The sequence below is a fragment of the Ochotona curzoniae genome, unplaced genomic scaffold (assembly GCF_017591425.1).
Source record: "Ochotona curzoniae isolate NIBS_2020 unplaced genomic scaffold, NIBS_Ocur_1.0 scaffold_2453, whole genome shotgun sequence".
NCBI classification, from domain to species: domain Eukaryota; kingdom Metazoa; phylum Chordata; class Mammalia; order Lagomorpha; family Ochotonidae; genus Ochotona; species Ochotona curzoniae.
In genome coordinates, this window is record NW_024467094.1 from 14,196,428 (window position 1) to 14,480,870 (window position 284,443).

The following is a 284,443-nucleotide window of genomic DNA, read 5'->3' on the forward strand; positions in this document are numbered from 1 at the left end:
TATGGGATTCTTGACTTAAAAGGTTGATATTTAACACACACACACACAAAAAAAAACTCCAGTATTTCCTACAGCTGTGAAAGTTGTTGATTATACAAATATTATCTCAAAAATACATGCACCGGCATCTCAGGTGTCACTCAGATTTTCTGAAATGTTTCTATAATCTGAAAGCTTAAAGATGAAATACTACTTTTGTACTCAAGTCTTCAAGTTTCCTTTAGAAAATAGTAAGGATTATAATACTAATATGTCTTAAATTGTTTTATTATTTAGACAAGAAAATCATCCTCTTTGTCTTATCAAAGACTTTAAAGGAAAACAGAATATATGGGCCCATCACAATAGCCTCGTGGCTAAAGTCCTTGCCTTGCACGCTCCTGGATCTGATATGTGTGCCAGTTCTAATCCCAGTGGCCCCACTTCCCATCCAGCTCCCTGCTTGTGGCCTGGGAAAGCAGTCGAGGATGGCCCAAAGCCTTAGAATCCTGTACCCGCGTGGAAGACCCAGAGGAAGTTCCTGGCTCCTGGCTTCGGATAGGCTCAGCTCAGCCATGGTGACACTTGAGGAGTGAATCAATGGATGGAAAATCTCTCTCTGTCTCTCCTCCTCTCTGTATATCTGACTTTCCAATAAAAATAAAATAAATCTTAAAAAAAAAAAAAACAGGATATGTAAAGAAAACAAAGTTTAGAACCAATTATTCATCCGAGGGACCGGCATTGTAGCATGGCCGGAAGCAGACAGGAGCCCAGCAAGCTCCCTGCTACGGAGCAAGGGCTCCCCAAGTGGAGTTCTACTGCTCTGTGAAACACCTGCCCTGCTCGATACCTCAGGTGAAGTGAAGCCACACAGTCTGTCTTATAAAAAAAAAAAAAAGACTGGAGTGAGAAGAGTGTGTGGAGAGGGAACTTAAGTTGGATAGGGAGACCCCAGTGCCTATTAAATGATGTCATAAAACAAACAATAATAATAAATAGATCCTTAAATACACACACACATATATATATATGTATTTGTATCTGTAATAGGAAAACCGTATCCTATTAGACTACATTTAGATGAAGAAAAAAAAAAAAAAGATGGCTATGTCCACGTGGGAGACACAGATGCAGTTCCTCGCTTCGGCCCAGCACAGCCCTGGTTGTTGTGGTCATCTTGAGAATGAACCAGCAGATGGAAGCTCTCTCTCTTTTTCCCTGTTTCTCTGTAAACCTAACGTTCAAATAAATAAAAGAATCTTTATAAAATTAAGTATCCTTAGATATTTATCTGAACTTGATTTCACAAAGATCCATGTGCAGAGGCAGCAGGTGGTCAGCTTAACACTGCCTCCCATTCTTGGAGCCTGATCCCACCGTGCCTTCATTCATTTATTCATTCACAGAAGGGGACCTGCAGGAGCTTGGACAAGACATTCCTTCTGTAAAGCAGAGAAAGCACTGGTCAGAGGGGAGGACTTGAAACTTCCTTGTCATCGGTTTGCGGGAAGCATTAAAAACTCTAGGGGAAAGCTGGATAAAGAGCAGCAACGGCCCTCTGTGGGAGAGGTGAGGACAGCCGGACAGCCGGTACAGCCCTTCCCCAGCGCCCTGGGGTCACGGAGTTAAGAAACCAACTGCTGCCTTGGAGTTCACCTTGGGTTTATTTGCCCAAGGGATCATCAGCTGTTGGCAAACCCAAACAAAACTCTGATGGAGCCTTCTCCCACAAGGCCAGGGATAAAGTGGCCCTCCCAGTGCATATGACACATGCACTGGGAGAGTGAAGACTTCTGTGACACCCTCCACCCCCACACAGGATTTAATCAGATGACGGGTTTGGGACGCGACTAACGGAGCTGGACGTCATGTAGTCGGATGGGGGAATCTCAGATAAGAAAAGAGGCTGACACACTGCCTAAAAGAGGGCAAGGCTTTTTCTGGGAGGGAAATGGAGCCTCCCTGTCCTGTCGTAGAACCCTCCTCCTCTGCGTGGTGAAGAGCAGCTGCTGCATGGACAAGGCAGGGAGAGAAGGCCTGGGGGCCTGCCTCGCCCATTCTGATCCTGGGTCTGCTTCTTTCCGGTTGTGCCACCTGTTCTTGGGCTTTCTGGGCCTCAGTCACGTCATCTGTAAACGGGCACAAGGAACCCACATGGAAGACCTGTGGATGAGAAGAGCCAATCTCATGCGAGATGATAAGCAAAGAGCACCCAGCACTCACTCAGCATGACCCCCTCCCCTCCCCTGCACAGCTTCTGCTCCATCTCTAACTGCACCTGGGCAGGAACCGCTCCCTCCTCCGTGCTCAAGGGCGCCTCGACTTCTGGAACGTGCTGCCCACTCCTACCTCTCCAAGAAACCTTGCTCCATTCTTCAAGAACGGATGGCACCTGCCGTGCCTGCCACACCTGCTGCCCCTGCTCACGTCCGGGTCCATCTTCACTGTCCTGTGCGAGTCCCCTTTAGGACAACTTGGCTGCTGCGATTTCAGATACTGATCATATTTTGGGGGGTAATATATATCCATGGCATGTCCCTGACTTGATTATGAAACCCGTGGTTGCAGGATGGTTCTTGTCCACCACCATGTATCGGCAGCTCAGTGTGTAGTGTGCACTGCAGCCCAGCGCTCTTCTTGGAGCAGGTGTGAATGACCACGCAGGCTGATGGACAGACCACACGTGACTGACACACAGACCCATTGGGTCCCCTTCTCAAGCATCCACCCTGCACTCCACCCATTCTCATGGACCAATCTACATCCTTCACAAGATGTCAGTAGAGCTGTCAGCAGAGCCCCTTTACCCCTTCGTGTATAAATTGTATTTATTTTTATTTGTTTGAAATGTAGAGAAACAGAGACAGATATGCCTATACACACACGAAAGGACAAAGATCTTCCATCCACTGATTCTACAACAGACAGGGCCAGGCAGGCCAAAGCCAGTAACCAGTCCAACTCAGTCCAAGGTTCCCACAGGATGGCAGGGACCCAAGTGCCTCTCAGGATGCACATTAACAGGAAGTGAGGTCAGAGGCAGAGTGGAGACTGGGCCTCAGGCACTGGGAACCTTCACCGCTGTGCCAAATGCCTGACTTATGCCTTTACTATTGCATTTGCAAAGCATACAGGTCCCTAAGGCAGAAAGGTGTCTGCTCCCGACCTGGACCCTCCTCCCATACCATCTGTGGGTCCTTGAGGAGGCAGAGGAGGACCCCGGAGGGTTCCCATCACAGAGTCCTTGAGCGGCAGAGCTGACAGAGGTCACAGGGGAGCCTTTCTAAAGGTCGCATTCCGGTGGCACGTCCTGGGCTCACGCTCAGCACTCCTGCCCTATTAATTTCACCGTAGACATTCAGTCAGTGCTACAGGCAGGCCCTAGCGGAGCATAGCCACACTCGTTCGTTACATTAAACTCTTGCCTAATTGCCCAAGAGTGATATTGTCATTGAACATTGGGCAAACTCGGGTCTCAGAAAAGGGAAACAATTGACCCAAGGCCTCACCCTCATAAATGGCTTTGTTGGTACATGCAGCTAATCCTTCAACTGCCAGTTCAGCACCCTTTCTACCCGCCCTGCCGTCCTCCTTCAGAAAATCTGAAAGGCTGTACCCACTCCCAGTTGAGAGCAAAGGATCAAGGTGGAGGCCTTGGAGATGGAGTGGCACAGATGGTGGCAAAGGGCCAGAAGAGTGGCCTCCTGGAAGAATATGATCCTGCTTTGCATAGCGTGCAAATAAGGTGCCCAAGAATGCTTCAAGACTGCTCAATCACACGGAGACTAGGGGAGCCAGGCCACCCTCCGGCCGGGGTCTGGGTCATGCCTCCTGTTGTACACCTTCTGAAATGCGAGTATGATCCATATACAATACTTTCACTTTAAAAAATGGGCTTTTAAAAAATTATTAATTTTATTTGGTGGGGTTGCTCAATGGCTCAACTGGTAATCTGTCTACAAGTGCCAGCATCCAATGTGGGCATAATGGGTTGACACTGCCTGAAACGCCCACATCCTAAATGGATGCTGGCTTAAGACCCCAACTGGTCCACTTCTGATCCAGTTCCCTGTTAATGTGCCCTGCTAAACAACAGAAAGCCGTCAAGTGCTTGGGCTCCTGCACCCCTGTGAAGACCAGAAGAAGGTAGTTCTAGGCTCCTGGGATTGGCCTGCCCAGCCCAGGCTAGTGGGGCCTTTTCGAGAGTGAACCAGTGAAAAGAAGGTCTCTCTCTCTCCCCACTTAGGAAGCTCATTTTAAAAGATTTATTTGTTTATTTGAGATCAGGCAACAACCACACTATTTGTTTATTTGAAAGGCAGAGCAACAGAAAGTCACCTTAGGACTCTCTGTTTGTATCTTGGGTATAGCTCTTATCAGTTGCACGCATTGGACTTTTTGTTGTGTTTCAAAACACAAATTTAGACTATCTGGTCACTGATCCATTTAGTCTGTATTTATTATGATTAATCACATATTTAGAAATATTTTTAAGATTTACTTATTTTTATTGAAAAGGCAGATTTACTAAGAAAAGGAGAGACAAAGAGAAAGACATTCCATCCACAGGTTCACGCACTACATGGCTATAATGACTGGAGCTGAGCTGATCGGAAGCCAGGAGTCAGGAGCTTCTTCTGGATCTTCCACATGGATGCAGAGTCCCAAGGCTTTGGGGTCCTTCTCCACTGCTTTTCCTAGGTCGCAAGCATGGAGCTGGATGGGAAGTAGAGCAGCAGGACATGAGCTGGTGCCCATATAGGATCCCTGCACTTGCAGGGGGAGGATTAGTCAGTTGAGCTATCATATTGGGTCCTACAAATATTTTTATCGCATATTTTGCAACTGTATCTTTCTGTGCCTTGTTTTTATTTATTTTTTCCTATTTTCTCTGCAGTTAAATGAAATTTACAAGTTAAATTTTCTTTTATCAGAATAACCTATCTTTATGGTCAAACACAAAATAATACATTTAAACATCTAAATACTTTGAAAGGCTTAAACTATGGTCACTTCCTGCCTCCCCTCTCCCCAGTATCTTTCTCCAGACATTTCTTTCTTTTTAAGGTTTATTTATTTTTATTTGAAAGGCAGATTTACAGAGAGAAGGAGAGACAGACAGAAAGAGACAGAACCTTTCATTTGCTGATTCACTTCTTAAATGACCACCGTGGTCAGAGCCGAGTCTATCTGAAGTCAGGAACCAAGAACTTCTGAGTCTCCCGCGGACTTGAGCCACCTGCTGCTTTCTCATGTCTAAGCAGGGAGCTGGATGGGAAGTGGAGTCGCTGGGACATGAACCAGCACCCGAATGGGGAACCAGCAACACGGGCAGAGGATCAGCTGGCCATGTGAGACATTCCTAACTCCATTGTATATTTTAGCATTGACATTATTCCTCCTCCCCCCCCAGTGAATACATATACTCATATTTTATGCATCAATTTTGAACATTATTAAATTTGTATTGGGATATGACAAATACAACTATAGTGGGAAGATTTAGCTCTTAAGTATGACTATACTAAATCAAGATTCAGTATTTATGTCACACTGCTCATGCAAATATTCACAGTGGGATGTTGTGGCTTATGATGATTATAATTATTCTCTTTTTTTTTTTCCCTAAAGGTAATTATTGCCTTGTGTTTTTATTAGCGTGGTTTTCTTTGGACATTTACTAATTCTTCTGACAGCACCTAAAGCCTCTTGAGACAATTTTCCAGTAGGTTGTTAATATCAGGTGACCCATTACTTCCACACCATTTCCTGGAGAGCTCTGTCCTCCGTTCTGAAGGCGTCCAGTCTCCTCCCAGCCTGGCTAGTTGCCTGCCAGATGTGCCCCACCACTGTTGTCCTAAGGCCTCCCGTGGGGTCACCTCGGGATTCCATTGGCCAGCATGGCATGTGGTTAGGACCACCCTTAAGGCCCTCCTTACATCACACTGCTCCAGTACAGGGGGTTGAGTTCTGTACCTGGCTCTTAGTTACCACCTTAAGATCACCAGTCATCGTTAGGAGTGTTTCCTTCACATCTCTCCTAGGTTGGAGTCCATCTACTTATTTCTTGTTTTTGAGTTAAGTCTCATTTTAGTTGAGCACACTTCCTCCTCCTCCTCTTCTTTGTCTTCTTTGTCTTCTTCTCCTCCTCCTCCTCTTCCCTCTTCTCTTTCTCTTTCTCCTCCCCCTTCTTCTTCTTCATGAATTTATTTACATTTATAAAAGGCAGAGGTTGAGACAGGCAGAGGCACTGCTTCATCCCCAAATGGCCACAATGGCTGAGGTCATGCCAAGCTGAATCCAGGAGCCCAGAGCTGCTTCCTGGTGTCCAATGTGGGTACAGGGACTCAAACACGAGGGCCCACCTCCACTGCCTTCTCAGGTGGATTAGCAGGGAGCTAGATGGGAAGCAGAACAGCTCAAACATTAACTGGCACTACAGTATGACGTGTTGGCATTGCAGCTGGGGGCCACTGTGCCACAACTGTCTTGAACTTTTCATTTCTACTGTGCCTTTTCGTTGTTATTGTTCTTTTTTGTTGGTATCGTTCTCTTACTGCCTTTTTTTTTTTTCGTAATAGGATCCTGTCCTTCATTCAGGGATGCAGTATCTTCTCTTATCTCGGTGCTGACATTGATGACAATTTGGTGTTGTTTGTTGGCTTGTTGATTTTCTTTTTCCAGCAGGGCTTCCTGTAATTTTGTTTGCTTGTTTCTCTATTATAATCTCTAACTACCATGACAAATACTTTCCTCTGAGTCTAGTAATCCATGCTCATTTGTTTATGATTGAGGATATGGGACCAAAGAGCAAATGGGATGCTGAGTCATTAAAGTCGCAATGAGTCACTGGATTGGCCATTTGTTTGGAAACTTCTAGTGCTTTTATCTTTAAGTCTTTCCCACTTGTCCTTATTTCTCAGCAAAGATTCTTCTAAGCTTCCAGTTAGGGGATATATGTTTGACTTCTATCACCTGGAAGCCCTGTGAGAAGAAAGAAATTGGTTGGGGGCTGTGCTCAGCTGGTAGCATGCATGTGTGTCCCGTCGTGTAGTCCCTCCTGATGTGGTCCTTGACCAAGTGTGCAAGTCAGCCTCCTTCAAATACAAAGACCTTCTGTGTTCCTTCTTAAGAATAACCTCCTTGGCCCTGTGCGATAGCCTAGTGGATAAAGTCCCCACCTTGCATGCACCAGGATCCCATATGGTTGCCAGTTCTAATCCTAACAGCCCTGCTTCCCATACAGCTCCCTGCTTGTGGCCTGGGAAAGCAGTTGAGGACAGCCCAAAGCCTTGGGTCCCTACACCCATGTGGGAGACCCAGAAGAAGCTCTTGGCTCCTGGCTTCAGACAGGCTCAGCTCCAACAGTTGCAGCCGCTTGGGGAGTGAACCATCGGACGGAAGATCTTCCTCTCTGTCTCTCCTCTCTGTATATCTGCCTTTCCAATAAAAAAAAATAATAAAAATAAATCTTAAAAAAAATATATAAAAATAAACCTAAAACAAAAGAAGACCAAAATACATACTTCGTGTACTTTTAATGGGACTTTGGGTGAAAGTGAGACTAATTATATATGTGAAATCTTCACTTTCTTTAAAATTTTATTTATTTACTGATTGATTTGAAAATCAGAATTACAGACTGAGGGCAAGACACAGAGAAAAGTCTGCCATTCATTGGCTTACTCCCCAAGTGACTGTAACTGCCAGTTGTACCTAACGCAGACTGAAGCCAGGAGCTTGGAACTTCATCTAGGGCCATCTTCCGTTGCTTTTCCCCAGGCTATCAGCAGCAAGCTGGATTGGCAGTGGAGCAGCTAAGATATCCACTGGTGGATAACATAAGATGCTGACACTGCAGGTGGCAGCTTAATCTACTACACCACACTGCTGGCCTTGGAATCTGTATCTTAACTTGAAAGTTGACTGATTTTTCAAATTTAGTTTTTCCCCTCCACCTTTCAATTGGAAGTTGTACATTTTATTTTTCTCCTCTTAGAACGTGAACCCAGTGAAAAACAGGGCAAACGGAGACTCTAAGATGGACTATGTCAACCAGTGGATTCTGCAGCGATTTCTTTGTGCTTGGAATGGCAAGATTGGCAGCAATTCAGAACTGCTGAACTATCAAAACCACTTGAGCAGGACTCTTGGAGCATGTCCCACATTGGGGACCTGGGATGGGTGGGAGACTGGGTGGGGCTTCTCCCTTTATCTCTCCCTTTACCCCAGAAATAGAAAAAAATGTGTGGTGATGATAGTGTTACCCACTTTCCTGTAGCCTTTGAACCTTTGGGCCCTAATTAACTATGTCAAGATTGTCAAAATTATAATTAAAAAATGGAAAAAAGGAATGTTGACCAGTTAACCATTCACTATGTATGCTTTACCTAAAGTCTAGAATTATCCAATTTCTCTCACTTTATTTATTTATTTATTTTAGCATTTATTTTATTTGACAGGCAGACTTTCAGAAAGAGGGAGTGAGTGATGTCTTCCATCTGCTGGTTCACTCCCCAAATGGCTGCAATGGCTGGGGCTGGGCCAGGCCAAAACAAGGAGCGGGGAGCCAGGAATTCTCCCGAAAGGCAGAGAGAGAGAGAGAGAATATTTCATTTTCTGGTTTAATCCTCATAGCAGCTGGAGTTGGGCCAGGCTGAGGCCAGGAGCCAGGAGTCTTTTTTTAATGATTTATTTCTTTTTAATGGGAACTCAGATTGATATCATGCCAATACTATCTCCTTTCTGTCTTACATGTGGCAAACTAAAAGCTAGAGAAATAAAATTTAGCAGCTTTTCATTTCAGCCAAGAAACTACGGAGTGAGGCAGCACCTTGAATCATTGGAGGTTCACAGAGCGCCACCCAGCGGCTCAGCCAGGAAGTATTTAGAAAAACCAAAACAAGGTGACAGAAATAACCCGCACAGCACCCACCACCACACGCGAGACCTGGTGGGGAGCGGAGCAATGTAAGCCTGGTAGGGGAAATGTGGGGACTGCCCTGATGGGTCACTGCTCCTGCTGGTGAGCATGAGAGCTGCGACCTGGGCAGACCAGGCCAGGCAAGGCTACAACACCTGTTGTGTTAAATATGAACAGAATTAGGGGGAGAGCCAGGCTGGGTCAGTAACTGTATCCACTGGTACAGGCATGAGCCAGAGTACTGGTAGGCAGGTCGGGCTTTGCTGCAGTATCAACTGGCAAATGCTGGGACTGGGGGCAAACCGTGTTGAGCTAGACTTTAGAACCACCAGCTGAGTGCAAGGTCTCGGGTAGGGAGTGCATTCAGAAGGGAAACGATGGACACTTCTCTGATGGGTTGCAGCTCCCACCAGTGAGCATAAGAACCAGGACTGGGGGCAGGCCTGTCTAGACAGGCATGGCACCTGCTGGCATGAGTGAGGGCTGGAGGGTGGAGTCAGTTGGGTTGAGTTACGCTTCAGTGCCCAGTGATGTGTACGAGAGCTGAATGGGATGAGGAATAAACCTGACCAGTCCACTCTGGCAGGCACAGGAACCAGGGTTGGGGGCTGGCCCAGTGGGGGTTACTGGGGGTCACTCTGACTGGGCTGCAGCTCCTGATGGTGCACGTGAGGGCCAGGTGTGCGGCGGGCAGTAATTGGCTGAGCCATAGCACTCATTGGTTTGCATGAGAGATGGGGCTGAAGATAGATCTGACCCAGCAATCGCAACTAGCAGCGTGTGTGTAGGCTGATGTGGGTGACAGAATGAGCTGGACCCTGTACTGGCAGGTACACAAGAGAGTCAAGTCTGGGATCACCACAGATAAAATTTCTTTGAGGGTCACCCCCGCTGAACCACTGGACTCAGGACTCCATCTTCGGGGAGAGTGGCAGGGCCTGTGATCTGACAGGGGAGTGCCTGTGTCATAGCTGGGCCTCCTCAGTTATTGCAGATGGTGCAGTGGGCGTTACCCCCAGATGCACATGGAGGATTTGGCAGGCTATTGGCGCCTGTGGAGGACATACGGTGCCATAGCAGAGGAAGGAAGACAGAATAAATTGGTCAAGCACCGCAGCAAAGCTTGACAGCAAATTTCTGGGCAAATGGAGACTCTAAGGTAGACTGTGTCAGCCAACGGACTTTGGAAGGATTTCCTCATCCTTGGATCTGCAAGATCAATAGCATGTCAGAATTCTAGAAGTCACGTGAACAGAACCCTCAGAACATGCTCCACATCGGGGACCCTGGGATGACACTGGGTGTCTATACCCCCTCCCTGGGTACTGAGGGAGCTCGGGAGGCAGCTGGGTGAGGCTGGGTGAGGCTGGGTGAGGCTGGGGTAAGCTTGTCTCCCTGCTTACTCCAGATATAGGAAGAAAAAAAAGAAGATATAGAGATAGTGGCCTCACCCAGTTTCCTCTAATCCTTGACCCCTCCCACCCTAATCAATGTAAACATCATCAAAAATAAAATTAAAAAAAAAAAAAGAAATAGCCTAACTGGTTAGAGTTCAACATTGGCCTAAGGTGTTTATCTTTTGGCAGTCTTCAGGCTATGATTAGCTGAAACTTTAGTTGATTTGTTTGTAAAGATTTAGTGACTTGGTAAAAGAATATACTCTCCTGGGCCTGGTGTAACGGCTCAACGGCCTAATCTTCCACCTGCAAGTGCAGGGATCCCATATGGTCACCGGTTCTAATCCCGACAACTCCACTTCCCATCCAGCTCCCTACTTGTAGCCTGGGAAAGCAGTTGAGGATGACCCAAAGCAGGGACACTGGGTTTAGAACTGGCGCCCATATGGGATCCCGGCGCGTTCAAGGTGAGGACTTTAGCCGCTAGGCTACTGCACCAGGCCCTTGCCAATTTATCGATGTTCATGTGAGTGAGATGCCAACGCCAAAGGTAAAGGATTAGTTTGCTAAACCACTGTGAATTATTTGTAAAAAGTGTATTTGAGGGCCTGGTGTGGTACCCTAGCGGCTAAGTAGCCTTGCATATACTGGGATCTCATATGGGCACCAGTTCATGTCCTGGCAGTCCCACTTCCCATTCAGCTCCCTTTGTGGCCTGGGAAAGCAGTCAAGGACGGACCCTGCACCCGTGTGGGATACCCGGAAGAGAAGAGGCTCCTGGCTTTGGACTGGCTCAGCTCCAACCATTGTGGCTGCTTGGGGAGTGAATCAATGGACAGAAGATTTTTCTGTCTCTCCTTCTCTCTGTATATCTGACTTTGCAATAAAAAAAAAATAAAAAAGTAAAAAACAAACAAACATGTATTTGAAGGACACAGAGACAGAGGGAGACATTTTCCAACTCTTGCCTTACTCCCCAAATGTCTGCAACCAGCAGGGCTGGGCCAGGCGGAAGCCAGGAGCCTGGAGCTCGGCTAAGTTTCCCAGGTGGGTGGCAGGATCCAGCAGCCCTGGTGTTACACGGGCAGGAAGGTGGACAAGAAACAGAGGGCCATGGGACTTGAGCCAGGCTCGCTGATACTGGGTGCAGGCTTTCCAAACAGTCACTTCCCTGTTGCACCAAACCCCTCCCTCTACCCCAGCTCCCTGAAGCAGGGAGGAGTCCGGTGACATCCACGGGGATTGGTGGATCTTCAGGAGGGCCAGAGAGCTCAGCAGCGAGGCTAAACTGCTAGCCCAAAGTAGCCAGGAAAACCATAGCCAGGAAAAAAAAAAAATCCACACCCCCAAGGAAAGTAACATGCCGTGTCTCTCTCACCGTGGCTCACCGCCCAATCCCAACAACTAAAGTCTAGACCTGGAAGCTTATTCCCTTAGAACTAGACACCCACAGCTCTGAGCTTTACAGAACGTCCGGTCTCACTGCCTGGGCTGCACGGACCACGTTGCTTGTGGGTGCCTCTGTCTGGGGAAACAGGTGGTCACGGCAGCTGGAACAGAGGGAACCCACTCTGGCCTCTGTAATGTAACCAGCCAGAACTGGCTTTGAACGGCTGGAAAGCCGGGGGAAAGCACCTGCCACGCACTCAATCTAGTGATGACAAAGGAAAGATCCCAGCCAGGGGATCAGCATCCAGCGGTGATGGCAGAGTCCATGTCCACAAGAATCCTGGCACAGGGGTGACCCCCCCAGGACCCTGGCAGACAGCTCTTGGGCAAGCTTTGGCTGTGCTTCTTGTTGGCGCTCCCAACCTGGTTTCCAGTTTTTGAGTCAATTCTACAAATTCCTCAATGACCTTTGAGCACATTTTTGTTTGAGTTTAGATGACATCACTGTCTATGGCTGCCAACAGAACCTCCGCTCCCACCCAACACCTAACCTCAATCTACAAAGCAAAGTAGGAGTCAAGCAGAAGGCAAGACGAGCAGGCACTTCCCCTGGGCCTCCCACGTGGGTGCAGGGGTCCAAGCAATTGGGCCATCCTTTGCTGCTTCCCCAGGTCATTAATAGGAAGCTGGGTGGCAGCCAGGACTCCACCCCATGCCCAGACAGGATGGCTGCTACACCACAACACCCTCCTTTCAATATCTGTTGAGGAACCCCTCTTCCCTGACATGCCATTGAGGAGCAAGTGTCATCTTCACCCCTCAGATCCCAGAGTGGGACTGACACGGCCCTGGCCAATCAGAACACGTTCTCCTAGCCACAGTGGTCGGTTCACAGCACAAAATGAAAGCCAGGCTCCCAAGGGTTAATCCCAGCATAATATTTCTTGTTATTTGCAGCACATTTCACATTTCTGCATCCGTCTAAGCATGATTCAATTCAATTTTTCAGCAGTTTTGGAAGATCCTGCAGGCGGGAAGACTTGCGCGGACAGCCATGTAATACCACTTGAGCCACCAGGAGGCAAGCAAGAGCAGCTTGAGCCAGAGCCGGTGGGGAAGCCTACCAGGACTGATACCACCCTGGAGAGGGAGTCTGACAGCAGCACAACTTCCCAGGCCAGGGAGCTTGCAACTAGATCCAGTCTCTGGCTATCTGGAGCAGTGATCTCTAAGCTCTCACACACTCCCGAAGTCCTAGCCGTTCCCCAAGCGGACCTCCCCTGAACCTACTGGTGCCCTCGAGCTAACCTCTGGCTGCATAACTCCCTTGGTGCCACCTGCCCCAGGGCTCTGCTGCAGCCTGCGGAGCCTGCCCCTAGGGGACTCTTAGCACAGTGCCCTGATTATTCCTCATCCTGGCTTCCATCATCTCTGACATGTGTCCACGTGGTGAGGAAAAAAGAACAGGCTGGATGTCACTGCATTCCCCTTCTCTCCCCCTCCCCAGCTGGCAGTCACCTGACTGATGTCCTCCAGGGAGCATCCTGGAGGAGGATGGGGGATGACCAACCTCGATCTCCAGGGTCGGGGAGGGGGGCTTGTGATACGAGAGTAACAGTTGATCTCTCCTGATAGCAGTGTCTATTAAAGCACATGGTTGCCATGGTTTTAACCGCTTGGCCTCCCTCTTGTGACCTGTTCCTTCAGTGTTTGTTCTCTGTTACCCTTCCAGAGCCTTCAACAGCCAAAACTCTGTTTCTGGTTCTTGACGCTAGAGGGCACCACGTGGTAGAGTTGGGCTGAGTCTAAGAAGCCGGCATCCCAGGTGAGGAACGCTGGTCTGGGCCTGTGGGCCAGGAGCAGAGCTGGGGCAAGCGTGGGGAGACTCCCAGCTCCCAGCTGCAGGTGTCAGCAAGCCTGGGAGAGCGCCCCTCCCACCCGCCACCGTGCAGGACAGTAACAAGTGGTGCCTGAACAGGGACTTGAAAGAAGAAGAGAAAGTGCAACAGAGACCCCCACAGAAAGTGGACCCCTGGATGCATCTCCTGGAGAATACCTGGCTGCTGTGGCTCCCCTCCGCCCTTTCTCAGCTTTAAGTAGCCAGAATGCGGGAGCATGCCTGTGAATCTGCATTGCTGTGTCCTCTCCCCCTCCTTGTAGAACCACCAGAATTCACTTAAGAGGGTTCCACCCGCATGAGCACACATAATCTCATCACTTCGCTAGAGCCCTGCCTGTAATCTGCTCATCCTGAGTCTCCCCATCAACACTAAGGCATTGGGGATTAAGCTGACTTCTTGTCCAACCCACAGCAGGTGCAGACCCAAGTGAGGAATCCAGGGATGGAGGGCCCTTAGGCAGTGTTGGTTCTGCTGTAGCCCCGCCTGCTGGGAACATCTTCATTCTCACTTACAGTGACATTTTGAGAATGTGGTGGCCACAGGGCAATAGCGCAGGTGCAGAGTGCTTAGGAGCTGGAATAGCTCCCCGTGTGTGTCCTGCACATGGTTCCCAGGAGCCGGGAGAGCTCCGTGTGCGTCCCACACGTGGTTCCCAGGAGCCGGGAGAGCTCCGTGTGCGTCCCACACGTGGTTCTGTATCCCCCATCTCTCAGTCCTTGGCAAAAGCCAGTTTTTTGATGGGGTGAGGGAGGAGGTGGGGAGGAGCTTAAGGATCATATCAAACATGAACCCAATCCCTCCAGGGACCCTCATCCTTACATTCAAAACCCAGCCCCAGTGCACGCCCTGCATTGTTCCTCAAGCTGCTCTCTGCATCCCTTTCAACTCCCTGATCCGGTGAGGAGCTAGCTCAGCTCTGGTCCCTTTCATAGTCCTTATCTGGGTTATGCCACACAAACTCAATCCGTAACCCATGGGCTGGCTCCCAATGCACACCTGCAGCTGGCTGCCTCTGTCAATTATTTTTCTCCTTGATAAATTCGCTCTGGCTGTGAGCTTGTATCCCGTCTCCTCTCCGTTCTACACCCCTTACATAGAAGAGGTCACTTACTTATTTGGCTAACATCCTCTGAGCACCTGCCACATACCAGGCACCAGACTAGGTGTTGGGGACACAGCAGGGATGAAAAAAAGCTTTTGTCCTTGTGACCTCCCCCAAAGGGAGACAGCCAGCAAACTAGAATGTTCCAATAATTGAGATGGTGATAAAGACTACGGGGAAAAAATAATAAAACAGGATAAGACGTTAGGGAGTGGCCACAGAACTGCTATCCGACACGAACGGGTCAGGTGGCATTTAAAATGATGTAATTAATTTCAAAGGCAGAGAGAGAGAGCTCATGACCTCGCATTTGTTGGTTCACTCCCTAGATGCCCGCTACAGCCAAAGGCAGGAGTCTAGAATTCCATCCAGGTCTCCGATGAGGGTGGCAGAGGCCCAGGTCCCTGAGCTCTCCTCACCTGCTGCTTTGGAGTTTGTGCATTCACACAGGGTGGGAAGAAAGGCAGAGACAGGACTCAGACCCAGGCACACAACAGGCCACAACAGACGGTGGGCCATGCAAGTTGTGGGCATTCCTAGTGGCAGCCGACCCCACTCAGTTGAAATTTACTTGAAGGAAGTAAGGGGACAGGCCATCTTTGGGTGGATCGTTGTGATGCAAATAAGCCTGCTGGATAGACCAGAAAAGAACCGAGAAGATAAGCACGGCCAGAGCAAGGAGAGCCAGGGAGGGGGCAGAGAAGGGGGCTGTGGCAGTGTCCAGGTGACTGACGGCTTTCCATCGCCGCACGGCTTGCAGGAGCAGTGAGCCTCAGATGGGAGATGTGTTCCAGGCTAGAGGCGGCCTCTCTTCTAGTGGGCACTGCTTGCTCTGGCTCTATCCTGAGCCACACCCTGTCCCACTGCCAACGGAGGGACCTTGGCCTCTCCTAGCTGCGGTCTTTTATCTAGGAAATAATTCCAAGGTTTTAGCCAGCTGACCCAACTGGGCTAAGCTTTTGCGTAGGTAGGGAGAAGGGAGAGGAAGGAAGAGAGAGGGAACAGAGTCAGGCCAGAGCCTGGAGTGTTCACTGAGGCATTTATTATCTCAGAAAAGATTACATCCTATCCACTTGGGTCCAGCCAGCAGGTAAGAATAGCCAAGAAGTTCCAACAAGCCCAGACAGGCACAGCAGCCCAGACGGAGGCAGCCTCCCCCAGGAAACAGACCATGGTAGCTCCTGCAGCTGCTGGAGGGCCCACTTCAAGGGGCCCACTGCAGGGCAGGCCTTGGCTGCTCCCACCCCTCTATCAGGACCTTGCTGAGCCCCCTTGGAGCTGTCGTCCTCGGAAGCATTTCCCTTCCTTGGACTAGTAGGATTCTTGAACTGGCTCTTGACCACCACTCTAGGCACCACTGAGCTGGGGTCGGCTGTGCCATTCCTTCTCTGCTGGGTTCCCAGAGCACCCCGGCCTGATGCCTGGCAGGAAAGAGGCGCTGCAAGAAAAGCAAGGCAAGGTAGTGCTATTCCCTTAGACAGGTAATGAAACAGAAGCCCAGGGCCTGGCGTGGTAGCGTAACGGTTAAAGTCCTCATCTTGAATGCGCCAGGATCCCACATGGGCACTTGTTTTAATCCCAGCGGCCCTGCTTCCCATCCAGCTCCCTGCTCGTGGCCTGGGAAAGCAGTTGAGGACGGCCCAAAGCCTTGGTTGAGTTCCTGCACCCGCATGGGAAACCCGGAAGAAGCTCCTGGCTCCTGGCTTTGGATTGGCTCAGCTCTAGCCATTGCAGTCACTTGGGGAGTGAAGCATTGGATGGAAGATCTTCCTCTCTGTCTCTCTTCCTCTCTATATGCCTGACTTTGTAATAAAAATAAATAAATCTTTTTAAAAAATTAAAAAAAGAAGACGAAGCCCAAGGAGTCGGCATGGTAGCTTAACAGGCTAATTCTGCTGCAAGAGCTGAGATCCCATATGGGTGCCAGGCCGTGTCCTAGCTGCTCCACCACCCATCTAGCTCCCTGCTTATGACCTGGGAAAGTAATACAGGACGACCCAAAGCCTTAGGACCCTGCACCCACAAGGTAGACCCAGAATAGGTTCTTGGTTCCTGGCTTCAGATCAACTCAGCTCCAACCCTTGTGGCCAGTGAACCAGCAGATGGAAGACCTTTCTCTGTCTCTCCCTCTCTCTGTAAATCAACCTTTCCAATAAATAAATAAATGCATAAATCTATCTTAAAATATTTCCCAGAAAGCAGCACAAGAGGTAACTGCCTTCTGGCCTAATGCCTAAGTCCCCCAGCACAGGTGGTTCTGCTCGCACACCCCAGTCCTCAGAAGAAACAGAGGCACAGACAGGGAGGCGCACAGCGTGGCAGCCTAGAACATCAGTTAGTGCATCAAGAGTCAGGTGCACACGGAGTGGCGGTTGACCTTTCACATCTGCAAACTCAAGTCGTTGATACTGTCTAAGCCATAGCACTATCGGGAGATTAATGTACGCAAATAACTTCATACCGGCTCCAGTACACACTAAGTGCTCAATAATTGTTAATTATTGTTATGCTTGTTGTTGTTCACAGTATTTGTGGATCCAGAGCTGGCAGCGCAGTAGCTCTGCCCACGTTATACACACATGAGGTCACTCTGGGGGCCCCCAGCCTCTCCCCACCCGGTCAGGGCGAGCTGGACGAGTCCGGCCGCCCCGCCCCCGCCAGACTTTAAGAAGGCAGGCCGGGCGCACGCGCACACGGCGCAGCCCGAGCAGCAGACGCGGGTCCCGGCCGCCGCGCACGTGCATGGAGGGGCGCGCGAGCCCCCCGCGCGAGCCCCGCGCCCGCCCGGCGGCGGCCGTGCTGTGCCGGGGGCCCGTGGAGCCGCTCGTCTTCATGGCTAACTTTGCCTTGGTCCTGCAGGGCCCGCTCACCACGCAGTACCTCTGGCACCGCTTCAGCACCGACCTCGGCTACAATGGCACCCGCGACAGGGGTGGCTGCGGCAACCACAGCGTGAACCCCACGATGCAGGTAGCATGGTGGCGCCGGGGAGCCAGGGCAACGTGGCGATGTGTGGGGTCGGGGCACGGAGGGTAGGCGGGCCCTGCGCGCGTGGAGGCGGCCGAGGGGCGGGGAACGGAGGCGGAGACTGGGCTGCTGGGGAAGGTGGTGGTGGCGGTCGGGGCCTGGCTGGAAGGTTAACCTAAAGGAATGGGTCGTATTCCGTTCTCCCGCAACACCATGTGTCCCATCCAAGCATTAACCGCTCCAGACCCTTCTTGGCTTCTGAGATCGGGCGCATTCCGGGTCGTATGGCCATAAACTAACCCCCTCTCCCCGCCTGGCCTGGTGGAGAGGCCGCTCCAGCCAGAGCCCTCATTCCTCGCGCCTGGAGTATGGCAGGGTGAGTCCCCACCCCCACCCCAGGGAGCCACCACAACCCACCCATGAATACCCCTACAGGAAGTGGAGACCCTCACCTCCCACTGGACACTCTACATGAACCTGGGCGGCTTCCTGGTGGGGCTCTTCACGTCCACCCTGCTGGGAGCCTGGAGCGACCGCGTGGGCCGCCGTCCCCTGCTCATCTTGTCCTCACTCAGCCTGCTGGTCCAGGTCGTGGTGTCCATCCTCGTGGTGCAGCTGGAGTTGCACGTGGGTTTTTTCGTGCTGGGTCGCATCCTCTGCGCCTTCCTCGGGGACTTCAGCGGCCTCCTGGCCGCCAGCTTTGCCTCCGTGGCCGATGTCAGCTCCAGGCACAATCGCACCTTCCGGATGGCAGTGTTGGAGGCGTGCATCGGGGTGGCCGGGATGCTGGCCAGTCTCACTGGGGGCTACTGGCTCCGGGCCCAGGGCTATGCCAACCCCTTCTGGCTGGCCCTGGCTGTGCTGGTAGTCATGACGCTCTATGCAGCATTCTGCTATGGGGAGACGCTGAAGGAGCCCAGGCCCACCCGGCTCTTCACACTGCATCACCACCGATCCATCGTCCGGCTCTATGTGGCTCCCGCCCCGGAGAAGTCCCGGAAACACCTGGCCCTGTATTCACTATCCATCTTTGTGGTGCTCGCGGTGCACTTTGGGGCTCAGGACATCCTGACGCTCTATGAACTGAGCGCACCTCTCTGCTGGGACTCCAGGCTCATTGGCTACGGCTCTGCGGCCCAGCAGCTCTCCTACCTCACCAGCCTGCTGGGCCTACGGCTCCTGCAGTGCTGCCTCTCTGACACGTGGGTGGCTGAGATCGGCCTGGCCTTCAACATCGCAGGGATGGTGGTCTTTGCGTTTGCTACCATCACACCTGTCATGTTCACAGGTAACGTGTGTGGGCTCACTGGGTGACAAGTGGGCATCAGCCCCTTGCTGCCCCTAAGTGTAGATCCTGTTGGTGTCTGGTGAACGTAGCTGGTCCCTCACCCCCTGCCTGCAGCTGAACGGCAGAGACACACCACCTGTGGTACATGGAGCATGCAGGTTATCAGTAGCCCGAGTAATTAATCCACATTATGAACTATAAATGTCAGTAATGTGGAGCAAAAGACTTCAAAAACTTAGCTCATGAGACTAATTGTTTCACCCCTTGGCCTCTCACAGCCAATTTACGGTGTTCTTAAACAAAGTCCATGCCATTAAATGCATGGTGCTTCTCTGATAAGAACCACAGGAACTACTTAGATACCCTTGGGATCTTTTTTTAAAAAATGATTTATTTATTTGTTATTTTAAAAGTCAAAAGTTACAGAGAGAAGGAAGAGAGATAGAGCAAGTGAGCTTCCACCTGCTGGTTCACTCCCCAGATGGCCACAGTGGCCAGGACTGGGCCAGGCCAAACCAGTGCCCATATGGAATGCCCAGTGTCACAGGCAGCAGCTTTACTGCTCTGCCACAGCACCAGTCCGGACTCTGGGAGTCTTTGAAAAGGCTGGTCTTCCTAGCCCAGACATGAGATTACTGCTATTTTAGTTCCTCTTCCCGACAGCCTTCTCCTTTCCCTCTCCTCTTCCCCCTCTTCCTTTTTTTTAGGGGGTTAGTGAGAGGGTGGGGTAAGGGAAGGGCAAGGAAGGAAGTTAATTTTTTTTAAAGGGGCAGTTTTGGACCAAGCCCTGAACTATGTGTGCCGAGTCAGCCATCCAACAGTGTAACTTTTGTAACCAGGCTGTCTGTGTGACAGAGAAGCCTGGTGGTCTCCATTCCTGCCTGGGCATGTGTCCCCTCCTGGGCCCGTCCTGCGTCCTGCACAGCTGGGTGGGAGCCCGGCTGCCTGTCACATCACCCCCCTTGCCCTGGCCCATGCTCCTGCTGATGAGCCTCCTCCTCCCCCCCAGGATACGGGTTGCTCTTCTTGTCGCTGGTCATCACACCCATCATCCGGGCCAAGCTGTCCAGGCTGGTGGGCGAGTCAGAGCAGGGTGAGTACTGGGAGTCAGGCCCAGGGTCACCTGGACCAGGCAGCTGGGGCTGACCTTCCTACCTCCTACCCTGGAGGAGGAACTGGATGAGACAGGCAGGCTTGTGTCTAGGTGCCCAGGGCAGGTGGTGGAGGACCACACTACCTGGGGTTTGCAGACCACAGAGTTGCAGCTGCTATACAGCAGTGTGTAGCGATGTCTCTTCAGGATAACCACAGTATTTATTCTTGCCAAACCTCAGATGTCCCATCTGTAAAATGGGCATGATGAGGCCCAGAGAAAATAAGGAACCTGATGACATACTTGTCATTGTTTCCAAGTAGCAGATACAAAAAGAGGCCCAGAGGGCAAAATTGATTCCCCCAAGGTGAATGGTGGTGCCAGGAGGCATGCCAAGGGCTGTTTGTAAGGGCAGGGGTCTCAGGCTATGTCAGCGACTCCCTTGCTTGTGACCCGAATGGTTTGCTCGTGCTGCCATCTGCAGGCCCTTCTGCCAGGCTCCAGCACCAGCTTCTCTAGGGTCAGCACTCATTTGGCCACTTGTGTGTCCTGCCCTCCATCTGGACTCTTTCTGGGGCTCGCTGCATTTGGCCCATCTGTTGCTCATGAAGAGACCCTGGTGCCCTGCACAGCCCACCTTGACCCAGTGGCCGTGGAATGCCACACATACCTCCATATCCCTCTCAGTCTGCCCTGTCACTGTCTGGAGATGTCATGGGGAGGAGGGTGGGCGTGGGAGAAGAGAACAGCCCTCACCACCAGGGGGCCAGGCCCCAGAAACCAAATGTGGCCGACAGCCTGTGAAGTGGATGCTGGCCATGCAGGAGGCCGGATGTTCAGTGGTCACACAGCTCTAAGTGTCAGATCTGGGCATTGAACCGCTGGCTAATCCCAACAGCAGGAGAGGACTCCAAACAGGATAAGCCAAGGCGAGGGATTTACATCATCAGACGAGACCACACGTGGTTTTAATGGGGATTGAACAGCAGCCATTTATTTGGTAGCTCTTCTGGGCCAGGTGCCTGGGAGAATCCTTATCACAACACGTGACTTGTGGGCAAGATGAGAGGTTAGGTGACTGTACCTGGCCATACAGCCTCGAGGTCACGGTGCCAGGCCTGAAAACTGGGTCTCTGAGATCGCACGGTGTGGTGGTGTGTTTCCTCACAGGTGCCCTCTTCTCCGCTGTGGCCTGTGTGAATAACTTGGCCATGCTGGCAGCCTCAGGCATCTTCAACTCACTCTACCCGGCCACTCTGAACATCATGAAGGGATTCCCTTTCCTCCTGGGAGCCATCCTCCTCCTCATCCCGTCCGCTCTGATTGGGTATGGTGGGGCCCTGCCTCCAGCCCGTCCTGGAACCCTTTCTCCTCAGAACCCCACCCCTCCTCCACACCCCGGAAGACAGCCTTGTAGTTCTTCATTCTGGGTGGACCACCCCTCACAGACAGAGCCATGCCCTACAGTCAGGGCAGAGGGGCAGATCGGGGAAGGACCCGGCAGGACTGAGATGTCCCACCCAACCCCGTTTCCTTCATCCATCTTGGTCTTTTCTTTGCAGCCGGATTGTGGTGGTAGGACTGTACTACAGAGAAGCTGGAAAGCTTCCTCTGCTGCCTGTGGCTAGGCCACAGGCTGGCCTGGCGCATGACTCATTCCCCTATGGTCTGAAGGGGGCCTTTCCCAAGCTACTTGTAGCTGCCATTGTCATCCACCTCACAGCTTAGGGGGCAGGAGGGAGACTCGGGAGGAAGATACCTGGATCAGCCAACCAAGTAAACCCCCTGTCGTGTCGCCCCTGTCGGATCTGAACGCTCTCTCCATTCTCCCACAGGATCCTGGAAAAGGCTACTTCTCATCTTGAGTTCCAGCAGTTTCCTCAGAGCCCTGACCTGCCAGGACCAGAGGACAAGAGAGCCAAGGGGGCAGAGTAAATCCAAACCAACCGGAAGTCTGCACCTGGGCACCTAGCACCCTGTGCCGCACTACTGGTAGCTCCCTTCAAAGGACTGTGCTGACCCTGGACCAGGTGATCAGGGGTAGCTCATCCAGTCAAGCCAGCCTCTGATTAGGATCCAGATTCATAACCCAGGCAGGGATGTGGCAGGGCATGGCAGGAGGTGCCCACCATCGCTTACACCCCTCCAAGGAAGCAGGCAGGTCCTGCTGGAGGTGACACTTCAGGGACCAGGTGGAACATGAGGACTGGCCTCTCTTCCCATCACTGCCTGCACGGCCCTCAGGCCCAGGTCTTCCCATCTACCCAGTGGCCACCTGTCCCTCCTTAGGGATGACACAGTGCCTGGCTAGTAGCCAGCCACCTACGAGGAGGCGACAGCTGTGGGAATGGCTCCGGGGAGGGGAGTGCTGCTGTCACCTGGTTAGGAATCAACCCTGTGTGGTGCCTGCCCGCCCCTGGCTGAACTGTCCCTCATCATAATAAATCAATTCAATCAGACATTCAAGCCCCCAGGGCAGTGGGCTTCTTTTCTTGCTCCTGGTCTGCCTGCCACAAGTCAGACAGCAGGAGTTGCTGGGCTGGGCGGGAGCTCCTGGTTGCCCATGGGACCAGTGCTGGGAATGGGCAGCCTGGGCATCTGACTCCATTACCTCAGTGATTGCAGGAGGGAAAAGCTGCCAGGCTCGCATCAGACTAACAAAGCAGCCAAGGGTGGGCCCTGTGGCCCTTGGCTGAGAGCCATGAGAGCCTCTTCCTGGGACTTACCTGTGCGAGTCTCCCTGCCTCATGAGTCAGGGTGGGCAGTTTTTATGACCAGTCGTCTCTCCCAACACCTGCCAGCCCTGGGCATTCCCGCAGAGCCATGCACTGAGACCACCCATTGTGCCCCTACAGGAAGCTGAGAGCTAGGCCCAAATTCCTGAAGCAGACAGGTCTCAGGTTCCCAAAGAATGGGAGGGCCCATTTCCCTGGAGCTGAAAGGCAGAATCTTCATGAATATCAAGTCCCCATATACTATCCTTCTCTTACCTGCTCTGCCAGCTAGTTTTCTGGCTGGAAATCATGTGGGTGAAATAGGGGCAGCCCAAGGTAAACCAGAACCATCTCCCATCCTCTGCCCCCCTGCCCACTTGCCCATAATTGGGAGGCCTAGGCAACCACCAGAATTCTTAGGGGACACAGGGAAAGGCATGAGCTGGCCTTAGCCAGTCTCCTGTTGGTAGGACCCAGATTAGTAGCGCCCCCAGTCACTGTGGGGACCACACTTGAAGGTAGGGAATGTGGTCAGCTGAGAGCTTCTGGCCTTGTTCCGCATGTCCTAGGGGAAGGATGAGTGAACTGTGGCTGGACTTTTGTTCTTTTGAGTGTCTCGGGTGGGAAAGGGACCTAGCTGACTCAGCCCCAACCTGCAGGCAGCAGCTGTAACCTAGTCAAGCAGAAAATCCTGGCTTCATAGGCCTGTGTCAGCGGGCTTTGGGGGACAGGCAGCTGCTGAGTCCTGGGTCAGCCACAAGGGGTCACGTGCTTGCCCTGACTGACCCCAGCAGTGCTTGTCACAGCAGGGGTGAGGGTAGGGGAAGCAAGGAAGTCACACTGGAACACACTGGCCTGGCCAGGGGAGCCCTTTATTCAGCTGCTCCAGACTGAGGCGGAAGAGGCACGGAGGGAGTGCCATACAGAAAAACAAGGGACCCAGATAATGCCCGTGGGGACCTCAGAACAGAGAGAGACCAGCTGGGGTGAGAGGACAGAAAGCTGTGAGGACAACACCCAAGGACTGGAAGGAAAGAACCTCATGAGCCTGGAGGCAGAGAGCTAGGAGTGATGGGACCAGCACTGGGATGTGGGGAACTGAGCCAGCTGTGCTGTGAAGCCCAGGCCCCCAGGAGGGAAGACGCAGGGCAGGTTCCAGCCAACCTCACTGGAGGAGGGGGCTACTTTTTGTTCTTGCCTCCCAATGGAGGGAGGAAGAGAGGGTTACTTTACTGCTGTTCGGTTTTACCCTAGGGCCCTGGGCAGTCTTCATGTGTCCAAACCTAAGCAAGCTCTCACAGCTCAATTCTTGAGGCGCAGGGAAAGCAGCTGCTCTGCGTGGGGCGTAGCCTCTGGGGTGATTCTCTGGAGGGCAGATCCTACTGGCCATGGACAGGGGACCTGGACCTGCCTGGGAAACTGGTTATCACCCAAGCTTTCAGACACTCAATTTCCTTACCTGTGCAATGGGTATGCTAATGCCAGATGGGGTTGCTGTGATGATTACAGAGACCTGGAGGGGCTTACTGTTCGACTATCATCCCAGGGACCAACAGCATCAGGGTGTTCAAAGTGGAGAGGTGACTAGGTGGTCCTAGGTGATAACCCTAGGTTCTGCCCAGGCTATGGCCTGGACTCCCTCCCCACTGAGCAAGCCAGTGGGTAGTCGTGGGTAGGTGAGGGTCTGGAGAAGCCAGCTGGGCCAAGGCAGGCAGGAGCCAGAGGGCACAGCACCAAGACATAGGGTAGATGGGCTCTGAGATATGGCTTCCCCCTGCCGAGACCCAGCCCAAGCAGGAGGCTCCTGTGCACCAGCAAGTGCAGCCAAGCTGGCCGCAGTCACAGACATGCCAGTGTAAGGACAAGCCTTGACTCATGAGGCCAAGGAAGCTGCCGTCATGGAAGACAGATCTGGGGGCTTGCCCAGGCTGCGTGGGGACACTGAGTGCTTAGGATGCAAGGCCACAGGGCAGCAGGAAATAGCCCGAGAGCCAGGGACGTTCTGGCCTCCCATCTCCAGCTGCCTCCTGATCCAGCCCCTTGCTTGTGCCCAGGCCAAGAGGCACTTACAAGTCTTTGACAATGGTGGCAGATAGCTAGCGAGCCATGGGAGTTGAGATCTGACAACACTTAAGGCGTGGGCACAGCCCAAGGCCATGGTTTTGCCAGCCTACTCAACCTCACTGCAGGTTCGGCACACCCTCTCACGCAGCTAAGCCTCAGGTTCCATCATACAGCAGACCCATGGCAGCTGCCTAGAGGTGACTGAGTGCCCTGCAGCCCCCCACCAGGCCCTGCCCCAGCACCAACCCTAACCTATAACAAGGACCACCCCAGCCAGAGCCAGGACAGTTCTCATGGGGTTGGCCGTGGGTATCCCTTTGCCTTTTGGTAGGTTCTGCTTTCCCACTCACCTCTGTGTCTCCCAGGTCTACTGTCACACACAGCAAGGTCTCTGCTCCCCACCACACCTCCACCCTGCTCAAGCTGCCTGCTGTCAGGGCAGGAGGAGGGAGACCATACTTGGCCCATTAGAGAGGCTATTCCTTTAGGGAGGATGCTGGAAATGGGAGTCACAGCGGGGTTGGGAACCCAGGGACAGGCTAGACTGGGCCCATTGGTGCAGCACCCTCTAAACTGGTGTCAGAGCCCGCAGACGAATCCCGGGAAGAGCGGCCCTGCAGGAAGCGGATGATCTTCTCGATAGTGGCCTCCTGATACTCGTGGGACCACCTGTGAACACACAGAGCCCATCCGGTCAGAGGGCGGGGCAAGGGAGGAGCAGGCCAGCGGTCTTTGGCTTTGCCGCCTGTCAGAGGGACTTGTCCCACCCCCTTGCTCAGGACCTCCCCCCCCGGGGAGCGGCTCACTTGATGCCATTGAAGGTGAGCACAGCCTGCATGTCCTCTGGGAGGGCCTGTGGTTCAGGCCACTCGAAGCCATCGATGACCGGGACGATGTTCTTCCCGCAGCTCAGAGCAGTCACGATCTCCTGGAGGAAGAGAGGGGAGGAGACCCTCGTTCCTGTACAGCATCACTGGGGTCAGGCAGCTGCTGGGGAGCCCACTGGCCCTGATGTGCACTTTATTTAGTTTAGGTTTTTTTTTTTTCTTAAGATTTATTTTATTATTTTTATTGGAAAGTCAGATATATAGAGAGAGGAGGAGAGAGAAAGATCTTCCATTCATTGATTCATTCTCCAAGTGACTGCAATGGCTGGAGCTACGCTGATCCAAAACCAGGAGCCTGGAGCCTCTTCTGGGCCTCCCACACAGGTTCAGGGTCCCAAGGCTTTGGGCCGTCCTCTCCTGCTTTCCCAGGCCACAAGCAGGGAGTTGGATGGGAAGTGGAGCTGCCGGGATTCGAACCAGAGCCCATATGGGATCCTAGCACATGCAAGGCAAGGAATTTAGCTGCCAGGCCCACTTTCTTTAATTTTAATAAAACATTAATATTGGGCATTTGCTCCACTTTCCTGCCACAGAACTCCTAAAACCCTTGGGATCTCCTGGGTGATGAGTGTCATGTTAATGAGGTGACACATTGCTGGGGTGGGCAAGTGAATGGTGGGCAGAGAGAGTGGTCTTTTTAGTGACCAAAGCCTGATTAGAGGGCTGGAACTTTCAGAGGTCAGGTTCAAGCACCGATGGTCAATAATTTCATCAACATGTGTGGATCATGAAACTAGAATAAAAGCCCCCGGATAATGACATTTGAATTTCCAGGCCATGGTACACATTTAGGTACTGGAAAGGAAGGGTAAGTCACCCAAAGCATGGATGCGCTATGGCCCCCCTTTCTGTACTATGTAACTTCCATATGGCTGCACCTGTGTACCCTAATACACTGCACATGGTAAAATCCTTTCCCAAGTTCCGTGAAACAGAATCAGCATTAAAAATGGAATCACGTATGTCAAACCCCAACGAAAGGGCTGTGAAGGTGGTGCCCATGTGCATGTATGCCTAAGAAGGTACCCATCCAATCCAAAAGACTGCTCCAGCCATAGCATTCCAAAGAAGCTGCTTGCCCAAGGACGCTCAGTGGGGCTGTCTTTCCACCCATGAGCTGGCACCAGCTCCTGCAACAAGCCCCATAAGCGGCGGTCTCTGTTCTCTAACTGTGAGGACTCCATCCTTTCATAGTAAAAGCTCCCGCTCACCCCAAGCTCTTTGGATGTGCCCATGGTCAAATAGATTGCACCTTCTTCCTAGTTTTGCATAAACTTGATTTTGGAGAGTAATTTTGTCATTCAGTTTAGGATGACAGTTGTGCTGTGAAAATTTATTTGAAAGGCCAAAATGTGTGTGAGAGAGACAGAGAGAGGGGGCAAAATCCATCTGCTGGCTCACTCCCCAAATGGCTGCAACAGTGGGGCTGAAGTCAGGAGCTCAGAACTCCAGCTGGCTCCACAGGGTGCAGGGGCCCAGGTACTTGGACCATTTTCCACTACTTTCCCTGGCCACTGCAGGGAGTGGGACTGGAGGTGAATTAGCCGGGACTTGAACTAGTGCTACACTATGGGACGTCAGTGTCGCAAGCAACAGCTAAACCATCAGTACCACAACGCTTGCCTCTAAACTGACAGTTCTGTGAGCCGTTCTGACAAACCACTAAACCTGGGTGTGAGATGCCCCGAAGACTCCCACATGTACAGCCAAGATAGACAGAAAGGAGGGACCTGGGGGCTCAAGGCCTTGGACCTGGCAAGGCCGCAGGGACAGCAGTCTCGTGGGAGCCCTTCCTCCTAAGGGCTGTACTGAGGCCCTGCAGAACACAATGCTGTTGCAGATTTCAGTTTATTCCTAGGTCATGTTCTTGCTACTTTCCTTCTCCCCCAGGCACAAGGGCAGGGGGCTGGTGTGTTTCTCACTCACCTGATGGGTCTGGGCCTCTTGCACAGCCCTGCCCTTACTAAGTGTTTAATGGATGGGCACAGGAAGCAAGGAAAAGCATGGCACAGTGGTAGGGATGGCACCCAGAGCTGAGTTCTCATCAGATTTCTGACAGAGACTCTGTGACCCGAGGCTCTGCACATTGCTGTCTGGATACAGGAATGCAGCCAGGGGGTCACCAGAGGTTAGGGTGGCACCTGGCATATACAGGGTGCTTTCCAAAGTGCATGGAAAATGGAGTAAAAAAATGAACACATTCATTCCACAAGCCTAAAAACAAACCAGGCGCTGTTGTCCGCTCTGTGAGGGGAGCCTGGACGGCAGGCCCTGCGGTGAGCTTGGTGCTGAGGCTGCCGGGTTAATGGTGCTGGGACGCGATGCTTTTTGGCTTCCCTCTCACGAGCAGCTCCAGGGACCAGATTTGGCTGAGCTCGGTTCACTTGTGGGCATCCATACGGATTACCGCTAAATGCGGCTTCTGGGAAAGGAGTATTCAATCTTGGAGCAATTAAGCACTAAAAACAAGCCAGAGGGATGATGCCATGGTGGGCAGGATCCACAGAGAGGGCTTCACCAGCCCCCACCACCCACTTTCTTGTGCTCTCCTGGTTGCTGGGACAGCCAAGTCTGTTTGTAGAGTGGAGTGGAGCCTTCCTCTGTGGCTTTGTCCTCACCTGGCCTCCTGGGGAGCTCCTACTGGTGAAGAGGAGGCTCCAGGAGGGGAAGAAACTTCCTGCTCACATCTTGGTGGGGCCAGGCCTCCAGCCCGAGCCCTGTGCCTCTGGGCTGAGTGATGGGATGGAGTCTGCCCCTTGCGGAGAGCGAGCATCTGTTTCCTCCAGAAGCAAGTCAATACAGATCGTTCAGTGCCCAGATACAGTGTGTGGCTCATGGCAGGCCTCTCACTGGGGCACTGGGCTTGGCGGGCAACAGTAACGGCTGAGGACGGGGAACTGCATTTTTCACAACAGCTAGGAGGGAGGATTTTGAATGTTCCCATCAGAAAGAAATGTTAAAAGTCTGAAATGATGGCTGTGGCAACTGTCCTGAACTGATGCCTACACATCACTCTTCACTACTGAGATACCACTCTGTACTCAATGTGTCCATTAAAATTAAAACATATGTTGGCAAGTTAAGCTACCACCTGCTCCCCCAGTTTCCCATGTTGGAGCTCTGGTTTGAGCCACAGCTGCTCTGTTTCTGACTCAGACCCGTCTCGACATCTTCTTCATCCCTTAGGTCATGGTGGTCTGTCCAGGACGCCTCTCCCATCTGCCTAAAGTTAAGACTCTTCTCAAGTCCTGCTTCCTCCACGAAGCCTTCCCTAATTGCTCCAGGGCTCAGCACCCTCTTGGTTCTCCCTTTTTCTCTGTCACTCTGCCTTTGAAATAAGTAAGTAAAGCTTAAAAATCCCCAGTGGATGTCTGAAACTACAGGTAGTACAGAATCCTATGTACATTCTGCTTTTTTTCTGAAACACATAATTCATGTGAAGTTCAAATTTAAAAGTCGGGAGAAAAGAAATAAGAGGATAGCAACAACTAAGAGTAGCACGGAGCAATGATAACAATATGCTATGATAAAGGCTACTTCAAACATAGGAACTGTTTTTCTCTAGAATGTTCCATTTAGCATTTTTGAACCTCTGTTGAACGCAGGTTAGCTGCAGCTATGGAAGGGACCAATGCGTCATCCTAACTAGCTTACCGCAGTCTCTCGTGCCTGGACAGCCACTATGCATCAGGCATTCAGCAAAGCAGTTCACAAAGCTCAGCTCTTTGAATCCTTCTAACACTGCCCTTGGGAGTTAGCAACCATGAACATAATCCCACCTTCTCAGGGATTAGGCAGTTCACCCAAGGCTGGAGCGAGGACTTGATCTCACACTTCTGCACTCTCAACAATAGCTCCAGTCTGCCCCTCATGGTGCCCTCCTGTACCTCACGGCGGTTACTCTTCAAAGCACGGCCATCTCTCTGTAGCCCTAACAGCAATCTTAGCAGGTAAATGATGAACAAACTGAGACTCAAAGGGTCCATATTGCTGGCCAACAGCCTATTACAATCAGAGCCATGGCTCCTGACCTTCCGCTGGGCCAGAGAGGTTCTCTGGGGGCTCAATGTTCCTAGGATGCCCAGACAAGGAGGAGGGGCCTATCGTCAGGATTACAGGGACTGCAGAGGTCCTGGCTGGCACCTACCTACCTTGTGCACCCAGTCCTTGCAGTCATGGTCCTGCATGCACTTGTCCAGTGCCCCTGCTGACAGCACCAGCACAAAGTTGCGGGCCCCCATGACACTCTGGATGAGTTTGTCCTCGAACTTGCCAGCTTCCAGCTTCTCCACATCAATGAAGACACTGAAGCCATGCAGCTGCAGGTGCACCTTCAGGAGGCTGCCAAGAGGCCAAGCGTCAGTGCCACGACCTCACCTAAAGGCCCCAGCTGCCTGCTGGCCCACCCGCCCGCCTGCCTTTTCTGCTTTACCTGGCCAGCTGGGAACCCGAGCTCCGGCGGTAGCTGATGAAGACATCTGGGGTGTCCCCACTGGGCTTGCAGCTGGTGCAGGGCAGCGGGGAGTGCAGCATTTCTGAGGCAGATGAGAGGCAGTTCGGGGAAGCTAACCACCACAAGGCACATCATTCCCCTGTCCACCCAGCTCTCTGCCACCACAAAAGGTCACTGGGGTGGAGAAATGGGGCCCTTAGGGAGAAAGGCTACATCTAATGGTGGGTTCTAACTACCAAATCCTTCAGCTCCAGGCTCCTCCCTTTGTTTTGGCCCCCAGGACAGCCTTCTCCCATTATCCTGATCTGATCACTGTGCCACAGCTACTACTGAGGCGTTTCCTCAAGTCCAGATCTGAGTGTGCATGCCATTGCCCTTTGGCTGGCTTGCTACTTCTACCAGAGCCACTTGTTACGCCACATTTGCCCAATGACCTTCCTGTTTTCTGAAAATGAAAGTCTATGAGAATATTTTGGGGAGCCGTCATGTGAAAATGGTCAACACTGACTGACTTGGGTTGAGACTGAAGAACAGGACCAAAGCCCAGTGTCTGTGCTGTGGGCATGCTTACTATACGCTTGCTGAATGAATGAACAAAATGAATTATCTCCATACAGTATTCAGACTTAACACTCATACACAACATTTGTCTGTTTATGAAGTAGAAAGGCTTAGGTTCAAATCCCAGTTCTTTCATCTAATGACTCTAAAAACCCTGGGAAATATCTCTCAATCCTTTAAACCTCAGCTTCTCTATTTTTAAAATTAACACCCAAGAGTCCTGTGTTGTGGCGCAGTGCGTTGATTTGATATTGACGATGCCAGCATCCCATAGTTGGAGTCCCGCCTTCTTTGTTTCCAGTTCCTTCTAACACTCCTGGGAAAGCAGTTCTTGGGCCCCTGCCACCCATGTGACAGATCAGATGGAGCTCCAGACTCCTGGCGCTAGCCTGACCCAGGCCTGGCTACTGTGGCCATTTGGGGAGTGAATCAGTGGATGATAGATCTCCTTGTACGTTCCTGTCTCCATTTCTCTCTCTGTAACTCTGCCTTTAAAATAATTTTTTAAAGCTTTATTTTTATTGGAAATGCAGAGTTACAGAGAAAAGGAGAGACAGAAAAAAAAGGTCTTTCATCCACTAGTTCACTCCCCAGATGGCCACAATGGCTGGAGCTGAGCTGATTGAAAGCCAGGAGCCAGGGACGTCTAGGTCCCAAGGCTTTGGTCCATCCTCTGCTGCTTTTCCAGGCCACAAGCATGGAGCTGGGTGGGAAATGGAATAGCCAGGGCATAAATGCCAGCACCCATAGGGGATAGCAGGAGTATTAGCCAATTGAGCCATTGCTCTGGGCCCTCTCTAAAATGTTTTCAATGTTGATTTTTAAAGATGCTGCTTGGAACAACCACATTGCATGTCAGGGTCTTCAGGGATCCAGTCTCCCATCTAGCTTCCTGCTAATAATGTATGCCCTGGCAGTGGGTAGTGCCTCAAGTAGCTGGGCCCCTGCCACTCACGTGGGAGATCTGGCTTGAGTATCTAAGAAGCGCCTGGCCTCCACCTGGTTCAGACCCAGCTGCAGCAGGCTTTCGGGGAGGAAACCAAAGAAGGGGACGTCTCTTCCTGCCTGTCACTATCTCTCTGCCTTGTAGATAAATAAACAAAATGAGAAGTGAACACTGCCTGGGATGGATGCAGAGATTAATACGAGAACACTTTCATGCAGTGCCTGGCACGTGAACAATAAATCAGATAAACTGTAAATTAGTGAAGGAAACCATGTGAGCACACGCAGGGGGATGCTAAGGCCTGCAATCCACTCCAAAGCCCGCCCAGATTCACACGGTGTGAGCTCTAGGCTAGAAAAGCTCCCTGCATTACCACCTATACCTCAGGTGTGCAACCCTGCTCTGCCCCACCTTCACACAGGCCCGTGCCACCCTGACACCACTCTCCCACATCCTTGGAGACTTGGGCAGGCATCCACGCCTCCCCACAGTCTAGGCCTGGGTAGACTAGGCGGGGGCCACTGGAATCCTGGTCACGCTTCCTGCTGGGGCCACGTGTCTACACCCACACCTGCTACTTCTTGAGGGGAGAACTCAGCATATTCATCTCTGCAACCTCAGCTTCATCTTCCAAAAGCCAGTGAGAAAGCCCATTTGTGGATTTAAACATGGGGTTTCATCAGAATAAATTCATCCTTTAATTGCATTCCCCACCCCTCCCCAAACTTTTGCAAGCACCCTGGAATGCGCTCATTCTCCATCCCTCCTGGGCTGGGGTTGAAGCAGTGTCCCCAGGAGCCTCAGGTGCAGAGACTGACCTCTGGCGGCCGTGAGGATGCGCGCGCGGTGCACTCCCAGGCGGATGCCGCAGTCTTCCAAGAGCTGCTGCTCGGACACTCGGTGCAGCAGCGAGCGGTCTAGGCCGCAGCTGACCAAGCCGTAGGTGTACTGGCGGAAGCGAGGGTCCAGGCTGCCCAGCCAGTCTGCTAGGTTGCTTCGGTCACATGTAGCATAGTTGGCAAAGGTCTTGAGCTCTGTGAGCTCCCGGAAGAACCTGCGACCCCGGGAGAAGCTGCTGAGGTCGAGCTGGGGGCAGTTAGACCCAGCGGAGTGGGGTGTCTAAACTGAGTACCTCTTGCGGGTGATGCCTGATTTTATGCCCAGGTCGTGCAGAAGCTCCTCCTCCGTGAGCCGCAGCAGCAGGTCGCCGTCAACCTGCTGCTCCTGGGGGCAGAAGGGTTGCAGGTAAGGAAAGGAATGGCTGGTTCCTCAGCCTCAGCCCAGGGACTGTGAGAATACGCGACCCCGCGATGACTGCCAGTGCCAGGTGCATGGAATTGTCCAGGGCTGCGGAGGAGGTGGAAAGGACCCGAATGGGATGCTGAGGGACCCAAGGGTATAAGCCCCTCAGTCCCAGGGAGACCACCTTGGTGCCAAGGGCGTGTGTATGTGTGTGTGGTGATTGTGGTCTGTGCCCTGAGGAGGCACCCACGGCCATACCCGGAATCTCTGGCAGTACTGGGAGAAGCCGATGTGCTGCAGCCATGTCTGGACCTCGGCCTCCTTCCAGCTGGCCACACAGGGCAGGATGGGCCGAGGCACCTCCTCGCCCAGCAAGCGCAGAGCGCGCTTGGCCAGGGCTGAGGTGGTGCCATTGGTGGAGTAGGAAACAAGGCGTTTCAGGCTTTGGATGGCCCCGATGTCGCTGAACACCTGGGGGGGATGGGGAAAGGGTGTTGAAGAACCTAGGTGTTTTCTGCTTTTGTGATTTCTGCCTTACTTGCTCTAAGACCCACTGCTCTATAGCTCATTTGTACTTTTTGAAAGTTGCTTACTTTAAACCCACCAATAGAAGCCTGCCAACTTGTTCTTTTTGAAAGTTAACAGACAAACTGACCAATCATGACTGTATAATTACATGGAATTGGCCTGATATGTATAAGGACCCTGTGCTGTTCAACCTCGCTCTCTTCTTTCAGACCTTCTTCTGCCCCTTCTGTTGCAGTTTTTCCTGCTTCGGCCACCCTAGTGGCTGCTACTGCTCCCTTGTCCTTCTGGGCTGGGAGCCTAGGTTAGTTTTAAATAAACCGCCTTTATGCGCTTGCATTGACTTCAGACTCCTGATGATTTTCTGGGGATTGCAAAATCGGGCACAACAGTGTCTCGGGTCCAACTGCTCCACAGCAACCCCCCACAGCAGACTGTCTCACCAGCTGGCCTAGTCCTGCCTTCAACAGCTCAGTCACCCAGATCCATGTTTTTTTGGTTCCTCAACGTGTCCCTTCTAACAGTTTCCATCGCCCTGGGGTAGTTGACCTGTCTTTTTGACTGCCAAGCCCCGCACCGTGCAGTCTTGGCCCACCACTCCTAGCTTACTTTGCTTTCCATCAGCCCATGAGAGACAGCACCACTCCTGCACGCACCTGCCTTTTGGGACTTGGCCTGTGGAGTTTCCAAATGCTTAGTTCTTCCAGGCTGCTTGAGGATATTCCAGTCACTCACCAGAACCCACAGTGATTGGCACCTCCTTGTGTAGCCTGCTCTGATTCCCTCCTGCACGGCCTCCATCTGCATTCTGTGTGTCACTGTTACCAGTTGGTGATGCAACTTCTACTAGATAATAAGCTGATGACATGTCCTGGCCAGCCCTGAAGTCCTATACCCAGCATGGTGAAAGACATGAAGTTGGGGCAGAGGTCTCAATATGTCTGTTGAACTGTACTTTTTTAGCCTTGATGGTGGAAGGGGGTGATGATCAGTTTTAATCTTTGGGGGCCCTCCCTCTCTACTGCCTTGCTTCCACAGCCCAATTTTGGGGTGCAGAGAGAGGAATCAGGAATTCCTAGGATGCCCAGCACTGGAAGAAACCTTGGAGGCCCCTCCCAGAGCAGTCCTTCTCCATCTAAAGGAACATACATGACAGTGACAATCACCTGTGACACACACCTCACTGAGGGCCCCACCTGATAGCCAGCTGTAGACAAGCTGAGCCATAGGGTGTGCCCCATGACCTGTGTGTCAGCTGCCCTTGGACCCCTACTACTCAGAGAAATGTAAAGGAGAGAAAGGGTAACATTACAGAGATCATCTCAAATTGGTAAGATTTAAAAAGCAAAACAAATTAACTTTTGGGAATGAAGCTGTCATCCCATATCCAGGATAAGAACTGATGCTCTGATCCAACTCCATCAGGTTCCGAGAAGGCCCAGAGGTGGGGAGACAGGTGCCTAAGGCCACAAAGCAAGTTAAAGCAGCAAACTAAAGCTATAGATAAGACTCTGGGCATGGGGACCTCCTGGGACTCCAGTGGGGGTTACTGGTGACAGCCTTCTAGACTGTACATCCAAGCTGATGAACTGCCCCTTGATGCCTTCCCACCAGTCCTCTCTTGGGCCCCAGGAACTCAATATGTCCTATTAAACTCACCCTCTTGCCTACTCACTCCAACCTGTCTCACTCAGTCCACCTTCTCCTCTTGGTTGCCCTTGTTTATGGCCAGGAGTCACCCTCAGCTCCTCTCTGTTCCCCCACATCCTAATCCCACCTCTTAAATTCCTCTTGAACCTGTCTGCTTCTCTCTGCCTCTTCTCACACCCCTGCCTCCCTCTGGGTCCCTTGTCTGCAATCTAAACCTCTGACCACCCCTTTTCCACACAGTAACAAGGGTGACTTTGGTAAAATACACAAGCGTTGGGTGCTTTAAAACGAACCAACCAACCAAATGAACAAACAAACATCTCTGTTTCTTATTCTCATCCTCCAAAGACCAAACTTTGTATCCAAGGCAGCAATGACTGGCCTCTCATTCTTGTTTCACCTGATGCCAGTGTGTCCCTCAAGTCCCATCTCTCTAAGAAGCCCTGCCAGAGGCTCTTTAACCCAGAGGCTGCACTTGCACCCACCTTGGTCTTGCCCTGCAGGCTCTTGATGGCTGCCTCTGCGCAGAGGTAGAAAGCCCCGATGCACTGCGCCTCCAAGCGCGACGAGTCGAGCAGTGGCACGAGGCGCTGCAGGTCGTCGGGTCCTCGGCCCTGACTTGTGTCGCTGGCATCCACCAGGCAGCGGGCGAAGCGGCCAGGGTCCAGCGAGGCCACAAGCGGCTCCACGAGGGCCAGCGTGCCTGAGCGCTCCACCTCACGCTCCACTTCCTTGTTGGTCGCCAGCACCGCCACGGCAAGGCAGGCGTGCAGCCGCAGTAGCTCGTCCTCCTTTGAGAAGGCCAGTGGGAAGAGCCACTCTGCCGCGCGCTTCTCCACCATGCGCCGCTGCGTTGCCTGGCCCCCGTGCAAAGCGCAGTTGGCCAGTGCCAGCGCACAGTGGCGAAGCAGCGCTGGGTCGGTGCGGCGGCACCAGAATAGCACCGCATCCAGCCCACCGGCCGCCACCAGCCGCTGGCATGTCTCCTCCGAGTGCTTGAACATGTGCTCCAAGATGCCTGCCACGCTCCGCGCCAGCTCCACGGGCTCCCGCTCCTTCGCCAGGTTCAGGATCACGCCCATTCCAATGCGAGCCACACGGTCCCTACCGGAACAAAGTGGAAAGGATGGTGGAGATGCTACGGCCTGACTTGCCTGCTTGGTGCCTAGCTAGTGTTAGGCGAGGCACGGAGGAGCCTGACCCTCCCTCTCTTTAAAAATTTTTTTTAAGGATTTATTTTATTTTCATTACAAAGTCAGATATACAGAGAGGAAGATCTTCTGTCTGATGATTCACTCCCAAAGTGACCGCAAAGCCAGGTGCTATGCCAATCCGAAGCCAGGATCCAGGAACTTCCTCCAGGTCTCCCACGTGGATGCAGGGTCCAAGGCTTTGGGCCGTCTTCAACTGCTTTCCCGGACCAAGCAGGATGTTGGATGGGAAGCGGGACAGCCGGAATTAGAACCAGCCCCATATGGGATCCTGGCGTGTTCAAGGTGAGGACTTTAACCAGTAGGCCCGGGAACTTATTTTTGAAGTGTCACTTGAAGTACACCACTCTTGGCCTTGCCTTCAAGCTTTTCCTCATGCCATACCCCATGAACAGGTCACATTTATTCAAGAATTCAATAGACGAGTCTGTGCCAGACACCAGGGTAGAGGCTGAGACTAGACAAATGACAGACACTGAGCAGAGCTTATCTCCAACTAATGCAGATGCAGAGGAAGTGAAAAGCAAGTGAGCCGTGAGTGGACAAGACAGCAGCCATGTGGCCATGATGCCAGAGAACCAGATGATGTAATGGAACATGCCTGGTGGAGGACCCGTCTGGGACACTGACTTAGGACAGCTAACTGTTGAGAAAACCCAGCCCGACAGTGTCTGAGAGAGCAGCATATCAGGGAGAGCAATGACCCAAGGTCAAGCCCTGGGGCTGATGAGCTAGCATGGCGGAGGAAGAGAAAGATGGTGGTCAGTGAAACCACAAGGTCTGAAGAAAAGATAGATCAACTAGGAAAATGTATATGTAAATATTCAAAGCAACAAGACAAGCAGCGAATTTAACAGAAAGTGGGTGAAGGATGCAAATGGGAAATTGACGAAGGAGGAACTCTAAATGTGAAAAAACAGGTGAAGAATTGCTCTGGCTCATCATTAAGCAAAGAAGTAAGTTTCTACACCTACTGGCCAAGCTAAGTTGGAAGCTAGATATCACAGTGGGATGGGGGGTGTGGGGCCATGAGCACCCTGGAGCACTATGGAAGAAAGTACAGGCTGAGGCTGGTGACCTGTGCCCAAGAAACCTGCCTCATAGACCAACAAGGGCTTGTGGAGGAGGGTGTGAGAGGCTGGTGGCAGCAAGGGGTATCAAGCCTGCAACAGCAGAGATAACTTGGGCAGCTGCCTACTCTGCAGATTTGGGGCACAATTATAAGAACCTGAGAAAAAGAAATCAGCAATAGGAATTAGCAACACTCAAAGTAGGGAAAAATAAGAATGTGCTGACACAGTCCCCCAGGGAGCTGCAAGAAGGGGGTGAGTGCACCAAAAGAAAGATCTTCAAGAGGAGGCAATGGGGGCTAGTTGATGGAGGAGGAGACAAGTTTCATAAATTTAAATTTTCAGTGCTTTGGCCTATCTCCCCCTCCAGCCCTGTCCCCTAGTCTGGAGAGGTGGAGACAGGATTTCCACACCAGGTGTGATGTGCTCTGTCCTTGGTCCTGAAGTGAAACACATCACTATAGACTTTTCTTGGGGGACTGGGGATACTGGTTAGTGACTCCTCTCTTTAAAGTAACTCTGAGCCTAGATTATTGTTCTCACCCCTGGAAAAATATCAGCCCTATCTGCAACTTGCAGCCTCCTTCTCCTGGGGTTCTATTACCGCTGCTCATCCCACATACAAAGGCAACAGGGCACGCCCTCCAGCAAAGCCTCACCACATCCAGTGAGCACCCTCCCAAGCTCATGGCTCATCCCCATGAAGGCACCTGAGGTCGGACAGATGAGTGTCCTATGGAATCAACAGAACCCTATCTCAGTTTCCCAACTTAAATTGCTTCATCCATGTATTTTTACCAGTTGTATAATTTTCACCAATCACAATGTTTTTTTTTTTCCTTTTTTGAAAATGGCAAGGAAACCCCCTCTAACCCATCCCTCCACCCCTGTGAGAACTACATGAGCTGAATGTGATCCGTGCCACTTGTCTGAGCCCAAGGAGCCTAAGAAATCTGTCCAGACTGAGCTGTACCAGCCTGACCTGCTCTGTCCTCAGTGGGGAGAGAAGTGAGACCTTGAGGGTCTTTCGACTCCAGGGAGACCCTGCGGGGCAGGGCAACAGAGTAGCAACCCTGCTCAGTCCAGCTGGGGCCAGGTCTACTCAGGGCTAGGTGAAGAAGGCAGAGAGAACACAGACTCCTTAAGGCCCCTGCTGGGTTCTCAATTTCTGCATTCCTCCCAGCAGCAAACTTCCTGTTCCCTGACAAGCAATCCCAGGATGAGCTCACGCCTGTTCTGGAAGAGATGGGAGACAGAAAGGAGGTGCCCTGGGGCAGCACCATCTCTGAACCCTCCCTACCACACACACACACACACACACGAAAAATAGAAAGCCCCCTCCACACCTCCTTGTCCCTGGGATGGAGTCCTGACTAGGTGACACTGAAAGTCATAAACTTTGTGGGGCCTCCTCCTTTATACCACCACCAGGAAGGGATAGGGAGGCAAAGGCACAATACGAGGTACTCAGCAGGCCCGGGCTATCCCACACCAAGCGGAGCACTTCCCTTCCACTCCCTCCACGCTACTCCCTCCGCCCTGCCTGGCCGCAAGGACTCACCGGTTCTCAGCCACCAGGATCTGCTCCAGCAAGCGCGCCGCCTGCACGCGTGTCTCCAGCTCCGATGCCTGCAGCAGCCGCAACAGCAGGTCGAGGCCGCCATCCAGGCGGATGGCATCGCACAGACCCTGGGCCACCTCGCGACCCACGGTCGGCAATAACCAGGCCTCCTCCACTAGCTGAAAAACCTCGGCCAGGCCAGCGCCCACCGCCCTTGCGCTGCCGGCCTGCTTCAGCTCTGACAGCGCCTGCTGCAGCTCGGGCAGTGCGCGCTCCAGGGCGCCCTGCACTTCGGCGCCCACCCCAGGCGACACCTCCCGGGGCCTGTGGCCGCCCGCTGCCCACCACGGGCTGGCGCCGAAGCCCACCTCGGGCTCGGGCACCGCCAGCCGCTCGGCTGCTGGCCGTGGACTTGACATGGCGAAAAAACGGCACAGCTTGTAAGCCGAGAGGAGCAGCGTCAGGACCATGGGAGCTGGGCCACGGTGGACATCCCCGTCCGGGGAGCGGGGCGGAGCCTGGTGGGGCGCCCCGACCTTGGGAAAAAGGGGATCTAAAAGCGGACGGGGCGAGAGGTTGCACAACGGAGGAAGAGAGAGAGAGAAGGATACCACGCCAGGAAGCCCGCGGGAAGTTAGGGGGAGGGGACAGGTCAGGATCGGGGCGCAGCGTTTGGAGAATCGGATGTGTTTCCAGATGCAAGGACTGGATGGAAAGAGCTAGAAGATAGGCAAGGGGTAGACCCGGGACGCTAAGGCGGCTGCGGCTGCGGCCAGAACAAAGCGCGTCTCCCGCTGGCTCCCGGATGCTCTGCAGCAGCCACACCCCTGAACACCCGCGACCCGGAGCTGGGCTCCGCCTCTACCGCCTGCGTAGCCCCACCCCAGTCACGTCCACTCCAGCCTTCTCCAGCCACGTCCACTCCCTGGCCCGCCCTCTTGGCCCGAAGGGTAGCACTCTCTACCCGCGCAGAACCAGAGGGAAGCAGGTTGAGGGTGATGTGGGAGCATCGCTGCCCAGTGCCCTCCTCCTCTCCCGATAACGATTTTGTTGCAACTCTAAAGGCCCTTTTTCATCGGTTTCAACCTTACCTCTAGGTAGGGTTTCACAGCCCAGATGATCGAGTCCAGTAGTGAATGGCCCAAGTGACACGTCCCTCTGATGATAGCACAGGACAAAGTCACTGAAGAAAGAGTCATTTCCACCAGATGGTGAGAGAATTTCAGAGGGCCTGCAGATGCCTGAAACTGCCCAACATCAGCTGTTGGGTGTTATTTTATGAGGCTGCTCTGTGCAGGAATCGGCTGGCCAGGATGGGTACATTAGTGCAACGCTTGGGTCAAGTTGGTTCAGTGGGTGGGCATTCACTCAGTGTCCCCTGCTGTGAAGACCAAATTAGGGAGATCTGTCACATACAGGGAAATGATAGCTTGTTGTCTTCACTTGATCTTAGCCAAAAGGCTGAGAAGCGATAGCTTGTCTTATGAGAAGAGTTTCAGGCAGGTGTAAGGCAGAGGTGAGGGGCTGCCCTGGTGCTTGGAGCCCTTTGTGAAGGGCTAGATCCAAGTCCCCACTGGTTTCCCATGTCGGCAGCCTGCTCCTGTGTGTCTGGGGAGGCAGCAGGTGATAGCTCTATAGGTTGGGGCCCTGCCACCCGTGTGGGAGACCTAGGTTGAGTTCTGGGCTCCTGGCGACAGCCTGGCAGGCACAGCCCTGGCTGTTGCAGGCATTTGGAGGAGTGACCGAGCAGATGGAATTACCTGTCTTGTCATGACTTTCTCTTTCAAATAAGTAAAACTAAATACTAAATTTTTTTTATTGTGAAGTCAGATTTTACAGAGAGAAAAAAAAAGTTTTCCATCTGCTAATTCACTCCCCAAGTGGCCACAATGACCAGAGCTGAGCTGATCCAAAGCCAGGAACCAGGATCTTCTTCTGGATCTCCATGTGGGAACAGGGTCCCAAGGCACCTATATGGGGATCCTGGTGCATGCAAGGTGAGGATTTTGCCACTAGGCTACTGTGCTGGGCCCAATACTAAAATTTTGAAAGATAAGAAAAGCCCCCCTGCCCTCAAGTGCTTACCATCTTTTCTCACCCTGCCTCTCACTGCCCTAAGTACACACTGGGTGAATGAGCACCCAGCCAGGGCTGTGTCTTATCAAGCAAATCATGAATCAATAACCCTTTGTGGGACTTACCTTTGAAGCTGCTCCAGGCGCCATTTTGTCTATTCTAGCTTATGCAATCCTCAGCATGGTACAAGGCAGGGTCTTGCAAGACCCACTTTATTGAAAAGAAACCCAAGACTCATAGAGAAGAAACAGTCACCCTAAGAGGCCTCACTGGCCCTCTTTCTACCCGCTAGACCTACCACACTGCTCCCCCACCTCACGGCTTGGCGACCCATGCTTGGCAAGGGTTCTATTTCCCAGCTCTCCCAGGCCTAGGGTGCTGGGAAGGTGACCCTTCGCTGCAGTGGCCTCTGGAGTCCAGGAAATGGACTGGGATGGGGCTGGGAGTTGAGCAAACAGAGCAGCAGAATGGGCGGCTCTGCTTCTCCAGCTCCACCCTAGCCCTGCCCTTCCCTCCTCCCTGCCTTCCTCAAGCCACATCAGCGCTGCGACCCCAGGAGGAGCTCAGAACCGTGGAAGCCAGGCCCTCAGCCAGAGGCTCCGTCCGCCATGGCACCCCTGAGGCCCTTGCTCATGCTGGCTCTGCTGGCATGGGTTGTTGTGGCTGACCAAGGTATTGGAGGGTGTTGGGCACGGGGTGTTGGGTGGGTGGGCATGGGGCTGGGGCCAGGGTGGAGTGGGGAGTGTTTTGGCGGTGCCAGCTGACACCGCTTCCCCGCAGAGTCCTGCAAGGGCCGCTGTACAGAGGGCTTTAACGCTGACCGGAAGTGTCAGTGCGATGAACTCTGCTCCTACTACCAGAGCTGCTGCGCTGACTACAAGACTGAGTGCAAGCCACAAGGTGCGTGGAACCTGGGGCTGGGATGGGGAGTGGGGCTGGGGTCCTCTGTACGGTTGGAGACCTGACCCACCCTGTCGGCTTGCAGTAACCCGTGGAGATGTGTTCACTATGCCGGAAGATGACTACATTTATGAGTTTATCAAGGAGACCAAAGACAATGCCAGCTTGAATGCACAGCCCCAGAGCCCCAGAGTGGACCAGAACTCCTCCCTGACCCCTACCTCGCAGATGGAGCAAGGCCCTGTTTTCAACCCTGAGACAGAGGCTGCCCCACTCAAGGAGACTCAAATGCCAGAGGGGGGAACCTCAGGGCTGGAGGCGACTGACCTGAGTCCACAAATCACGGATCAGGGGATGTTACTAGCAGAGGAGGAGCTGTGCAGCGGCAAGCCCTTTGATGCCTTCACCGACCTCAAGAACGGTTCCCTCTTTGCTTTCCGAGGTGACCCAAGGGGCTGGGCTTGGCAGTAGGGCATCTGTCCCAGGGGTATCTCCTCCCTCACGTAGTAACCCCTTTCTGCCCCGACTCTAGGACAGTACTGTTATGAGTTGGATGAAACAGCAGTGAGGCCCGGGTACCCCAAGCTCATCCGAGACGTCTGGGGCATTGAGGGCCCCATCGATGCTGCCTTCACACGCATCAACTGTCAGGGGAAGACATACCTCTTCAAGGTGCCTAGTCTGGGGTGTGCGTTAGGGTCTTGGAAGGGTTGACTGCTGGTGCGTCCAGGTTAGAAGGCTAGATCACAGGTCCTGTGGGGCTGGGCTGGGACTCTGTTCCAACAGGGCTAGGGGAGGCTATAGGTTCTTGGCAGCAAACCTGCAGCAAAGGGTTGTGCCCAGGCAGTCCCTTCCTCATGCCCTTTCACTTGCCTGTCACATAGGGTAGTCAGTACTGGCGCTTCGAGGATGGAGTCCTGGACCCTGACTATCCTCGCAACATCGCTGAAGGCTTTGATGGCATCCCAAATGATGTGGATGCAGCCTTTGCCCTCCCTGCCCACAGCTTCAGCGGCCGAGAGCGGGTCTACTTCTTCAAGGGTACTTGGTGGGGGTGGGAGAGAGGAACACCTGGGCAGTGCCGCTCCCTGGGGAACCGGCCTCAGTGGGTGTTCAGCCTCACACCAGGAGCCCCTTCCTGACGCCCATCATCCTGCCCCCAGGGAAGAAGTACTGGGAGTACCAGTTCCAGCAGCAGCCCAGCCAGGAGGAGTGTGAGGGCATCTCCCGGTCGGCTGTGTTTGAGCACTTTGCCCTGATGCACCGGGACATCTGGACAGATCTCTTCAAGCTTCTCTTCTGGGGGGAAACGTCTGGTACAGAGCAGGGAGCAGGTCTCCCTTCCATCTCAGCAGGGCTGGGACCCCCTAGGGAGGGTGAGGGCTGGTTGGCTGGCTGGTTGGCTGGCCAGCTGGAGAGGACTGTGACTGTGGGTTTATTGATCAGGAGCTGTTTGCTTGGGTCAGACTTTGCTTCTGTTGACCTTTGTGGGAAAAGCCTGGCTCTGCCCGGACCCCACACCTTGGACTTTGCCTAGCCCAGCCAGCAGAGGGAGGGGCTGTGATTGAGGGTCTGGACCTTCAGGAATCTACTGTGCCTTGTCCAAGAAAAAAAGGTGACAGAGGCCAGCACCCGGGCCTGTGGCTCCCTACTCTTTCCCCTACTCTACTTTTACCAGACACCTGGCATCTGCACCCTATACCAGAAGCCACAGGCCCGGGTGCTGTGCTCTGCCACCTTTTTTTCTTGGACAAGGCACAGTAGATGACTAAGGTCCTGCTGGAGGGGGCAGGTCCTAGGCCCCTAAAATCTGCCCTCCCCCATTAACTCCTTCCCTGTCACAGGTGGTACCAGCCAGCCCCAGTTCATTAGCCGGGACTGGCATGGTGTGCCTGGGAAAGTGGATGCAGCCATGGCTGGCCGCATCTACATCTCGGGCTCGGCACCCAGCTCCAGCTGGGCCAAGAAGCAGAAGTCCAGGCGTCGCAGTCGCAAACGCTACCGTTCCCACCGTGGCCGCAGCCAGAGCTCTCGCAGGTCATCCCGGTCATCCTTTTGGGCTTTGCAGTCCTGGTTCTCCAGCGAGGAGACTGGCCTGGGACCTGACAACTATGATGAATATGAGATGAATAGTCGTGTGCCTGCCACCTGTGAGCCCATCCAGAGTGTCTACTTCTTTTCAGGAGGTGGGAACTGCTGTTGGTCTTGAGGCTGATTTAGCTTGGAGCTTCCCTGTTGCCTACCCCACAACCCCCTCTGGGGTCCCAATGAACTGAACACAGGGCTGCAGAGGTGTGACCCCATAAAGCCAGGCTGGGAGTCCCTAGTGCATTGTGGATGTCACCTTCTCTTCTGGGAGAAGACTCAGACCATCTTTCTCCAGGCATGACAGGTCTTAAATGCCTCCTTCCTTCTCTTGCAGACAAGTACTACCGGGTCAACCTGCGTACCCAGAAAGTGGACACTGCGGATCCTCCATATCCACGTTCCATCGCCCAGTACTGGCTGGGCTGCCCAGCCCCTGACAGCCTGTAGGAGTCAGGGCCTATCCTGCTGCACCCCCTGTGCACCCCAATAAAGGTCCTGTGGCCCTCAACTGGGAGACTATTGTTCTGACTGGGGTGGACAGATGGTGGTCTGCAGGGAGCAGGAGAAGCTGGGGTGCCAGGATGGCAGGCTGGGGGCATAGTACAGCCTTACTGCTTCCAGCCCATGCTGGGCTAAGCTTCCTCTGTGAGGTGGAAAAGCAGTGGGCTGGGGAGGTACTCAGGAGAGCTGAGCCCAGCAGCCCCAGCATTCCACCGGCAGCTAGACGGGACCTTGAAGGCCACGGATGACAACAGAAGGCACCGAGCCACCTGTCCCTGGGAGAGGTTTGCTTTGTCCCTTGAAGAGCTTAGAGTCTTGAGAGAGAGACAGAGGGCCAAGAGAGTGGTGGGGTTTTGGCTCAGCTTCTCTCTGCCCACTCTTAAATGAAAATCCAGGCTGAGCACCTGGGGAACCAAACCCTACTCTCCCCAAAACCTCCCCTGGGGGCCCGGCGCAATAGCATAATGGTTAAAGTCCTCGCCTTGAATGCACCGAGATCCCATATGGGTGCTGGTTCGAATCCCGGCAGCCCTGCTTCCCATCCAGCTCTCTGATTGTAGTCAAGGATGGCCCAAAGCCTTGGGACCCTGCACCTGTGTGGGAGACACGGAGGAAGCTCCTGGCTCCCGGTTTCAGATTGGCTCAGCTCCAACCATTGCGGCCACTTGGGGAGTGAACCATCGGGCAGAAGCTCTTCCTCTGTCTCTCCTCCTCTCTGTTATTCTGCCTTTCCAATAAAAATAAATAAATCTTCAAAACAAAACAAAACAAAACAACCTCCCCTAGCGTGGGCTTTTCTTTGAAGGCTCTGTTGAAGTCTAATTGGGAGCAGGCAGAGAAGAACAGAAGGAAGAGCAGGAAGAATGGCAGTTGAGGATGGCCCAAGGCCTCGGGACCCTGCACCTGTGTAAGAGACCCAGAAGAAGCTCCTGGCTCCTGGCTTTGGATCAGCTCAGCTCAGCTCTAGCCATGCAGCCACTTGGGGAGTGAACCAGTGGATGGAGGATCTTTCTGTCTTTCCTTCTCTCTGTAAATCTGACTTTCCAACAACAACAAAAATAAATCTTTAAGAAAAGAAAAAGTGGCCCAGAAGACTCCCAAGGAAGAGAACAAATAAACCTCTTCTTTAAAGTTCCTCAGTTACACCTGTGTAAACTTCCCTTGTGTCCTGGGCTCCAGGAAGCCTGGTTTTTTCAGGGACCATGAAGGCTTAGCTAAGAGACAAAGCTCTCCAACAGCCTGGGGCCATCCAGTGGTAACAGGGTCTCAGCCCTGCTGAGATGAGAGCCTGTCCTGGAGCCCACTTCCTGCGGCCTGGTCATCCCACCCACCCCAGTCAGAGGTGGGACAAGACTCCATCCACTCCTCCCTGAGGGCAGCCCCAACCCTGGGGCTCCAGGGAAGCCTGGAGAAGTGGATCTCTCCAGTTTCCAGAAGGAACAGGCTTCAGGCACAGAGTGCCAAAGTTTGAGCTGAGAGGTGAAGGATCTGGGATCAACTTCCTCTGTGAAGCTGGCAGATTTTGCCCTACCCCTGCCTCCTCCTCAAACACCAGCTGCCTCTCCCAACCTGAACTCCAAGCCTCCTCCCCCTGGAGGCGGGGCCAGGCATCAGTAGGATAAAACACCCAGTGGGGGAGCCTGGTGTGGGCACAGCCTGGCGTGGCTTTCACATTCCTCTGTCTCTGCTGGTCCCATGGCCAGCCCTGTGGAGGCTCCTGTGACAGGTGAAATGGTGGGGGAAAAGAGTGGCCTGAGCATGATGGGGGGTGGTGGGTAGGCAGAAGGCTGGGGCTGCGGAGGGGGTGGTTCTAGCAGGGGTTTGAGGGCCTGTTCAGGTTTCTGAGGCTGGGAGGGAGGCTCTTGCTGGGACCTCTGGCTTTATTCACAGCAGGCCGTGCCAGCGGGTTGGGTCCTCCCCGCAGAAAGCGGACCACCTTCAGCCGAGGGCAGCTGCTGGAGCTGGAGCGTGTGTTCGCAGCATGGCCCTACCCGGACATCAGCACCCGGGAACACCTGGCCCAGGTCACTCACCTTCCTGAGGCCAAGATCCAGGTGAGCTGTCACCACTGCCACCAAACTAAGGGTCCTGTTAGATGGCCAACCTTGGCTTGACCCATAGCTCTTCTTTCTGGAAGTCCTGATTTCAGGCTCTGGCCTCTGTGGCTAGGGGGAAGGGAGGCAGTGACGAGAGCTGGAATAGACCCCTTCGTCTTCCCCACCAGGTGTGGTTCCAGAACCGCCGTGCCAAGCGAATCAAGGACAGGAAGCCAGGAGACTTTAGTCCCAGGCCCGAGTCCCCCCAGAGCTCCTACTTTCTTTCTGATACCCCCCTGCAGCCCAGTGAGCCCCAAACAGGGGGCCGGCCTCCTCCCATCACCAGCACAGCTGTGTGCACTCCCACATGCCTGCCCGCCTCCTGTGCAGCTCCTCTCTTGAGTCTGGGCCAGAGCTGGGCAGGGGCTAAGGTTGCAGCCCCAAGGGGACTGGTTGGGGCTTCAGTGGTTTGCCCTTCTTTGGAGTGTGCTACTCCTCAGACCTCACTAGGCAGCTTGTCCGACCTCATCTACGCCTCAGCCATTATCACCAACATGGACCATTCCTAACCTAAGGCCCAGCTTATTGCAAAGCTCCTATGGCTCAACTTGCCTCTCCTAGGGCTAAACGTAAGAGAAATGGCTCCTTCGCCCCCCTGCTTTTACATAGGAGGTTTAGATCAAGAATTCTCCCCTTCCTCACCTGCCTCCAGGCCAGCCCAGCTGCAAGCAGTGACGGGGGCCCAATTCCTGCTCCCTAGCACACTGCCCCTCCTGACCTCTATGCCTATTCTTAGTTCAAGGGACAGTCAGAAGGATGAGGCAGGGGACCATGTTTGCCAGCTCTCCTGTCAGATCTGGTCTTCAGTCCTAGCCCTCAATGCCAACTTCCAGTCTCTGAAGTAGGAGTCCTGTCTTCAGGCTATTACCCTACTACCGAGGGAGCTGGGAGACTGCTGAGGCTCCTCCCCTGCTGACCTCCTAGCCCCCTGAGCAAATGAGTCAGAACTATGGATCTGCAGAGGGAGTGACATCAACAAACACAGAACGAGCTTGGCATTTATGTTGCTCTAATTTTCACCGAGATGAGACTGTCCGTGTTCTGATGCGAGGCTGTGGAGACAACCTGACAGATTTGAGGTGAAGTGTGTATGGGGGAGGTAAGCAGCATTGGCTTTTGGTATCACTGTCATCTGTAATACCAACTAATCCCCAAATAAAACCCCATCTCTGCACCTTAATCTGGATTGTTGTGTGCTGTGAATGAACAGGGCAAGGGCTGTTTGCTTTAGAAATGTATCTCCATAATTTAATCCCTAAATAGGCCAGGTTCCACATGGACTCTGAATTACAGGGAACAGGGAGTTTCCTGGAGGGCTTAGGACCCTGCTGCTGGGCCATCTCTGAGGTGATGGGAGGTTGAGCTGGCACCTCCTGCACATTCTAAGTACTTCCCCTCCTGGGGCTGCTCTGCTCTGGAAGGAAAAGTATGGAGCTTGCAACTGCTTTGCACTGGGTTCAAACCCTGGCACTGCTACAGAACCATAGCATCTCTTGGATACTCTGTCTCAAAAGCAGGGATGGCAACATTTGCTTCCTTCCCTCGGGAACAAGAAACCATAGAGGAAAGGGCTCCTGCAGTACACTTTGTAAAATCCCAAAGAATGCTACTACCTTCTCTGTGCAGCGGGCCATGACAAACTTGGAGCCCCAAACTTCTCTGACCTCCTGTCAAGCACTTTGCTGGACAGACTGCACCTGAGAAAAGTGAGAAGGGTGAGAAGACAGAGGGGCGGAGGGTTAGCAGAGCTCACTCTTCTGTGCTAAGAACTGGTAGACAGGCCACCGGTTTCCTATTCCTAAATCCACCCTTGCAGGTGGAGCCCAGCTTGTGCAGCAGCCATTGGCTCCTTGTTACTCCCTACAGAGACTGGGTCTTGTACCTCATTAACCCAGAAGCTGGCACAGTGCCTGGGCCCCGAAGCAGTTTTCAATGCGTGCTCAGTGTCAACAGCCTGGGAACTGGGGCCAGGCATCCAAGGGAGAATCCATCCCAATGGCTGGCTGGCAGATGAAATGATCCTGCTTCAACCATTTGAAGTCCTTGGGTTAGACTCTTTTGGAGGAGGCCCACTTGTCTCCCGTTCAGATGTCTTCCAGTCTAGATCCAGATGGCTGGTGGATGTGCAAATACACCTGTGGTGACATCCTGTCACAGGGAATGAAGACACAAATACAGCCACGGAATCTCCACAAAGTCTGTGTAGGTTTTTTTTTTTTTTTTTTTTAACTTTTTTTCCCTTAAGATTTATTTATTTGAAGGTTACAATGGGAGCGGGAGACAGAGATCTTCCATCTGTTGGCTCACTCCCCAAATGGCATCAATGGCCATAGCAGGGCTGATTGGTCTGAAGCCAGGAGCCAAGAGCTTCTTCTAGGTCTCCTACATGGGTGACAGAGGCCCAAGGACTTGAGCCATCCTCTGCTGCTTGACAGGAGCATTAATAGGGAGTTTGATTGGAATTGAAGACTGGGACTCACACTGGCACCTATATGAGATGCCAGCACTGCAGAGGGCAGCTTTTGTTTGTTACACCACAATGCTGGTCCCTGGTGTAGCTTCTTCACCCAATCTTCTCATAGCTGACACCTCTCCCAACTGATAAAACTGGCAAACACCGTAGAGGAAAGAATCTACTGAGCTAATGAACACAATTCGTAAGAACAGAAAGAGCTTTGGAAAAAAAAGAAAAAAAGGGGGAGGTGTGTGCATAGGAGCACATACTCTGAACAGAAAGAGCTGCCGTTGGGTGCAGACCACTGATAACTATCACAGCCTTGGAAATCCCTGCTTTATCTTGTTTGTCACAGACTGGCAGTAAGAACATGCTGGACACAACAAATATGTATTGGATAAATAAAATAAATAAGGTTGATACATCTCTTTTCCTTATTAAGAGGCAGAAAGAGAAACAGATTGAAAACCAGAGTGCCCATCTATCTGTTGGTTGACTCCTACATGCTCAGGGTGGCAGGACCTAGCTTACCCGAAGCTGGGTGACAGACAAGCACCCAACCATTTCAGCCATAACTTGCTGACTTCCAGGGTCTACACTAGCTGGAAGCTGGAATCAAAGCTGGACCTTGGAGCTGAACCCAGGTACTCCAACATGAGGCATGGGCACCTTAAATGGTATCTTAACAACAGGGCCAAAAGCCTGTCCCGGACTACTATTATGTGTTCCATACAGATTCTATTGACACACCAACTCGTCTAAGTTTGCAGTAGCTTAAGAGGACATACAAACAGCAGGATAACATAGGGGGTCTTTGGTTCCATTAAACAGTGAAGAACCACAGAGCTGCCCATTTGCCTTTCCATTCTGTCTTCTGGAAAAAGGGCCTAAGATCATTTCCTTTTCCACAAGAGAGCTGCTTTGCTTCCAGCTCCATCAGTCTATCCCAACCCATCTTGCTGTGACTTGATGTCAGTGTTCTGATCAGCTCTTCTTCCAGCATAAACTGGGGACAACATATCCTTTCTGCTTCCTTGGAAGCGTCTGATCTCAAAATTACAGGTCTGCATCATATATGTGTGGGCCAGAGAAGGCGACAAGTTTAAGGCAGTATGGCTTCTGCCTGGGCAGGTCTGGATTCCATTTACTTCTGATGGAAAAACCCCAGTGCCCAGAATGACTGGAGAAGGTACTGACAGACCAGCTCTCTTGAAGATGTGGTGGGGCTTGGATCTTCTTTTTGGAAATTCACAGAAGACAGAACTTCCCGGAGAAATCACGTGTGGCCTGGCTTGGTCCCCTGACTTGATGGAACTAAGAACAAGGAGCCTGGCGGACTGGCTGAGGTCGTGATGGGCGGTCAGGAACCCCTGGGCGCCTTCTCCAGACTGTGACAATGAGGCACCAGTTATAGCTCTCCCAACTCGCCTTCCATGGCACGCACCATGACATACAGCTCAGCCAGCCCCACCACCGAGGCGACGATCAGGGCGGCCAACACCCGCTGGGGAGGAGAACGAGGGTTAGGGGACACATATAAGTACCCAGCTCTGCAGTTCCTGGTACCTCTAATAAAGAATCTCCAGCCCAGTTCTTAAGTTTGGGAAGGAGAAAACAGGATCCAACTTCTCTTAGAACTATGTCCTCCTGTCCATATGACTGCTGGAAGGCCCAAACGCTCCATGTGCTTATTACATAAACATATGTTCAACACCTCATCTGTGTGGGACAACTCCCCATGTGTTCTCCCCTTCCCTCTAATACCCTCACCTAGAGCACTTAGCTTCACCCCATGCCTACTTACCGAGGTCATTTCTGTGAAGATATACTGGCTTCCAAGGTAAGTGCAGACGAAGGCAGCTACCACCGTGACAATGAAGTTGAAGATGGTGATGATCAAAGCCTTCACTGGCCTCACTTTGGGGAAGAACCCAGAAGAGAAACCTTCAGGTCAGCATTTTCCAGGAGACTGTTATCATCTGGCTACCTCCCTCATCAACTGGGTTCTCCCTCAAACCACAAGTCTGAATGACTTTGACTCAACACCAGAATGCTGGGATGGGAAGGGGCACCATGACCCCATCCCAGGAAGAGGCGTTAGCGGCTTGGCTTCCTAGTACCTCACCTTGTTTTCCCAGGTCACTGAGAGTCCCACCATGTCTTGGATCCTAGGGGGAAACAAAGCAGATGATTCTTGAATGGAAGCAGCTTGAGGGCAGTACAGGCAACACTCATGGTTCAGTGTCGGCCCAACCTTCCCTCTTCCCTGACACATTCATCCTGTCTTTTCCACGGATTATTTCGTCCAAGGTCAGTGTCTCTTCTAGACCACAGAGCAAGAGGGGGAGGACACAGACCACAAGTGCCCATCCAATCCTGTCCTGCTCCAGGTCAAGCACAGGCCAGAGAGCAGTGAGAATCCTGGCAGTAGAAAGGTGCAAGGCTTAACCCCTTGTCCTCCATAGCCACCACCTAAGAGCCGACGCCCACCTCTATAGTGCATAAGAATTAGTCATCAAATTTGGAGGGAGGGGGGACATGTGACCCACAGGCTACATAAAGCCTACAGTATCATTTGGTTTGGTCCTGCCATGGCAACTGCAGGTGGGACTTGAAATTCCATAAACTTACGGCAGGCTAATTTTTTTTTTCTTTCAATTTTTTATGACTCAGTTTCTTAGATGCACAGATTTCCCCTTCTCCCTTCTCCCAATATTTTCCCCTGTACTGTAACAATAGTACAGTCCTTCAACAACAGTCACAAGTCCTACATTCTACTATTTAAGTGTACCATGATATTGCAGGTAATAGACAATGATAAAAGTCCATCATCCTACTGTGAAGCTATATTTAACAGCAGGCTAATTTTTAAGTTGATCATTTCAGAGGTTTCCCACCCTGAAAGTGAATGAGTGGAAGTTGTAGTTTACATGCTGTACAGAGCGCCTATGGTCTCTGAACAGTATTCACACCACATTTTCATATTGTTTTTTTTTTTTTCCCTCTGTGCCTCTTTCCAGCACAGGGTCCTTTTTCCACACACTTGTATTGAAGAGGGAGTTACCTGACAGGTGACATTGCGAGTGATCCGCTTATACTCCTCATTGGCTAGCTGTATCTTAATCTTTTCTAGCCGTGCAACCAGCTCTGGGTTCTGAAAGAAAAATCAAATGAGAATTACACTCTTAGTTTGCTGGAAATTGTATCATTACCCTTCGCTCCCAGGAGACTCATATACCAGTTATATCTCCATTACTTTGGGAACTATATATTTTTTTTTCCTGCAGGGGGATGAAATGATCTTAGTTTTCCAAGCTGTCAAATACAGAAGGCTATATGGTTCCTCCACCCCAGATACCCATAACAGAAAAGGCAAATTTTTGAACCCCAAAGTCAATTCCTATATTCCAAGTGTCACGAAGCAATTCAACTCCACCAACAGCCACCCTCACACCTATGTGCCTTACATACCCGTGGGGGCTTCACCACCTCTGGGAGGTAGATCTCGCTGCCTTCTAGAAGCTCATGAAGGTACAGTGTGCCATCTGAGAAGAAAAGGTTTGCCCAGACATAATGATGCGGAGAGCTGGAGCTGAAGGGTTATGCTCAAAGAGGGTGGCCCTCTCTACTAAAACAAACCAGTTACCTCCAGGATCGTGTTCAACAAAATCTACAAAAGTCCACCCAAGGACATCCTCGTGTTCCCCAGTCCACTTTAACTGTCAGCTCCCAACTGTCCTGCTCATGTTACAACCAAAGCATCGCTGTTTTTGCCTGTGGGTTAGTCATTTCATTGATGCCAGAGATCTGCAGCAAAGGTCCTAGTGATACTAGACAACCAGAGAGTCTTCCTCTAGTTCATCTAACATCCTTTCTAGTTCTTATAGGGGAAAAGTTTATCTTTTCTGGTGAGGCTATGCTAAGTAGAGCCGAGTATATGCCGGTGTGTTTTATGGCCTCTCCTCACAGCTACCTGAGGTAGAGAAAAGAAAAATTTGTCTGCAACAGAACTCAGACCCCAATCTCAGGCTGCATCTTTCAACACAACTTGCCTTATCCTATTTAAAAAAAATCAGATTTCAGTTAAGGTGGGAAGAAATCCAGATTCCTAAACTGCACAGACTGACTAGGCTACACTTGCTCTGACCGCGGAAAAACGCAAACAGGGAGATGCTGTTGTTACAACTTGGACTTCCTCAAGGGTCCAAGGATCCAACTGCCAAAGGTGTTTCTCAAGAAACCAGAAAATGAACAAAATCTGTCATCCACAAGGAATTGCCAGGAGAACTGAGAAGGGAGCGGGTCTGAGGTGATTCGTGTGTTGGCTGGCCGAGCGCTCCGCAGGTGGAAAACGACGGGGTGAAACGAGACCTCTGAAGGAGGGACACCTGGCAGCCAGGAAGCGCCCGGGGCTCACCCCTTTCTCTCAGGTGCTGGTGCAGATCCCGGAGCAGACGGAAGGGTATCAAGCATCGAGGGCTACCGGGACGATCAGCGCCCGCGTGCTTAGGACTGAGCACGGCCTCAAGCTCAGCCCGGAGCTTCCGGGGCAGCTTCTCCGGCTCCAGCTCTCCGCCGGGGCCCAAAGCGCACAGAAGCCGCTCGCCCGCAACCAAAGAAGACGCCATAGCTCGTCGACTCCACAGTCAGGTGACCTGCCCGACTCCCTCAGCAGCACTTCCGCCCGCCGTGCGCCGGAAGCCGCGGCGCGGCCGGGCGGAGGGCCCCGGGGGCGGGGCCGCGCGCGGGGCAGTGTGGGGCGGGGGCGGGACGTCGCCCGGCCGCGGCTCGGGCCCTGGGTCAGCAGCCACCGGGCTGGCGGGCGTCCGGGCGGGACATGGCGGGTTGTGCAGCCCGGCGGGCCCTGGCTGTGGGCACTCGTTGGTGGTCCCGGTCGTTGACGGGAGCCCGCGGGCCGAGGCCGTTCTGTGCGGCGCGGGGAGCAGGGGCCTTCCTTCCAGCGGCGACCACGACGGCGCGGAGGCATCTCTCGTCCCGGTGAGGGACCGAGCGAACGAAGGGACGCTGGGGCCGGGCCCGGAGCTCCCCGGGAACGTGTTTTCGGGCCAGCGAGGAGGCTTAAGGAAGCCGGGCCTGCGGACCGTGACAGGAGTTTGTCCTGGGAAAAGTGTCCTGAGTGGGGATCCGACCTGCGCTGCCTGGGTCCGTGCCAGGAGCCGGGGAGGGAGCGCGCGGCCCGCAGCGCTGGCCGCCCGGGCAGGGCTGGCTCTGAGGAGAACGGTCGCCCTCCTGCCTCCCCGGCCGTGGTCCCAAACAGAGAGCCTTCTAATCCAGTCCCAGGGGCTTCGAACTGGAGCTCCCAGCTTCCCCCTCCATTCCCCTCGCCCAGTCAGGTTTCCCTCAGAAAGATGCTAGGTGGGCTCTCGTGGGTCCACGGGAAGAGAGCAGCATGAGGCTATGAAGCCACGCGTGTTTGGGGATGGGACGGGCAAATCAGAGGGGGCCCCGGGGATCGTTGGTGATGAAGCACTAAGTTGACGCGTGCCAAGCACCGCGCCTGACGGTGCTGTGAGGGGCTGGGACACAGCCCCTGCCGGAGAGGCAGCTGACAGAGCTGACCTTCAGGGGCTGCAAGGAGATGCTGCTCCCTGGGAGCAGTGATAACTTTCTGCAGGTGAAGACCTTGTGTAAACTGATGTAAATCTGAGCAAAAAAGCAGTCTTGAGAGACTATAGGACTAAGAGTAATAATGGGAATAAGGCAGGAAATCTCTAGATAATTTAGCCTTTCAAGGGAGAGGTGTGGACTATTTATGTGGGAGAGGTGGACATGGAATTATGCTGAACGAATGTCTTGAGTACCTCTGATACACTAATCTCTGAGGGAAGCACTGGCTAATCAGGAAATTCCTAGGGGACCTGCGAGTCTATGATGGACATGTAACTGCGATGCATTTCTGGGATGGAGAGCTAAAATGCCGTGGGGGGTCAGGAGGGTGGATATGGGGTCCACCTAAGCAAAGAGTGAGGGCGTGATAAGAATGCTGAATGAAGACAGAAGAAAGTTGGGACTGGTGCTCTGGCTCAGCATGCTAATCCTCCACCTACAAGTGCCAGCATCCCTTATGGGTGCTAGTTTTTAGTTCCAGCTGTTCCACTTCTGATCCAGCTACCTGCTTACAATCTGGGAAAGCAGTGGAGGATGGTCCAAGTCCTTGGGCCCCTGCACCTACATGGGAGACCAGGAAGAGACTCCTGGCTGCTGGCGGCTTGCTTCTGGTCAGCTCAGCTGTAGTCGTTGTGGTCATTTGGGGAGTGAACCAGTGGATGAAAGACCTCTCTCGTCTCTCTGTAAATCTGCCATTCAAAAAAAAAAAAAAAAAGAAAGAAGAAGAAAGTGATGTGAGAGCAGTCACATTGAACACTGTGGGATGGGTCAGACTTTCCCCAGAGGGGCCCAGTGCTGGGCCTTAGGAAGGGCAGTAGGTAGCTCTTTGGTGTGGAGACTTGGCAGGGATGTGCAAAGCCTTTGCCAGCCCAGCAATCTCAACACTTCTCTGGTTTTTCAGTGCCCAAGTAGCTTTTTCCTAATGGACAAGTACCATCTTCTTTTCAGCTTCGTAGTTACTTGTTCTTTTTCTTCTTCCTCAGAAACCGACCAGAGGGCAAAGTGCTGGAAACAGTCGGTGTGTTTGAGGTGCCGAAACAGAATGGAAAATATGAGACTGGGCAGGTGAGTAGCAAGCTGTGTCATTCTCTTTTGTGGAGTTTTCTGCCTCCCAACAGAGGTAGACGTGATCACAGGCCTTGAATGGTATGGTTTTCTATCTTGGTGTGTGGTGGCTGACAGAATCCCAAGCTACATCTTAAAAAAAAAAAAAACTATATATCTGAGAGAGAGAGAGAGAAAACACTACGATAACTGACTCAGCTTCCCGGATGCTGGCAGGGGTGGGCTGGGGATGAAGCCAGGAGGAACCGAGGAGCTTCATCCAGGTTTCCCACGTGAGTGCCAAGAACCTAGTGATGGGAGCTGACCTGCTGCCTCTTGGGCCCGCCTGAGCAGGAGGCTGACGTCGGGAGCAGAGCCAAGAACTGAAGCCGGCTACTCCAGTGTGGGCTGTGGCTGTGTTAAAATCGCAAGGAGAGTTCTCCTGAGTTTGAAAGCATTTGTGTATCTATGGGCAGATTAGTGTGGTCTGAAGAGAAGCGAGGGGACTGGAGCTTCCTCTGACATAGTGGATGGTGGGGACCTTTAATGTTCTTTTCTCTGACTAATTAGAGTAGGGTGAGCTGTGGGTATGAGGCTCTGTTTCTATCAGTTTTGGTTTATGTCCACTGAAATAGATTTAGGGGCCCGGCGTGGTGGCCTGATGGCTAAAGTCCTTGCCGACATGGGAGACCCGGAAGAGCTCTTTGCTCCTGGCTTCGGACTGGCGCAGCACTGGCTGTTGTGGTCACTTGGGGAGTGAATCATTGGAATGAAGATCTTCATCTCTGTCTCTCTTCCTCTCTGTATATCTGACTTTTCAATAAAAATAAATAAATCTTTAAAAATATATATATATATGTATTTAGGATCTTATGTAAGACAGACTTTTTTTCAGTAGTTCAGTAGTTTCTTCTTTTTTAATTGGAAAGTTACATTTGTAAAGAGACAGAGATCTTCCATCCACTGGTTCACTCCCAAAATGGTTGCAATGATCAGAGTTGAGCCAGCCTGAAGCCAGGAGCCAGGAGCTTCTTCTGGGTCCCCATGCAGTTGCAGGGTCCCAAGGCTTTGGGCCGTCCTGGACTGCTTTCCCAGGCCGCAAGCAGGGAGCTGGATGGGAAATGCAGCAGCTGGGTCACGAACAAGTGCCCATATGGGATCCTGGTATGTGGAAGTGGACGATTTGCATATTGAGCCATTGCACCAAGCCCCCGTGTTTGTGTTTATATGCCTAAAATGGACCAGGCCTTGGACTTAAATCACAGAGTGCAGTGCATGTGGCTCCTGCCTTCCCATTGTTGAGAAAGGAATGAATGATGTGCAGGTGGCTGCTGGCCTGCGTTGTGCTGACGGGGAAGAGAGGGAAGGCTCCCTGTGGGCTCACGCTGAGCACTGCAGGGTGGGTGCAGTCAGATGGGTGAAGAGCCCGAGAGTGTTCCAGAGTTGATATGGCTCGCTCACAGCGTGGTGGGGCCATATGCTGGAGGGGCTGCTTCCTGGACTGCTTTGTGGTTCGGCCCCACTGCATGGATTTGCTGAGCTGTGGGCTCACTGAGGCATCCCTCTCCTCCCAGCTTTTCCTTCACAGTGTTTTTGGCTACCGAGGAGTCGTCCTGTTTCCCTGGCAGGCCCGACTCTATGACCGCGATGTGGCTTCTGCAGCTCCAGAAAAGTAAGTTTCCTTGTCATTGTGTCTCAGGGCCTTCGCAGGAGGCCTGTTGCGTGGTACATATCTGTAACCAGGGTCTTGGGGGAGAAGACATTGTCCTTGTGGGCTGTATAGACAGCCGCACAGTGCTTCTCTGGCACTAACGCCTGTAAAGACAGATGTTCTGAGTGCCAGAACCGTCTTAATGCAAGAAGGGTCCTTTCAAACCCCCAGAGCATGCTTGCTTTTTTCCTGAAGATTTATGTATTTTTATTTGAAAGGCAGAGTTACAGAGAGAAAGAGAGCTTCTACTTGTTGGTTCATTCCCTAAATGGCTGCAACAGCTGGAGCTGGGTTGATCCAAAGCTGGAAGCTTTTTATTTATTTATTTATTTTAAAATTAATTACATTGCATTATGTGACACAGTTTCATAGGCTCTGGGATTCCCCCAACCCCTCCCGGTGCCCTCCACCCATGGTGGATTCCTCCACCTTGTTGCTGTATTACATTTCAAATTCAGTCAAGATTCTTTCATTGCAAGTGTATACCAAGCATAGAGTCCAGCATCTTATTGTCCAGATAAATTCAACGGTTTCCTGGGGAGACCATCTCTGGTCTGAAGGCAGAGCTGGCAAAATATCATCCCGATCAATTAAAAGCCACAACATAACATCAACAACAATCTACAACATTACGGAATTAATTGACATGGTATTGAGTAATCAATATGTTTAAAAAAAATGCAAGTTCTTAACCACATCCTGTGACTACTTCATTGACATTTCAATTTTAGTTTATATACTACTGCAAAGCTGGAAGCTTCTTTTGGGTCTCCCATGTGGGTGTAGAGTCCCAAGGATTTGGGCCATCTTCTGCTGCATTCACAGGCATGTTAGCAGGGAGCTGGATTGGAAGTGGAGCATCTGGGACTTGAACCAGCACCCATATGTGATGCTGGTGCTGCAGATGGAATATTAACCCATTATGCCATGGTGTCGGCACTGAACACTCTTGTGAGCTACCCTTGATTTTCATTGTCGGTAGCTCAAAGACACCTCGGAGGCCAGTTGCTTTGATTTCTTGGTGTTCAGTGGAGTCTTCTACTTTCACATCACCACTAGGAGATATATATTACATACATACATTCATTTAAAGATTTATTTATTTTTATTGGAAAGGCAGATATACAAGAGGAGGAGAGACAGAGAGGAAGATCTTCTGTCTGATGATTCACTCCCCAAGCAGCCGCAATGGCTGGAGCTAAGCCAATCTGAAGCCAGGAGCCAGGAGCTCTTCTGGGTCTTCCACTCAGGTGCAGGGTCCCAAGGTTTTGGGCCGTCCTTGACTGCTTTTTCAGGCCACAAGCAGGGGGCTGGATGGGAAGTGGAGCTGCCGGGATTAGAACCCGTGCCCATATGGGATCCTGGCGCACTCAAGAGGACTTTAGCCGCTAGGTCACTGTGCCAGGCCCGCCACTAGGATATATTACAAAAGCAAAGGGCCAACGCCTGGGGTGTGAGAAGAGTAGGCTGCTATGGGCCCTGGGGACTGACTCGCAAGGTGGGTTCTCCCAGCATGGCCTGCTTCTTCCAGGTGGCATCGGAGAGGAAGACGAAAGATGATATTGTGCTGTGGGTCCTCCAGGCTGCACTGTGTGTTGTTGACGGGAGCAGTTGGGCTTGGGTGTGGCGGGCAGGTGCTGTAGCCTCTCAGCCCAGAGGCCTGTTGAGGCGAGGAGGTGGGAGGAAGTGTGGTAGGTACAGCTTCCATTTCACTCCAGCTGATCTTGATTATCCTGTCCCACCCCACAGAGCAGAGAACCCCGCTGGCCATGGCTCTAAGGAGGTGAAAGGCAAAACCCATACTTACTACCAGGTGCTGATTGACGCCCGTGACTGTCCACATATAGTAAGTAAGCAAGTGGGCTGGCCTGCAGGTTCTGGGACAAGCCTGCACCCCTATGGGAGCAAAGTGAGTCAGGGTGGGCAAATACATCCCAGATCTGCCTTGGCGCCAAAGCATCAGGATGGGTCACTGTTCATGAAAGCTTTTAATCAAGTTTCTTGCCTTAGTCCCAGAGATCTCAGACAGAAGCTGTGACTTTCTTGGCTAACCATGACGACAGCCGGGCCCTCTATGCTATCCCTGGTGAGTAGAGTTTCTGACTGGTGTCTGTGATGGAGGGGAGGCTAATGTGCGGTCACCTGCTGGGCGGGGTCTTGGTACCAGCAGTCCTGTCCCTCTCCTGTCTGCCAGGCCTGGACTATGTCAGTCACGAGGACATCCTCCCCTACACCTCCACCGACCAGGTTCCCATCCAACACGAGCTCTTTGAAAGGTTTCTCCTGTATGACCAGACTAAAGGTAATTTCTCAGACAGGGAAGTTGAAATGGGGCCAGCCGCAGGGGGAGCATGGCATGGAGAGGTTCCCAGAGCTCTGTTTTCATAACCCTTTCAGCGTCCTGCTGGGCCTGCCAGGGAAGTGGCAGTTACATCCTTGTTGATCTGGATGTAGAGGCAGCGCCCGTGTCTTGCACATAGGGCGCCGAGGCTCAGGCTGATGAGGAGTGACTCACAAGGGCTGTCTAGCAGCACGAGGTCTGCTTTTCCAGTTAGCTTCCACCATCTGCTCCTGCTCAGGGCCAGCTCGGCGCCGGCTCTGTGCCTCTTCCCCGCAGTTCTCTTGCTTCACTGCTGTGTCCTGCTCACCTCTGTACCTTCAGAAGGACTTCCTGGGAGGTGCAGTTGGAGAGTGGGTACGATGCCCTGGGATCTGGGTGTGCTCACCAGCTCCCTCTTGCCCCAGCACCCCCCTTTGTGGCTCGGGAGACACTGCGGGCCTGGCAAGAGAAGAACCACCCCTGGCTGGAGCTTTCTGACGTCCACCGGGAAACAACGGAGAATATCCGTGTCACGGTCATCCCCTTCTACATGGGCATGAGGGTATGCACCTGGTTTACGCCCTTTCCTGCAGTGTTAGACTCAGGTTTTATGGGCTGTTCCCGGTGGGGTCACTCTAAACGTGCACCTTGTCCTCTTAATTTGGCCCCCATGTGCTTCCTGTGTTAGGGGTGGGGGGTTGAGTAGCCTCTGGGCAGAGGCTGACAGAGCCGGAACCCCTGGGTCCCAGGAAGGAGTCTGGTACAGGAGGAATGTGTACAGAATGGCCACACGCTTATGATGATCAGTAACAGGCTGATCACATGTCCTCTACAGTAGCCACACCAGTGTGGAGCTGTGTCTTGCTTGGCTGCAAGCTAGGCTCTGGGGGTACATGTATGAATAAGTGCCATCCTGTCCTCCAGGTTGTCAGGGAGGCCTACCTAGAACGTGCAGAGAATTGCAGTAGGGAGACCTGAGAGAACATGGCCCCAGTGAGGAGGGCAGGGCCAGCCGGGACCCTGTAGCTGACTTCCGTTGACGTCCAGCTCTGTGGCAGTGGGAGGAGCAGAGTGGGGCCAGGAGGGATATCTTTCTGGGCTTGGGGAGCACATCTGGGTCATCTTCAACCTGATATTCACAGCTGGTTTGTTACTCAGCTGCTTGGAGTGCTTCTCTGTGGGACAGATGTTGATTGGAACAGGATTGTTTTGCCCCTTGGGACTTGACTTTGTGTTTTTTTTTTTTTTTTTCCCAGGAAGCTCAGAATTCCCACGTCTACTGGGTGAGTGTCTCCCTTGGGAGGAGAGAAGCCTGTTGCAGCCTGGGAATCAGCTGAGGAGCCAGGATATTCTCTGGGGTGGGAGGGTCGGGGGATGCTGGAGCCAGTGCAGTGCAGGAAGTAGTTGTTGTTGCCTTTTGCGATAGAATTTGGGGTGCAGCTGACTAGCCCAAGATTGTTCTTTTTCAAAATGAACTCTGTCTCCGCCATGCCCTGCAGTGGCGCTACTGCATCCGCCTGGAGAACCTCGACAGTGACGTGGTGCAGCTCCGGGAGCGGCACTGGAGGATATTCAGCCTCTCTGGCACCTTGGAAACAGTGCGAGGCCGAGGCGTGGTGGGCAGGGTGAGTGTCGCTGGGCAGGCCTGCAGCTTTGAGTGGGACTTCCTCCTCTCTGGTTACAGATGGAAGCTCACTTTGATATGTTGGGTGGGTTTGGGTTAGAGATGTTTCAGTTACCTTGTGGGATAGAGTCCTTACAACCCATTTCATAGATGGAAGATAGTAAGATTGAAAAGCCAAAGAACTAGCCTGTAACTAGTAGTGACAGGGCCTGGCTGGCTAGCTGGCTTTCTTTCTTTTCTTTCTTTCTTAATTAAGATCTATTGGGAAAGACAGATTTACAGAAGAAAATAGAGAGACAGAAAGATCTTTCATCCATTGGTTCACTCCCCAAATGGCCACAGTGGCCAGAGCTGAACCAATCCAAACTCAGGAGCCAGGAGATTCTTCCAAATCTCCCACACGGGTTCAGGATCCCAAGGCTTTGGGCTGTCCTCTACAAGAGAGGTGGATGGAAAGTGGGGCAGCCAGGACACAAACCGGCACCCATGTGGGATATTGGCAGTTACAAGGTGAGCTTTTAGCTACAGAACCAGCTCAGTGTCCTCAGACATTCAGTCTTGAGATTATCTTTCAGAGTCAGAATAAAAGGCCCAGGTCAGTGGCCCTGCTGTGTGAGTAGGTCCTGGCAGGTTATCCCCGTGGGGCGAGCATGCAGTCCTGGTGACATGGCTGTCAGTGTGTGGCTTCGGGGTAGAAAGGCCATGTCCCAAGGGCTTGGCCTACCCCATTTGCCTGCACCTTTACAGGAACCAGTGCTATCCAAAGAGCAGCCGGCATTCCAGTATAGCAGCCACGTCTCCCTGCAAGCTTCCAGTGGGCACATGTGGTGAGTGAGCTGTGCTGGTGGGGACGCCTCAGCTCCAGTCTGAAAGTGAGAGCTCATGTGTGCAGCGTTGGGTCAGGTGTTCATTGCTGTGTGGGACTTGCGCGATCACCAGGACTCCTTAGGATTTGTGGACTGAGGTCTGATGGTTTGATACTACACTGAGGTGTTCATGTAATTCCCCCTTCCCAGTGTTTCTCTCCTGAACTTGAGCATGCAGCTGGGTAGTTTTCAGCACTTTGTGTGCAAGGACCAGAATATGGGACAACTGCTTTTTCTGCTTAGGACCAAGGGAGGTGCTTGGGTCGCTGGGTCAGTCAGCCCGCCATGGGTTAGTCAGGAACACATAGGCCTCTTCGTGCTGTGGCTGTAGAGCTGAGGACTTGGGGGTACCCCTCAGCCCTGAACCCTACTTCTCTGACCCACAGGGGTACGTTCCGCTTTGAGAGACCTGATGGTTCCCATTTTGATGTCCGGATCCCACCCTTCTCCCTGGAAAGCAATAAAGATGAGAAGACACCACCCTCAGGCCTTCACTGGTAGGCCAACTGAGGCCGAGAGCCTGGCCCAGCTCACCAGAGGAACATGTCTCATCCCGCACTTGCTGCAGACTCTTCTCTCCTGGTTGCGGGCCACACTGAGTCTCTTAATCTTTTGCACCATTTGATCCTGGGGCCCTTTGGGGATGCAGTTGTTTTCTTTGGAAAACCCATGTAGGACTCCTCCAAGGCTGGCCTATTTATAAACCCTGTCTACACTGTGTTCCAGTAAACTTTCCACCATGGAACTATTGAGCTGCCACAGGACTGTAGGAGCTTCCTGGCCTGTCACAAGTTGTCTGGAACATTAAGTTTGGTCAATAAACCAGTGCACGCTTGGCCACCCTTGCGGTTTGTGCCCCTAGGGCCCAGGGCTGCCTCATGGCTCAGTGGAGGCTCTTGGTTCTTTTCCATGTTGCCCTTCCAGGGAGCTGTCCCCTCTGTGGGGTTGTGTCGGTTTCCTTGGCTGGTCAACTCCCAGGGGGCACTAGGAGCTGTCAGGGATGTGCTTGTTCTTCACCTCTGCAAGGACACAGGGAGACCAGCATCAGGGCCATACATTCAGCCTCTCTGGCATCTTGGAAACAGTGAGGCAAGTGTGCCATCCTTGGCTCTGACCACCCATAGGCCTCTCAGCCTCGCTGGGCCTGAGAGGAGTGCAGCCAGCCAGCGGGCTTCCGGAAGCAGTGTCTGTCCAGCATCCAGGCCAAAAACGTGGGAATTCAGCCAAGGACAGTGACTGAGCCAAGCTGCTGTCACATCTCCAAGAGCCAGAGAAGAATTGCGCTGCATTTTGTTCTGATTCTTAGAAGTCCTACTCTGCAGTGATTGTTAAAGAGATAGTTTTATTCTTGAAATTAAATTGGTTCTAGCCCTTGCTAGTGTTGTCCTCAATCCTCCACCAGGCGAGCCTGGGATGCAGAGCAACTGAGCTAGGTGGGTTCATGACCTAACCAGAACACGTGGTCTGCGATGAGCATAAATACACCAAGCCCACAGCAGCAAGCTGCTCACGCTCTCCCCTTGCTGAAAACATCACTCGGTACCACTGCGGTGCAACACAATTTTATTATAAAGTAGTGTTTACATTACCTATGCTGTTCAGAAAATCTTGAGTTATACGATAAAGATACTCCTGCCTGGAGCTGTGCTGGCCTTTAGGCAGGCTGGGGTCACATCCCACATTCAGTAAAACCTGGTCCTGGTCTGCATTAATTGCAGATGTCCAGTTTCCTCAGAAACACACAAGCTGTGGCCTGTGTCTGTACTTTTAGGGCCACTTCCCCCTCGGCTGTTTGAAGCTTGAAAATGTACACAGCCAAAGCTCCTTCCTGAATGCGGTTGGGAACCCTTCAGGGCAAATTTCCCAAGACCCTGGTTAAAGAAGCTAAGATCACATCATTGAGTTCAATGTTAGTATTTTCCTTAAGACCAAACAGGTATTTTCAGTGGGAGAAATGCCAGTCCCCGCACTAGTGTTTTCTAGGGAAGAAATTTAGTCACCAGCGAGACGGCTGAGCACCTCAATGTTAGCAGTGAGTGGAGGCTGCAGGAGACCAGTGGTCAAAGGAAAGGCGTGAAAAGATCTCTGGGGAAGGCGGCTTCATGAGGGCAGCTGAGACAACAGGCCAGTGGCCTCCAGTCCTTGTGGGCAAAGCCTGAATTTGGGTAAAGAAATGGCTTTGTCCCCTGGCTCTAGCTGAGGACTGGAAGAACTCCCCTATCACAGCAGGTGACTTCAGGAGTCTCAGAGCTGCTTGTATGTTCTGTTCTATCTAACATGCAAAATGCCTGACCCAAGTCACAGTTGCCCTGCTCCATCCTGTCATTTGCCTGTAGCTTTCTCCTTGGAGTCAACTGTGAGCAGCCACGTCAGTGAGCCATAGTAATCAAGAGGATGAATTTGACAACCTGCACTTCCGCAGGGGTGAGGGGACTGTTGCCAGCTGTGCTGTGAGGCTGGCAGAAGCGCCCTCCTCAGCGGCATTCCTTCACAGAGGAATTCAGATAAGCTGCTTCTCCAGGGCCAAGTCAAACAGAACAAGGGAGAACTCAAGCTTGGAAGAGGAGCTTGCCCTCCAGCTGGCGCTTCACCCCTCTAGTTAAACTACCCAAGATGGGTAGGTGGCATCCAAGGTGTTCGGGCCGCTTCCCTCATCTTGGGTCCAGAGACTAACCCCTGGGCAGAATCGCTGTCCCCAGCTGGGACACAGAACAGTAGCACGGCTGTGGGGAGAGTGGGTGGCTGGCCAAGCACAAGGCTGTGGGATAAGGGCTGCTGGTCGGTCCTTAGCTGGCAGGCTTGCAAGCCAGCGCCCACATGCTTCAGGCCTTCCTGCTGTCCCTGTGATGGCACTTGGCTTTACCCTGTGAGGACAGCATGTCCTGGAGCTGATGGCACCCAAGGGTGAGAGAATCACAAAGAGCAATCAGGAGTGACTGTCACAGGCATGTGACAGGGAATACGCCTTCCGTCACAGGGCAGCTGTGACCACAGGGCCCTGCCATGTGTCTGTGGGCCAGGCTGGCCAAGCCACAGCCGCTCAAATCTGCTTTATTGCCTCTGAATGTCGCCCTGGGCAGGCTGTGCAGGGAAGAAGGGGTCAGGGCAGAATGTCAGTCTCCTGAATAACAGAACAAAGTGCGTCAGAGACCAGCCCGAAGGCATCAAGAGGGCCACGGCTCTGGCTTAGGTGAGGTCTTGGCACCCTGGAAGGTCACAAATGCCCAGTCCTTGGCTGCTAGATATAGAATTAGGCATTTCCTAGTTCTTTTTTTTAAAAAACCAAGCTCATCAAGCCTGTGTTTAGATGCCTTAGGGAAAAAGGAGCCCCCCCTTCTGTTAGGGAAATGGGGTCCCCACAGCACCAGAAGCTGCCTGTCCCCTGGCATGACCCGACTCCCTAGAGTCCTGCAACAGAGCAAAGGGGTACTCAGTGGGGCACCGCGGGCTATGTCCTTAGCAGGTGGGGAGCAGGGTGTCCTTCCCAGAGTATAAGTGGGGCAGGAAGACGCACGTGTTTAAAGTCCTTAGGGAAGAGGGCTAAGGGAGCCCCTCTGACCTCCCAGGCAGGGGCTGTCGTGGGTGCTGGAGCAGAGACCCAGCCAGCAGCAGTATGGCGGTGGGGTTCCCCAAAATGGGAGTGCCCTGATTCCCCAAGGTGCTTGTCAGTCACGATGGTTTGACTGGTGGCTGAGCTGCCGGTCGTCGTAAGTGCTATAGCGTTTGACGTGGATGCGGCGCACCCGGTCCCGTAGTTCAAAGGTCTCCTCGTCTTCACTCGGGGAAGCCTGGCTGCGGCTGCGGCTGGTGGCCTCCAGCAGGGAGTTGTCAGGGACTCGGGGGGTCTCGTAGAGTAGGACGTTGAGTGTCTCTTCATATATTCGAGCCTCCGGGAACTCCACCTAGGGTGAAGTGGTAAGAAAACGGAGGCTTGGCCTTGTGCTGGCTCCAGAAGGCCTTCCAACACTCAGGAGACAGGCACTGGGTCTCTAACAGAACTTTCCCACAGCCCAGCCTAATCCACCAGAGGGGCTGGTGTGCACGAAGGCTGGGTCTAGAACTTCCTGTAACCTGCAGGGTTAGCTGGCCAATAGCCTGTGGTCCTCAGCCATCAGGAACCCATGGTTCCCACTCCCTCCTCCCCACCACCATGGGGTCTTAGGGAAAGAGCCGATCAGGGCCCCTTGGCTGCACGCGGTGAAAGACTCAGCTGGCAGCACTGGTTGTCACTGCTGGCCTCCAGCCTGCCGACCACCCCCACTGGCCTCCAGCTGGCCGACCACCCCCACTGCCAGGCCGAGGGAGACCCCACACACCTTGGTCTGTTTCTTCTCTGTGGCGTATACGATGGAGGTGCAGCAAACCTCTGCCAGCTTGCGGCCCTGACCGTAGAAAGACCAACAGCAGATCTCGTCGCCAATGACATCCTTGATGAAGAGCACGCGGCCGTTGAAGCGCAGGGAGAGCTTGTCAAACAGCTCGATGTTTTTCAGCAGGTGGTCATCAGAGTTGCTGAAAAACCCGGGAGGGCCGGCAGGCCTGAGAGTGAGGTTTCAGCCAGGGGTAGGGGAAGCGAACACTGCTGGGCATGCTGGGCCCTCCCCATGCTCCCGTCAAGCCGAAATGAGCCACGTCAGGGTGTACGAGGGCAAGAAGAAGAAGGGTCACAAGGCACCCTCTGGATTTGAGGGCCTGTGAGGAAAATGAATGGAGCTGCTCTTGAGGTAAAGCAGAGAACTGAGGGAAGAATTTTCCCGTCCTTAAGCCCAGAATGAAAGTGATACCCTGCTATTTCAGTGGCAGGTGGTCATTCCTTGCTGGGGTGGCACTGGCACATGTGTGTCCTGCAACCACCTGGATATAGCTAACTGGGCTGTTAAAGGACAAGGGAACAAGGGACAGTGAGCCTGGGGGAAGGTCCAAAGGCTGCAGGAGGCTTAGGAGGCTCTAAGCTTCCCGGCCCCACTCTTCCACCTTGTGCCATGTTGCCCTGGTCATGGCCCAGCAGGGCCTGGTTGCAGGTCCCTCCTCTGTTCTCTGTTCCTGGCTCTCCCACTTCCTTCAACAGGTTCTGAGAGCTCCCAGCCCACAGTCAGTGCTAGGATTGCAGGCGGCACCCCAGGCGCCTTTAGCGACTTCTGTATCCCTGCTCCAGGCTCCGCAGCAGACGCCAGGCCTACCTGGTGTAGGAGTACTTGTTGTTGCTTCTGTTGTACAGCAGCTTCACCACGGGCTGTAAGGGAAGGGGGAGTGAGGCCTGGCCCGGTGCCTGGCATCCCCGCCGGCCACCCTCGGGGTCTCATTACCTTGGTGGATGACTCAATGAGCCTCTCCTCCTCCTTCAGAGATGTGATGACAGGGATGTTGCACACAGGCTCGTAGGAGTCCTTCTTGTCCTGGGTGAGGGACACACAGAGTGCAGAGCTTGTCAGCTGGAGCCGGGGCCCCCTCAACCCCTCTGCCATGGCCAGCCCTGGCTGGGTGAGGGGCATCAGACTGACATCACAAGGCCCACGGGAGATAGAAGCTGCCAGGCAGTAAGCAAGCCCATTTCCAGAAAGCCTGAAGTCCAGCTATCCAGGTAAGTAAACAGAAGCCAGGCCTGTTGGCATGACGGAGTGTGAGTCCCTGGGCCCAGGCACTCGCCTTGCCACACGTAACCAGTTTGGGACTCATCAGCTGTTTCTGCCACGCAGGCCACTGGGAGCTGGACCCTCGTGTCCCCGAGGGAGCGGCGTGGCCCGGGCTCAGCCAGCGCCTCCACCTCTGCCACGTACCTGCAGGGCTGTCTGGCACATGTTCACTAGCCCCTGAATGAGGTAATATTTCGCTTCAGCCATCAGTTCCTTGATTTCTTGCCGGTTCTGAGGGAGGGTGATGGTGTCATCGCGGAGGTAATTCAAAATGGTGCCGAAGTGCTTCCCGCATCGATCTATGAGGATCCAGCCTAGGGATGCAAATGCCCCCCAAGATCACCACTGGCTTCCAGGGACCCCCAAACAGGCACAGGCCACCTGGCAGGCTGGAGGCCAGCAGTGAGGAGAGGAACACGGAGCTCAGGGTGCTCAAGTCCCTTCCTCCCCCACTCCCTGAGTTCAAGAGCTGGCACAGCATCCAGCAGAGGGAGGCCCACAGAGGCCTCCACCAGCTACCCAGAAGCCACTGCTCCCTGGCCATTCCCTGTAGTGACTGGGGAGTGTCTGCAGGAACGTTTAGTCCTATTTTAAATACTTAAAAGGGATGGATCTTCTCCCTGAACAGCCTGCATTCTACAAATAATTTCCAAGAACTCAGAAGCCTTACCAGAGACTCCAGGTGAAAACGAGCAGCGAGTCTAGTTCTGTATGTGCCAGGCTTTTAGATCGAGTCCCACCCCGGAGCCGTCTCCCCAGGCCTGGCCCTGCACCTCACCTTCTTTGTCGGTCAGCACCTCCATGCGTCCACTGAACATGGCCTTGAGCATGGTGTCGTGCCGGGTGAGTGCCCGCACAGTGGTGTAGTACAGGGAGCCGCCCACGTTGAGCTGCACATACTTGTTGCCCAGCCCTCCTCCCTTGAAGCTGCTTAGCTTGGGCTTGGACCCGGAGGCTGGGCACAGACAGGTGTCCCCCGACATCTCCCGCTGCAGGTAGATCACCACACGGCAGGAGGTGGGCTTGGAAGACTCCGCCGTGGTGGACGTGGTCACAGGCGAGCAGCCAGTGGAGGCCTGAGCCTCATACTCTCCGTCCTGGGAGCGGGAGACAGGTGAGGACATGGAGGTTAGAACAGAGGCCTCAGACTGCGGGGGCCAACTGCAGGGCCCTGACCACGCTGCTCTCCCTGGCACAGCCTTACTGTGGGGGCGTGGGTAGACTTTCCTGCTGTGCTTTACAGCTCCAGGGCCCTCCCCACCACATCCCTCCAGGCTCCCTGGGCCTGAGGGACACCCCCACTCCGGATCTACCAGGCAGATTCTATTTATTCTCTTCTCAGGACCCCCAGGCTCCTCAGCCAGCCTGAGAGTTCTCCAGGAGCAGAGGCACCAGGTGCAAGTGTGGTCTGGGCCTGCGCTCACTGGGGGAAGTAACAGCAGCTTCAGGCTGAAGCAGCCCTTGGCAGGGGTCACCTGGCCCAAGTGGGCTTACTGACCGACCCTTTTCTTGGCATCAGCCATGCCCCAAGCTCCTAAAATTGCTGCCACTGGCCAGGGCTGGAGGCCAGACAACTACAGGCTGGCTGTTTTCACTTCTTTTTCCTAAGTGGAAGTCTAGCCCTATCCCTTCCTCTCTACCTTTCCAAAAAGAAGATAAAAAACAAAGAAACAAACAACAGAACATCTGATGACACAACTAAACGCACTTCAGGGCCTGGTGAGGTAGCCTAGTGGCTAAAGTGTGCCAGGATCCCATATGGGCGCCAGTTCTAATATCAGCAGCCCCGCTTTCCCATCCAGCTCCCTGCTTGTGGCCTGGGAAAGCAGTGGAGGACAGCCCAAAGCCTTGGGACCCTGCACCTGCGTGGGAGAGCTGGAAGTGGCTCCTGGCTTCGGACTGGCTTGGCTCCAGCCGTTGCGACCACTTGGGGAGTGAACCAACAGACAGAAGATCTTTTGTTTCTCCTTTTCTTTGTAAATCTGCCTTTCCAATAGGGATAGATCTTTTAAAAAAACACAGACAGACACAGTGATGTGTGAACGAGAACGCTGACGGAGCGCAGGGGAGGGGCACGGGAGCCAGACCGCCCCTATGGTGCAAATTCTACATGATGTTTCTGACTTCCTAGGAAACAAATCACTCAACTTCATTTACTAAAAACCTCACAGCTAACACTCAAGGCATGTTTCCTACGTGCCAGGAACGACACTAATCATTTAAAGTCTGTTGGCTCATTTAATTCATTCAGCAGTGAAACTACCGAGTGCCAACTCTGAAGCAGGAAGAAACCATGAAAAACACGGTCTTTGCTTTCAAGCAGTTCAAAGAAGCAGCTCAATGTTAACAAGAATCTAAAAGGAGGGTGAGGGTTGGCATTGAGGTGGCGTCCGTGTAAGGCCAAGGGAGGAACTAGGGGGTCTGGGTTTGATACTAACACAGCCCAGGGGTCCCCTGGAAGGTTCTAAGCAGGCGAGTGCTCTCATCTGACCTTTCTCTATTCTGAAGACCCCGCTGGCTGCGGTAGGGACGAACCGGGAGGGTGCAGATGAGCCGCGAGGACCCAGGGGGCAGTGGCTGATGGGGGGCTGGTCTCCTGCCATTCCTGTGTCACCTGGGCACAGCCCCCCAGCCAAGGGAGCAGCGTGGGTCAGAAGGCATGATGCGGTAGGGCCTAGAGGAGACCTCACCAGCAGTGTGCCCACACCCTGCCCTCTGCCACCGCCTCCACACCCACCAGCTGTCCCTCGACAGGAGGACGGGGTTCACATGTGCTTCCCAGGACCGAAGAAAGCACGCATGCATTTCTGCCACAGCAAAGGCACCAAAATGCCAAGGTTTGCCAGGAGAGGAAGTCGGACCACAGCTAATCTCTTCCTGCAAAGCTCCCGCTGACGTCAGCTCAGATTCCATTCAGACCAATGGGTTCCCGGAATCCCGCAGCAGGTGACGCCCCAGAAAGTAATTGCAGCGCCGATCAAGTTTCCACTCGGCTCTCTTCCTTCCGGATTGAGCGAATGGGCTCTGGGGGTGCCCGCAGCTAGGGGCGGGTCCGACCCACACATCCAGGCTAAGCACGACTCAGGGCCCGCAGCCGCCGCGGGGGAAGCGGCTGGGTTCCCAGGGAAGGGGGCCTAGAGCCCGCCGCGCGAGGGCCGCGGGGCGGGAGGGCACGGCGAGCTCCCCTCGCCCCGAGAGGCGGCCCGGGGAGAGCGGCGGGCAGCCCGCCAGCCCGCACCAGCTCTCCGTCTCCCCGGAGACGTGCCATCCCCTTCCCCAGCAGGACCCGGTTCTCACCGTCCCTGGGGGCGAGCGTACTCCGTCCGGCCCCGACCTGTGGCTGCCTGGCCGCCAGCGATCCGCAGCTGTGAGCTCACATCCTGCGCGGCCCGACTCCTCCCGGGGCAGCGGGCCGGCCCCTCCGGGGCAGGAGCCTGAGACTACACATCCCGGCATGCACAGGGCGCGGAGGCGGGGGTTGGGTAAGAGCGCGGCCACTTCCGGTAATCCTTGCTGGCGCAAAGGCCTCTGGGTCTTGTAGGCACTCATGCTTCCCTCGCGCCTCTGTGGTGCCCGGAAGTGACGTTGCTCACACGGGCCCGGTATCCGTGGCAGTGGCCGCGGTCGGCGTCGGCCCGGGGGGCAGCGCGCGGCGGCGAGGAGGACAGGTAGGCCGTGGGGGGCTCCCCTCTTCCGGGGTGCTGCGCCCCGTCAGGCCCGGCGCTGGCGGTGTCGTTACGGGGGTTCACCCGGGCCAGGCCGGCGCGCCGCCTCGTGGCCCCGCGGCCCCCAGCCCGGCCCCTCCGGCCCCCGAGTCGGTAAACCGCCGCTCCGGCCTGCCGGTCGGCCGCGCCAGGGCCGTGGGTTCGCGCCCAGCGCCAGGCCTGACAGCCGGCTGGAGAGACGGCTCCCGCTGCGCGCGGCCCTGACGGCCTCTGGCGTGAACACAAACAGATGTCCATGTACCTGCCCTTTTCTTCCTGAGTGATTTATTATTATTTTTTTTAAGATTTATTTTATTTTTATTGGAAAAGCAGATATACAGAGAGGAGGAGTGACACAGAAGATCTTCCGTCTGCTGGTTCACTCACCGTGCGAGACAACAAGGGCAGGAGCTGAGCCGATCTGAAGCCAGGAGCCAGCAGCTTCTTGCAGGTCCCCCCACACGGCATTATGTTTAGAGGCTAAGGATTAGCCAGTTGAGCCATTTCACCGGCCCCACTTCTGAGTGATTTAAAAAAATTATTTGAAGGATAGACAGTTAAATCTAACATCAGCTGGTCCCTAGATGAACACAACAACTAGGACTGGGCCAGGCCAAAGCCAGGAGCTTGGCGCTCCATTGGGGTCTCCCACGCAGGTACAGGGACCCAAAGATCTTGGCCGTCCTCGATTGCTTTCCCAGGCCACAAGCAGGGAGCTGCATGGCAAGTGGAGCTGCCAGGATTAGAACCGGCACCCATATGGGAAGCAGACATCACAAACCTTGGCTCAACTTGCTACGCTGCTGTGCTGGTCTGAGTGTCTTTCTAAAACCGTTGCGGCCTTCTGCCTGGAGTGCCCTGGCTGCCGCTCACCTCAGCACCGCATGTTTAGCTGCAGCTTTGGGGCACCATGATCCCTTTGTGGGATACTGCTCATCGCAGTGGATGGAGCTGCAGATACAGGCCTGCTCCAAGGGGAGGGGCAGCAGCCACAGCCGGAGTTGGCTCCTTCATGCCACGCCACCCTCTGGAGCTGCTGGTCTGACTCATCACCTTGTGATTACTAACTCCTGATTTGTTGTTAGGTGACAGCACACTCAGGCCTGGTGACAGATTGGTTATTGAAGTCTGATCGCAAGAAAGCTTTGGATAATGGAAGTGGTTCCAAAGGGGCAGGGCCCGGTGCAGTGACTGGGGGCAGCGGGGGATGGCTGAGTACGGGTATCGCCACGAGCCCTGGGGGAGATCTGGGTTGGGCTCTGGCACCTTGCTTCTGCCTGGCCCAGCCGTAGGGGTGGTGGGCTTTTGGGGAGTGAACCAGAAGCATGGAAAGTGTCTCTCCAGTTGTCTCTTTGTAAAAACAAAGAACTAAGTTTCTGAACAAAGATGCTGGCTTCCTTTAGGGTGTTCTAGTGAGCCCAGAAGCTGGGGGTGTGCAGGTGGCCCCTAGGCTGGTTAATCAGGTGTACAGTTCTAATCCTCTGGTCAGAGGTTCTGGCGACCTCTCCGCTGACCACTGCGCCTCCCGTGGGACACCTTGGGGTGGTTACTCCCAGCGTCACCCCCTTTCAGGGCAGGTGGAAGGGAGACGGGGAGGCTAAGGGAGGGCAGCACGGAGGGTTGGGGTGGGCATAGGGCCACTGTCCTAGTCCTCCAGTTTTAAACAGGGTCAGCCCTGTAATTGTTTCAAGCCAGCACGAGGGTGGACTTTCCTCCTGACCCATGAATGCAGGGTGCCCAGGAGGGAAGGCATATTTGGTGATCCTCTGCTATGTGTGAAAAAAAAACCACTCCAGCCTGTCGCTTGCCCATGAAGCTTGGTGGTCTGGTCTGGCTCCAGCCTCTCCTCTCCTCTCCTTTCCTCTAGGCAGCCTGGGCCTGGCGGGCTTGCTGTGCGCTCTCCTTGGTATGTTCTTGCTGACACTTCACTCATTCCTTTTTGCATTTTCTGTTAGAAAAAGTTCAGCCCAACTTTGGTTACCAATTCAGGCAAGTATATAGTATTCTGTAGTGCACCTTTTGCTAACATTCTCCTAATTTAAAAACTTTTTTAACCCCAGTTGTCTAGAAAATATTCATTTTTTCACTGGTTTGTTTACCAAAAGGCTGGTCTAGGCCAAAGCCATGAGCCCAGGATTTCACTGGGGTCTCCCATGTGGGCGCAGGGCCCCAAGCACGCGGGCCATCCTCTGCTGCCTTCCCAGGCACATCAGCAGGGAGCTGACGGGAAATGGAGCAGGCGGGATTTGAACCAGTGTTGCAATATGGGATGCTCAGCTTCCTGTGCCACAAAGCTGACCTCCACTCTAATTTATAATTCATATTTCTTGCTTCATTTGTTCTTGTGTGTTTTCAGTGTCTGTGTCCTCTGGAACACAGCTGGGGACATGTAAATAGGGCTGTCACTCGGACCCCATCTCCCTTGTGGTATTTCTGTAAAGCACCTAAGCCGGTACCCATGCTCAGTTCATGTGTGTGTCCTCCAGGGCAGGCACCATGTTGCATTCAGCTCTCTACCCCCAGCATCTAGCGATGTGGGCACGTAGTAGGCATTCGAGGTGTGTGTTGAGTGGACGATGCCCGTGACAAGCACCTGGACTTTATTCTTTCCTGACCCTTGCCCTGCGACACGCTTCCTACCGACTGCCGCTGTCACGCTTGCAAGTAGAGCTTCTCTAGGGGCTGTGGAAGGGAAGCAGGTGAGGCCGGGTGGCGTGGGCTGAGGGAGAGGTGAGCCTCTGGATTGCTGGGCTCCGTGGTGCTGACAGCTGGCGGGGCCTGAGACTGGTTTCTTTGCAGCTATGGCCAAGGATGTCCTGGGGGAGGCGGGGCTGCACTTCGACGAGCTCAACAAGCTGCGTGTGTTGGACCCGGAGGTTATGCAGCAGACCACAGAGCTCAAGGAGGAGTGCAAGGACTTCGTGAGCAGTGAGTAGCAGCGCCCAAGCCCTGGTGTCACACCTGTCTTCCCGCCTTCTTGTGCCAAGTCCCCCGTGCCTTGTCAAACCAGCTTGGGATGGGAGGGTGTTTCTGAGAAAGAGAATTGTCCCATCTGCTGGTGAATTCCCCAGAGGGCCAGGCCAAAGCCAGGAGCCTAGAACTCCCCTCAAGTTTCCCACGTGGTTGGCAGGGTCCAAGCATTTGGGCCATCTTCTGTTCTGTTGTGTTATCAGGGAGCTGGATGAGAAGTGCAGCAGCCAGGACTTGAACCAAGGCCAGAATGGAATACCACATCACAGGTGGTGACTGAACCCACTGTACAAGGCCGACCCCCCCTTATTTAAAGAAAATTTTAGCTGCAGGCCAGCACTTGTGGCCTAGTCAGTAAAGCTGCCACTGTGGCAACAGCATCTCATGTAGGCACTGGTTCAAGTCCTGGCTGTATCACTTCTGATCCATTTCCCTGTTATGTTAATGTGCCTGAGAAAGCAGTGGAAGATGGCCAAGTGCTTGGGGCCCTGGCAGACCTGGGAGAAGCTCTTAGCTTCAGACTAGCCCAGCCACAGCCATTGCAACCACTTGGGGAGTGAATCAGCTGATGGAAGATTATGTCTGTATGTCTTTGAAATACATAAAAATTTGAAAGGTAGAGCAAAAGAAAGGGGAAGAGATCTTCCATTACTTTTTACTCCTGGAACAGTTGCAATGGCCAGGTTTGAGACGGGCCAAAGCTAGGAACCTGGAACTCCTACGAGGGTGGCAGGGTGGGTCCCCATGCACCTGGGCTAAGCAGCAGCCCGGGAGGGTATTTGTAGATACACCATTTTTTGAGGTTATCTCCCCATCCCCCTGGAAACCATCAAGCAGAATCATGCATGGCTTGGTGGTAGCAAATGGAATTATACTCTTGGTATCTTGGAAGTTTTCACCTGCAGCTGTTAGAGGCTGTAACTGGAGTCTGGAAGCAGCCCGCTGACTGAAGTCCTGCTTGGCTTGGAATCTCTAGGAATCGTGTCCAGGCTGCCCATGTCACCAGGGCCAGAGACCTGCACCCTTTGGGGACCCTGTGAGCTGGAGTGCTTGGCTCGCAGCAGCTGGCTTGGGTTCTAGTATGAGTCTTCGTTCATGCTCTCCACTCCACTGAGGGAAGTAAACTGGAGATTCAATCTCTGGAGAATCTTCTGAAATCCTTTGCTGTCCCCGTGGCCAGACCGGAGGCGCTGTGCTGTCCTGAGGTCTTCCTGCAGCAGCCCTGTGCGGTCACGTGCAGGGAGGCAGGAGGGGGCATCCACTAGAGGCCTGGTGCCTTTGTAGCCTGAGGTGACAACTGGCTGGTTCAGTGGGGACTTAGGGTCTTAGTGTGTCCTAGCTGGTAGGCACAAAACTGTCCTTTAGCCAAGAAATGCTGAGGGGAAATGGTGATGCTGAGGAAGCATTTTATTTTTTGTTCTTTCTTCAAGAGATTGGCCAGTTTCAGAAAATAGTTGGTGGTCTAATTGAGCTAGTGGACCAACTTGCAAAGGAAGCTGAAAATGAGAAGATGAAGGTAGGTGAGCACGTCCCCACCCCTGCCTGCCCCGCGCTCTCCCCTGGCTCCTCGGGAAACGACGACTTGATGGCTCGTTTCTGGTCCAGCTGACCCACTGAACCGACAACACCAGCAGGCTCCGTCATTTCTTTTTCTTCATATTACCACTCTGATTTCCTGTAAATGAAGGCTGAGGGAAGCGCACCAGCAGACAGGCCAGGGGGCACTGTGTGCCTCTCCCCAAAGCTGTGGGGTTCCACTTTGCCTTTTTTCTTCCTCCTGCTCTGCTCCAGCTCCCCAAGGGCCTGCCCTGTTGATGCTGTTTGCTTCTCGTAGGCCATTGGCTCTCGGAACTTGCTCAAATCTATAGCAAAACAACGAGAAGCCCAACAGCAGCAACTTCAGGCTCTCATAGCAGAGAAGAAGATGCAGCTGGAGAGGTGAGAAGTCACGCTGCACACCGCGTTCTTCACCCACTTGTCCTGCTCACTGCTGTTGTTTTCCCAAAAACAGCATCTCACTTGTCATTCGCTAGGAAGGCCAGCAGCCTTTCAGCTCAGAGTGGGAAGCTGAGGCGGTAGGGCTGGCTGGTGGCTGGGGCCAGGTGGGATCGCTTTCTTAGGCTCAGGGCTTGCTTGTGGGGGCTTGCCCCGTTAGCTCTCGGGACCCCCGCATGCCTCACTTCTTGCTCCTCGCTGAGCGCTCCTGTCGCTGTCGTTTCAGGTACCGTGTTGAATACGAAGCTTTGTGTAAAGTAGAAGCAGAGCAAAATGAATTTATCGACCAATTTATTTTTCAGAAATGAGCTGAAGATTTCCCTTTTGTGGGACAAAGGTAAAAAGAAAAAAGTCTCCTAAACCAACAAAAACCTCCTCTGTCCCATTAGAGTGACTGGACCAGGTCCCGGGAGCCAGTGGCCCCGCAGGTGTGTGTTCACAACCCCTGCCATCCACCTGAACTGAGCAGGCCACACACCTTGATTCTTGTAAACTCAGCTTTGGAAAGCAATAAATTATTTTCATGTGGTTTGAGTTACCTTTTAACTGGCATCACTGAACAAATATCCCAGAACAAACCAGGCAGGGGCCGCAGCTGCCTTTATTTGGACCAGAAACACGCGCATCAAACAGCAGTCCCAGCCGGCAGAGAGGTGGGCTCAGCAGCTCAGTGGGCCAGGGCAGAGGGGTCTGCGGGCACCCGGGGCCCACTGCCTCCAGGCCAAGCGAGCAGGACGCTGAGCAGTGCAGGACACGTCCTTGGCTGGACTGGACCCGGGTCCAGGGAGCCATCTCAGGTGGTGGTCTGCTGATGGGGGAGGTAAGGACCAGCACCTCAGCGTGACCCGCTTCTGACGGAGCTGCACTGGGGTGAGCCTGCGGGGGAACACAGTTAAACCAATTCTGGTGGATTTTCTTCCTTCCCCCTAGGGTTGGGGAAGCAAGAAAATGAGAGTTTTTACTGAATTGCAAAGGCCTGATTTCAAAGTTGAAGATGCCAGAGACATCCCGTCTCCACTTGGCAGGTGGCGACAAGCTAAAGACCAAGCTCCAGAGTACAGTGATGAGACCCTGCCGTGGGCAGCCCGCGGGGGTTCTGAGACACGTGAGGTGGTCTTGGCACTACTGGCCAGAATCCAGCTCACACCCTGTGCCCATCCTAGCACCCACCACCCCCTCAGTGTTGTACACTGCCACTGCTTGGCACGCTTCAAAAGCAACTGCAGACACGGGTTCTGGGAGTTCTTGTATTGAGTCTAAAAGGCAGCTGCCCCATGGCCGTGTCCCCTGGGCCGGGAGGGGTCCCCTCATCTCTTCTTTCTCTTCTCCTCAGACTTGTAGTAGGGATTCCGCAACATGAAGAGGAGCAGGACGAGAGGGATGAGCAAGTAGGGCAGGTAGACAGAAACAAGGATGAGTTTTTCAGAGAAAGTCCCCGGTCCTTGTCCTTTGGGGAAGTCCTCAAACAGCAGTGTGGCGAGGATCGGGATCACGGTGGTCATGGTGTGAGCAGAGTAGATGATGGCTGGAGTGCGAACCCACTTGCAGCTTCCTGTGGAGGTGGGGGACAGAGCGGCTCAGGGCAGTCCGCGCACAGAGCACTGTAGGTGTTCTGCCCAGCACGCAGTGTGACAGCTGCGACCCCTGCTCCCTCCCCGAGTCCTGAGAACCAGGGGTGTTTGTGGGAACACAGAAACCCCATACACTGGCACAATACCATTCAAAATGGAAATAAAATCCAGCAATAAATCAGTGGTTGTGGGGAGGGCACAGCAGCTCTGTGAGAGCTGTAGATGACGACCAGGTGACAGGAAGCCAGGGCCACACTGCCTTTTTTAAAGGATCGGTCCTGTGGGCCTTCACACTCCAGGGACTGCCCACTGTCCTTGGAGACACTTTAAGCAAGAATGGGAATTCCCACCACTTTCACTAACCTTTGAAGAAGGCATATGCTGCGAATGGAAAGAAGGGCAGCTGAAACACAAGCTCACAGAACACGAAGGACTTGAACCACTCGGGGGGATCCTGCAACAGAGGGTCTTTGAACTCCTTGGCGTACCACTGCAGCACGTTTCTGAGCTGAAAAAGAGAACGAGTGTGGTGAAGTGCAGCCACCGGCCTGGGCAGGTGCAGGGCTCCCAGTCTCCAAATGGCTTCTCCCCCAGCGTCCACAATGCAGCCCAAGAGGTCCAAGTGTCGCCTCCTTACCCCTGCCCACCGCTAGAATCTCTCTGCCTTCCCTTTCACAACAGCAAGTGGGCACAGGACCCCAAAGCTTTCTCCACATCCGGGAGGCAGGTGGTAAGAGCCAACCAACCCCCCGGGGAGACAGTGGGGGCTACCTTAACTCTAGTACCAGGAAGAAGTCTGCTCTAACTCCCCCAGGGTTCACTTTTCTCAGGAACCCAGCAGCATGTTAACAGAACACACTGCCCCAGAGCAAGGGCTTCTGGGCCCCTGCCAGGTTCGAGAATAAGTGGTCTCATGGCTGGCTAGGGCCCCAGCCTCCTAACCATTGTGTCTGACACAGATTCAAGTGCCCGTGGACACAGCTGTGGGCAGCAGATGCACAGGCAGCCCAGAGGGGGCACAGTCCTGATAAACGGGCCTTCAAAGCCAAACAAGGCTTAGCATGAATAAAGGCAGCGGGGGTGGGGGGGAGCACTGCAGGCCAGAGCGTGAAGCTTATTGGTGACACGGACATCCCGTAGGGGCACTAGCTCAAGTTCAACTGCTCCGTTTCTGATCCACGTCCCTGGGAAATCAGTGGAGGACAGACCAAGTGCTTGGGTCCCTGCATCCAAGTGGGAGACTAACCTCAGGTTAAAAAAATTAGGATTTTTTTTTTTTGTTTGTTCAATTTGAAAGGCAGTTAGAGAGGGAGCCAGAGATCTTCCATTGTCTGGTTCACTCCCCAAATGGCCCCATGGCCAAAGCGACGCAGATCTAAAGCTGGGAGCTGGGAGTTTCTTTGGGTCTCCATGTGGGTGCAGGTACCCGAGGACTTGGCCCATCTTCACTGCTTTCCCAGGCCATAGCAGGGAGCTGGATTGGAAGTGGAGCAACTGGTCTTGAGTCAGCACCCTTAAGGGATGCCAACACTGTAGGCAGAGGCTTAACATGCTAAGTCCTGGCTCTGGTTTGGCCCTGCCCTGGTCGGTCTGGCCATCTGGGCTGTGAAGTAACTGCCTTAAAAAAGAAAAAAAAAAAGGAAAACACAACTCCAAGGTAAGAATATCTCATAATGGAAAAATCCAAGGATATTGTTCCTGTTAATTTTTAACCAAAAGATAAGCCCTTGATATTATGAAATAGAGGCCCCATTCTGCAAGTAAGTTGGAAGCAAACAGCCAGAAACAAACATTGTCTTAGCAGAATATCGACAGCAGAGAGCCTCTGGCTGGACAGTCAGTTTGCTGACCATGTGATCTCTGATTTGCACTTGAGCTGAAGTCTGAGTTTCTGGCACTGCAGGATGGTGAGGTGGAAGGAAACACGGAAGGGACGTCACTGCCCCTCCAGGGCCGGACCTCATCTGTAAAATGAACACCTGGGGTTAAATGTTTGATCCAGATGGCTCAGTGACTAAATCCTCACCTTGCAAGTGCCAGGATCCCATAAGGGTTTCATATCCTAGCTGCTCCACTTCCCATCCAGCTCCCTGCCTGTGGCCTGGGAAAGCAGTCGAGGACGGCCCAAAGCCTTGGGGACCCTGCACCCACATGGGGTGAGTGGGGGACCCAGAAGCTCCCGGTTTCAGACTGTTGCAGCCATTTGGGGATTGAACCAAAATTTTGCCTGTAAAATTCTGCCTTTTCAATAAAAATAAATTCTGCATCTCATATGGGTGCCAGTTGAAGATTCAGCTGTTGCACTAATGATCCAGCTCTCTGCCGATGGCCTGGGAGAGCAGTGGAAGGTGTGACCCAAGTGCTTGGGCCGCTGTACGCATGTGCACACTCCAGAGGAAGCTCCTGGCTCCAGGCTTCAGTGTATTGGGGCCATTTGGGCACAAACCAGCAGGTGGAAGGTCTGTGTCTACTCTTGCTTTCACAGAAACATCCAACTCCCTGCAACACCAACATCCAATATTTCAGCATCAGTTTAAGTCCCACTGGCTCCAGTTCTGATCCAGCTCCTTGCTTGTGCACCTCAGAAATCAGCAGAAGATGGTTCAAGTGCCTGGGTCCCTGCCAGCCCAGGGGAGACCTGGGTTACAGAGCTCCAGGCTCCTGGCTTCAGCTGCTGGGAGGGAAATACCCGGGGAAGACTCCCTGCAGCACCGGCAGCCTTTGAGTCTCACTTCGTATGCCACTGGTACGCAGCCCTGCACACTGCGGCAGGCTGCGAAGACTCTGCTGTCTGGGGGATGCAGGGTGAGCGTAGCCACACTGAAGTAAATATCCTCATCAGCCCGCTCTCCTAATGACTCAGCCACAGGAACCAGGCCTGGACCCAGGGTGGGTGGAAAAGGCCTGCACTGTCGCCGTGCCCACCTGCCCGTCTGGAAGCAGGGCTGACCAGTGTCCCCACTGCACAAAGAGAGCCGGCGTCCCTCAAATCCGCCATGCGCAAATGCCTTCATGTGACTGATGACACATGTGGAGCTGCTCACTACTTATTAGCCTACACTTCCTTCTGCCCAAGGAGATAATTGCCTGCATTTCTACCTCACAGATGACACACTCACTGCCATCCACGAGTGGCCATGCACACAGCTACCGAGAAGCAGGGGCTGCTGCTGAAGAACCTGCACTTCTCTAATGCACGCTGATGGTCCAGCCTGACGCTCACCGTTTTGCAGAAAACGTCACTTAACCACAAACCATCCTACAAAATGCTTCCCACCCTCCTGTGCAAACTGAAGTCTGTAGCCTAGGAAAGTTTTCCAGCTGTTGTTGATTTGTAATTTTCAGCCCAACTACTAAGTGTCTTCCCATAGGCATTTAAGTTCAAAGGGAAAATTCATTCATTCATTTTTTTTTAAATTGGTAAAGTGGATATACAGAGAGGAGGAGTGACAGAGGAAGATCTTCTGTCCGATGGTTTACTCCCCAAGTGGCCACAATGGCTGGAGCTGAGCCAATCCAAAGCCAGGAGCCAGGAGCTCTTCAGGGTCTCCCACGTGTGTGCAGGGTCCCAAGGCTTTGGGCCATCCCTGACTGCTTTCCCAGGCCACAAGCAGGGAGGTGGATGGGAAGCAGGGGTCACCGGATTAGAACTGGCACCCATATGGGATCCCGGCATGTGTAAGATGAGGACTTTAATCACTACGCTATCACGCCTGGCCCGAAAATTCACTCTTTTAGGGAGGAAAATGAATGGGTATTAAAATCTGGCATGTCTTCTGTGGCCAAGGTGGTGGTGTGGCAAGCTAAGTCTCCACCTAGTAGCACTGGCGTCCCATGCCAGCTTATGTCCTAGCTGTTCCATTTCGGACCCAGCTTCCCTGCTTATGGCTTGGGAAGGCAGTGGGAGATGGCCCAAGTCCTTGGCACCCACACCTGCGTGGGAGACCTGAAGAAGCTCCTGGTTCCCTGATCTGCTCAGCCATTTGGGGAGTTAACCAGCGAAGGAAGCTCTCTCTCACACTCTCCTCTGTGTAAACTTGGCCTTTCCAATAAGAAGAAAATCTTAAAAATTAAACTGGCATTTTCCTAAGAGAATCTGACAGTTTTACCTTCCTCACAAAAAAACAACAAAATCAGCATTCCTAACCTAGGGCACACGCCTCCCCAGCCAGGCTGCTCTTGGCTATTTAATGCCACCCGCCTTTTGGCCAGAGCCTGCCTGCATTGGGCCAAAGCTGAACCGCAAGTGCTGTGACTTGCAGCTGGGCTTCAGGTGAGCCCACCTGGGGAGTGAATCAGTGGATGGAAGAGCGTTGTCAACTTGCCTTTCAGATAAATGAGTAAATCTTAAAATTTTCATCAAGGAGACAAGTGGGGTCACCATGACACTGGGTACGTTTTATGGCATCATGGGAGTTAGGACGTGGAGCGGGCTCACCCAGGAGGGAGAAACCAGCAGACATGCTCATGAACTTTCTGCACTGACTTCAAAATTTTTGCACCAAAATAAAGCTATCTTTTAATTCTATTTCCCATAAACTTAGATGGCAGTTACAGAAAGAACTCTTCTGCCCAGTGGTTCCCTCCCCACATGGCTGCGAAGGCTGGAGCTGGACTAGTCTGAAGCCAGGAGTTCTTTCCAGGTCTCCCACGTGGGCGCCATCTTCCACTGCCTTCTCAGGCCATTAGTAGGGAAGTGGAGCAGCGGGGACATGAACTGACTCCCACAGGCAGAGGCTTAACGTGCGGCACCACAGCCTCGACCCTCCTAAATCCCTCCATCCTACCTGGTCCATGTAGTAGGCTGAACTGCTCTCCAAGATGGCCACATCATAATCTCTGGCACCTGTGACTCTTCTTATGTCAAAAAGGGACCCTACAGATCCGTGTAAAGATCTTGCAATGGGGATGTTTCCCTGGGTTATCTGGTGTGCCCTTCACATGTTACAAGTGTCCCTGGAAAAGGGAGACTTAACTGACCAAGTGGCAACATGATGACCACACAGACTGTGGTGACGCAGCCCCCGCCAGGGGAGGCCGGCAGCCCCGTGCAGAGCCACAGGCCGGGCCTGGACAGGGAGCTCTCCGACTGCACACTAAATCCCGCGGGCCGCAGTTAAAAGTGCCACTTGGGACACCTGCGTCACTCCTAGGTGTCGCCTGGTTCACCTCGCAGCTCCTTCTGATTCAGCCCTCTACAAATCTCACACACCCGGCACTGGCTCAAGTCCTTGGGTCCTTGCCACCCTCACGGGAGACCCAGCCGACGTCCTGGGTTTCCGGCTTGGGCCTGGCCCAGCTAGCCCTGGCTGTTGAGGGCACGTGGGATGCGAATCAAGCGAATCTTTGTCTCTGTCTTACAAATAAAATGAAAATAAAACGTTACAAACAAGCTTGGGAGACCTGGACAGGCTAGTGTTAAATTTTTGCCTTGCTTGCCTGGGATCCCACATGGGCTTAGGTTCATGTGCCTGCTGCTCCACTTCCCATCCAGCTCCCCCTGCTTGTGACCTGGGAGACCCAGAAGAAGCTCCTGGCTCTTGGTTTTAGATCAGCTCAGCTCTGGCCATTGCGGCCACTTGGGGAGTGAACTAGCGGAGAGATCTTTCTCTGTCTCTTTCTCCTCTCTGTAGACCTGCCTTTCCAATAAAAAATCTTTAAGAGATAAATACAGTTGGGATAAGTCCCTCTGTGTGTGATTGTTTCTTATGGTAGCAATAGGAAACAAATAGAACCTGTGTCTGGACATATAACAACACAATTCTCTTATTAAAAAAGAATTATTGGAAAGGCAGATTTATGGAAAGAAAGAGGCAGAGAGAGGGGTCTTCCATCCGCTGGTTCACTCACTCTCCAAGTGGCCACAACATCTGGAGCTGAGCTTGAAGCCAGGAGCCGGGAGCTTCTGACTCTCCCATGCAGACGCAGGGTCTCAAGAACTTGAGCCATTATCTGCTGCTCTCCCAGGTACATCAGCAGGGAGCAGGATGGGAAGTGGAGCAGCCAGGACATGAACCTAAGCCCATATGGGATGTTGGGGCTTGCAGGTGTTAGATTAGCCTGGTAAGACGCGGCGTTGTGCCTCCCCCATCCCCAGCTCTCTGGAGGTGAGGATCAGAGCCCTGCCTTGCCCCGAATCTCAGCCAGCCTTGGTAGAGCAGAACCAAGAAACCCAGACTACAGCGCGGCGCATTTGCCACACACTACCTATGCCTCCCCCAGGGAGAATCCGGGCCAGGTCCTGGCGGTTACATTCGCTTCTAGAAGTTACTCAAGTGGAGGAGATCTGCACGAGTGGGCGTTGCACCGTGGCCACACACCACTGGGAGACAGTCCTGCTCTGAAGGGGAGAACTGTGGCCTGAAGAACTCCAGGCGGGCAGGTCCGTCCCCCTCGGTTCCACAGACAGGCGGGCAGAGGGCAGAGGGCAGGAATGCCAGGGAAGAAGGGAAGGCCGAAGTCTCCACCTCAACACCCTGGGGTCAGGAGGCGAGGCGTCCCGCTTCCACGAGCCCCGTGCCAGCTGTGGGTCCCGCCTGCAGCCGCCCTCCACGGGATCTAGTCCTCGGCGGGTTTCGGGACGTCGTGAGTTCAGACCCTCGGCCAGTCCCGGCCGCTGGCCGCAGCCCCCGAAGGGAACCGCGGGGACCCCGCACGGACCCAGGGCAGGACGGCACCTCCCGAGGGGAACGACGCGTCTGTCCCCCGCTAGCCGGGAGCGCGAGGAAGACGGCGAGTGGGAGTCAGAGAACGCGGGGCCCCGCAGAACCGGCACAAAGGCGGGCGCAACTTCGGGAGGCGTCGCGGGGCGCCGGGGGCCTCGCCAGCTTTGCCACCCATCCCGGCGCCGCTCACCTCCACCGCGAAGAGTTCGCGCGGCAGCACCATCTGCAGGTCCAGGAACAGGGTGATGGGGATGTGGGCGACGAAGTAGAGGCCCAGCAGGCACTCGAGGAAGCGTCTGACGGCCGGGGACCTCATGGTCGGGCGGTTGGGCGCGCTCCGGGCCACTCGGCGCTCCGCGACGCGCGCCGACACCGGCAGGAGGCCGCAGTCCGCGCGCCTCGCCGAAACGCGCCGCCTCAGCTGCCGCTCCGCCCCTCGGAGGGTCGCGCAGGCGCCTCCCATTGGCTGCCAGGGAAGCGGATGAGGCGCGCTGCGGGGCGGGACCCACCTCAGGACTTGTCCATTGGCTCGCGTGCGCCTGGAGTGGGCACCCTGCGACTGGTTGCCATTGGTCACCGCAAATGCCGCGTGACAGGGGCGGAGCCCTGAACCGGCCACGTCGCTCGGAGCGTGGCCAGCCGCGGCCGGGGAGCCGGGGGTGGGCGAGGGGAGCTGGGGGTGGCTGAGGGAGCCGGGTGGCTGAGGGTGGGCGAGGGTGGGCGAGGGTGGCCGAGGGAGCCGTGGGGACTCGGGGGGCGGGTGCCGAGAGTGGCCGTGGGCTGAGGAGGGCTATGGGGAGCCAGGGGTGCCGTGGGTGGCCGGGGGCGCCGAGGAGCCGAGGGTGGACGCCAGGCCACGGCCCGGGTCTCGCAGTCCGCTGGGTGCTGGCCAGAGGGGGGCCTCGGTTCACTGGGGGCAGGGCAAGACGGTAACAGTGCGGGACGCGTGGCCCGGACGCTCCGTGTGGGATAGTGGGCGGAAGCAGATGGGACCAGCTGGACGGCCATAGCAGAACTAAGATAGTGAGGGAGGATCCACGATTCATTTATTCATTCAACAAATTAGGATCTTTATGGGTCTGGTCTGGGACAGGAGAAATGGGGCCGCCATTGGCCTCTTAGGACAGGAAGCGAGTTCGCAGCGGGTCATGGGAGTGGCGGCGGTTACTTGGATGAAGCTATCTGGCTTGAGACGTGGGTTGGACGCACACAGAGTCTGATGGGAGATGAAGTTTTGAGAGAGGAGGGCCTGGAAGGAGGGGGTCGAGGTGGGGGGGGCGTCATAGGAAGGAGGGTCACCCGTGTCAAGGGCCACAAGGTGAGAGTCATGCCGCGGGGGCTGGCAGTGTAGACCTCTGACCATGAAGAGCAGTAGCAGCGGGGCAGGGGCTGGAGGGAGACGCTCCATGGATGTGTTTATCTTTCAGATGGGAGATGGGAGAATTACATCTAAGGAGTGAGGGTTAGAATTAGGGAGGTGGTTTCTTCCCTGCCCTCCCCCGACCCCAAGGATTTGGGCACTGTGAGTCTAGGGCAATGTGGATGGGTAGCTGGTCCCTGGAGGCCATGTGCTCCTGGGTGGTGTCTGCTCTGGAAAAAGCAGCTGACCTCACCTAAAGTTTGGATCCAGAAGACAAAGGCGATTTTGAAGGGTTGAAATGGTGGGGAGAGATGTGAGGCCAGAGTGGTTGGTGACTGGAAGGGAGAAAGTGTGTGTGTGTGTGTCTGTGTTAGGACAAGAGGTGCAGGGTCTGAATTCCTGGTGTCTGCCCAAGGGAGAGTGTGGCAGAAATGCTGTAGAGGAGAAAGCCTGGCAAGATAAGGGCAAGGGACAGAAAGCCCCAAAGCCACCTAGGATGGTGGTGGCTGGCAATCAGGTGGAGAGAAGGCTGACTCGAAGGGGAGTGTTCAGGGTTGGGTGTTGTGGCACTGCAGGTTACACTGCCACTTGGGATACCCGTATCTGATTTCAGAGTGCCTAGGATGGACTCCCACCTCTGTCTCCTATCCATAGCCGCGTTAATGTGCACCCTTAGCTCAAGTACCTGCGTCTCTGCCACTCCGATGGGACATCCAGATGTTTTCGGATCCTGGTTTGGATCCAACCCAGCCTTAGCAGTTGTGTTTGGGAGAGTGAAACAGTGGATATGAATTTTCTCTCTGCTACTCTGCAGGAAAGCATTTTTGTGAAAGGGGAATGGACAGTAGGAAGGTGAGATGGGATGTGATTTAAACCGGGGGGCGGGGGGTGCGTAGACATGGCCTTGGGGGCAGGGAGACTGGTGTGGGATGCCTGGGGAAGCTGAGCTAGGGGAGAGACTGGTTTGTGGACAAAGTAAAGCTTTAAAGGAAAGTTGCCAGGCCAGTTGTGGCAGTTAAGTGTCCCCGTGACACCAGCATGCCTTGTAGGCACTAGTTGGTGTCCCAGCTGCCCCACTTAGGATCCAGCTCCCTGCTGGTGGCCTGAGAGAAGCAGAAGATGGCTCAAGTGCTTGAGCACCTAGCACTCACATTGGAGACCCAGAAATAACACCTGGTTCTTGGCTCTGGCTTAGCCCAGCCCCCAGTGGCCATCTGGGGAGCAAACCAGTGAATGGGAAAACTGCCTTTCAAACAAACACATAAATTAGTATTATTATAATTTTGAGGGGTTGCTCCTTTCTGGCTTCCAGTTATGAATGAACCAGTGGTTGCAAGATCTTTGTCTTTCTGTAATCTGCCTTTCCAATAAAAATAAAAATATCTACAGATGACAAACTTGGGCTGGGTAAGATTTTTTTTAAAAGATTTGTTTTTTGGGCCTGATGTGGTAGCATAGCGGCTAAAGTCCTCGCCTTGCATGCATATGGTCACCGGTTCTAATCCCGGCAGTCCCGCTTCCCATCCAGCTCCCTGCTTGTGGCCTGGGAAAGCAGTTGAGGACGGCCAAAAGCCTTGGGACCCTGCACTCGCATGGGAGACCCAGAACAGCTCCTGGCTCCTGACTTTAGATCGGCTCAGCTCCAGCCATTGCGGTTACTTGGGGAGTGAACCATCGGAGATCTTCTCTGTCTCTCCTCCTCTCTGTATATCCAGCTTTCCACTAAAAAATCTTTTAAAAAGATTTATTTTTTATTGGAAAGGCAGATCTTGGAGAAGGAGAGACAAAGATTTTCCAGGGTCTGGTGTGATGGCTCAGTGACTGAATTCTTGCATTGAGTGCGCCAAGATCCCACATGGGCATGGTTTGCCATCCAGCTGAGTGCAGTTTCTGCTCCTCTATATAACATTCCCTTGAACACCCCAGAGAGCTTGGGGAGTTGGGGGAAGCACATACTTCCTGAGGAGATTTCCCAGACTCCTGGAGGCCCCAGTCTCAAAGCTGACCTGCCCACTGAAGTCTCCAGACCCGCCAGACTAGGCAGAAGCCTGGGCAGCAAGAAGTTTAGAGCTGTATTCAGGGCAGGGCCTGTCAACCAAGCCCTCCCCCTAAATCTAGGATGGTTTAAGGGCAGAGTAAGTACCCTTTGAAGTACGTGGATGATTGATTCCACTTGCTGCAGAGAGGGTGTGTGGTTCCTTAGCTGGCTTAAGTGAAGTTGCCCACCTTATTGATTCACAAAAGCCATTTCCAGGCCTGGTGCCATGGCTCAATTGACTAATCCTCCATTTACAAGTGCCAGCATCCCATTTGGGCGCCAGTTCACATCCCAGCTGCCCCAGTTCCCATCCAGTTCTGTGTGGCCGGGAAAGGCAGTAAAAGATGGTTTAAGGCCTTGGGATCCTGCACCTGCATAGGAGACCCAGAGGGGGCTCCTACCTCCTGATCAGCTCAGCTCCAGCCATAGCAGCACATGGAAGGTCATTCTTTTTTTGTTTTTAAAGATTGTATATTTATCTTTTCAAGTTTTTTCTTTTAATTGTAAAGACAGATTTATAGAGATCTTCCATCTGCTGGTTCACTCCCCAAATGGCCTCAACAGCTGGAGCTGAGCTGATCTGAAAGCAGGAGTCAGGAGCTTCTTCCGGGTCTCCCATGCAGGTGCAGGGTCCCAAGGCTTTGGGCCGTCCTCAACTGCTTTCCCAGGCCACAAGCAGGGAGCTGGATGGGAAGTGGATGGAGCAGCTGGAACAAGAACCAATGCCCGGGCCCGGCGCGGTGGCGCAAGTGGTTAAAGGTCCTCGCCTTGCACGCCCGGGATCCCATATGGGCGCCGGTTCTAATCCCGGCAGCCCCGCTTCCCTTCCAGCTCCCTGCTTGTGGCCTGGGAAGGCAGTCGAGGACGGCCCAAAGCTTTGGGAACCTGCACCCGCGTGGGAGACCCGGAAGAGGCTCCTGGCTTCGGATCGGCACAGCATCGGCCCGTTGCGCTCACTTGGGGAGTGAATCATCGGACGGAAGATCTTCCTCTCTGTCTCTCCTCTCTGTATATCCGCCTTTCCAATGAAAAAATAATAAAAATAAATCTTTAAAAAAAAAAAAAAAGAACCAATGCCCATATGAGATCCTGGGAGGTTGCAAGGTGAGGACTTAGCCCTAGGCTATTGCTCTGGGCCCCATAGGTAAATTTTTTTTTTTCCTGCTTTTAAAGACTTATTTTTATTAGAAAGGCAGATTTACAGAGTGAAGGAGAGACAGGTCTCCCATTCGCTGATTCATTCCTTAAGCAGCCACAATGACTGGAACTGAGCTGATCTGAAGGCGGGAGCCAGGAGCTTCTTCTGGGGTCTCCCACATAGGTGTGGGGTTCCTAGGCTTTGAGCCATGTTCCACTGTTTTTCCAAGCCACAGGCAGGGAGCAGGACGGGAAGTGGAGCAGCTGGGACACAAAGCAGTGCCCCCATATGGGATCCTGGAGCATGCAAAGAGAGGCCTTTAGCTACTAGGCTACTGTACCAGGCCCTCATAGTTAAATGTTCAAGACCAGCCACTTTTCACTGGCCCCTCCATCTAGGAAAAAAAAAAAAATCCACCTGGATGGGAAATGGAGCAGCCAAGATACAAACCAGTGCCCATATGGGATCCTGGCATGCACAAGGTAAGCTAAGCTCATTTTTTTTCTTTTTCTTTTTTTTTTTTTTTTTAAGATTTCTTTATTTTTATTGGAAAGGCAGAACTACAGAGAGGAGGAGAGACAGAGAGGAAGATCTTCCATCCGATGGTTCATTCCCAACTGGCCGCAACGGCTGGATCTGAGCCAGTCCAAAGCCAGGAGCCAGGAGCTTCCAGGTCTCCCACGTGGGTGCAGGGCCCAAAAGCTTTTGGGCATCCTCTACTGCTTTTCCAGGCCACAAGCAGGGAGCTGGATGGAAAGCAGGGCTGCCAAGATTAGAACTGGCACCCATATGGGATCCTGGTGCGTTCAAGGCGAGGACTTTAGCTGCTAGGTTCTTGCGCAGGGTCCACTAGGCTCATTTCTAAGTGAACCACCTGTGAGACTCCCTGGGTCCATGCACTTCCCTGGTGTGACTGAAGGAACACCAAGTGAAGCACGGCAAACCAATGGCATGCTGTTTTTCTATCAAATTTCAAGAGGTTCTGTAGCTATGGAAAATTATAAGACCAGGAAAGGGAGTTGTGCCTCCAACCAGCAGATGGCTATATGTCTCAAAGCCAAAACATTAGACATTTATTAACACAAGCTAACATTCAGTGAATGCTGGAGGGATGGCAAGGGACCTCCAGGAGGCAGGTGTCACAAATGTTTAACAGTGAAACTGGGCCGAACAGGACTAGCTTGATGCTGAAAGATAAGACAGAATGTGCTGTTTTGTTTGGCATTACCTTAGATTTGGAAATACACATTAAAGTAGTTTATCTTGGGCCTGGCTTGAGGCTTGATAGCATAGTAGCTCAAGTCCTCACCTTGAATGCACCAGGATCCTATAGGGGCTCTGGTTCTAATCCCAGCAGCCCCACTTCCCATCCAGCTCCCTGCTTGTGGCCTGGGAAAGCAATCGAGGACGGCCCAAAGCCTTGGGACCCTGTACCCGCGTGGGAGACTCGGAAGAGGCTCCTGGCTTCGGATTGGCTCAGATCCAGCCGTTGCGGCCAGTTGGTGAGTGAACCATCGGATGGAAGATCTTCCTCTCTGCCTCTCCTCCCCATGTTGTTCTGCTTTTCCAATAAAAATAAACAAATCTTAAAAAAAAAAAAGTGCTTGCTTCGGCAGCACTTATACTAAAATTGGAACGATACAGAGATTAGCATGGTCCCTGTGCAAGGATGACACACAAATTCGTAAAGCATTCCATATTTTTAAAAACTATTTAAAATAGAAAAAAAAAGTAGTTTGTCTTGCTTACTGAGTTTTAAGTGCCTTTTGTGCCTGAAGTGTGTTGTGCCTCGGCTCAGTCCCAGCCCTGCTGGTTAGGCAGTGTGACTCGGGAAGGAGGGGTCTGACGGTGGGGCCTGGAAAATTAATAAGTCAAGAGATCGGGCATCAGGACAGCAGGCAGACAGTGCAGATTCTTGAGCAAGGCAGTTTGGGATCACAATCATGTTTTCTTTAGGAGGGTTCGTCTGGCTGATGGGCAAGGTGGGCTGGTGAGGGAAGGGAGGAAGACACTGGCATTTGGATAACAGATCCTGTATTCACAGAGTTTGTGGTTAAAACAGCAGTGTTTGGAAGTAGCAGGATTTCAAGTGGATGTATCTTAATTACTTTGATTACACTTATATGAATGTAATTTATGGCATATGGTTGCAGCAAAGTACTAACTAGAAGTGCTAACATTTATCATTTATGGGAAATCTGCTATCAGACTGCAGCAAGGGTTGGGAAGTGTTTTCTGTCAACAGCCAATATCTAGTTTTAGGGTCTCTCTCAGCTATTCAGTTCTCCCCTTTGCTGTGTGAAAGCAGCTATAAACAAAGTGGCCTTGTTCCAATAGTACTTTACCGGAGAGAGGGCCTGCTTTGACCTGAGGCCATCAGTTTGATACCTGCTCTAAGGCACTGTCATAGTGTGCAAGGCCCTTTGGGCCTGGACACACCTTTCCACCTTTTCAGTGGACCTGCAACTTGTGTGTGTCCTCGTCGCACCACGAGGGGGCACGGGAAGCAGGTGAGTCACTGCACGTGCCTGGAAAGAGAGAGACCCTGAGCATTTCCCCCACTTCCTGCAGCAGCAGGTTCAGAACTTACGCAGAAGTTACATTTCATCCAGAGACATTCTGAGCTCTTCACTATACTAAGAAACTGCAAAACAAGCAGTTTCTGGGTGTAGTTTTGAAGATTCCTCATACTGCCAGATCTATTTGGGAAAAGAAAAAAAATTACAAAACTGCAGAAGGAATGACAGGAGGAAATCACCGGCAGGTAAGATGATCAGCAGATGACAACTGTTTGCCACTGCGGCAGGAGAAGTTGTGACACTAGGATTTCTCCACGGATTATTACAAAGGGAACGGGGCTTCACAGCGTGAGCAGCGGCACTCAGCCAAGGCCAAAAGTGGAACAAGCTGACATTTGTGGCTCCTGATTTGATGAAATGGGATGTGGATGACATCACCTAGTCAGCAGTTAATCCAAAAAGGCTGAATTTTAATTTAAATATGAAAACAGCTAGACAAATACAAGTCTTTGTGGGACATTCTACACTAACCATTGGTTTTATACCGAAGAAATGACAACTGCATGAAAAAAAGGCAGAGGTCCTCCCTTACATTAACGGATACTACACGGACACAACCAAAGATGTGATCCTTGCCTGCCTCCTGAATTGGGGGGAAATCCCTACAAATGAAATTTGGGGGACAACAGGAGGAATGAGAAAATGTAGGGCATATTTAAGTACCATATCTATGCTTACATTTCCTAGAACACTAATAAGATTATGAAATTTAGTTTTAAGATAAATCCTCATTTCTAGAAGATACATTTGGGATGAAGTTTCATATTTCGGCAAAAACATGTATTTGTATACATAAATGGACACAAGCACATTTGTGTAAGTGGATTGATAACACAAATGTGGCCAATTATCTAAAACTTGTGTCAGCAGTCAGAAGCTCCTCTGGGTCTCCCCTGCAGGCACAGGATTCCAAGGCATTGGACTATCTTTTGCTGCTGTCTCAGGCCACAGGCAAGGGGCTGGATGGGAAATGGAGCAGCTGAGACACGAAGCAGCACCCATATGAGATCCCAGCAATCATACGGTGAGGATCAAGCCACTGTGCCAGACCCTATTATTTCTGCTTTTGCTGGTTTACTCCCCAGATGGCTACAATGGCCAGGTTGAAGTCAGGACCTTTTTCCAGGTCACCCACATGGGTGCAGTGGCTATTAGCAGAGAGCTGGATCAAAGTGCAGCATCTGGGATATGAACCTACATGAGATTGTGGCATGCTGTCATTGCAGGTAGCAGCTTTACCCATTATGCCTCAGGGCTGGTCCTTCTTATTGCTTTTCAATAGGCAGAATAGAGATAGCCCAACGTTCTCTCAAAAAACAGAAAGAGAGATGTCCTTATTAAATTATTTTTACTAGTGATTTTTAAACAAATGGAAAAATTTAAGTATTATTACCCTCCTAAGGAAAGACAAAAGCTTTTATAAAATTTTTAGACTGTTTTTTCAGCCACTGTGGTCATATGGGGAGTGAAACAGCAGATGGAAGATCTCTCTCTCCTGTCTGTAAATCTCTTCTGCCTTTCCATTAAAAATAAATACATCTTTTAAAAAGAGAAATACAAATAGTTAAAAAATTACACTGATAAATTCACCTACTTATTGAAACTGTAGTTTCTATATGCTAAAACAAAGAATATACTAGCAAGGAACAAGCTGAAAATTTCCTTAAAACAGAATAAAATACTTAGGAATTTATATTTAACAAAGCAGCACATACTTGTACACTGTAAAGTACAAGACAGTGTTCAATGAAAAACTAAATGGAGGGACAGTGCCTAAAATATGAAAATACGCAAGGGACCCAGAATAGCCTAAATTATTTTGGAAAAGTCAAAGATAGCTCACACTTCCCAATTCTGGAACTTATCATAAGACTACAGTAATCAAGACAGTGCCTCTGGCATAAACAAAAACAAGTAGTACAATAGAACACAGCCCCCCACTTTTATGATCAATGTGTGTGTTTTTAAATGATTTAATTTTACTTGAAAGTCAGTGTTAGAGAGATTGCTCTTCCATCCACAGGTTCATTCCCCAAATGGCCTCAATTACTGCAGCTGGGCTAATCCCGGAGCTTCTTCAGGGGCTCCCGTATGAAGAACTGGAGCAGCCAGGATTAGAACTGGTGCCTGCATGGCATGCCAGCTCAGCGCCACAGGTAGAGGATTACTTGCAACACTACAACAAAATATACATAAACATTTACCGCTATAAAGGCAGAGTTCCGTGGCATTAAATATATAAAATGATATTATTCCTTTCCAGAATTTTATCATCCCAGAAACGGTCCAAAACCATTAAACAGTGACTCCTCAGTCTCCACTGCAAGCCCTAGTTAACCATCCTCTGTCTCTATGAATCTGACTATTCCAGGTACCTCATAGAAGTTGCAATCTAGAATATAGCTCTCTTGTGTCTGGCTTACTTCACCTGGCATAATGTCTTAAAAGGGCATCTGGGTGTTTGTGGCACACCAGGTTAGGCTACCACTCGTTGCCTGTGATGCTGGCATCCCACAGGAGAAGCGGTCACAGCTGCTCCACTTGCAGTTCTTTGCTAATGTGCCCAGGAAAGCAGCACCAGATGGCCCAGGCACTTAGGGGGAGAACCAAACGGAGCTGCAGGCTTCTGGCTTTGGCCTGCTACAGTTCTGCTCTTGTGGCCTTTGGGGGTAATCGGAGTATAGAAGCTAACTCTACCTTTCAAATAAAAACTTTTAAAAAAGATTTATTTATTTTTATTGGAAAGTCAGCTTTACAGAGAGGAAGAACTGTCTACTGGCTCATTCCTCAAGTGGCCGCAATAATTGGAGCTGAGCTGGTGCAAAGCCAGGAGCTGGAAGGGAGGTGGAGCAGCTGGGACATGAATCGGTGTCCATATGGGATCCTGGCGCATATAAGGCAAGGACTTTAGCCATTAGGCTTCTGCACCAGGTCCTCAAATAAAAGCATCTTTTTTTTTTTTTTAAAAAAAAGGTTGGATCCAGTGTGAATGGCTAATCCTCCACCTCAAGTTTCAGGACCCTATTTGGGGCCAGTCTATGTTCTGGTTGTTCCACTTCCTATGCAGCTCCCTGCTTGTGGCCTGGGAAAGCAGTTGAGGATGGCCCAAAGCCTTGAGACTCTATACCCACGTGGGAGACCCAGAAGAAGCTCCTGGCTCCTGCTTTCAGATCAGCTCAGCTCCAGCTGTTGAGGCCATTTGGGGAGTAAACCAGCAGATGGAAGATCTGTCTCTCCATAGATCTGATCTGCCTTTCCAATAAAAGTCTAAATAAATTTGTAAAGAGAGTCCAGCCATATTGTATCATAACTTCTTTCCCTTTTTAAAAAATGATTTAATTTTACTTGAAAGTCAGTGTTAGAGAGATTGCTCTTCCAGCCACAGGTGTAAGCCTGGACTTTCTGCTTGCTGGTGCCTGTATTCACCTCTCTGTATGTATCCATTTACTCCTTGGCAGACATTTTAGTTGTTTCTACCATGTGGCCACTGAATTGTTATGAACAATGGTGTAAGCATATCCAACAGTCTCTTTCCTTTTTATTTTTTAAGAATTTATTTTATTCATTTCAAAGGCAGCTGCAGAAAGAGATAAGCACCAAGTGGTATCTTCTATCCACTGGCTTGCTTCCCCAATGTGCATGACAGAGCTGGGCTGGGCTGAAGCCAGGATCTTTGTGGTATTCCATACGGGATCAGGGTCCTGAGCACTTGGGCCACCGTTTGCTGCTCTCCCAGATACATCAGCAGGGGGCTGGATGAGAAGCGGAGCAGCAGGGACTCCAACTGGGGCCTATAAGGAACACTGCTATCACAGATAGTGGCTATACCTGAAATGCCATGGCGTCAGACTTCTATTTCTTAGTGATTTTTGATTTACATCTTTTATATATAGAAATGGACCTGCTAGAGTAAATTCTCTGAGAAGTCAGCAGACTGTTTTCCATATCAGCTGCATCATTTTACACCCCCTTCAGCAGTGCACAAGGGTTCCAATTTCTCCAAATACTTGCCAAAAATACTTTGAAATTTATATAATATTGCTTCAAAAATATATTTTATATATATAAAATTTTATATAATTTATATATATATATATACCTCCAGAATCTTGTAGCTGCAGATTCTGGCTAATTCCAACTATGAAAAATGTCTGCCATGTAAACTAACTGGAAACTCTTCATTTGCCAAACAAGCAGACAAAATGTATTTTTCTCCTCTTTAAAAAGCCTGCCTTCATTTTGTATGTTTCCATAAAAAGCATTACATTACACTTCTCAAATTTTAAGTCAGACACACGTTAGCAGTCTGTTACCTGGTCAGCCTCATTATCTGTCCTTGATGTTTCCTTTGCTGTGGTTTCAAGGGGTTCTCTGAGGACGGATGCAGTCAGGTGAGAGATTGAGTTTTCATCCTCCCACCCCCAAATATTTACTTATCTGAATCACAGTTACATAGAGGGGGACACACACAGGTATCTTCCATCTGGTGATTTACTCCCAAGGCCAAGGCTGGGCAAGGGAGAAGCCAGGGACCAAGGTCCTCTAGTCTCGCACATGGGTCATCTGCCGCTTTTCTCAGGCCGTTAGCAGGGAACTGGATCTGAAGTACAGCAGAGACTTGCATCAATTAGCACTCACATGGCATGCTGGTGTTGTAGGCAGTAGTACCTGCTATGCCACAAGGCTGGCCTCACGGTGAGATGTTTATAGACAAGAACTGCTTCATCTTGTCCTTTACAAAGACATACAGAGAGGAGGAGAGATGAGAGGAAGATCTTCCGTCCGATGAGTCACTCCCCAAGTGACTGCAAGAGCCGGTGCTGCACTGATCCGAAGCCGGGAATCAGGAATCTCTTCCAGGTCTCCCACGCGGGTGCAGGGTCCCAAAGCTTTGGGCCGTCCTCGACTGCTTTCCCAGGCCACAAGCTGAGATCTGGATGAGAAGTGGAGCTGCCAGGGTAGAACTGGTGCCTATATGGGATCCCGGCGTATTCAAGGTGAGGACTTTAGCCACTAGGCCATGGCGCCGGGCCCCATTTTGTCCTTTATTCGCAGAACATGGCACTATTGTGCCAAGAAATTCTTCTTGTCCTTTTTCTTTTTTGTGTGTGTTAACTGCCTGAAAGCATTCAAAAGCCAGACTGGGGCCAGGCTGAAGCTAACAGCCAGAACACCATGCTGGCCTTTCAAATGTGTGACAAGGGCCCCAGTATTGAGGTCAGCTTTTGCTGCCTTTCCAGGCACATTAGCAGGAAATTGTATTACAGAGTGACCAGGATTCCAACACTTCAACATGGACACCGTGTTTCAAGTGGTGGCTTAACCTGATGTGCTGTAACAATGACCCTGTGTTGGTCTTTATTTATGTTGTAATTTGGAGACAGTGACTTTGGAGAGGGAGTGTAAAAGGAAATCCCAAGGGGAAAGAAGGAGAAGTAGGAAAACGTTGTTGACTCTTAAAAACTGTTCCACTTCTGGTCCAATTCTCTACTAACAGGCTGGGAAAGCAGGGCCCTCATTATTCACATGCGAGACTAGGATGCAGTTCCGGGTTCGCGGCTTCTACCTGGCCCAGCGCTGGCCATTACGGCCATTCAGAGAATGAATCAACAGAGGGCAGGTCTCTCTCCCTAATCTCACCTCCCAAAGAAAAGAAGTCTTAAAAAAGAAAACAAAGCAAATGCCAGAGCTGCCAGAGGCCTCATTTGCCCTCAGGGGTGTATGTGGCCTTATTTAACACTGCTGCCCTGTCAGCCCAACTCCCCAGGCATTACTGTTTCACGCAGTCTCTGCCAAGTTCTCTGCCATTTTCGCAGCTTCCTTTGTACACCATTTTTGCACTGGACCTCTGAGTTCTTTGTGAAGGAATCTGAGAATTGTCTTCAGTGAAGCTCTGTTGACAGCAAAATACATTTGTTTTATGAAAACACCTCAAGTTGCCTGAATCTCATTCACATTTTGTATTCTATGCCTTCAGTGGCCACAGCTGGGTCAGGCTGAAGCTGAGCGCTAACTCAACCTAAATGTTCCATGCAGGCGATAGGTCCCTAATCTCTTAAGCTATCTTCCAGTGTCAACCACTAGGGTGGAAGACCCACCCTGGGCTCTTATATTTAAACAGCAAACAAATTGCAGATGGCACCCCTAACTTATCTGTCCATCCTTTATGGTAAATAAATAATACACAATTCCATGATTTACTACACAAATCCAGGAAGCTGACCAATACCTTTTCTCTAAAATTTTATCTGTGAGGAACTTCAGTTTCAAAAGAATTCTTCTAAATGATGAAAACTGGTTTTCTTAATTAAGCATTTGTTGACAGTAATGTAGCTTCCTTATAACTAACTCTTAGACTTACTAGGTGTTCAAAGTTTGCTGAGTTAATACATTAATATATGTGTTTGTACTGAACAATTTTCCCATATCAGGGGAAAACATCGATTCGTTTTGCTAAATTAGAAAAGGCTGAAGGAAAAATTCATGTTATCAACAGACTTAAGAGCAATGTCACTTCATCTAGCTTCAATGAATGCATTCTGTGGTTAGGTAGTCTTATTTCCGATCTTAATCCCTACACCAAACTGAGACATCTTAGCTGGAAGTGCCAGTGATCCATTGAAAGCAATCTACTTTTGCTTAATAGGTTACACTGAAATATACTGGATTTCATATGAAAATAGGGTTCTTTGCTTCAAAATGGAAAGTAAAGGAAAACCATAGAATTTGAATTGGCTATCCATATTGTATATATTCAAATCAGTGTTTTTGGTATTAGTTAACTAAATTTTCAATGTTTTTGCCGATGCAGCTTCTAGGAAGATTTTAGAAAAGTTCTAATTTCCTCAAAGGCTGAAGTGGAAATGTAAGTAGGAAATATTTCAAGACTTAGCAAGGTTTTGTACTGAAGGAATTGAAATAAAACAGATGACACGTTTTTTTTCAAATGTCACATTTAATGTTTTCACCACTGTACTTCAAATCTACATTGTACAAAGTGACCAGAAAGTGTGCCACGGTAATTGACCAACCTCTGAGATTGTACCTTTCACACCAGTGTCTTCTCGGGCTCTTTTGATACTAAACACGTTTCTCATTCAAGTGAATTGAAATGCTTCAGTTGGGTTGATTCTCAGGAGCCTCATAAAAAAAAAACAAAGATATTGCACCATCTTTGTTTAGTAATTCAATGTTTGTTTCTTTCACAGCAAATAATTACTTCATTGAAGTTAAAACTTCCAAACATAACTTACTAATAGTCTTCAAATTCAGCTCAGATCACTCAAGATGAAAATACTCTGCTAAATACAGGTAACTTACAATAACTTTAACAGTTAATTGTCCATAACACACACCAAGGTTTTTTCCTAGACCAATTTTAAGACGATCCATTAGTACTCCTTGTACAGGTGAAAAACGATCTTCAATTTTCTTGTCTTTTTATTTTTTAATATAAAAGTTGGAAGGGACATTCAAGTTTCAAGTCTCCACATTGAACTTAAAAAAAAAAAATAGTCATCATCATGTGGAGGTAAACAAGCCAAGTTGTATAGCTCCAGGAGGTAGAGGCCTTCAATTTGTATTCATATATACATATGCACAGAAGAATTCAGTGTTCCAACAGGAAAAAGACTTTGTCAAAAAGTAATAAGTTATTTACTACTGTGACATTTCAAGACTCCCACAGCTTTGCCTAAGGACACAAACACATTTGACATAATCCCCTATGTGCCTTTTTTTGTGGCTTTAAAATTTTTTTAAATTTGTTTTTGTCTTTTATTTATTATTTTTCACTGTCCAGTGCAGGAAAAGTCTCACAAAATTTCACAGACCTAAAATGTGCAAGCTAGTTCTCTCTCTATACAGCAATGTTGGGATTCTTTTGAAATTAGCCCAGAAATGAATTATTTACACACATGAAAGATGCATGCTTGGATTTTTTTTTTATGTAAGAAAGAGCAGAAAAAGTTCTAATAAAAATAGATTAAATATATATATATATATTTATACTGGGTAAGGAAAACAAAAAGTTTAGTCTTGCCTAGTCACAAACTCATTCTCTCTACCCACAACATTGGATTTTAGACAGCACACATCACCATCACAGCTCTAACGAGAAGCTAATTATAGGGCTTGATGATTCGGTGGCATGCCCCTCCTCCCGACCCTCCCCCCTAGGTGCAGCCACAGTCAGCTCCTGTGGCTCCATGATTGGTCGCAGGCAAGGCTTCTAGATTTTTTTAGTTTTAGAAAACCCCAAATCTTTAGGAATGGCTCAAATATCATCATGATATCATCATGTATGACTGTCGTTCGTGTGTGTGTGTGTGTGTGTGTGAACAATCTCACTTCATTAAAAAAATAAGAAAGAAAAAAAAAAAAAGAAAAACAAAACAAAAACACAGAACCCCAAACTCCCAAATTTGGTTCAATTTTTTGTTCTGAGGTGAGCCATAACAGCTGCACTAAATTCATAAAACATGTGCAACTCTGGTAAAATATTTCTCTTCTAAAAGCACAACCACTTTACAAGATTTAAAAGTCTAGTAACATTTCTAAATATTATTCATATCATACAAGTAGTGGTTGTTAATTTAAAACTTCATTAGTAAAATTACAGTACAAGCATGATTAACCTCCAGAATTGCAAATCCCAGACTCCAGTGGAAAGCTACATCACATCTTCAGTAGTACATTATCATCCACAGTCACTCCCACACCAGTGGAGATGGAGGCATCTCAGACGGCTGAGCAACAGTGGAACTAAAATAAAAAAGGCAGAAATGGTGAAATTAGCTGTAATACTCCAGGGGGCAACAGAGCAAGTCAGAAAAGCCTGTCTCTTCCTCTCTTCCTTTAAAAAAAAAATTAAGCCCATTTCTGGATTTTTATTTTTGCTTTAACTTTTTTTTTTATTGTTGTTTACATTGTATTATGTGGTACAGTTTTATAGGCGCTGGGGATTCCCCCCACCCCTCCCATACCCCTCCCCCCATGGTGGATTCCTCCACCTTGTTGCATAACCATAGTTCAAGTTCTGTTGAGATTCATTCCTTGCAAACACATGCCTAGCATAAAGTTCAGCGTTTTGCTTTAACTTTTACAAAGTTAAATTTGCTTCAAATTGTCCGTTTAAGAACATGGTATCTATAATAAGTTGATATGGTATAGTGATTAATCCCTGGGCATGAAGATGTTATTACTATTTTTTTTATTGGAAAGTCAGATATACAAAGAGAAGGAGAGACAGAGAAAGATCTTCCAACTGCTGGTTCACTCCCTAAGTAGCAGCAACAGCTAGAGATGAGCTGATCTGAAATTAGGAGCCTCCCCTGGGTCTCCCACGCAGGTGCAGGGTCCCAAGGCTTTGGGCCATCCTCCACTGCTTTCCCAGGCCACAAGCAGGGAGCTGGATGGGAAGTGGAGCTGCTGGGACATAAACCGGCGCCCATATGGGATCCCAGCATGTGCAGGTGAGGACTTTAGCCACTAGGCTATTGCACCAGGCCTGACAAGATGTTATTTAAAGTTGGGCACTGAGCAAGTTCCTTTATCTTTTTTCCTTTAGGAAGGATAATGCTATCTGCCACACAGTGATGAATAACTGATATAATATATACATTTTCCATTATGTTTGTTATTATGTAAACTGTAGTTGTTCTAAATGATGTCTATTATCATTCAGGAAAATAATCTTAAAGAATGCAGAATTATCCACTTAAAAATGACCTCTCAAAAGACAGTGACTTTCAGGGGGAGTCCTACTTTGAAAGAGTGTCTTAAGATTTCTTTTACCAAATTATAAATGGAGTAGAAGGTATAATAATTTAACATTTGTTATCCACAGATTAGATTTTGGTTACTTCCTATGACTGTATGGTGTTAATTCGATTATAAACTTGATGGGGGTGAGGTGTGGTGGCCAAGGATGATAAATGTTTTGTACCTACTTGACTGGATCTCTGACTTTTAGGGGAAAACAGTAAAACCAAAAAAAGGAAGTCACACAGAAGTAAAAATGTATCTTAATTCCTTCCTACTACAGAAAAATATGTAGAAGAAATGAAAGTCACTTGATTCTACAATTTTCAAACACATTCTTCAGTTCAACAAATTCAAATAACTTCATTACAGAAGAAAAGGCAAGCAGAGGCAGGGAGAGGGCAGAAAGAGGGAGAAAGGCAGGTGGAGAAGAAAGCAGATTCTGTAGCCTCTCAATCCTAACCTACCCTGTCCTACTTGGTGAGACTGAAGCCAGATCCCTTCTTAGCTCCTCTTTCCCACCAGGCTTCCTGTCAGCCTTGTCAACAGAGGGCGCTGGAAGCGCGCTCAAAGGCCGAACACCAGGAGGGAAGCAGCCTTCTGCTTGATTCTGGTGTTCTCTTTTTGAAGCACAAGGCCCGCTCTGATCTACCCAACTATCTGGCAACTTTGCAACCTAGCAGTCCTCTGCTCACACCTTCTGGGATGTTCTTCATTGCTCTCCTGCTGTAGGCTCTTGTAGCAGACACACTCCCTCTGAAGTGGTTGCTGGTGGAGAGGCATCTCTTCCTTGTTCACTCAGTCTGCAGTTCCTTCATGTATCTGCTGCTCCGGGACCTTTAGAATCCATCTTTTCCTAATATATGATTCTTACAATAATTTACTGGAGCAGTTTCTTTCTTGATTGGACTCTGACTAATGTAAAGAGTTAGGAGAAACAGACCAGGGAAGGAAAGGACAGAGAGACAGGAAGAAGGAATCATGCGAAGTTCCAAAACAGGCTCACAGCTCTACCGGAAGCCTGCTGGCTGCTCCTCTAAATAAGACAGAGGAGGTCACATGTAAAAAAAAAAGGGGTCATTTTCTTACTTGTGGTTACTACCAGGGTGGGAGTGGTCATGGGAACTAAGACGAACATGATCAATGCCAGGGCAGGTGGCGGCCGGCCATCCTGCTGGTGCAGGACACACCTCCCCCCATGATTATGATCAGGCAGCAAGCACAACAGGCATCTGGGTAAAAGCTGTCAAAGCAACCACAGTGGGTTGAAACTGATCCTTCTATTTTAAATATACTTTTGACTAAAGCCAAAGCTCACAACGGTTTAGTCAGATCTTTTATCTATGCTAACCAAAACACAAATGTGCTGAATAACAATCACAACAGCATCCTTTAACTTCTAAGAATTTCAGAAATACATATATATAGTTACCTAATAAAGCTCTTAAAAGCAGCAGACTGAGGGTTGATGCAGAGAGGCACTCTGTTTCCTTTCTGCTGTTCCAAAATAAACTGGTGGATAATTTCTGTGGAGAAACAAGCATCATATAATCCATGTCAATTTGCAGTCCTGGGAGCAGTGGCTTCTCAGCTAACTTTAGCATCTGAATGGCACTGTCTACTCGTTTAGTTACTTCAAAGACACAGGTCATCCATCAAGCAGACCCAACTGAGCTTTTCTGAAACCAAAATGACAGCTGTTGCTAAATACGAGCACAAGCTCAAGGGTGGCATTACACAGACCAGAACTCTGTCAATGTGAAAAGCAAAATGGCCTAGAAATCTGAGATTCCACATGGTTGGTATAATGGGTGAACTCTTCTAAGCTGCTCATAATTATTGCCTTTTTCAAGATCATTTAAAAACTTCATTTGGTATTTAGGTACAACTTTTGGGTTGGTTATTTTGGGAACTACTCTCTTTTCTAAATCCCCTAGAGGAGACACACATTCAATATTCTGGATATAATTATGCCCACTCCATCCCGACAGAGGGCATGCATTAGGCCCTGTCATTTTAAAGAACCAGGATATCCCTCCTCCAGTAATTATTTCAGAAATAGTTCCCTCAGTGAATTTTAACCCTTTTTAAAAAAGAAGACAAGAGCTTCAGTTAATGAATGACATATTAAATATATTTTGAGTCACACTCATATTGAGTGCTTTAAAAATAAGAAAACAGTCACTTTTGCCCCTCTCTCTGCATTCAATATTAAATCACCATTTTTATAACACACATAGCTTTCCTGATGTAAACATGTAAGTGTAAGCAAGCTTATAAAATCAATATACAGAGGAGTGCTGGTCAGCATCCAGATTTTAGTTCTTCACAGGCACAGAATGGGAAAGGTTACCAGGCACTCACCTTTAACCTGTCTGACAGAACTGAGGTTCTTCTCAAAAGTGTCATCAAATTTGGGATTGGTGATGGGCTCAAAGTCACTGGTATAAACTCTTCCGGTAGAGGTGGAAAAGCAACATTTACACATACACGTGTGATATCGCAGTCGCCCTTCATCTAGGTAGGGGTGGGCTAAGGCATCCTTAGCAGATATTCTTTTAGACTGAAATCAAATTTAGAGACCAGCACATCAACACTACAGATAAATATGACTACCCACAAAGGATTTTCACAAGACACAGAAGCTGCTTTACATTACTTAGCTTACAGTACACATTGCACAAAAAAGGATAACTGGATTTAGAAGTGACTGGAGCAATACCGAGGGCACGGAGCTCAGACAACCTACTGTTGGCATGTACCACTACAAGGTTCCCACAAGTGTATTCTGCTAAAATTCTGAGTTCCTACCTTGAAACAGACAAATGCAAGGTCAAAGATTATAAACGTCATAATTCCATTATGTAATGTTCTGAAGTGGATACATTTACATTTTAAATAACAGACTATATTTTCCAAATATGTGTCAGCATTTGGAACAGATGTGACCCAGGCAGCAATTTTGCAAAGTGGCGGGAAACTTTAATTCTCTTAGAATATTAAGCAGACTAGGGCAAGAGCACACACAGAAGCTGCTGGAACTGGACAGTGGACAATGGTCTGATTCCCAAGTTGAGACACAGCCCTGTCCAAACACCAGGAGCCTGGCCCACCCACTCCATGGCTCCTGGTACTTCGGATCACAACTTATTAGCCTAGCTCCAAGCTTAAAAGCTTTTATTTTTAAAGCTCATTACTCCATTGAAAAAGTGGTTTAAAAAACCATTTTTCTCCAGTACTCAGTGGACATATTCTAAGAGAAAGTAAATTTTAACAGATTTAAGATTCAATAGAACAAAGACTGACAATTTCCTTTCTTCTGAAATGATGAAACAGTTGACAACAAAATTCTAAAAAGAAAACTATTCTGTATTAAAATTATCCAGAAAGCAACTGAGACATTTTGACTAGTTCTGGCCCCTAAATAATAAAAAACACTAAATATTTCTCATAAACTTGCATTCTCTAAAAATGTTTAAAGTCAGGTAATCTCTGCATTTCTGTGATGCTGACCTCATGACCTTTAAAAGAAAGCAGTTGGATATGCACCAGGTAAACTGGGGAGCTTTGATATTTTTCCTTTACTACCAGCAATGTGTTAGGAGCTGAGGGATGTGTTTGGTGATTCAGCTCTTCTAAGTCTGATTCCTCTGCACTCCTTGTGAGCTAATTTTTCCTATTTTAAAAAGTCCATGTCTTTCCAGAGAAATAGAAGATTACTAGTTTGAAGTTCTTTCACTTGAACCCAAAGAAACAAGGAGGTTAACAGAGCAGCAGACTTGATCTGAGCTCCTTGGGTTTTCAGCTCCCCTTTCTCCTTGGGCTTCGCTGGTGGTACCTACGGATTGAGCTCTTTAACATTCCTCTGTTAAATCTGGTCCTTGGCCAACTGCCAGGTGTTCACGCTTGTAGCAATGGTGATCAACTCTGGTTTTTATCATCTGACCATCAAATCATTTCTACAAGGTAGCAGATGTCAGACCCTGAGTGCCAGTCAGTTGGCACAGCAGCTGGAGTCCGATTCCTGTCTTAGCCACTTTTGTCTGAAGATTGATCTTTCCTGAAATGTAAGATTATAGGGCTGGAAAGTTTTTATTGTTTTCCTAGACAATGGATAGCAATGCTCTGTGTTCTACATGTACCAACATGGGTTCCTACCAAAGAGAAACTTTTCAACAAAAAAATAAATCCCTGCTTTGCAATGATCAACTTACAATTATCTTAAAAAAAAAAAATAGTACCTCTTTAGACCTTTTCAAGGCTTAAGAGAGGACACTTATTTTATGAGATATAAGAATAATAAAAGGAAGGAACTAACCTGTTAAACTGAGAAGGAATTCACAAAGTTACTCAGATGGTTCATAATAGTGTTCTGAAAAACCTAATGGTATTTAATCGCATATTATATATCTTTATTTTTCTTTTCAAAGATTTATTTTATTTTATTGGAAAGTCAGATATACAGAGAGGAAAAGAAACTGAAAGGAAGATCTTCCATCTGTTGATTCACTTCCAAGTGGCCACAACGGCTGGAGCTGTGCTGATCCGAAGCCAGGAGCCAGGAGCCTCTTCTAGGTTTCCCACACAGGTGCAGGGTCCCAAGGTTTTGGACTGTCCTCGACTATTTTCCCAGGCCACAAGCAGGGAGCTGGATGGGAAGCGGGGCCACCGGGATTAGATCCAGCGCCCATATGAAATCCTGACACATTCAAGGCGAGGACTTTAGCCACTAGGCTACCATGCCGGGCTCAAGGGCCATCTTTCATTGCTTTCCCAAGCCATTAGCAGGGAGCTGTATCAATAAAATATATCTTAAAAAAAAAAAAAGTGGAGTAGCTGAGACATGAACCAGCATTTATATAGGATGTCAGTACCACAAGCAATGGACTTTTCCAGCTAACTCAAAATTCCAGCTCCAATAAATAAATCCTGGAACCTTTATAAAATCCTCCATGGGCAGAGAGAAATCACCTCTGACGTGACTCTAGTTTTGTTAACCATACAAAAGCAGATTCTTTACATATAAACATCTTCTATGAATTATTTAGATAAACTTATGAAAAGCCCCAAAAACCTAAAATATGAAACCAGTGATACAGAATCACAAGTTATATGATTATATGTCACTACACTTGTGCTGAATGGCAGAAACTTTATCACTGTGAAAGCAAGAACTGCTGCTGTGTCTTACCTTCATATACCATAAGTAAAAACTCAAAAAAAGGGTCAGCGTTTTAAAAACCTGTTCTGTACCTTGAAATATCACAAAAATAACTCAGTAACTCAGACCAGTTCAGGGACCCCAAATACTAAAACCTTAAGTTATTTCTCAAAAGTTAAACTAGTTGAACTCCCTCAAAGAACACATTATCCCTAATCATTATTATGTTGATATCATTACATAGTTTTGAAAATTATGGATGTGGCATTCAAAAAGTTGGCTTTTATGAGGTCTGCTGTTGTGGCATATCAAGTAGGGCCATCATCTGTAATGCCAGCATTCTGTATAGGTGCCAGTTCAAGTCCCAGCTGTTCTACGTCTGACCCAGCTCCCTGCTAGTGAGCCTGGGAAGGCGGCACAAGATGGTCCAGGTGCTTGGTTCCTTGTTTCCCACATGGGAGACCCACCAGAAGCTCCTACCTCCTGGCTGTGGCTTGGGCAAAACTTGACTGGTGTATTCATTTGGGGAATAAACCAGTGATAAAAAAATATCTCTTTAACTTTGACTTCTGAATAAATATATCTTAAAAATAAAGATGCCCCCTTTCAACACAAATGGAACCATATAAATTTTTTTAAAGATTTATTTATTTTTATTACAAAGTCAGATATATACAGAGAGGAGGAGAGACAGAGAGAAATATCTTCTGTCCAATGATTCACTCCCAAGTGACTGTAACGGCTAGTGCTGCGTCAATCCAAAGCCAGGATCCCAGATCCTCTTCCAGGTCTCGCATGTGGGTGCAGGGTCCCAAGCCTTTGGGCCGTCCTCTACTGCTTTCCCAGGCCACAAGCAGGGAGCTGGATGAGAAGCAGGGCTGCTGGGATTAGAACTGGTGCCCATATGGGATCCTGGTGCATTCAAGGCAAGGACTTAAGCCGCTAGGCCACGGCTTCGGGCCCTGGAACAATATAAATTTAACTGTTGTACTTTTGTGGTTTTTGAATCCTTTAAACATCATTTGTATTTTGTATTTGTTGGCTTGCTTATATTCTTGTCAAGAATACTTTTATGGGCCCAGTGTGATGGCTCAGTACCTAAATCCTCACCTTGCAAGCACTGGGATCCCATACGGGTGTCAGTTTGTATCCCAGCTCTACTTCCCATCCAGCTCCCTGCTTACAGCCTGGGAAAACGGCGGAGAATGGCCCAAAGCCTTGGGAGCCTGCACCCACGTGGAAGACCAGGAAGAAGCTCCTCGCTCCTGACTTCAGATCAGCTCAGCTCTGGCCGTTGCAGCGACTTGGGGAGTGAAATCTTGGGGAAGATTTTTCTCTCTGTGTCTTCTCTCTATAAAACCTGCCTTCCCAATGGAAATAAATCCTAAAAAACAAAAACAAAAAACAAAAAAACAAACAAGCAAAAAAAGAAAAACCCTAAAAACTAACTTCCATTTTTTGGATCATTCTTAGGCAGAAACACACACCTACAGAAAGAAAAGTTCCACTTCCTGGTTCAGTCCCCAAATGCCAACAACAGGTCAGGACGCTGAGATCTGGGAGCTCAATGTCTAAAAGCTTCTGTTTTTGAGTCCTCTTTGAAAACAGTTATTGGCACAGATGTGAATAATACATGTCCTTGGATTAATGAATAAATGAAGTTTAAGGGTCATGTCCAAAAAGGGCATTTGGAAAAGTCACCATTTCAACAACTGAGAGTAAACATTTTCTTATGCAATAGAAAGGGTAATTTTTTTTTGTTTCAAATAATCTTAACTTTTTTTTTTCTGTTTAACTTTGCATCAAACTCCTTTCAGAAACAGAGATATAAATGAGAATGGTTCAGTTCCTTTCACTCTGCCCCTAGACTCTTTTGTGTTAATTTTTATGTCATGAATGAGCTGGATAAACATAAATCTGGGGGTTGATTGGGGTGCTGAAAAGTTCATTGTCTGAAAAGGTGGTATCTGCATTGCCAATCTATTCAAAACCAGGATTTAAAAACACACTTATATTTTAAGTTCATTGACAAAATATATGAACAAATACTACTTACTGGATCAAAGACCAACATCCTGCAAAGGAGATGAACAGCTTCATGTGTAGCCTGGCTAGACAGGGTATAGAGTACAGGAAGAGATGGCTGTGAACAAATAAAAAAATTTAGGCATTTGATTGAGTCTTTATGGAAGGACACAAGGTAAGCTCAAAGGACTACACAGATATGTGAGTTTAAATACAAAGACTGTCATTAACCAGTCTTCAAAGGCGACAACTGTCACCGACTTCCAGGAGCACATTTTTAGTACGTGTCACTCACTGTAGGTAAAAGGTCGATAAAACACAGCTATCTCAGTGGTTATACATGGAAGCCAGTTTAGAAAACCTTTAGGAAAATCATTTACCTTGGGGCCAGTGCAGTGGCTCAACTGGCTAATCCTCCACTTAAGAGCACCAGCATCCCTTATGGATACTGGTTTGTATCCCAGCTGCTACACTTCTGACCCAACTCCATGCTTGTGGCCTGAGAAACCATTAAAGATAGCCCAAGTTCTTTGGACCTTGTGCCCTCAGGAGAGACCCAGAAGAAGCTCCTGGCTCCTGGCTTCAAATTGACTCAACACTGACTGATGTAGCCATTTGAGGAGTGAACCAGTAGATAGAAGATCTTTCTGCCATTTCTTTCTGTAAACCTGCCTTTTCAATAAAAACAAAGAAGTCTTTAAAACATGAAGAAAATAATTTACCTTAAGGCTAGTTTCTTTAGTAAAATGTAAGAAATATTATGCAAGTGATAATTTGGCTACATTTAGAATTTTTGTGCCTAGCAGTTAAATTCTGTCAAAGATTATCTTATTTTTGATGTTTATTTTTATTGAAAAAGAGAACCCCATCCATTTGTTTATTTTCCAGATGCCTAAACCAGCTAGAGCTGGGCCAACCTTAAGCCAGCAACAAGAAACTCGATCCAATCCCCCCTTGTGGGGAAGAGGTTATCAGGTGCTTGACCCACAGCCTGCTGCCTCCCAGGATGTGCATTTAGAGGAGTGGAGTTGGGAACAAAGTCAAGACTCCAGCCTATGCACTCCTGATTGGGGATATGGGATTCCCATCCCCAGCCTAACCACTAGGCCAGACACCCACCCCCAAAGGTTATATCAAACCACAAGAAGAAATGCAGTGTGTCATCTTCCTTAATTCTTCCTTGCTTAGGTTGAAGGATTTACTTGATGAGAGAGGTAGCAATGATGCCATTCACCTTCCCTCTCTGACACTTCCAGTAGTAACATGGAAACTTAATAAATTCTATGGCTTATTGGATCATCCAAGGCATCTCCCTTCCTCAGAGCAGAGGGGTCACACATGGCCGTATGAATGTGCCTGCCACTTACAGAAAAAGTGCCCGGTTTGAGTACCAGTGCTGCTTCTGATTTAGCATCCTTCTAATGTGCCTGGGAAAGCAGCAAATTATAGCCCAAACTTCTTGAGTTCCTGCTACCCATGTGGGAGACCCATTAAGAATTCTTTTGTGTGTTTTCTGTGATATATGTTGTTTGTGTTGTGGTTCTTGGCTTTGGCCTGGTCTAATCCTGGTTGTTGTAGGCATTTGCAGGAGTGAACTAGCGGTTGGGAGACAACCTTCTTTCTCTTCTCTTTCTACAAACTTTCTGAAGTGCCCTTGTACTTTTGGTGGGGATTCAGTTTTGTATTTCTGGATTGTTGATAGATGAAGATTCAAAACCTAACAGAAAGCTCCTGTCATTTGGGCACTGGAGGCCCCTTCATAAAGAATTCTTTATGGGTCTCCCACATAGGTAGCAGGAACCAAGAATTTGGGCTATAATTTGCTGCTTTCCTGGGTACATTACAAGGATGCTAAATCAGACACAGCAGCTGGTACTGCCTGATCACTGCCTCAGAGCCCTGCTATGAGAAGTACTAGTATCAAGCAATCAACACACATTTATGACACAAACCTCCTCTTCAGAAAAAGCACAAAGGAGAATCCAACAAGAACAAGAGGGCACCTTGGAGTCATTAGGAGGAATTGATCATACCGAAGTTTTCTTAGGGATAGAATTAACACACGATTAGATGGGTTCTAATCCTAGTATAAAATGATGAAGTCAGACTAGTAATCTCTTAAATTTGCAGATCAACATACTATTCCATGGGCAGGTAGACAGAACAGCATTGCTTGTTTAATAATACAGCTGGCTATAGCAGCTCTGAAATTATCTGTGTGAAGATAAGAGGACTGGGAAGAATAATAGGGTAGAAGCGTTAAGGTACAGCTTAATTTACATCTGTTTTCTGCAAAGCTTTCTTAGTTTGTAAAGTGAATAATGAGATTCTTGAAAAGATTTCTGGTTTGACTATGGAAGGAAGTCGCTGTCTTTTCCTTTTTTTTTTTCATGGCTTGTGAAGGTCTGCAGCTGAATTCTAGACAATGCTTATTGAATTGATAAAAATACCTCATTGCAAGCAATTCTTTCTTTTCCATTCTCAACGTGAATCTACTCTTCTTTTTTTGTGGTGGAGGCATGTAATAGCTTAGGAAATGGAATACTGGAGTGAGTACTACAGGGCAGGTATTCAGATTCTTAACTGCCATTACGAGCCTTGGAACTATGACTTAATGCTTGACTTCTCATCTGTGAGACTGTACCAATAAATACAGATATCCTTATCTACCAATTATTAACATCCATCAAATGCTATGCCCTTGGCTGGGCAACAAAGATGAATAATGCCTCTCTGGGGGGAAAATAGACAGGCAAACAAAGTTTTCCAGATGTCACTGGAGGGTAGAGAACAAATTGTAAAGTGCCATTTATAAGGCTTGAACATGACTGGGTGTGGGACAGGGGGCTTGAGAAGATCAAATGTTTAGGATGTTAAGGATACTTAAATTTTAAGTGGGCCTCCTCCCCTGAAGATTATATCTTCACAGAAGTACAGACCAACAGATACAAAGATAGGGTTAAGTGTAATTTCAGCCATAATTTATGCTTTATTTTTCTTTGTGCTAAAAAGAGGCAGAGAGAGAGTGAGTCAGTTCATTCATGCCAATACTTCTTCAGAAAGACAATCATTAATAATTTAGTTCCTTAAACTGGCTCCACAGGAAAGAAGTGTGCTACAGCTGCTGCATTTCTAGTTGCCCTTTCTTCCTTGAACTCACCAGTTATTACAGTTAAAATCAGTTGGGCCCAGGATTATCAACAACAGGCAAGAAATTTCTATTTTTTGAGTATTACAAGATCAGTTTGAATGTGGGAAAAAAGACTAGAAATTAGCCTAAATATTTCATTTGCAAGTAAGTTTTGACAATTTTCTCAACAGCCACACATGTTAATTTTCCCTCTTGAAATTACACTGTTCACTTTCTGTTTGTGCTGCATGTTTGTAAGTCACTAAGCAATGTGGGAGTGAGTGGGTGCTGGTGCTGAGTCATGCGGACAGGAGAGCTTATAAGAGTGTATGCTGTTAATGACTGTGATTACTTGTCAGTGAAATGAAGCAGGGTAAGCCATGGACTTGGGTGAGAGGCCCTAAATGATATGCTACAGCCATTAGTGGCTAATGACAGTGTGATGATTGCCCAGTTCAGTCCATGGGCTGTGCAAGTGTCCTGGGCAGGCATTCCTGTTACCTTTCCACCTAGCTACATGTAACCTTTAGATGTACAGAGCTGACAGCAAAGTTGTGATAAAGAGTAACACTGAGCATGCACAATGCACAGTGCCCTAGTGTCAGCACTGTGAGGTGACACAAAAACACCTACCTACTCTATAAACAAATGGTCCCTGACAGCAGACAATATTTTTTGTACTTTGGTGGAAATATTCTGAATTTTTCTGATACAATTAGCTAGGACCAACTGTAACTGAATGGGATCTAAACCTTGTAAGAATGAACAAAAGGACTGAAAACAAATTTTCAATGCTATTCACGGATACTTGGCATCTAAGCTTCCCTTCATCCAGGATTTAGAGCTGTAAAACCAGACAATATAATATATACAGTGTTTTTGTCTGATCAGAATTTCCTAACCTTTAGGGATCATTCCTTTTTTACTCTGAAACCAAGTTGTTTGGTTAGTTTTGGATTTAATCTCCCAGTGCCAAGGATGGGTATCTGACCCAAGCCTGCCCACTCAAATGATATTATTCTCCTGAATATCATGACTGGCTCCCGGATAGACAGGTACACAGTCGAAAAAGTCAAGGGGCACATCATAGAATGGCTGGCCCAACAAATAATTTCAACTCTTTTCTGACTTTTTAACCCATTAAGACCCAAGTTTCCAATTCTGCAAATATTTCAACATATTATTCATTCCAAAGCCTAAGTGGTATATTTACTGTTCAGCTTACATCTGTATAGGTGTCCTATATACAGAATGATGGGACATAACGGGTAAAGGAGAGAAAAGCTAAATATTCATGTTTTTTAGCCTGACTTACAGCTGAGAGGCCACATAGGACAGTTTTGGATGCTGGTACAGAAGCAGACATTTGCTAGGCAGGCTTCTGCAAAAGCTGTTGCCTACCTGATAAAAAGGGCAGATAACGCCAGAGCTCCCTGTTGCCCTCATTTTCTTGCTTTGAAGAAGGATGTGACTTCTAAACAAGCTACAGTTATACTGGAATCATGAAGTGATAAGCTAGAATAGGAAGTCAACATTCCAATGATGGCATGGCTGAAAGAAAAAGAGTGGATTCCTGCAGCAAGTGAGCTGCTACACCAGTTCCAAACCACCTTGAAACTTCTGGCCTCTTTTATTCTTTTTCCTCTTTTTAAAATTTACTTACTTAAAAAGCAGAATAACATAGAGGCAGAGATCGAAAGTGTAGATATTTCCTGCAATATTTCACCTCACAAACGGGCATGCAGCTGCTGTTCAGCCAGGCTGAGGCTAGGAGCTAGGAACTCCATCAGAGTCTCCCACATACAAGTAGCATCAAAGGCCCCCACACTTATACCATCCTGTACTGCCTTTCCTGGTGCAACAGCAAGAAGCTGAAAGGAATGCAGAGTAAACAGGATTTGAATCAAGTAAATGCCTATCTATTTCAGAAACCTTCCAACCTTCCATTTTTTTTTCCTAGAGATACTTGGAAGCTGGGAATTTCATCAGTCTCCCATGTGGATGGCAGTGACCCAAACACTTGGGCCATCTTCTACTGCTTTTCTCTGCCCATCAGCAGAGAGCTGAATCAGAGGTGCAGCAGAGGCTTACATGATGGCTCAATTGGCTAATTATCCCTCTGCAAGCACCAGGATCCAATATGGGTGCTGGTTTGTGTCCTCACTTCTCCATTTCCCATTTAACTCCTTGCTTGTGACCTGTGAAAGCAGCAGAGGATGGACGAATGCTTTGGGATCCTGCACAAGAAGTTCCAGCCATTGCAGACGTTTGGGAAGTAGAAGATCTAGGTCTCTTCTTCTCTCTGTAAATCTACCTTTCCAATAAAAATAAGTAAATAAATCATTTAAAAAATATTCATTTATTTTTTGTTGGAAAGTCAGATTTACACAGAGAAGGACAGAGAAGAAGGAGCTTCCCTGCCACAAGCAGGGAGCTAGAAGGGAGACGGTGCAGCCAGGAAACGAACCGGCATCCATGTGGGATCCCAAAACATGCAAGGCAAGGACTTTAGCTACTAGCCTTGGCACTGGGACCAAAGTAAATAAATCTTAAAAAAAAAAAAAAAAAGAGGGGGAACAGTTTGAATACAAACTAGGGCACAAATAGAATGCTGCATCAAGGCAGTAGCTTTACCACCCAAGCCATAATGCAAGCCCCTGGTGGTTTCATGTTGCAAACAAATGAAGAAAGTCTGTCCAAAAATGAAGCCAACTATAGGGACCCAGAAGAGGACAGGAGTTTAATTCTTAGTCTAGAAAACCATATGAAAAGATGAATTCCAACAGGGTTTCAAATCTGCTAGAGCTCAAGGTTATTCAGCTACCTGACCCCAGAAGTCTGTTTTGCTTATACCAGTGAGAACTGAGCTTTAGTTTTAAAACCTTGACAAATATACTATGCACAACTATATATATTAACAAAGAAGGAAATGAATGAGGCAGCAATCAGACTTTAATTAGATTTTCCTTCTATCTTTACTTTATAAAAAAGACCCAAACAATAGCATACACATCTGTTTTTACAGGTATGTGTAAGATAAGTGAACAGAAACATGTCTGGAAAGACAGTCTCAAATTAATCCACAGGAGGCTTGGCTTGGGGGTGGTAGCTGATCACTTTTAGTCCGTGTAAGACTTTTATAAAGAGCCTTATGGTGTTGTGGTGTGGTGGCTCAAGACACTGCATGCCTTACTGGCATCCCATATGTGCATCGGGTCAAGTAAAAGAATTCACTTGCTTCAAGGACTGCACACTGACTTATGGTGCAGCAAATTACATTTTTGAGCTGTTCTAGACAGCAGGTAGGAAACTCTTCATGAAGACTTGTTCTTTCAGTTGCTGTATAGCAACATTTTCCACAGATGATTAATTAGCTGGCAACCATTAGTAATAACAGCTGGGATTCCTCTGGAGATGGAAGTGTGGTACCAAGATATCTGGCCTTTATCACTTTTCATTATTGGCTATCTTTAGTCAGGTAAGATTAAATTTCACTAATCTAATAAGGTCAGTAGAAGAGGAAAACTTTTTTGCTTCTAAGGACACATTTATCATGAGGCACTGATAAATTAGAGGATGTTCCTGACACTGGCCAATAAGCAGAACATAACAGATTGTTAGTTCCTTCTACAATGTAAATCTTGAAGGTCAAGACTTACAGTGTTCTTCTAAGGGCATAAGGGCCTCAGATGATTCTCAATTAGATACAATAAAAAAAAAATACGACCATCAGGGCATTATTTAAAATACAGACATACATTTCTAGCTGTTTTTAGAACAAAATACACTTTTTATTATTGTCATTTACATCTGTGACTACACTCTGGAGTACAAGAATTATACAGCATGAACTACAAAGTGGGAAGCTAGGGCTTGATCAAATATCTGGCTAGTGATTCAAGAAAAATGTTAAACTCTACCATTAACTGGATTTTTTTCAAGCTCCAACTCAAAAGAAGCCACAGGAGTTAGTATATAGTCTAGCTGTTACCATGCCTGAATCCCACACTGGAGTTCCCTGGGTCAGCTATTCAGCTCTGGCACCAGACTCCAGCTTCTCGCTGGTGCGTAACCTAGGAGGCAGCAGAGATAACTTAGGTTATCCCTGCCAACCACACACCATGACAGACCTGGCCTGAGCTCCCATCTCACAGCTCTAGCGCAGCCCAGGTGTTGAAGGGCATTTAGGGAGTGAACCAGTAGAAGGGCACTCTTGCTCACTTGCTTCTCTGCTCTTGCTGGTCTCTGCCTCTCAAATGGGGGTGGGAGGGAGGAGGAAAAGGACAAAACCCAGGAAAGTTAGTTGCTAGTTCATCCTGTCCAAGTCTTAACTGTTCCATTTCCGTTTGTTTTTGCAAAGAAAAAGTTTCTTCTTTCTCATTCCTCATATCATTAAGCTTTTAATCCAAAAGAAATTAGGAAAATGTGTGTGAAAAATTCTGCTAAGTAACAGGGTTGAGATGAAAAGGATCCTCAGCAGTGACATAGCCAAGTCAAGTAATAATGATCAGTGCTTATCTGGCAGTCTCTCCTCACACTTCTTTTCTAACAACATTCACACCTGATTTTGTGTTTATGCCAAGAGTATAACAGCAAACATTTCCCTCCTCACAGAAATAAACAGCATAAAATACTCTGGCTCAGTATTTGGAAAGAACGTCTCAACATAAATGGATTAGGCTATGGTATGGAGGTCAAAGCTCTATCTCCAGGATCCACACTTACCAAAAAATCAAGAGACACAAAATCGGGGCTCATTAATTAGCAAAGGTGCTACAAAGTTATGCAAAGATATAGGAATGATCATATCTTATGTTGCTGCAGAAAGAAAGATCTTCCATCCCTGATTTACTCTCCAAGTGGTTGCAACAGCTGGAGTTGAGCTGATCAACAGCCAGGAGCCTCTTCTGGGTCTCCCACATGGGTGCAGGGTCCCTAGGCTTTGGGCCATCCTTGACTGCTTTCCTAGGCCACAAGTAGGGAGCTGGACAGGAAGTGGAGCAGTAGGGACGTGAACCAGTGCCTATATTGGATATGGGTGCTTGCAAGTAGAGGATCAGCTAATCGAATCATCACACTGGTCCCATATCTAATTTGTTTTAAAAATACTCAATATTCTTATATAAGGCTATGATTAAAAAACAAACAAACAAAAAACAATAAATCCTGTAAGTAATATTTTTTCAAATAAAGAAATTAAATGAACTCAACACATTTTTCTATTGGAAGGGAAATTTTACCCAGACAGGTGTTAATTAGATACGGATCCCTCCTGTTTTACCTGCTTATGAGGACCCCTGAGTATGTGTGCCTTAGCGCCTTCACAAGCCGTCCTCATTGCTTCCAGTGATGGTGTGCCCAACAGATCTGTGATCAAATCCAACTATAAGGAAACATGAGATACAGATGGATAGTAAGCTCATGGAAACAACTTTATATTACTTATAAATCACAGCCTTAGAAATGAGGATCACGTATAGCTAAAACATTAAAGTAAGCCCCACATAAAATGATAGGAGTCCCTAGTTTCTCTTTTTTGCCTACTAACAACAAAAAACCCTCAAATGTATGGCAAACAGGCTTCTCAGGGTAAAACAATTTAGGAGCCTATACTTCTTGCCTGTTAGTCTAGATGCTATAGCACCTATGTTCTGCAACGTAGAACTGCTCTTCTGTTGATGGTTCATAATTGTTCCTTTTGACTAGTCAATGGATTCTGATGCTTCCAATGAATTCACGTCCATTAACAAGCCAATCCACAAATCAGTCCTGTTTAACAAATACTCAAAAATATTCACAGTTCAAATTAAAGCTAAACTTTTTTTTGGTGTGTTTTCCTTCTTTTTTTGTTTATTAATTTTTTTTTTATTTTAAAGCTAAACTTTTAATGTTTGGGCTAAGACATATCCTTTACATTCTAACCATGGTGGAAACCTATTACTATGGCAGAAAAGTGTGGTATTTAGATAACAATGACACTGGGTAAGCCCAGTGGGCAGAAAAGAGAGGCTAGTGCTCTTCACATAAACAAATCTTTGTAGGTAGCAAACGCCCATCATCTTTCAGTAGTACCACAATTGTTCTAATATCACAAACCTAATTAGCACTGATACTTCACTTAAACCATTCAGGATGGGAAATTCTGAAGTGGAAACTATATTTTTTGCTTTTACAAGAACTATGATACTTTTCTAGATAATGAAACTTAACAGGCTTCTTTCTACAAAAGTAAAAATCTATACACTGCCTTTTGGGAAAAGGATATCTTGATATAAATGTACTATTGTAGGTGATACTTAGCAGACTCTAAAAGCATAAGCAAATGTCTACCTCACAGCAACTTTTATAAAGTCTACAAGGTGTCAAACCCACAGACAAGACATCATTTTATAAATACCTAGTACATTCACTTCTTAAAGAGAATGCAATTAAAAATAAGCAATTATTTCCAAATTAAATCCTGTTCCTATTTAAGATCTTTATTTTCATCCCCAAATATACTGAAAATATACAAGAGCTCTTCCTCAGTGGATATGTAGGACTGGTAAGCTCAATATCAATCCATTTCTCTGCAAATGAAGTATCTGAATCCCACTGCAGTTGCTGCTTTCTTTCCTTCTCTGTTTCTTTCTTTTTTATTTCTCTCTTGCTCTCTTTCTTAAAGATATATTTATTTTTTTATTGTAAAATCAGATATACACAGAGAGGAGGAGAGACAGAGAGAAATATCTTCCATTCGATGATTCACTCCCCAAGTGACCACAATGGCCAGTATTGCGCGAATCCAAAACCAGGAGCCAAGAACTTCCTCCAGGTCTCCCACACGAGTGCAGGGTCCTAAGGATTTGGGCCATCCTCAACTGCTTTCGCAGGCCACACACAGGGAGCTGGATGGGAAGTGGGGCTGCACGGAATAGAGCTGGCGCCCATATGGGATACTGGTAGTTCAAGGCGAGGACTTTAGCTGCTAGGCCATGCCGCTGGGCCCAGTTGCTGCACTTTCTAATATATATTCTTTTCAATAGCAATCCAAAATCCTTGTTTACTATGCACAATTTTAATACTTCTTATTTTTTAATTATTTAGGCTTTTCTGTATGCAAAGCAATAGTCACAATAAAATTTGATAGTTTCCTTTTAAAAAAATATTTTTCTGAATGGCAGAGTTGCACAGAGAGAGAGATGTCTTCTATCTACTGGTTTGCTTCCCAAGCGGTTGCAATGGCTAGAGTTGGGCCAGGGTGAATTAGAAGCCTGGAATTTCATCTGTGTCTTGGGTCACGGAGTGCTCAAAGCACTTGTGCCATGTTCTATTGCATTCCTAACCATACTGGTAGGGAGTAGCATCAGAAGTGGATTCAAATTGCTTCTCAAATAGGATGTCAGTGTTGTGGACAGCAGCTTAACTACAGCACCACATGCTGACCCCTGGACATTAACTCTTTTTTAAGTTTTTATTTATTTGTAAGTCAGGATGACAGTGAGCACAAGAGTGAGACACCTTCCAAGTACTGGAATGCCTATGACAACTAGCACTGGGCCAAGGTTGAAGGCAAGGTCTCACACTTGGGTGCAGGGCCCAAACACTTGGGCTGTCTTCTGCTGCTTTTCTCAGGCAACTAGCAGGGGCTAGACAGAAGTGGAACATCTGGGATACAAATCAGCATCCTTGGAATTCCAGTTTTCCAGGGTCAATCTTTATTTGCTTCTCCATGATGTGATAATTGTCTTACAGGTAATTATATTATAGACATGATGGTCTTATGGGTAGGATTGCTAAGGTTTGTTTGTTTGTTTTGTTTTAGGATATATATATTTAGTTAGAAAGGCAGATTTACAGAGAAGAAAGACAAAGATAATCCAACTGCTAGTTCACTCAAGTGGCTGCAACAGCTAGAGCTGAGTTTGTTAGAAGTGAGGAGCCAGGAGCTTCTTTTGGGTCTTCCAAGTGGAAACAAGGTCCTCGATTGCTTTCCTAGGCCACAAGCAAGGAGTTGGATGAGAAGTGGAACAGCCCATATTGGAACTGGCACCCATATAGGATCCTGGCTCTTGCAAGGGGAGGATCAACCAACAGCCATTCCGCTGCGCCCTATCAGTCAAATCTTAACACACCCTTGCTCAAAACAAAGCCTTTTTATCATACCTACCAAAAAGCACAAAGTCCTCCTCAGGCACCATGGCCAGGCTCTTCCTCTCATGACACCATCTTCTCCAACAGGCTCTTGCCACCCTTCAGGCCACGCTATTCATGCCTCAGGGCTTTCAATGTTCCTTGTGCTGTCCCTCTTATTGGAATATTCCTCACTAGCATGTTGCTCCCTCACATAATCCTTTAGGGTCACCCCATCTTCCCATCCTTTTTTATTCCTAAACTGTTTTCATTTTCTCCATGAAATGCAATTAATTGGGATTAAATTTATTTGCATACTTTCTTCAGTTTCATGTGAAACTTTTACAAATGCAAGGATAACTTGGGTTTAATTATTTACTGTAGCATTCTAGCATCTTGGCACAGCATGTAACTGATAATGATTACTGAGTGGCTAACCAGATGGAAGGCCTTAGTTTCAGCTTTACTACTTCAGAGAGGTTAAGCAACATACCAAAGATTTAACAAATAGGAAAAAATAAGGAAACAGACTTTTTTCTTCTTTTCTCTCTTTCTCTTTTTTTCTTTTTCGTCTTGGGGAGGTAATTTTGAATAGTATAATTCCACAGTCTGAGCTGACAGCTGTTAAATTATTTCCATGCAAACAATATTAATAAAAATCTATAAATAAAAAACACTCAGGAACTATCTCATGAAAATGTGTGTAAAGATGAAATAGACATAAAAACAAAGTAACGGGGTTCCTTAAAGCAACATTTTGTTTATTATTATTATTGTTATATTTTAAAGATTTATTTTACTTTTATTGGAAAGCCAGACATATATAGAGGAGAGACAGAGAGGAAGATCTTCCATCCGATGATTCACTCCCCAAGTGATCACAATGGCCGGTATTGCTCCAGTCCAAAGCCAGGAGCCAGGAACTTCTTCCAGGTCTCCCACACGGGTGCAGGGTCCAAAGGCTTTCGGCTGTCCTCCACTGCCTTTCTATGCTACAAACGGGGAGCTGGATGGGAAGTGGAGCAGCCAGGATTAGAACTGGCACCCATATGGGATGTGGCATGTTCAAGGCAAGGACTTCAGCCTAGTGGCCACTGTGCCGGGCCCTAAACAACATTTTAATTATCTCCTGATGTTTTATGCTATAATAATTTAGCCCAGAAAAAAATTCGAAAATTTTAATCAATGTTCAGATTTGTGGAACTCAGCATTAACAATTTTACATCTGAGAACCGACTGGAATTGTGGTTTAGTCAGTACAGCTGTCACTTGCGATGCCAGCATCCCACAGGAGTATGGTTCATGTCCCAGATACTCTACTTCAGATCCATCTCCCTTTTGCTGCACCCTAAAAAGTGGAAATGCCTCGGAAGAAGCTCCTAGTTCATGGATTTCGCTGGGAGCAGCCTTGGTTGTTGTGGCCATTTGGGGAGTGAACCAGCAGATAAAAGATCTCTGTTTCTTCCTTTCTCTATAGCTCTGCCTTTCAAATAAATAAATCTTTACAGCTTTTTTTTTGTAATTGTAGTGCAAATTAAGTTGACAAATACATTCACTTAGAACAGACGACATCTGCCAACTGAAGATTATACCTGTGCAAATTATTAATGCAGAGCTTGCTGCACATATAGTCAACATTTCTTTTAATGGCTTGCAAGTTACAAAACGAGCCTCTGTAATCATCAGCTTTTCAGATTTAAGTGAATCTGACAGTACATTGAACGCGCCCAAAACATTTGTGTAAGATGGGTTTTTCTTTCCAATCTTTAACAGAATGAAAAATTACTAAATTAAAATGAAATCATACCTGCTGAATGGGACTCTGTGCCTGGAACAATATTCTTCGTCCTAGTAGTTCTGCAAAGATACATCCGACAGACCAGATGTCAATAGCATTGCTGTAATGACGGCTGCCCATCAGGATTTCCGGAGCCCGGTAATACTGAGTAACAACTTCCTGAGTCATATGACGGGATTCATCCAATTCTTCAACTCTGGCCAATCCAAAATCACAGATCTAAATGGGAAACATAATCAAAACATTACAAGCAGAAAATACAACCATAAATCAACAGTAAAACAAAACAAAGTACCAAAACCTTGACAGACTTCTGAACTTTGAAACATTTAACGATACAGGTAGAATACATTTTACCTTTGATGAGAAATTTGGTCATAAACATCACTATTTCCATAGAAATGATGCCTGGTAAAAATATTTGTCTCAGGTACTGTAACGCAGGGGTTAAGCCACTGCCTTTGATGATGGCATCCCATACACACATCTCTTCTGCTTCTGATCCAGCTCTCTGCTAGTGTGCGTGGAAAATGACTTGAGTGCTTGGGCCTCTGCAGCTAGGTAGGCGATCTGGATGGAGTTCTGGTTCCTGGCTTGGCCTAGTTCAGCCTTGGTGCTGTGGCCATTTAGGAAGAGAACCAGAGTATACAAGATCTTCCCTCGTTACTTCCTCTCTGCTGTTTCACACAAACAAACAAAATCGTAAAAACACTTCACTGTTTTCAATTGACAACTAAATTTTAAAAAGTTAGCTGAAAACATACTTCTAGGTTCAATAATCTACTTAAAAAAAGATTCATTTATTTTTATTGGAAAGGCTGATATACAGAGAGGAGAAACAGAGGAAGATCTTCTGTCCGATGGTTGATTCCCAAGAGGCCACAACGGTTGGAGCTGAGCCAATCTGAAGCCAGGAGCCTCCTCCAGGTCTCCGACTTGGGTGCAGGGTCCCAAAGCTTTGGGTCATCCTCGACTACCTTCCCAGGCCACAAGCAGGGAGCTGGATGGGAAGTGAAGCCGCCGGGACGAGAACCAGTGCCCATATGGGATCCGGCACGTTCAAGGCGAGGACCTTAACGGCTACACTATAATCTACTTTTTAATATAGGGAGATATGATAAAGGAGTCATATATTTATTTATTTTTATTGCAAAGTCAGATATATAGAGAGAGGAAGAGAGAGAAGAAGATACTCTGTCTGATGATTCACTTCCCAAGTGACTGCAGTGACCAGAGCTGAGTTGATCCAAAGTCAGGAGCCAGGAGCTCTTCCAGGTCTCCCACACTGGTGCAGGGTCCCAAGGCTTTGGGCTGTCCTCCACTACTTTCCCAGGCCACAAGCAGGGAGCTGGATGGGAAGTGGAGCGCTGGGATTAAAACAGGTGCCCATATGGGTTCCCGGTGTGTTCACCGAAAGGACTAGCCGCTAGGCCACTACACCGGGCCCAAGGAGACATATTTTAAAGACCTAGGCTGACAATATGTTATCTTTTTTTTTTTTTAAGTTTATTTGAAGGAACAATGCTGGAGGAGGAGGGACTGGGGAGATGTTCCATCCTCTTATATACTCCGCATATGGTCACAATAGTTAGGGAGGACCAGGCTGAAGCAAGCAGCCTGGAACTCTACCTGGATCTCCCATATGGGTGACAGGTGTTCAAATAATCAGGCCATTCTCTTCTGCTTTCCTGGATGCATTAGCAAGAGGCTGAGTAGCTGGGACTTGAACTGGTACCCTGATATAGAATGGCAGGACTGCAAATGGCAATGTCATGTCAGCCACAATGTCCCACCATCATTACAGAGTATAGTAAAATTTCTGTAAGGCTTAGGTTTTAAACTAAGTCTTGCTGAATCCAGTGCTAATGAGGTACTTCAGAAGGTCTACAAACATTTTATCCAAGTACACACAATATTCACACCCTAATGCGTGCATGTTAAAGTTAAGCACAACAAAGAACACTGAAGCTACTAGCTATAGTCATTTTTTTATACCACAAAATATTTAACTGAGCAGTTGCTACATTTCTAGAACTTGATACAGTATGTTAGAACCTGGAGAACAATAAGACGTGAACTCTACATAGACCTACTAAAAAAAAAACAAACAAAAAAACAAACAAAACTCTAGCTAATTCTGTTTAACTGAAAAGAACACTAAGTTTGCCAAGCAAGCCATTAGTAAACAGTATCCATAACACGAGCAACTATTGTTTATTTTAAAAATTAGCATTTTATTGATACTGGGCAACCAAAACACAAAAACTAATAGTATTGGCATTAAGATCAGTTAGTAATAGCTATTTAAGCTCCATAGCTCTTGGGTGGGTACAATGAATCAGCTGTCTAATCTCCCACCAGGATACTACATGGGCTCCAGTTTGTGTTCTGGCTGATCCACTTCCTATCTCTCTGCTTGTGGCCTGGGAGAGCAGTGGAGAATGGCCCAAAGTCTTGGGACCCGGCACACAAGTGGGATACCCAGAAGAAGCTCCTGGCTTGGACTGACAGCTTTGGCCAGTGCAGCCATTTGGGGAGTGAACAGAGGATGGAAGATCTCCCTCTGTCTCTTCTTCTCTCTGTAAATCTGTCTTTGCAATAAAAACAAATAAATCTTTCAGCTCCATTGCTCTCTCACTGATTAACTTTACAAGTCACTGTTATATAAATGATAAGAGTTCCCAGAATACCTTGAGGTACTAGATTAAGACTTTATTTTAAAAGATTTTGATAGCTTTAGAATGAAATTTGAAATCTATTTTCAAGAAAACAATAATTTACCATTAACTTTTTTTAAAAAGATTTATTTTTATTATTTTTTATTGGAAGGGCGGATATACAGAGAGGAGAGACAGAGAGGAAGATCTTCCGTCCGATGATTCACTCCCCAAGTGAGCGCAACGGTCGATGCTATGCCGATCCGAAGCCAGGAGCCTCTTCCAGGTCTCCCACGCGGGTGCAGGGTCCCAAAGCTTTGGGCCGTCCTCGACTGCTTTCCTAGGCCACAGGCAGGGAGCTGGATGGGAAGCGGGGCTGCTGGGATAGAACGGGGCCCATATGGGATCCTGGGCATGCAAGGCGAAGACTTAACCACTTGTGCCACTGTGCCGGGCCCCTTGGCAATACCCTTCTGACTAGAATTTCCTGTATCTGGATGTATCAAATGAATTCATGTGTACATGTGCAGATAATTCAGTATGAAGAAACTATCGTTTCTTTATTTACAAGGCAGAGAGACAGACCAAAAAATTGTCTACCTACTGATTCACTCACAACATCTGGGGTGGGACGGGCCATTGCCAGGAGCTTAGAGCTCAATCTGGTTCTCCCATTTGAGTGGCAGGAACCAATACACTTGAAGCACGACCTGCTGCCTCCAAGGTATACATTAGCAGAAGCCCGTGAACCGGAAGCAGACAGGGCTCGAATCCCAGCACTCCAAGGTGCTTCAAGGGGCTTCTTAACCACTGTGCCAAATGCCTACCCTGAAACCAAATCTTTAAAACTTAATGATAAAGGAAATTCTAGACCACAGAGAAAAATTATACAATAAAAGCATATCAAGTCCTCCTCAATGCTAGTGTTCACATTCCATATTAACATAAATACTTAAAGATTTACTATCTTTTTTTTTTTTTAAAGATTTATTTTTATTATTTTCTCATTGGAAAGGCAGATATACAGAGAGGAGAGACAGAGAGGAAGATCTTCCGTCCGATGATTCACTCCCCAAGTGAGCGCAACGGCCGATGCTATGCTGATCCGAAGCCAGGAGCCTCTTCCGGGTCTCCCACGCGGGTGCAGGGTCCCAAAGCTTTGGGCTGTCCTCTGCTGCTTTCCCAGGCCACAGGCAGGGAGCTGGAAGGGAAGCGGGGCTGCCGGGATTAGAACCGGCGCCCATATGGGATCCCGGGCGTGCAAGGTGAGGACCTTAACCACTTGCGCCACCGCGCCGGGCCCAAGATTTACTATCTTTTTAAAAGTAAGTCTTCCAAGATGTATCAAAGCAGCAGAGTAGAATTTCAATTTGTTCTCATCTGTGTGTTGTGTATTCATAAATGAAATTCTTTTTTAGTTATCCATTCATATAGCCAGAGGTTACGGTACCATAACAGAAGCATGAAAACAAGTTTTAAGCAGTTAAATAAGACATCATTGGCTTGAATCATCATAAGACTGAGCTGATATGAATAGAGCAAAAAATTCCAAGAGATAACGGTTTTTCTTTACTTCTGTAGTTTAATAAGGATAAGTTATAAAGCTTTTTCTAAATGACATTTTATTTGAAAGGCAGATTTATAGAGAGGAGTGACACAGAGAGAAATCTATCTACTGGTTTACTCCTCAAATGACTATACAACAGCCTTAACCACTGCGCCACCACGATGGGCCCATACCTATCAGCTTTTTAAAAGTGAATTGGCGGGCCCGGCGTGGTGGCGCAGTGGTTAAGGTCCTCCCCTTGCACGCCCGGGATCCCATATGGGCCCCGGTTCTAATCCCGGCAGCCCTGCTTCCCATCTAGCTCCCTGCCTGTGGCCCAGGAAAGCAGTCGAGGACGGCCCAAAGCTTTGGGACCCTGCACCCGCGTGGGAGACCTGGAAGAGGCTCCTGACTTCAGATTGGCTCAGCTCCAGCCGTTACGGCCACCTGGGGAGTGAATCATCGGACGGAAGATCTTCCTCTCTGTATATCCGCCTTTCCAATAAAAACAAAACAAAACACAAATCTTAAAAAAGTGAATTGGCTTGTTGTTCAAAATTTTTAAAAAAAGAAATTCATTTACATACTTGGCTTTAGTACTTAGTTTAACTGCCACAACCTAAGTAATAATGATAGCTTTGATTACTGCTAAAGGAGTTAACATTTAAGAAAATTTTTTTTCAAATATGTCAGTTGAAGTGTAAGAATATTTACCGTGCATTGAAGCACCATGTAACACAGTAGCTACTCTTGAGTAAGCAGATTATTTTATTTTTCTATTTGAAGCTGATACCACTTTAGGAAGGCCCTTATGTCTAATTTTCATGATGAAGAAAAATATTGGTGGACCTCTCACTATTCAGCAGCTGTGCGTTAAAGGCAGAGAACTATGTGTAAGTGATTTTGCTGCATTCCACCAAAAGACAATGGGTGGTGTTTCTAGGTGGAGAAGTCAAAATTGGTGACTCGAGATTTTGGGCCAACTAAATATAATCTAGCCTAATGTCAATTCCTCTTCAGAGAAGTGTTTGAAGAGTAGTTACTACATATTGTGGAAATACATTTCACAGATGCTTAGCATCATCACTTTTTAATGTTTCTGCTTCCTCCTTCGCTATTTCAAACAGCACATAGAAACGTTAACAGCACAATGTAGTCTTCCCAAAAGCCATACTTCATTTTCATAGAAACAGAAGAAACACACAAACTAGTCTTCTAATATTTTTTCTGATTTCCCATATCCTAGAATAATGAAACAATCTGAAGTTACCTTGTCTGTTCTTTGAGTGACATTAATTCCAATAATAAAAAGATTTCATTTTATTTGAACGATTGTCAGAGAGAGAGAGAGACAGAAATCCAGTCCAAAGCTGGGAGCTAAGAACTAGGTCTTGGGTGCACAGGCCCAAGCACTTGGGTCTGTGTCCTGCTTTCCTAGGCTTATTAGCAGGCATTGTGACTGAGAGCAGGAACTCAAGCTACTGCCCATATGGGATGCCAGCACCAAAAGGCGGTGGAGGCTTTACATTCTATATCACAGTGCTGGTCCCCCATAATTTCAATGACTGCATTTCCAAAATACAGGCAAAGTATCATTAAAACACACAAAAACAAACAACAACAAAAAAACACGAGCCAAGATTATAGGTAAGTTGCGAAGGCTAACTAGATACTGCTAGAGGAGAGTTCATGAACTTGTGGCAGTCATGAGAATAAACTATTTCTTCTACAAAGAAGAAATACAAAGCCTTCCTTAAGTTTGATATTCTTGTTTTTCTCACACACTTAAGTACACTAAAAAAGCTACCTTTAAAACACAGTTGCTGTTCACAAGCAGATTCCCTGGCTTAATGTCTCGATGTAAAATGCCAGCTGAATGGAGATATTTCAAACCTGAAATAACAAAAATATTTAATAGCAGATATTTAATTATTTTTATTTACTCAGTTTGGAAGCAAACAAACAGGATTTAAAATTGTTCCCTAAACTATAGGATGAAAATTATTAAAACCTCAGAAAACTGCAATTCTGCCAAGTAAAATATCATCGAAACTATGCACACCTTGGAGATGATGTCTATAATTCAACAAGTTACACAGGCTTAAGTAGGGAGAGGCGACTCGGGCACCAGCGCTGAGAAAGGACCACACCGATGCCTTAGGCTTGCTCATCACCGTGCCTACTAGAGCTCTGTCACTGCCTCTGAATTTCCATGAGCTGGGAGGCGTTCCCAGCACACACTTACCTGCTCTGACACAGCTCAGTAAACACCCAGGTTTGTTGCTAGTATTCTTTATCACTGAGATTCAAGAGATTAGTCACTTTTAAAATACTTTTGACATGAAAGACCAGAGGTTTCAACACTGCTAAAGGTCACAGTGTCATGGCTGAGTGTTTTTTTTTTTAATAGAACGTAACAAATTATATTTTTCTCAACTGTAAAAAAAGCCAGTACCTTCCCCATTTCCCTCTGCTATAGGGTATCAACAAAGCTGCTGGAGGTGAATATTCTAGCTATCATACTGATTATGTCCTTTATTTTTTTCAAATGTTTTGATATCTCTACTAATCTGATTCTATGAATTTTGTGGGGGCTGAAAATATTTTACATGTTTTAATACAAAATATGTCACTGTGTCAGCTTTCAACAATCTCCATTTGTAACAACACCACTGGTGGCCAGAAGAGGCATCAATAAGGTTGGCCCATATAATTCCTAGTCAAGTCCATGCTCTCAATCAGAAATTCTGGAGTTATTTAACTGTCTATCAGTCTTACCCATCAGCTTTGGTTTTAAGGACCATTTTGTTTCTCTAGAGTTAGACTCAGCTACAGGTGCCAACATTGTGACAAGTCTGCATGGCTTCTAGGCTGAATGACATCCATAAGGGATACAGCTGCTTTTTATTTAGTCATACAATGACACATATTACTATTCTATTAAGCATTCACTGTTTAGTGGATTTGTAATTATTCTATTTACCTTTCTACATTAACTCAGTTGTCCAACAAATTTGACAGTCTTCTCTTCTATCACAGAAAATAAGTACTACTTGGCCACCGTTTCAAAACCATTTATTTAATAACAGGCATATAACAATTATGAAATACACTTTGCAAAACAAAAAAGAAACCTTAAAAGATCAAATGAAAAACAAAACATTTCACTTATATCATGACACTGACTTTTCCTTCATAAAGAAAAATCTTACCTCGCAAAATCTGATAAAGAAAAACTTTGACATGATCTGAGCTGAGTGGTTGAGGAGACACAATAATTTTATGTAGGTCACTCTGCATCAATTCTGTGACAACATATCTTGAGGTTTTAAGTTAAGGAGAGTTCAGAGAATTCAGTCTGTAATTCTTTGAAAGCAGTTACCAGTTCTAAAGAGTAACCTTGACTCTCAAGGCTGGAAAAGTTTACGAAAAGAAAGCTTAAACATAGTATGACACCTCTCACAAGGTAAAACACTGCCAAAATGAAGAAAATTCATATTTAAAAGTAGCAGAATAATCAAATGATTTCCTTATAGTCAGCATTATAAAAGAAAAAACCAATTGCAAACATTTTAAGTATAAGCTAGGCAGGAAAAGTGTGAAAATCAAACAATTCAAGGTGCTACTGAAGTATTCAAACAAAAGGAGCTGGTGATCTTACCCTACGATACCATGACACCCAGAGCAAAGATCGCAACCAACTCATAAACTGTGGTACTATCTCCAAACACATAAAAGATCACTTTAAATTCAAGCCTCTCTATATAATCTTATCAAGCCAAGATTTTTTTTTGAAACCTCCTTATACAATTCAAGGTTGCTAAGTCTCTCACTCCCACCCCTTGTATCTCCACAGCAGACCAAGGCTAGAGCCTGAGAGCCAGGGAGATGACTCAGTTTACAACAGTGTTAAGACATGAAAGAATTGGTTTTTGACCTATGCAGAACGGACGAGATTCACAACCTCCCTAAGTTTGGGTGAATTTTATGATTGTAATATAACTTTAAGACAATTTCTGATGTAATGCTCTAGTATAAACAAGTAGAAAAAGACTAACTGGGGAACACAATAGTTGAAAACTCCTTCATTCCTGTGCTTTCACACTTACTCCTTTCTCCCTCATTGGTTGCTCAACAGTGGTCTTGGCTCCTTTCCAACACATTTTAAAAAATTATTTACTGTTTTTATTGAAAGTCATAATTACAGAGAAGCAGAGACAGAGAGGAAGATCTTCCATCTGCTGGTTCACTCCCCAGATGACCACAATGGCTGAGCTGAGCCAATCTGAAGTCAGGAGCCAGAAGCTTCTGGGTCTCCTACACAGGTGCAGCATCCCAAGGCTTTGGGCCGTCCTCTAATTTCCCAGGCCACAGCAGGAGCTGCATGGGAAAGTGGAACAGTTGGGACACAAAATGATGCCCATATGGGATCCTGGCACATGCAAGATGAGGACTTTAGCCATTAGGCCACCACGCGGCCCTCCTTTCCAACACTTAATGCTGAGATGCCCCAGGGCTTGCTTCTCCATGCTCTTTTTGAGTACCAAGATCCAGTTTCACACCTTTAAATAAAATCCAAGCTGGGGCCTCTGAAATTTGTATTAACCTCTAGGTAATCTTCCTCAATTCCATTTATATACCAAGCTGCTTCTTCATATCCATTAGATATGGCCTGCCTACTGCTTTCCCAGACCACAAGGGAACTAGAAAGGAAGTGGAGCAGCCAGGACACTATGGTGCCTATACAGGATCCTGGTGTTTGCAAGGTGAGGATGTAACTACTGAGATGTTGTGCCAGGCCCAATTCCTTTCTATTTTAGTTTCAAAATTCAGAATTAGGGTAATTCTTATCATGTCCATGGTATCATTCTGGTCCTAGACCACAGATTCCTAAAACACAGCAGCTGGCATATGTCTTTTATGGTTTAATTTTGTTTATATACTGACATAATAAAGAAAATAAAACTTTAAGGTTAGATATTTTAATCTTGGTTTTTATCATACAGTTTCTTTCAAAAAAATGCATTTTACCTCAAAATGAAAAGTAAGGAACTGAGACTGGCATGCATGATTCCTTTACGGTCAGTTTTTGGTGACATGTTTGAATTCTTTAACAAAGTGATAAAATCAATTCATCTAATTTTTGGAGGCATTTCACAGAATGATCTTTTAGGATGAAGGCCAAATTACGTCACTCCTGGGCAAAAACTTCCATTTTATTTCCTTACCACAGCTTTACAGGGTCATAAATAATCTGGCCTTCTTACCTTAATAACATTTTTTTCCATCACTCTCCTCCTGGCTGAAAATGCCAGGCACACTCCCTTTATTTGGATTCTACTTCCAGACACCTATTAAGTCAACTCTTCCATTTCTTCTGTATTTTTGCTGAAATATTGTATTTCAAATTGAGGCACATGTTGAATATCTAATGCTGTGTCTTGCATTCCTTACCCAGCTGCCAGCCCCAGTCCATTTTTCTTCTTCCATTAGTACTTACCATATTATCCTGTTTAATTTATCTTTAAATGTTTACTCTCTTATTTACAGTGCCTGCATTCAGTAAAGTATATATATCTGAATGAATGAACTAATATACTGAAGCATCTAGGAAGTTACGCTCTACCAAATATTTTACAAACACCAGTTGATCTAATTTTCATAGCATCTCTGCAAGAATGTAGAAAATGGTACTACCGGTTTATAATGAGAAAACCAAGGCCAAGAAAAAGCAAGCCAACTGACTAAAGTTTCACAGAAGCAAAGTTTATTTTATTTAAAAAATATTGATCTATTTGAAAGTTAGAAAACTACCATCTGCTGGTTTATTCAGCAAATGACATAACCAGAACCGGGAAGACTGAAGCTGGAAACCCAGGAAGCTGGAGTTGTATCAGGCTTACCATATGGGTGGCACAGCCCCAAACACCTCAGCCACTTTCTGCTGCTTTTTCCAGGCTATTATACGGAGCTGGATTAGAAGTGAAGCAGTCAGGATTCGAACTAGCATCCTTATGGATGCAGTGTCAGAGGTGTTAGATTTACTCATTTACTTGCTATCCCATAACCTGTGCTCCAGTAGAAGTTTGAATTTGACCATGCTTAAAATTGTTTCAATGGCATTCCATGATTTTAGATAATTTTTAATTTTTCTGTTTTCTATTTTCTTTCTGAGCAATATTTTTAAAAACTAAGAAAGTTCACTAAATGCTCATTGTGTCTTTTATAGACAAATTTCAGCAAATAAATGCATAAGCAATGATAGGGAAAAAAAAAATCGACATTCTGCAGTCTGTGAAATCATGGCTCCAGGCCCATCAATGCTTCATAAAAACATCCACAAAGAATAAGAAAGAGTTGGCCCGGCGCAGTGGCGCAAGTGGTTAAGGTCCTCGCTTTGCACGCCCGGAATCCCATATGGGTGCAGGTTCTATCCTGGCAGCCCTGCTTCCCATCCAGCTCCCTGCCTGAGGCCTGGGAAAGCAGTCGAGGACAGCCCAAAGCTTTGGGAACCTGCACCCGTGTGGGAGACCCGGAAGAGGCTCCTGGCTTCGGATCGGCATAGCATCGGCCCGTTGCGCTCACTTGGGGAGCGAATCATCGGACGGAAGATCTTCCTCTCTGTCTCTCCTCTCTGTATATCCGCCTTTCCAATAAAAAAATAATAAAAATAAATCTTTAAAAAAAAGAATAAGAAAGAGTCTGACATCAACTTAAACATTTCACAAAGTAGAAAGATATTATAAACAGCTGATAATGTACACCACTGCCTACAAAGTATTCATGCCCAAGAAAACAATTTGAATACAAGCAATTCTCCATATCCAATTACCAGTTTACTAGAAATATGGAGAAGTGAGAAAATAAGACAAAAAGCCGCAATTGGCCAAGCACAATGTAGCCCGTTCTTTATGAATACAACATCTGTGGACTTTGTTTAGATCCTAAATAAAAAAGGGGAGTTTGAGGTATTAAGGAATTAGTTAACTTTGTTAGGTACAATAATGGCATAATGATATATATATAAAGCTCTTTAGCAGTTAGAAATGTATACTTATGTGTTTAAAGGTAAAATATTTGGGGTCTATTTTAAACTATTCTAGCCCTCTTTTCCCTCCCTCCAGTATGGAAGGATAGAATAAAATTGGCAAGATGATTAACATTGCTGAAGCTGGGCAATGGGTACAGGACAGGTGCTGCGACAATGTCACTACTTTGGTGTCATTTTAAAAATGTCTGTTGTAGTATTTGTCTAATTTCATTACAGAAAACTAGGGAAATATAATGAAACTTGGAATCCGGGCCTGGTGTGGTAGACTAGCAGCTAAAGTCCTTGCCTTGAACGCGCCGGGATCCCATACAGTTACCGATTCTAATCCCAGCAGCCCTGCTTCCCATCCAGCTCTGTGCTTGTGGCCTACAAAAGCAGTTGAGGATGGCCCAAAGCCTTGGGACCCTGCATCTGCGTTGGAAACCCGCAAGAGGTTACTAGTTCCTGGCTTCAGACAGGCTCAGCTCCAGCTGTTATGGCGGCTTGGGGAGTGAATCAACAGATAGAAGATCTTCCTCTCTGTCTCTTCTCTGTATATCTGACTTTCCAATAAAAATAAATATATCTTAAAACAAACAAACAAACAAACAAAAAACCCACTTAGAATCCTTTCTTCAAATTGATCTGTTCATTTTGATGAAAATGTTACAACTTTATGTATTAAAACATACTGGAATTAAAATGCACACATGACTTTTCAGCCTGCTCTCTTAACAAAATATAACCATATAAATAAAAATGAGAGGACCCTGGCATTCAATGGTCTAACAAAGCAAGATTATCATCACTACAGAGTTTTAATGCATGGGTTTAGCCGTTTGAATCAAGCCAGTATTATTGAAAATCCAAGATACTGATTTTTTCCACTCTTTTGAAAAACTCTGAAATATATTGTAATACAAGGTCAAAGCAGGAATTTACCATTGTGTGTATATGCACGTGTGTATAATATTTAAAATACCATGAACATCCTTCCATGGATTATGTATTCTTCAGAACAATACTGTTTAAACAGTGTTCCTTTTTATGCAGTGTGTCATGAACCGAGTGATCCCTATCCCTGAAGGTTTAGAGCCCAGCAGTGTTCCACAATAACATACTCTTCAGAGCTTCCAGCTGTGCAGCAGTGATTTATGTAGGATCCCCGAGCAGATGTAAGCCCTCTCCTTCAGAGTAATCCATTCCTCTTGGAGGGATGTGGGGAGAGAATGTGAAATCTATCTTATAAAGTACAGATAGGCTACCAGGTTCTGACGAGTCAAGAGATACCACAGCTCCTTCTGTTTCCAGGAAATAAGCATGCAGTGCCTTGAAAGGGCAGGGCTAAAAATCTAGCATCTTGCTTCCCATCCTGTGTTTTGGCTCACCTGCATCCTTACTTTCCGAGGCACTTGATACTTCAGTTGCTGAGTCCTTCTCATGTTCTACACCAAGAATCAAGCAGTTTCTGCAGTCTCGTTACTGCCAGCTTGGATGTCTACCTCTTCCAGTCTGAAATTATAACCCTTTACTGATGTTTTTAGGAAGACTGGGAAAAGGAATGGTAGTAGAGATTTGTATTCTATCAACTTTACCTTTTGGCTGAGAACTAGTTTACATGCTTATTTGCCAAAAATAAGAGCTTTAAAAAGTTCTTGGAAAATGGATTTTTTTCCCCCCATAAAGAGCCATTCATTTATTTGAAAGACAAAGTTTGAGAGAGAGAGTGAGAGAGATCTTCCATCTACTGGTTCAATCTCTCAAAAGGCCTCAACAGCTAGGCTGGGACAGGCCAAAGCCAAGAAGCCCTAACAGTTTCTTCCAGGTCTTTCATGGGGGCAGCAGAGGCCCAAACATCTGGGCCATTTTCTACTGCTTTTTCCAGGTGATTAGCAGGGAGTTGGAACTGAAGTAGAATGACCAGGACATGGACCCATGCCCATATGGGATGATACAACTGCAGGTGGCGATTTAACCCACTGCGTACAACAATCTTGGCCCTGGAGAATGGAATTCAAATACAATGCATATTTTCCATGAACTACCTTTTTGAAGAGCCTCTCACAGAAAAAATGGCAGAAAAACAAGAGTAAGAAAAAACTGTTTATATCCTGTGCTCAATTTTCTACTAGGGTGATAATTTTAAATTTGTAAAGACTGTTTCTTATACTAAAGCTATTTATCTTCTTGTATACAGTGAACATGTTTTCCTGCTAGAAAAAGTTATGCTGTTACTTTTTAATCATAAGTATAAATATTGTTGAGCTGTACTGGGTCCAGAAATCTCAAGGACCAAAAATAAACCAAACAACAAACCAAAGTGGGAAGTTACACAGAAAAAAAAAAAAACCTCCAAGGCCATACTATTAGGAGGTGATGAAGTCATTAGGGCAGAGATTCCACGAATGGAATTAGCATTCCTATAAAAGGGGTTTATGGAAATCTTGTCAATCCTTTTCACCAAGTGGGTGAAAAGTGAAGTGGTTTTACATACAAACCAGGATGTGTGCCCTCAGACACAAAATCTGTTCTTTATTTTAGCCATCTTGCCTTCTAAAACTGAGAAATACTGCTTATAAGCTAAGATTTATTTATTTTTATTGGAAAGTCAGATATTCAGAGAGGAGGAGAGACAGAGAGGAAGATCATCTATCCAATGAGTCACTCCCCAAGTGAGCACAATGGCTGGTGCTGTGCCAATCCAAAGCCAGGAACCAGGAACTTCTTCTGGGTCTCCCACACAGATGCAGAGTCCAAAGGCTTTGGGCCATCCTCGACTGCCTCCCCAGGCCACAAGCAGGGAGCTAGATGGGAAGTTGAGCTGCTGGGATTAGAACTGGCGCCCATATGGGATCCTGCACGTTCAAGGTGAGGACTTTAGCTGCCAGGCCACTGCGCCAGGCCCAAGGAACCCAATTTATGATATTTTTGTTATAGCAGTCCAGATGAATAAACACAGTTGTCCACCTGAGATTTTACTCACCAAAAATTGCTGAAGAAACAGTATAAAATACTTAGCTTTATGTGATGTCACTCATTTTAGCTGACCTTACTGACAATTTTTTTGCATTCACTGTGACTGGAAAGGTGTTCCATGGATATGCAGAGCAGAGTACCCCTTGTTGAGCTTCAACAAGCTTACAAAACTAGTAACCAAGTGACAGTTTGTATGAAAGTAAGCACCAGGGAGAAAACATTTTAATTTTCGAGTCATCCGGTTGAATTCAGAGTGCTGCCACTTGGAAAATTCGCTTTGACTTACAAAAGGAACAAACTGATACAAAAGCCCAAAACAGAGATTAAGTATGAAATAATGCCATGTGCCTTTTTAAACACAGACTATATTTTCAAGGAAAAGTAGAAAAAAGAAAATACTTCTAGCTGGAATGGGTACTGCTCTAAGCAGTTTTTTTTTTAAAAAAATAACTATTCACTTTTGAAAGAAACTGTGACACTTAGCACTACTAGGTGGTTGTTGTTCATCCTTAATTTACCAGACTCAAACCAGCCAACAATTTCATATGGTTTAACCTAACAGAGGAAAGTATTACTCAGTATAAAGAAGTGAAAAAGTAAGGCTTTCAAAATGAATTCATGATTACAAGTAATCAATTTCTCCACATTAGCACCACATATATTGTACGTATGCATGCAATTTCTCACAACATATTAACCAGTAGATATTTGCTTTGTTAAACACAAATAATTTTATCATTATGTCAAAGTCTTTATTTAGACTTCTATTATATTATTTAAGAAATGGGCATTTGAAAACAATGCTACTTTTGTGTCTCTTGAGATGATAGGCTGGGTCACAAAAGAATAGGGACAGGTTAGCAAACTCTAAATCAGAAAGTTCATGACAAAAACACCAAGTCCCATCTACCATTCTCTCTTACTTTAGTGCAGAAAGCCTTTATCTTGAAACACCCTCACCGAGTGTTTAAATCAACCATCATTCAAATAATCTGTTTTGTCATGCTTTAGTTTAGGAAAGTAAAATTTTTAGGGGGAAATATATTTTTTTCCCTTTACAAATACAGCGTTTTTTTCTTCATAGAAACATCTTCACAAACAGGCGAACCAGTTACAGTTTTCTTTGATATATAATTCTCAAATTTTAAGACTTAAAAATATAGCTACAAAAATTTGGAAGCAACACATATTACTTTATAAGTTTTCTGTTTCATTGTAGTAGAAATTCTCTGAAGTCTCAATCTCTAGCATAATGTCTCCCAGAAGTCTCAACTGGTTACCATGCCAACTAAAGCAGCTTAAATTAAATGAAGGTCTGAAAAAGCACCTGCATCACTGCAGCTCTTTTGACAGGGACTCGGAGGTGCCATAAACTTGAGCAGCATCTAACTGATTACTGTTTCTGAGTAATTGAATGAGGGTCTCCACACAAGAGTAAGAAAAGGAAGTTGTTCTGCTTTCCCGGTCCTTCTAAATCGGATAGCCTCTCCAACAGCTGGTGCACCCACACAGTGGAGCCGGTGACATTGTGATGGCCTCTAAAGTTACCACTTGGCAGAGAGAAACTACAGAGCCAAAGTCAGGACTTAACTAACCATTTCCCCTATTAAATACTGTGATTACAAACATGATGCTGAAATGTACTGTATGCAGTATGCCTGAGTGATCTGTACAGCACGGCAACCCAATAAATCACTGCTGATTGCAGCAATTAGTTAAGTTGCTCTATAAAATATGAATTTCAAAATGTACTGATTTGCCTCAGAAAAATGAATGATGCAAATGAACAATTAGCTTCAGGTGCCCAAGAGAAGCAACATTATCTGTGTTAATTTATTTAAAACTTCTTCACTGCTTTCTAATATTAGTCACTGGAAAACATCATTTAGCAGAAATACAAATGTGGACTTAAAAGCAGTCATGTGATCTACCCACAGTCATTTCTGTGAGTGAAATGTCAGGATTAGCTAGTTCAGTGGTCTTTGTATTCCACCAAGTTGTTTCACATTGTAAGTCTGTTCTTCCCAGTTATTCATCAAATAACTATCACAGCACATGGATTATTTTAAAATTAGACAGTTGAATTACAGTCTTTAATTTATGGGCTATGTGAGGTAAAATGGACATTAGCCTCTTCTGAAGCTTTGTGCTACTTAATGCATCTTCTTATTTACTGCTAATAATACCATAATTTCTTAACTATTCCAATTTAAGAGATAAAATTCAAACACAGGTTGTAATGACCCTGATTTTCAAAGAACTATCAGATTGAGTAGCCAAATAGTGATAAACCTTTTGCCAATAACTCAAAAACAATCATTAATAAACTCAAGTGGCAAGTTGTTCCTGTCTCCCTCCTTCTATCTAGATAACTTTGCTCAAGTCCTTCATCTCTTTTACCTTTCTTTAGCCAAATTATTTGGAATCTGACAATCAAGAAATATTTTTTCTGCCCTTATAAATCAGTTCATATTTCCTATTACTTAAAAAGATTTATTATTTCTAAATGTTATTTTATTTGAAAGGCAGATAGACAGAGAGGAGATTACAGAAAGACTTTCCATTTGTTGGTTCAGGTAGCCAATGGCTGGAGCTGAGCTGATTCGAACCAGGAGCCAGGACCTTCTACTAGGTCTCCCATGCGGGTGCAGTGTCCCAAGGCTTTGGGTCGTCCTCGACTGTTTCCCAGGCCACAGGCAGGGAGGTGAATGGGAAGCAGGGCAGCTGGGATATAAACTCATGCCCATATGTGAATCCAGCGCATGAAAGGTGAGGATTTAGTCAATAGGCTGTTGTGCCAGGCCCATATTTCCCTAATATTTTTTAAGAAAATTTTTTGGAAAGATTTATTTTATTTTTCTTGGAAAGTCAAATACACAGAGAAGAGGGACAGAGAGAAAGATCTTCTGTCCACTGATTCACTCCCCAAGTGGCTGCAATGGCCAGAGCTGTGCCGATCTGGGCCCTCCTATTACTTTTAAAAATGAATATGACAAACTTAAAAATTAAACATTTTGGTCTCGGCGCAGTAGCTTATCAGCGGAAATCTTTGTATCGCATGTGCCGGGATCCTATATGGATGTCGGTTCTAATCCTGGCGGTCTACTTCACATCTAGCTCCTTGCTTGAGGGTTGGGAAAGCAGAAGAGGACAGCCCAAACGGGTTCCTGCACCTGTGTGGGAGACCCAGGAAAAGCTCCTGGCTCCTGGTTTTAGATCGGCACAGCACCAGCTGTTGTGGTCACTTGGGGAGTGAATCAATGGATGGAAGATCTTCCTCTCTGTCTCTCCTTCACTCTGTATATATGACTTTCTAATAAAAATAAATCAATCTTAAAAAGTTAAACATTTCATATGAATACATACATAAATGGAATCTTTAGTTCGCAGAAAATGCTATCTTTTAATTCTATCTTTCTACAACCTCTTCAAAATATATTCACATGTGCTTGTGTCTGTGTGTATACAAATGGGTTATGGGAGTCAAGGATCAGTTGTACGTATGTGTATGATGGGGTATGAATTACTGATCAGAGAATGGGGAAAAATGTCTGAATTAGATTGCTGGGTTATAGGACAGGCATCTGATGGGAGGCTAGTTCTCAAATTTTCTCAATTTTTGCCCCTTTTTTGGTTAAGAATCTGGGTATTTAAAAACACTGAAGTGTGTAAACTATTTCTGGGTTACAAATAAAACCAAAATGACATGACATTCTTTACAAGAATGCACACCACTGCAAACAGCTGAGATGTAAGTAAAATGTGTCTAAATAGAAGTGTGCATGGATTCAGAAACTGTTCTGAACCAGAATAAAAGTATCAGAGTATAAGTAAAACATTTTACTAGATTTCCATGAAAGTTGTTGAAAAAAAAGTCTTCATAAAGAATAAAATTTGAAGCAGGAAAAGCAAAAGCATGCATATTGTGAGGACCAAAGGAAATGAAGTGGAAACATTTTAGAGATATTAATATGGAGGAGGAGGGGCAGAAAAGAGCTGGTTTAAATTAAAAGCAGATTTGAATGATTTTCTCTGATGCAAAAAGAATTATGAGTAAGATGACTAGGAAAATAAACTATAGCTTTGTAGCCAGCTAAAATTCACCTGTAAGCTTGCCCTGACCTTTTGCTTCAATCAACATAAATTTTAACTGTATTATAATCAACAGTTGTTTAATTCACCTCCTATGACTTTCCTATTTTAGAAATAATGTGAGAATACAGAATAATCAGCTTCATGCCAGGAATCCTGTCAGAGATAATTTGGCAGAGAAAGCTACACAAACACCTCAGACACAATGCTGACATGCTGACATCAAACTGTGGCTTTCAGTTATGGGTAAGATGATTGAGTCCTTTCCTGTGTTTTGGAAGTCATGATTACTCAAGAAATCTTTGGAAATAGTGCCAACAGCATCTTTGATTAACCACCATCATTAGCATCAATAAATACTGACTGGGTACCAACTGAGTGCATAAAGCATGCCAACTCAATGACAAGACAAAAAAAGATGGATAAATGCAAAGCAACACTTCAGAGGTTAGAAAAAGACTAACATTGACACTTAAAACTCAAATAGAAGACAAAAAGCAAGCAACAAGATTTTAACAGTAGACACTGTTGATGTGCTAGACTTACGGCTTCACAGTGATTTTGCCTCTAGGAGCCTGTGCTTTGGTGTAGCAGGCTGTTGCTGCCTGCAGTGCCAGCATCCCTTGTGAGCACCAGTTTGGAGTCTCAGCTACTAGACTTTCAACTCAGTTCCCTGCTAATGTGTCTGGGAAAGCAGCAGAGAATGCCCTAAATGCTTGGGCCCCTGCGTCAACATGGGAGACCCTGAAGAAGTTCCTGGCTTCAGGCTTTGGCCATGTCCAGCCCTGGTTGATGTGACTATTTGGAGACTGAACCAGCAGATAGAAGACCTTGCTCTTTCTTTCTAATGCTGCCTTCCAAATTATGTTGTCTCACTAACTCCTCATTATAATAAGCAGAAAGTCTATTACGATTCCAGGTATAGAAATGAACAAAGAACATTATAGAGAGGTGAAGGCACTTGTCTACTATGCAGCAGAGCAGAATTAGAATCTGTTTAAGATTTATTTTTATTACAAAGTCAGATGCACAGAGAGGAGGAGAGACAGAGAGGAGGATCTTCCGTCCGATGAGTCACTCCCCAAGTGAGCCACAACGGCCAGTGCTGTGTCAATCCAAAGCCAGGAACCAGGAACCTCCTCCGGGTCTCCCACACAGTTGCAGGGTCCCAAAGCTTTCGGCTGTTCTCCACTGCTTTCCCAGGCCACAAGCAGGGAGCTGGATGGGAAGTGGAGCTGCCGGGATTAGAACCGGCCCCTATATGGGATCCCAGCACATTCAAGGCAAGGACTTTAGCCGCTAGGCCATGCCGCTGGGCCCAAGAAGCTGAATTTAAAGTAGAAAAATTGGAACTCTAACCAGTAACTCTGATATAGAATATGGGCATTAGCTTAAGTGTCTTATGTGTCACAACATATATCCCTACAGGACACATTTTTGGAACTGACCTAAATGCTAGGCACTGCAATTATGAGACTGGAAACACAAAGGAACAAAGAAAAATGTACTGGCTGTCAGATTACAATCCCGTAACTAATATTTCATGAACCCAAAGAAACAAATTTAAAAAATCAAACAAATCCTGATTACTCATGCAAATCATACTAAAAATACTACTTCAAGTAGATCCTATTTTTTAAAAAGTGTTTATTTTTTATTGGAAAGGCAGATTTTTAGAGAGAAGGAGAAACAAAGATCTTCCATCTGCTGGTTCACTCCCTAAATGGCTGCAATGGCCAGAACTGAAGACACTGAGCCAACCTCTGCTGCATTCTCTGGCCATAAGCAGGAATCTGGACAGGAATTGGACCAGCTGGGACATGAACTGGTGCTCACATGGGAAGCTGGTGCATGTAGACAGAGGATTAGACAATTGAGCTATTGTTTCGTCACCCACCCCCCGCCCCGCTCCACAAAAATAAAACTGATCCTATTTTTTTTTCATCTAGTTTTCCTCTGAATGATTTATAAGGAACAGGAGAAGGGAGCCAGTATTTTGGTTTAGTACGTAGAGCCGCCACTTCACTTTCAGTCCAGCTCCCTTATTATCTGAGACAGCAGCAGAAGATGGTTCAAGTCCTTAGGCCCCTGCAACCCACATGGGACACCTGGAAAAAGCTACTTCTGGCTCCTGATGGCCCAGCACCAGTTGTTGCAAACCAGTAGAAAGAAGATCTCTGACTCTTACCATGTCTTTCTCTAAGTCTGCCTTTAAAATAAATAAATAAATAATCTTTCTTCAAAAATAGGAAAAACTTCCAATTAAACATATAATTATTAAATTTGTGGCTGTTAGTGCAACTGAATAATAGTGAATAGCATGCATGTGAGAGAAAAAGCAGTTCAGTGATTGGCAGCTAAATAAATTACATTCTGACTGTTAGTGTGTTGTAAGTCTATTAAGTTTCCAGAGGTACTGCTTTAATACATGGAATTAATAGTAGGAGACCTGGCTTTTCCATGAAATGACCAAAAATCACAATGATTCCCCATATCCTCCAATTCAGGTTAGTCTGATACATTTAATGGCTTTAAAAACTCTAGGTCCTCACATAATACATGTCCCTTTGTGCCTAACAAATTTTAAAAACAGCATTAAAATCAGAACAGTGGGATATAACCACAAAAGATTTAGTCCCATGGGTGTCTTCCACTCCTCACATCTGAATTAAGTATGTCACGAGACTAATAATCAGAAAGCTAAGCAGTTCAGGAGAATGATAATGGAGTTAGGAGGTTTTTCAGAAGTTTAAACTACATGTGGCTTTGTTGTTATTCAGTATTATCCTATAAGAGTTGAAAGCCCTGACAGCATTTTATTGCCAAAAGCTGGAACCATTATATTTATTTTTAAAGACTTATTTATTGTTATTGCAAAGTTAAAGAAACAGAGAGGAGGAGAGACAGAGAAGAAAATCTTCTATTCATTGATTCACTCCCTGAGTGGCTGCAATGGCCAGAACTAAGAAGATCCGAAGCCAGGAGCCAGGAGCTTCTTCTGGGTCTCCTACTTGGGTGAAGGGTCCCAAGGCTTTGGGCTGTCCTGGACTGCTTTCCCAGGCCACAGGCAGGGAGCTGGATGGGAAGTGGGGCTGCCAGGATTAGAACCGGCGCCCATATGGGATCCCAGCACATTCAAGGCAAGGACTTTAGCTGCTAGGTCACTGCGATGGGCCCATTATATGTATTTTTTAATAGAACTGAAAAGACCAGGATCAAGCTGCTGCTTCTTTTTCTTTTTCTTTTTTTTTAAGGTAAGACAGGGTTCCACCTGGAAAACAGGTGTTTCAAAGAGCTGATGTAAGATACTCCAACTACAGTAATTCTATTCAAAGCATAAGTTGAGTTTGAACTTTCAGCTGAGTTTGAACTTCAGCAGTTCTTTAAAATTACCTTAGTATTTGCCATGCACTAGGCCTTGGAAATACAACATAACTTGCAAGGGCTTTCAAAAGAACTAAAAGGAACATGTGACTATTATCACAGGGTATGAGGTGATGGTAGTTCTTAGGATCTCAAGTGGAAGGAGGAAATTACATAAAAAATTTCTAGTTAATAAGAACAGTCCAGTAAAGGTACTGAGGAAAACCAGCAAGAAGCAAGAAACCTCAGAATCAGCATCTCAGCAGCCATTGGCTCACTGCTAATTGCCTTTTATGTAAGACTTGCTTGCCACACAGCCCACCAACTTGTTAACCAATTGCGACTGGGGTCTTGAATTGTAAATTCAATTGTAAATAGGTCGTGAAAAGCTACCAGTCTGATTAGCTGTTTTTTTTAAAAACCCTGCAATTCTTGGCCTTGGGATCTTGCTCAGGGGACCCAGCTAGCTCAAAAAAACCACCCTTGTGCGTTTGCATGGACATTTGACTCCTGGTGATTCATTTGGGGATCTCAGGACAGTGGCAGCAGGCTCTGGCTCCCCGTAGTGGGTGCCTAACTAGGTCACAATGCCAGCTCCACTGCAATAGAGGCAATTCTATTACCTCAAACTAGTAGAATGCTGATATGACAGGCCTTAAATTGATTATAAGCACTTGGAATAAAGAATGAAGATCTTGCTCCTATTTAAAATTTGATAGTAAGTCACTGAACTCAAGACTATGGCCATCAGGCCATAGAATTAAGAGGTAACGACAGCATGACAGGCACAAAGAATGGAAAAGGGGAACCAGTTGTAAGATAGTGCTGCCACTTAATCTCCTACCAAGAACATATAATGGAGGAGCCACAAAGGCTTCACAGGGATAAGAGAGACTCCTGGATAGTTAACTTCTCATGCTCAAATTGGCCAACCCATTCTACAGAGTAAAGTTTTCCCAATTCTCACACAGAGAGTAAAATGCACTCAGCACATGACAGAAAGTAAAAACTAGGGAAATTTATAAACTATCAGAAATAAATGTTTACTAAGTATTGTGCAAACATGTCATATAAAATACTGTTAAACAATAATAGAGAAGTGGGCAGGTATTTAGACTAGCAGTTAGGATGCCCATCCCCCATTTTCTTGGTTCCTCTCCTTTGAAACAATTTTTTAAAAAGATTTATTTGTTTTTATTGGAAAGGCAGATCTACAGAGAGAAGAGAGACAAAGATCTTTCATCTGTAACTTCACTCCCCAAGTAGCTGCAATGAGCAGAGCTGAACTGATTCAAAGCCAGGAGCCAGGAAAACAGAAAGTTTTAAACAGAGTTAAGCATTTTGGACAGCTCCAATTATGCAGAAGTGGAGAAGGTACAGCACTGTTTCAGGTTAAAATAAAAGGTGTCTATTAGGGTTTAAATTTTACTATCAAGGGGTCAAAATTAGGGCAAGCTGGCTTGTCTACTCAAATGAACTAAAGTCAGAGCAAATTTAATATTCTATGTACAGCAAGCAACTGATGCTGCATAAAAAACTATTAATGATGTGTAAAAAATTCTCAGATAACAAAAAATGGAATATTTAACTGAATTATCTGCATTGGGAGATTACAAAACCTGTTATAACAAGTTACTTCTTACAGGATGAATATTGAAAGTTTTGAAAATCCCAATTTTAATCCCCATTCTTTACTAATCACACTTAACATTATCATTCCTTTGCCCTTCATGTTAGAAACCAACATTCAGCTAGATTATAAAAAGGAAATCTTTTCAATAGTAATATTCATGAAATATGTTTTATATTGGTAAACAGTTCTAAGACTTAAACTCCACCCCCCCCCCCCCGAATACCTGTTAGAACAGGTAAATGTTTGGCTTATTAAACTGTAGACCACAGATATCACATGTGGTTCCTCAAGCCACAGATTTTTTTGGACAAGTACAGGAACAACAATTAAAACAAGCTTTAACTTCAATTTACACATAAATATGTGAAACTTAACAAACATCTTTTATCACATTTTTTTTTCACAAATCAGGCCTGGGGGAAAAGGAATTTAACCTACATCTCAGTATAAAACTGCCTAATCTGAATAAAAACAGTGTGAATAATGACAATTTGGTTGGAGGATATTGTGGATTTTCTTTCCACATGAAAGAAAAACAGCAATGTGTCACAGAGAATTTTGTTCTCTCACAACAAATGGCCAGCTCTAAATCTCATCATCTTTGTAACAAAAAGCTTGGGCGCTTTTGCAACTAGGAAACTGGTGTGCGCTTCAATTAGAATCACTGACCTTTTCTCAAGCATGCCTGTGTCTCTCTATAGAAATCAATGGAATAAAAGGTCATCTTGTTAAAAATGTCTGAATACGGACAACCTCTTTCCCAGGCAAAGGAAAATCCCTTTTCTTTTTAAAGCAACTAATTTGTTGCACAGAATGTCCAAAAATCAAAACTACCCCAACTGCAATTTAAAACTGACTTGAAAAAAAAAAATCAATTCTACACCTGAGGAAAAGAAAACAAGCTGGAAAGCTGTCACTCTGCATACTGTGTTACAGCCCAGAGGGTTCTGTCGGATGAGGTGCTGTGATTGAGGCTGTAACTATGTATAGTCTTTAAAAAAAAAAAGAGGAAAAACATCCTAGAGAAAACGACATTACTTCAAACCTCAGCTCTCCTCCTCACCAAGTGCCCTGGAGAAGACAAAGCAAACCCTGGGTCTGTCAAATGTAGATGATAGAGCCTGGCTATTACCAACCCCCCCCCCCCCCCCAGTATTACCCTCCAATCTGAAGATTCAGAGCCAAAGGCACTGGGACAATGATTATTTCTTTGAACAGAAAAACAAACAAACAAACCCTGTGATTTAAAGAAAAGCCTTTACCTAGTTTAGGGATAGCTGCTGCAATTTTTCATACATGGAGAACCAGGCTTTTTTTTTTTCAATTCTTAGTACATTCAGATGGTAAAAGATGCATAGGGCAAATAAATTACGTAACTGCCAATAAGTCAATAATCTTAATACTTTCTCAAACAAAACAAAACCACAGCCTTTCAAATTAAGACCACAGACCCTTCCTTTTCAGACCCTTCCTTACCATGTCTGAAAAAATTTCTGGACCTGGCATGATAGCCTTGTGGCTAAATCCTCGCCTTGCATCCACTGTGATTCCATATGGACACCATTCACGTCCCAGTTGCTCCACTTCCCATCCAACTCCATGCTTGTGGCCTGGTAAAGCAGTCAAGGATGGCCCAAAGTGTGTGGGAGACCCAGAAGAGGCTCCTGGCTCCTGGCATTGGATTGGCTCAGCTCAAGCTGCTTTGGCCACTTGGGGAGTGAATTAGTGGACAAAAATCTGCTCTGTCTTTCCTCCTCTCTGTATATCTGTCTTTCCAATTCAAAACAAAACCAAACCTTCTATGTCCAATCTGGTTCAAATGTTCTTGTGCTTAATACAATCTGAGAGCATTTACTCACCTGATCTGTCTAGCGCACATTACAGTCAGCAGGAATCATACCCCTGTGTAGTTCTGCTTGGAGATTTCAAGCCCAAGTTATTAAAAAAAAAAAAAGGCACAGTTTTCATGACAGGTAAGATTCAAAATAAAGAGAACAAAAACCTGTAGGAACAATCTAGAAGGTGTACCACATAAAACTGATAGTGAGGGCCTTTTATAGTAGCTGAGAAAGCATGAAATAATATGATGATCCATTAAGTGCTGCCCCGTTTCGTTTAGCTGTGTGTTCTAAACAGTGCCTTATCCATTTGTTCACAATACCCACTTAGTAAAAAATAAGGAATGAGTATTGTACAATGTGCTTGCATTGCCCTTGATAAGCAGTGTCTGATATTATAACTACAAAAGCTGGGAAAAAAGGGTTATATGAACCCATAAGCAGGAATTAAAATTCTATGGAAAAATAGTAAGAATGACTAGAGATACAGAAAATATACTTAGCCTACTAATAATGTAATGGCTGCATACAGGAAGCTCTACTAGAATTTTCTTTATTTTAAACATTTTATTTGTATATTTGTACATAACTTTTGGCAAAATGGACATTTTGATGATGCTGATCCTGCCAATCCAGGAACACGGTAAGTTTCTCCATTTCTCAACTCTTTTTCTATTTCCTTTTTAAATGTCTTATACTTTTCATCATACAGGTCTTCTACAAATTTAGTTGGCTTAATTCCTAGGCATTTAAGATTCTTCACTGCTATTTTAAAAGGACTGTACTTAAAATTTCATTATTAGCCATGGAATTATTTGTGTATTTTTTTGTTTGTTTGTTTTGGGCTACTAGCATCTATCCAAAGTGATAATGGTTACCCCCCTCTTTTTTTTTTTTAAAAGATTTATTTTTTAAATTTTTACTGGAAAGGCGGATATACAGAGAGGAGAGACAGAGGGGAAGATCTTCCGTCCGAGATTCACTCCCCAAGTGAGCCACAACAGCTGGTGCTGTGCCAATCCGAAGCCGGGAACCAGGAACTTCTTCTGGGTCTCCCATGTGGGTGCAGGGTCCCAAAGCTTTGGGCCCTCCTCGTCTGCTCTCCCGGGCCACAGGCAGGGAGCTGGAAGGGAAGCAGGGCTGCCGGGATAAGAACTGGCGTCCATATGGGATCCTGGGCGTGCAAGGCGAGGACCTTAACCACTTGCGCCACTGCACCGGGCCCACCCTCCCTTTTTAAAGATTTATTGTTATTACTAATTTTTTAATTGGAAAGTCAGATATACAGAGAGGAGGAGAGACTGAGAGGAAGATCTTCCGCTCAATGATTCATTCCCCAAGTGGCTGCAACAGCAGGACCTGAGCCAGTCCGAAGCCAGGAGCCCAGAGCCTCTTGCGGGTCTCCCACACGGGTACAGGGTCTCAAGGCTTTCAGCCCAGTATTTTTATCTACAGGAAAATTTGGTTGCATGTCTACTGTAAAATTTATCACTATTATATTATTATTATTTGAAAAATATGACTGCTACTAAACCCTGAGTTCCTTAATAACAATGGCAGTAGCTGTTATATTTTACTCTACCTGCTGGTACAGCTTTGAGGAGGGTAAAGCTTGAAAGTTAAGGCAAAAAGAAACATTGCATACTTTAAGAAACTATCTAGGAAGTTGCCAGGTATTGCTGTTCTCTCCATTTACAACAATCTTGCACAACAGTCATTGCCTCTTAGTCCAATGAATGAAATTCTTATTATGGGGCTTTACTGTTTTATTACTTTTTTAGTTTGATACAATATACATTGCATAAAACCACTTTAAATCATCATTAAGCAAAAAATGTCTGAGTACTAAGTATATTAGCCATGTTGTACAATCACTACCACTATCCATTTGCAGAACTTTTCTACTATATGAAACAGAAAAATGCCTATTAAGTTTTCATAGCATACATCTGGCAGCAGGCATTTAGCCTATAGTTAACAGTTATGCTCCATTTGGGAATATATAAGTTATATTGCCAGCTCTGACTGTTGACTCCAGCATCCTACTAGTGTAGACCTGAAAAGCAGTGGTGAAGGTTCAATTTAGTGAGTTTCTACCACCAATGTGGGAAATGCAGATTCCTGGATCCTGACTCTGGCCCAGTCCCAGTTATTATTTTCATTTGAGGGAGTAAACAGTGAATGGGAACACTGTCTGTTTCTCAAATGAATATATAAGTAGGTGAAATTTAAAGTACATTTATAATTCTTTTTTCATTATAAAAAGGTTTCAATGAGTCCTCAATGCCTATTGATTAAAATTAACTCAACATTCAAGGTCTTTTGTGACTAGGCCCTATAGCACAATTTCTCATTTTTTGAATACTGAATTCTAGTATAACACCTTGGATGACTCACCATCTTCTAAAGATGCTTCTTACACTCAATCTGGAATATTATTCTCCTCAATGCTGCTGTTCATATCCTTCTACCCTTTCCCTCCACAGTTTCCTTATTATTGTTTCTGTCTGAAATAATCTTTCTTCCTTTTAAAGTTTCACATTACTTGTCTATATTCTTTTGGCATGCTCTACCATATATGATCGTGATTTCTTTCTCTCCTATGGGCTGTAGTCTCTTTGAGGAAAGGCAGTTTCAGCAGCAGCACACTGCCTATGGTGCCAGCATCCTGTATGGATGCTGGAGCTAGTCCTCGCTGTTCCACTTCCAAATTAGCTCCCCGATGGTGGCTTAGGAAAACGGTGGAGGACGGCCCAATGACCTGGGCCACTGCCCTCAAGTGGAGCTCAGGTTCCCAGGTTTGGATTGACCCAGCTGTGGATGTTGTGATCTTTTGGGTAGTGAACCAGAGGAGGATTTCTCTCTCTCTTTGAAACTTTTTCACGTAAAATAAGTAAATTTCTTAAGAAAAAAGAAAAGAAAGTAAACAGTAGTCAGGTTCTTTTGTTTTTCCTTTCTGTGGATTTCCATCCTAGGTTTTAGAGGTAAGGAACATCACTAGTGATAATGGGTAAGTGAAAGACCTTGTTTCTATTCATCAAATGCTTTCCATGGAATCTAAAACAGGAAATAACAAGAAACAGAATGGAGATCATATCCCCAAGATCACTGGTTTTGTTATTTTATTTTCTAGCAATGATTTATGTAATTCTATCTTATGCCTTATACTAGCCTATAAACCTGAAACATGGAGACTATCTTATTCCATTTATTTAACAAAGATTAATTTATATCCAATTCATATCACAAAGTATAATACTGCTAATAATACAACTGTGAACAAAATACACAAAAATACCTGGCTCTGAGAACAGTTGATGCGTACGTTTATGGAATAAATGAGCAGAAAATTCTAGCAATATGAGAATCTTTGAAGCTCCTATGATAGAGATTTAAGTCTATGCTGATTCCATGGCAGAAAGAGTAACCTTACAAATGTGTATATGCACTTCATTTTGTTTGCTCTTACCTCTTCACTGACTCCTAGGGCTCCCTGAAGATTTTAGAACTGTTCTGATAGAGACTCAAACTGGTTGAAATGGATGCAAAGGTTTCCTTACATACAAATTTCTGTATGACAATCTATTCTTGTTTAAGTATTGCCAAAGCTTATCATCCAAACAGGGTACTAATAACACTTAGAGTAGGGACTGGTTAATTACTGTACTAGGACTAGCAAAGTCCAGGATTGTCCCAGAAAACTGGAATATATGATTACTTGCCGCACTAGACTTTTCATTGATTTAGGACAAAACTGCTTGTAGCAAAGCAGACCTGCACCACCCATATTCTTAAAATTCTGTTTCAAGTTGAAAATAAGTTTCTTCCAAAGCAAACCAAGATCTTATTTCCAGTTCAGTAAACATATGGTACTTTCTGGTAAGAAGCCTGTTTGTATTTGTACTGAGTCCAGAATCCTCACTGAAGTATAATACTGTCTTCCAATCAAACAATCAGAACTGGTTTCTTTTAGATTACATTTCATCATGTTCAAAGTAATTAAGTATCAAGTTGTTTTCATATGGATTTCCAAGTGGAAATTCAAAGCGCAAAATGAATGAAAACTATAGCTCTTTAAAAGCTAACATATCAGCTGAGAAAAATGTACAGCCTTTAAGATTATCAAAAAATACACTTACAAGGCTGCTATATTAACTAGTAATTAACTATAACGCACACACACCCAAAATCAGAAGATAAAGACGTCATGGTGGAATGTGCTGTTCCTTATGCTGCATTTGCTGAACCCTAAGAGTATATTAGTAACAGTTACATTCTAGGCATCTTTTTTTTTAATGTTTATTTATTTTTATTTGAAAAGTGGATTTTACAGGGAGGGAAAGATAAAGAGAGGTCTTCCATTTACTGGCTTATACCCCAAATAGTCATAATGACCAGGGTGGAGCTAATCCAAAGTTGGGATCAAGGAGCTTCTTCCTGGTCTCCTGTGTGGGCACAGCATCCTCCACTGCTTTCCTAGCTTGTAAGCAGGGAGATGGATCAGGAATAGGGTAGGTGAGACACAAACTGGCATCCAATGGGATGCCTGTGCTAGCAGGTGGAGGATTAGGTTCTTAAGCCACTGAACTGGCTCACTAAAACATGGTTATTTGAAAGGCAGATCTCACAGAGACAAGGAAAGAGATGGTTACTTTTCTTTTTTTTAAGCTTTTTAAAACCTGCTTAAGGAAAGATGCATGGCTTTCCCAAATCTAGCCTAAATTTCTAGTTGGCATTAATATACACTCCTTACTGTAGTTCTTTTGAGAAATATCCTTGATTAACTGTATGACACTATATGCTGACACTCTGAGCGGCTGGCACTGTTGCATAGTGGGTTAAGCTGCCACAAGTGATGGCAGCATTACATATATATACTGGTTTGTGTTTTAATTGCTCTACCTAGGCCCCCACTAATGCTTCTGGAAAAGCAGAGGAAGATGGCCCAAGTACTTGGACCCTTGCCATTTATGTGAGACTTAGATGGAATTCAAGGCTCCTCCTGGCTTTCATCTGGCCCATTCTTGGTTGTTACATCCACTTGGAGAATGAAGTAGCAGGAGGAAGATCTCTTTATGTCTCTTCCTCTCTAACTCTGTTTCAAATAAATTGATAGATCTTTTTCAAAAAAATGTATATTTTAGGGTCCGGCATGATAGCCTAATGGCTGAGGTCTTCGCCTTAAATGTGCCAGGATCCTATATGGGCACCGGCTCTAATCCTGGTGGCCCTGCTTTCCATCCAGCTCCCGGCCTGTGGCCTGGAAAAGCAGTCGAGGATGGGCCAAAGCCTTAAAACCCCGCAACCACGTGGGGGACCCGGAAAAGCTCCTGGCTTCAGATCAGCTCAGCTCCAGCTGAGTGAAATTACTGGACGGGAGATCTTTCTGTCTCTCCTCCTTTCTATATCTGATTTTCCAATAGAAAATAAATAAATATTTTAAAAAGTAGATTTTACCACATAAAAATGTTCATACAACACAGAATTTCTAAAATCACATTAACCTAATGTATTTCAATCAGAATTAAATTGCTTTAAGACATCTTCTAGATTAAAATGCCTTTTAAAAGTTGAATATGAAATAAAAAAGTAAAACTTAAAAAAAAAAAGTTGAATATGGGTGCTGGTTTGTGTCCTGGCTGCTTCACCTCCTATCTAGCCTCCTGCTTGTGGCCTGGCAGAGCAGTTGAGGATAACCCAAAACCTTGGGACCCTGCACATGAGTGGGAGATTAGCAAGAGGCTCCTGGCTTCTGGCTTCAGATCAGCTCAGCTCTGGCTGTTGAGTCTACTTGGGGAGTGAATCACCAGATGAAGATCTTGTTCTCTGCCTCTCCTCTCTATAAATCTGACTTTCCAGCAAAAATAAATCAATCTTTAAAAATAAAAGTTGACGCCCAGTGCGGTAGCCTAGTGGCTAAAGTCTTCTCCTTGAACGTCCTGGGATCCCATATGGGCGCCGGTTCGTATCCCAGCAACCCTGCTTCCCATCCTGCTTCCTGTTTGTGACCTGGGAAAACAGTCGAGGATGGCCCAAAGTCTTGGGACTTTGCACCCCAATGGGAGACCTGGAAGAGCTCCTGGCTCCTGGTTTTGGATTGGCTCAGCTCTGGCTGTTGCAGCCACTTGGGTAGTGAATCATCACATGGAAAATATTTCTCTCCGTCTTTCTTCCTCTCTCTGCATATGACTTTGCAATAAAAATAAATAAATCTTTTTAAAAATGTTGAATGTATGGGGCTGCTGCTATGGCTTAGCTGGTAAAGCCATGACCTGAAGCTCCAGAATCCCATATGTGCATTGGTTAAAATCCCAGCTGTTCCACTTCTGATCCAGCTTCAATAATGTGCCTGAGAAAGCAGCAGAAAATGGCCCAAGTATTTGGGTCTCTGCACCCATGTGGGAGACCTGGAAGAAGCTATAGGTCCCAGCTTATAGCCATCTGGGAAGCGAATTATTGAATGGAAGACCTCTCACATCTCTTTGATGATATAGCACACATCTCCTCCTAAACGGGTAGATTATTTTCAATATCTAATACAATGTAAATGTTATAAGTAGTTATTACACTGCATTATTTATTACACTGCAAAAGTACTCATGTTTAATACATATTTTTTCCAAATCATTTCTATCTGCAGTTGGTTGAATCCATGAATATAGAGCAATACCTATTTAAAACTTAAAATATTACCCACTCTAAAACTTGCAAAGCCATAATACTGCAAATTAAAAAATAAAATCAAAACATTGTCTAAAACCACGTGGGAAGAACCTGCATATATATTTGGCATTTATTTATCATACCCATATTCACAAATTATCTTTTATACAAACATGATACGCCATTAATGCACAGTAAAGAATTACCTCAGCACACCTGGGCAGCCTGAATCCTGTACATTTCAGAAGCCTTTAGGACTGGTCTCTAAATTATTTCTAGGCAGTAAACTATGCCACTGGAATACTTGCTTGATAACCATGTTTTAGTGAGTCAGAGGATTTGCTCATGACATACAGCTCATGCTAACAGTATGATTTATGGTGAACACCTGTTTTTGTTTGCCTGGGGCCTCAGGGAGGAACTGGAGGAGGGCTGGAGACCAAGTACCTAACTAAAGTCAGTCACCCAGGTGTTCAATGCCTATGTGACCAAACCACAATAAAACCCCTTGATGCCAAGGCTTAGGTGAGTTTTACTGATTGGCAACACCTGCCCATGTTGTCACATCAATCATTCCTGAAGAATTAAACACTGTCCTAACAACTCCACTGTGAAAAAGACAACAGAAACTTGAACAGGCCTTATGAGGTTTTTCCTTGCTGATTTTAATTTTTCATCTTTCTGCTAGAATGAAGGGTATGATGCAATAAGAATAATAATAAAGGGAATTTATTCTAACTTGAACGTTTTAGCAACTTCACTTCCAAAGAGGCAGAAACAGTACTACTATTCCAATGCAGGAATGCTTTCCAGTATGTGGGTTTCCTTTGCACTAATTAAAAGGATGAAAACGATCGCTTCTGGCCAGCAGCAGGAAAGAATTTTGCTGAATTACACAAGCTCTTTTCCTTTTCTTCAGAGAAGATTCAGTCATCTTCAGGAAGTCTATGGAATCACTAATGCCTTCTCCTTAGTCACTAACACACAGCTACGGTCGAGGCGAAAGTAACTTTTATAGGTCATCCACACTTTGGTTAATTTTTTACTTTTTAACATAGAATGAGTCAGCAGTATCTGGCCTGGCCACAGGAAACAGGTGTACAGACACTTATCTTCCAGCAGCTCGTCAAGAGACAGTCCTTTCTAGGACTGGAGAGGCCAAGTCCACTGAGCTTTACCGCAAAAAGGGGGTTAATTTCATCACCGATTAAGAAATCACCAAAGATTATATAGCATTCCATAATTTCTGATTTATCAGATCAAACATTCCAGGGGTGTGAATTGGTGACAATTATATCACCTTTTAAAGTTTCCCAATTTCTTAGCCAGCTTAGCTGTTTGCTTTCTCTCTGGAAAGCTCTTAATCGTTTTAAAATTCTATGAGAATTTAAAAAGTAAATACCTAAGATAGAATTACCTACCACTTGTATATAAGAATGAGATTTTCATTTATTTCAATGCTAAACCAGAAAAAGAACCTTATTATTATACTGGTTTCGGTTTTCAGTAAAAGTCCTGAAGTGTTCATGAAAAGCCTACAGCACAAGTGAATTATGCTAATATGAGCTCACCAAATTCAATGATTTAGGATTATCCATCCTTCCTTACAGTTTTACCAAACAAAGTGAACAACCGAAACTCACGACATTTTGCCTAGGAATGAGAGATGAGTTAGCCTATGTCTGAATATTTCTCATACACAGTCACAAGAGCTATTATCATGAAATATTTTATGAACCAAAATTTTTCAAATTCAATCTCAACATTTACTTTATGTGATCTTGGTCAATTTTCTTACCTTTTGTGTCTCAATTCCCTCTTCTGCAAAATGGGGATAATCACAATACCTGACCAGGAGGGTTGTTACAGTGACTAACAAACTGACATGAATGAAAAACTTAGAATTATACCTGGCATCTGATAAAGATTAAATAACTTATAGGTATTATCATCACCATCACCACTACAGCCACCATAACTGAATAGCACTTTCTGGATTTTACAACTTGGCTGTCTCACTGGTTTCACCCTTAAAATGGGTTTAGTAACAATGACTCTCATTTGCAAGTGTAGATATTAAATATCTGCCTAGGTGTCCTGTTCTGTTCATCACTTTTCAGAACCTGTTGATAACAGCTAAGCCAGATATTTAAATTTCAAAATTACCTCGTTCCAGATACTCAACCACTTCTGTAAGGATGAAATTTAATATACTTCAAGGCTTAAACCCCAGAAGGTGCTAGAATGAGTTAATAATCATCGTACTAAATTGTCCCCTTCTTTCATATCCCCTGGTTAGGATACATTTCTTCAAAATAGTCAATGTGTGGAGGTTGGAGTATGTCAAGGGCAGAGAGTACCTGAGAAAAGGGAGGAAAAAAGCCAAATTTAGAGAACTAAAAAAAGCAACAAAATTTGACATGAATTCAAATATATATTAACTCTTTAATGATGTAAAGCTTGGTCACAACTGCCAACCAATAAACTAAACTTAGCTGTCAAGAAGCTCAGTCCTAAACAGATATGCTTATATGTTTGTAAACTTAACATCTAAAAGATATCCAATCCAAACCAAAGTAGGAAAAACAACTGGATTATACCATGTGCTACCAAATTTCTTGTTGAGGAGGGTACTGTAAAAAAAAATCCCACTTATCTTCAACACTTAGTGTTGTTCCAAGCGTAAGAGGAGCTGTGACTATCACTCACTTCTTTGTTCCTCTTCTAAATACATGCTTACTATGTGTATCCCATCTGCCAGGTACTAGTGAAAAGCTATCAGGCTAAACTCATGAACAAAATAAATTAGTTCTGCTCTCATGACTACAAAAGAGAAACATGAAGCAAAGTTACATAAATATATAAAAATGGTATCCATTATTATGAAGAAAAAATGTAGTACTGGGGAGGAAAGCATTTTCCAAAGTATATTAAAATGTGAAAGCTGAACAATATCAAGACAATGAGGCAAATTCCAGAAACAGAAAAGCCAGGGCTCATGGAATGGAGTGGGAAGAGAGAAAAATAAATAAAGTAGAATAAAAAGGCTAGAAATAGATCACCTAAAATCTCTCGACAGCACATTATATATTTTGGATATCATTATAAGAACATGAAAAGAAGTCACTAGTTGGGGGAAGGAAGACTTAAAGGCATCTGAAGTTCAAGTTCTTTAATAAAAGGCAGCATACTACCAATGTAACTTCTACCATCAAAACTTAAGAGGCTAACTTTCCCTACCAACTGTCTAGCTATTCTTTTAAGGCTCACACACGACATCATACCCAACCTATGCTGCAAGTGAAGAACATGAAAGTTAAAGAACATGGAAAAAAACTAACAATATAAAAACTACCTGATAAAAGTTCAAACTTTTCCTTAGCTGTCATTTTTTTCTTATTTTGGAGAATTAAAAAAATTTTTACAGGAGAGTGTAAAGTAAAATTCACATAACCAATACATGGCTTTAGTTATTCACAATGTCCATTCTTCTTTCATCTATACCATATACTCTCTCATATAATTTTTTCCTGCTTTTTTTAAGAAATGTTTTTAATAATTTATTTGAGAGGTTGAGAAACAGAAACAGAAACAGAGAGACAGAAAGAGAACGCACATCCATTGGTTTATTCCCAAATGTGTATAAAAATTGGAGCAAGGAACTCAACACAGGTCTCCTGTACTTGAAGTATAATCACTACCGCCCAAGGCCTGCATTAGCAGGAAGCCGGAGTCACAGTGGGCTGACCACTTCAACATGGAACACACGTGCTTAATTGCTAGGCCAAATACCCATGTCTCTCCATGTAACTTTGACATGTATGTCAGATATTTCAGCCATATATAGTTAAATAAAGTTAAATATCTGTAGCAGATGATAAAAACTTAAGAAAATACAATTATCAAATCTAATTTAAAAATATTATTAACTATCTAGTACTCAAATTTTCAGTTTTCTTAATCAAAAATCACTTCAAGTAAGGAGTGTTAAAGATTACTACATTATTGTGATTTATCTATTTTGTTTCTTTCCCTTTTCCTCTTGAACTGACTTGTGGAAGGAACTTTACCCATCTTAATAATCATTCTTTTATTAGTCCAATACTGGCTTTCAGTTGTGAATTAGGATTTATTCTATTGAATTAAAACTTTTCTTTGGTGAAAAACTCTTCATTGACTTTTAAAAAGTCAGATATAGAGGTTCTCAAACAGTTAAATCAGGAATTTATATATATCTTATATAAATTAAAATGGTTACACTTAGAATTTTGGTTATAAACAATAAACAGATTTCCTAATTTCTCCAAATATTTTTTATCATATTAAAATAATTATTAAATTCTCATATCTTAAAAACTCCTATAATTAGTTTACCAACTCACATGAATATCTGACACTTGAGAAAGGCAGTTAGAATTAGTGTTTTACTTGACATCTTTTGGACTCTAAATTCCATCTGAACAACATACACCCTGCTTTGGGGAAAAACAGAATGCAATGAGTGACAGTGTCCATGAGCCAGAGCTACTTTACACTTCAAATCTCTCTCCTATAATTAGAGGTTATCTAGAGGAAAGTGACAACCACATATTTGGAACCTTGATGGAGAAGAATGAGGCTTTACTATTTCCTATCTGATGAGGCTGTTTTCTGTAGCAAAACTTGAAAAGACAGCACTTTTGTACGACATTTGTACTACAGCACTTAGCTGTGACTGCTAGCTTCCAAGTTATCATATTTTAAAATCTACCTGGATTTTTTTTAATGTCTGCTGGTTATCCTTGTACTCCTTCTACACTAAAACGCTTATCAGAGGATGGGATTCCAGCGTATCTAGTTGTCAAAAACAGTACTTAGCCCAGCAGAAAGGACGCAGGAATCAAAAAAGTAACTTAAATGAGAAACTGAGAACAAGGACTGTTCTGAACTCCTCACTTCATGCCTAACCCCTATTAAAAGCCAGAGTTTCTCTACAGTTACACTTTACTTAAATGAATCAACTTCTAATACATCAGCCTTTTGATTTAATAAGAACACATTTGTAAAGACTCAGACTTATAAAATAGTGTCCAAGTATCAGTAAATAAATCTCTTTTTATTTTTTGTTTATTTATTTTTTTAAAGACTTTTTAATTTTTATCAGAAAGATTTTTAGAGAATGAGTAACAGCCAGAACTGAGCCGATCTAAAGCCAGGAGCCTGGAGTTTCTTCCAGGTCTCCCGCACGGGTGCAGGGTCCCAAGGCTTTGGGCTGTCCTCAACTGCTTTTCCAGGCCACAAGCAGGGAGCTGGATGGGAAGTGGGGCAGCAGGGATTCAAACTGGCCCACCCGTGGGATTCCAGCACATGCAACGCAAGGATTTAGCTACCAGGCTATAGCACTGTGCCCAATAAATAAATCTTTTTTCTTTAAAAAAGAAGTGTTTAAAGTATTTCAAAATATTATCACTCTTCAAAGGATCTCAAAACTTCCTCTTAAGGAAGTAGACTTGACAAATTAAAGTTATATTCTTAGATGACCATCATTACCAAATAGTATCTCAGCATATCCTCAAATCTTTTAAGAATTTGACAAAAGGTCTTTATGTTAACTTTTTAGAATTTCAACCTTCATGATGTTAGAAGATTCACCATAAACTGACTAGGATGAAAAAAAAAATCTTAGTTTCAATCGGTGACAGCAGCCAAGTAGCAAATTGATATGAACCTCAATCCAAAATTTAAAGACAAGAACATGAAATGTACTTTCATGGAATATTTACTGACTTTCCTTCTCAATAGATAATAACTGTTAAAAGCAGGGAATAGATTATACTACTCATTTTTAAATAAAGCTATAATCAAATACACAAATCCTAAAATATAAGCTGGTGAGTTTTTACACTTTGAGTTAAGTCTTCAGAACATGACTTCTTTTAGTTACTGTTATACCTATAAAATTCACCCATGTTGCTCTGTGGATCGTTAGTGGTCCAATTCTCTTTACTGATGTGCAGTATGCCATTGTAAGAAAGGCATACACCATAATGAATTTGTCCAGAGTTCTACTGGCACACATTGTGTTTTTTCCTCATTTCCAGCTGTTAGGAATAAAGCAGCTATGAACACTATTTTTTGGTTGCTTAAGGTATTTGAAAGGCAAATTTTACAAAAAGGAGAGCTAGAAAGAAGGTCTTCCATCCACTGGTTCACTCCCCAAACGGTTGCAGTGTCTGGAGATGAGCTGATCTGAGGCAGGGAGCCAGGAGGTTCTTCAGGGTCTCCCATGTGGGTACAGGGTTTCAAGAACTCAGGCCATTCTCTGCTCTTTCCCAGGCTATAAGCAGCGAGCTAGATCAGAAGTGGAGCAGCTGAGATGCAAATCTGCACGTCTATGGGATGCAGTCCCAACCTTCTTACACCTATCTTCTGGTGAATTTGTGCATTCCTCTCCCTTTCCAAAAGATTTATTTATTTGAAAGGCAGAGTTACTAGAAAGACAAATAAACAGAGAATCAGAGATCTTCCATCTCCTGCTCCACTTTCTAAGTGGATGCAATGGTCTGGGCTGGACTAGGCTCAAGCAAGAAGGGTGGGACTATATATTGGTCTCCTATACTGGTGGCAGAAGCTAACTTCACACTGAAGAAGAACCTACCTCTACACTATTGGTTGCCTTTTTATACAAGAGTTAGTATTACCATTAGCTTTACTTAACAGCTAGTGATGAGTAATATATATGGCTGAACAGTATCCTGGCATTCAAAGACTACTGGTACCATCTTGGTGTAAGCCACTTTGAATCCAAAGGCCTCTTACTTGAATTAGGTCAGACTACGTAAAATGATCCTTCTTTGCTTCGTTCCACTCATCTATAGAGTACACCAGAGCTAAGATTAGCAAAGAGCAACGATACAGGACAGATTACTGAGGTTATCATTGTAGACCCTAATACATCATATTTTCCTATAATTTTTATTCACTTATATCACTCTTCAAATTGACTGCCTACTGCCTACTATTGCCTAAATAGAAGAAAAACCCCAAGACTTCCATTACAAGAATCCTAAGGCGGCAATAAAAGGGCTTTAGAGGACAAGCAAAAGACTAACGTGATCAAATATGAAGATTAAAAACAAAACGAAACAAAAGCGAGTCACTCCCTTCTATGCTGATCATCTGACAAAGACGAACGTGCAAGCACATTGGCATTAAGCAGGTTTTATGACAGGTCAGATTCTGTCTAGAAGCTAGTGACAAGTCTAAGCAACATTAATCTTTAAAAAAGTAAGTCCATTTCTGTTTCCCTGGGTTCTTGCATCGAGAACCTATCCTTTAAGACAGTGAAGCAGCTACTCAGATACGTGGACTTACATATAAATTCAGTCAGATCTCATGAAATCAATGAATGATACAATGACTTCGAAGGATCCTTTTAGAAGAAAATGCAAAGCCTCTTATGGCTTTGTAGCTATTCTATGAAAACATAAAAGCCACCCAAATTAAAATCTAACCTTCTTACAATGACCAGGTTAAGCTTTCTGAATACTATTTCAAACATGAGCTTCCTTTCTTCTCTTTGTGTTCAATCAGATCTATTTTCATTTTCAAAAAGGTTTGTCTTAAGATTTACCTTTCCTACGTTTCAAGTATCTTTGAGTGTTTAAATCCACAATAATTTTCTCTTCCTTAAAATGGTACTTGACCATAATCAGTAACTAGCAAAGCTTTAAAATTTATAAATACCTGTGCTTTAACCTGAGAGATTCCAATTTAGTAGGTCAGAGGTTAAGACCCACGAATCTGGGTTTTAAGGTTCCCCTGGTGATCCTAATGCATTTTGCAACCCATGCATACAACACAGTTTGCCTTGCATTAATGTTTAACCATTCAGGCAGTTCTCCCATAGTAACTTTATCACATTAGAAAATATCATTTAAAGTTCCTGAAGCTTCAGAAGGTAGAAGCTTCAGAGGGTAAGGTAATTTAGCATCAAAAATACATAGAATAAATGTTTACAGAATTAATGAATATTGGCTCTGGGGCCGAATAAATTTGCACTTCAATTTGTGCCACCCTAACTTTGGATAAGTTACTATTTTTTCCCCCCTAAACTTTATTTATTTTTATTGGAAAGTCAGATTTACAGAGAGCAGGAGAGACAGAAAGATCTGTCCACTGATACACTTCCCAAGTGGTTGCAACAGCCAGAGCACAGCTGATCCAAAGCCAGGAGCTTCTTCCTGGTCTCCCAGGTGGGTGCAGAGTCCCAAGACTTTGGGCTGTCTTCTACCACTTTCCCAGGGCACAAGCAGTGAGCTGGATGGGAACTGAATACCTCTATGGGATCCCAGTGCATTCAAGGACTTTATCCACTAGGCTACCACGCCAGGCCCATTATTTAGTTTTTAAGCCTCTGGCTGTTCCTCTGTAAAGAAGGATTAACAAGCCCTATCTGAAAAGACCTTTGTTTTAAAGTTGTCCATTTAAGAAACTGAGAGAGAGCGACATACCGAGTTCCCATGTACTGGTTCCTACCCTACATGTCCACAGCACCTTGAATTGGCCAGGCTGAAGAGTCTGGCAGCGGGTGGCAGGAACTTAACTACTTGACCATCACCTGCTGCCTTCCAAGGGCATGCAGTAGCACGAAGCTGGAATCAGGAACAGAGACTAGCATCCAAGCACTCTGATAAGGGAGATGGGCTAATGAATGGCATCTTACCCATTAGGTCAAACACCCACCCAACATGACTTTAAAGAGAGAAAAAAAAAAAAAAGGCAGGGAGGAAACTGGTGCCATGGTACGGTGGATGAAGCTATTGCCTGTAGTGCCAGCGTCCCACATGCATACCAGTTTGAGCCCTAGCTACTCTACTTTTGAGGCAGTTCCCAAGCATCAAAGCAGGAAAGGATGCAAAGCAGGGAAAGCAGTGAAGGACAGCCCAAGTGTTTGGGTCCCCGCCACCCACATGGAAGAAGCTTCTGGTTTGGCCTGGCCCAGTCCCAGCAACTATGGCCATCTGCGGAGTGAACTGGTAGATGGAAGATCTCAGTCTCTCCTTATTCTATCTTTAACTCTGTCTTTCAAATAAATAAATCTTTAAAAAAAACAATAACAATAACATATACCTCCTGACATACAGCAATACCTGTTAAATATCTGGTGTACCTCTTTCAAAAAGAATCTTTTTTAAGCATTTCTTTGGGTAGGGGAGATTCTCCACATGACCTAGCAATGCACTCTTTATACAGGATACAATTAATAAGCTTTTATTGCCCACTTCTGTTTAAGACAGACATTCCACACATAGCAGGAATGCTGGCCCTGGATGCTTTCGAGGGCAGATCTCAAGCACAGCAGAAATCAACCATGTATGAAATTGTGGTACCACATCACTTTCACCTCCAGCCATCTGCCTACTTTTGAACACCTCTACGGACATCACAGCTTTGTTAAATTGCTTTACTTTAGTAAGACAGAAGGACAGAGATTATCTACCTGATGATTCACTTCCCAAATGATCATAACAGCTGGAACTGGATAAGGCTGAAACCAGGGGCCAGCAACTCCATCCTGGTTTCCTACCTGGGTGACAGGACTTGAATACTTGGCCTGTCATCTGCTGCTTCCCAGGAGCATTAACAGAAAGCTGGCTTGGAAACATGGCAGTGGTGATTCAAACCAACACTCAAAGGAGAAATGAAGGTGTCCCAAATCATGGCTTAACCCACTATGCCATAATATTCACCCAGAGAAATTACTTTTAAAATGAAGCTCAGAAGCCCCAAACAATGGTTGTGTATGTGTGCTTTTTAGATTTTTAAAATGTTTCTATTATTTGAAAGGCAGACAGAGATTGAGACTTCCATTCACTGGTTCACTCTCAAATGCCTACAATGTCAGGATTAGGCCTCACCCAAGGAGTAGGATCCAATTCAGTTCTGCAGCCCGAGAGCCAGGGGCATCGTGTGCTGCCTCCTAGGATATGTGTGAGCAGGAAGCTGTCGTGCAAGCACACAAACTGAGACTTGAACAGGGACTGAGATGCAGCATAACAGATGCCCTGATTTAATTTCTACAGCAAGCTCTTACATGGCCACTCTGCAAAATGATAAATTTTAGAACTTATAGAAGTTAAGGCTCAAGATACATCATTTATGGCCCAGTGGTGTGGCCTAGCAGCTAAAGTCCCCCCCCCTTGAACACGCTGAGATCCCATATGGGCGCCGGTTCTAATCCTGGCAGCTCCACTTCCCAACCAGCTCCCTGCTTGTGGCCTGGGAAAGCAGTCGAGGACGGCCGAAAGCTTTGGGACCCTGCACCCATGTGGAAGACCTGGAAGAGTTCCTGGTTCCCAGCTTCGGATCGGCGTAGCATCGGCCGTTGCAGTCACTTGGGGAGTGAGTCATCAGATGGAAGATCTTTGTCTCTCTTCCTCTCTGTATATCTGACTTTGTAATGAAAATAAATAAATAAATAAATCTTTAAAAAAAAAAAAGCCACATCACTTAGGAAACAGTATAATTACAATTCAAATACAATTGTGACCCTACAGCCCAGCTCCTAAAAACATCAGAATTCGTTACGTGCTTTAAAGAATGATTTTCAAGAACTCAGGTAACTTCTTTCCTTACACTACTGACACTAGCTTTGTAGCTCACCTAAGATATTCTTATTGGAAACTCTGAAAAGATACATAAAGTCTGTGTTTTCTGATGGTGGGGTAGTACTATGGCGAAATCAAGAGGGAGCTGGTACTGTAGCATAGCAGGTGCAGCAGGTGAAGCTGATAGGTTCACATGAGTGCCAGTTCAAGTCCTAGCTGTTCCACTTCAGCTCTCCGCTAATGTACCTGGAAAGCAGCAGCAGATGGCCTGGGTGCCTGGGCCTCTGCCACCCACGTTAGAGACCAGGATGGAGTTCCTGGCTCCTGGCTTTGGACCAGGGAAGCCCGGCTCATTTTGGACATTTGGGGAGTGAACCAGTGTTAGTAGATGAAGATCTCGTTTTGTGTCTCTCTCTGCCTTTTAATTAAATAAATCCTTTTTTTAAGTAAAAGAATCAGAAAGTAAATTACTAAATAATGAGTATTAGCCTATTAGTTCAAATTGATTACTAAAAAAATGAGTACTAAACATCATTCTAAATTATATATCCAGAAATCTGAGGAACCAGTCATGAAAAAGCACCTTGAATAGTATTCTGAAACGTATTAAAACAAACATATTATGAGGCAATGAAAATAGATTAAAACACTAAAATATTCCTTGAAAAAATAAGATAGAGGGCCTGGCATGATAGCTCAATGGCTAAATCCTCACCTTGCAAGTGCTGGGGTCCCACACAGGTGCTACTTCGTGTCCCAGCTGCTCCATTTCCCATCTAGCTTTCTGCATAATGGCCTGGGAAAGCAGGAGAGGACGGCCCTAAGCCTTGGATCCTGTGCCCATGAGGGAGATCTGAAAGAAACTCCTGGCTTGACCAGTTCAGCTCCAGCAGTTGTGGCCATTTGGGGAATGGACCAGTAATGGAAAATCTTTCAGTCTCTTGTTCTTTCCATAAATCTGATCTGCCTTGTCAACAGTAATAAATAAATCTTCAAAGTAAAATTAAGGTAGAAGGCAGCACTGGGGCGCGTGGGTTAAGTTACAGCCTATGATGCTGGCATCCCGTAACAGATCACTCACTGGAGTCTGGCTGCTGCGCTTTCAATCCACCTCCCCAATAATGTGCACAGGAAGACAGTGGATGATGGCCCTGGTCCCTGCCATTCTGTGGGAGATCCTGATGGACTTCTAGGCACCTGGCTTCAGCTCGGCCCAGTCAAAACCACTATGGCCATTTGGGGAATGAACCAGCAGATGTTTTCTTTACCCCTCCTTTGCTGCCATTTTTTTTTTAAATAAATAAAGTAAGTCTTAAAAAATAAAAAAAGTAAAGGGATTCAAGAGGGGGTAATCATTCAAATGAAACATGTCAAATAAGTAACTTTAAGTGAACCTGTAGCAAGTTTGATATTGCTATTTTTTTTGTAAATCTTAACTCAAATTTTGACCAAACTTTCTAATCAGCAAACATTAAGAATTACAGGGAAAAAAAAAAAAAGAATTATAGGAAATTATTATTCTTACATAGGTTTTACAACAGCAACTAAAATAGCACAAAAGGATAACTATATGAAAAATGTAAGCTTTTCTTTTCACATAAAATTGAAAAAAAAACAGTCCAATGACTACAGCCTCCAGGTAAACGTTGCATGTCAAACTTTTCATTCCGGATTATTTAAGATCTCTCTCAAAAGGCAGAATGAACCTATTTTTCACAAGTAACCATCTCTGTAAACCCGATCTTAAACTAACCAGGATATCTTAGTTTTTTTTTTTAGATGCATGATACTGTTCCATACGCTCTGGGACTACCTGTCCCTCCTTCTCATATCCCTCCCCCCGTAGGGTTATCATTTTTATAAGAGAAATTATTTCCCACATATTTAATCTAAACTCTGATTATTACAGTATAAAATATTTAAAGTCAGGAACCATAATTATTTCTACTTACATCACTTATATTATGTTTTATTTTTGTGTTAAATGTTAGTATTACTCCTCAGTTAATACCAACATTTGCTTTGCCTCAATTAATCCTTAACTGTCAATCAGCTAATCTTGGAATCCCTTAAACTTGTTAATTGCTCAATCATAGACAAAGTCAAATTTGTGTCAGGCTTCTAACTCCCTTAATAACAACCACCCTGTCTTTTTTCAACCAATTCTGCCTAAAAACACATGTTCCTTTGCTATGAATTTTAAGCATATTTAGTTACTAATAATTTAGTCATTCAGATTGATAAAGAAGGGGCACACTCTTTAGAGTCCAATCTGAAATTCAGTAGGTTCAGTATTTCCTAATTTGGAGATTGGGCCCTGTGCAAGTCATACAATTCTTGGTATAATTTTCAAACCTCTAAATTTGTTATAAAATGAGTTCCTCAAGCGATTGCAGTATGTCATCAAGGTTGAAAACCAATTATTTTTGTACAAAAACTGGAAAGTTATTGAGACATAGAGAATATATACAAAAGAAAGCAAAATACTAAATGATCACCTTTAAGAATGTATGCACTGAAAGTCTCTTCTATAGTTTCACTGGTGGGCTTATTTCTGTTCATAGAGTTTGGCACAAATTTTACTTGCCTGTTTCCTTTACAACTTTTCTGCTATTTATACTTCAATGTATTATGCTTAGAAAAATTTTTCTCCAAACACCAATTTCACTTACATTATCATGTTTAAAAAAACACAACATCTTCAATTCCCGGAAGACTCTTTTGCAAGAGACCAGATTCTGGAAGACGTTGGGCATCTTTTTGAGTGCTACTCTCTTTCCATCTCTTGGATCTGTTACTGACCTACAGAAACAATATTTGGGGAAGGAAAGAAAAAAGAAGACAAATTAATTTCAAATCTTGTCCTCTAATATTTCAGATTATGACAAATTCCTAGTTTAAAAAGCACTCAACATTAAGTCCACTTTTTAATGCCTAAGGTGTCAATGAGAGGAAAGGAAGAAAAGAATACATGTTTGTAATCAAAGAGCAGAGTTAGGAACCCAGCTCATTTGCAATGTTTTTTAAAAATGCCCTTGTGTAGATTTCTATAAACACCCATTCGAAGTGGTTGTTTAACATACCTCAGGAGGTATTAGTGGTGACAACATTTGAGGATGGTAAGAGGAGAACAAACGGTACAGAAAATTAACAATTAAGACCAAATTACTTTCATGCTTTATTTTAGGAACCATATTCAAATTGAGAGAGGTCCAACACAACTTCAATATTTACGCTTCATATATAAATAAATACGTTAGAATACGGACTTGAGTACCATAAGCAGCTGAGCAAGGCTCCCTCCTCAGAAGTCTGGACAGGGCCCGGTGTGATACCCTTGTAGCTAAAGGTCTCACCTTGCACATGATGGAATCCCATATGGGCGCCAGTCCTAATCCCGACAGCCCTGCTTCCCATTCAGTTCCCTGCTTGCGTCCTGGGAAAGCAGTCGATGATGGCCGAAAGCTTTGGGGCCCTGCACCTGGAAGAGGCTCTTGGCTCCTGGCTTCTGACTGGCTCAGCTCCAATTATTGCAGCCACTTGGGGAGTGAATCAATGGATGGAAGATGTTTTTTTCTGTCTCTCTTTCCCATAAATCTAATTTGCCTTTCCAATAAACATAGATAAATCTTTAAAAAATTAGTTTTGGAGTTCTTTTTCTAGTCTTCTAATCACCTTTTTTTTCCCTCATCACTATTATTTAAAAGCATTTTTAAAAATTCTTTTAATAACCTTTACATAGCTGATTAAGGCACAAAGGGTCAAGGGCTACAGGAAAGTAGATAAGACCATTGTTTCCACATTAATATTATTATTTATATTTTTTTCTGTATGGGGTAAGCGAAGAGATAAAGGGAAAGGCCCCATCCAGCCTCCCACCCATCCCAGATCCCCAAGGTAGGGCATGCTCCAAGGGTCCTGTTCATGCAGTTTTGATAGCTCAACAGTTCTGAATTGCTGCCAATCTCGCCACTCCAAGCACGATGAACTCTTTTCAAAATCCACTGGCTGACATAGTCTCTTCATGGTAGGGGTTCTGAGATCAGCAGTTCAGTTGGAGGGATCCCGAAAGAAACTGCATCTGAGGTGATCCTAGACCTGACTCTTGTGTGTGCTTGCCAATACAGGGTCCAGCACAGTCCGTCACCCCAGTCAGCTTACGCATATGCCGGTGGTTACAACTGCTGGGTCAGTTCTGTTTCCAGCCCTGTCTTCCACGTGAACCAATGAGTGTTGCAGTCCAGCCTGATATTGCCCACTTCGTGCTCGGCCCACCCGCTAACCAGTGGGAGCTGCAGCCATAGCCAGGGTCCCAGAACTCAGATCAGGTCTCTCACGAGGGAAGTAGGGCGCAAGTGCTTCAGCCATCACCTGCTGCCTCCCAGAAAGCCTTAGTAGGAAGTGGGATCAGAGGGAGAGGAATTGGCTCCTGGCACAAACTGAGACATGGGAGGCGGGCAACCTAAGCTTAATCCACTGTACCACAACACTCACCCTTGAACTAATAATAACAACACTTGTTAAATAACCCTTTAATACCTTTCATACCTTTAGCATTGGCCAGGCACAAAAACAAAGAAAGATTAAATTAGTACAATGTTCTTTCCAAAGGTTTCAGACAGTAATATTTCATCCCAACCTAACTTTTTCTTAATGGACACCCTATCACCAAGAGGAAAGTTGCTCTAAGATAAGCTTACTCCTGAAAATATTTGATACAGGCTCAAGGTGAGTACTCTTGTTTCGTAACATTTTAAGTTAAAATTCACAGAGCACCATTTTATATAATTATTGATGCAAAATGTCATGCCTGTGGCTGCTAACAATCTTACTCTAACGAACATGAATGGCAATGCAGTAATTTCACGCCATGTTGAGTTTGTTCTCTTAAGATAGCAGATGCTTTAGTTTAGCACAAAAAGTACTACAGAAAGCTGATAAAGGTAGAAATGTTATTCCAAAATTGTTTTATTTCCTTTGCTATTCAAAGCTTGCCAGCTTAGTTTCTCTACTGCTGCAACATCCTGTTTATTCCCACTGGTTAATGAAGTTCTAGCTATAATGAACAGCATTTGGTGCAACTTTCCACGTTTCAGAGGGAAAAAAAAGGAGCCGACTTTAGGTCTACACTTTAATACTAGCCAGTTACTTTCCCCGTTAAATACTGGATGCCCTAAATAGAAATGCAACTGTCATTTCATCTGATTACCTTCTTAAGTATTCAAAGTTACACAAACGGGTTCATTTCTCAATTTCATTTTACTTTAATTTACTTTTTAAAGATGTATTTATTTTCATTGGAAAGCAGATTTATAGACACTAGGAGACAGAGGAAAATCTTCTATCTGTTGGTTTACTCCTTAAATGGCTGCAATTACCAAAGCTAAGCTGATCTGAAGCCAGGAGCCAAGAGCTTCTTCCAGGTCTCCCACATAGTCACCTGGTCACAAGGATTAGGCCACACTCAGCTGCTTTCCCAGGCTACCAACAGGAAGCTGTGTGGAAAGTGGAACAACCAGGACATAAACTGGCACATATGCGATCCTGGTGCTTGCAAGGCAACTATTTAGCCACTGAGTCACGATGCTAACCCCTTTAATAAAAAAAACTTTTTTTTAAGATTTATTTATTTTCATTACAAACTCAGATATACAGAGAGGAGGAGAGATAGAGAGGAAGATCTTCCATCCAATGAATCACTCCCCAAGTGAGCCGCAACGGCCAGTGCTGTGTCGATTTGGAGCTAGGAGCCAGGAACTTACTCCAGGTCTCCCACACGGGTGCAGAGTCCCAAAGCATTAGGCCGTCCTCAACTGCTTTCCCAGGCCACAAGCAGGGAGCTGGATGGGAAGCGGGGCTGCTGGGATTAGAACCGGCGCCCATATGGGATCCCGGGCATGCAAGGCGAGGACCTTAACCACTGCGCCATCATGCCAGGCTCTAAAAAATTTTTTTAAAGATTTGTTTTCCTTGGAAAGGTAGATTTATGAAGAGGAGACAGAAAAAGATCTTCCATCTGCTGGTTAACTCCCCAAGTGGCAAACATAGCCAGAGCTGAGCCTGTCCAGAGCCAGGAGCTTCTTCCAGGTCTCCCACGTGTGGTGCTGGGTCCAAAGTTCTTGGGCCATTCTTACTGCTTTCTTAGACCACAAGCAGGGAGCTGGATGGGAAGCGGGGCCATCGGGATTAGAACTGGCGCCCATATGGGATCCAGGCATGTGCAAGATGAGGACTTTAGCTACTAAGGTACCACGCTGGGCCCCCAAGTGGTTTTTCAAAAACCCAAATAATCTACAGCCAATCTTTAGATATTCAAAGTCTGCCAAAAGAATACAATAACAAATTGTGAAGCTTTTAAATCTGTTTTGGCAATTTTGTGCTGAAGTTTTCTTGTTTCTTATTTGAAATTCAGAGAGGGAAAGAGTTCTTCCTAGATGGCCAGCAATGGTCAGTGCTGCACCAGGTTGAAGCCAGAAGCCAGAAGGCAGAAGGTTGTCAGGAGCCTAAGCAATCAGACAATTCTCTGCTGTCTTTCCTGGGTCACAAGCAGAGAGCTGGATCAGAAAAGGAGCAGCTGGGTTGTAAACCAGCATACATACAGGGTGCCATTGTCACAGGCAATAGCTACTACACTCCAACATTGGCTCTCTGAGGTTTTATTAGTCCCAGCAATCTGTCACCATTGCCACAAATCTGCTTAAATTATTGCCAAACAGTAAAACAAGTGAACAGAAAACAGAAAAACAGTGAAACAAGAGTGTAAATCATAATTGGAGATACTTTGCCAGACACTAAAATGTTATTTGAAACATCTACAAACATCTAGCAACAATCTCAAAACACAGTTAAGTTCTCCATTTATTTTCATGTCAAAGAATCTTTTCCTTATATGTTTTAGCTTTATATTTGATACATTTTAGCTATTTAATACAATAACTTATAATAAAATGCTTCAACTTGTATTAAGGTAACCAGGTTTTTATAATTTCATTCACTTGAAGCTACAATCAGCAATCCTCAGCTTTTGTTATGCATACTGCAATTACTATGTCAAATGCAGCGATACTGTAAACATCTCAGTAACAGACCCTTCTAACCAGACTCCAAATATTTAGATTATTGCCTTCACATTTATTTTGAAGTTAATTTCATTAAAAAATTATTTTTACTCATATTTAGATTAAGTATGTGTCTGCTTGAGAAAAAGACAGACTCTGAAGCATACTTTATGACAACAAGTAAGTCTAGAAAATATATCCTGTTTATTACTTAGTCCTTGTTACATATGTTCAAGAATACACAAGAAATCGGGGGAATAATTAAAAGGAATGTTTTTATATGACGGCTCTTCCTAACTAGAATTTTAAAAGGTTATTGCTTGTGTGCAGTTTGTCATAAACTACATTATCTACTTGTAATGTTCCTTATTTTGAAGAACCCTTCTTGCCTTCATCCAAAGAAAGGATTTGTATCTTCTATATTTTTGGTAATGTGTTCTATTAGTGGAGTTTTTTTTTTTTCTTTTATACAAATTTGATATTTGTTCAATTTGCAATATGCATTAGAAAAAGCATTTTGCTGTTTTTAAAAAAATACACAAAATGACCCAAAATTAGTTACATTACTAAGAAAAAAGCCTTATAATTGCTTATACTATGGTTAGACCAAAGCAGCAAAACAGTCCATTCTGCTTTTCATATCCTCCTAACGTTACTGATTAGATGAAGCAAAAACAATTCTATTTAACTACAAGGGTTTAATATGTATAAACATCCTCTGATTGTACGTAGCATTGCTAAGTCATTCTGACTTAGGGAGCAGCAACAAGAAAGTCATCCAATATCTTACTGTCACATTTATTTTCAATTAATTATCATTAGTGAATAAAACCATATTTAGGGCCAGCCTTGTGGTATACAGCAGGTAAAGCCATTACCTGGGATGCCAACATCCCATATGGACATCAGTTCAAGTTCCAGCTGCTCCATTTTTTATCCAACCCCTTGAAAAACTTTTATGAAAAGAAGTGATTAACAAAGTTAGGATAGAGGTTTTACCTCTTGAACAAGGAAAACTGATAGGCAAGAGTATAGAGGACTTCCAGGGCTAAGGTACTCTTTCTACCTGAATGATGACTATGGAGGTGTGTACTTTTTGATAAGCCTTTTTGTGTATGTTTCTGTATGGGTACTATTAGATAATTAAAAGGCAAACTGACTTATTTTCCAGGATAAAGACAATTATTTCCACTTAAAAAAATAATAATACTATTACTTAAAAGATAGAAAGAGATGAAGAGAGAGAGAGATACAAAGAGAAAGAGTATATTTTCCATCAGCTGGTTCACTATCTATCTAAATGGCTCAATGGTTGGAGCTGGGCCAGCCCAAAGTCAGGAACCAGGATCTTCCACCAGGTCTCCCATGTGGGTACAGTGGCCACTGGTACTCAAACTGGCTCCTATATGGGATGCCGGCACCACAGAGGAGGCCTATCCTGCTACAGCGCAGTGCCAGTGTTTCCACTTTTTTTTTAGTAGACACGTTTATGTAAGTTCAACAAATTTTGTCACTTCCTCCCTGTGCCATAGGTTCATTCTATTGAGAAAAGAATGTTACACTTTTTTTTTTTAATGTTTTGGTAGAATTCAAAAGGAATTTGCTTGCTAAAGAAAAATAAGCTTTTTCTTCCATCATTACATAAAATATACTATTAAGAAGCATTTCATGGGAGAGCACAATCAGCAAAAGCTAGGGTACAGCCTCACTCCTAATCCAATCACAGTTTCCTAACTTCTGCCATTGTGAAGCAAACTGCTGAAGCAGCCATAACATACAGATGTGCTTCAGGTTCTTAATTAGCTAGCCTGGTGAAAATAATCCAAACTAGAAATCCTACAAAAACAAAACAGGAGGCCAGACTTTTAGCTGTGGTAAAGTGAAGAGGTCAGCAAATCTCCCCTCAAAACAATTCTAGGTAGAAAAAAGTGACAAAAATAACCATTTTAAGGACACAGAAAATGACCAAAGTCAAAATGCGAGCAAAGTACAGTAGAAGTCTGTGGCATTACTGACTGTGGCTGTTCCCTACCCTCTCATCTGTACATGCAACATTCCAGCACGGCAGGGATGGACATGAAAACCAGCAGCTCTACTGTCCAACAGAGGCAACAGACTTCATAGTAGAAGGCAAAAATGCACATCCAGTAGCACTGAGGGTAAAAGCAGAAACCAGCACTGGAGAAAAGAAAGCATACAGCTCTGCTGGCCTAGTCAGATTTCCAACTGCCCCAGGTAGAAAGGAGCAGACCAGAAGAAATACAGATATCACAAAGAAATTCTAAAAATCAGGTGCTGTGTAAATGACTTGCCTGGCTGACTAGTTTCTTGTATAAGAGAATAACTGTGAAGGTTCAGAAGAAAATAAATGCTACAGCATACATGGAAACCGGATGGGTTACCCCAAACATATGTACAAATATGAATCAGCTCAAGATGCTTAATCATAACCCTTTTAATCGCCAGCTGACTGTTTTGTCCTACAGACACAAGGGAGGCTCCCAAGAACGCCACACTATAATTTAAAATAACAATAATAATGATACTAAAGAACAGATACCTGAGTAATTATACTCCACAGAGGAGAGATTCTGTACATTAAGTCTACACAAATTACTTAATATCCATAACAACAATAATGACAACCCTCGGGGGCAGGAAGAATCAGAAACTGAGTTGCTATGGTATATAAGCCAGTTTGCCCAGTTGTAAACAAGAACATTACAGGACATGTAAAGAAGAGGGAAATGCGATCCATACTCGGGAAAAAGTCAATAGAAGAAGCTGCTTTTGAGCCGACCCAGATGTTACATCTGAAAAAGACTTCAAAATCAGCTATTATTCAAGTAGGTTTCAAAGAATTCAAGGAAACCATGCTTAGGAATTAAATATTATTTTAAAACAATCTTTAGCTAGATGAAACAAGAAAAACTAAAAGACATGAATTACAAACTCAGAAACAATAAGGGGATGTTACCACTGATGCTATACGAATTTAAAAACATTTTATCAGAGACTATGAAGAACAGATCCAGGAGTTGGAGTCTGGCCTAGCAAAGACATCAGGTTAAGACAGCTGCAGCTCACATCAGAGCATCTAGGTTCAAGTCCCAGTTCTGCATCTGACTCAGGCTTCCTGCCGGTGTACTCCCAGGGAAACAGCATGTGATGTATCAAGTAGTTGGGTCTCTGCTAATCACATGGAGTGGAGTTCCCAGCTGGTGGCTTTGACCTGCCACAATCCCGGCTGACTGGGGCATTGGACCAGTGAACCAGGAAATGGTAGAGCTCTCTCTGCCTTATAAATAGAAATTAACACACACACATGCTCGCTTGCACACATTTTGTGCCAAAAATGCTGAAAATTTAGAAGAAACCAAAAAAAAACTCCTGCAGAGACAAAATTACTAAAATTGATTTCAAGAAAAAAAATCTGATTAAACTTACAAAACAAAGTTCATTCAGTGATCCAAAACATTCACTCAAAGAATAACCCAGGGCCAGATGGCTTCAATAGAGAGTTATGTAAAACACTAAATACAACTACAGCTCAATATACTTTATGAACACCGATGGAAAAGCTTATGATGATAAATCAAAGTAGTCAGGCATAGATGACCATTTACATGAAATTTATGGAAAAGCAAATATTTAGAAATAAGATATTTTAGCTTAGCGATTGGTTAGGAAATGTTCTGTTTATTCAAATAGGTCACTTGTTCAAATAAATACAGAAAATTTTACTTTTATTTTTTTAACTTTCTCTCTATCTTAATATTAGGTTTTTTTAAAAACTCTTAGTTCATTTAGAAATCCCTATAATATACAGAATCACTTTATTAGCTTATAATAATATAAAACAGGAGTCAATTGTTGGAACTGCTATTTTGTTCTAAGGCTCATTAGGTTGTCTTGTTCTGTTTTGTTTTCAAGATTTATTTGAAAGTCAGCAAGGGTACAAGGCAGAAAGAGATATCTTCCATTCACTGGTTCACACCCCAGATAGCTTAAATATCAATGGCTGGAACAGGCCTCAGCCACAAGGTTCATGGTTTCTTCCACATGGGTGGCAGGAATTCAAACAACTGGGCCATCTTTCATGGCTTTTCCCAGGTGATTAGCAAGGAGATGGTTGCCCGGAGGAGTAGCCAGAACACAAACAGGCATCCATATGGAATGCCTATATCGTATCGCAGGTGGGAGCTTTACCCACTATGTCACAATACTGGCTCCAACTAGTTGACTTTACAGTTAATACTTACCTAACAAAATTATTAGCTCTGGGGCACAAGTACTCTTACTTCTCTTTATCCTCCCAGGGCCTAGTCCAACATCACATCCCAATTCAGTGGATACTGATACAACTGTAAAATTTCTCCTAGTAATTAAATAAATCATGCAAACAGTTTCACATGGAATCTTGAAGTGCTATACTAAATTTGTGTAGTTTCCTATGCAATCTGTTACTTAAACTCATTTTTGGGGGGGCCCAGGGCTTAAGCCTTAGTGGCTTAAGTCCTCGCCTTACACACCAGGGATCCCATACAGATGCTGGTTCATATACTGGCAGCTCCACTGCCCATGCCAGCTCCCTGCTTATGACCTGGGAAAGCAGTCAAGGACGGCCCAAACCCTTGGGAGCCTGCACCCGTGAGGGAGGCCCGATAGAAGCTCCTGGCTCGGGATCGGCTCAGCACTGACCATTGCGGCTGCATGGGGAATAAACCAGCAAAAACAAAACAAAAACATCTTTTTCAGTTGTTTTGATAGAAAATTGTCAACCTTATTACTCTGTTCTTTTCCCCAGTCTTTCTGAGGCTAATCAGTCCAAAGAGATATGGTAGAGATGAGAAAAACTGTACATTTTTTGTACAATTTTGCCAGCATTAGGACAGAAAATGGGTGATGAGGTTTTCATGTCATTCAAATAATCTAACTTTTTGCAGTTGTATGTATTTCCTTTTTTTTCACCTGGCTAAAAAGCTGTTAGATTTTGTTACTTATTTCTAATCTTATTATACTATAATCTGAGGATACTGATTATATCATCTATGCTGAATGTATTTACCACAATACAGAGTGTATTTATATATGTTAATTAAAGCACACGAGCTTGTTACTTCTGTTAGAAATTTACGGTTTAGTTAATGAGGACAACTAATTCTCAGCTTTTTTATTTAAGATTTATTTTTATTGGAAAGTCAGATATACAGAGAAGGGGAGAGACAGAGAGGAAGATCTTCAATCCACTGGTTCACTCCCCAAGCGGCCGCAATGGCCAGAGCTGTGCCAATCCGAAGCCAGGAGCCAAGAACTTCTAGGTCTTCTATGTGGGTATGGGGTCTCAAGGCCTTGAGTTGTCCTCGACTGCTTTCCCAGGCCACAAGCAGGGAGCTGGAAGGGAAGCGGAGCCACCGGAATTAGAACCGGTACCCATATGGGATCCCAGCGTGTGTAAGATGAGGACTTTAGTTACTAGGTCGTGCCGGTCCCAATTTTGAGCTTTTATGAGAGGAAATTCTTGTAGTTAAGACAGTATCTCCTACTTAATGTTCTAGGAAAGTTCACTGGGCTAACAGAACTGCATATGTTTCCCTTATCATTATGTTATCTGGAAATCATCTGGTGTGTGATATCCAGCACATGCCTCAATTTTATGAAGGAATTTTGAGATAATTATTCCATGTATTTTCATTATGCATGAATTAAAAATGATACAATACAGGGAAACACTATTTCGTTTATTTAAAGCACACTGTATAATACAATTGGTGATAAATTCAGATTACATAAAAATATTCTAGAAAAAATTTTTAAAATGTTGTCTGAAGTATGTTTTAAAAATACAGGTACACTGAGATGCAATAATCATTATTCTAGATATTTCATGCCAGGTTTTCCAGTCATAATATGGGTAGCATTAGAGTCATGTAAAATACTGAGAAAAAAAAAAGAAAACCAAATTGACAAATATGTAAATACTGTAATTCACTCATGAGTTTTAAATATAGTTACATAACATTTCAACAATAGCAATATCAAACACTACAAACTTTTAAAATAAATTTTTGACACAGGGCTATGCCCTGGCTCTGGGCACCAAAGTCTGCTGGCATCACAAAGGAATTATTCTAAATGAGTGAAATGATTCTGATTATCTAACAATTTCTACTTATTCCAGACATAACTGGGAATACAGAGTGGGCTCAAAAGCTGACAGCAATTAATGGCAAGGGCTTTTCTCTGTGACAACCTCTGACTCATTTAAGAAGGGGTGGGAAGGGATCTTGCTGTCCAAATATCTGGCAGATTTACCTGCTAACTGAAACCTTACTTCCTTCCAAATCCACTATTTATCCTCAAACGACACTGCAACCTTTGAAGAAAATTCCTATTTTCTCCCATGTGAAAAGATATTGAACAGAAGGAAGGAGAAGAAAGCATCATCCAAGGTTTAGACCTGAAACATATCAGCCTTTGGATTAAAACAGTGTTAGGGACCGGCACAATAGCTCAATGGCTAAATACTCACTCACCTTGCAAGTGCTGGCATCCCATATGGGTACTAACTTGGGTCCTGGCTGCTCCAAGTCCCATTCAGCTCCCTACTTCTGGCCTGGGAAGGCAGTGGAGGGTGACCCAAGATCCCACACTTCTGAGGGAGACCTGGAAGAGGCTCTTGGCCCTGGGCTTTGGGTCAGCTCAGATCTGGCCTTAGCGGCCATTTGGTGAGTGGACCAGCAGATGGAAGATTTTTATCCCTGACTTTCCTTTTCTCTGTAAATCTGACTTTCCAATAAAAATAAATAAATCTTTAAAAAAAAAAAAGGAAAGAAAACCTCTATGCCACAGCCAGTTTTAGATTGTATTACACAAGGGAAAGATTGTTTATTTGCCTTTGGGATAGAAATTTGAAAGACACTATTAGGTGAAAGGAGGTGCTTGGTTCATTTCCCTTTGGCTTTGACAAGAAATCTTGGTAGGGAGCAACCAGATAGTCATGCAGAACATGGCTAAACACAAGAAAGCGGTCTGTGCCCTGGCATCTGACTGAACTGAACACCTAGCAGAAAACCACCTGAAGAATGCAAGGTTTTGCCCAACTCAAACAGAACTAACGCAGGATTCAATGACACAAGAGCGGCAGCACTAAGGGGAAAGTGGCCCGAAGAAGAAAACCATAAAATGAAATTTAGCACTAGGGCAACATCAATTTGTTCTTACGTTTCTTTTGCTATTTATATCCAACATACCATTCCACATGGGAAAAAGCTTTCCGGAACCCACAGGATTCCATGTAAAAATACTTCAACAGTATTAATACCCCTTCTTGCCGAGTAACTGGGAGTTACTTCCATGTAGATCCTGATTCCTCAATCTGTCCCCAAAAGCCTTTTCGTGTTTGTTTCTGGTTTTACATTGAGAAGCATGAAACAAACCATCAAAGTGATGAAGACAAGAAATGTCAAGTGTGCTTGCTCAAAAAAGTCTATCTGAAAACTACTACTTACAACACCCAACAAAAACAACTAGCTCATGCTTTCCCTTGACAGGCCCCACTTTGATAAGAGTAAAAATGATGACTGATAGATAGATAGATAGATAGATAGATAGATAGATAGATAGAGCAAGTGAGCATTTTTGTTAGGTCACAAATCCCCAGAAGAAGAAGTAAAACTGTCAAGATATAACCTAGAAAGGCTAGAAAAGTAACTTTACATATCTCTATTCTAAGACCTTATCTCAAATCCCTGCCTGCTCTCGGGGAAAATATACTGGTCTCAGTGAACAATGTAACACAGTGCACACCAGGCGAGAAGCAAGTATCATTAACAAAGGGTCAACAGGGAATTTCAAGGTGAAAAATTCTGAAATGTTTCATTTATCAAACCAACAATTGAAACAGAGTGAGTGTATACAACAAAATGACAAAGGAGTCAAATAACCAGGCAAACTGGTCAGAATCATTTTGTCAAAGAGTTTATCAATCTTAAAATTGCTTCCCTATGACTATCACCTAAACAGTCTATATATTATATTTCCAAATTACAGACATTAAGATCTTTTTATATGAAAGTACTGCTAAATTAAGGAGGATATTAGACTTCCACCTGGTGCCCATACGGGATTCCGGCGTGTTTAAGGCAAGGACTTTAGCTGCTAGGTTACTGCACAGGGTTCAGACTTTTAAACTAGAAAAATCAGAAAACTGAAAAAAAAAAAAGTGCCCTGTTTTAATAGAAGAATGAAATTAAAACCACACTTATTTTTTTTTGTAGAGTTGCCAAAAAGTATAGAAATGTTGAAAAGTGTTAATTAGTGTAGTATTTCTGTAGAATAAATTGGCATTTGTATAACTAAACCCTTGAAAAATACACCTGTTGACCTAGCAATTCTATTTTTGGAGATTTTTTTTTACTACAAATAATTAATAAGACTGTACAAAACAGTTTGGAAGCTTTTCATAAACAACTGTGAGAAAATCTTGTATCCCGGTAACAACAGATTGATCATACAATGAAATAGTGATCCAAATAAAGTAGTGTGGCCAATATGTGTGTGTCCTATTCACAAATGAAGATGTATTCAACACTGACTTGTTTTCTCTTTCCTGTATTTTACACTAACACCATTCACAAAAATGCTTACCTCCCTACTTGTGTGAGTTACATGCAAATATTTAACTGACCTAGTTGGTTTCTAATATAGAAGAAAATTAATTAATCATTACTGCCTTCCTTTATCCCACCTTCTGCAGATACGGCTGTATTTTATGCCAAATTTTGTGATATCTTTTAAAAGCCTTTGAACTTTAGCACTGCTGCCACAAAAGATCTGACATGAGCAACTATTTCATTTCAACAGTTCTTAGCTACAAACTGAATAAGTTACTTAATAATTTACCTACTCACAGTTTGCCCTGTAGTAGATAAAGGTATAAAAAGTTCCAGAGTCTGTTCAGGGTTGTATTATCTGAGCCTCATGGGCAAAGGGGGCCATGCTAGATCTGGTCATTGCCACCTCTAAGGTGACCAAAAACAGGGGAGTACATTAATCAGTAAATGCATAGTATGAAAAAACAAACTTTTGTTTTTTTCTTTAGTATACTTTAATCACAACAGAAAAGCGATACTTCTACAATGGTTTCTTAGATGCAAAAACTTAAAGTTATTTACTTAACCTTGAAGACGGTGAAAATATACAAATATCTAACACAATAAAAATCAGAATCGGGCAACACGACCAATACTTCCACAACTAATTTAAAATAAAACTAAACTACTATTAGTTATTCAGGGTAAAATTAACATATTTGCTTTCAAATAATAATGTTTCCTAATCCAACTAGGTTCAAATATTCAATTAAAGTAAGGATAACTCATTTATAAAACTGAAATACAACATAGGTTTCACTACCAGTGTATCTAACCACTCATCTATGAAAAAAATGTTTGTAGAAAAGGAAGATTTTATTAATTTAATGACAAATCAGACACCAAGTTAAACACACACAACACAGACAAAAAATGAAACCCATTTATTAAGCCTTTTTAATAAGGGAAAATAACCACATTGAGGAGAATGGCCAATTAAAAACAACAGTGTAATTTAAAACTTTCCATAATCAAAAAGAAATAAAATGGTCCCTCATTACTATTATTATAGCCCAACTAAGCTGAAATACAAGCAACTGGCTCAAAGTTCCATAAGTGGAAAAACACTACAACTTAATATCATTAACTCTGGCTAGAGATAGATAGTGGGGAGGAATGTGGTACTGTAACATACATGCCGCAGCCAGGCAATACAAGGCTGGAAAACCAGAGAGCGATTCCAGCTATCACAGCCTAGACCTCAGGGTCTCACTTAAGCATTCTGCAAAGCAACTGCTGGGAGAAGAATGTGCCTCTTATTTCCTAACAGAAAGGAAACGATTCTTCATCTGCCAATAGTAATGTATATGTAAACAGTTTCCCTGACATCAGTGATCTGTAAAAGTAGATTTTCATTAGAGCCTTATTTCTTCACTGACGAAAATAAAAATGCCCTCATATCTTCTTGTCTTTCCATGTGGGGATATCTGTGGAAATGGGGAGCTAGACATGTCTTTTACATTTCCACGGGTTTGGGTCTGATGCAATAGTCTAGTGGTTAAATTCTTGCTTTGCACGCCTGGGATCCCATAAGTATGGTGATTCAAGTTCCAGCTGCTACATTTACTATCCAGCTCCCTGCTTGTGGCCTGGGAGATCAGCAGAGGATGGCTCAAAGTCTTGGGACTCTGTACCCGCATGCGAGATTCAGAAGAAGCTCCTGGCTTCAGCTGGCCTTAGCTCCAGTCATTGTGGCCACTTGGGGAGTGAGCCAACGGACAGAATCATCTTCTCTCTGTATAACTGCCTTCCCAATGAAAATAAATAAATAAATCTAAAAAAACATTTCATGAGCTTTGGACTGATTCACATCAATGGCCCACTGGTGATGGCTGACTATCGGGAAGCAGGGTTCCAGAATTAAGGCTCCTATAACCTTCTCAGTTCAGGAGACGGACATTTCCCTTTCCTTGAATACTCCTCTGATGATACTTCCCTTACACTGAGATATAAGACACTATTCTGAAGGTAGTTTTAAAAGTTACACTTTGAAAAACTAAAGCCCATGCCAACTACGTCACAATAATAGTTCCGCAAGGTTTTGGTCAGCCAACATTTTGTCAACTTAGTTATAGTAAATTATACTGAAAGTAAACTATATTATACTTTTTCTCATGTGTAATACTATACTTTTACACAGGATCAGCTATGTATAATTGTAACTCTCTTAAAAATTAATCCCTATTTTTAGGAAATATGAAATCCAGAATGCTAAATTAGATTTTCCTAATCTCAGTTAATTAATCACTCTTTTTCCAATTCCTTCAAAATAACTACATCCTTGACCTATAAAGAAGGCCTGTCCTCATATTTTCTTGAATGTCACTACTTAACAAGGCATCATCATGAATATATAATTATACTTCACTTGTTTTCACATGCTCTTGCATCATAAAGTGAAACTGAAATGGAGAAATATATGGGAAATTTTAGAACAAATTCTCTATTCTGGCTTTAGGATTTTAAGATAGGTGCAATAGTTACATCATACAGCCAAGAGAAAATGACAGGTGTATACTTAGGGGAATGATGGCTTTTTATTTGAGCCAGTTATTTTGAAAACTACTACAATTTGGCTGTTTTACCTTTTGTTTTTTTACGTTGAGAGGCAGAACGAGAAATCAAGCTCCTATCCTTTGGTTCACTCACCAAACGTGGGATCATGCTGGGCTAAAGCCAAGAGCAAAAACTTCAATCTAGGTCTGCCTCTAGGTAGGTGGTAAAAACCCAATGACTTGTGTCATTACTGCTGCCTAACAGGGTTCATATTAGCAGAAAGCTGGGCCCAGGAACTGGAGCCAGGTATAGCAACATGGGACTCAGGTGTTCTAACAAGAATTTTAAATGCCAGCCAAAATCAGCCAAGAATCTTACCACATGTACCTTTATTAGAGGTTTATATCTATATTAAAATATTAGCTTTTGTCCTTGCTTCACTGTTTAGATAAAAAACAATGCACTTTGTTCCTCCAGCAGTTCTTTCAGATGGTGCTATTTAACATAATGACCTTACATTTTATGGGTACTTAAATAAGTTCTTGGCAAAATAGAATTACAAGTTTATTTTTGTACAGAAGCTTTTAATCTCTATGCATAGTTTTGTCATAAAGTTTCATGAACTTTTTCAAAAAACTTCTTATTTACAATAGATATGAATTGGTAGACCTTTGTCAATACCTCTCTCCTGGACCCAGCAAGGTAGCCTATTGGCTAAAGACCCTCACCCTGCACATGCCAGTACCCCATATGGGCTCTGGTTTTAACCCCAGCGCACCTGCTTCCCATTCAGCTCCCTGCTTGTAGCCTGGAAAGCAGTCGAGGATGGCCCAAAGCCTTGGGACTCTGTACCTGTGTAGGAGACAAGGAATAGGCTCCTGGCTTTGGATTGGCTCAGTGATTGAAGAACAGATAGAGGATCTTCCCTCTGTCTCTTCTCTCTGTATATCTGACTTTCCAATAAAAATAATCTTAAAAAAACCTCTCCTGATATTTCTTTTTCTGGTATGCAACTGTTAAAATTAAGTCAGCACAGGGCCTGGCAGAGTAGCCTAATAGCTAAAGTCCTCAGCTTGCACATCCAGGATCTCATACTTTCCAACCAGCTCCCTGCTTGTGGCCTGGGAAAACAGTGGAGGACCCTGCACCTACATGAGAGACCCAGAAGAAGCTCCTGGCTTTGGATCAGCTCAGCTCCAGCCATTTACAGCCACTTGGGGAATGAATCAGCGAATGAAGATCTTTCTCTCTGTCTCTCCTACTCTCTGTAAATCTGAATTTCCAATTAAAATAAATGAATCTTTAAAAAATTTTTAAATCAGCACAAAGCAAGTGGCTATAGAGCTAGGTAAATAATGTTAAATATGTTGATGACAGTCATTTTATAGGTGCAAAAGAGAAAGTCCTATTAAAATACCATTTTTGCTTTTATGCTTCTATGATATAATCTGACAAAAACTCTCCAAATACATTTGTGTTTCAGTTTGGGGGTGTTTTGTTCAAAAACTTGAAGGAAGAATTTAAGAATTCCCTGTGTAGTAAGACCCAGGAAATTCTGAGAAATTAGCCTTTCCAGAGAGCTTAATTTCACATCCTACAAATAAAATCATATTACTTGTTCATAAATTAAGTAGCAAATGATAAGAATAAAATTGGCAAACCCCTATGAATCACTTCCATTCTACTAAAATTACTATGCTGTCTTTCCGCACCCTTATAATGGATAACCATTTTTTCAGTAATCCTTCTTGTCATTCTCTTTTTAGAGGAGTTGAATTGGAATTCTAATGTGTTATAATGTAGACCATATCGACTTGGCTTGACAGCAGAATAAGACCTGACATGAAGTTCATCAATTATTAACACAAGCAGAAACCATTTAACGAATCCAGTACAATGACAATAAATTAGTTAGACAAATGAAATAAATGATTGGAGCGAGCCTTTGGTGTGCAATTTTCATGCAAACAACAGCTCCCTTCATTTTTCAAACAGGAAAACCAACATACAGAGAAGTTAACCAAGTTGTCTGGGGTCACAGACACTAAGTGGCAGAATAAGGATTGGACCAGTCTGTTGAACACTACAGTGCTTGTTCTTTCTTGTTATATGGGTCAGCTCTCCCCGAACTCTGAAATTCAATGAAGCAGCAATTAAGAAGTTCTCCTTTAATACCTTCCAAGGACCCCTTTGGCCACAATTACATTTCACAGAATTCTTCCTTTTTTATAATAAATTACTCCTCTTGGTGTGCCTATGAAGTAATAAACGAAGGAGAATATGAAGTGAAGACATGGAAGAAGGAGACTTACTGAGATCCGTTCACAAAGCTCTACTTTCGGAAATGCTATTATACAAAGATCTGCTTACTTTAAAAGCACTCAATTTTGGTTTCATTAAAGTTGTAAGTATATTAAACAAATCCACTGTTTATTTTTTCAGCATCTGGTCACAGAAATATTTGAAATCAATGTCCTTTGTTTCATTAACATTTGTCTCTTCCCTCAGTCTCAACTCCTTTTCCAGTCAGTAATTATGCACAGGTTGGGAAACAGCATTTCTTAGATCTCTTGTTCAGGAAATCTTTAAAAATATAAAAAACAGAAATAAACCTCTTAGTTTAGCTGTTTCTACAGGAAGGCAGGGCTTGCAGTCTGTTTTGCCTCACTGTATTCCCTCAGGTTTGTTATACAACAGACATTTGTTGAAAAGGGGCTTTTAAAACTTAAACCTGGGTTGAAAACAGGGAGCTTTATAAAATAAAATTTACTGCAGAGTTTGAGGATAGAGCAATCTTATAGTAGGGAAACAAATTCTGAAACCACTATTTCAAAATGTTTTATTTTGGGTATATTAAGAAGGGAAGCATGAAAATTTTCAGTCTATAGCTTCTTCCAAAAGAAAAAGTAAATTATCACCAAAATGGAAGAATGTAAATGTTCTAGATATCTTATTTGTTGTAAAGACTCATGAATTTACATGTTTTTCTGAAACTTCTAACATATTTGAATGATCCAATTTTTTTTTGCAAGACAAAAAGTTCAGCAACTTTCCTTAACTCCTGCTCTTTATTTTTTTCAAGTAATTTTTGAAAAAGCTGGGGCAGCATTCAGACCTTACATGTGGGCTAGCCTTCGTTTTCAGTCCTAGCTGCTGTACTTCCTTTAACTTGAAATTTTATTTTATTTTAATATTTATTACAAATAATGTGGGAGTTGCAGACGCATGTGGGCCTCCAATTAGCATGAGAGCTGGGGGGTGGGGCGGATGCTGCTCCAGTTCTGATCCAGCTCCCTGAGAAAGCAGTAGAAAATGAACCAAGTACTTGGGTCCTTGTACCCACAAGGATATCTGGAAGACTGGCAAAGGCTGGCCATTGTGGCCATTTGAGGAGTGAACCAGGGGGTGAAGATCTCTCTCTCTGTTTCCCTCCACCCCCTATTATTCTTTTAAATAAATAAATAATCTTTTTTTAAAAAAAATCTAAGCATTAAAACTGGAAACATGAGATCAAAGTTGACCCTTATAGAGAGATATTGTACTGCTTGCCACTAGAAATGGGAAGATAAGGTTGCTGTGCAAGTGCTCTGTGTCATCAGCCCAAAAAGGTTTTACACCCTTTAGCAACACATTTAAGAAAAGCCCATATACTTCTGTTTTTCTTGTTCCACAAGGGGTACCTCTGTGGTAACACTTCAAAGATGATACTATGAAATTTAGAGCACAGAAGAGAGTCTGGTAGTCAAAAACAAAACAAACACAAAAACAGATGCCAGCAGCTGGCATTACAAAGCCTTTTCATTTGGGGAGTTATAACAGGTGTATTACTAAAAAGAAACAGGAAGAGGCCAAAGTTGTGGCACACTGAGCTAATCTGCTGGCTCTGATGCCGGCAGCCCAGACCAAAGCCTAACAGAGGCCCCAGCTGCTGTTTCCAATTCAGCTATCTGATAACGAGCTTGGAAAAACAGTGGAAACGACCCAAGAGCTTGGGATCCTGCACCCAGATGGGAGACAAGATGAAGCTCCTGGCTCCTAGCCTTGACCTAGCACAGCCCCAGTCACTGCAACCATTTGAAAGTGAATCAGCAGATAGAAGATTTCTGTCTCTTTCCTTTTCTAATTCTGTCAAATGAATAAATAGTTCTTTAAAAAATCATAAATTTTCAGAGTGTGTGTGTGCATGCACATGCGCACATGGTGTTACAGAGGATCAGGTAAAGCTACCACTTGTAACGTCAGCATGCCCTTTGGGGGTGGGTTTTGAGTCTCTGCTCCTCCTTTTCCAGTCCAGTTCTCTGCTAATGCACCCGAGAAAGCAGTGGAGATTGGCCCAAGTGCTTGCGCCCCTACACCAATGCTGAGACCAGAAGAAGCTCCTGGCTCTTGGCTTCTGTCTAGCCCTAGCCCTTCTGGCAGCCATTTGGGAAGTAAAATCAGCAGATGCAAATCTCTGTCGGGCATGGCACGATAGCATAGTGGTTAAAGTCGACACCAGGATCCCATATGGTCCCCAGTTCTAATCCCGGCGGCCCTGCTTCCCTTCCAGCTCCTTGCTTGTGGCCTGGGAAAAGAGTTGAGGATAGCCCAAAGCCTTGGGATCCTGCATCCGTGTGGGACACCTGGAGGAAGTTCCTGGATCCTGGCTTCGGATTGGCACAGCACCGGGTGTTGGGCTCAATTGGGGAGTAAATTATCAGACGGAAGATCTTCCTCTCTGTCTCTTCTCCTCTGTGTATATCTGACTTTGTAATATAAATAAATAAATCTTTTTTAAAAAGTTAAAAAAAAATACATCTTTTAAAAAAATCCCTCTCTGTCTCCCTCAAATTCTTTATTTTCAAACAAATCTTAAAAAGAAAAAACAATACAGTAGTCATTACTGTCTATAGTTTAACTTAGGGAGTTCTTAATTACCTGTAATCAATCATGGCCTGAAAATACAAAATGGAAAATTCTAGAATAAACAATTTACAAGTTTTAATGGCACACAATTCTTTAGTATGGTGAAATCTCACACCTTCTCACCCCAACCAGCCTGCAATGTGAATCATCCCTGAGAGTGTAATCTATGCACCCCATTAGTCACTTACTCATCCTGACTGTGAAAGTATCACAGCTTGTATTCAAAGGACTCTTCATAAAGGACCCAAAGCACAACAGATACAAAGGAGGTACCAGGCATACAACACAGAACATATTACCTCTGGTATTATGTTGTAATCCTGCAGGGCACACAGGAAAAAATACAGCATGGAGAGTATTTAACAGTACGCATGGCTTTGGGTCTCTAAGGTATCTCCTGCAGAGAAGAGAGGGTGACACTACTACGAAAATTCTGGTAATATCCTTTACATTTATGGGAACAACTTTTATTTGGAAGATACCTGATATTTTAACAATGCAAATGAGATTTATGTGTGACAAATTATTTTACAGCTAATAAAATTATGCAACAGAAATTGCATGAACTGTTTTTTTAAGATTTATTTATTTTTATTGGAGGGCAAATTTATAAAGAGAAAGACAGAGACAGATCTAGCCACAAAGGCCAGAGCTGAGCAGATTCAAAGCCTAGAGCTTCTTTTGGGTCTCCCATGTGGGTGCAGGGTCCCAAGACTTTGGACCATCCTCTACTGCTTTCCCAGGCCACAAGCAGGGAGCTGGATGGGAAGCTGGGCCACTGGGATTAGAACCGGGGCCCATATAGGATCTTGGCACGTTCAAGACCAGGACTTTAGCCGCTAGGCCATGCCGCAGGGCCCAATAATTTACTTTTTAATGGACAGTAACAGGCTTAAAACATGCACAGGTATAAAATGTATGACAGTAACACAAAGGCCAGGCGGAGAAGTGAATGTAGGCTAGGCTACGGTAAAGTTTTATGCTTTGCATAAAGTAGTACAATATCAACTGAAGACACATTGTGATATTCAGGACATATAGCATAATCCCTACAGCAATGCAGCCAAGAGTTACAGCTAAAAAGTCAAAAAGAAGAGTAAAGTTAAGATCATGAGAAATACTCAAAAATATTTTGGTAAGCTGGAAGCCATAAACAATTCTGACTCTTAAAAACAAGGTCTTACTTGAAAGGTAGAGTGACAGGAGAGACAGGAAGAGATCTTCTGTCTACTTATTAACCCCCCACCCCCACCCCCCATGATTCTAACAGTCAGAGGAAAGCCAGAACAAGCCCAGGAGCCAGAAGCCAGGAACTCTACAGCCAAGTTCTTGGGCTATCACTGCTGCCTCCCAGGCACATGAACAGGAAGCTGAATTGCAAGTATGGGCATGCCAATACTAATACCAAATTTCTGCTCTTTAAAAGATACTGTTAGGGCCTGGTGGTGTGGCCTAGCAGCTAAGGTCCTTGCCTGGAATGTGCCGGGATCCCATATGGGGGCCGGTTCTAATCCTGGCAGCCCTTCTTCCCATTCAGCTCCCTCCTTGTGGCCTGGGAAAGCAGTCAAGGACGGCCCAAAGCTTTGGGACCCTGTACCCGTGTGGGAGACCTAGAAGAGCTCCCGGCTCCTGGCTTTGAACTGGCTCAGCTCCAGCTGTTGTGGTCACTTGGGGAGTGAATCATCAGACAGAAGATCTTCCTCTCTGTCTCTCCTCCTCTCTGTATACATAAATCTTTAAATATCAACAACAACAACAACAAACACATTAACAAAAAAGTACATGGGACTATAGAACATAATATAAATTTTGGGTATCTGTTCAGAAAACTGAGCAAATGGAAAGTCTTTCCCTTCTTAAGTTTAAGCTGATTTACTTATTTATGAATGATGGTTTGAAAACAAGCTCTTTAAGGGAGGGTATAACAGGAACCTCCTGGTCACAGGCTGATAGAAATTCTTATTTCCTTCTTATTTTGTTAGCAGGAAAAACTGCTAACAAAACAATGACAAAAGAAAAGCCGCAAAACATGATACTTTTAACATAATCAAATAAACCAAAAAGTTTTAGGCATTTAATTTTCCCAGAAACATCTTTTCTGATTAGTCAATATGGAACTTTAATACACTGAAACTGCTCTTTGTAACATGGAACCATACTGCAAAGTACATAAAGCAGTCAGACTGGACCTGGAGCCCTCTGTGTCATGTCCAGGCAAAAATTTCAGCTGCTTCTGTTTACTGGCATTATGAGGCTGGAATCCTATTCCTGGTCCTATGGTCACTATTTGAAGACTTGGGTTAGATTTAATAATATTTGCTAACTCTGGCCCGGCGTGGTGGTGCAGTGGTTAAGGTCCTTGCCTTGTGTCACCATCCCATGTGGGCGCCGGTTCTGATCCCGGCAGCCCCTCTTCCCATCCAGCTCCCTGCTTGTGGCCTGGGAAAGCAGTGTAGGGCGGCCTAAAGCCTTGGGACCCTACACCCACATTGGAGTCCTGGAAGAAGGATTCTGGCTTTGAATTGGCTCCATCCGTTGCAGCCACTTGGGGAGTGAACAGCAGATGGAAGATCTTGCTTTCTGTCTCTCCTTCTCTCTGTAGATCTGACTTTTTGATAAAATTTTAAAAAACAAGAAAATGTATGTGTCTCATGGGGATAGATCTATTGCACAGAGATTAATCCTCTATGATACTGATATCCCAGTTTGTGGGGCAATCCTGGTTACCTCACTTCTGATCCAGCTCCGAGCTAATGGCCTGGGAAAGCAGCCGAGGATGGCTCACATCCTTAGGTTCCTGCACTTCCATGGGAGACCTAAAATCTCCTGACTTCAGACCAACCCAGCTCTAGCCATTGTGGCCACTTGGGGAATGAACCAGCAAATGGAAAATCTGTCTCTATTTCTTTTTCTCTGTAATTACGCCTATCAAATAAAGAGAAATAAATCTAGAAAGAAAGGAAGTGCGGGAGAAAGAAAAAGGAAAGAAGCAAGGAAGGGAGGGAGACAAAGAAAGAGTGACAAAGTGCAAGAGAAAGAAGGAAGAAAGAGGAAAATATGCTTGTCTCTACATTCTCAGATTTGGATCATGAAGGTCTAGGTTGAGAACTAGGCATGTGATAACACTCCCTGTTAGCATTCATTACAAAGGCTGAGATCCCATATTTTAAAGTTAAGTGACATAAGAAACAGGCAACTTCCTAAAAATATCATATGAATCATTTTTGTTTTGCAAAAACATATTTGGTTAAAAAGTAAAATTTTCACATGTAAACTCATGCATTTAGTCAAAAATAGGTAACAGTTAATTTATTCAGTGGTTATTTACCAGTCGCCTACAAGGTACCTAATGTGCACTGCATCGTGCAGTCACACATTCAGAGTACAGACATCTATCTCAACATCAAGAACTTTTCTAATCTAATACACAAATGAGATTCCAGAAATTAGCCTGCTTCCACCGGTGTATATATATCCGAAAACAAATCAAAGACTTCAATACCATTTTTTTACACATCAAGCACCAAAAGTGATGACACAGTAATGACAGAAAAGACAAATTTACTAGAACGCCACAATGATGGACACTTCCTTTGTTTACTTCTAATCTATGTGACAATTATTCCATTTAGCCAGTCCTCTCTATAACATAGATATAGTCAACTGAAACACTTCTAAGGGACACAATAGAACTCTGGCATTCAACTACAACTTATCTGAAAGGCTGAATGTTCCCTCCTAAATGACTAGGCATAACTTTTAGGACAAATGAGAAAATTCTAAGGTGTGCACCTGCATATGTTATATTACTTAGATATGCATTACAAACATGTTATTTCCTCAATGTTTACATATCAAAGCTTTTACAACCAAAAGTACTCAATTGAATTAAAAAACTGACGAGCTTTAGTGAAGACAAATAAACCTTTTGGACTATCAACTTTATAGGTTAACACTAAATTCTGCTCTTCAAATTCAGTTCACAATCCAACCTGATCTTGCAATAAGAAGAGTTACAGGAAACACAGAGGATTGTATTTTCCTTTTAACCTCACCTGCCCTTTTTCCATCTTCCAATTTTCAAGGGCAGGAAGCATCCCGATTCTTGACAAAACAAAATGATAAAAGTAGGATGAACATGTTAGCAGAAACTCTAGATACTTGGGTACATGGAACTTGTAAATACGTATTTTGTAATCTTTATTTTCCTATAATTTCTGTAACTCAAATGAATTTTTATCTTACGTTAGTGTGTATCCACTTCACCCTATTACTCTCTCTTTAAAAACTAACTATATTTTAAACAATTACATTAAAAAAAAAACACTTCTTTTGGCCAGGTTTATCAAAAGAAGCCATCTTGATAAACTGTGGTTGCAACATTTCTATTTTAAAAATTAATTAAAAAGCAGCATGAATGCATGAAGGAAACTACCCCTAGTACGTATGTACGTACACACACACACACACACAGATGCTGCCTTTAAATAATTATTTAAATACAAATGTTGTAGAACTTAGATATCATTATGCAAAATGGACCTTTATCATTTCCCATATCAAAATGGACTAAAGGCATAAATGTAACATTTAAAACAATAATTCTCTTACGAGAAAACAGGAAAAAAGCTTAATGACATTTCATTTAGCAATTATTTCTTGCTGGGCTACACTACAAACACAGGAAACAAACAGGACTACATCAAATTTATTTATTTTTATTTGAAAGGCATATTAAAGACAACAGGAGAAACAGAGGGAAAGATCCATTTGCTAGATCACTCTCCAGGTGGCCGTAACAACCAGAGCTGAGATGATCCAAAGTCAGGAAGACCTGGTCTCCCATATGGGTGCAGAGTCCTAAGGGCTTGGGTCATTCTTTGCTGTTTTCCTAGGTCATAAGCAGAGAGCTGGATCAGAAGTGGAACAGCTAGGGAGTGAACCAGCGGGCAAAGATCTTTTTGTCTCTCTTCCATGTAAAAAAAATATGTCCTTCCAATATAAAAAAAAAATCTTAAAAAAAACTGTAACAAATACTCCCACCAACTATGATGACCCTTATTCCATAAAAATATTACATTGTGGAACAGAAGTAGAGAAATTAGAACCCATGTGCACTGTTACTAGGACTGTAAACTGGTCTAGATAGTAAACAGTAGATTGGTTGCTCAAAAAATTATATACAGAATTACCTTATCACTCAGCAAACCAACTTTCTGGCATATACCCAAAAAACTGAAAATAAGAGTCTTGGAAAGATATATGCATATGTATGTTTACTGCAGCATTATTTACAATAGCTAAGAATAGAAGCATCTATCCATCAACAAAATGTGGGTAAAGAAAATGTGATACACACACACAGTGGAATAGCAGTTAGCCTTACAAAACAAGGAAATCCTGGATAAGACTGTCCACATCATGATGAACCCTGAAGACACTATGTAAATAATATAATTTAAAAATGCAAGCACCATGTATGTCCATTCACATACCATATTTATGTAGTTAAGCAGGGGTAAAACATAAGGTGTTTTTTAATTGTTAAACTTTCAGTTTTACAAGATTAAAAACTTGTATAGATCTGTTATACAACCTACTGCATACACTTAACACAGTGCTTTTAAAAATAGTTCAAGTGGCAAGTTTCATAGTTTCCTTTTTTTTCTTTAAGATACTTATTTCAAAGTTGGAGGTATACAGAAACAGAAAGAGAGCTCTTCTACCCACTGGTTCACTCCTCAAATGGCAGCAACATCTAGAGTGGGCCAGGCCAAAGCCAAGAGCTTCATCTGGTTCTTCACATGGGCAGGGGCACAAACGCTTGGGCCATCCTCTGCTGCTTTTTTTAAGGCCATTAGCAGGAAGCAGAATCAGAAATGGAACAACTGGGACATCAACTGACACCCAAATGGGATGCTGGCACCACAAGCGGGCACTCTTCTGATTACGCCACAACACTAGCCCATTTCTTTTTCTTAGTACCAATAAAAGAAGGCTGGCACTATGCTGTACTAGGTTAAGCTGTCACTTGCAGTGCCAGCATCCCATATGGATGCCAGTTTGAGTCTCAGCTACTCCACTTCATATCCAACTCCCTGCTAATGCCCCGGGAAAGCAGCAGAAGATGGCCCAAATATTCGGACCCTTGTACCCATCTGAGAGACCTGGAAGAAGCTCCTGGATCCTGGCTTCAGGCTAGCTCAGCCCTGGACACTGTGGCCAACAGGGGAGTGAAACAGTGGGCAGAAAACTCTCCTCTTTAGAAAACATTTCTAAAGATACTGGATAGGGCCCGGCACGATGGCGCAGTGGTTAAGGCCGGGCCCTGAAAACATTTCTAAAGATACTGGATAGGGCCCGGTGCGATGGCACAGTGGTTAAGGTCCTCACCTTGCACGCCCGGGATCCCATATGGGTGCCGGTTCTAATCCCAGAAGCCCCGCTTCCCTTCCAGCTCCCTGCCTGTGGCCCGGGAAAGCAGTCGAGGACGGCCCAAAGCTTTGGGACCCTGCACCTGCGCGGGAGACTCGGAAGAGGCTCCTGGCTTCAGATCGGCATAGTATCGGCCGTTGCGCTCACTTGGGGAGTGAATCATCGGACAGAAGATCTTCTTCTCTGTCTCTCTTCTCTGTATATCTGTCTTTCCAATAAAAAAATAATAAAAATAAATCTTTAAAGATACTGGATAATACAGAAAGATACTGGATAATACAGGGGCTAGAGCTATGGGATAGTGGGTAAATTTAACACTCTGTGGTGCCAGCACCGCATATAGGTACTGGTTTGAGTTCTAGCTGCTCTACTTCCAATCCAACTCCCTACTAATGTACCTGGCAGAGGAGGATAGCCCAAGGCCTCAATACAGAGATCTGTAGAAGTTTCTGGATCCCGGCCTTAGATCAACCCAGATGCCTGGTGTGGGCATTTGGAGAGTGTACAATGGATAGAAGACCTCTCTCTGTCTCTTCCCATCTCTCTCCATAACTGCCTTTCAAGTAAATAAATCCTCAAAAATTTTTTTTTAAAATACTGAAGAAGACATTTTAAAATATACAATTAATCCTAGGGAGAAGAAAGGAATTCTTGGAGGGCAGCAACAAAAGGAAAATAAATTTATAAGGATAATATTACATACAAGCAGCGTTTTCCCAGGAGTTACTGATCAATCCTTGGGGAACTAAAGTCTAGATTTTAATAGGCTACTTGTTGAAATTACAGGAAATCACCCGGGTTATCTACCACAGAGGCAGACTGAATTAAGTATTCCCAGACCCCTAAAAGGCTATATCTTCAGTGGGTGGTATAGGAAAAAACAAACCTCACTCTGCAGAGAGCAATAACAGGACAAGGGTCTTTACTGACAGAAGATGGTTCAAGTGTCTGGGCCCCTTCCACCCACATGCAAGACCTGGATGGGGTTCAAGGCTCCAACCATCTCTCTCCGCTACAATTGTACCAACTGAATCCCCGAGGTACCTCATACACATCTTCCCACAGTAACCACCCTGTGTAAACAGTGTATCTGCGTTATATCTTAGTTATCCTCTGTTTCCATATCTTGAAGTTTTTTTTCAAGTACAGATTGTGTCAGGGACATACCCTTGGCTTCACAAATTAACGAATCAGGATCACTTTGTCTTTTTCTAGAAAACAAAGATAAAAAGTGCTAATGGATATTTTCATTAAACAGCTGATATTTACTTACTCAGTGTTTACCATTGGCAAGATAGTGCAGCATTTCACAAGTTGTGATGTTTAATTTTATGGCATCAACATGACTGGAGTAAGGAATATCTAGTAACTTGAAAAAGCCCATATTTTGAGTGTGTCTATAAGGGTGTTTCCAAATGAAATAAGCATGTAAGTCTGAGTGGAGTAGGCAGAAAGACCCATCTTGATGTGGGTGGGGATGTGGAAAGATTAGCTATAGAAGATGAACTGCTCTCTTGATCTGAAAACCAAGACCCTGGGATGGACGTCAGCAGTGGTCTTGGACTCCAGGATTTACAGCCTCTTGCCAGCTTTCAGTCGGAGTGCTACACTTTTGGCTTCCCTGCTTCTGAGACCCTCGGATCTGGAGTAAGCCATGCTCCCATCATCAGACGAGTAAATCACTCTAATGTATTTCCCTTCACATATACAATTCTCTAACACCCTAACACACATGCATTATCATATTTTATTTTCACAACAATTTGTAACAAGTACCACCACAATAGTTAATTTATAACAGAGGAAACAGAGACACGAAGCAGTAAAGCAACTGCTTGAAATCACAGTCAATACTGCCAGAATGTGAATGTAGGTAGAATATCTCAAGAGACTACACTTAAAATAACTTGTTTCATGTCTTCCTTCCTTAACACTGTATTAACTGTGCTCTCACTGAAGTGTCAATGCCTAACGTCTAGTACACAGGTCTCGAGTAAACATGTTTACTAACTTCAAAAGGACTATACATTCAAACCTTTACATCTATCCCTACCTAATCTGGATTTCTTTTTAAGGTGTATTTTTTTTTTTTAAACCTGGAAGTTAAGAGTTACAGAGATAGAGATTTTGGGTAGGGTGGACACAGAAACAGGAACACAGAGAGAAATCTTCCATTCACTAGTTTACTCCCGAGAGACACAGCAGCCTTGGCTGAGCCAAGCCAAGCCAGGACCCAGGAGCTTCCCCAGGTCAGCATCTGAACCATCTTTGGAACTTCCCCAGGTCGTTAGCATGAAGCAGGATCTGAAGTGGAGCAGCCAGGACAGGAATCCTTGTCCACAGGGAACACTGGCCTGGAACAGGTAGTGGATTACAAGTATACCACAATGAAGCTCCCTAGAATGATGTTTAAATCCTTTTAAAAATTTTAAATACATTTTAAGAATCCTAAATACTCTTAGAGAATTTTTTTTAAAGATTTGCTTATTTTTATTACAAAGTCAGATATAAATAGAGAGAGGAGGAGAGATATACAGAGAGGAAGATCTTCTGCCCAATGATTCACTCCCCAAGTGGCAGCAATGGCTAGTGCTGAGCCGATCCAAAGCCAGGAGACCAGATCCGCTTCTGGGTCTCCTACGCGGGTACAGGGTCCCAAGGCTTTGGGCTGTCCTCAACTGCTTTCCCGGGTCACAAGCAAGGAGCTGGATAGGAAGCAAGCTGCCAGGATTAGAACCGGTGCCCATATGGGATCCCGGCGCAAGCAAGACAAGGACTTTAGCTGCTAGGACACTATGCCAGTCCCGTCTCAGAGAATTTCTAAGTGATAACTACAAAGGAAGCTCCATAATGGTATTTCTATTCAGTTAAAATGAGTTAAATGAAAAAACATGAGCAGAAAGTTAAGATCAGATACAGTACTCTTTTGACCATCAAGGCAACACAATTAAGTCACTAACTGGGACCCAGCACGGTAGTCTAGCTGGCAGTTCTAATTCCAGCAGCCCTACTTCCCATCCAGCTCCCTGCTTGTGGCCTGGGAAAGGAGTTGAGGATAGCCCAAAGCCTTGGGACCCTGCACCCGTGTGGGAGACCTAGAAGAAGTTCCTGGCTCCTGGCTTTGGATGGGCTCAGCTCTGTCTGTTGTGGTCACTTGGGGAGTGAATCATTGGACTGAAGATCTTTCTCTGTCTCTCCTCCTCTCTGTACATCTGACTTTGCAATAAAAATAAAATAAATCTTTTAAAAAAAAAGTTACTAAAAGAAGGCTAGAGTCATCACTCTAGGAATTCTAAGAAAATGCCAACAACCTGTCCTATCTATAATTGTTTTCCTTTCTTTTTCTCTCTCTCTTTTTTTTTTTTTTTTTTTGGCAGATTTACAGAGAAGGAGAGACAAAGACAAGGAGATCTTTCCCTTGCTGATTCACTCTCCAAAAGGCCACAGAGGACGGAGCTGAGCCAATCTGAAACCACGAGCCAGGAGCTTCTTCCAGGTCTCCTACACGGGTCCAGGATCCCTTGAGTTTGAAACATCTTCCACTGCTTTCCCAGATGGTAAGAATGGTCTGGGAAAATATATTACCCAAACTTCTTCTACTAAATTACATGGCCCTAATCTCTAGAAAATTATTTTACACAAATTTAAACAATCCAGTATACACCCTGAAGGGAGGAATCCTCAATCACTAGGTCATTAATCTATTCTACTAGATAAAATGTTTCTGTTCTACCTTAAAACCACAAAATAAAGCTTCTGAAAGATACAAAGCTGTATTTCTAGCTTTAAGGGACAAAAGACTCTCAGCAGACATTGCATATTCAGTGATATTTAGAATCTATGTACTTATCATGAAATGTGCCATACAGTTGAGACCACAATCCCTCCAAGTATAAGATATAATATTACTTTAGATTCGAGTTAGAAACTCAAGTGACACTGAAATAAAACACAAATTAGCTGGTGCTACTTTCATCACTAGCACTGCTGAATAACAACTAAAGCAGCAGAAAAATCATCTCTGCAATTGTTCATAATTTTTATTTAAATGCCATTTTTCAATATGTTTCTAAGTATAAAAGTATAGACTCCTGCTAAAAGTGCTTTAAACGGTGTTGTAGCACAACAGATTAAGCCGTAACCTGTAATGCTGTCAACCAATATGGGTTCTGGCCCAAGTTCCAACTGTTTCACTTCCAATCCAACTCCCTGCTAATATGTCAGGGAAAGGCCCAGATGCAGTTTCAGGCTTCTAATTTGGTGGTTTTTTTTGGAGACTGAACCAGCAAATGAAAGAGCTCTCTCTCTTTTTTAAAAAAAATCTATTTTTATTTCAAAGACAGAGGTACAGAGACAGACAACAAAAGATCTTCCAGCTACAACAACTGGAATTGGGCAAGTCCAAAGTCAGAACAGGAGCTTCTTCTAGATCTCCCATGTAGAGCATGGAGCCATCATCTGCTTTCCCCACACCACTCCCATCTTGGGACATTAGCAAGGAACTGGATCGGAAGTGAGCAGCTGGAACCCACACTGGATGCCTGTGCCTCAGGCAGCAGCTTTACCCACTATGTCACAATGCTACCTCTTCCTCATTCTGTAACACTGCCTTCAAAGAAATAAAATTTTCTGGGGGAAAAAAATTAAAAATCCTCAAAGAGGGCAGCCACTTAGCAGTTAAATGCTCACAACTCATATTCAAGGGCCTGAATCCCACACCCAGCTCTCGTTTCTAGTTCCAGCTTCCAGTTAATGCAGACCCCTGTGAACATCAGGGATGGCTCAAGTAACTGGGACACTCCTGCCAGTCCTAGGGAGACTTCAAATGAGTTCTCAGCTCCAGGGATAGTTTCGAGAGCTGTAGGCATTTTGGAATAAATAAGTGGATAAGAACCCTGGGTTTCTCAAGTAAATCAATGTCCTTTTAAAAAAAAAAAAAAGGACATGTTACAATTACACAGAAAAAATATCACTCACAGAATAAGAAAACTGAAAATCCAGCTCAACCTCTAACATTCTCTAACATTCATCAACTTGAATCATTAGCAAAGTCTCTTTAAAATTAACTCATACTACCAACATTTTTTACTTATCATGTTCCTAAAGCATTTTATTGAGAATTAGTTATCTGAGGATGAAGCTTTTAAATGCAGTTGTAATGAATATCTGCAAATAAAATGCCACAATGGAAGAAAACACTGAAAAGATAACCTACAAAGGGGCCATTGCTGTGGCTCAACAGGCTAATCCTCCATTAGTGCCAGCATCCGACATGGATGCCAGTTTGTGTTCCGGCTGCTCCACTTCCCATCCAGCTCCCTGCTTGTGGCCTCGGAAAGCAGCGAAGTCCTTGGGCCCTTGAAAGAGACTCCTGGCTCCTAGCTGTGGATAGGCTCAGCTCTGGCCATTGTGGCCACTTGGGGCGTGAAGCAGCAAATGAAGACCTTCCCCCTCTGTAGAAAATCTGCCTTTGAAATAAAAATAAATATTTCTATTAAAAAAGAAAATCTATGGAATGGGAGATTTTGTTTGTTAAGGGACTAGCACTGAGAATATTTAAAACTACAAACTAACAAAAAGATAGGTAATTTAATTTCAAAATGAGCAAAGGCCCAGACATATTTCCAGGGAAGTCACAGAAATGGCCAAAAGTGCATGAAAAAATGTTCAACATTATTAGGTTATCAGAGAAATGTAAATTTAAATCACAATGAGGGATCACCTCACAAACAGTGTAACAACTACAGTGTTAGCAACAACAACCCATGAAAACAACTTTGGCAAAGGTGTAGATTAACTGGGATACTCAAATACTGCTGGGTAGGAAAGATGGTGCTGCTGCTTTGGAAAACATCCTAGCAGTTTCTCAGAAAGCTAAAACATAGGGATACTTAGTGCCCAGCAATTCTACCCATACGTATATACTCAAGAAAAAGGAAAACATTTGTACACACACAACTTGCACCAAAATCATAAGACAAAACCAGCAACAACCCAAATGTCTAGCAACTGATGAACAGATAAACAAAACACTGTATCCATAGCAGAATACTATTTGGCCATAAAAATGGGAGGAAGTACTGGTAAGCACTATAACATGGACACATCTTGAAAACATTATGCTAAGTGAAAGAAGTCAGTTATGTAAGTATATGACTATTTACATTATATTTACATAAGTATCGAGTATAGTCAAAGCCATATAAAGATAAAAAGTAAATCAGTGGTTCCCTGGGGCTGGGGAAATTGGGAACAAATGGTAACTTAAAAATGGGTGTGAGGTAGGACCAGTACAATAGCTTAGTAGGTTGTTTCCACCTATGGTGCTGATTCAAGTCTCAGCTGTTCCATTTCCAATCCAATTCTATGCTTATACAGAATCTATGCAAAAGCCTGAACCACTGCAGCCATGTGGGAGACCCGGAAGAAGTTCCTGGCTACACCTTCAGACCGATTCAGCCCTAGCCACTGTTGCTACTGGGAAGTGAACCAGTGGATGGCACATCTCTCTCCCTGTCTCTCCTCTATGTAACTCCATCTTTCAAATAAAAATAAAGTAAATCTTAAAAAAAAAAAAAAAAAAAACCAGCATTAGGTTCCTTCTGGAGGTGATAAAAATATCTGAAAATGGAAAGTTAAACTTACTCTGAGAATATTCTAAAAATTACCCAATGGCACACTTTAAATGAATAAACTTTATAACCTTATCTTAAAAGGACATGTAAAAAAAAGTAATAAACAGCATGTTTAAGAGAATGGTTTAATCTGGACAGGAGACAGGAGGACAGAAGAGATGCAGATGGTCAATTTCTACAGTGTTGGTGATGCTCTATTTCTTTAGCTGGCATGTTCATGCATAGTTTTTGTGTCATTCTTCATAGCCTCCATAGAATATTACAGATACATGATAATCAATACTATACCTGAGTGTTTAAACAGTAGAGGCCTGGGTTTTAACCCTGTTGTACCACAGCCTTAGGGACAATTTACTTAGCCTGATGAACTGCAGCTTCCTCCTCTAAAAATACAGACATTATCATGTATCTCTTAGCATTAAATCAACTCTTTAAAAGAGAGGTGATTATTACAAAAATCAAAGTGAGAATCTGCTGAAATCACAATGAAGTGCTATTATTGTTTTTGCTTTTAGACTTTTCTGGAACATGTTCTGAGTAATAATTTTTGTATTAATTTTAGGCATTGATTTCCACCGACGTGGGCATCTTCTAAAGATAACTACTTCCTTTATTCATAGACATTTAGGTTGCTTTCAATCTGGGAAGATTATAAATAACATTAAATGAACGTAATGATAAATAGATTTTCGTATCTAAACTCAATGACTTCTTCAAACAGCATGTGCCTTCGATTAACTGCTTTCCCACCAAGGTTCCCTATACCTTCATGATCATTAAAAATAAGGGGCTGTTAACGTGGTGAAGTGAGTAAAGCTGCCACTTGCAGTGCCAACATTCAACATGGGCACTAGTTCAAGTCCCAGCTTCTCCACTTCCCATTTAACTTCCTGCTAATGTGCCTGGGAAAGCAACAGAGGAGGGACCCAACTGCTTGGGCAGCTGCACCTAAATGGGAGACCCAGATGAAGCTTCTGCCTCCCGGTTGAGGACCAGACCAATTCAGCCATTATGGTCATTTGAGGAATGAATTAGTGGATGGAAGATCTCCGTCTGTCCTTCCCTCTACCTCTGCCTTCCAAATACATAAATCTTAAAAAACAACAAAACAAAACAATCTAAGTAGGGCTGGCATTGTGCCATAGCAGGTTAAGCCATTTCCTGTGATGCCAGCATCCCATGAGTCCCAGAAGCTCCATTCCCAAAGCAGCTCCCAGCTTAATGTGCCTAAGAAAGAGTGAAGGCTGGCCTAAATAAGTGGGCAGGGAGCAGGAAGGGAAGTTGAGCAGCCACAATATGAACCGAGCACCCATATGGGATCCCGGTGTGAAAGGCAAGGATTTAGCTACTACACTGTGCCAGGCCCTCAGGTTTAATGATGTATTTTTACCAAACATGTATCCTATATTTCTTTAGAGAAAAAGACAGTTTCTTTTTTTTAGTTTGAACATGAGACTCTTTCCCGCTAAGATGATAAAAAAGTTATCAATCATTGAAAGCTAGAGTGACAGAGAATGAGACAGAGAGAGGAAAGAGATTCCATCTGCTGGTTCACTCTCAAAATGCCTGCAAATACCAGAGCAAGGCAAAGCCAAAGCAGGAGCCAGGGGTTTCTCACATGGATGGCACAGATTTACAAACTTTAGCTACCTTAATCATCCCAGGTACGTACATCAACTGCCATTCCAAGCAGGGCTACTATACTGCCCCTTCCTTCATTAATTTTAAAATAAGATCTCTAGCATAAACGACAGTACCATTTATCCAGGTTTTAACAGAATAGAGGGCCCAGTATGATGGCTCAATGGCTAAATCAGCTTGCAAGCACTTGCATCCCATACGGGTGCCAGTTCTAGTCTAGGCTGCTCCCCTTCCCATCCAGCTCCCTGCTGGTGGCTGGGAAAGCTATGAAGAACGGCCCAAAGCCTTGGGATCCCACACCCACGTGGGAGACCTGCAAGAAGCTCCTGGCTTCAGACTGGCTCAGTTCCGGCCATTGTGGGCACTTGGGGAGTGAACTAGCAGACAGAAGATCTTTCTGTCTCTCCCTTTCTCTTTGGATCTGCCTTTCCAACAAAAAGCAATAAATCTTTAAACAAATAAACAAATAAAACAGAATAGAGTTCAGAGTTGACTTTTTTTTGTGCTAGCATCACTGATGGTTTTGGTACATTTTGATGTATTTGATGAGATTTTGGACAGTTTCTAATAAATTTAATTCTCATTATTCTTTTTAACTTTGAGATTTCATCACTGCATTGAAAAGGATAATTTGTTGGCAAACAATTCAACAGCAGTCTTTATGTAGATTTAGAAGGCTGCATAAATAAAATAGCTTCTTTTAAAAAATAAAAGACTATTTCAGGAGATAGCTGATTATACTATTTTTAGCTAGGGCTCTTCCTCTTTTTTTTAAAAAAAAAAAAGCCAGTGACAGTACTCTTCTTTCAGCCACCATCACATGCAGACTTAGCATCTGACACTTTCACCTTCACAGTCAACAATAAGCCCCCAGCCCGGTTTATGTTAGGCTCTAGAGATAAATGAGACAACTCCAGCATCTGAAGCCCTCAGTTTTTAGTGGATCAGTAGGTATGGAGTGGGTAACAAGGGGTCTGAAGCCTTAACTTTCATTATCACTGAAAGATAAAGAGGCACCAACAGGCTGATCTGTCTTTCAAAAATGAGTGGGAAAAAAAAATCAAGGTATACAAACAAGCTGCTAGAGGAAAGCCTTTAGCTTCAAGGTTAGGAAAATTGCCTTAGAGTGTCTGGGTTCAGCCAATGGCTCTGCCCGGTCTCCAGGTTCCTTGTTTATGCAGACCTCCGGAAGCAGCAATGAAGGCTCAAGTAACTGCGACTCCCCCAGCTATGTGGGATACCTAGACTGCATTCCTGGCTCCCAGCTTTCAAAAGCCCCAAGTAAGCTCTGTCTCTTTCTACCTCAAACAATTCTTAAAACTTACACAAAATAAAAATAAAAGATTACATCAGCACAAAATATTCCAGTAATCAATACATCTTCACAATGTACATCTTGAAGACATATCAGATGCACTGATTTTAAAAATCGTGAGCACTAAAATAAACTATCTTTTAATTTAATTTTCTTTTAAAAAAAATTTGTTAATTGAAAGTCAACTTACAGGGCCTGGCACAATGGTTCAGTGGCTAAATCCTCATCTTGCATGTGCCAGGATTCCAAATGGGTACTGGTTTGTGTCCCAGCTGCTTGACTTCCCATCCAGCTCCCTGCTTGTGGTCTGGGAAAGCAGTTGAGGACAGCCAAAGTCTTGGGACCCTGTGCTCTTTTAGAGATTGGAGGAAGTTCCTGGCTTCGGATCAGCTTAGCTCAGACTGTTGTGGCCACTTGGGGAGTGAACCAGTGTAAAGAAAATCTTTTCTCTCTTTATCTCCTTCTCTCTGTAAATCTGCCTTTCCAATAAAAAATATATAAATTAAAAAAAAATAATAAAGTTACTCAGAGAGAAATAATCCTAGGCAGAATCTGAGCTATTGCCCTATATGCTCAATGACTACCCCTAATGCCATTTTCTACCACCTTTCTGTATCCTCCAATGTATTAACCAGATCTTGAGCACTTAACCAGTTAAACACCACTGTCCTTATTTTAATATTTTTCCTGCTGAGGTAGCTAAGCCAGTAATTTATTTGTAGATACAGATAACAACTGCATCAACCAAACCAGCAACTGTTGCCTACCCATTTTCTTACATGTCAACAAGCCATTTAAGGTTTCTATCAGCTACTTCATTCTAGGTATTTACATTTTACAATCAGGTAAAGTAGTATCTTGGTTGACAACAGAATCACCCTTTTCAGACCTAAACCAAAGACTTCACTTTTATAGTCTTGAGATTTGTTTCCTGTAAACACAATTCCCTCATACTGCAGCATACAGAAGCAAACAGAGCCAGCTGCTCTTTGCATAACACACAACTCTAACCTGATACACACAGTAACTATTTCAACCATTTCTAATCATTAACTAATATTTTAGACTTTGAAATTTATTTCTTAGAGCTTAGTATTATGTATAAGGATAATCATTACCCTTTGGAAAACAAAGGCTCATTTATAGAACATGAGTTAAACAAAGGAGTTATTTGGTACTAAAAAATACAGAGCAGTGAATTGGGTGACACAAATTATAGAATCATCACTTCATGTTCTTTTATTAGGGAAATTAAAAAACTACAATAACATAAAATTTAGTCTGAACAATGTAATAGCTCAATCATGTCCTCTGTCACAGAAAAATGAAATCAGATCTTAGCACTCTTATTTTGAAAATGTTCCTTTAACTCCCAACCTAGGATAAATGCCACAGGAAGAAAAAAAAAAGAATATTTCTGCCTGAAGCTTACTTGTTTCAACTGCACATTTGATTCACACTGAATTTTGTTATAAGTACTAAGGGAATAAATAGCATTCCCAAATAGTCACAGCTTCAACATTTTCTAGTTCCTTCTCTAGTTGGAGAACCTGTAAAACTTACCACATGAACAATGAGTTGTTGTAGTGAACAGTAATTCTAACTCAGAATTTCATGAAAATTCAATCTCAGCAAGTTCTGTAGAAACAGCTTCAGATAAAGCAAAAGTCACAGAACGCTGACCCATGGATGTATCACTGTATAATGATTTCAGGTAGGGAAGATCCTTTATTAATTATTAAAGGAAATTTTACATTTGAAAAACATTACAAAATTTGAATAAATTTTTCAGAAACAGCTGGAGTTATTCAGAAAAAAAAAATTCCTACTGCAATTACACTTCTAATAGGTGTCTATATTCATACTAAAGCTGTTGGTTCTTTTCCCTAAATAAGTTTTTAGGTTTTATTTTCTACTTATATGGAAACTGATAATGGTGACAGAAAATACATAGTACCAGGAACAGTTCCAAGATTTCACACAAGTATTAACTCCTCACAACAACCTTACCTCCACTAGATAACAATTAGAGATGAAGACCATAAGACACAGAGGTAAAATAATCTGCCCACAATAAATGAAGGCAAAGTGAGGACTTACATACAAGCAGGCTGCCACCAGGAAATATCCCTAACTCCTTAAGCACACCACCCCTGTGAATTTAAGGGTTTTCCTCCTCAGGTCATTCTTTAAATGCTTTTATTCTGAAAGTTCTTCTAAACTGCTTTCCTAAATAGAAATGATAAGTAAGTACCAGGATAAAAGACTGCCTTGGGCTGGACATTTAGACTACAGGAAGACGCTGTTTCAAACACCAACACCCCATATCATGAACCTGGATTCACGTTCTGGATCCACTCTCAATCCCAGCTTCCTGCTAATACACACCTTGGGAGGCAGAAAGTGGTAACTCAAGTATTTGGGTTTTAGCCCTGGTTGTTTTAGCCATGTGGGGAGTAAATCAGTGGATGTAAGACCTTTCTCTAAGTTTTATCTTACACTTTCAAATAAAAATGAAAATTAAGGGCCCTGTGTGGTAGCCTAGCAGCTGAAGTCCTCACCTTGCACACACCCAGATCCCATATGGGCACCAGCTCATGTCTAGGCAGCCCTGCTTCCCATCCAGCTCCCTGCTTGTGGTCTGGGAAAGCAGTCAAAGACTGTCCAAAGCCTTGGGACCCTGCACCAGTGTGGGATATTCAGAAAAGGCTCCTGGTCTCAGATCGGCTTACTTCTGGCCTTGTAGCTGCTGGGGAGTGAACCAACAAATGGAAGATTTTCCTCTCTATTTCTCCTCCTCTCTGTATATCTGACTTTCCAATACTAATAAAATAAATCTTAAAAAAAAAGTTGGGGTGGTGATAGGCCAAGCCAGGCATGACCAAGGAACCAGCTGACATTCACAGGCACTAGGGTTGGAAACAGGCTGGGCAGGTCCAAGCTACAGCACCCACATGGGCACCCACAAATAGGATGTGGGGTGGGTGGGCCGCAACATCCACCTGCCCATGCAAAGGCCAGGACAGAGGGGACAGGCTATGCCGGGTAAGGGCCTAGCACCTGTTGGCATGCCTAAAATTTGGGTCTCCTAATGAGCTGAGTGGGGTAACCTGGGAAACTCCTCTGGTAGGTCATACCTCCCACAGGTGAACACATGGTCCAGGCCTGGGAGCTGGGCAGGCTGGGCAAGGTAGCTCTACCCACTGGCAAGTATGTGGGTTGATTTTGGAAGGGGGCAGACGGGGCAGGACTGTGCAAATCATAGCCCACTGGTGAGTGCAGAAACCAGTCTGGAGTGCAGGTCACACTGGGCCAGGTTATCACACCTACTGGTTTAAATGAGCTAGGGATGGGAGCAGACTGAGCAGGAACAGTTTGCAGCACCCACAAGTGAAAGTTGGGACTGGGGGCTGGCTAGGTAAAGCCAGGCTGCAGCATTTGAAGGCAAAGGCCAAGACAGGTGAGGGGCTATTCCAAGCTGGGTCAGAACAACCACTGTAACACATGAGATCTGTGGTTTGGAACAGGCCTGGTTAGGAAAATAAAGAGACACCCTGGCTGGGTTTTGATTCCCACTGGTGAATGGTGAGAGCCTGAGTGGGAGCTGCAGTCTGGTCTGGACATGGCTACAGCGTCGTTTGGCATGAGTGTAGACTGGGTATAGGGGTGCCAGACTGGGTTAGACTCCAGCACCCACTGGTGCTTATGAGAACCAAGGAGGGTGTAGGATAGGCTGAGTTAGGTCTCTGCTCCTGTGAGGCCATGCATGAGTTGAGCCTGGGTGTGGACCAGGCTTGGCTAGGCTGTAGTACCCAACAACAAGAACCAGAATGGGTGAGGGCCAGTCAGTAAACGCCACTATTTCTGCTAGGTGAGGAACTGGACTAAGCAGGGTTGCCCATGGACCCACCGGTGTGCTGAGACCTAGCTTTGGAAGAGATCCTGATAGAGGAGCTTGGGGAATTCCTCTATTGGGACACAGTATCTGCAGGTGAGTACAAGAACCAAGACAGGGAACAGCCCAGATCAGGCCAGATAACAGTACCCACTGACATTTGGCTCAGGTCTGAGGCAAGCCAAGCTGGGCCAGTTCATATCACCTGCTGGCAAGTCCAAGAACCAGAATGGAGTGTGGGTCAGGCCAGGTTGGACTACAATACCAGCCAGTCCACATTAGGGCTGGGACTGGGGGCTGACAGGGCTGGACTAGGCTGTAGCCCCCACCAGTGGGAGCTGGAACTGAGAGTGGGCCAAGCCCAGCCAGGTTACAGCACCCACTGGCAAACGCTAAGGTGAGGCAAATCATGCCAAACAGGGCCACAGTGCCCAACCAGCACACGTGAGACCTGGGGGCGGGGGTCCTCCTACTGAGCCACTACTCCCACTGGTGAGTGTGAGAGTTGTGATTAGGGGCAGACCAGGCCAGCCAGGGCTACAATACCTGTTGGCTTACATGTAAGCTACATCAGGGGAAAGCCAGGGTGGGCTATGTACCTTCTGATGCATGCACAAGCCAAAGTGGGTGTGGGTGGGTTGGGTTGGGCTGTGCTGCAGCATCAGCTGGCAGATGCTGGCATGGGGAGGAGGAAGTTGCAAATTCTGTCAGAATAAACAGCAGAACCACCTGGAGAGTACAAGATCTGGGAATGGGAGTGGGCCCTTTAGGGAAACAGTGGGTTTGCACTCCCACTGGTGAGCATGAAAACCAGGATGAGGGACAGGCATGGCTAAGACAGAGTGGCACATCCCAGCACCAGTGAGGACTGGATAGTGGGGCTGGTTGGGATGAACTAGGCTTCAATGCCCATTGACATGTACAAGAATTGAATGGGATGTGAGACAGACTGGACCAGTCTGCTGTACATACTGGCAAGCACATGAACCAGGGCAGCAGGGGCTGGGCCTGTTTGGGGTTATTGCCGGTTGCATTGACTAGGATATAGCTCCCACTGGTTTGCATGAAGGCCCAGTGTGTGGCGGGCAGGATCGGATTGGACTCCAACACCCACTGATTTATATAGAGGACAGGGCTAGAGACAGAACTGACCCAGCAATTTCAACCACCAGTGTGTGTGTAAGGTTGATTTGAGTGACTGTACCAGACCCTGTATTAGCAAGCACACAAAAGAATCAGGTCAGCGATCAACTAAGATGAAGTTTCTTTGGCAATTATTCCCCAACTGAACCAATGAGCTCAGAACTCCAACCATGGAGAGAACTGAAGGTTCCATGGTCTGACCACGGAATGCATGTGTCAGAGCTGAGCCTCCTCAATGGCTTAGACGGTGCAGTGGACAGCAAATCTAGATGCACATGGAAGCTACAGCAGTACACTGGAGTCTGCAGAGGACACTTGGTACCACAACAGAGGATGGAAGACAGAGCAAATTGATCAATTACCCCAACCAAGCATTGGCAGTGAATATCGGGGCAAACACAAACTCTCAAGTGGACTATGTCAACCAGTAGATCCTGGTGATTTCACTGCGCTTGGAGTGGTGGATTGACAGCAATTCAGAACTGCTGAACTATCAAAACCTCTTGAGCAGGATCCTTGGAGCATGTTCCACGTCAGGAACCCTGGAATGGTTGGGAGGCTGGGTGTGGCTTCTCCCCTTATTGTCCTCCTTTCCCCAAGACAGAGGAAGGGAAAAAGAGAATGTGGAAACAATGGTCTCACCCATTTTCTTCTAGTCCTTGAGCCTTTGAGCCCTAATCAACTATGTAAAAATCATCAAAAAAAAATAAAATAAAATTACAAAAAAAATTTCTAAATCATTACCTCAAAGCTACATGGATTACATTATTTCAGCTCCACACATATCATCTAAGGAATTAGACAGCAATTCAAATTAAATTTACTACTGAAATGTTTTAAATGAAAGTGATTTATGGCTATTATTTGTTCTCTATCTTCTAGAGTTTCTAACATAAATGAGTGTACCTTTCTAACATGTGTTTTACTGAAATGATGTTTTGCAATTAACTGGTTGAGGTTTCTTTTAGAACTTATTTTCATCTGACAGGCAGATTTCATAGAGCAGGAAAGATAGGCCTTTCATCTGCTGGTTCACTCCCAAACTGGCCAAAATGGGTGGAACTGAGATGATCCGAAGCTGGGAACCAGGAGCTTCTCTCAGGTCTCCCACAGGTGGGTGAGAGTACAAGGTCTTAAGGCCTTGGGCCACCTAGGACTTGGGCTTTCCTAGGTCATAAGCAGAGAGCTGGATCAGAAGAGGCACAGTTGAAACACAAACTGGTGTTCATATGGGATGCCAGCACCTCAGGGCAGAGGATTAGCCTGCAGTGGAGAAACAGCCTGCTACACCACCACACCAGCTCTAGTGTTAGTTTTTTAAAAATACACATAAATGTTTACTTTGAGCTACCGCTATAGTACAAAGCCAGTTAACAGCATAATAACCCCAATTACTGTAACACCCAGAACCTGGAAAAGCCAGTGTAGGGAAAACCAACCAATTAAAAATGCTAAATCATGTCACATAATTCTCTAAGACAATTCAATCCCAAACCCAAACCAAGTAAGTATACCTGTGCTCCTTTTCTGCACAGCCCCCACATTACTTGCCAAAATTTTCAAGATTTCTGTATTACTTTCAATAAAACTCAAATTTCCTCCACATCTGTGTTACTAAATTTCCATCCCTCCTAAAGTGCATATAGAAACCAAGTTTCCTATTTAAAAAAAAAAAAAAGAAATTAGAAAAGAGGGGGAAGAAAAAGCAGCCTTTGCACCAGGCTGCCTGCAAACTTAGATAGATGTGCAATGAGACAATCACCTGATAATTGCACCCTTTGGGTACTTCTGTTCTGGTAAGATGATACAGTGAAATAAAGTCACCTGGCTTGTTTCAATTTACTTACACAATTTGCAAATCCACAGCTCTCTGCCATGGTACATTAAGAAAATTAGCATGTAAGAAAAATCACCTGCTCATGTAAATTGGACGATGATTTTTATCCATGCAGACAGAAAAGAAAAGAAAATGCAGCAATCTGGGTCAAATGACTAACTATCTATTTATGTAAATGTCTCTCTTCATCTTTTCTCATGGCTCTGAACAAGAATTTTAGGTCAAGAAATGGATAAACAAACTTTCTCTGTTGTCCATTCCCCTGTAAGAAGCTTGCTGTGTGACCCTGCTGAGCTCGAGAATTTTATCTGGTAAAAAAGGAAAAAAGGGCCACCAGTGCCCTGCTGTGTTGGCATCCCACAAGCGCTTTGGCTAAACTGGCTAATCCACCTCCAAATGCAGGCATCTTACACGGACAGCACCACAGGGCACAGGAAAACAGGCCCCATGTCCTTAGGACTCTGCAACCATGTGGAAGAACCAGAAGAAGCTATTGGCTCCTGGCTTCAGACTGGCTCAGCCCTAGCCATTGGGAACATCTGGAAGGTGGACCAGCAGATGGAAGTTCTCTCTCTCTCCTCTCTGTAAATCTGTCTTTCCCATAAAAAATAAATAGATCTTTAGAAAATAAATAAAAGAGGGGAAAAAGCATTAATAAAGAAAAAATCAATGAAAGATATCTGCTCTAACTGGTTAGGAAAGCAAACACGACAAGGATTCAGCAATAATTTTACCTCCTGCTACTTTAGGCAAACAAGGCTTTAGGGAAAAAAGAAAAAAAGAAGTAAAAATACACCAAATAATGCAAAGTGGACAGGACTTCTCCAGACAACATTGACCATTATGTTCTACAAATGCAACCAATCAGATTCTTGTGAATCTGACAAAAACTAGATTTAGTCGACTTCATCTCCAGCGTCGAGGGGTGGGCCTGAGTGTCCAACTGCCATCAGTGATTGGTTCAGAAGTAAGTATGCAACCAACAAAGGCCAAAGTGGCTCTAGAACTGTGGGGTGGTGGTCAGTCAGTCCACGCGCTGAGCACCAAAATCGCAGCTAGTTTAAACTGAGATGTGTTGAGGACATTAAGCCACTTTTGTAGGCACGATGTGAAAAAAATAGAAACTATCTCAATATTTTACAGTAACTGCATGTTGAAGTGATATGATATTTTAATAATTTAAATGAAATATATGTTTTTAAATGTCATATTTTGTTCCACATTTTTTATTGTGGTTATTAGAAAACTTAAAAATCACATACATGCCTTTCATTACACACTCAGTAGTATTCCTGTTTACTATTTACTGAGAACTCAGGTAAAAGTGTTCCCTTCTTCCCCTAGAAGAGCTGTGAGCTGCAGAAGTCTCTCCCCGTCTCCTGGGCAGTGTATGCCCTCAACCGCTAGACAGCCTATACGCTGCATGGACTGCACATCAGGAGATCCATCTGCAAACTAAGAAGTCTCCCACTCAATTCAGGACTTAAGAGATTTCTGCAGGGCAAAGTGTTAATCAACTTGCAAATGAATGTATATAGTGGCTCCCAAATCATTTTATCTGATTACTCACCAAAACAAAAAATTTTATTTAAAAATCTTTAAAATCATTCCAAACACTTAAGCAGTTTAAAACATTAAAAAGGAGGTCGAGAAAACAACAGGATCATATTTACAGACAGACAGAAACTACAAGTTTGCAAAAGGCAAGCATTCTTCTACAACCAACCTGCAGAAGCCCACCAACACATAAGAAGTGAACACGTCTCTTGAACAAACTGGACACTTTAAAATCTGATTCCAACTTCGAAATTACATAAAGAGTCATCACACACTGGAACAGAGTGATATTTATCTTATTCTTTCCTTCAAGCAATTTTAGAAGCTATTCAACATCTGTAGTCCGGAAGAGAAAAAGTTACTTTGTGGTCACTAGCAGACTCTACTTACTTCAAATAATGTCACTATACCTGAAAAAATATTAAGATTCTTTATAACAGAATCTTAAGAAACGAGGTTTTCTAAATGGAGGAAACCAGGTTCAGAAAGATATTTTTTAATAATAATAAAACAAAATGTTAATACTTAAGTTACTCTTCAAAAATCATACATACACACATGTGATATATACACAAGTGTATGTATACATATGTGTGCATTTTATGTATATATGTACACAAATTTTATATGTATGTGTGTGTGTATATATATATATATATAAATAAATTAAAATTGGGGGCAGTGGGAAAACCAAATGCAATCATTCTCTCAAATATCAGTAACAATCTACTTGCTAAATGCAAGGGCCTTTTCTCCGCCCTCATTTTTTTTTTAAAGATTTATTTATTTATTGGAAAGTCAGATATACAGAGAGGAGGAGACACAGAGAGGAACATCTTTTATCCAATGATTCACTCCCCAAGTGAGCTCAACGGCCGATGCTATGCCAATCTGAAGCCAGGAGCCAGGAGCCTCTTCCGGGTCTCCCACGCGGGTGCAGAGTCCCAAGGCTTTGGGCCGTCCTCAACTGCTTTCCCAGGCCACAAGCAGGGAGCTGGATGGGAAGTGGAGCTGCCAGGATTAGAACTGGCGCCCATATGGGATCCTGGCGCATTCAGGCAAGGACTTTAGCCGCTAAGCCACATCACCAAGCCCTCCTCCCTCATTTTTTATAACTTTTCATCTGCACCAATCACTCCCATCTTCTAATCTTTGCCATACTCAGGTTGTTACTATGAACACATCTTCCTATCTGACTGTCCTTTAGTTCTGCTTCCCAGCAGCTTCTTGCACCTACAACCAGCGAACGTTCGAGCATTCGCTAAGGCTCAACAGACCTCCGGTACCTCTACACTTCTATTTACATACTAAAACAAACAAACAACAACAAAAAAATCTAGGTCACTCTCACACTTCAGACTTCTCAATTGTTGCCATTAGCAGGGCTTAAATATTTTTTCCATTATCACTTGCTCTAAATAGAGTTTAAAGATATTTTTCTAACCATACTCCTTGTGAACTTTTAATATCACAGATATGCTACATATATGTTCTTATATCATAAAAGGAGGAAGATTTTATTCATTAAGATTTATTTTTTAGGGCCTGGCAGCATGGCCTAGTGGCAAAAGTCTTTGCCTTGAATGTGCCAGGATCCCATATGGGCACCGGTTCTAATCCCAGCAGCTCCACTTCCCATCCAGCTCCCTGCTTGTGGCCTGGGAAAGCAGTCGAGGACAGCCCAAAGCCTTGGGACCCTGTAACTGTGTGGGATGCCCAGAAGAAGTTCCTGGCTCCTGGCTTCGGATCGGCATAGCATCGGCCGTTGAGCTCACTTGGGGAGTGAATCATCAGACAGAAGATCTTACTCTCTATCTCTCCTCCTCTCTGTATATCTGACTTTCCAATAAAATAAATCTTTTTAAAAAAATTTATTTTTAAAATTTTTATTTGAAAGAGAGTTACAGAGAGGGAAGATAGATCATTCTTCCATTGGTTCACTCCCCAATTGCCTGCAACAGCTGGAACTAGGCCTATCTGAAGTCAAGAACCAGGAGCTACTTCCACAGGTCTCCCAGGAGGGTACAGGAGCCAAAGGCTTTGGGCCGTCCTCCACTGCTTTCCCAGGCCATAAGCAGGGAGCTGGATGGCAAAAGGAGCAGCTGGGACACAAACTGGTACACCTATGGGATGCTGGCATTGCAGCTGGAGGCTTAGCCTGTTACTGCTACACGAGTGTATCCACCCAACAGTGCCTCAACAATTCAGGCTGACAACCCAAATTCATAATCCAACTCCCATGTAGATCCTCCCACCTCCTGAACTGCACTATCAGCCAGCTCAGCCCTTACTATCGTTTCCCAAAATATGAGCCTATCAGTCTAGACTTCCCTTCCTCACTGCTTGACTTTCTCATTCTTCAAACCCAGTTGAGGCATTACCTTTTCCAGAAAACACACATGCCATTGGTAGAAATCCCTCCTCTATGCTCCCATAAAATCCAGAGACTGACTACATTGCTACATTATGGCACTGAATTCTAATGACCCATTTACAAATCTACCTTCCCATGAGGTCATAATCTCCTTTAATCCCTATGATCCAGCACAGTGCCTGGCAAACAGTCAACACACAATAAACGGGCACTGTAAGAACAAGTGAAAACATATCCTTAAGTTTTTATTTAATGGCTTCAATTTTAATTCCAACTTTCCATGATGACTATGTGTAACAATGTGTTACGTGGTTAGAGTAACAATGTGTTGATTTTTATACTATTTACTTCAATGCAACAATAGAATCAAATATACCTATTATCCCAGTAACATGCATAAAACAGATAACAGAAGAAGCTTGATGTTTGAAAAATTATCCACAAAACTCAATATCCTCATTTGAGGCCTACAAAAGGGCTGATCTTTAATCAGATGGCAATTAAAATACATTGACCAGTGAGCTACAGCGTGTCAAAAGCTTTTACTGTCTAACAGCAGATACAATTCAATTAGCCACACTAATTCAAAACACAGATGTGAGACTGGGTTTACATAACCAGCACCAATCATCCCCTATACAAACTCCCTCCACTCACACCACCACAGCTAACTGTTAAAGTTCAGTCCCAAAATAGTACCCTCATAAGTCATCTTTTCATAATGCCAGAGCCTCAGAATCTTTTCTGATACTTCTTTCTTTAGCTAAGTACCTCGTTTCTGACTGGATGTATCATGACTTTGTTAGGAGCTCATTGACAGTAATGCAACTATTGCCTCAGGCATGCTCTGGTGTCACCCCTAAGCAACAAAAGAACGAAACTGACAATCTATTTTAGTTAGGAAATCATCACTGACCAGCATTAGATGACCTAGCCAACAAAATAATTCATTGGAGTATTCTTAATACATAGGGAATAAATAAAACCCAAATATAATCTTAATGTGACAGCATCTATCTACACAACAGCTTATTTCATTTACTGGTTAGAAGACAAACGGAGAAGTTTCTCTAGTCTTAAAAATTTCCACCAAAGAATCAAACCAGAATATTAGAGAAACAATATATGAACAGTGCTCTCAATCTCTCTTTTTTTTTTTTTAGATTTATGTTTTTATTTGAAAGGCAGAGTGACAGAAAGAGATAGACACAAACACAGAGGTTCCATCTACTGGTTCATTCCCCAGATGGCTTTTATGGCAAACACCAGGCCAGGCTGAAGCCAGGAGTCAGAACTCCATCCCTATCTCCCACATGGCAGCAGGAACCCAGGGACACAGGCCATCACGTGCTGCCCTCTCGGGCGCATCAGCAGGGAGTTGGAGGGAGCAGAGCAGCCCAGATTCAAAGGTAATCTGCTCCAGCACAAGGCCAGTTCAGTCCTGAATCCCTAGGACATCAACCAACTCATAAAAATCACCAGGGACGGGCATCAAATTATCACAGCCACCAGCAAAAACCCGATGCTCCGAGTTGTGAAGATGATGAAATAGTCCAGCTTACCACTAAAAGATTTTGATACTAATGAAAATTTCTACAGCTGTCCATGCTTTAAGGGTAGAAACCAGAGCTTGGATATTTTCAGTTTATACATTTTACAAGCATTCTTAGTCTTGGATAGCATGTGAAAGTATACTGTATCAGCCACTTCGCTTTGTAGACAAACATCCACTGCTACTAACTGATAACTAAAAAGTCATGTAATTTAGAGTTGTTCTAACTTTCCGAAAAGGTGATGTTTCTGAAATTTTTTTAAAATAAAAATTTGTTCTTTTGTCGAAGCTGATATTCAACAGTACAATATGAAATCTCTCCCCCAAGAATAAAACTAGTTTCTTTTTCTGTTTTGTTATAAATTTTTAAGGATTTATTTTAATTATTTTTGTAAAGTCAGATAAACAGAGAGGAGGAGAGACAGAGAGGAAGATCTTCCATCCGATGGTTCACTCCCCAAGTGGCCACTATGGCTGGAGCTGAGCCAATCCAAAGCCAGGAGCCAGGAGCTCTTTCTGGTCTCCCATGCAGGTGCAGGGTCCCAAGGCTTTGGGCCGTCCTTGACTGCTTTCCCAGGCCACAAGGAGGAAGCTGGATGGGAAGTGGGGCCACCAGGATTAGAATCAGCCACCATATGGGATCCTGGTGCATTCAAGGCAAGGACTTTAACCACTAGGCTACCACGCTAGGCCCGTGCTATGATTTTTTAACATAATTTTAAGAATCCTGGTCAGGAGTCTAACTACAAAGTGATTTTCAATGTTACGGGTTACAGAGTTTCAATCAAGAAACTGGGGCAATGTCATCATGTTATCTGACTTTTATTCTGCATTTGCTTTCTCCACTTATCACCATCACCTATAGTTTCTCATAGTTCTTTTTAGTTAAAATGAACAATATAGATTTCCACAATGCTGGTTTCACACGGATGTTCAGTTGTGTCTAGAAAAGCACCCGTTTCCTTTTCCTGGTGTAGATTCTGCTTCCTCAAAGCACTGTGGACAAAGCAGACCTCCCCCAACCCAAGAATTTAGCTGTGGCTGCTAATCTTAGCTGATAGCAGGGAACTTCTCAACACTACGAACAGACTCTTCACCTGAAAAACAGTTAACACTGTACTTTGTACATTTTTTGTACTTTCTTTTCTAATCCAATGAAATCAAGCATTTTCCCCAAACATAATCCAAAATCACTCTCCATTTTCCCAAGCTAAAGTTTGCTACTTGTGGATAAGAGGACCAGAGCCAACATCAAAAAAAAAAAAAAAAAAAAAAAAAAAAAAGCCTCTAACGCTTACAAGATGAGCAAGTGAGCAAGCTAGATAATCACTATCATGTGTAGCATTTAGGCTTAATTTCTTAATCACACAAATTTCCCCTATATTATCAGAATCTTTGTTGGCAATTCACATATCATCCAGAAACAAGTAAAATGAACTTCAACTTAAATTCAACTTTAACAAAAAAATATAACTTTCATTTGTTATGTTATGCAAATAAAAAATGTATTTTCTGCCCAGCCCAGAGATCCATAGCAGAAAACAGTGTAGATGATGTAGGTGTAACACCTGTCCAATACATACAACCGTGTATTACTTTTTATTCGCTTACTTTCAATTCACTGAGAACAGGTCAGAGTGTTTTCCCCTCAGCTCTGGATTTAATCATCTTTAACCGAGGGCCCCTCTGTGGGATTAGTGGGTACAGCTCCAAAAGCAGTCAGAAGGTTGAGCTCCTCTGGTCAGTCTGCACTCTTGAAGATATTTCACACTTACAAAGCAGCTTTTTTCTACCCACTATAATTTTAAAAACCAACATTTATTGAGCGCTTACTGTGTGCTGCAGAGTATGTTCAGTGGGTTGCTCCAAGCCTACGATACGTATCACTGTGGCCCTTCTTTTATAAATAGGTACAGGAAGGTTAAATCCAGATCACAGAGCTGACAGGTAACTAAGTTTCACTAGTGATACTTCAGTTTTGCAAGGCAGTTGAAAGTACCCAGCTTAGGTATTAGAAGAAAACTCAAAGCTCTTCAATTTTACTTAGAGTACAAAGACAAAAAAACCAAATAAATCTTAGGATTTTTGATCATTTAATTAATCAGACAAGTCAAAAACCAAAACACTAAGTTATAAGGTATACATTTCTCCAAGACTCTTTATCTAGCCAGCAAAATGTGTCATTAATTCAGTCTTAGGGTACCAATGTCAAAAACAGCTCCATTTTAGCAGTCCTTTACTCTCATATAGTCAACTTTCTCTAACTCAAAATCACTCTTCATTTGCCTCTGCAAATGGGAACTCAGGCAAAATTAATTTATTATTATTCTCATTAAATGACTAAAGATTTTTTATTTTTGCATTATGAAAATACCCATATAAACCTCTGGAAGCCTTGACATCTGATAATGAAGGTCAAATTATATATAACATTTTGATAACCCATGAACATACTACCACTGGCAATGAATGCATCTCAGGTTACCCTACGATCATATTACCACGCAAACTGGAACCTTTACTCTGAGATAAAGCACAACAGACAGCTGTTAATGAAACCTTAATTGAACTGTCAAAGTACCACCTTTACCGGCAAGCTAATGGGTAATTCACCACTTTTACACAGCTGTCCAACACTGACAAGTTTTTCCACTAGTTAAATTCAGCAGAAAGATAAATCAAGTTAGGTAGAATAAATTGTTCATTAATAAATCTGAATGGTAAAATGCAGTATCACTTCTACAACATTTCTCCTTGTCCACATGCAGAGAAAATGTCCTTCAAATTACATGCTGGTTTTTTTTTTTTAATTAATTAGCTTGAAAGGCAGAGTGTCAGAAAAAGAGACAAATCTTCCACTTGCTGGTTTATTCCCCACATGGCTATAACAGCCAGGGCTGCGCCAGGCCAAAGCCAGGATCCAGTTACTCAATCTCAGTCACGTGCATGGCGGCAAGGTTCAGACACTTGGGTCGCCATCTCCTGCTTTACCAGGAGCTTTAGCAGTGAGCTGGACAGAAGCAGAGAAGCCTGGGACTCAAACCAACATTCCAGTATCAGAGGCCCCGTAGGCCCCTCCATGCCACATTTTTTAGTCATTAGCACAACTGAGTCAATGTTCAGGGGAAAAAAATGAGGGTTTCCCGTCATAGGCTAATAGGAAGAGCACTTGCTAAATATATTTAATGAAAGCGTATTTTAATATATGTAAATCTTAGAATTCCCAAGTTGTTCTATGGTATGACTAACATTGGAAGAACATTTTAATGTACCATATTAACCATTTTGGGAAATATACAGTGACTTCAGACCCATAACACGATTGGCTAAAAAGCTGAAAATCTTACAAATATCTTTGTTTTGGATTTCAGAGGACTGGTGCAACTCCAGCAGTTATATTCCAAACATAATCAGCAATTCAGACAGCAAGTCATCAATATGGAAATAGAAAAAAAGAAAAGTATTTGCATACCAAAACACACACCTGGAGCTCTCCCTTTCCATATCAAACTAGAATTCACCTGTTACAGCTGATAAAAACACTCAATGTAGGAACTAAAAAATTTGCTTAGAAAACGGAATAGGGTCTAGTATGATGGTTCAATTAGCTAATCCTCACCTTGTAAGTGCCAGGATCCCATGAGGGGCACCAGTCCAAGTCCCAGCTGCTCCACTTCCTATCCAGATCCCTGCTTGTGGTCTGGGAAAGCAGTAAAGGACAGCCTGAAGCCTTAGGACCCTGCACCCATGTGGGAGACCCGGATGAAGCTCCTGTTTCCAGTCTTCAAATCAACTCAGCTCTGGCCGTTAAGGTCATTTAGGGAGTAAACCAGTGGACAGAAGAGATTTCTCTGTCTCTCCTCTATCAACCCGTCTTTCCAACAAAAATAAATAAATCTTTTTAAAAAAGAAAACAGAGGATAACCAGCCATGTGAGGACACCATGAGAGGACAGCCACAGAGGGGCCTTGTCCAAAGAAACCAAACCTGCTCACATCTTGATCCTGGATTTCTATCCTCCAGAATCATGACGGAAAAAAGTTTGTTTAAGCCCCAAAAAGAAGGACCTGACCAGGAGCTCAATTAGCCAAGCAGTACCGATGCCCCAGCACCGACGGTCCTTAACCCTCCCCCGAGGGGTTTACACAGTCAGCAAGACAGCAAACACAGACCTGGTGTACAACAGAACGTGTGCGCAGAGCAGTACTTCAAACAGATGTTGCAAACCCCACAGGTGGCAGAAGGGGTCACTGAAATCCACAATTGAATCAAATCAAACACATCTGGATTTCCAGTCACGGGTGATTCACAATACCCACCACCAGAATGGCTGCTGTGTGAGACGTTTCAGCACTACAGTTCTTTGCCGCTCTCCCTTTTAAAAAACTCTTTTCCTTATCATCAACTCGAAGTTAAAATTTCAACCAGTCATATCACCTTTTGACAGAAATTTAAGTAACAACATATGTTCATATTAAAAAATGGTACAACTCATTTCCCTTTCAGTCTCCCCAGTTCTTAGTCCTAAACGCAAAGCATCAAAATCAAAGAGCGTATCCAGAGCGAAACAACAAAACCTCACTCAAACTCTCAAAGTAAAACAGTGGAAAAATCTACAGCAAGGAACAGCCGTTTTTCCTATCCCCCTGACCACTCCTCACAGCCTGGAACTCCTCAAGGGTTAGGCAGGGAACAGAAGTGCACCGCGCAATCCCTGAGGACAGGCTGCGGGAAGCCGGAGAGCTACTTGGGTACACAGTGTGGCCGGGGAGGTAACACTGTCAGGTACCTGACCCTCCAGTGACCCCCACGGCTTGGAGAAGGGAGAACACAGCAGCAACCTCCCTCCTAAAGACACATGGCAAAGGTGACTCCACTAAGAGTGGGGCCCAGTTCACCTAGTTGCTTCAGTTATAAAATCTGAAACACAAACACTAAAACAGCCAATTATAACGTAGGAAGGATAGTCTTACCAATTCCAATCTCAAAAACAAGGACAAAAAGAGTTATTTACTGCAATAATTCCAAAGAGTTCACTTTTCTGTAGTGACAAGAGATTTTCTAGACCTTGCTAAGAATCTTTTTCTGAATGTACTGAAAATATCAATGCATCTACCACAGCAGAATGCTTCATCACTGGGGGGAAATTCAAGTTCATTCTAGTTCTGATAGGAGTGTATTTCATTACTAAGTACTAACTTTCCAAAGAGGGGAAGTCAACCACTACACTGAACGTAAGAAGCCCTGAAGACTTCAGAATACCACAGAACTGGCAAAAGCCAAGCAACTTAAAAAGCATACTTGCCATCACAGCAACTGACAGTGGGATCACCAGCAACTGAAGATGCAGTGACACTAAAACATACCCTGAATGTGGGCCACTGCATAGCTAGTCTACTAACCTCATTTGTGCTACTCATGTGTGATACTATATTTAATGCATTCTTACCAAAAGGCTCAAAGCTACATACAACTGTAGCCTTAAGGTTTAAAATAAAACACTCAAGCAATGGTCTTAACTGGCTCCTCGGTGAACCCCACCTTCCTTCTAAGGATCAAGAAGAGATAGGCAAAGTGTAACCTAATGGCAACATAATTCAAAAACAAAACAAAAACCTCAAGTTTGGGTCAGTCATTGACATGTGTTGCCACTGGGCAAAGAACCCAACAAAATGAAGCATGTGAAAGAGGACAATGAGAATCAAGACATGTTTGCATGAGTATTTCATATATTCTTCTTGACCCTACTGACAAGTGGTTTTGCTTAGGTCCTCTGCAGGAAAGTTTGTTTGCCCCTAAGCAAACTTAGGGGTGTAACTCGTGAACAAGGTGCTCTACCCAAAGCTGTCAAGCTGGACAAGCACATGCCTGGGCAGCCTGAGCGGCGAGGCCTCTTTCCCACAGCAGTGAGGGTGGCTTCCAAGAGCCAAGGCCGCTCTTGGCTTTGCTTTTGGCCAACATGGAGAAAACCCAAGTGGCTTCGCCCAATCACAAGCTTGAAGAGCACAGGAAGTGCCGGTGGTGGTCTTCGGATACTCACCAGACAACGCCAAAGGCTCCATATCCGATGGGTCTATCGGGCTCAATGTCCAGCTGCTGCTGGGGGTGATGCGAGTGCTGATGATGGTGCGCCTTCACGGTGGCAGCGGCAGCAGCCTGCACCTGAGCTGGGGCTGCTGCGGCTGGTCCAGGAGCCTGTCCCGGTGCCGGTGATGGGAAATATGGCTGTTGTTGCCCAGGGTTTAACATGGCGGCGGCTGCGGCCGCTGCAGCGGCTGCCGCAGCTGCCGAAGAGGTATGCTGCTGTACAGGGTGGACAGCAGCAGCCGACCCCGGATGAAGATGGTGTTGAGGGTGGTGGTGATGGTGCAGGTGAGGAGGAGGAAGGTGTGGTAGGTGGTGGTGATGGGGGTGGTGGTGACCTGCTGCTGCCGCAGATGTACCGCCATTGTAAGCCGCCATCATTTTTGCGTTAGCTCTTGCGCCACAAAGAGACATTAAAAAAAATGCCCTTTGATTGGAAAGCAAACTGGGTCAAGCTGTCATTTGGCCATTAAAAAAAAAATGGAAAAAAAAAAAAAAAAACCCCACTCACTCCACCTCAGAAAACAAAGCGGAACTGGCTTTATGTCTTCATCAGTCAATCCGAATAAGTTAGAAGGAGATCTTGAGTGTTTAATTTTGGAGGTGAGTGTTGAGTGGAAGGGTGTGGGTTGCCCCCCCAAAAAAAAGTAGAAAGAAAAAAAAGAAAGAAAAAAAGGGGGGGAGAAAAAGGAAAAAAGGACCCCTTCCCCCCAGGTTTCCTGCCACAAGTGGGTACTAAAACTCCATTCTTAATTTGGGGGCGGTTCCAACTTTGACTGTGGGAATAAAGGCCAAGCCTCCCAACCTCCTGAACTCCTCACACAGAAAGGATCAGGTAACACAGCACCCCTGGAATCTCCTAAGAGGGTTGACTCATCTACCCCTTCCATTCCCACATCCTTTTCTAAACACCTACCACCTCCTCAAAAAAACACAATTGGTATTTAAAAAAAAAAATCCAACCACCCTAAATTAGACGGATCGGGGGGTGGGGTGTAATGTTCAGGGAAAACAGCTTCCCCCACCTCGAACTCTCGGGCCCTTCCTACATCTCCCCCTAGTCCTGGCCGGCTGGACACGATGGGGGCGGGGGCGGTGGTACCAAACTTTCCTCGGCAGAAAAGAACCAGGGGAGGAGGCTGGAGGGACGGAGTGAGGAGAGGAGGCGACAGACAGGACGGAGAGGAGAAAGAGAACCGGGGCAAAAGTGAAGGCAACGAGATGCAGGGCGGAATCCAAGAGCAGTGGGCAGCACTCGGACGCCCAGACACAGGGAACCGCCCCGGGAGGAGGTCAGGGTCCCGGGGCCAAAGAATAGGAGCCCCGGGAGGCGGCCGGGGGACGGTCGGAAGCGAGCTGACTCCTGCCCCCGCCGCCGGCAGCTTCTGTGAGGAGGGTTGGGGGGGAGAGCGGGTGGGTCCCCCCGCGCGACGGCCCCCGCAGGGCTCAAGGCTGCTCCGTCTCCCCCCCTCCCCCCCACCCGGCTTCCGTCCCTGCGGCCGCTTTCTCCTCAGCCGCCGCGGCCGCTTTCTCCTCAGCCGCCGCCTCCTCCTCAGCCGCCGGTACCGCCGCGGCCGGACTCACCTCCCCTAGCAAAGCCGGATAGAGCGGAGCCAGCGGCGGACACGCGCAACCAGCCGCCGAGGCCCCGCCCCCGCCTCGCACTGACCGGCTGCCCTAGCCAATCCACGCCCACCTGTGCTCGCCCGCCTCCAATCCTGGCCCGGGAACATCAGACAGGCGCACTGTTCGACCAGTGGCAACAAAGTGTGGGTCTCCTGGGGAAATCCCGCCCGGATACTGGATGGGCAGATAGAGAAGCCAATCAAACGGCAGAGTTGGCCCTGACGGACAAGGCTAGAGACCAATTAAAAACCAAAGAGCTCCGTGACATTTTCTTTCGCCTCTCTCTTTTCTTTTTCTTCTTTTATTTTTTTTGGCAAGAGCAGGAAGCTGCGTGCTAATCCCGCCTGCAAAGGCTGGAAGACAGGGCCGGCACGAAAGAACCAATCATGAGCCTGAGACAAAGACCCAGCTAACCAATCCTTGAGTCGAAAGTGAAGTGGGTTGGGACTGGGACCAGATAGACGCTTGATTTGACAAATGGAAAAAAAGATTGATCTGGGTCCCGCCCTACAGATCTCCTATAGGGCAAAAATGTGGAGAATTCTCTGTCATATCGCAGACGACCTCTTCACGGGGCGGCACCGATCAAAGGGGTGTGGTCTAAAAGGGGGCGGGCACTGAGATGAGAAGGCGGTGTCCACATCGTGGCTGGTCCATTGATAGAACCATCCATAACCCATTGAAAGATGTAGGATAGGAACAGATGAGAGGAGAAACTCCGGGCCCAAGGTGACTCTAGAAGACAGTCACAGAAGAAACTCCGAGTAGATTGAGAGCCCGTTGCCCCTGGCCGGTCCTCCCATGGTTAATCCTGATCTTGGCAAAAGGCTTTATCTCCAGCATTCAGGACTCCCTCGCAACAACAGATAAAGATGTTGCTACAAATTAAAACAAAGAACGTAAATCTAGCAACGGTAATTTTCTCAACTAAGTTCGGGACACTGCATCTTTCTGAAATAACATCTTCCTCAAGACTTCTCTAAATTTACTTTTTTGAAAATATGGCATAATAAGCTTACAGGAGGGCCCGGTGCGATAGCGTAGTGGTTAAGGTCCTCGCCTTGCATGCGCCACGATCCCATATGGTCGCCAGTTTAATCCCAATGGCCCCTCTTCCCATCCAGCTCCCTGCTTGTGGCCTGGGAAGGCAGTCGAAGACGACCCAAAGCCTTGGGACCCTGGCTCCTGGCTTCGGATCGGCTTAGCTCCAGCAGTTGCGGACACTTGGGGAGTGAATCATCGGATGGAAGATCTTCCTCTCTGTCTGCCTTTCCAATAAAAATAAAATAAATCTTTAAAAAAATTTTAAAATATAGACATTTCCCCTTCCTGCAATTTTACTTTTCCTGGCTCCAGTTTCCTGCGGTCAATTGCAGTCTGAAAATATTAAATGGAAAGCCCCAAAAATGAATGTAAGTTCTAAGGTGCACATTCTTTGGAGTAGCAGGTTGAAATCTCACACCAACCAATCTCCTCCTGCCCAGAGAGGTAAACCATCCAGCGTATCCGCCTATCCACAATGTGGATACCGCCACCCAATAGCCACTCAGTAACCCCCATCTAGACTCTAGATGTATCCATATGGCAGAATCTGTAGGTTCAAGTAACCTTCAGAAAAGCATCTGCCACACCTGTCATTCATCTTATTCTGTAGGTGTTATATATCTTTTCACATAGGTATTGTGTTATTGCCCATCATCACAAGACGACTAAGTATGGTCCAGAAGGTAGTTTGAAACCACGTTCTTGTAACTTTTATTAGCATATCATCATTTAATGCTGCATTATACATAATTGTTAATCTCTTACTTTCCAAATTTGTAAGTTGAAATTTATCATAGATATGTATATATGGGGGGAAAAGCCGGTATTAATAGCATTTGTTTTCACCAAAACTTTCAAGATAGAACACTGGGGGATCTACTGTACAAATCTGACCCTGTCCCTACTCTTAAATGAAATCAGTAAATCTAAATAGCTTGCCATGACCCGGTTCCTGCCTAACTCAAGGACTTTATCCCTCACCTCTACTTTCATACTCAAGATGTTCTGAACTTCTTATACTTCCTCAAATGCTTTTTTTTTTTTTTTGCCTCTGTGCTTTCATTCATATCTCCAGCCTCAAACACTTCCTGTCCATCCTCCATTCCTCAAATGCATCCTTCTGGTGTTTGCTGTAAACCTCACTTTAGAAACAAACAAAAAAAAAGCTTGCATCTTCCATGTTCTATAGTATATATCTCTGTGAGACGTCTCCCTCACAACACTGAGGACTCTGTGTTTCAATAGCTGCTTGAATTTGATCAGGAATGAGAGCTTGTCTAGCTCAGTGTAGCATGCCTGCTTCCTTGGGCAGTGTCTGACATAGGTGAATTGAATTTGCATGAGTTACTCAGTGCAGGAGAAATGAATACAAATCTGAGTTATGCCATTTGGAAGTTTTAATTCTACAATTTAGGCACTCTAACTAATCCTCAGCCCCAGGATCTTCAACTGATGTAATATGTGCCTCATCAAACTGACATGAGGATTAAACAAAGCGATGGTTAGCAAACTGTTGATATTCTATATAGGTTAAGTGTCTTCTACCCTTACCATCACTTAATATTTGAGATGCCTTTCCAATTTTCCAGTGTACAACACTCACCTCCAAAGTGAAGTTTCCTAGAAGCTTCTCAAAACAGTCACTGTTACAGCTCAGACCTACTGACTCGGGATGGAGGGTGGCCAAGAATCTGACAAACCTTCCAGGTGATTCCTACAGGCACTGAAGTTTGAGAAACACTGAAGTAGAGGAAATAGGCTTGTTCTAAGACTCTGCTTCCTTTTTGGTGCCTCGTGTAGTACTTACTACAGCAGGTGCCTACAGGGCAGTGTTTGGTACAGCGAACAAGAGGCCTGTGGGAATCCCAGCATCCCCTAGCACAGTGGCCTCTGCTTGAGTCCCGGCTCTGCTTGCGATTCCCAAGTCCCTGGGCCCCTGCACTAGCATGGGAAACACAGAAGAAAAGCTCCTGTCTCCTGGCTTCAGATCGACTCAGCTCTGGCCTTTGAGGCCATTTGGGGAGTGAACCAATAGATAGAAGATGTTTCTCTCTCTGTCTCTCCTCCTCTCTAATAACGTCACCTTCCTTTCTAATAAAAATAAATCCATCTTAATTTAAGCACCTGTCCTGAGCCCATAAAATTATAGATGTTCTAGTAGTTACATTAAAAATCAAAAGAAGCAGAATTTTAAAAATAGATTTTGGAATTGGTGTGTGGCACAGCGATTAAGCTGCTGCAGGAGAAGCCTGCATTCTGCATCAGAGTGCCTGGCCCAAGTCCCAGCCCCTCAGCTTCCTGTGTAGCTTCCTGCAAAGACACATCCTGGGAGGCAGCACATGGTGGTTCAAGTACTGAGGTCCCTGCCACCCAAGTGGGAGACCTGGATCGAGTACCGAGGTCCTGACTTTGGCCCAGGCTTGTCCTGGCTGTTGAGGGCAATTGGGGGATCAACTAGTAGCTACAAAATCAGACCCTGTCTCTGGGGCTGTTTTTCAAATAAAATCTAAGAAAAACTTTTAAAAATTATATTTTATTGAAACTCATATGTATGAAACATTATAATTTTAACATGAGCAATATTAAGAGATATTCATTACAAAGACCTTCAAAAGCTCATGCTAGGGCCCAGCGTGATAACATAGTGGTTAAAGTCCTTGCCTTGAACATGCCAGGATACCATATGGGTGCTGGTTCTAGTCCCAGCAGCTCTGCTTCCCATCCAGCTCCCTGCTTGTGGCCTGGGAAAGCAGTTGAGAACAGCCCAAAGCCTTGCAACACTTCACCCACGTGGGAAACTTGGAAGAAGTTCTGGCTTGGCTTAGCCACAGCAGTTGCGGACACTTGGGGAGTGAACCATCGGACAGAAGATCTTCCTCTCTGTCTCTCCTCCTCTCTGTAAATCTGCCTTTCCAATAAAACGTTTTAAATCTTTTTAAAAAAAAAAAGCTCATGGAAAAAATGAGAAGCATGAAGCATGCTTATTGAAATCCATAATAGTTTTTAACAGAAGATATATTTTTGCACCGAAAGAAGCTCATACTTTTAATTTTGTTTTCCATGAACTTTTTAAGGACTGTCATGTGTGTCACACGTGCACTTAATCTGTATGTGCTTTGCGCTTATGTACAACAAACTCCTTCAAATAAAATATTCCATTTTTTCAGGCTCACTGATCAATGCTTCTCAGCCACATGGGACTGGTGGCTGCCATCTTAGGAAAGATGTATGTCATGTTTGAATGCTCGCTCTGCCCCTCACTAGTCACGTGACCTTGGATAAATTCCTTAACCTATTTCAGTGTGAATTTCCTTGTCAGTGAGAAGGGATCCCCAACTTGTGCAATTGTGATGATTTACAGAGACAATCCATGGCAGGCACACAGCCGTGGGTCTCCTGGCTCCCCCCCGCAGGGGCAGCAAGTTCACTGGTTATTATTAGTATTATAATCTGCAACCAAGTGCCCCAGATGTCAGATGCGAAATACACTTTGGGTCGGCTCAGTTCATGTGCCCAGCATTCTATCCACGTGAAGTGACTGGCCCTTAAACACATCACCAGACAGTACAATTTCCGGCCCTTTCCATTCCGTTCCATTTTCAGGAGCTGAGCATGATGAACGAGAAGTTGGAAGTGAGTCAGCAGGATAGCACTTAGAGCCTAAAAAAGCAAGCAGGACATCGGAATGCATAAGTAGGAATATAATGTGCAGGAAGTGGGAGGTGATCTTCCCTTTCTACCAAGAATTGACTCGCCCATCAGTTGTCTGCAGACACTTTGTGGCTCTTAGGTCAGGCCCGGGGTGCAGGGCAATTAAAGGACCACAACAGAGGGAGTACCTCATATTCAACAGTGCTAAGTGCCTGACACATGTTATCCCGTGTGGGAAGTCCATAAAACATCCCATTTTGCAAAGCCAGGGTTACTTGCTAAACTTGACGCAGCTAGTGAGGGACAAAGAAAGAACTTGTCAGCTCCCCAGTGTCTGCCTGTTCTTCCCACTGCACCACCCAGATGGAGGGAATGACTGGGAAATGGTGCTCTGAAGTATCGGAGTACAGGGCAGAGCAGGCAGAGTAGACTTTCACTGCTGGCAGCCTGGCGCCTCCCTCACTGGGGCAAGATGCATTTGTAACAATATTTTAGATGCAAAACCCTTAGCATCAGGCTGATCAAAACATTTCTTTTTTTTTTTTAAGATTTATTTATTTTATTAGAAAGGCAGGTATACAGAGAGGAGGCTCTTCCATCTGATGATTCACTCCCCAAGTGGCCCGCAAAGGCCGGTGCTGTGCCAATCTGAAGCCAGGAGCCAAGAACTTCTTTCTGGGTCTCCCACACTGGTGCAGGGTTTCAGGGGCTTTGGGCCATTCTCAACTGCTTTCCCAGGCCACAAACAGGGAGCTGGATGGGAAGTGGGGCTGCCGAGATTAGAACCAGTGCCCAGATGGGATTCTGGCACGTTCAAGGCAAGGACCTTAACCATTACACTATCTGCGCTGGGCCTGATCAAAACTTTTCAACATAGATTCCTATTTCTGGGTTGTGTTTCTCCGATGTGAAGACACCTCCCGGCAGGCCCGCCTCATCCTCCTACCTCCTCTTCCAGCCAATTTTATCCACTTGTCAAGGCTCTGCTTTTGACCTCTGACTCTTGCCCTCCCTGGTGGAACTTTGCAGGGGGACATGGGAGAAGGGAGTGGTCTACAGCATTTATTTGAAAACTGTGATATGAATAACTTGCTAGCTGTTTGACTTTGGGCTGCTTCTTCTCTGTAAGGGAACAACAATTTTGAGGCACAAAGTAACCTTCTGAGAATGAGATAAGGCCGTAAAGTATTCAATGGAACATGCAGCAGAATGCCCAAGCAGGCAGCCACTCCATGCAGTGTCCTCCTTCGAGTCTGTGCATTGTTTACTTGCCAGTGTTTTCCCAGTGTCTCCATTTCCTGTGCTTGCTCTGCCGTTTGCGGAGTCGGTTGGTGCAAGTTGAGGAGCAGAGAGGCTGATGACATGTGAGACTTGGGTCTTTGAAAACTCTAAAATGTGCCCCATCCTTGCTCCTGAGCCCTCTGTCAGCTAGGTGACAGAGCATTAAGCTGTCAGTGCCAACGTGGAGCCGGAAGTTTGGTAGAAGAGAGCATGGACAAGATGGCAAACTTTGGAAGGCTTTGGTAGTGCTGTAGGACAAATGGCACAGCCAAGAGCACCTGCAGAGGACATGACAACAGAAGCCAAACGGGACAGTGGAACTATCAATGAGGGTAGGGTACAACACTGTAGGTGTCAATAACATTTAAGACAGTCTTGGCATAGCCACCTCCAGAGGCCTGGGTGCTCCAAACAAGTCTAAGTTCAAGTGTTTCTTGGGCCTTCTTCCCCAACCCAACAACACAGCCTCAGAGCCCCAGGGCAGTTTCCTGAGCATGTGTCCAAGTGCTCTGGCCACACCTTACCCTTCTCTGTCATTAGCCCCTGGGTGAGATGGCACATCTCAGCTCCAAATTCCAGGACCAAACATTAACTCTGACCTATGTCCTTGGCCATGTGATTTAGGCAGTGCCTGAAACTTTCCTTCTCCCCAGGTGAATCAGTGCAAATTGATTTTTTAAAGTTCGAAACAGTTGTGCTTACCATCTGTGGGTACCTTTTATGATGTTGGCTTCTTGAGTCTTCCTTTTTTTTCTTTTCTTCTCTTTCTTTCTTTTTTTTTGAAAGGCAGTTTACAAAGAGAAGGGAGTGGCAGAGAAATCTTTCACATTCTGGTTCACTCCCCAACTCCCCAAGCTGCAATAGCCAAGAGCTGAGCTGATCCAAAGCTGGGAGCCAGGAGCTTCTTCTGGATATCCCATATGGGTGCAGAGTCCCAAGGACTTGGGCTGTCCTCTGCTACTTTCCCAGGCCACAAGCAGGGAGCTGGATGGGAAGTGAACCAGTCGAGGCACAAACTGGCTCCCATATGGGATGCTGGCACTAGCAGGTAGAGGATTAGCCTACCTGGCCTAACTTCTTGAGTCTTGCTAAATAAAATGTAACTCACATGGCATATGATATGGCAACAAATGCAGGGATATTTTATATTGTGATACAGGAAATGTCTTGTGGATTCATCTGCAGGCTCGACTCCAAATACAAGGTACTTTTTTTATCCAAAGGGCAATAATGAATCATGCACAAGACTTCCACTTTTCTTGATACAAGGACTTTAGGTTACAGAGTTCTGCTTCCAGAAGGTAACACTGATTGCTCTCTCTGAAAATCCTTGCAGGCTAAAGTTTCAGTGGGCTAGAGAGCTGCAACCTTAAATAGATATTTCTAGAACTGGTAGAGAAAACTAAGTTCTCCAAAACTATACCAAGCACTGCGTAGGCAAAGTGCATGCTGCACATTGGTGTTGGCTGGGGATCTTTTAAAATACATGGATGCTTGGCCTTGGTAGCATACTGGCAAATGACGTTTACGGCTTAAAAACTGCTACCATGGTTGACCTTTAAGCTACTGGTATAATACCGCTGAAGGAAGCGCTGGCAAGAGACTCCCACATCAGGCTCCCCAAAGACATGTGGCAGCCAGCTTCACAGCACAGCACTGCATGCGACTCCTGATGGTCACTTCAGAGGATATGGTGTGACCTGGGCACCAGGTTTTCCAGAGCTCCTCGGTGGCTTCCAGTGTGCAGCCAAGCCAGGAAGCAATGGCATATGGGACCTCCTTGTTAGTCCCAAGCACAAACGTCAGACCCTGTTAGTGCCTTCCAGAGACAGTTGGACTGTCACATTTGTCTCCCTGAATGGGTCCATTTTCTCCCCTTTGTAAGGCTTCATGGGAAACTAGGTCATCAGGAGGTCACTTGATGGGCAAGGTCTCAGAGGAGAGGGTATGGGTCCCAGATGGTTCTGAAGCAGAAGTCAGTAGGAGGATATGTGAAGAGCCAGGGTCACTGGCTCCATTTCATTGCCTCATGAGAATTTTCTGGGCTTGCTGGAAGGCTGATAAATGTCTGTTTCAGGACACTCCTACGGGGATGTTATTAGCCTTCTATTAAAGCTGGCTTCATTCTGGCTGCATGGCAAGTGCTTGATTTGCTTCATTTTTAATCGTTATGCCTTCAGCCTTGCTGATTGCGCTCTAGTCATTTTGGTTCAAGTGCACCCAAGTTCCTGCAGGGGAGCTGGGGGAGGAATGCCCATCTCTCCTGCCTGGGTCACGCCCTGGCTCTGGGTTCCCACAGCTGCCTGCTTCACATCTGGCCTTGCAGATATTTACTTGTTTGCTGCCTTTGACACTTTAGCAGCTCTCAAGGGACAAGGACTGAGTTCCTATTTGCTTCTGTGCCATTGTGCCCAGTGTTGGTTCTGAAGCTGAAGTAAACCTACATGACATCATAAAGAATTTTAAAGTTTTATTATATTCTTCATTTTTTAAAAAAAATAATAACTACCATGAAAAAGTAATTGATTTATTTACATTTCATCTGGAGGCAGAAAATTGGAGATCTTATAGTCATTGGTTTATTTCCCAGATGCTCACAATAGCCAGGACTGTGCCAGGCTGAAACTGGAAGGCCAGAACTCAATCTTGGTCTCTCACGGTGGTGACAGAGACCAAGTACATGGTCTCTTCTGCTGCCTTTCCAACTATGGATTAGCAGAAAGCTGGGTTAGAAGTGAAAGAGCCGGGACTTGAACCAGGTAGTTGGGATGTGGACACTCTAAGTGGCAACTTAACCATTGCACCAAATTCCTAACCTATTTGTTTTTATGTTTTTATGTATTTGAGAGATAGGGAGAGAGACAGAGGCCAAGTTAGGGCACTCCCCTCTGCTGATTCACTCCCCAAATGTGCAAAACAGCCTCAGCCTGAACTGCATTAAGACAAAGCTGCAAACCAGGAACTCAACCTAGATCTCCCATACATGTGTCAGGAACCCAATTACTTGAGCTAGCGCCACTGTCTCCCAGTGCTGAAGGCAGGACTCGGAGCTAGGTGTGGAGCCCAGGCCCTCTTAGATAGGACAATGGTATCTTAACTGGGCTCTTAAACTCTAGGCTAAATCTTTGTTCTTTCAAAACGCTGAATTCAGGTGCCAATGCTGTGGTGATGTAAGTTAAGCCACTGCCTGTAGGGCTCAGCGGCGTAGCCTAGCAGCTAAAGTCCTTGCCTTGAACACACCAGGATCCCATATGGGCGCCGGTTCTAATGCTGGCTGCTCCACTTCCCATCCAGCTCCCTGCCTGTGACCTGAAAAAGCAGTCGAGGATGGCCCAGAGCACCTGCGTGGAAGACCCAGAAGAGGTTCCTGGTTCCCGGCCATTGCGGCTCACTTCGGGAGTGAATCATCGGTTGGAAGATCTTGCTCTCTGTCTCTCCTCCTCTCTGTATATCTGATTTTGTAATAAAATAAATAAATCTTAAAAAAAAAAAAAAGCCACTGCCTGTAGCACCAGCATCCAATATCAGCACTGGCTGAATCTTAGTTATTGTACTTCTGATTCAGCTCCCTACTGATGCACCTGGGAAAGCAGAAACCACAAGCACAAGTCCCTGGGACCCTACACCTATGTTAGAGACAGAAAAAGCTTCTGATTTCTGGTTTCGGCCTGGCCCAGCCCTGTCGATTGTGACCATCTGGGGAGTGAATTAGCAGATGGAAGACCTTCCTCTCTCTCTTCCTCTCTCTCTTTCTCTTTGTATCTCTGCCTTTGAGTAAGTGAAAAATAAGTCATTTTATATATATTACCAAATGCAACTGTTTCATGTGGAAGGTAATCTCAAAATTGTTGCTAGGGCTTGGGGAAGGGAGACAGGGAAGGAAAAGAAGTCTGTGAAGTGGCCCAGCACATGGTAGCCTAGAGGCTGAACTCGTCTTGCATGAGCCAGGACCACATATGGGTGCTGGTTCGTGTCCCAACTGCTCTGCTTCCCATTCAGCTCCCTGCTTGTGGCCTGGGAAAGTAGTCAAAGACGGCCCAAAGCCTTGGGACCCTGCATCCATGTGGGAGACCTGGAAGAAACTCCTGGCTCCCTGCTTTGGATCAGCTCAGTTCTGGTCATTGCGGTCACTTGAGGAATCAGCAGACAGAAGATCTTTTTCTCCTTCTTTCTGTAAACCCTTTTTTCCAGTAACAATAAATCTTTAAAAAAAAATCATTTGTATTCTTTCATTTCTAAAAAATGGGTATCTTATTGAGCAAATTGTCATTGCAGGAGTCAGGGCTCCAGGCCACAGGGGAGTGTTGGGAGGACCTGTATTCCACAGCTGGAGATGTGCTTCAGAAAAGCATTCACTCCACAGCCTTCCTGTCTGGCCATGAACCTGAGCAGACAGGACTCTGGTGGCCTGAGACAGCCTTCAGTCAAGGAAATGCAGCTGGAAGTCTGTTGACACGGGAAGTCGGGTCTCACAGGGGTGCGGCCCTCCCCAGGTCCTCTGTGGAACGGATGTGACTTGCTGCATTCAATCATTTCCCTTTTACATTGCTGACATTTTTTCAGCATTGACAAACAATCTTGAACCTGTGTTCCCATCTGTGTCTTCTCAGGAACATGGGCAAATATGTATTTCTTTAGAATAAACAGCTACCAGTGTGTCCCGTCGTTACACAGTTTTATCTAATTCTCCCCTGGGCTGAAGGATGCCGTATTGTAACCTCTGAACCGGCTACCAGAGGGTGAACATCTTTCCCTCACCCCTTCAGTTTTAGCCTTTCAGATACTTTCCTAGATTGACAAGAACACTCAGTGACTCATAGTGCTGAAAATGAGATTCCCACAGCCTCTTCTGTCACACCCTATGACTTCATGGGTGTCCCTACTTTCAAAACCTGCTCCTGTGCTACATTCAGAGTGTAGGGAATGCTGCAGACTAATAATAAAACATCAAATGTTTTACTAAGCCAAGGGATTATTAACCATATACTTCATCTTTATTTACCTGCCTGGTCTGTCACTTCCACATAAACAGCACTCACAGCAAATGAAGATTTTTTATACGGTGGTTAGTACAAGGACACAACTAAGAAATGATTGATACTTTAATTTCCAAAAATATTTTTAAAGATGTATTTATTTCGTAGGCCTGGTGATATGACTTGATTAGCTAATCCTCCCCTTTCCAGCACCAGAATCCCATATGGACACCAGTTTGTGTCCTAGCTGCTGCTCTACTTCCCATTCAGATCCTTGCTTGTGGCCCAAGAGAGCAGTAAAGGGCAGCCCAAAGACTTGGGATCCTGCACCTGCGTGGGAGACCCAGCAGAAGCTCCTGGCTCCTGGCTTTGGATCAGCTCCACTCTGGCCATTGTGACTACTTGCGGAATAAACAGAAAGATGTTTATTTCTGTCTCTCTTTCTCTTTATAGATTTGCCTCTCCAATAAAAATAAACTAATACATATTTTAAAAGATGTATTTGTTTTAATTGGAAAGTTAGATTTACAAAGAGAAGGAGAGACCAAAAGATCTTCAGTCCATTGATTCACTTCCCAAGTGACCACAATGGCCGGAGCTGAGCCAATCCAAAGTAAGGAACTTGGAGCCTCTTCCAGGTGCAGGGTCCCAAGGCTTTGGGACATCTTTGACTGCTTTCCTAGGCCACAAGCAGGGAGCTGGATGGGAAACGGGGCCATTGGGATTAGAACTGGTGCCCATATGGGATCCTGGCGCTTTCAAGGCCAGGGCTTTAGCCACTAGGCTACTACGCCAGGCCCAATAAATAATTTTTTTGAATTTAATTTATTTTGCTTCAAATTCAGAGTTACAGATAGAGAATGGGAGAAACATAGAGAGGGGAAGAGAGAGTCAGGGAAACAAAGAAAGAAGCGAGCCCATCTGCTGGCTAGTCACCGGTGTCCACAACAAATAAGACCATGGTAGGACAAAGCTGGGAACTAGAAACTCAGTCCAAGTGTCCAATGTAGTGGCAAGAACCCAATGACTCGAACCATCACATGTGACTTAGCAACAATGTAGAGTCAGGAGCTAGAGCTGGCTTTTGAACTCAGACACACCAATGTGGGCATCTAAACTGGTATCTTAACAGCTAGGTCAAACATCTACCCTACAATGGAGTGTTTTTAAAAATGGGTATAATCACACATGAAGACCAACATATTATCTCTGAATAACAACTTCTTCATTAATTGCAGTAACATGCGACATAGAATCAGATATCTCCCTTATAATCATTCCCAACTAAGTTTTCCAGGGATTAACATGTTGTCTCAACCACTACAAAAATAAGTGCATTATTCCAAATGATACCTAATTAGAGCACGTTCATTGTCTTTATCAATACATCCAGAAACAATGGCTCTGATTCCTAAGTCCAGTGAACCTTCATTGTTAGTCCATACATGCTGCTTCCTAGGCCTGGAAGTCTCCAGCTTTGAACACAGCAGGAGTCAAGAACACCAGGCTGAAAGTGTAAAGATGATGTTATAACTCCCACAGCAGTGATTCCAAATGCCAGCCCCAGAGCAAGTGCCTGATGAAATGTTTTACACAGACTTCTGTAGAGCAAAAAAAAAATAGAAGGATGATTTGTGAGTTCTTTACGAAGCTAAACCTACCATCCCAGATTTGAAGTTTGAGTTTGCCTACCTCTTGGGTGTGAGACTATCCCTGTACTGTTGTTTTATAATGATGACTATTCGGGCCCGGCGCAGTGGCACAGTGGTTAAGGTCCTCGCCTTGCACGCCCGGGATCCCATGTGGGCACCGGTTCTATCCCGGCAGCCCCGCTTCCCTTCCAGCTCCCTGCCTGTGGCTGGGAAAGCAGTCGAGGACAGCCCAAAGCTTTGGGACCCTGTACCCGCGTGGGAGACCTGGAAGAGGCTCCTGGCTTCGGATAGGCATAGCATCGACCGTTGTGCTCACTTGGGGAGTGAATCATCGGACGGAAGATCTTCCTCTGTCTCTCCTCTCTGTATATCTGCCTTTCCAATAAAAATTAAAAAATAAATCTTTAAAAAAATAAAAAAATAAATAAATCTAAAAAAAAATGATGACTATTCATGACCCTTCCTTAGTGTAAATTAGCCAATTTGTCTGCATACTACTGTACCAATTTATTAAAAACTACTGGCCTGAATACCCTCAGAAAGTTCATGGAAAATGCATCTTATACAAAAATATGGCTTGATTTCAGAGTGGTTTTTGTGTCATGAAAATGAACTTATCAGGGCCCCAGCGTGGTTGCCTAGTGGCTAAAATCCTCGCCTTGAATGTGCCAGGATACCATATGGGTGCTGGTTCTAATCCCAGCAGCCCTGCTTCCCATCCAACTCCCTGCCTGTGGCCTGGGAAAGCAGTTGAGGACGGTCCAAAGCTTTGGGACCCTGCACCCACATGGGAGAAAGACCTGCAGGAAGTTGCTGGCTCCTAGCTTTGGATTGGAGCAGCCCCAGCCAGTGCAGTCACTTGGGGAGTGAATCATAAGATGGAAGATCTTCCTCTGTCTCTCCTCCTCTCTATCTGGCTTTCCAATAGAAAAACATATATATATGTTTATATATATATATATTTTTTTTTAAATGAACTTATCTTGTATTCTCCAGAGGATCTCAGTGTGCCTAAACTTATGCCATGTGAATTGATCCTCTCCAGCCTTACTTCTCAGGGATCTGTCCACCTGCTGGAGTCACTTCAGAATCCATGACCAGGGATTGCTGGCTCCCATGACAGAGAACTGCAGGGCACTGTATGCAGCAGGCGTGTGATGCTATGGTGGACCGAGACCAGCTTCACTGGACCAGAATACAAGGAGAGAGAAGAATGTTATGGTTCAAAATGTGGGCAAGTATTGTACAAGCTGAATAAATACAGCAATGGATAAATACAAAGACAAAAAGCCTACATCAACTGGTTGAATATCTTAGGGGAACACAGGGCTTGTGGGAAGCCTGGTGTAGGGCACAGAGGCAAATTCATAAACTTGGCTGAAGCTTAACTTCATAAGCCTCCCTTTTCATAGCCACTAAGTGGAAAAGGTCGCCGCCCTGCCTTGCATCTCTGGGGCATTTGCTTGCAGATCGAATGATAATGGAAAGGAGAATGCTTTGCAAACTGAAGCATCCGGGGCTGATTTGAGAAATGAGGCTCATTCTTTGTTGACAATTGAGAAGCCAATACTTCTAGACACATGCTGTCGCTCCAGGCAAGCCCTTCACTAAGAAGAGATGATGGGATTGTACATGGCCTGTAGGCTAAATACCGTCAGAACATGTTATCAGCATGCACATCTAGACAAGCCTATTTTTAATGTCATGTTCCCAAATCTTATAACTTGCATCTAAAATGTTTGGGTCTGAGAGTCAACAGAAGGACAGCCAGAGGCTGTGTCAGCCACTCTTTTCTCCACATGCTGGCTGAATGTCTCAGGCTGTATTTATTTGGGTTGCGTGATATGCCAATGGAAATTCAGAACTTTCAACCAACAAACACTTTTTTCATGGTGCTAAGGTCCAAGTCACCAGATGAGCTGATTGTTTAATAGTTGTCACTGAGTGCTACCTATGCCCGGGAATTTTTGAGTGCCTTCACGTATTGTCTCATTTAATCCTTCCAGCAATCCTATGAGGAAGATTCTGTCATGATTTACATTTTTAAGATGAGGAAACTGGCAGAGAGAATTATTCAAGGCCATGTTTTTTAGTAAGTGACAGATTGAGCTGGGGCAAGACAATTTCACCTCATATTTAGTCTCTTGTCCTCTTCTAGTTTTATTAAACCATTTTCTGTTTCTGCACTGGGCCAGTAAGCTATAGGGGTTACTAAAACCAAATTCATGCCCTCAAAAAATTGTCACTGTTGTGGGAAAGGAGGTGGCACAGCTAACACAACATAGCAAGTCCAACAAGAGACACACTTAACTGTCTGATTCCTTTTTCTCCAAAGCATCCTTTTGTACCATCTAGCAAACTACCCATTTCCTTGCTTATTTTTCATATCCAACCCCCACAAAAGCAGGGTCTTTGATCTCAAGAGTACCTGGGAAGAAATCACCTACTAGAAACATGAATCAGCAAGAACTGACAAAAAATATCGGAGGATGCTTCCTGGTTAATGTGGACTGACTTGACCTTCTTGGAACGGAGAGCACTGGAAAGCCTCAGGAAGGGACAGGCATCAGCCAAGCTTGGGCATCGAAGCTGCCCGCGGGGTGTATCCTTGTCCAGGTCAGTGCTTCTCGTACTGAGTGGGCTGTACTTTTCCTCAGACTGACAAACTTTTACACCCTCTGTTTGCTTCTCCCTGCATACCTCCCATCCTCACCTCCTTTCTGCTTCACCACCTCAGGTTTTTCCTTCCCATCTCAGGTCCTCTGTCCCTTCTTTGTTTCGATGACCCATGTCTCTGCTCCCCAGAATTCTAAAGGATTACTGGGTACAGTCACTGTTTTATCTGTCTTTGTCCGTACACTGATAACCCCTTGAGACCATGTGTTTGCACAAAACAGGAATGAATGAATGAATGAATGAATGAATGGCGTTGATGAAATATTTCTGAATGACCAAACGGGGATGGGCTCTGTGTTGTATCAGGGTAAGCCACAGCCTGTGACATTGGCATTGGCATTCCATGAGTCCCAGCTGCTCCACTTCTGGTTCAGTTCCATAATAACATGCCTGGGAAAACAGCATATTAAAGAAGTGCCTGGACCTTTGTTACCCACAGAGACCTGACTGCATTTCAGGCTCCTGGTCTGCCATTTGGAGAATGAACCAGCACATGAAAGAATTTCTCTCTCTCTCTTACTCTGTCTCAGCATCACTCCAACCCTTTCCCTATAACTCTACCTTTCAAATAAAAAGATAATTTAAAAAAGGATGAACAACCAAACAGAAGAATCTGTTTCTCTTTCACACTTGCACACTCATGTACCCCACATGAGTGGTGTACACACACATACACCACCCCTGATTGCAATAACTGTGTTCTATAGTTGTAGTATCCCTTTTACTAAGCTTATAGAAGCATTCCACACAAAAGTTACTATAATTATCTTTTAGAAAACACTACAATGAAAATAAAAAAGAAAAATCCCTTGTAGTACTTGTACTATAAATAGGGAAAATATATTAGAAAACTACAAATAGTAGTATGCTAATTGCATAGAACAAACAGGCAAACCACTGAAACAGAATAGAAAACTCATAATAAATAAAAGTATGATTAAGCATTATTCTGTTCAAGTGTCATTTTTCAATCAATTAGGAAATTATGGATGAATCAGCAGATGTTGGAGCAAATTGGCTAATGAAAAGTTGGAATAAATGTCTAACAATGGGGGTTTGATTTTGTAAGTTACAAATAGCCCCGTGCCGGAACAATATAAAGCTTTAGAGCAATTTTATAAAACACTGATTTTTAAAATTATAATTATTATCACTTTGAGAGACAGAAACACATTCAGAGACAGAAAGATAGAAGTCCTAGGTATTGGTTCTCTCTCAAAACGTCTGCAATGCTGCAGGCAGGAGCTACGGGTTCAGTCCAGTCTGTTCTGTGAGTACCAGAGGTGCCACCTCTGTCTTTTAGGATTTGCCTAGAGAGGAAGCTGGAATTGGGAACTGGAGTTGGGAATCAAAGCCAGTTAATCCATTGTGCAAGGGGCAACTTACCAGGATCTTGCTGATGAACTTTCTGCATTCCAGATCCAGGGGTCCTGAAGCCTCTGTAGAGTAATTGGCTCTAAGAATTAATCATTGTCTCTTCATTATCATTTAAACTTGAGAAAGCAAGTTCAAAAGAGATCAGAGCCAGGAATGGTCACCAGGTGTCAAAGTGCTCATTAGGAGTGAGGAACCAGTTTTCACTGAGTGGGAGGGGCTACTTGAAAGGTGACATAGACTTTCAGGGACCTGGTTTCCGGCTGAGTAATTTTCACATCAGATTTAGTTCGTATCCTTCTCCCACTCCAAGGATGTCTGAATATGTGACTTGTCAATCAATTTGGTTAAAGTATAGTTAAGTTTCCATCTTCCTTCTTTGCTATCTCTTTCTTGCTCCTTCCTCCCTCCCTCTTTTCATTCTTTGCTTTTTGGTTTCCTAAATAGAAAGAGCTGTGCTGAAAACCCTTCAGCTCTGACCAGCAGGGCTCCTATTCTCCACTTGGTGTCCCTCACCCGTCCCAACTGCAACTTGTCTATTTGTAGGACTCAATAAAAGTTTATTGCCTAATGGATTTTAAATTTGACAATTTTCACTTGCCCAAATGAGGATTCTCCAAGACTTTCTTTATGATAGCACAGCCAGCACCATTGAAAAAATGACATTGATATATATATTCACTTAAATAAATTAGTGTACCCATCTTAAGTGTTCCTCTTGGCCATGTGAATAAACTCATATTTCAAAACAGGTGACCCTTTTACTGAAAAAATAAAATGATGCATCAGATTTTATATTGATCCATTTGTGGTGAACATTAGATGAATTGATAATAGATCATTGCATACGCCTGGCACTTAGTTAACACTCAATTCATAGTAAGTCTTGTTATTGAAAAGTTCCTAGGCCCTTTTTCTTGGAATTGTTTAAGTTGTGACATTGTGTAGAGATTCCCTGTATGGAAATGTAAAGGGAGCATAAGGAAATGAAATGGGAGGCACTTCATTACTAAGTTTCATTAACAAGAACCTCAATTCTCTCAAAAAAGAAAAAGTGCTAGAAGGTGAGCCTAAAAGTAGTGTCATAACTTTAGTATACAGGGAAGATCAGCTGGACCTGGCTTTTTGATTTATCTACTTAAAAATCATCAGTGTGGGGCCTGGCCGCGTGGCCTAGTGGCTAAAGTCCTCACCTTGAACATGCCAGGATACCATATGGGTGCTGGTTCTAATCCCGGCAGCTCCACTTCCCATCCAACTCCCTGCTTGTGGCCCGGGAAAGCAGTGGAGGACGGCCCAAAGCCTTGGGACCCTGCACCCACGTGGGAGACCTGGAGAAGGCTCCTGGCTTCGGATTGGCGTAGCACCAGCCGTTGCAGTCACTTGGGGAGTGAATCATCGGATGGAAGATTTCCCTCTCTGTCTCTCCTCCTCTCTCAATATCTGACTTTACAATAAAAATAATAAAATAAGTATTTAAAAAAATCAGTGTGATGATCTAATCTGTGCCAAGAACTGTTTCAGTTGTTAGAGATGGAACTCTGAATAAAATAGATCTGTTCCCGAACTTCATGGAGTTTACTAGGGGTCACTGCGGTTAATAAAGAAGTTAGACAGTAATCCACCATGGGGGTGGGGCGGGTTATGGGGAGGGGAGAGGGGAATCCCAGTGCCTATAAAACCGTGTCACATAATGCAATGTAATCAATAATAATAATAAAAAAGAAGTTAGACAATGAATGTGTAATTGCAAATTATTGTAAGCATTATCTGAGTTCAAGACAAGTCAAACTTAACTGTCCATATTGAATTGTCTTTCTCTTGCTTCTTGTCTAGTGTTGTCTATTCCAGCTAATGCCACCACCATTCATTTATCACTTAGGTATAAACCCTTAAACAGTTTCATGATTTAGCTCCTTTTCCTCGTCAGGCTTACCCTATCTTTTGATCTACATTCTAAAGTTATCCTGAATCCCAACTTCTCCTGGTCATTCCCGTTACAACCCCTTTGTCTAAGTCTCCATCATCTCTTTCCAGAGATATCCAGTACATTTCCCCGCTCTTACCCTTCCTCTATAAGGCTTGTTCTGAACAAAGTAGGAATGGTTGTTTGCAACTGTAAAGTTAAGTAAAGATACCACTTACTGTATCTGGATCCCATATTGGAGTGACTGGGTTGAGTCTCAGTTCTGTTTTCTGTTCCAGCTTCCAGCTGTTGCAGACGCTGAAAGGCTATACGGGGTGGCTCAAGGACTGGAGTCTCTGCCACACACACAGAAGACCCAGACTGAGTTCACAGGTTCCAGCTGTGGCCTGGCCAATCTGTTTTTGCAAGCATCTGGGGAGAGAACTAACAACTGAAAACTCTCATCTGTGTGTCTCCAAAAGTAAATAAATACATTGGGAAAAAAAACACAGAAAAAAATTTAGCCAGTAAGTTGAAAGACTTGCACACTAAAAACTATAAAGCATTGCTGAAAAACTTGAGGAAGCCCCAAATCCTGTTCACGAATTGGAAACTCAGTGTTATTAATATGACAACACCACATAAAGTGATTTACACCTTCAATGTAGTCCTGATCATAATTTCTTTCATCTTTATTTTTTTCAGACACGGGAAATCTAATCTTCAAATTAAAATGGAATTTCAAAAGAACCCACATGGCCAAAGCAATATTGAAAATGAAGAACAAAGTTGGAAGATTTATACTTTTCAGTTTGAAGACTTAATACAAAAGTATAGTCATTAAAACTGTATAGTGCTCTCAAAGATTAGTCCAATGGAAGAGACTGCAGAGTGCAGAAATACACCTGTACACTCATGAACAATTGATTTTTGACAAGAATTCCAAGTTCATCTTGTGTGTAAAGAATAACTTTAAATTTTTTTAAATGTTTATTTATTTGCTTATTTTTTAAAGATTGATTTTATTTTTATTGCAAAGTCAAATACATGGAGAAGAGGAGAGATAGAGAGGAAGATCTTCTGTCCAGTGATTCACTCCCCAAGTAACCACAACAGCTGAAGCTGAGCCAATCTGAAGCCAGGAGCTCTTCTGGGTCTCCCACATGGGTTGCAGGGTCCCAACGCTTTGGGCTGTCCTCCACTGCTTTCCCAGGCCACAAACAGGGAGCTGGATGGGAAGCGGAGCTGCCGGGATTAGAACCGGCACCCATATGGGATCCCAGCACGTTCAAGACCAGGACTTTAGCTGCTAGGCCACCGTGCCAGGCCCTAAAATTTTTTTATTTACTCATTTTCATTTTATTTGAAGGAAAAACTCAATCTAGGTTTCCCACGTGGGTGACAAGGACACAGCATGTAAGCTATTATCTGCTGCTTCCCAGAGTGTATGACACAGGAAGGTGGATCAAGATTATAATAGGACTTGAACTAGCACTCCAATATAGGATATGGACACCCCTAGTGGCGTCTTGACAACTAGATCTAGAAACAGCCCAATGGCTATCAGCAGGTGGCTGGATAATCAAACTGTGGTATGCACATACAGTATCATTCAGCCCTAAAAAGGAATGAATTACTGATTCACATCACAATGTGAATGAGTCTGGAAAAGATTACACTAAATAAAAGGAGCCAGACACAAATGATTGTCCAATGCCTGATTCCATTTACATGAAATCTTCGGAATATGTAAATCTAAAGGAACAGAATGAAGAGAGGATAAGGAGAAAATCCTTAAGGAGCAGAGGATTTCCTTTGCTGGGAATTTTTTGGATGATAGAGGCAGTGATTATTTAACATTGTGAATGTAATAGATACCGCTTGATTTTTGCTTAAAAATAATGAAGAATCATCGGACGGAAGATCTTCCTCTCTGTCTCTCCTCTCTGTATATCCGCCTTTCCAATGAAAAAAATAATAAAAAAATAAATCTAAAAAAAAAATAATGAAGAATTCTTTCAAAAAGGAAACCATATGCTATCGCCTTTGATAACTTAAGACAAAGTTAAAGAGACAGCATGAGGACTAGCAGGATGGTCCTTGGAATTCATCTTCCTGGGATGCCAAACCAGGGACAGTCAAAAGCTGTTTGTTATGAATGAACCAGAAATGTAAGCTGACACTTTTTCCATAAGACAGGGGGTTAAAAGGTAACCTGAGAGAACACAGAATAGGCACTTGGGACAATAGGTTGATGGATGCCTACTGACATCAGTGTAAGGTGTTCCAACTCCTCCTTGTTGATAACAATGGCTTTGCCAAATCTGTGATGCTCAGAGGCTGATTGCCCAGGCTCCTTCAGGGATGGGCACTACCAATTCTTGCTTCAGTGACTCTCTTTTGTCTATATTCTTTTAATTGAACAACCTTTTCTTTTCTCTGAACCACTCATCCACTTAACTTGACACATTCTTTAGGCTTGATAGTATGTTCAGTTATGCATAGGAGCTATTCTTGCTTCCGTCAGGTGATAACTCATATGTCAAATTTTTTTTTTCTTTTTAAAAATCGTTATGTATTTGGAAGGCAGAAAGACAGAGAGAGATTCTAGGAGCCAGAGTGTGGAGCTGGGAGCTGCTAACTCAATTTAGTACCCCCACATAAAAGGTGGGAATGCAGTTACTGGAGCCATCACCACTGCCTCCCAGAGCCTGCTTTTACAGAAAGTTGGAATCAGGAGTAGAGCCAGGTATCGAACCCAAGCACATCAATCTGGGATGTGGACATCTTAACTGCTAGGCTAAACTCCTGCCCCCTTTATCACATCTATGATCCAAGTTGTGTGTGTGTGTGTGTGTGTGTGTGTACTTTGTTTATAGACTCCATGTAGCCATGATACTGCAAAGGCAACCCAAATGGTTGAATTCTCAATTCAATGTTATTGGTTATAACTAGAAGCAAGGATATTATAGAAATGAAAAGGGCAATGAATTAAAATCAGCCAAGGAGTTTTCTGAACTTTATATGGCTGACCTCCTACCCCACTGCCAATTCTGTTAGACCAGATGGTTAGAGTAGGCGGACTGGACAAGCCTGAATATTTTGGATATGTTTCACAGATGATTCTGAAAACCTTTCTCCTCCTCATTCATCCTTGTGAGAACTAGCATGCACTTCAAAGCAAGAACAAATTTGGGTGTGAACTTGACATCTATAGATTCTTAGCAAAGGAACTGTGACTTGCATCTTACGGCTCCAGAGTCCAGCCGCTGCTTTTGAAGAAATAAGAAGATTCCACAAGACTGCCGTGGATCCTGCTCCATCAGGCAGGCTTTTGCCACTATTTTTGTTGCAGAACCACCCACCTCCTTGAGGTTTTCTTTCTCAGGAAAGGCACTTACCCATCAGAGGGTGGGGAAGAAGAGGACTGACAGAAGTAGCAGCTGAGCTGCGAAGCCTGAAGGAGTATCTGTCACCTGCTGACTGATTCTGCTCTCATGCTCCTTCTTTGCCACAGCGAGGGCTGGCATTAATGAACTCTCAAATGGGAAGCAAAGGCTGAGTGAATTCACAACCACTTTTGTGGTGGTGAAGAGTAAAGGCTAAATCTCCTTTAGGTATGGTAATATTCCCCACCCTGTTTGGAACCTATGTTGGCAAGATAAACAAAATGCAATGCCAACTTCAAATGACTCCAATTGTAGATATCATTGCTTGTCAGTTGAAGATTATCCTCTTCCATTGAAGAGTTGGAATATGAGTTGAAAAGGAACTGCTATGACTTTGGTATTCTCACAGCATTGAGTTGGCTTGTTTTTTTGAGTCTGGACAAAGGTAGGACATGAGTAGGTTTTAGCACTGGAATTTAAGTCTGTCAGCATGTTAAGAAGATGCTTAGGAGCAGTTAACCAGAGCATGTTTGGTGACAGTTAAGAACTGGTTCTGACTCAGCCATTCTCCCTTAATCCCTCTTCCTCAAAGCCAAGACTGTACCAAGAGCGTCACTCTGCCAGGTGGCCAAATCAACACAGTCTGGAGTGATTAAGTGCTTTAGAAATGCAGCTCTCAAAAGGAGGATGAGTCCTTTGGCAGACATGGCGAGGTGTGGCAGCATGCTCTCAAGCCATGCTCAAATCAGAAAGGGTTTATTCTTGCTGCAAGTTGATTCATAATAGAATTTGGCCATAGGTGGCCTACTGAAGCCTTTTGTTTAGCCCACATGATTTTTTTTTTTTTAAGATTTATTTATTTGTTGGAAAGGCAGATATACAGAGAGGAGGAGAGACAGAGAGGAAGATCTTCCATCCACTAATTCAATCCCCAAGTGAGTGCAATGGCCGATGCTATGCCGATCCGAAGCCTGGATCCAGGAACTTCTTCCGGGTATCCCACGTGCATGCAGGGTCCCAAAGCTTTGAGCTGTCCTCGACTGCTTTCCCAGGCCACAAGCAGAGAGCTGGATGGGAAGCGGAGCTGCCGGGACTAGAACCGGCATCCATATGGGATCCTGGCGTATTCAAGGTGAGGACTTTAGCTGCTAGGCCACACCGCCGGGCCCAGCCCACATGATTTTTAAAACACTTAATTTGAACCAATGTTTATAAATCCTGGTGTCTGTTCTCTTTCTCCCTGTAGACAATTTGTCTTTGTTCTCACCGTTCAGACCGCACATAGATGTGCTTTGACACCAGCATCAGCTTACCTCAGATCTCCTTCAGTGTACAGGCAGCTGCCAGAATGTTCTTGACCACTCAAAACTCAAAGAGGGACACATCAAACATGTACAGAGAAAAGCCCAAACAGAACCCCCAAGTATAAACCACTTCCAGTTGTAATAGACAAAACACATGGGAAGTTCCCTGGAGAGAAGCTGGAAGTCATTCTGGAAAATCTTTGTCTACAAGATGGTGGAGAACGCAGGGGCTGCTGTGTAGTAATGTAGAAGTGGCTAGCATCGATCCCTGAGCAGACAGTCACCTCTTACTCCTCATCAGTTCATTTTCAGGATTATTGCATAGTCTTACTATAAAGCAGGTCTTAACTGAGATAAGAAAGTGTCCCTGATATTGCCACATGCCACCACACCTTCTGATTGAGAACCTCAGTTCAACCAGTCACTGTTGCTGTGGGGTAATTTCCTGGGGCCAAGAGCTCTATCTTCAGAACCATGCCTGAAGATTTGGTAATTAAAGGCAGAAAGGTGGGTCTTGCGGCTGATTAAAGCTGTGGGGAGCAGTGGGAGTTCCCAACCTTACTGCGCATCAGAACCACCTAAAAAAATCTTCAAAAATTTAAATTTCTGTGCCAGACGCAGTGGCCTAGTGGCTAAAGTCCTGGCCTTGAATGCACTGGGATCCCATATAGTTGCCAGTTTTAATCCTAGCGGCCCTGCTTCCCATCCAGCTCCCTGGGAAAGCAGTGGAGGACGGCCCAAAGCCTTGGGACCCTGCAACCGCGTGGGAGACCCGGAGGAAGCTCCTGGCTCCTGGCTTCAGATCGGCTCAGCTCCAGCCATTGCAGTCACTTGGGGAGCGACTCATCAGACAGAAGATCTTCCTCTTTGTCTCTCCTCCTCTATGTATATCTGACTTGCAATAAAAATACAATAAATCTTCCAAAAATAATAAAAATTGAAATTCCTGGGCACTGTTACATACTTTCTGAATTGGAATCTTGGAGGATGGGCCCTAGGTTTTTGCTTTAAGGTATCCAACAGTTGACTTTTGTGCAGTCATCCTATATCAACTTTTGCTTCTTTGACGACTTTGGAGAGGCTCTGGCTCACAGATGAGGAGGATGCTCCTGAGCTTTGCACGTTTTTCCTGATGCCAGCAATTCCACACCCCTTACCTCATCCTTCATGGGGTTCCTGAAACCACAGATCATAGCTTTACATGGTAGTCTGGTGTTAACATGGACATGAGTTTAAATCTTGGTCCAGACATGGTGATCTAGAGTAAGCAGTGACTCCCTTCTTAGACTTCTGTTTCCCCATCTGTGAAGTGGAGATAATACTAGCTGGCCTTTAGGATTGCTGTGTAGAATCCTTGGGATAACACATATCAAGTTTCTACCTGAAATGGCCATACCTGGTAGCTGTGCTGTGCATGCTGGCTCCCCTTCTAGGCCCTGCAGGAGTTGGCCCAGCTGAACACTGGCAGGAACTCTCAGCCCGGACAGCAGAATACTATGGGCTAATGTCAGGACTCAATCCAGAGATGAAAGGATACAATTTAGATAGCTGAAGACAATTTACACCTTTTGGTATTGTGGCCTTATTTGGTAATGTGTAGGACTCTGTTCTGTTAGCTCAGTTCCCTCCAACAAATCAAAAACAACTTCACTGTTAACAGTTGTTATTCTCCTCCTTCCATATCCACACCTGTCTTTGAGGGAAAAGAGAGAGAATTGCTTAAACTACATATCCTTAAAATAAGGCTAAAGTACTGAACCACTTTCCCAAATGTGCTGGCAATCCCTTGATAATTTGTGAAATGCTGAGGTAGCTATGTAAGCATTTTCTAAGACATGGAAAATAAAAATCAAGAGAATGCAATTATAAAAGACATTAATTTCAACCCAGGAGGAGCTCATTAAAGAACTTTTAAAAAGTTATATTGTTTTTAAAAACATAAACTTCATGTAAGAATTAAGCCTCAATAAGATAACAAAGCAACCTTTCGTAAAATGCTGGCAGGGCATTTGCCTGACATGTTGGCATCCCATATGGGCACCAGTTCATGTCCTGGCTGCTCTACTTCTACTCCAGCTCCCTCCTAATGGACTAGGAAAAGCAGAGGAGGATGATCCAAGTGCTTGGGGCTGCTGTACCCATGTTGGAGACTTGGATGGGGGCGATTTGGGGTTCTCAGATGGACTCAATCCTGTCAGTCCCTCCAGATTCAATACCTGGCTGCTCCACTTCCAATCAAACTTCTTGCTAATGTGCCTGGGAAAAGCAGCAGAAGATGATCCAAGTGCTGTGCCCCTGCACCCACGTGGGAGACTTGGAAGAAGATGAAATGTATTTATCTGAACAGGTCTTTAAAAATATTATCTAATCTGGCTTATTTTTGAATAAGTTACCATCTGGTATGCCAGACTTAAGGGCTTGTGCTCAAATGTTTAAAGCTGTGACAAAAAGAACCTGAGCTTGGGGTTCAGAATTAGATTTGCGGAAGGCCTAAAGGAGCTGTCCACTTACCTGGTGCTGATGACCTCAACAGGCTAGTACTGTCAGGCTACAAGAAATAGTAAATCTGGGAGGGCCTTACCTGATGAATAGAGTTAAGGGTATACTAAATGAGAACAAAATGCATCTGAATCAGGGAAGGCTATTTTTTTTAAGATGTTGCTCAAGCCTGATTGTTTCTGTAAATCCTCTGCTACAGCTCTAGGTGGAGACACAATATGTGCCCAAGCTGCATCTTTTCTTTTTTTAATTATTCATTTATTGGGAAGTCAGATATACAGAGAGGAGGACAGATAGAGAGGAAGATCTTCCATCCACTAATTCAATCCCCAAGTGAGCGCAATGGCCTATGCTATACCAATCCGAAGCCAGGATCCAGGAACTTCTTCCGGGTATCCCACGTGCATGCAGGGTCCCAAAGCTTTGAGCTGTCCTCCACTGCTTTCCCAGGCCACAAGCAGGGAGCTGGAAAGGAAGTGGAGCTGCCGGGATTAGAACCGGTGCCCATATGGGATCCTAGTGCGTTCAAGGCGAGGACTTTAGCCTCTAGGCCTCGCGGCCAGGCCCAGGGAAGGCTATTAAAGCCTGTTGTCCTTCCTCTGCCCATATATAAAGCATGACTCACAGACATCCTCAGGGTTAGAGTTATCACAACCCGTGAATCCCATAAAGAATATGTTACTTAAAACTACCAGTCGTTGAACACACAATTGCTTCTGGTAGGCTCTTTAATCCTCATCATTCATTTAATCTTAAGAGGCACATATAGTTTATCCTCTTTTGAAGTTGGGGGAACCTAGACTTAGAAAAGTTAAACAGAGGGGGCCAGCACCGTGGCTCAACAGACTAATCTACCTTCAAACGTCAGCATCCCATATGGGCTCCTGTAAGGGTTCATTGTAAAGGTGACTGTACACAAGAAAGTCTGGAATCTCCAAAGAGACACCTGCCTCCTGTTAGGAGCAAAGCTCCTGTTTCCCAAAAGACCAGGAGGCAGGCAGGAAATAGGGATGATCTTGGAGCTTTTGGATTTGTGAGAAAGACAGCTCCCTTCGAGGCATGCTATTTTATTACGGTCTGCATTGAAGTGATATGATCAGGACCCCCAAGCCTATATGTTGTAAAATTCTGTCACATGCTTTCTGTTTGTGTCACTACTAGCCCCTAATCATGTACTTCCTCACTGTCATGTAACTTTTTGATTATTTTACCATGAAAACCTCATGATTACTTCATTGGGGCGCTTCTGGGTTATGGCAAGAGGTTGCCCCTTGGACTAGACAATAAAATCATCTTATTCGCCTTGGAGTTTTGCTCGGATTCATTGAACCCCAACAGGCTCCTGTTCGTGTCCTAGCTGCTCTACTTTCCATCCAGTTCCCTGACTGAAGTCTAGGAAAGTAGTGGAGGACGGTCCAATCCTTGGGACTCTGCACCCAAGTGGGAGACCCAGGAGAAACTCCTCGCTGGTTTCAGATCAGCTCCACTCTGGCCATTGTGGTCATTTGGAGAGTAAACTAGCATAAATGAAGATCTTTTTCTCTATGTCTCTCCTTCTCTGTGTAAATCTGCCTTTCAAATAAAAACAAATCTTAAAAAGATAAAAGTTAAATAGATTTACCCAGTGTTATACAGTCAGTACTGATGTGTCACTTTGTTTGAAGTTCAACCTTTGTGTATGAAATTTATTTAACTTTCTCCTACATGGGTGCAGGGGCCCAAACACTTAGGCCATTCTCCACTGATTTCCCTATGTGCATTAGCAGGGACCTAGTTTGAAAGTAGAACAGCGAGGACTTGAACCAGTGACTGTATGGGATGCCAGCATCGCAAGCAGAGGCTTAACCTTCTATGACACAATACAAGCTCCTCCTTCATTTTTATTTTTATTTGAAAAAAAAATCTTTTTATGGAGGCAAGGATTTGGTACAGTGACTAAGATGTCGCTTTATATGCTCACAACTAAATTGGAGTCCCAGTTTTGTTTCCAATTTCAGCTTCTCTCTAATGTGTACCCTGGGAGGCAGCAGATAATGGTTTAAGTGTTTGTGTGCCTGTCACTCCTGTGGGAAACTGAGTTCTCAGAACCCAGCTTCCCCCTGGACATTTGGGAATCAAACCACTAATGAAAGATCTCTCTTTCTCTGATTTTCAAATTAATAAAAATAAATAAAAGTAACAAAAAAAATCTTTAAAGTCTTTTCCACATTCTTACACACACAAAGACAAAATGGCTTACTATATTCCTATATGCTCGTCTTCCAAGTTTCAACAATGATCACTTATTGACCAATTTTCTTACATCCCAACTCTGTCTTGTGTAATTTTGCAACAAATCCCAGACATGTAATTTCATTTGTGGATATTTCAATATGTACTTCAACCAAAAAGAGCCAAAATGCTATATCACTTCCTAAAAATAACAGTGACCCTTTAACAAAATTTCAGTGAATTTTTAATTATTTTAAACCTCATGCTTTTTTTTTTTGTTCAATTTGCTTGTCTGAATCCAGATATAAATAAGATCATTACTGAAATTTGTTAATTTACCTTTCAATATCTTTTAGGCTACAGGATTCTTTCTCCATCTCTTTTTTTCATTTTTGCAATGTTTTTTGTTGAAAAAAAAAAAAGACCATTTTTCCTGGAGCGTTTCCCATAGACTGAATTTCCTGATTGCATCCCTGTGGTGTGGCTAAATGGATTCTTCTCTCCCTGCGGTTTTTGTAAATTGATAGTTAGATCTGGCAGCCTAATCAGATTTAGATTCCTTTGTATTCAGGAGCACACAATGTCTTTTCATGGTGCCATTGGTGAGCTTTGTGGAGATCCACTTAATTCACTGGGAGTTGCAAAGTGGTGATATTCTCTTATTCCTTCCTTGTTTACAAAGTGGATACTTCTAGAAAGATGAACTTTCTCCTCATCTACCATTTGGTTAACTTGAAGAAAAGGATAAATGCTTGATTTTCCACTTTATTTACTAGTTTTCAAGACAACCAATTGGTTCACTCCCATTTTCTTCTAAACATACATCAAGATTTTGCCCTGTCACACAACTGTTCTTCCTGGCATCACCAGTGAATTCCATGCTGCTAAGTTCTCATTGCTCATTCTGACCCAGCAGCAGCCATGCACGTGGAGGGTTAGCCTCTCCTTGAATCAGCTTTCCTTATTGGTCTTGGAGGATGCCAGAGTCTCCCAATTTTTATTTTATGTGATTAACTCCTCTTTTTGTCAGCCTTCCTGTAGGCTAATTGTCATCTCCTCCAACTCTTTAGGTGCAGCATCCTGGAGTTGTCCTAAAATTCTTTGTTTCTAAATTAAACTCAACTTTCAATTTCTCCTCCAATTTTGCTGTTTTAAAACACCTCGTTTACTGCAATTATTTTCATATTGATATCTCCAACCCCAATATCATCTCCAAATTCCATCTGCATCTACAACTGCCTATTTGATGTCTCTATTTATTTATTTAAAGTTTTATTTATTTTTATTACAAAGTCAGATATACAGAGAGGAGGAGAAATAGAAAGATCTTCTATCTGATGATTCACTCCCCAAGTGAGCGCAACAGTCGATGCTATGCCGATCTGAAGCCAGGAGCTAGGAACTTCTTCCAGGTCTCCCACGTGGATGCAGGGTCCCAAGGCTTTGGGCCATCCTGGACTGCTTTCCCAGGCCACAAGCAGGGAGCTGGATGGGAAGTGGAGCTGCCGGGATTAGAACCTGAGCCCAAATGGTATCCTGGCAAGTTCAAGGCGAGGACTTTAGCCGCTAGGCTACCATGCCAGGCCCTTGATGTCTCTGTTTAACTTATCATGTCTGAAACCAAATTTCTAATTTACCCCTAAAATCAGATTATCCACATTCTTCCCCATTTTAGTTAACGGCAGAACCTTCCAATTACTCGGATTAAAATTCTGTGAGTGGGTAGGCATCTGCTGCCATGTGGGATGCCTCCATCCCACAGCGGAGGACCCAGGTTTGTGTCCTGGCTCTGTGCTTGATTCCAGTTTTCTGGTAATTCACATACTGGAAGGCAGCAGATATTGGCTCCAATACTTGGGTCCCTGCTACTCACGTGGAAGATTCAGATTGAGTTGTAAACTCCTGGCTTTGGCTTAGGCTGGCCCAAGTTTTTACCATAATTTGGCAAGTGAACCAGCAGATGAAATTTCTCTTTTTCAAGTAAATAAAATTAAATGCATAAAAAAAGAGTGTTAGGGACAGAGATTGTGACACTGCTGCTTGAGATGCTTATATCTTACATCAAAGTGCCTCGGATCCACTCTCGCCTCTCTCTGCTCTGATTTGCTCTGCCAATGTGTGAGAGCCAGCAGATGGTGGTTCCGGTCCTTGGAGTTCCTGCCTCCTGGTTTTAGTTGGACCCAGCAAAAGCAGTTGAGGGTATTTAGGGAGTGAACCAATGGATAGGAGATCTCCCTCTCTTTCTCTGTCACTCTTTCAAATAAGAAGGAACATTTAATTTTTTTTTTAAAGTTTTGAAGAAGTAATTTTGGAGTCTTCTTCTTTTTTTTTTTTTTTTTGTACTCACATCCCATACCTAATTTGTGAACAAATGTGTTGTCTCTTCAAAATACATCCAGGAACAGAACATTTCTCATACCTTCCACTGCTCTCATCCTGATCCCAGACACGGTTCTGCCATCTCTCACCCAGATTTACTCCTCTTCTGCTGGCATTGCCACTGAAGTTAGAAATTCAGCTCATACATCCCCTCCTCACCTGGCAGACAGAGTGATCTAAAATACACCAGGGTCCTATCCTTTCTCTCTTCAAGATCCTCCAAAGAGTTCTTTGCCGCCTCATCTCCCATATGGCTGCAACAGCCGGGCAGGGCCAGGTGAAAGCCAGAATCCAGGAGTTTCTTCCAGGTCTCCCACGTGTGAGTGTAGGGACTCGAGCACTTTGACCATCTTTGGTTTCTGTCCAGAGAACTGGATTGGAAGTGGAGCAGCCAGACTCAAACTGATACCCATATGGGTTGCCAGTGCTGCATGCTTAGCCCGCTACAGCGCAGTACCAGCCTCTCCTTAGCCCTCTTGCATCAAGTTCCTCTACTTCATCCCAGTGGGAATACAGCATATTTACCTCGTTGATTTTGTTGGCTTTCTTCCCCAACTTGAGTGTAAGCTATGGAATAGCATGGTTTTGTCTTTGGTTACTGCTGTAGTCTGGAGTCCAAAGCAGCTCTTAACACATGGCGGTAACCCAGGGCTGGCTCTAAAGGACTGCAACCAGGGCAGCTGCTTCATGGCCTGCTTGCAGAAGGAAGACCCTGAACTTGGAGTTTAAGACTCTTGAAAGGCACAAGGATTTTATCTTTGAGAGTGCCTTTTATAAAAGAAGCTTGACAATGGTGCATTCTCTGAGGGCCTGGCACCTCCAGGCAGATGAGATCCTACCTCTGCTGTTCCCCGCTCTTCCAAATGGGCTTTCACCTGTCTGATCCCTTGCCTTCGTCAGTAGCTGCTGCCATCCTCTGCCCTCATAGGCCCTGAGCGTGAATCAGAGAGGGTCAGAGTAGAATATGCGTGTTCTCAGGGTCAAGATCTAGGTGGTTATGAGGAGTCTCTGCTTGCTTTGCCTACATCACTGTGCTCCTGGAGTACAACATGAAATAGCAAACAAAACATTTCATGACTTAGTGGAATGAGAATCTGTGGAAGAAAACAAAAAGCTTTTTTCCTGCTCCAAACAGGTGACCCAACAATTTTACTGTGCATGGAAAAATTTCACCCGCACATCATCTCGCCAGCCCTATGGAGCTCAAGAAATATTTGTGGAAAGAAAGTATGAATAATATATGCAAAGCTCTTAGAAGTACCCAGAACGTAGTAAGTATTCAATAGATGTTAGCTGTTATCAGCAATCGCCTTATTAATGGCCATTTCTTGATTCAAGTTTAACACTCGCGTTACATCCAACTGTAGTTTCCTCCCCATGATGTTCCTGGTATGTGCACCTTTGCTTATCATCTCTGCTGAGAATTCTCATCTCTTTTTTCTCCACTCTTATTTGAGTGGCTACCAGTCCAGTCAGATGCCCCTTCCTCCAGGAAGTCTTCTCTAACTTTTCCCAGGTCAGATCCCCCCTACCATGCTTGCTTAACATTCTTCTCCCATGACGCTCTGTTCTTCTGAAGTGGGTCTGGGGCTGAGTTTTATCCAAAGGTCCAGGATGTCTTGAGTGTGGGCTATTTCCTTGTTTTGTTAAAATGAGCTCCTTTCCTTACTCTGCTATTCCTGAGTCAAGCAGTAGCTCTTCCTTTGCCTTACCTGGAGCTGGGCTGCTTTCTTGGCATTGGTCTCAAAAGTCCCAGAGGGCAGGCAGTTACCTGCACTTCAGCCTCCTACCTGGACACCATCAGAGCTTTGGGTATTTTCGTGGTTGCACCTGCTCTCTCATTGCTCCAAGCCTCAATGTTTTTGTATGTGAAATAGGAATCAAAGTATAAGGTGGGCAGGATCATTGAGAAGCTGAGAAAAAGAATGCTAGCCCCCAGGAGGGTCTCAGACATTGTCCAGGACCTGCCCATGTGCCCAGGTTGCATGGTTTCCAGGCTGCTGTGAACCAGTGTGAGCTGATGGAGCTGTGGCCAGTGTGGTACACTGATTCTGTCACATTGTCTCCCCAGTAGGTCCTCCTGGGCTCCAAGGGGAGGCAAAAATCATTGTTTTGCTTGAAGTGTGATAAACAGTGATTGACAGGCCTAGAAAAGAAGCTGTTGAATAACAAGATAAAAGCTTCTAATTATTCTCCTTAACCTGTCTGTTCTCCTGTCTGTTTAATTCATCTTTTGACAACCACCTTGCCCCCTGCTTTAACTATTCAGGAATAAATTATTTTGAAGAAATGTGTTTTCAAATAAATTTGTTCAGGCTAAAATGTTGACATCTGGGAAATTCTCTCTATTCTGATTCTGAGCTCCACCAGCTCCATTAGCTCCACCAGCTCTAGCAGCTCCACCAAGAGCCAAAGAATTGCTTTGGCAGGGGGAAGAATCAGCGATGGGAGCTAACTAGGGCATAGTGTGTGGGGGGTACCAAGTCCAGGAGACAGGGACTGACTTAGGGTCCCAGACTCTACAATTAGTTTGGGTGGCCTTGGAGGCATGACTGACTTTCCTCTTCTGTTAAATGGGTACACTCTATGCACTTCTTGGAACAACAGATTAAAAAAAAAAAGAATTGCAAAGAAGTATGGTTTTTATGTGGTGTTTAAAACACTAAACAATGAGAAAAAAATTACGAACTTGGGGTTGGTCTCCCCCATTACTGCCCTTGAAACTCAGTCTCTGGATTTGGCCCCTGGGGCAGCATTTTCTGCATAAGTCCCCTATAGCAGAGAGAGCTTGTGACCTCTTCAGGGTCATCCCTGAATTTAGAAGGATTTAGAGGAAGGGATGCAGAGGAAGGCTTTGGAGAGGGGAGAAGAAGGGATGGGAAGGCCAAGATCTTACTGAGGGAGCTCAGAGCTGCAGGTATGGGGCCATCACGGTTACTATTACCCCTGCAACATCACTTGTTCATCTTCTCTCATTGTTATTAGGACCTGAGGACCCACGGGTTATTCGAATCATTGTCACCTTATCCAAGGAGCGGACTTGCTTGACAGTGAATTCATGTGATTTGTGGGAAGTCTTCGGTGGGTAATGAAATTGACAAGGCCTAAGAGAGGAACACCATCCTCCCTAATCCTAGGGTCAGCTGACGGGCGAGTCACACCTTTTCAGAAGTCATATCTTTTCAGAGGGGATCTCTGTATTAGACACATTACGCTTAGGAAGCATTTAGAGCACTAATTGTTGGCCAGGGGCCTCTCTATCCCTCAACATGTAGCTGCTCTCTATCCCTGCAGCCTGTGCAGGTACAACTCCTCCGGGCTGGGCACTTGGGCTCCCAGAGCCAAATCCCCTCCAGGCTCCTCTGCCCTCCCTGTGTGGCCTCTCTTTTGCATTAGACCCTTCCAGACAGGAGCTTGAGCACATTGCTTCCTCCAGGTCCTTCATGAACACTCTTGCTGTCAGCATGCACGTGAACATGGGGTAGTGTGAGCAGGAGCCCAAGGGTCACCCACAGCACAGCTGAGTTCCTCTTCCCCCTCTTCCCTTCAGTCTCTACCCCACCTCCTCCCCTCATTTCCCTCTCACTTCTTCCTCTTTTGATCCTGGCTTGCTTTGGGACCTCCAAAAGTGCAGTGTGGGCAGTGTAGTGTCTTAGACTTCATGCTGGAACAGAAGAAAAGCACCATTCCTGAGAAAGCAAGTGCAGGCAGTGTTGGGTGCAAGAGACTCTGCTTGGGATTCCCACCTAGGGGTGTTGGTGGTGAAGCCCCAGCTCCACTCCTGATGCCAGTTTCCCCCTAACTCAGACCCTGATGACTTAAGTGTTTAGGTCTCTGTCACCCACAAGGGAAGCCTGGTTTCTGTTCTTATCTCCTGGTTTCAGCTTGGCCTAGCCCCAGCTAGTGGAAGCATCTGAGGAGTAAACCAGCAGGTGGAAGATGACTGGTTCTCAGCTTTTCAAGTAAATAAAGTGAAACAAAAAGTCAACATTGTAGTTCATTGCCTGCACCATGTTAATTTCTCAGTTCTGACAAATAACAACCTTAAAAAAAGAGAGAGAGAGAGTGACACGGGTGCCTTGGGGGATCTGGCCTCTAGGAGAGGAAGGGCTGAAGGAGCAAGTCTGGAGCCAGGAGACTTAGTAGAGCACTCCAGTAAGCCAGATTCTATGGAGTCTCAACAGGCAACAAATCAAGAGGAAATAAACAGGAGAGATGTTAAGAATACCAATTCTACCCTGGCCCCAAATGTTAAGTTACCCTAACTCTACTCTCCTCCCATTCTTTTCATCCACTCCATTATCAAATCCAATAGACTCCAGCTTCAACAAACTGTGAAGACCTTGGCCACATCTCAGCCATCCTATTATTGGCGGGGGACCTCCCCTCCAATCTGCCATCAGCTTCAGTGGCCTAACTCTTCTCCCTGCTCCTTCGTTGCTCTACAGGAAAGGGCAGCCAGGGGGCTCCTTGAAAAAGACTGCCAGGCCAGCATCACGGCTAGACAGGCTAATCCTGCACCTCCAAGCACCAGGCGCCTACCTGGGTGCTGGTTTGTGTCCTGACGGCTCCATTTCCCATCCAATTCCCTGAGTCTTGCTCCTCTGCTTGCAACTGAGCTCCCCATTTGGTGGGGAGGGTAACTCAAAGTGCAACCGTCTGCGAGGCCCTAAATGCTGTGGGGCCTGGCTGCCTCTCAGGTCTCTCTCCCCTCCCCCCACCTCCGGCTTCCCATTCTTCACGTTTAAGCCGTGTTGGCTTCCTGCTGTTATTCCAGCAATCAAGCTTGTTTGGGTTTCAGGGCTCTTAGACTTTTCCTTCCCTCTGTCTGGAAGGCTCTTCCTCTGGTATTGCCAGCTGCCTCCTCAATTTGTACAGCTCTTGTTTTAAATGTCCCCTCATCACACAGTCCTTCCTTGGCTGCCCTGTACTTAGAAAAACATCCTCATCACCCACGACCCTTTTACCTCATTTCACTCTTCTTCACAACATCTAGTCATTTGACATGTTACAAGTGTAACCACTTCCCATTCTTTCCCCCACAATGCCACTAGAACATAAGGGCCATGCAAGCACGTGTTTATCTGTTTTACTCCCAGCTGGGTTTCCCATACCTAGAGCAGTCCCCGGCACACAATGAGTTTCAGTAATTATTTGCTGAAGTCCTTGTTGAGAAGCTGAATTGCCAGGAATTGGAAATTGTGGCTGAAAAAAATAAGCCACAGAAAGAATATGAGAAGTTGGTGAAATTCTCAAGCACAGTTTAATACAATCATGGATGCGGTCATGCATGTTTGTCCTGGAACCCAGTTTATCTTGGACATCATTTGATGTCACCATATGTTTTTGCTTCATTAAAGCCCATTAATGTAAAAGTCATCAGACTTTCCAGGAGCGAAGGGTGATTCCAGACCTGTGCCCAGGCTGGACAGGAGAACTGCACTTCATGAGAAAATCCAGCTTCTTTGCCGAGAATCAAGCTCAGGGTGGCAATCTTCTGTGTCACATCAGGACTTCACTTAAAGGAGAGGGGGCACGTTTGGGACTGTGTCCATGCTGTGAACTCCCTGCAATACAGGTGTCTGGGAACAGAGGTCACAGAGCCCTGAAAGGAGCCGAGGCTGTGGATGCATACATGGAGCCCAATCCAGAGCAGGTCCTGATCACCTGCGGGCTCTTACCGCCTGAGATGAGACCAAGAGGAGAGAGGAGGGAAATGCGTTTGCTTTCCAGGGTTGCTATTAAAGTATTCCAAACCAGAGAGATTAAAACAATAGGCGATTATGATCTCATAGTTCTGAAGGCAGGAAGACCAAAGGTAAGGTGTCAGCAGCGCCATGTTCCCCTTCAAGTTCTGGCTAACATCTTTCATTATGTTTTCCCTACTTGCGAAAACCATGATTGCTCATAATCATCTGGTGGGCTCAAGCGAGGAAGTTCAATGAGAGCTGCAAAGAAGGAGGATGACAAGAGAGCAGGGAACAGTAGCCAAATCACAAGGAGCCATTCCCTGAGCTCCTGGACCCAGCTGTGCCTGAAGTTATCTCTAAGCAGCACTCCATCCCCTGCTTCTGAGCTGATGAATGAACCAGCTCTCCTTTTTGTACTATGTAGCTCTGAGTGGGGCTGCTGGTATTCACAGGAATCATTACAGATTTGTCAGGGCAGCATAATCTTTTTTTTCCTTTCTTTCTTTCTTTTTTTTTTTTTAAAGATTTATTTATTTTTGTTGGAAAGGAGGATTTACAGAGAGGAGGAGAGACAGGAAAATCTTCCATCCCATGGCTCATTCCGCAAGTAGCCATAATGGCTGAAACTGAGCCAATCCGAAGCCAAAGCTAGAAGACTCTTCCGGGTTCCCCACGTGGGTGCAGGGTCCCAAGGCTTTGGGACATCCTTGATCACTTTCCCAGGCAACAGGCAGGGAGCTGGATGGGAAGCGGGACTGCCGGGATTAGAACCAGCGCCCATATGGGATCCCAGTGCATTTAAGGCAACGACTTTAGCTGCTACGCTATGCTGCTTGGCCCCAGCATAATCTTTTCAATAAATTCCCATCTCTGAACTGGCATGATGCTTCAGTAGCTAAATCCTCACTTTGCAGGCACTGGGATCCAGTATGGGTTCTGGTTCAAGTCCCAGCTGCTCCACTTCCCATCCACTTCCTGCTTGTGATCTGGGAAAACAGTAGAGGATGGCCCGAAGCTTTAGGACCCTGCACCTGCATGGGAGACCCGGAAGAGCTCCTGGCTTTGGACTGGCTCAGCTCCATTTATTGCAGCCACTTGGGGAGTGAACCATCAGACAGAAGATCTTCCTCTCTGTCTCTCCTCTCTGCCTTTCCAATAAAAACAAATAAATCTTTAAAAATAACTCATTTTCTTAGCAAAAATCCCATTAACTTGAATGAGTCTGTAATTCACAAAGAACTACAGGAAAGAATAAGCAAGGCATTTGGTATTTTATGGTTGAAAAAAATAAGGCCACAGAGTATTCTCAGGGTCACACCATTTGCAGATGTTGGACTAAGTGTGTGGACCCAGGAATAAATTTAAAGAGCAGGCCTCAGAGCAGTTTTCACTCCAATGTATTCCCTCACATTTCCCAGAAGATTTGAGTAAGGGGGAAGGCTGAACTATTTATGTTGCCACTCCACTAGTCATTATCAAGGTATTGAAAAGCTCTGTGCCTCAACTTTCTCATCTATAAAATGGAGGTGACAATTCTGCTTATCTTACAGAATGATAGTCAGCATTCAAGCAGGTTTTAGGAACATAGTTGTATTTTTGTATTTATCTTATGGAGAGTTATAGGTACAGATATACACAGTGCCTAAAACAGTATCTGGCACAACAGAGAAAATTCAACAAAAGTTAGTTCTTATTATAATAATTACCATCACCACCATCATCATTGTCATTAAACCCCTGGGCTTAAGCCCAGCACCACCAATTGTGCGTGCACTCCCTATTGCTAGCAGAGGGCCAGCTGCACTTGCCATCAGCTTAATCTCCAAAGGCTCGGGATTTGGCTGTTGCTGGTAGAGCATTTTAATGTGGCTCAGTGTTTTCATTTCTGTCATTTTGTTGTACCTGCCCCCTGAGGCAGCTGAAGCAGAGAAATCTGCAAGAAAAATCGAGAAGCAAAATAAACTATGACGAAGCTTTCTCGTTATGCTCAACATGCAAAGCTGTTTTCCGGGGTATCTTGTGATAAACCCATGGAGACTCACAACACACTGGTTGGAAGCACAGGTTCTGGCACTTCTTGGGATCAATGCACGGGGCCAGAAGATGACAGGGGCAACACAGGGAAACCTGGCACACGGTGGCAGGGGCCAACCATGCCTTCTGGAAGCAGTATTTTCAATTCCTAGAACAGCATGGAGATCGTCCGTCAGTTACAGCCACTGATATTCAGAAGCAAGCTTAGCAAACTCTCAAGATTATTTTTAACTACACATACTAGACAGCCGGGCTGTCTCCCCTGGCAGCTCTGTCAATCTCAGCAAATCTGAGTGAGAGTCAAGGAAGGTGAAAGCAAGGGAAGTGGTGGGCAAGGGTAGCCCTCCTCTTAGGAGCAAAGCAACCAAAGAAAAGCTGGGTGACCCAGCTCTGCTCCACAGGGCCATGACCTCAAAGCTCCCGTTCTGCTGTCAGTACTTGCCCAGGCTTTCTGCTTGTGCCAGCCCTGATCTGACCCTGATCCACTGGCCTTGTGTCTTGCTTTCAGTTTTTTAAAAAGATATTTATTCACTTATTTATTTGAAAAGCAGAAACAGAGAGAGAGAGAGAGAGAAAAAAGGTCTTTCATTGATTGGCTTACTCCCCAAATGGCCACAACAACTCGGGCTGTGCAGAGCCGAGGCCAGGAGCTCTACCCTTGTCTCCAACATGGATAGTAGGGACCTGAGTACTTGGGTTGTCCTCTGTTGCCTTCCCAAGAGCATTTGCTGCAAGCTGGACTGGAAGCAGAACACCAAGGACTTGGATATGATGATGCTTGTGTAGCCGACTACATCACAACACCAGTCTCTTAGTCTCAGTGTTGCTTTTTTGGAGTTTAAAGATAATGTACAGGGTCCAGCACATTGGCTTAGTGGCTAAAAACCCTCGCCCCATGTGCCAGGATCCCATATAGGTGCTGGTTCTAGTCCTGGTGGCTCCACTTCCCATCTAGCTCCCTGCTTGTGGCCTGGGAAAGCAGTGGAGGACGGTCCAAAGCCTTGGGACCCTGCACCCACGTGGGGAGCCTGGAAGAGGCTCCTGGCTCCTGGCTCCGAATTGGTGCAGCTCTGGCCATTGTGGTCACTTGGGGAGTGAATCAGTGGACAGAAGATCTTCCTCTCTGTCTCTCCTCCTCTTTGCCTATCCAACTTTCCAATAAAAATAGACAAATCTTAAAAAATAAATAAACAAATAAACAAGCAAATAAAGGGCTAATTGTGAAACCAGAGACCACTTTACAAGGCAATCAAGGGTCATGATTCAGTAATCTAGCAGCTAAAGTCCTCGTCTTGCACATAATGGGATCCCATATGGGTACCGATTCTAATCCTGGCTGCCCTGCTTCCCATCCAGCTCCCTGCTGTGGCTGGGAAAGCAGTTGAGGATGACCTAAAGCCTTGGAACCCTGTACCCACATGGGAGACCCAGAAGAGACTCTGGGCTCCAGGCTTTAGATTGACACAGCTCTGGTCATTGCGGCCACTTGGGTAGTGAACCATCGGATGGAAGATTTTCCTCTGTCTCTCCTCTCTGTATATCTGACTTTCCAATAAAAAGAAAATAAATCTTTGAAAAGAAAAAAAAGAGGCAATCAGGGAGCTGGCACTTCGGACAAGCAGGGTAAACCATTGCTTTTGATGCTGAAGTCCCAAATGAGCATTGGTTCAAGTCTCAGCTGCTTTACCTCCAATACAGCTTCCTACTAATTGCCTTTGAAAATGTAAAGTCACTGGGCCCCTGCCACCCACATGGGAAACCTGGATGGAGTTTCTGATTCCTGGCCTTGGCTCAATCTAGGTCCAGCTGGTGTAGTCATTTGGATAGACTACAGTGGATAGATCTCTTGGACATGTTCTCTACCGCCTCTCCCTCTGTAAATGCCTTTCAAATTAATAAATAAATATTAAAAGAAAAAAATCCACCAAATTACTGAAGAAAATAATGATTGCAACCTCAGAGAATTCTTACGGAAAATCCTACTGGACGTGAGGTGAGCTTTCCGCTATACTTCAATCCTCTAAGAAGTCAGTGAGCAAAAATGGGTAAAAGTTCTCATTTAGAAGTCATGACTCATGGGTCTCCAGAGAATTCACACAGGAGCACAACCCAGGAGGGTAAATTCACAGCTCATTGATGTCAGCAATTTCACACTGTGGAGACAGTATCAGACTAACGAGTTGGAAAACCAGATAATAGTAGAAGAGAAATGATGTGAAAATTTTTGTTGAAGACAACACAGGAAATCCTTAATTATAAAGGATGGACATAATTGATCACAGCTGGGTGTAAAGATTTTAAGGATGGATGAATTGAGTAAGAAAAACTTTGTGGCTACTTCTAAGCTTCGCAAGGCCTGCATTCCTGGTCTACTATGTCTTGAAAATTGTATGTGCATTGACATGTAAATCTAATGATTCTAAAAGTGAGAGAAAATGTCCATGTGTGAGTTGCCTGGCTTTCTTAGGAGCAACCCTTGAAACACCTAGGCCTGGGACACACCCTCTTTACAAGAGTCACCTCTTCTGCTCTGGCAGGCTGGCTAACTCAGACATTTAGAAAACATTTAGCCAACATTATGCAGGCAAAAGCTTTTTCTTGGGTTCCTGAGCCCACACATGGCTACTCTTTGCCTCTCCCTCCCCATGGAAGCCTTCCCCTGCCCCTAGCCTCTGGATGGTACACTAGCAAGTTTGTTACAGGGACCTCCCATCTGGACCAAGGCTGCCTCCTGGAGCCCTGGAGCTCTTGCTCTGTCTCCTTTCAAATGCCACCAGCACCTCCCCTGGAGGCCCAGGACCACTAGCAGTCTAACTTTGGGGTTCCAGTGCCTTGCCAAGGCCCTGGATCAGTTTCTACTCCCGTGGGGCTCTGTACCCTAGAAGGCAGGCCCCGTGTCTTCAGAAAACAAAAAGGGTGAGGGAGGCCAAAATGGTGCTGACTCCCACGGGTGGCATCATGCAGGTTAGCAGGCTGCCAGAGCGGCCTTGAGTTAATATTCTGGTTGCAGAGGGTCCTTAGAGGCAGTAGTGTGGGAGCTCTGACCTGGCCAAAGGGCTGTGAAGGAACATGCTTATTCAAATTCCAAGGGCAGGTTGTGGGACCTCAAATGATGCCTTGGCTTCAGGTTTTCCCCTCACTCCTCCATTTCTTCCTCATAATAATCCTTTCTTGAGTACTCCAGATCTTAAAAGGGGCAAGTAACTCTCCCAAGGCCACACAACCAGGAGGTGGTAAAGAAGGAGCCCATCTGATGCTCGAACCAACCTGGCACGGAAGACCCTGCGGGCTGGAGTCCTGGTGAGGACTCACCCTGGTGAGTCCTCTGGGGCTGCAAGCACATGGGCAATGCAATGCTCCTAGGCGGACTATGTCTGCCAATCACCCCCGTGGCCCAGGCACCTGTGCGTCAGGCAGACCAGTCTGTGAGTGCTGAGGTCCCACTGTGGCTCCCGGAAGCAAGCCCCTTGCGCGAGTGTCCTTATCATTCTGCTGCCCACACCAGGAACTACCAACCAACCCATTGCTATCTCTCTCCTGATTGTATGGACTGCCCTCCCAGACCTACAAGAATTCCTAGCCCTTAGCTCAACCTCTCTTTCTGTCCAGAAAGGGGTCAATGCAAACTGCTGGATGACTTGGTTTCTCATTCTCTCTCCAGCCAATGACATGTCTCAGTTACGTGTTTTGGCTCAACCTCCTCTATTTTTTCTTACGTGATCTGAGTCCACATGCGTTGAACTTTGACCTCTCTCTATCTATACTCCCAGCACACAGAGTGTGCCTGCTGCATGGTAGACACGCAGTGAAAATCTGTTGGGTGCCTGAATGATTGAATTGCTATCCATTCAGGTTTGGAGGAGACTCAGGCATACCTATGGTCCTGCCCCTTAGGCAACCCTTTCCCTGGTTTCTAAAAATTCCCTCATTCTGTACTTGATGCCATTAGTCAGAGCAAAGAAATTCTTCTACTAACTCGCTCCCCAAATAGCCACAATGGTCCTCACTGGACCAGGCCAAAACTGGAGTCTGAAACCATCCTGGTCTCCCACATAAGTGGTAGGGGCCCAAGCCCTTGGCCCAGCATAAGCTGATTTCCAAGACACATTAACAGAGAGCTGGATTAGAAAGGCAGCAGTGGAAAAAAAAAATAAAGAAAGGCAACAGAGGGAACTCAAATCGGCACTCTGATACAGGATGCCAACACTGTACATAGCAGCTTAACCCACTGTGTCACGTTATTAGTCCTAATTATTCTAACACTAAGAAACTTAATAATCAGGAATCTAAAAGGAACCATTTATTAGGAAGTTAGCAGGCTCATATTCCCTTCTTAGGAATCACCTGATTTCACATACAAGCAGGTGCAGTGCCTAATAGTGCCCTTACCAACATCTCTCCTTTGGGTTCTTTGTTGAATCTTTATAATAAGATGATCATGTGCTGCTTTGAATGTTCCCTTTAAGACTAACAGTATCTTAAAATAGGATTTTTGTTGTGTCAGAAGATCCAGGGGCATGGGGGGGATGGAGTTCAGGAGGAGATCCAGAAATCTTTAGTACTGCCTACCTCCCTACAAGTACATCTCTGGGGTTAAGAACTCTCAGGGCAGGAGTGTGCTGGGAGCCTCCGTAGCCCTTAGGAAGGCATCCGGAGCAGCCTGCTGAAGCTTTCCCCTCCCACTGACAGCGTCTGTAAATCCATTTCCTGTCTTGTAATTATGTCTCATGTAGTAATTAGCCCCTTCATATCAATGAAGCTAAATTTCCATGTGTAATGGAGTGCAGCCCCGGAGTACAAGACAAATTGGAATGCCGTGCTGATGGAGGGAGCGGGGGCTGGGAGGTGGGGGTGGGGATGGAACCCTCTGAGATCTCCGTGGGGGCAGGGAGGCCTGCCCTCCCTCCCTTCGTGGACTCTTACTGTGTCCCAGCTGCTTTCCTACACTGTTTCGCACCCTCCACACCTGGGTCTGTCCTCTTTGGCACCTCAGCCTGTGCTTTCCTTGTCTGAGGCTAGCTTCTACACAGCCTCTGAGGTGAAAATCAGGTCCTTAGATTGATGCCATGACATAGAAGGCTAAGCCTCTGCATGGAGCACTGGCAGCCCATAAGGGTGCCGGTTTGTGTCCAGCCACTCCACTTCTGATTCAGTTGCCTATTTATGGCATGGGAAAGCAGCAGAGGATGGCCCAAGTTTTTTGGCCTTTGTATCCATGTGGGAGACCTGGGGGAAACTCCTGGCCTCTGACTTCTGATCAGCTCAACTTCAGTCATTGCACCCATTTGGGGTATGAGCCAGATCTCTCTCTGTCTTTCTTCTCTGCATAACTTTACCTTTTAAATTAAAATAAAATAAATCTTCAAAAGGAGAAAGAAACTCAGGCCCTTCAGCAGGGACTATAGAGGCTTTGTGGGAGAGACCAGTACAATGAGTTAAGCCACCATCTGCAACATGGGCATCCCATATCCATCATGGTGCCAGATCAAGTCCTAGCTGCTCTGTTTCTGATCCAGTTCCCTGTTAATGTGCCTGGGAAAGCAGCAGAAGTTGGACCAAGAGAGTCAGCTCCTGCCACCCATGTGGAAGACCAGGATGGACTTCTTGCCTTTAGGCTTCAGCCTGGTGCAACTCTGGCTGTTGTGGCCATTTGGGGAGTGAACAGGTGGATAGAAGATCTCTGTGTTTTTGGTATCTCCCACTCTCTCAGTCATTTTGCCTATGCAATGCACATTTAGATCATGCAGCAACCCTATTATATACATGTCATTATTAGCCCCATTTTTCATATGAAGAAATCAAGTCTCACAGAAGTTAGGGTCTCACAGCAAGTGAAAGAGAGAGAGAATGTTAGAATGCAACCAGGACTGCCCAACTCCAAAGCTGATGCTTTCAGTTTCCTCACTGCGCTGCCTGGCAAAGACCTCCGTGTAAAGGTAGTCCCTGCATCTTGCTCTTCCTAACCTGGCTTCCTGCAGAAATGCTTGGAGTCTGAGAGTGTCTGCAGTTATCTCATGTCACAGAATGGAAGTGGGGACAGTGTGGCGCTGGGTGACCCTGTGGTGAGCTGGACTGTGATTGGCAGGGTCCTGGTGAACACTCATGCTGGGAATACTGTTCCCAAACTGACTGGGGAGGGTCTCCTTCCTCCAGAGGTATATGAAAGAGGCAAGATGAGGTTTGAAGTGTTTTAAGGAAAGAGAGCTGATAGGGTAAAAATAAACTTGCACATTAATCCATTATCTTAATGATCATCCCAAAGATAAGCTTGATCAGATGTGAGCATTGCTGAGATGGATTTGCCTAAAATAAGAATCTCATTTACATTTTTTCTGATTTTCCCATACTTCAGTCAGCCACGTCAAGAGACAGCTGCAGCTCCCGCCGAGGACGAACACTTGGCATGGACAGATACTGCCCACATGTGTTTGTGGGGCGTGCCACTCTCCCCATCCACCTGTGTGAGCTGCAAGGAGCATCAAGGTTATAGCTGTGGCTTGCTAATGCAGCTTCAGCCTTTCTAACTTCCCTTTGGTCATATTTTTAGACTTAACTGTTAGTGAAACCAAAGAATATGCTTGGGTAAGGTGAAGTGGAGATTATTTTTTTTTTTAAGATTTATTTATTTATTTGGAAGAGTTACAACAAAGACAAGAAGAGAGAGAGACTGGTTTTCCATTCACTGGTTCATTCCCCAAATGGCCACAAAGACCAGGGCTGGGCCAAGGCCAAAGTCAAGAGTCTGAAGCTTCTTCTAGATATCCTTTCTGCTGCTTTCCCAGTCATGTAGTGGGGAGCTGGATCAGACATGGGATAGCCATGACTTGAACCAGCAGCTATATAGAACGATGGAGCCTTTGGCAGCTACTTCACCTCTCATGCTGTAACATTTCAGGCTCCTGGCTTCAGCCTAGTTCAGCCCTGACTATTGTGGTTATTTCGGGAGTGAGCCAGTAAATGGAAGATGTATCTGTCTCTCTTTCTCTGTCTATAACTCTTTCAAATAAATAAACAAATCAGAAAGGAAAAGAGGAGAGGAGAGGAGAGGAAAGGAGAGGAGAGGAGAAGAGAGGAGAGGAGAGGAGAAGAGAGGAGAGGAGAGGAGAGGAGGGGAGCGGAGGGGAGGGGAGGGGAGGGGAGGGGAGGGGAGGGGAGGGGAGGGGAGGGGAGGGGAGGGAAGGGAGGGGAGGGAAGGGAAAGAGAAGGGAAGGGAAGGGGAGGGGAGGAGAAGGGAGGGGAAGGGAAGGAAAAGAAAGGGAAGGGAAGGAAAAGAAAGGGAAGGGAAGGGAAAGGAAAGGAAAGGAGGGGAAGCGAAGGAAAGGGAAGTGAAAGGGAAAGAAAAATATACCCCATGGGGCTGTAACTCCTAAGCTTTGGCTTTAACTTGCCAGCAGTTCTCCTTATGACCAGTCCCTCTCCAACTTGATTCAATCATGAACTTTGGGAGTGCAAAGAACGTGGGCTGTGGAGTCAAATGATTATGGGTTGCACCCTGGTATTGCCCTCTGTGCAGAATTTAATTTGCTACATAACTTAATTTGGTGCTTTAGCAAATACATTATTCCATCTGATGCCACAACACTCCCATGAAGCAGACATTAACCTTTCTGTTCCTATTTCACAGATAGAAAAGCTAGAGATAGAAGGTAATTAACAGACCCAAGATAACAGACTTCCTCCTTGTGATTCCAATTTTTTTTAAATTTTAGCTTTTTTTTTAATAGGCAATATAATTCCTTGGTTCAAAATCCAAAAGGTTCCAAGAAGGAAATAGTGAGCGATCTTCCTGTTCCTGTCTCCATACCTGAGTCCACCTTGCTGGACTTGATCAGCTTCCTATGTTTTTCTCCTGAGATTTCATGTATATACATATATATGCCTGAATATAAATACTTTCAAAACTTTATGGCAAATGGAATTAGAGAATATTTTACGGGCTGGCATTGGTCTTAGCAAATAAGCCATTGGTTAGGATACCTATATGCTGTATTGGAGTGCTTGGTTTCAACACTCATCCTCATTTCCAGTCCCAGCATCCTACAATTGTGTGCCCTGGAAGGTGACAGGTGGTGGCTCAAGTAACTGACTTCTTATTACTCACCTGGAAGACCCAGATTGAGTTTCACACCCATGACTTCTGCCTGGTCCATCCTGGGCTACTGTGGGCATTTGGCGATTGAATCAGCAGATGGGAGAGCCATCTCTTCCTTTTCTCCAACCAGGCTCTTCAACCAAAAATAAATATAAATTTGTAAACAATAAAATTTAAAGGTATTTTAGTGAGGAAGGTTTTGAAGCCCAGAATATGCATTTTCCATGAACTTTTTGGAGAATCCTATACATGGATTTCAAAAAATGGTTGCAGGAAAATAAAATTATCTTTTAATACCATTTTGCACAAACTTTGAAGTCCCTTTGTATACATGAGCAAATAGGCAGGTGTGTCACTTCTGTGTGTGTGGTGCACAAGTCTCTGTTCACTGAAAAAGTTGTACTCAACTTCTGCATACAAGACAACAGAACAGCTCTGATGTTGGCCAAGCTGTATTTGAAGTTAAACATTCACCTAGATTTCCTGTCTTTTGCTCCCACTTCTCCTGAGCATTAAAAATCAGATTCCTCATTCACATTCCTCTCCCAGCAAACTCCTGCACATCCTTTAGATGGGGCACACATGCCACCTGCTCTTGGGAAACCTCCCTTAACCATCCACTACCGCTTTCAAGCTCATACCACTCTTTTGTTGTATCGTCACATTATTTGTTCTAAACTATAATGATATTTTAAACTAATGGGGTGCATTCCCAAAATAGACTCATAGGTTCTGAGGATATGCATTATTTATACACTTTTTTGGTGTGTGAAGGTCATTTATTTGTAATTCTAATGGAAGCATATTAAGTACATCTTACTTTATAAAAAAATTTTAACTCCTATTATCTTATTTATCTATATTTGAGAGATAAAGAGACAGAGTCAGAGGAGAAACAGAGATCTTCAATCTGTTGGTTCACCCCTGGAATGCCTTCAATAACTGGGGTTGGGCTAGTTATCACTCTGGGTGGATTCCAAGGGTCCTACAAGTACTGAAGTTATTGGCGCTGTCTCCCAGGATGTGCAGTAGCAAGAAACTAGAATCTGAAATCAGGAGCTGGAACCAGGCATTGAACCCAAGCATGCCAATATGGGATGTGGCCCCAAGCAACATCTTAGCTGCTGCACCCACTCCATCTAAAAACTTGGTCTTGGAAAATATTCACACACATGTAGAAAGAGAGAAAATAGTGTCAACATACTTCAGTTATCCACACATGGCCCATCTTATAGCAACTATACTCCTCACTGCTGTCCTCGACCCCCTGATTATTTTAAAGCAAATCCTAGATATTGCATAGTTTCATCTGTAAATGCTTCAACATGTATCTCTAAAAGAAAAATGATTTAGAAAAAAAAGTAACCATAACTATCACCATAAGCCAAAATAACAGGGATAATTACTTAATATCATAGACTATCCTGTTAGCGTTCAGCTCGCTCTGCCCCTCCTCCTCCCCCTCTTCCTCCCTTAGCTACTGCTTGTTCTAATCAAAATTCAGGCAAGTACCACACATTGCTCCTTTTCTTTTAAACCTAACAATACTCTCAGAGATCATTTCATACCAGAACATAAAGGACTACTTTATTCTTTTTCCCATGGCCAAGTATTCTTTGCATGGATGTACTATAATCCATTTAACCCGTCTCCTGTTGGTGGACATTTAGGTCATTCGCAACCTTTTGTGATTGCAAACAATGCTGCATTGAATAACATTGTAAGGACGTCATCTGGCACATGGGGGAGTGTATCTGCTAGATAAATTCTTGGAAGCGGCATTTTCGGGTGGAAGGACGTGAGTATTTATAGTTTCCAAGATTACTGTGAGATTGTCCTTAGAGGCCATGCCCACGCAATGGTTTCCAGCCACCAACTGCCTAGCAAGAATCCCTTTCTGCCCCGTGTGCCTCCTTCTGTGTGATTGTCTTCCCCTGGCACGTCCCGTCTCACCTACTCCTTCAGGTCTACTCCTATTCTTCAAAGCTCAGCTGAAAAACTCCATTGCAGCACACATGGCACTGGGTCCTGTTTGCTTATTCCTCTTTCTTTCCCTGGTTAGTGAGGGTCCTTGAGGTACACAGTAGGTGGCCAAGCAGATGCTCAGAGCATTACCACTGGCTCTCATTCCCAGGGGAATTCAGGGACTGCAGCTCTGCTTCTTGGAGTGGGGCAACTCTCAGTTATAGGTGCCTTGCCTACTTTTACAGTCCTCTGGCCACTAAATATTGGAGCCAGGATAAACAACCCCAACCATCACAGTGCCCAGCCTCAGACGCCTGCGGCAGATGGCACAACAACAAAGCTGGGGTGTCTGATGATCCTAGACCCTCACCTCTAAGGAGTCTGACCCTCTCCGCAGTGCTTTCTATTTAATCTGGGCTAGAAGACCTTGCTTTTCATTTGAAAATCCGTGCTCTCTTCCAAGCCTACAAATGAAACCGTCATCCTGCGGATGACTATTGTCTGGAAGGGCAGGGGCAGAAAGAGGCTCCACAAAAGCCAGTTAGGCCAGGCAGGTGGGAGTAATCCCGTGTGCCTGGGGTGGGGTGGAGCAGGGTGGGGCGGAGGGGGTGGCGGGGGAGGGTGCAGCAGATGGCTCCCCAGGCAAGCCTTGAAAGCCAGGATTAAAAAGTAATTTTCAGCCTGCTGAAAGTGGGGCTGCAGATTTGGGTCACCACAATTAACTATTTCCTGGCGGCTGGCAGGAGGCCTGGCAGCTGAGAGCAGGTGCCCTGCCCAGGAAAGGTGAAGGTGAAATTGGCCTTGACTTGTCCTCCTGAGGCTTCAGGGAGAGGATTTTCTGCCTTCATTCTGGAGGATGGAGCTCAGGCCCTCAGGGTCAGCCTCTCTGGACTTCCCTCTGAATGTGTACCTGCCCAAAGCTGGGGCAGGCTTTTGCCTCTAGCAATTGAACTGTTTGGTCAGAGGCCTGAAGCGGTACCTCATCCTGCGATCAAACATCCTCTGGCATTTGCCTTATGAGAGATGAAGTGCTGGGCTATGGGTGTTCGGCTCAGTGACTAAGACATTGCTTGAGACACTCTATTGGCATCAGAATGCCTAGGTGAGAGTCCTGGCTTCGCCTCTGATGCCAGCTTCCTGTTAATGTACAATGGTGGTAGGGGTGAGGGACAGAGGTGACGGCTCCAGTATGTGGGTCCCTGTCACCCATGTGGGGACTCCACTGTGGCCCAGTCCTGGTTGTTACAGGCATTTGGGAAGTGAATCAGTAGGTAGAAGAACTCTTTCTCTCTCTCCACCCCTCTTCTGCCTTTCCAATTAATGAGCATTTCTTGGGAAAAAGATGAAACATTATCTTCTGATTCCTCTTGTGCTGGACATGTTACAGTTCTTTCCCCAACAGGAACTTTCAGTGTCTGCTTCCGTTGCTCCCTCACCAGCTTTCCCAGGAAGCATTCCTTTATTTCAAAAGCTGAAGCAATAAACTCTTTTCCCTGAGGAATGATTTTTGTTTTCATTTTTGAAGTGTGGGATGGCAACTAATGGGTTTCCTCTTTTCTCTTTAATTTATTGGAAAGTCAGAGCCAAACTCACAAACTAATGGCATGGGTCTCTGCAAACGTCTGTTTTCTCACCTGTTTCAAAATTCTATCCTAATTTACATATTCCCTTGGTTCTGAATATGTTTTTCTATTTACGTTGAACTGTAGCATTGACTATATATCATGTATGTTACATCAGCCCTTTTGTACAAGAATAAGTACATAAAAACTGAAACAATTTATACAAGGATTCATATTTTAGCTTTTAAAATAAATAAAGGATCGGTGTTTAATACTGTAGTAGATGAGTGACTGGTAAAATAAAATGCATTTAAAAATCTATCCCCTGCTATACGCTGGGTATTATGCCCAGGACACTTAATGTCATCTATTTTTATTTATGCTCAGGCTAATCCCAGGTCATAAATTATTGGAATTGGAGTCCATGAAGCACTTAGCCCAGTGCCTGGTACACAACAAGCACTAAATAACCTGTAGCTCTCCTGATCGTCAGGATCACTATCCTCATTTCAACAAGAACAAGCTTCTTTTAAAAGAAAGTTCTGAAAAGCTAAGTTATATTGTTCTGACTTAATGGCAAAGGAAACGGGTCAAGAGCCTGACACGTAGTAGGCACAGTGGTTTTTTTTAAGAGTCTTTGGCTGCCCACAGCTCATTGCCCTTTACTCACTAACTGTCCTTTTATAGCAAACCCCCCTTACTCAAGGCTTTCTTTTCATTGTCTTAGTTACTCACAGTTAGCCATAGTCCAAAGACATGAAATGAAAGATTCCAGAAATACACAATTTATACATTGCAGACTGTAGGCTGTTCTGAGTAATCTGTTGAACTCTTGGGCTGCCCTGCTCCCTCCCGCCTGTGAGGTGAATCATCCTTTGTCCAGTGTACCCATTAGCCATTTAACAGTCTCATAGCCTCAACTGTTGCAGTAGCACAAAGCTCGTGCTTCAAGAGCCTTTATTTTACCTAACAGTGGCCCAAGTGCTCAGAGGTACTGATACGGGCCTTTAGGATATGCTGGTGTGCTTCCTATCAGTGAAAAGCTGAAAGTTCTGAGTATGTATGTAGAGTCTGGGATTATCTGTAGCCTCAGATATCCCCTGGAGATCCTGGAACACATTGCTGTAGGTAAAGGGATTTCTTTTAGGGTAACCACACCCTAATGCATTCACAGTTCACGTGCTCTGGGCCAGGGTTCATGGCTTGTGCTAGCAGATAAGCAAATGACTGAAACGTGGCCACTCAGTTCTCTATGCTTACTGAGCCACTGAAATTGGTTCAGGGATGTGACCCTGATGGGTCCAATGTGATTTGCATGAGCTGTTTTGAAAAGAGATAGTTTTGTTTATGCTGAGTGGAAGCCTGAGCCTGTATGACATCAGTTTGGACAATCTTCTCCCACTTTGAGTTCAAAGCCCATACAGAACTGCGGCCAACACAGAGAAAGTGGCATCTAGAGATGGAGAGATCGGGCTGGTTCCCAAGAGCATCATTCATCCCCCAGAGTCAAGCCACACTAGAAACCTGCAGCTCTGTCCTAGGATAGTGCAGCTGCTGAAATACACCTAGATGTATATATGTGTGTGTCTTTGTGTATGTATATCTACATATACATGTATATACATATATGTACACACATGTATATGTAGACCTTTAAGCTTGCCAAATGCAGAGGCCTAATGAAACCAAGACAAACCCAGAACACTGGACAGACTCTCCATGCCACAACCACTTCGTCTGAGTAATCTCTGCCCCTGAGCTGGGCTTTCTCAGCCCCAAAATGAGAAGAAAGCCTACAAATGAGGTCTCCTAAGTTGTGCACCTGCAGGTCCGGGTCTCTCTCCCCTTGGCATGTCTGGGAGTTGTTGTGTGTCCTTTGCTCTATCAGACCTTCTGTTTCTCTAGCTAACGGCTGCCCCCATTACCCAGAATACCCTTCTCTGGTACTCTGTGCTAAAGGACTGCCCTGCTGCCCTGAGGTTCCTGATAAGGATAGGATGCCCCTTCCCTGTTCTTACAGACAGAGGGAGTTGTCTGGTGTTTCTGTCATGATAACCTGAGAGCAATGACACAGGCTGTGAGTTGTGGGGAGCCTGCCTGTAGCCCTGGCTCAGCAAGTTTGGCTGCATTCGTGGGATCTCTCTGCCTAGGGAGTTGCACCAACCTACACAGGGGAGAACGAAAGAGCTAATGTCCCCACAGAAGAACAATAACAAGTGTCAAAGATATTATTGCTATGAGCAGCACATTCTGTGAAATCAACCTGGTAAGGCAGTACTCTGTAAGCCAGTGGCTCCCTCCAGCTTTGCTCACTCTGGGCAAAAGAATCATCAGCTTCCTAACCGACAGGAGTTCACAGCATTGAAGAACTGAGGATGACTAACAAGTGTTGCTGGCAAGTGATTGAAAACTGGCCTTTCAGGACAAATATGCTCTTCACACATTTCATCTGTCTGTGCACCTTTATTATGAATGCTTATACATTTCACAGATAGAAAGGATGCTGTTGTTGGCTGAAAGTTATGTCCACTCCACCTCTCCCTCCTAATAATGTTATGTTGAAGACTTAGCTTGCACTGAGGCTTCTGCACAGCTGCAGATTTGAAGAAACTAGTTAAGGTTAAGTGGAGTCATAAGGATGGGTTCTGTTCTGATCGGATTAGAGCCTTGCAAAGAAGAGAACTCAGAGAACTCTGCCCCTCTTTCTCCATGCATATGCCAGGAAAGGCCATGTGAGTACACACAGAAGACGTGGTCTGTCCGCAAGCCGCTCTCCCAGAAACTAAGCTGGCCAGTCCCTTGGAGTCTCCTCTAGAAGTGTGAGAAAACAGTTCTGCTGCTTGATCTTCCCATCTCTCGTGTTTTGCTAACATAGCCTGAGCTAATACCCATGGGTAGCTCCAAATGTATAAATAGGAATCCAATACACATCACTTTATTGTAAATGCTGCACAGCCAGTTGATGCTCACAAAGATTATGTTAACCGTCATTGAAGGGGTGCATAGCCCAATCTGACTAGATTTGTGAAAATGCTAGGCAAGTCAATTAAGAAAGTGTGCTTATCACTAACGAGTCACTGTAATTCAAACATGAATGTTGGCTGACATCTTAATCTACAATAAGGAGTAAGAAATAATAGACAACATATATCAGAACTTTGTCCAACAGAGACCTAATGAATTATTCTCTAAGCCAGGTAATGGTTTCCAGATGCTGGAAGAATATTTCTTTAATTTTTTGTGCACAGTTGTAGAAACCACATGCCTTTTGGTCTAATCTGCATTATTAACATCTTCCCCATCATTTTGTATACAATTAACAATTTCCAGGGTGGCCTCCAGCTCCCTGCTTGTGGCCTGGAAAAGCAGTCGAGGATGGCCCAAAGCCTTGGGACCCTGCACTCATGTAGGAGACTTAGAAGAAGTTCCTGGCTCCTGACTTCGGATCGGTGCAGCACCAGCTGATGCGCTCGCTTGGGGAGTGAATCATCGGGTGGAAGATCTTTCTCTCTGTCTCTCCTCCTCTCTGGATATGTGACTTTCCAGTAAAAATAAAATAAATCTTTTTAAAAAATTGCATGCATTCTTTAAAAAAAAAAGAGTTCGGAAGAGATGCATGGTAGTATCTACATTTGATTTCAAAAATTTTTGCACCAAGGGCTGGCATGGTGGCTTAATAGGATAATCCTCAATGTGCAAGTGCCAGCAATCCTATTTTGGCTCTAGTTTGTGTCTTGGTTGCTCTACTCCCCATGCAGCTCCCTGCTTAGGACCAGGGAAAGCAGTGGAGGATTGCCCAAAGCTTTGGGACCCTGTACCCACATGGAAGATTAGGAAAAAGCTCTTGTTCCTAGCCAGTTCAGCTCTGGCAGTTGTGGCCATTTGGAAAGTGAACCAGTGGATGAAAGATCTTTCTCTCTGTCTCTTCTTTCTGTAAATCTGCATTTTCAATAAAAAAATAAATCTTTTTAAAATTAGCATCAGAAAATCCATTTTTTAATTAACATTTCAGAAATGAAGAGAGAGAAATAATCTCAACCACTGGCTCACCCCCAGAACTGCTGGCCCTGGGTCAGGGCTGGAGCTAGGAGCAAGGAACACAATCCAGGCCTTCCTAATGGCTGGCAGGAACTTAATTACCTCAGCCATGACTGCTGTTTTCCATGATGCACATTAAAGAAAGCTGGAATCAGGAAATCAAACCAGCACTCAAACTCTGTACTCCAACACAAGACGCTGGTCTCTACACAGCATCTTAAATGATAAGCTTAAGGCCTGTCCCAAATGTATCTTTTTTGTTGTTTTGAAGATTTTTTTTTTCTAAAAGACTTACTTTTATTTCAAAAGCAAGGTTATAGAAAGGACAGACACAGAGAGACCTTCCATTTACTGGTTCATTCCCCAAGTGGCTGCAACAGCCAGAGCTGAGTCAATCTGAAGCCAGGAGCTTTCTCTAGGACTTCCACATGGGCACCGGGGTCCAAGGGCTTGGTCTGGCCTCTGCTGCTTTCACAGGCCACAAGTAGGAACTGGACTGGAAGTGAAAGCAATGAAGACACAAACAGGAGCCTATATGGGATGCTGGTGCTTGCAAGCTGAAGCTAAGCCTACAACACCTTTGAGTCAGCCCCAAGAGTTGTTTTTTAAGTTTTAGTATTTATTTATTTGAAAGGCAGCTAACATAGAGAGGAAAGACAGCAATCTTCCAAGAATTTAACACTGGTCTTTCATGTGGGTGTAGGAGTCCAAGAACTTGGGCCATCACCGGCTGCCTCCCAGACAATCAGCAGGAAACTGAATTGTTAGCAAAACAGCTGGGACTTGAACTGGCACTGATATGAGCATTAGGTACCACAACTGTGCCACAACATCCATCCCCCAAATGTATCCTTTAATTCCACTTTTTCATGAACTTTTAAGAGTCCCCTAATACATCATTATACCCTACTTTCACTATGCAGATATAATAGATGTAATTAGCCTCCAGGGCATAGCTGATAATGAAATATAGTGCAACAAATAGGAAGTGATTTTTTTTTTTTAGTCTTTACTACCTTTGTTTTTAATGGAATTTATTTTACTCTAAGTATATATCATTAAATTTGTTAAAGATTTATTTATTTATTTGAAAGGCAGAATCTTAGAAGAAGAAAAGAATCTTCCTTTTGCTGGTTCACTCCCCAACAGGCTGGAGCTGAGCTGATTTGAAGCCAGAAGCCATAAATGTGGAGCCTGGAGCCACAGCCCAAGGATCTAAGCCATCTTCCACTGCTTTCCTAGTCCACAAGCAGGGAACTGGTCAGAACTGGGGCATCCAGGACTAGAATTGGCACCCACATGGGATGCCAGCACTGACGGTGCTATTGAACTACTGTGCCAGCCCCCAAGTACTTTATTATTATGATCATCATTATTAGTATTAAGGCAAAATTAGAGAGAGAAGGAGACACAGGGAGAGATCTTCAATCCATTGTTTACTCCTCAAGTGGCTCCCACAACAGGAGGTAGACCATCAGAAACCAAGAGCCAGGAGGTTCCTCCTAGTCTCCCATGTGGGTGTAGGAGTCCAAGCACTTGGGTCATCTTCCTTTGCTTTCCCAGGCCATTAGCAAGGAGCTGGATTGAAAGTGGGGCATCCAGGACCCGAACTGGCACTATATGGTTTATTAGTACTGCAGGTGGAGGCTTAACTTACCATGCCTCAGTATCAGCTTCCCGCCCTCCTTTAACTGGCAATAATAGCTTTGCTTAACAATCAGTTTGCAGGGCCCGGCACGATGGCGCAGTGGTTAAGGTCCTCATCTTGCACGCCCGGCATCCCATATGGACGCCAGTTCTATCCCGGCAGCCCCGCTTCCCTTCCAGCTCCCTGCCTGTGGCCCGGGAAAGCAGTCGAGGACGGCCCAAAGCTTTGGGACCCTGCACCCGCGTGGGAGACCCGGAGGAGTCTCCTGGCTTCGGATCGGCATAGCACCGGCCGTTGTGCTCACTTGGGGAGTGAATCACTGGACGGAAGATCTTCCTCTCTGTCTCTCCTCTCTGTATATCCGCCTTTCCAATAAAAAAATAATAATAAAAAATATATCTTTAAAAAAAAACAATCAGTTTGCAAGATTCCATTAGCCCTTATGAGCTGTTACAGGTGGGCTCTAGCATCCCCTTGTCAAAAATAGTTGCACCTGGCTCAAACCAAACTTGGTAAAGAGAGCTTTGCTCAGCTTAACAACATAAAGTACTTTTAAGGCCAGTTTCTCTTCCCTAAGGGATGCCATTCGCTGCATGGCCATGGGACTCATTATTTTGAGACACGGAGGCTGGTCTCAGCTGGTGCTTCTTGCAGTGTGGTCCCTGCTGCGGCAGCCTATGCGGAATACCCAGCTTCACATCTTATTTCCCCCTTCGGTTTACTCTAATTCCTGATTTAGGGCTCGGCCACCTGGGCTGCTTCTGCTGTGTCCCGGGCTGTGCTCAGGGCATCCCTGCCGCATCCTCAGGCCCCATGTTCCTTTCTGCGAACCAGCGTTGCAGCAGTCACGCTGTTTAGTGGTTCCCTCGTTGTTCCTTGCCCGTGTTCCTTACGGGGATGGGTGTCAGTTTTTACTGAGCAGAACGCCCGTGACGGCTCCCAGGTGTGCCGCGGTTAGGAAAGGAGTTCTAAGCCGGAGGGCGAAGCTTCAGCTGCGCGCCCAGGCAGCAGAGCGGAGCGGTGCTGCTGTACGCTCCCCGCAGCCTCTCTGACCCCCAGGGGCTGGGCGCTCACAGAAGCGCCGAGGGATCCGTTTTCTGTACGCTGTGAACACAGCGGGGTCGTTTAAATTGTTGTTAAGTGAAGGGCTTCCTGCTTGGAACTGGAGCTCGCCCAGAGCTGACTCTGATTAGTTAATATTTCCTTATCTGTAAATTGGTCCTAGGTCAAATGGGCTAAAACCCCTCTTTTATGATTTTTTGAAAAATTGTAACTGAAGTCGATAGGCTTTAGGGAAAAAGCATGAAGAGCCTGGGTTCTTTTCTCTGTTCATATGGCCTTAATCTACATCAGGTTGTTGACAGGATGCCTACAGTGGTTCCAGGCATCAGAGTCGCTGCACGCAGTCCAGATCAGGAATTTTAATGTGGGCGCCAAGGACAAACTCAGGGGACTGTGAGCCTGTTAGATATTCAGTGGATTTGTGAAGTAGCATCTGTATTATTATATTTTAGATATGTTGCTTTAATATTTGACTAAGCGATCCGTTGTAGTTGTTTACATGTGACTTACAAACTTTCTTCTAAGTGCCTTCTTTGACCTGTCAAAGTGCTATCGTCAACAAAAGGGGCCAGCGTACTATCATATCCAGTTGAGAAGATACAATGCAGTGTGCATCTCTACTTCCAAGTCAAAGATGGACTCTCAATGCAACTGTTGGATATATCTTGACAACAGGATGCTGGAATGTCTGCCATTGTCTGTACCAGCACCCTGAGGCTGCTTATGAAGGACTATACTATTGTAATAATATGGGGGAAATAAGATGTGGGGAGGGGTAAATAAGGGAAGGGGTAGGGGAAATCCCAGAGCCAATAGAATTGTACCGTAAAAGTAAAAATAAAATAGAGGAGAAAAAAAAAGGGTCTGTTGTAAGCAAAAAGATTTAAGAGGGGGATGGATGATCAAGGGGCAAGTATTAATGGATGAAACAATACAAAAATGGAAGTTTGTTATGATCTCTACTTGTGTGTATGTTTGGATATTTTCAAAATAAAATGTGAAATAAAGGATGGCAATCAAAAATAGAACAAAAAGTGGGGGCAGCATGATGATGAGCTCACAGGTTCAGAACAGGACAGATTGTGACATAATCCTGGCTCCTGTCTGACCCGGCATTCCCATTCCTTGTATTTTCCCTGATAACTTGGAAACCTTCGTCACTGCTGCAAGAAGCTGTGCCCAAGAGCTCTGAGATTCCAGTACAAATGGGACGGCGTGGTAGAGAAAGAACAACATTCAGGGTATCATTGGTGGCTCACTGCTCCAAGTCTTCCTACACTGAAACAATGAGATCGCTAATTCTGTCTCCTAGCTAATACCAGGAAATGAAAACTTTGTGGGAAACCTGAGCAGTGGTAGAATTACAGGCTTTGAATAAGCACTAGGGTGATATTCAGCACCAAACAATGGGGTGTTGAAGACCTGATTGTTTTTTTTTTTTTTTTTGTCCTGTGCATGGAGTGAAATCAGACTCAGCAGAATTCAAGGACTTTTAAACAGATTTGGAAAGTGACTCTGAGCCAAGGGGCCTGCCACTTTAGAGAGTAAATTACCAAGGTAATAAGAGGTTGGCACTTCAGCCTAGGGAAATAGGTAATTGCTTTGCCCTCTAGTTACTGTTTGGGTTCTGTGCGCAGGGCAGAGTGAAGCATTCTGAGAGGGGTGATGAATTTCTTGGCAGGGGGCACCTACTCAGGAGTGGAGTGGGATATGGGAACGACTAGCAGTCACCAATGCCAAAGTCATGATCAGCCCTGAGAAATTCATATCTTGTTCAGGCAATGCCGTTTCACCCAACTCTTCCATTTTGACTTTTTCCTGTATTCTTGGCTCCTCTTCCTCAGCAACCCCCTTGTCCCCCGCACCCTACTCACATATTCATACATGCTTCCATCCAGAAAGTACATACACACACACACACACACACACACACACACACACACACACACACACACGTTGAGCCAGTCCACAAAGCCTTGGGCTGGTCTTGGTTGCAGACACATGTTGCACACAGGATAACTCCATCATGGATAATGTAGGTCCAGGTTCTGACTCGAGAACGTACATTTCACAATGAAGCGGAGGCTGAACTGATTTTACTGGCCTTCTCCTGTCCCACCTTCCACTCCCCTTCCTGCCCTTGTCCTGGGCCTCTGGTGGTTGTGACTAATTCTTGTTCTCTTTTCCAGGGCTGGGCAGGTGGATCAGTTAGGCTGGGCCTGCTGGGCGAGGCTGGTGGCATGGCCTTCACGTGCTGGTGACTGTTGCGGCTGGAGGCAGTGGTGGCTCTGCTGCTGTTGCATCCTTGGGTGGATGGAGTGTGGGAGAGCCTGGCAGGTTCTTTCACATGAAAGCGAGCGGTGCTTGGGCGTTGCTTGCCTTGCGACTGCTGGACACCCGGCTGAGCAGCTCTGACTTGCATCACGCAGCCTTGCTCTGGCACGGCCTTAGGCAGTGCTTCTCCTCCCGGCTGAGCCATTGCCGCTGCTGGCCCCCTGCCCTTTGGAAGGGAGCAGGCAGGCAGTCTGCGGGGGGGCTGTGTCCTTCCAGTGGGCTACAGGAGTGCGGGGAGGCAGGAAGTGCCTGCAAGCAAAGGATCAATTGCAGGGAGGTCAGCTTCGAGCTGGGCTGGCAGCTGGCAGATGGCCCCAGAGTCCAGGGTTCAGAGAGACGGGCAAAGAGCTCTGCTGGCAGTAGGGTGTTGACTGTGTTGACCGATGATCGCAGGCCACAGGCCGCTGGCCTTGTCGGCCCCACCTGTGGGGTGGGTAGCGGGAGCAGGCTGCCATTCCCCATTCATGGGGGTGGAGATATCAGAACAGGGTTCTTCAAAGTCACTTCCACAGAGGCTGAAAAGATCAACGAGTTCTTGGAATAGAGAAACACTGAGTCGAATGAAGGGAATTTCTTTCTTTCTTTTAAAGATTTTATTTTACTTTTTTTTTTTTATTGGAAAGGGATGTATAGATAGACAGAGATGGTGTCAGAAAGATCTCCCATCTGCTGGTTCACCCCTCAAGTGACCACAACAACTGGAGCTGAGCTGATCCGAAGCCAGGAGCTTCTTCTGGGTTGCCCACTCGGGTGCCGGGTCCCAAGGGTTTGGGCGGTCTTCCACTGCTTTCCCAGTCACAATCAGGGTGCTGGAAAGAAAGGGGAGTAGCTGGAATAGGAACTAACACCCATACAGGATCCCAGGCATGCAAGGCAAGGATTTAGCTACTAGGCTACGGCGCTGGGCCATAGGGAAACATATTTCTTTGCTAAATAACTCAAACTTTTTAAAAAAAGATTTATTTATTTTTGGAAATGCAGATCTACAGAGAGACAGAGAGACAGAGGGAAAGCTCTTCCATCAACTGGTTCATTCCCCAAGTGGCCTCAACAGTAAGAGCTGAGCTGATATGTAGCCAGGAGCCAGGAGCTTTATACAGATCTCCAACATGGGCGCACGGTCCCGAGGCTTTAGGCCATCCTCTGCTGTTTTCCCAAATCATAAGCAGGGAGCCGAATTGGAAGTGAAACAGCCAGAATGTGAACAGGCACCCCATATGGAATGTTGGTAGAGGATTAACCTGTTGAGCCATGGCACTGGCCTCAAGAACTCCAACTTCTAATTTGCTATACAGTGCTATAAATGTTTTGACAGAGTAAGATATATGGTGTTGCCCAAGCCTGTTGGACTGTGGAAACTTTTTGGTATAGGCTTTCTTGGAGCATGGTTCCACAAAATACACTTTGGGGTACTTTGGGAAACATTGTCATATGCTTTCCCTACTGCACACTTGATTTACACAACCAAGCTGGACACTCAAGTTCTGGTGCCAGAACATTGGATTTTGAACCTGGCTACTCAAGGCCTTTCACCTTTGGTTCCTGCAACACAATCGACGGGAACCTTCCGGTATGAGAATAAGACCTCAGTTTTAAGCTAGTGTTTTCAGGATGACACGAGGACTTCAGGTGGTGAAGTGGAGTCGTAGCTAAGAGGCGCCCTGGAGCAGATTCTGGTGATGAACAGCTTCAGTCCAATGTGTGTGAGGCTGACTTTGCAGACAGGAGGAACCTGCTAGGCGGAGGGGAAGGGAGTATAAAAGTACTGGGCCCTAGGGGGCGCCATTCGGCATGGCAGCTGAGATTCCCCTTGAGACCCCTGCAGCTTGCCTGGGTTCAACTCTGAGAGCCTCCAGCTTTGGACCTGACTCCTTGCTCATGTGTGCCTGGGAGGCAGCAGGTGATGGTGGCTCAAGACTCGGCTTCCTGCCACCCACATGAGAGACACAGTTGGAACTCAGGCTCCTGGCTTTGACCCGGCACAGTCCTGGCTGCTGTGGCACACGGAGAGTAAACCCAGGAATGGAAGCTCTCTCTCTTTCAAATAAATACATTTTTAAAATCTGAATAAGTAATAAGAATAACTGGGTTCTGGAGTTGGATAGACCTCACACAAATCCTGCTTACCAGATGTGGAATCCAGGCAAATTTCTGAACTGTTCTGAAGCTGTTTCCGTATCCCTCACGTCCCAGGATGGAGGGATTG

The 284,443-nt window shown here is 45.4% G+C and overlaps 10 protein-coding genes and 1 non-coding gene across 22 annotated transcripts; 6 read left to right on the plus strand and 5 right to left on the minus strand.

The window, feature by feature from the left end:
* The first annotated feature begins 17,427 nt into the window (after window positions 1-17,427).
* On the plus strand, window positions 17,428-22,501 carry SLC46A1 (solute carrier family 46 member 1). Of its 2 annotated transcripts, XM_041000607.1 has the most exons (5): window positions 17,428-17,664; window positions 18,097-18,949; window positions 19,959-20,042; window positions 21,213-21,369; window positions 21,878-22,501. In XM_041000607.1, the coding sequence occupies exons 1-5, from the start codon at window positions 17,437-17,439 to the stop codon at window positions 21,975-21,977; spliced, it is 1,422 nt and encodes a 473-aa protein (XP_040856541.1). In that variant the 5' UTR covers window positions 17,428-17,436; the 3' UTR covers window positions 21,978-22,501. The 2 variants fall into 2 exon arrangements, with proteins under 2 accessions (XP_040856541.1, XP_040856542.1); XM_041000608.1 differs by lacking the exon at window positions 19,959-20,042.
* Window positions 22,502-23,828: 1,327 nt separating this feature from the next.
* On the minus strand, window positions 23,829-39,762 carry SARM1 (sterile alpha and TIR motif containing 1). Its single transcript, XM_041000991.1, has 9 exons — window positions 38,927-39,762; window positions 35,570-36,188; window positions 33,168-33,380; window positions 32,800-32,891; window positions 32,486-32,721; window positions 30,140-30,242; window positions 29,859-30,048; window positions 25,627-25,748; window positions 23,829-25,489 (listed from the first exon to the last, which is right to left on the minus strand). The coding sequence occupies exons 1-9, from the start codon at window positions 39,394-39,396 to the stop codon at window positions 25,360-25,362; spliced, it is 2,175 nt and encodes a 724-aa protein (XP_040856925.1). The 5' UTR covers window positions 39,397-39,762; the 3' UTR covers window positions 23,829-25,359.
* Window positions 39,763-41,543: 1,781 nt separating this feature from the next.
* On the plus strand, window positions 41,544-44,491 carry VTN (vitronectin). The gene is made up of 8 exons (XM_041000772.1): window positions 41,544-41,674; window positions 41,783-41,902; window positions 41,988-42,344; window positions 42,435-42,574; window positions 42,787-42,943; window positions 43,066-43,218; window positions 43,747-44,088; window positions 44,325-44,491. Exons 1-8 carry the CDS (start codon window positions 41,611-41,613, stop codon window positions 44,435-44,437), a joined length of 1,446 nt encoding a protein of 481 aa, XP_040856706.1. The 5' UTR covers window positions 41,544-41,610; the 3' UTR covers window positions 44,438-44,491.
* Window positions 44,492-46,186: 1,695 nt separating this feature from the next.
* SEBOX (SEBOX homeobox) lies at window positions 46,187-47,096 on the plus strand. The gene is made up of 3 exons (XM_041001055.1): window positions 46,187-46,217; window positions 46,382-46,545; window positions 46,716-47,096. The coding sequence occupies exons 1-3, from the start codon at window positions 46,187-46,189 to the stop codon at window positions 47,094-47,096; spliced, it is 576 nt and encodes a 191-aa protein (XP_040856989.1).
* Window positions 47,097-48,164: 1,068 nt separating this feature from the next.
* Window positions 48,165-53,688, minus strand: TMEM199 (transmembrane protein 199). 2 transcript variants are annotated; one of them, XM_041001054.1, is made up of 6 exons: window positions 53,460-53,688; window positions 52,514-52,587; window positions 52,107-52,196; window positions 51,168-51,210; window positions 50,847-50,959; window positions 48,165-48,284 (listed from the first exon to the last, which is right to left on the minus strand). In XM_041001054.1, the coding sequence occupies exons 1-6, from the start codon at window positions 53,668-53,670 to the stop codon at window positions 48,258-48,260; spliced, it is 558 nt and encodes a 185-aa protein (XP_040856988.1). In that variant the 5' UTR covers window positions 53,671-53,688; the 3' UTR covers window positions 48,165-48,257. The 2 variants fall into 2 exon arrangements, with proteins under 2 accessions (XP_040856988.1, XP_040856987.1); XM_041001053.1 differs by lacking the exon at window positions 48,165-48,284 and adding an exon at window positions 49,284-50,546.
* Window positions 53,689-53,812: 124 nt separating this feature from the next.
* On the plus strand, window positions 53,813-63,609 carry POLDIP2 (DNA polymerase delta interacting protein 2). 2 transcript variants are annotated; one of them, XM_041000394.1, is made up of 11 exons: window positions 53,813-54,040; window positions 55,654-55,735; window positions 57,289-57,386; window positions 59,175-59,271; window positions 59,436-59,511; window positions 59,620-59,727; window positions 60,171-60,307; window positions 61,002-61,028; window positions 61,245-61,370; window positions 62,117-62,196; window positions 62,622-63,609. In XM_041000394.1, exons 1-11 carry the CDS (start codon window positions 53,880-53,882, stop codon window positions 62,734-62,736), a joined length of 1,107 nt encoding a protein of 368 aa, XP_040856328.1. In that variant the 5' UTR covers window positions 53,813-53,879; the 3' UTR covers window positions 62,737-63,609. The 2 variants fall into 2 exon arrangements, with proteins under 2 accessions (XP_040856328.1, XP_040856329.1); XM_041000395.1 differs by having other exon boundaries at window positions 53,819-54,040; window positions 57,343-57,386.
* A 172-nt stretch (window positions 63,610-63,781) lies between these two features.
* Window positions 63,782-71,245, minus strand: TNFAIP1 (TNF alpha induced protein 1). Of its 3 annotated transcripts, XM_041000399.1 has the most exons (7): window positions 71,166-71,245; window positions 68,647-68,965; window positions 68,013-68,182; window positions 67,542-67,631; window positions 67,416-67,468; window positions 66,552-66,747; window positions 63,782-66,137 (listed from the first exon to the last, which is right to left on the minus strand). In XM_041000399.1, exons 2-7 carry the CDS (start codon window positions 68,849-68,851, stop codon window positions 65,901-65,903), a joined length of 951 nt encoding a protein of 316 aa, XP_040856333.1. In that variant the 5' UTR covers window positions 68,852-68,965; window positions 71,166-71,245; the 3' UTR covers window positions 63,782-65,900. The 3 variants fall into 3 exon arrangements, with proteins under 3 accessions (XP_040856333.1, XP_040856332.1, XP_040856331.1); XM_041000398.1 differs by lacking the exon at window positions 71,166-71,245 and having other exon boundaries at window positions 66,552-66,681; window positions 67,419-67,468; window positions 68,647-69,639; XM_041000397.1 differs by lacking the exon at window positions 71,166-71,245 and having other exon boundaries at window positions 68,647-69,639.
* Window positions 71,246-71,457: 212 nt separating this feature from the next.
* Window positions 71,458-77,065, plus strand: IFT20 (intraflagellar transport 20). 5 transcript variants are annotated; one of them, XM_041000941.1, is made up of 6 exons: window positions 71,468-71,536; window positions 74,059-74,271; window positions 74,372-74,500; window positions 75,973-76,058; window positions 76,377-76,480; window positions 76,764-77,065. In XM_041000941.1, the coding sequence occupies exons 3-6, from the start codon at window positions 74,374-74,376 to the stop codon at window positions 76,843-76,845; spliced, it is 399 nt and encodes a 132-aa protein (XP_040856875.1). In that variant the 5' UTR covers window positions 71,468-71,536; window positions 74,059-74,271; window positions 74,372-74,373; the 3' UTR covers window positions 76,846-77,065. The 5 variants fall into 5 exon arrangements, with proteins under 5 accessions (XP_040856874.1, XP_040856875.1, XP_040856876.1 ...); XM_041000942.1 differs by lacking the exon at window positions 71,468-71,536 and adding an exon at window positions 73,346-73,478 and having other exon boundaries at window positions 75,973-76,062; XM_041000939.1 differs by lacking the exon at window positions 71,468-71,536 and adding an exon at window positions 73,361-73,478.
* Window positions 77,066-77,122: 57 nt separating this feature from the next.
* Window positions 77,123-85,156, minus strand: TMEM97 (transmembrane protein 97). Its single transcript, XM_041000938.1, has 3 exons — window positions 84,964-85,156; window positions 78,472-78,616; window positions 77,123-78,089 (listed from the first exon to the last, which is right to left on the minus strand). Exons 1-3 carry the CDS (start codon window positions 85,087-85,089, stop codon window positions 77,845-77,847), a joined length of 516 nt encoding a protein of 171 aa, XP_040856872.1. The 5' UTR covers window positions 85,090-85,156; the 3' UTR covers window positions 77,123-77,844.
* A 5,753-nt stretch (window positions 85,157-90,909) lies between these two features.
* LOC121170625 lies at window positions 90,910-91,013 on the plus strand. The gene has a single exon (XR_005886042.1). It is a non-coding gene; the product is annotated as a U6 spliceosomal RNA (small nuclear RNA).
* A 7,071-nt stretch (window positions 91,014-98,084) lies between these two features.
* NLK (nemo like kinase) lies at window positions 98,085-223,449 on the minus strand. 3 transcript variants are annotated; one of them, XR_005885964.1, is made up of 12 exons: window positions 221,801-223,303; window positions 166,936-167,065; window positions 155,979-156,034; window positions 129,292-129,398; window positions 127,887-127,972; window positions 121,886-122,095; window positions 117,248-117,349; window positions 108,868-108,954; window positions 104,015-104,213; window positions 103,083-103,176; window positions 100,525-100,651; window positions 98,085-99,028 (listed from the first exon to the last, which is right to left on the minus strand). XR_005885964.1 is itself a non-coding variant. In XM_041001642.1 (11 exons), the coding sequence occupies exons 1-11, from the start codon at window positions 222,256-222,258 to the stop codon at window positions 100,597-100,599; spliced, it is 1,584 nt and encodes a 527-aa protein (XP_040857576.1). In that variant the 5' UTR covers window positions 222,259-223,449; the 3' UTR covers window positions 99,660-100,596. The 3 variants fall into 3 exon arrangements, 2 of the variants coding, with proteins under 2 accessions (XP_040857576.1, XP_040857577.1); XM_041001642.1 differs by lacking the exon at window positions 98,085-99,028 and having other exon boundaries at window positions 99,660-100,651; window positions 221,801-223,449; XM_041001643.1 differs by lacking the exons at window positions 98,085-99,028; window positions 108,868-108,954 and having other exon boundaries at window positions 99,660-100,651.
* Window positions 223,450-284,443: the final 60,994 nt, after the last annotated feature.

Bases quoted from the DNA above. Each gene is read 5' to 3' on its own strand.
- VTN (XM_041000772.1), top strand. From the start codon at position 41,611: ATGGCACCCCTGAGGCCCTTGCTCATGCTGGCTCTGCTGGCATGGGTT. The intron at 42,944-43,065 runs GTACTTGGTGGG...TCCTGCCCCCAG, and splicing joins GCGGGTCTACTTCTTCAAGG to GGAAGAAGTACTGGGAGTAC. The intron at 43,219-43,746 runs GTACAGAGCAGG...TCCCTGTCACAG, and splicing joins CTTCTGGGGGGAAACGTCTG to GTGGTACCAGCCAGCCCCAG.
- TNFAIP1 (XM_041000397.1), bottom strand. From the start codon at position 68,992: ATGTCCTCACCTGTCTCCCGCTCCCAGGACGGAGAGTATGAGGCTCAG. The intron at 68,183-68,646 runs GTGAGGTGCAGG...TTGCATCCCTAG, and splicing joins GGTGCTGACCGACAAAGAAG to GCTGGATCCTCATAGATCGA. The intron at 67,469-67,541 runs GTAATGAGACCC...CTTCCCTTACAG, and splicing joins TCATTGAGTCATCCACCAAG to CCCGTGGTGAAGCTGCTGTA.
- NLK (XM_041001642.1), bottom strand. From the start codon at position 222,258: ATGTCTCTTTGTGGCGCAAGAGCTAACGCAAAAATGATGGCGGCTTAC. The intron at 167,066-221,800 runs GTGAGTATCCGA...TTGTTTCTGTAG, and splicing joins GGAGCCTTTGGCGTTGTCTG to GTCAGTAACAGATCCAAGAG. The intron at 103,177-104,014 runs GTGAGTGCCTGG...GTTTCTCCACAG, and splicing joins TTCTGTCAGACAGGTTAAAG to AAATTATCCACCAGTTTATT.
- POLDIP2 (XM_041000394.1), top strand. From the start codon at position 53,880: ATGGCGGGTTGTGCAGCCCGGCGGGCCCTGGCTGTGGGCACTCGTTGG. The intron at 61,371-62,116 runs GTGAGTGTCGCT...GCACCTTTACAG, and splicing joins GCCGAGGCGTGGTGGGCAGG to GAACCAGTGCTATCCAAAGA. The intron at 62,197-62,621 runs GTGAGTGAGCTG...TCTGACCCACAG, and splicing joins GCTTCCAGTGGGCACATGTG to GGGTACGTTCCGCTTTGAGA.
- SARM1 (XM_041000991.1), bottom strand. From the start codon at position 39,396: ATGGTCCTGACGCTGCTCCTCTCGGCTTACAAGCTGTGCCGTTTTTTC. The intron at 36,189-38,926 runs GTGAGTCCTTGC...TTGTTCCGGTAG, and splicing joins ATCCTGGTGGCTGAGAACCG to GGACCGTGTGGCTCGCATTG. The intron at 30,049-30,139 runs GTAAAGCAGAAA...GCCTCTTGGCAG, and splicing joins TCGGGTTCCCAGCTGGCCAG to CCTCCTGAAGGTGCACCTGC.
- SLC46A1 (XM_041000607.1), top strand. From the start codon at position 17,437: ATGGAGGGGCGCGCGAGCCCCCCGCGCGAGCCCCGCGCCCGCCCGGCG. The intron at 18,950-19,958 runs GTAACGTGTGTG...CCTCCCCCCCAG, and splicing joins CACACCTGTCATGTTCACAG to GATACGGGTTGCTCTTCTTG. The intron at 21,370-21,877 runs GTATGGTGGGGC...ATTCTCCCACAG, and splicing joins ATCCCGTCCGCTCTGATTGG to GATCCTGGAAAAGGCTACTT.
- SEBOX (XM_041001055.1), top strand. From the start codon at position 46,187: ATGGCCAGCCCTGTGGAGGCTCCTGTGACAG. The intron at 46,218-46,381 runs GTGAAATGGTGG...CTTTATTCACAG, and splicing joins TGTGGAGGCTCCTGTGACAG to CAGGCCGTGCCAGCGGGTTG. The intron at 46,546-46,715 runs GTGAGCTGTCAC...CTTCCCCACCAG, and splicing joins TTCCTGAGGCCAAGATCCAG to GTGTGGTTCCAGAACCGCCG.
- IFT20 (XM_041000940.1), top strand. From the start codon at position 74,374: ATGGCCAAGGATGTCCTGGGGGAGGCGGGGCTGCACTTCGACGAGCTC. The intron at 74,501-75,972 runs GTGAGTAGCAGC...TCTTTCTTCAAG, and splicing joins GTGCAAGGACTTCGTGAGCA to AGATTGGCCAGTTTCAGAAA. The intron at 76,481-76,763 runs GTGAGAAGTCAC...CTGTCGTTTCAG, and splicing joins AAGAAGATGCAGCTGGAGAG to GTACCGTGTTGAATACGAAG.
- TMEM199 (XM_041001053.1), bottom strand. From the start codon at position 53,670: ATGGCGTCTTCTTTGGTTGCGGGCGAGCGGCTTCTGTGCGCTTTGGGC. The intron at 52,197-52,513 runs GTATGTAAGGCA...TTTTTCTTTCAG, and splicing joins AGGTGGTGAAGCCCCCACGG to AACCCAGAGCTGGTTGCACG. The intron at 50,547-50,846 runs GTAAGTAGGCAT...TCTCCTCCCCAG, and splicing joins TCTTCACAGAAATGACCTCG to CGGGTGTTGGCCGCCCTGAT.
- TMEM97 (XM_041000938.1), bottom strand. From the start codon at position 85,089: ATGAGGTCCCCGGCCGTCAGACGCTTCCTCGAGTGCCTGCTGGGCCTC. The intron at 78,617-84,963 runs GTGAGCGGCGCC...TCTCTTTTTCAG, and splicing joins GCGAACTCTTCGCGGTGGAG to CTCAGAAACGTGCTGCAGTG. The intron at 78,090-78,471 runs GTTAGTGAAAGT...CCACCTCCACAG, and splicing joins AGCATATGCCTTCTTCAAAG to GAAGCTGCAAGTGGGTTCGC.